The sequence below is a fragment of the Micromesistius poutassou genome (assembly GCF_964030765.1).
Source record: "Micromesistius poutassou genome assembly, chromosome: 18".
Classification (NCBI taxonomy): Eukaryota; Metazoa; Chordata; class Actinopteri; order Gadiformes; family Gadidae; genus Micromesistius; species Micromesistius poutassou.
This window is the reverse complement of record NC_140288.1, coordinates 8,098,424-8,320,923: the sequence shown is the minus strand read 5'-3', so window position 1 is coordinate 8,320,923 and position 222,500 is coordinate 8,098,424. Positions and strand designations below refer to the sequence as shown.

The following is a 222,500-nucleotide window of genomic DNA, read 5'->3' as shown; positions in this document are numbered from 1 at the left end:
TTTGATTGTTTGTTGTGTTTGATGTTTGATTTGAGCGGGACCGACTTAGTGGCTGTTGGGGACCAAAGTTCAAACTGCTCAAGTAAAATGAAGTCGATTGGCAAAACAACATGGCCGCCATAGGTTAAAAATCGCCAAAAATCGTCAAAATTTAACTTAACGCCAAAAGGCAGGGTTAACTTAAACCCAATCGTCATCAAACTTGGGATAGTCCAAGGCACATGGGTCAAGATGAAACTGTCCAAATTGTATCTAAACCGGCCTAAAGGTGGCGCTGTAGCAACAGTCCAAAGATGCAAATTTTGAACAAGCATATCTCGTAAACGTTTTAACTTACAGACATGAAACTTTGTTCACACATGCATATCCTCATGCTGAACAAATATGCCTCAAGAACCTATGACTCACAGTCTTAATTGTCAACTCTTTATGGTCTGCGTCACGGTCTTAATGGTTAGGGTTAGGGTTAGGGTTAGGTTAGGGTTAGGTTTAGTCTGTCAGGACTATCAGGGTCTTCATGATCTGCGTCAGGGTTTTATTGGTCTATCAGCCATGGTCTGCGTCAAGGTTTTAATGGCCTGTCAGAGTCTTGATGGTTTATTGGTCGGCATTAGGCTTGGCACCGTAAAATGCTGCTCGCAGCTTTAATTTATATTGCTGTTGAAAAGGATTTCTATTTATGTGGGCTTATGAGCTGATTGGGCCTAGATTGGCGAGCTTCTCTCATTGAATCAGACCCACCATATTGCCTCCTAACGCATGGCGGTAATCTGTTCATTTGGGTCGTTGGCCTTAAGAGAGAGTCCTGTACATCAGATGTGTTCTCTTCTTTCTATTCCTACTGACCGCCGTCTCGTACCCTGTGAGCCCTCCGCTGACCGGCCTCTGCTTCTCACGCCACATTTCCATCTCGCCTGGAAAAAACGCAATTGCATAAGATAAACCATAAGTTACTTTTCTGTTTGTATCATTTAACGGGCAAATTGTTCCCCCAATAAACATTACTGCTCCTCCTCCCCTCTTATCTCCTCCTCCTGCCCCTCTCCTCCTCCTTCTCCTCCTCCTCCCACCTCCTCCTCCTCCCCTCATCCACCTCCTCCTATTCCACCTCCACCTCCTCTTCCTCTTTCTCTTCCTCCCCCTCCTCCTCCCCCATTCTTCCCCCTCCTCCTCCTCCACCTCCTCCTCCCCCTCCTCCTCCACCTCCTCCCCCTCCACCTCCTCCACCTCCTCCTCCTCCTCCTCCACCTCCTCCTCCTCCTCCTCCTCCTCCTCCTCCTCCTCCGCAGCGGTCGGGCGGCCTGTTCGGTAACCACGTCAACTACTACGGCCAGAGCGACGGCCGCGCCTCCTTCCCGCCGTCCTTCGCCACCCAGCGGCCGCTGCACATCAGCCAGAAGGGCTCGCCCTGCGAGGCCGAGAGCCCGTCCCACGAGAAGCTCATGGACTCCACCACCTTCACGCCCTCCTCCTACTCGTCGTCGGGCTCCAACGCCAACATCAACAACGCCAACAACACGGCCATGGGCGGCGTGGTGGTGGCGGTGGCCGGCCTGCCTGGCCCGTCGGCGGGGGGCGACCCGGACGGGCCGGGGGACGAGCAGCCCCTCACCCCCATCCTGCTGCCCCGGTCGTCCTGGTGCTTCCCCCCCAAGAGGTGAGCGCACCGCCCCCCCCCTCCCCCCCGGGCTGACCGGGCCGCGTCTGGGAGGGGGTCTGTCGTTTGTGGGCATCAGACCGGGTTATCTTAGTATCTTATCCTCGCTGTCTTTGTTGTGTACGGGGAATGTTTCACTTTCTTTTGACAAATGTACTTATTGGAAGTCGCTAATGAATAACAGCGTCTGCTAAATGCCCTAAACCTTCGTGGTCATGAAGAGTTCCTTTTAGTTTTGTGGGGATTTCCTTTAATTGCAAGAGAAAATATTAACGTTTGGGTTTTTCCTGAGTTCCTGAAATAGACGGATCAATACGTTTGTCCGATCGATCCGGTACGTTTTTCCCTCCACAAATGTCCTTGCAGGAAGCCTCTACATTCCCTCTGAATCGTGTCAACCTTTAGAATTGATGAGATGACTCCGATCACACCTTAGTAATGTGGCTGAAGCCTTCTCTGTCCTTGTGAAGTGGGGCTGGGGATAACGACGGAGGGGAGCACGGAGCAGGAGTTGTGCTGAGGGCACCGAGCGAGGGGAATGTTGAACAGAGACATAGCATTAGGAAGGAGGGGGCTCCGTATACATCAGAGGTTTTCCCACCGATCGATAAGGTTGAGTGTAGTTTCAGGAAAGAATGAAATAGATCCTCTATCCAACTATTCATTTTTTCTGTTTCTTTTATTCCATTTATTTTTTATTATGGTGGCGAGCAGGACGTGTTTTTATGACAACCTCATGCGGTATGTTGCTTGGAAACAAAGTGTGTGTGTGTGTATGTGTGTGTGTGTGTGCGCGTGTGTGATAGCCTTTAAATGTAGAAATGTGTATTGAGTTGTCCTACTCACATGATACACCCCTATCAAGGTTTAAAAGGTGTATTATTGTGATATGATGTTGAACAACATCCCTGTAGGACTATAACCACAACACTGTTCATGGTGCTGCTTTAGTTTGCTACGGCTAATGCTGATATATTGAACTGGTAGCACGTAGCACCAGCTATCAATGGCTGCCGCCGCCGTTAGCCTCCGCTCCGCTGCTGTAGGGCATGCTCCGTAATACCATGAATGCTTTGTACTTTAACTCACCTGGGAAATAGTGAACAGCATCAAAACTTTATAACAGCATCTGAAAGCTCATTTTATACTCGCACTTTGCTTCATCCTGCCGTATTTGGGAGAAAACTACTTTGTTACTATTATTTGATCTTCCTTCACGCGGCACTCGTTGCTTTCATATGCAAGCGTTTACAAGGATATTGATGAATCAACATTTGAATCAACATTCCTAATACAATTTCATATGAAGAATTTTTTTATTTTGCGATGCCTATTATTCTCAAGGATTTTTCAGAGTTGTAATCATGGGATGTTGAAGGAAGTTATTTTATAACGTTTTTGTGTAGTGAAGGTTCCAGGGGTTAAATGTGTCTTTCTCAAAGGCCTCTGGAGTATGAAACAGCCTTGACGAGAGGAGTCGATATGTCCATCAATTCAACGACTGGAGACACTGGAAGAGTTAGGCTCAGAGATAAGATAACCAACTCTTAAAGAATAAAAGATTAAAAAAATTAAGGAATCTGTGATACAAGTTTAAATAAGTTTAAATCATGGATGTGTCAGAAAATCCCTCTTCCAACGTCTTTGGCAGTTGGAGATCTGCTCTCCGGTCAACTGTTTTCTTATACTCATCAAAGCATCACTGTTAAGGCTTTGCACCAGCAACCCTTATGCTTTTAAGAGGCTTTTATCATCCTCAGCTTCTTCTCTCTACTGTAATTCTTCTCTACTGTTATCCTACTCTACTGTTCCTTCCTTTGAGCCATCTCTTCTGCCAATATGACAACATTATTCATTGGCTAATTATTCCCTCTCGTCTGTCTCTGTCCATGTCCGTCTGTCTCTCTGCACGTCTGTCCGTATGTCCCCCCCCCCCGTGTTCCATCTGGCGTGCTCCCGAACAAACGCCTTCCGTCCGTCCGTCCGCCCCGTTCGTTGCGCGTCCGTCCGTCTGTTTGTCCGTCTGTTGGTCGCGCGTCCGTCCGTCTGTGGTGTGTTTCGTTTCGTCGGTGATGTCCTTGTTGTCCCCGCGGCCCGCAGCTCGGACTCCAGCGACAGCCGGCTGCCCATCATCCAGCGGGGGGAGGGCTCCACCGAGGAGACGTACGACGAGAGCTACGGGGACGACCCCGACTACCACGACGACGCCCACTCGCGCTCCTGTGACATGTGAGGCCTCGCACGGCCCCCTCTCTCTAGGGCTCCTCGGTCGCATGGGTAAACAAAAGACAGCTCGTTGGGACTTGGCTAACGTCAACGCGTGTGTGCGTGTGTGTGTGTGTGTGTGTGTGTGTGTGTGTGTGTGTGTGTGTGTGTGTGTGTGTGTGTGTGTGTGTGTGTGTGTGTGTTTTTTTGTGTGTGCGCTAGGTTGGTGTACCACGATGATAAGTGCAAGCAGTTGTCGCCAATGGAGGGGAGCGAGGAGGTGCCAGAGAGGAGAGGAGGTGGAGGAGGAGGAGGTGTGTGTCTGTCCCCCAGGAGAGCCTTCCTCTGTCCAACTACCCTGGGTGAGGAGACGCACACACACACACACACACACACACACACACAGCAATACACACGTCAGTGGTTATATTTAGTCAAATCCAATTCTATCCGGGGTACTTCCGACTGAGACACATGATTCGTCGACGAGACCTTTAGAACACGATCCAATGAGCCAATGACCGCACACTTAGCCTTGTTTAAATTGAACATGCCTCATCTTAATCGTATTTGATTACACAAGTGAACACTGCATCAATTAATATGCACGTCAAATTCACATAAAAAAGTAGTGAAATCCATCCATGGATAAAAAAACATTTCGGTAAGTATCTTTGTTACAACAAGATCAAGCAGGCGATACGTTTTGGGGATTATATCCGTGGTATTTACTCAGTTTGGGGAATCCCAGGATGTGTAGAAGGCATTAGCCCAGGTAGGCTCAGCGACAGCGCCTGAGAGTGGCTCTGTCGCCGGGTGATCACTTACGTCCGTCCGTCCGTCCTGTGGCTCTCATGAAGGACGGAGGTCGTCCTTCCATCTGGAGTGTCTGAGGAGACAACCGAGGACAGACGTGTCCCAGAAGACAGCCCTCCCTCTGCACCTGGTCCACCACCAGGTACACACACGCACGCACGCATGCACGCACGCACACACGCACGCTCACACGTATGCACGCACACACGTACGCACACACGCACACATACGTGCAATGACGCACGCATGCACACACGCACGCACGCACATACACACACATGCACACACACACATAGATGTACACACACACACACACACACATCATGCACATAGATGCTATGCAAACATGCTCCCATCATACACACATGCACACACACACACGCACACACACACACACACACACACATGCACACACACACACACACGCACACACACACACACACACACATATACACTCCAGACATCATGCTGCGCATACACAGGCACAGAGCAGACCCACACGCACATTGGCACACACACACCAACCACCACCAACACAACGGTGGTGGTTGGTGGTGGCGGTGTGTGGTTGCTTACGGAAAAGCGGTATAACACTTTCTGTCTCCCCCCCTCCTCCCGCCCTTCCCTCCTCTCCCTCTCCCTCCTCTCCCTCCCCTCCCGCTGGTCCAGGCGCTGGCGGTGGCGGGGTTGAGTCCGCTCCTCAGAAGGAGTCACTCCCCCACGCTCTTCAGTCGACTCTGCTCCACGCCGCCCGCCAGCCCCACAGGTGAGCACTCAGACTGAACGCAAACCGTTGTTCCGTCGCGACGCGGTCGGACTCACACACACCGTAACTCGCTGCTCTGTCGCCCTCCAGCCCACGGCGGACACGCGTCGTACCAGCAGGTGCCCTCCCTGAAGCTAGAGGGCGCCGCCTCTCATGAGAAGCTCAACAGCAGCCTCCCGTCGGTCAACTGTGGACCTTGGTGAGCACTTCAATTTATTTTATTTTATTTTTTTGTGCGATTGGTCAGAAAATGTTCTGACCAATTCAATGGATTTATGTTGTTTTATTTTTGCCATTGGAATTCGGATTTCCTGTCTCCATGGTCTTAACTAGTGGATGGTTTCAGTGATCAAACTGAAACCACATTGAGTATAAGTATACTGCAAAGTTTGTCTGCAAAGATCTCCTTTGGGCTCGGCTGGCCGAATAAAATTTCCCTTCTTTGAAGAATGCTTCCCGTTTTACCCTGCAACATGCACTTGTTCATCTTCTGTGAATACACACATCCCATCTTATGTGAATGACAAATGTACTGCATTTTTATAGTTATCTTTTAACCTGTGGCCTCTCAAAAGTACTGCAATTAGTGCGTCACATTCACCTATTCATTCACAGATTCATACACAGCTGGTCGGGAGCAGTTAGAGTTAGGGACCTGGCCCAGAGACACTGGGATACTGGGCCGGGGATCGAACCAGCAACCCACTGGTTGCCAGGCGACTGGCTCCATCTCCTTAGCTTCTGCCACCTCTTATATAAGGTCCATATTGACATGTGATTGGATTTGATGTCCTCACAGGTACAGTGACAGCAACGGGAACACCCGGGTGGGCTCGTCCAATCAGAGAGCGTCGCGGCCGGTGTCGCTCACGGTCCCCTCGCTACTCAACCAGGACGCCAGCTCGCTCATTCACGGCAGTGCGGGCAGTCTGGTGGAGGCGGTGAGCAAACGCCCTCTGTTCTGATCACAATGTTCCAGAAAATAGGATTTATGTAAAAAATAGGATTTTATGTTCTAACCCATGACCAACGGAGAGCCCCAGTAACCATTAACAACTCTGTGATTAACAGCTGCTCTTGTTGTCAGATGAAAGGGAATTATCCAGGATGCACTGTGAAGGTCATGGATGAAGAATCGTGGATAATCACTGTAATGTTGCAATGCAACTTTCTCTTCCTTCCTTCTGAAACACATTGTTCTTTCTTTCTTTCTTCACCTCCGTCTCTTGCTTCCTTCCTTTTCCTTCCTTCCTTCCCACCTCCTCCCATCTCTCGCCTCCACCCCCCTCTCCCTCCTCCTCTTTGCTTTCCTCCATCATCCCCTCCTCCACCACCACCTCTTCATCCTACTCCTCCTCCTCCTCCTCCACCTGCTCCTCCTCCTCCCCCTCCTCCCCCACCTCCTCCACCTCCTCCTGCTCCTCCTTCTTTTCCTCCCCCTCCTCCTCTACCTCCCCCACCTCCTCCTCCTTCTCCCTCCCCCCCCCTCCTGCTCCTCCTCCTCCTCCCCCTCCTCCTCCTCCTCCTCCCCCCCCCCTCCTCCCCCCCCCTCCTGCTCCTCCTCCTCCTCCTCCTCCTCCACCAGGTGCTGATCTCTGAAGGGCTGGGCCGCTTCGCCCAGGACCCGGCCTTCATCGAGGTGACCAAGGCTGAGCTGGCGGACGCCTGCGACATGACCATCGAGGAGATGGAGCACGCCGCCGACAACATCCTCAACGGCAACCCCGCCCCCGGCCACGCCCAGCCCGGCGCCGCCAACGGCAACCTGCTGCCGTACCACGCCGCCCCGCCCCCCACGCACCAGGAGCCCCGGGGGGGCGGCGGGGGAGGGGCGGCCCACGGACCCTCCTCGGCGGAGGAGCGCGAGGAGCTGCTGGGCGGAGGCAGGGAAGAGGAGGAGGAGGAGGAGGAGGAGGAGGAGAGCCGAGGAGGAGGAGGAGGAGGAGGAGGAGGAGGGGTGAGGCACCGGAGGAACAGCGAACTCCTGGACGACGAGGATATGGAGTGCGTGACGAGTTTGTAAAACGGGGAACGAGGAGGATCCGTTTGTTTCGGGCGACTCGTCGCCACGACGACGACTGCGGCGACGGGGTGGGGGGGGGTACTGGCGGCGGTCCCACGCTGGGTGTAGCGGCGGCGGCGGCGGCCGCGGCTGGTTCTCTCTGATCCCCACTCGTCCGGTCACACACACACACACACATACACACAGACACACACACACACACACACACACACACACACACACACACACACACACACACACACACGGGTCTGTCTGCCTCTCTTCTACGACGCCGGCGGTCAGGGACGCACATTTTAACACGCGACCCGACGACGATTTGATTCATTTAGTTCTCCTGTGTTTGTGTTTGAGGGCGTCTCCTGCGTAGTGCAATATACCACACTATATACCACACTATACTATACCGTACGTATGTGTGTATGTGTTTGCGTACGATACCTGTCGGTTGGTGCGTGCGTGCGCGTGTGCTTGTGTGTCTGTGTGTATCTGTGCGTGCGTGTGCGTGTGCGAGTGTGTGTGTGTGTGTGTGTTCATCACACGTGTCTGAGTGTGTCTCTAAGTGCCTCACAGTTCTATTAAATCCTCAAGTTGTGAAAAAAATAAATAAAAACCTGCAGGAAAGACGAGCAAAAAGACGAACGTGACGACAACAGTCGGTGCAAAACGTGCGCCGGCACCAGGGCGGGTCCGTTTGTCACCGCCGCCACCGGCGCTCCAGTCCGCACTCTACTGCGCTTTGGTTTGAAACGCTCATTGTCGACCGTGTGTGTGTGTGTGTGTGTGTGGGGGGGGGGGTTATCGCACCACCTGGCAGACAGGGGAGAGGGGGGCTGGGGGGGGGGGGGTGGGGGGGTCTCATGGACAGAAGACCACCGTCGAGCTTTAAGCAGTTCAAATGTCTCTTACACGCACACACACGCTCAGTCACACACACACACACACACCATGGCGAGGACAGAGGTCCACTGCGCTGTACAGAGGGACAAACGGGACCCTTTCGGAAGCTCCTCCTCCTCCCGTCCTCCTCCTCCTCCAACGCTGGGAACGCCGGGAACGCCGCCCAGCCACAGGCCGACCAATCGGAGCGCAGGCGCCGGGGAGAGCTGCTTTGGTCGCCGGCAGCTGAGTGGCTGCTGAACGCGGCCGTCAGGGGGCGGGGATGACTCTGATTCGCTGAGCGACGCGGCGCCGGCGAGAGACTGAGGCGATGGACCCCGCCTGCCCGCCGCAGAGCCACGCCCACAGGGGGCGGAGCCGGCTCGAGCAGAGACGCCAGCCCACTGTCTGCCTCATACCTATGCTCCCTTGCTCCGTCTCCTCCGTCCTTCCTCCCTCCTCCTCCCTTGGTCTCTCGCCGGGAGGTCTTTTGTTTTATTTGTGTTGAGCAGCGGAACAGAAGGCGGAGGATCCAAGTGGGACAGACGGAAAAGGGAAAAAGACTTGACACGTCTGTCAATCAAACTCACTTCCTGTTCTGAGACCCGCCCCTCCTTCTAGCCAGGAATCCTATTGGATAACGACACTCTCTACAGACCACGCCCACTAAGTATTAAATGGTTCTGTCCTGTGCAAGACTGGCTAGCCACGGCTGTTTTTATTTTCTATTCATGATGTTATGGGTTTAATTTATCCTAGATTTGTTTGCACAATTGCTGGTCGTTACAATGTATTTTTGCTTGGTTTAATTTAGGAGAATTCTAATAAGTTTTAAGTATTGAAACCTGTGCAAACAGGACAAAGTATTTGGGTGCGTGTGTGTATACGATATGTGTGTGTGCGAGGGTGCGTGCTTGCGTGTCGGCGTTTCAGTACAGAATGTGTGTGAGATAACGTGTGTAACTAAAAGGGGGTATCTCTCTCTATCAGTATGCACCTTTGACAGATTGTATCTATTTATTTATTTATTTTCCCAGAAGAGAAAAAAAGTGTGTGAAGAGAAATATAAGTGTGTGTGTGTGTGTGTGTGTGTGTGTGTGTGTGTGTGAGACGATTAATTGTATGTAAGTACGTGTGCGCGAAAACTTGGTGAATATTGTACTCTACAGAGCAGATTTTAAGCCTAGACAGTAAAGTTAAGGTAGCATTATAAGTATGGTGTTGTATGTGTGGTTGTGTGAGTGTGTGCGACTACACACTTGAACACTGGGTCAGGACAGGCATGCTTCCAAAGCTTTTGGTATATTTAGCGTCATGGGGTTCTGTTATGTTGGTTTGTTCTTATTTTGTCGTTTTTTCTTTTATTTTTTTATTTATATTTTCTTTAGCTTTCTAGCCAAGCTGGCGAGTCGAGATCTACCAACACCTCAAAAGCAAAGTATTGAGTTTTGTTTGTTTTGAAAGTAGAGCTGGACGTGCCGTCTGGGAGGGGTTAAAGCTTTATGATGCATGGTTAACGCTGGAGGAAATGCCCACATCTACGTACACCACAATTGACATGTTTTGCGTGTGCTGTCGAAACAACGTGATTTCTATTTTGCTTCAAGTATATGGGGGCCTTTAGAGTTTTAACACATGCTTTTATCCCACTTTCACCACGTTAGAAACATTAAGAAGTAACAAACAGTAGACATTACACACTTGTACCGGTTGGGGATGTTTGTCCACATCATTTAATATAAGGAGACTGTAGCCATCAGGATTTCCAGAAGATAAGTAGTTTGACACAGCCCTTCAAATAGGCCTGTATACAGAATTTAAGTATCAACCAGATGTGACCGAGTGAATAAACCACAAACCACATTGAAAGTATGATTGTGTCTGAGTGTGGAACGTGAAAGTCTGGACACCACAAGTCTTGATTATGGATTAACGGATTATGAAGGACCTTCATCACTGGAGGCAGACGTTGTACTGTACAGGCTCCCCGAGAATAAATCCACTGGACAATACATAACCATGTCTTTACCAACAGAATATCAGGATCAAGAGTCTACGGCATAAAAGAGTAAATATATATCCTATTGACTGTGACGAATCAGGTTTTCTTCTAACTACACTACACATGGGCCTCGTCCCCCTAGCGGTCACCTTTGTTCCATCTTGGCTCTCTTGGTGCTAGCTGTGTGCGGGAACTGAACACAATATTTAGCATTCAGTTCCCTCACCCAGCTAGCCTTAGGAACCAAGATGGCTGCTATGTGGAAATAGTCCAAAAATCGTACGAGAATATGAATAACACATGACAACACTATTTATTTTAGTTTATTTTTAATTTGTTTGCTTTAATACAGTATTCTATATTATTATTATTACAGTTGTTGTTATCCTTACTATTTACTTTTGGCAGGGATGGGTATGAACGCACACACTGCCATATTGAACGTTCTGTGTCCGTGACAGACATTTGATAAAATTATGCAATTATCTCGGACAATTCTAGTCATTCAGTTACTCTGCCTAACAGTTGTACTGCAAGAGTAAACGTCTTGGTTGTTAAATAAACACATTCACATTGCAAATGCGTTTATTAATATGGATTTTTATTTCAAACCAATCTCACCTTGTCATTACCGTTATCATTTCCTCGTGTTGTGCCGTCTCGAGATGCTAACGCAGGCTAACATGTGGCTAGTGCTAGGCTACATATTATTTTCAGTTACTATTTCTTACCAAAAAACAACAAGCAGCTGGATTTTTTTTCCCCACCGTTTTTCTCAGTTTTAAAGTCTAATCAAATTGAGCCATTGGTTTTCATAGCGTGTCAGTTCAATGTTCTCTAAGTGCAGAGCTACACCACTGATCGGCCATTTTGAGGAAGAACGTTTCCATGTCTTGTTGCTAAACACTGCACATTATCCCATTTATTCCTGCTTACTGAGTTGTCTTTGTTTCAAACTACTTATGCATTAATTTTGCTATGACTACTGACTATGATTTCTCAAATCATAGTCAGTAGTCACACTTTTTTGCCAGTAAAAAAACTTGATGGATTAATGTAATTCCATGGAAGAGAGTAAATAGAGGAGATCTTAATTATAAAGTTAACTTTATCCCTTATTGAATGAATATAAATTTTACATTTAAAGATAGATGTTGAAGTGTGACCCAGGCTGTTACATTAAAACATTAAAAAAATATAAGTACTGCTTAACTTGCATTCACCAATACCGCACAGAAACAGTGGGAAATAACATTGCATCACCTTAGTTAAACATTGATGTAGTAGGTCCTACATTCAGTTTTCAAAGGAAAATTACAAATAATCCACAAATCTTCCATTTGGAAGTGTTATTTGTTGCGCATCTACCTTACATAAGCTACACATTACTACACATATCTAGCTTTGAAGCCTAGAAACAGGTGTCATTGTCTTGTCGGGGCCACTGGCCTTGAGAAGTCTCGGGTAGGCTTATAGGTGTTATAGGTTTTAATGGAATAAGGCTTGTACATTCGGACCTCACACAGCAGTTTGGAGAGAATAGGAGCATTGGAATGTGAGTTAGTGGGAAGTAGTGTTTTTTCATTGTTTAGTAATTAATCATAAAAAAAGATTTGTCATTATGGGGAGACGTTTTGTTTGAAACTGCTACACTGATTCTCATGCGAGACAAGGCAAAACAACGTTTTCTTTAGCCACGGTTATGGTATATTTATGTTGATTTAGGATTTTACAGTACTACAACTCTCTTGAGTCCTTTCAATATGGCGGAGTATCACTGTCATAACTCCCATGATGCATTCTGTTGTACAAGCCCTCTACAGAGGAGAAGGGCTGGGGGATATGAAGTAGCTTAAGTCTGTCTACATCACACATCACATCACAAGATATGCAATAATTGTGACTGTTTACCAGGTTTTTAGAAGTTATTCAATGATGAGTCATCACAAAGAATGACAACATGTTGATTAGTTGATTGATTGATTGATATTTATATTTTTCCGGTTATATTTTAAATCTCTTGCTATTTTTCCTCACCCCACTTTGTTTAGATTTAATTGTGTTTTTGTGCATGCGTTGGTGCATAAGCGATGGCCTGTAGTCAAACAATTACATGGGAACCATGAGGTCCAATAAAACGGCAGTTCCTATTTAATTAGACTCACAACATTGATGGCTGGAACTTTTCCACTCTAGGTGTCAATGACATTGTTGAGTTAACTAGCAGTAGGTCAATCTATTAACCAGCAAAAATGTGTATTATTTAACAGGTTTTATCAAGGGTATAGTCCAGCTGTTAATAAATGGAATTCTTTGGGATAGAGTATATTTTTGGTGTAGAGACTCTGAGAGACAACTCTATATGCTAAACTGTATTTGTAGTTCCCCAGATTCTAATTTTGCATATCTTGTGTTTATGGTTATATCAAAGTATGTTCAGTGAAAGGACTCTCATGAACCCTTTTGTATCTAAGATCTGTCATGTTCCCCGACTGACTACTGATTGACGAGACAGCAACCAAAAAATGATGACTCCCATAGTAGTGTGAGCAGGAAGAAACATAAAGAAAAAACAACAATTAAGAATCTCTCCCACACAGCCATGCATATCCACATATGTTCAGGAATCCTCAAGTGTTGAATTTGAGGATGGAAGTGGAATTGTTGTCTAGAAACTGAGCCTGTGTCACTGTAAAGAACTTTAGGTTAAGTACAAGTCTGTTTTTGAGTTCCCTAATTCATTCATTGGTTTTGTGTCAGGCCTTTAAGGATGTTTTTGAGATGGCTAATGAGTCTATTTTACTGCATGAATTTTCCTTCCAGGAATATAAGGTTCAGATTTGTGAAAAATAGGCTATATGTTGAGCCCACCACTAGCAAATTAATGTTATTTTGATATAGCCTATATAGAGAGGAATAGCCTAGTAGAAAATCTAAAATTAACCTGAATATATATTTGATTGAAAGATATCCAGAGGAGATTTAAAGGAGGAATATTTCAACAGTTTGAGGCAGACCTACTTGACCTCGAATAGATTGAAAACCGTGTCTTCATGTCATTTGAAACCATAACCACTGAAATGGATTAAAAAAAAATTACCTTTTCATAGTTTATCTGTAGTACCAGCTAAATTGGAAATTGTCATTCTTGGCATTAGATTAATCTTTTTATATGATTACTTATTTGCTAGTTACTCACTTACTTACTGGTAGCCTAGAATTCGCCAAAATTTACTCAAGACAGGACCAAATAGCTCACGTGGAAAAGATCAGATCTATAGGCCTACGTGCTAGAGTTAATGTTGTTTCTTTACTTCTGTGATCCGATCCGATCTGGTAGATCAGACGACTAGAGCCAGATATGTGGTCGTTTTTTAAAAGAAATTCCCTGGCTGTTTTTCGTTTGCTTACTTAAGAAGTCATCTATATGTAGTGCCTGCAACAAGCGAGAGAATAGAAGTGGCCTGGGTAAAATTTGTTTAATTTGATTTTAACATTAATTTCAAATTTTTGTATCAGATGCCGTTATCTCATATGAAATATATTATGAATATAAATTACATTTTATTTATAGTATGTAAGCCCTATAGGCCTACAGAGGGCATACTGAATTAGATCATGTTCATATATGACACATTAACAGAACAGAAACAGCATAAAAATAACGTACTGGCTCTTAAGAAAATCAATGGCGGTACTCATGAAGTGAGTAGTGAGTAAGATGGAAAGTAAAGTGGTCAGATGAAAACATAATTACACGTTTCCTTCATCACAAGATTCTGTCAACAAGTATCACCTAAAAGATACGGGGGGGGGGGTATGTGTGAGTGTGTGGTGTGGAGGTGTAAAAATTTACCTCCAGATACATTTATGAGTATAATCAAGATTACAATTGATCAGCTGAAGAGAATCCAGACTAGTGCCAGACTCAAGAGCTGGTTGCTCGCCAGCTGAGTACAGGGATTTTCACCTCCTTATCTTATCTAGGAGCCTGGCACTAAACAGCGACACACAACCAGAGGGTGGCTGATCTTGTCCACAACATCCACATTTACAAACCAGCTGCTGTCGCTGCCTGTCTAAATGTAACCTTCCCGTCAAACGTGTGTATCTGATTAAAAAAAAGGATGGATATTAATGAATGAATGGTGTGTATGCGTGTGTTAGTGTGTTTGTGTGTGTGTTCGGGAATAAGAGAAGCAGGATGAATGGCTGAGTGTATGATGAATGTAAAGACCAACCTCGTGGTGGTGGTTCATAACACAGGTAGCTGGGCTGATGTCATGACGGCGATCATAGCTGCGTCTCCGGACGAGTAGAGTATAGTGTGAGAAGTGGTGGGCTCCATGTTGTCTTTATTAACGGCTAAAATACCCCCGATTTTAATCATGCATTAAAGAGGTCTAGGGTGAGAGAAGAAATGGCACCGAAACACGCTATTCGTTCATCAGGAAATGCATCGTGAGCCTGTGTCCAACTCAGATGGTTACAATCCCTTGTAAGGCCTGGTTTGGTTTTGTGTGTTCCATCAGCATGAATCAGTTGTCTCCATATTGACTCGAGTTAAGTAAACATGCAACATGTTAGTAGGAGACATATTTTCTTTGTCAGAGAATAATTTGGTTTTTTTAGAGAGATATGTTCATAATATTCACAGAGAGACCAACAAAATATTTGTTGTTATATTAGTAGAGGCGCTACTGTTAAATATAGTACTTAATGACCGCCTTTTATGGTTAAAAAACAAGACGAACTAAAGAGTGTTATTGTGCTTATGGTAGCTTTGGAGGCAGGTGGCCATCTTGTAAGTTATTTTATTTAAGTGAATTGCCCCTCAGCCATTGGAGGGATTCTATTTCTATTATTTTGGAGGGATTTTGTTTTGATTCATTTGGGAGGATTCTATTGTGATTCCTTGGGATGTGTTCTGGGGTTGCTAAGCGACACTATTCCAAACTCTGGAAACTTCAGTGACAACATGACCTTTTCCTCTTCCTTTATCTTCTTGGAAAACACTTTCTTGTTCTGTTAATTTATTCATTTCATTTTTTAGATTCTAGAAAGGGAAATAATACAAATTGAATAAATCTGAATATTAATCAATCACCTTTTCTACTCGTATTTTCAATAAAAAGTTAAATGAAAAACCAAACAAAAAGTTGATTTGTAAATAGTCGATGTACAGTTTGTATCTGTAACTCGTCAGTCTGTCATTGGTGACAGAGTCTGTCTTGCTTATAACGCACGCTACCAGTAAATAAAAAAGGAAAAAGTATATTTAGACTGTATGGTCAATTGAAAGCAAATTTTAAATTAATCTCTGATGTATATTCCTGTAACATTGCATTTTTATCTGAGGAATGATGTTATTAAAACATTGCAAATAAATTACATTTCCTACAGCTGGGTTCTTTTTTTATGCTCACCTTCTTAATATTTTTTTCATATTGACAATCCAGTATGTTTTTTAGTCCTGCTTTGGCCTATCTGCAATCTGCAGCCTCACTACTAGACACACTCCTTTAATTTAATCAGCAATTATGTTCTCTCTAGTCTCATTAAATTGTTGATATCAACAATTACATTTTTATTAGTTCTAATGTTGATTGTAGATATCTACAATTGTTCTTACATTACGGATCATTAAAATCTGTTTGGTCAAATTTTAATTATTGATGTCTGCTTGTATCTCGTAGAAAATGTAATTTTATGTTTGTAAATCAGTTTGACTTGTCAAAATGTAATTTCTAAATGGGGAAATATGTTTTTAACATGTGGAAATAATTTGAAACATCTTAAATTAACAATTCCATTCGTGAAAACGAAATCCCTTTTTCTAGCCCTGCTTAAAAGCTCTTCCATTGCACATCTTACTACTGTATAAAAAAACTGTAAAAAGTATCAATAACATTTACTTGTCTCCTGTAAAGCCTGTAAGCAGACCGACCCGCCCTAAAGGGATTGTCATGTCGGTCAGCAAGGAAGATTTCTTATGATTGGTGAGTGAATCAGTGAGTAAAAACACTCTGAAGCAGGGGGGGCTGCTTCAGCCATCAGCCACACACTCTGAAGGGATTCGGTGGAGTGTTTCAGGTGTCACGATACATTCACCTAATGGTGTGTAGGCCTACCTTACATTCACGCTTGTTGCACACTACATGCGTCCGCCGACGGATCTCATTGACGCTCTAGTGAATCGCGCCCACATTTTGAACCAAGGCTTCATATGTCATCAAAGTGATACCTGCCTCGGTAAGCGCTCCACTCAACACTTCCTGGATTACTGGACACACGCTCCGAGGCATTGGCGCCCGTGCACGTCCCAACACTACCTGGACCCTCCGGATCTCTAACTCATAATGATCCCTTAATGGGAGCGTGGTAAACTTGGTTTTATATTGGACGTTGGATATTCAACACATTCGAAAAATCTATTGTGTAGGCAGGCCTTGTATTAACACATCAAAAAATCACAAATTCGTCCCTCGTAGCCAGTGCTAAATAGATTTTTCAAATGTGTTGAATATCCATGTCCAATATAAAACCAACTTTCGAGCAATCGCAGTTGGACCGGAGAGCGACGAGTCGCATACACCACGTCTATGGAGCCAGTATCCTGTCATAATTCAAACCTGAAAAAAAAAGTTTCAAAGGCTTGTAAGTCTGTGTTTGAAAACTCAACACCTTGTAAAAATGGTTTTGCAACACTGAAAAAATAGATTATAGCCTGAAAAAAAAAGTCAAACATCTGCAAACATGATTTTGTGTTCTATTTTATCTTCTTCATCATTTTCACCAACACATTTTCAAAGCTACAATTTTTTCACAAACACATTTTCAAAGTTTAAAAATTTTCACCAGCGCATTTGCAGAGTTTCAAATCTGACACTGTTCTAACAGTGTATTACTTTGTTTCCCGGTTTCGAAACCTTGTAAATGGGATTCTGCAAACAGGTGTTCATACATTGAGAAATACGTTTTGAAAGGTTGAATATTTATTTTTAAAAACTTGTAAACGTGTAAATTTACACCATTGCAATGTATTTTTTCAGAACTTACTTTTCAGCACTGACTTTTCAGAGATTTGACCACACGGGCGCAAGCTTGTGAGTCACGTGATTATTGACAGAGTTCTGTCGCTGTTTCGTTTTGAAACTCCTTTAGAGTCAAAGGTCTGAAAACGTGGTTCTGAAAAAAGGAAAAAAAAACGTTCCTGGGGGCGGGACCATCTTGCTCTAAACCTATTGGTTGCTCTCTGCTGAGGTACAGTCCAATCACATGCGCCGTTGACCGGGCTGTGGAGTAAGGTCTCGCTGCAGCCTGTAGGACATGGACATCCAACGTCCAAGTGCTACCGTCACTCACTCACGTCCAGTCGCAAAGCGTGGTTCACAGGCGTGGAAAGTTTCAATCTCTTCTTTCAATCTCTAACCCTAACCACTACTACCCTATCCCTAACCCTAACCACTACTAACCTATCCCTAACCCTAACCACTACTAACCTATCCCTAACCACTACTAACCTATCCCTAACCCTAACCACTACTACCCTATCCCTAACCCTAACCACTACTAACCTATCCCTAACCACTACTAACATATCCCTAACCCTAACCACTACTAACCTATCCCTAACCCTAACCACTACTAACCTATCCCTAACCCTAATGATTCTCTTGACAGAAAATGTTTGCCCCGTTTTTTTATTTTTATTTATTAGTTATGAGATAATATCCCTGTTCATTCTTCTCCATACCAAAATCTCATTCGTTAATATTTCTAACTCTAGTGGGAGGAGCGGATGTTTGAGGATCAAACATTTGTTTCTTCAGTTTCCATGGTGAATCATGTTATCAGCGACCCATTGACGATGGCTTGTACTCACACGCTAAACCTAGAGTGAACACACTCAGAGTTGATTGACCCAACGCTGCTCTACTGTTCTGATAACCCACAGTTGCTCATCTCAGAGTTGGCCAACTCAGTCGCAGGATTAAAGTCGCCCTGCTTCCTGAAATACCCCCCTGGTGTTAATACAGAACAACTGGTATGTAAACAAAGGGAATGTTAACAAAGTGGGTGAGCTTAGTGTATGAATACGTTAGATCATATAGACAAGATGTGTGCTAAATGTCACAATGAGGAAGACACTAAATGTCTTCCTCATACCCTGAAAAAGACATTTTGTGTTGAAACTTTTGTATTAAAAACTCACTCTTACCGTGGCTACAATTTGTTCAACTGCTTTTTACAATTATTTTTGCTCTTTGGTAGGCTGGCAGCTCTGGTGTGTGTTACTGGTGTGTGCCCCTTCCTTTATTGTAGTAAATATTATCTTTTTAACTCCATAATGCAATTGTATAAATTGTTCACTTGTTTTCAATAATTGTGTTTCTTCACTGACACTGGATGAAAGAGCATTCAAAGACTTTGATATAACTTGGTTTGTTATTATAACACATATTTAAAGGATATATTGATTTTATAAATGCAGTTTACATTTTGTGTTGTTTTTTTTCAGGTCATTTCCAGGGTTCTTTAGACGGGAAACTGTCAGAGCAAAAAAACGCCCTACAGCTTTATCCAAGCTTTCTCCAGCCATTGCTGTGAAATATATTAGTTTAGTTTTTCCTCATGTCTGGCCCCACGAATCGAACTCCTCGACAACAAGAGGAAGTGCAACTCCTTGAGGTGGGCATGGGAAAGAGAACACTTACTGTTATGGAAAATGCTTCGCATGATGAGGTAATCTACATTTCATGTGCAGTTGTTGATGGTTCATAGTTGTTTAATGGTGCCTTCTATTTGTCTCGTAATCGCGACTTGCAGCTCAGGTGTGACGTCACATCCGTCTCGTAAAACGAGTGACCCCGGGTTTTTCGTTCTATTTGACACACAACAAGACGAGTCGGAGCTCTGCTTTCTGCTCAAGAATCGGCATTGTTGTCATAGCAACATGGAGCGTCTCTAGCCAATTTCAGCGGCACAAGCTACAAAATAGGCGGTATTTAACACATAAGACTGTAACGACATGCCTATAGGTAACAGTATACAGTGCTATGTGTACGACTTCTTCATTTGGTTACAACAAAAACACAAGTGCTTAAAATAGTAGAAAACCACAATGTTTTTACATGTGATGCTCGGAGTAGCCATCTTTGTTACTGAACTCGGGGTCCTCTGACTTCAGACGAGTTGACGAGTCATTTTTACGTCTTCGGGGGCGTGCTATTTGCAACTTCCGGTTCGTAACTCGGAAATCCGACTCGCAGATCGAGTCGGGTGGACAAATAGAAGGCACCATAACTCTTTGATTCAGCACATCACTCATGTTCAACATGTTTACAGAAAGTTATCTGTAGCAGGTTCAAGGAGTGGGCGGAGACAGATTTGGCGTTTGGTCAGCCGGTTCGCTTTATTGCTCAAAAAGCGAACAACAAGTAAATCATATAATGAAAGAAATTGAACAGTAGGGTCCACAAATACGGTGGCCAGGCTCTCTGCGCTTTGGCCTCTGTCGCTCTGTCCACTCGAGCGTCTGCCGCTCTCTGTTTTCTCTTCCCCTACTGAAAGGCAAAGCAGACACATAAATACACACTTCCTGATTGGGTCTGATTGCGGACACCTGTCGGCAATCAGACCCAATCGCCCCAGCCGACCTGGTGCTCCATACTCCCCCTACCGGCCAGACTCCGCCCCCCTCCACATTATCATTCATCAGTGTTAGGCTCAGTGTTAGGCTCCCATCATTATCTTTATTGTTAATTGTCGTTGTGGACAGCCCTTCACATCACTCTTTATGTAAAACCTTTATTTAGATTACTTTTGGTCCCTTAAAAAGTGGGAGGAACATATACAAACTGTTGTAATTCCTACACCGTTCACCTGATTTGGATGTAAATACCCTCAAATTAAAGCTGAAAGTCTGCAGTTAAAGCACATCTTGTCTATTTCAAATCTATTGTGGTGGTGTATAGAGCCAAAAAGATTAGAATTGTGTCGATGTCCCAATAGTTATGGACCTGACTGTATCTGTAAAAAAAAAAAAAAAAGCTAGGTTGGCCGACCTGGTGGTTAATATATATATATATATATATATATATATATTTATATAACAAATAATATATATATATTTATGTAACAAATACGATCTTTGGACCCAGAACTATCTAATCAATGGGGTGTTAAGCGTGTGTAACAAATTCTAGCACCTGGATATAAAGGTCATAACCATTTGAAGCTGAATCAATTAAAGGGTTGATTGCCGACTGAAGTACTGCCAGATCTTCAGCAGGCAGAGGCGGTTGAAATTCCGGGACCTGAACTCCTCTGACAGAGGTCTCTGGGGTCATCAGGGAACCCTCCCCGTCCAGTTCTCCATTTTGCAGGTCCTAAATGATGACATTTTAGTGCAACACACATGTCACGTTACGCTTGGACCTCCAATAATATTTCAGGAATTATAGTAGTATGCTTGCTTCATGCTAGCCCTGAAGTACAGAATACAAAACACTTTAGCACAGCAATGAGGCTACCTCAAGATTTTCTCTGTCTGAGTGTTGAGGTGTCCCATCTGCCACAGCTGCTCTGGGGTGTGGTTTCTCTCCGTTCTGAGGGGATGGTGATTCCAGCCAGCTACAAAGACCTGTAGTGCTGCTCGAAGGCGAGGCAGAAAGACATAATGCATGCAGAAAAGGTGCATTATGTTTGCTATGTCCAAAACACCATCTTCCTCGAGCGTGTGAAGCACATCATAAAAGATGCAAGTCACAGCCATCCACACGTCTCGCCACATCCGTTCAATCCTGTAAAAGTACAGATGTCTGTCAGGCATGGGTATTGGCAAAACAACAAAGCTGATTTGTTTAATCAGGGCTGTACCATAGCATATCATATAGCTATGTAAATTAAACAACACTTATTAACCAGCCATTAACCATTACTCATCAAGATTAAATGTAGCCTATTTATAGTGGAATTGGGGATGTGCCGCGCAACAGAAACGCTTTCATTCTTTTCTCTTACAGCTGTCTGCACCGACCAGGGCTCAAAATGCTTTTTTTGTCTTACCGGAAAGGGTAGATGAAAACATTACACACACACACAGAAAGATCAAATGAAGATAAGCGTTACACAAGTTGACGTGAAGTATTTCACATGACCTTTGATTGTGTACACTCTTTCCTGAGATAAAGCTAGCTCGACCGGTTCCACGTCTCTCAAACATGAAGTGGGCAATGTCCACATTTTCAACGCCTTGATCTCCACGAACCATGTAACATAGGAAAAATATAAAGCACCATGAACATCTGCAGCAGTAACATATAGCAGTGATTCAGAAGTAATGTCAATAGGTTTCACAAAAAACATTGAAAGGGCATTAAGATTTTTCTCAAATACATTTTCTGGATATTAGGGATACAGCATTAAGGAAAACTTTCAAATTAAGAAATGAATAAGATGACATTTCTTATTTATAAAAAATAATAACCTTGATGGAACACCATATAACCGAGTGGCCTCAAGGAAAAAGGAGAATGCTGTATTGGCACGGTTGTTAGTTGCTGCATCCAAGTACAGGATCTGTGTAAATTAACATAGATTAATAACTGAAAAGGGTTATGTACACAGCAATTACAATCAAAAACAACATTTGACAGTTAAATGTTGGTTATGTACACAGCAATTACAATCAAAAACAACATTTGACAGTTAAATAGGAGAATAACAGATTATAGTCATAATTAAGGGACAGTCAAAGGTTTAGGTCTAATACAATAACAACAGTGTTAACCTTAATCATAATATTAATAAGGATTAACAGGTTCTGTAGGGTGCCTTAAAAAAAATTTGTATTTACCGGAAATTTTTTCTTATGAAATGTTATGAAATTGAAAAAAAGAAAAACATTATTTAAAAGGAGCATGACCATGGATGTATTCTCAGCAAAACTTGCAAAGTTTTAGTCACTACATCTCGGGCAACATGACCAATCTGTATGAACAGGTGAGACAGCACAGAGGACAGTCTGATAAATGCATCCAAGGGAAGGCACAGGCAAGTTTACATAATGGTAAGTGCCACACTGCTACTGTTTTTGCACTTTGGAGGAATGCATTTATTTTCAAGTTGACTAAACATTTTTATTTATTTTCCAAAAAAGTATGCTAGCAAGCTTTATTTTATATGTTTCCCCCCACACAATTCTATGTTTTCACTTGAAAAATACAAAAAACTTTTTAGTCTGTATTTTCCTTGAAAACCAAGCAAGTAGACTCATAATACTAGCCACTTATTATATAGCAAATCACAATATTGTCCATCATATTTGCACTATTTAACCAAATCCTGCAGCACTATTGCCACCTATTTAACAACTTTTTCTGGGGGAAACCGTGTGAAGCATAACTGAAATTAATAACTAATTGGATAATGTATGCATAAATTGTACTACCTTTCTGGAAAATACATCAACTCCACCAAATATTACCAGGTTGTACCTATGAATAAAAGTAATAAAATAAGAAAATGACCATGTTATACATTTAATTGTCATGCATGCCTTAATTATTTATTTACTGTTGTTTAGTACACATCCATATCGACTCATATCACGCCCAGGAAAATAGATAACCTGATTTAATTTAGCTTAAAAGTCATGAAGACAGAACCTAAACCATACCTGATGAGTTTATGGTTCGTGTCAATGTGCACCAATGCAAGGGGACCACGATGCATTGAGTCTGTAATCCTCTCCCATTGAACACGGCTACCCATTGCCATGAGCTGTCCCTTTACAATCCTGTACCCTGCATTGGGCATCTGTGTTTTAATAGTTCTGACCAGGTTATCGAGCTCTGCGTCAGTCATGGTGCTGTAGAATCCTCTCACGCTCAGCCCATCCTTCGAAAAATAGTACTTGGTGATACACCTAATAACTGAGCTATGCATGGTACAGAGAATTGTGAGTCTAACAAATGATGCAGCTGATCTTTCTGAATGATCATTCTGGGTTTTCCCCTCAAACCCACAGCTGTGTCAAAATGTGATTCAGTTGGACTGTTCTCAACTGCCGCATGGACCAGCTCCAACAAATTGTTTAACTGCTGCAAAATATCATTGTCTATGTGGATCTGATCAGCAAAAGATTGAAATAAAACAAATTTGTTGCAGCAGACAAACTCTAGGAAGTCCAAATCAAGAGGCTGCCTGGAAAGTGCTTGCTGGAGTCTTGAGTGTAGCCGTGCAAGTAACTCCTCCTGAAGGACGTCCTGGAAATAAAAGAGCAATTAGAAAGTAATTAGAAATGTGTACTCAAAGTCATAAAAACAAATAATAAAGCCTGAAAGTTCTACCCTTTCACACATGCAGCACAGATATTGTCCATGTGAAAAGTATTCATAAACTGGTGCATCTAAAAAAAATTTGAATCTCATGTCCATTCAAAAAGTGAAAATATCATATATTCTAGATTACAAAAAGTGAAAAACTAGGCCTTTCTTTTGTTAAGATGATGACTACATCTCATGGAATAAAAAATCCAGCATCTCAAAATATTAGAATACTACATAAAATAAGTCAAAAAGGATTAATAATACAGAAATGTCAACCTTTTTGAAAATGATGTGCATTCTATATTCATTTTACTGATGAAGATTGGATAGGCCTGTATAAAAGTTACTTTTTAAATTAAATTATAAATAAAATAAAAAGCTTTTCATTAATATTCAATTATTTTAATTGCACAATACAAGTATAATCTATTGTTGTCTATTGTCCACCTTGTAATGCCACTGTTTTGGGTATTTTCATGAATTATTTGTAAAAGAACAGACACTTCTGGTTTTAATGGGTTAGGCCTACATGTTGAAGCCCCGCTAGTTTTTAGTGTTTTCATGAAATAGGCTATCTGCCAAGATAGCATCCACGGCTATCGGTTGCCAGGGGCAACGTTGTCAGAGCGGCATAGAGACAGATGAGGAAATACGCAACATAGAGACGCAGGAGACATTACGAGATAGAAATAAAGAAATAAATGGAGAATAAGGCGAAGGAAAAGGGTCCTAGTGAAAATGCAGAGAACACACTCTCATCAACGAAAATCGGCCAAGATTATCCTGTCTGCCGTAGTGTTCCAAGATAGAATCTCATCAACTCCAAAAGAGAAGAACACTTGTACAGCCATTCAGTTTATGATGTTTATGATCTTTATTCATTAATTGTGCCGCGGCCGAACTGACGCGGATATTCTCTGATATTATGTAAGCATAAGCACCGCGGAAACCACTGCTGTCAAAAGACGCTGATCCATTTTCACTGTTGACGCGAGTTGCTCTAGTTCTACCTCCACGGCCCTGCAGCGTGCAATTATCAGACAAGATTGTCCAATAGTGTGTGGTGTTCCGTCTTGTGTTCGAATCTCATGTATTTGTATTTACGATCGGAGAGCAACAAATCGGCTGAGATTCTCGTGTGTGGTGTACATCCGACTCAAAAATCGTAGTGTGGGGCAGCCTTAAGGGAACCTGACAAACTGTAACCCACTGTTACATGTGTGCGGATTTTGCTCATGTGGAAGTCTCCCAATCCCCCATCCATATCGGTTTGGCTCAAGGACGTTATGTTCTTTATCAAATTAGAAAAAATTACCTCATCAGTGAAAGGCTGCTCCACTAAATTTACTAAAAAATGGAATTATTTTATAACTTACTTTAACTCTATATCAACCCTGCCCCAAGACTAATCCCATCCCCCCCCCCTTTTTTATTATTATTATTATTTTTTTTTAAATTATTATTATTAATTTTTCTTCTCTCTTCTCTCTCTTCTCTCATCTCACTTTCTTTTAACTACTTATTTTGTGTTACAACGTTGATATTTATATAATCTATGCTTATTTTCATTGTTAGAATTTGCAATGTATACTCATGATGAGACAACTGTTCCTTGTGGGTGTTTTTGTGTCTATAAAAGAAAAAAAAACAATAAAAAGATTCAACAAAAAAAAAGGGTTGTATTCAACTCTTCCACATTTGAAATATCTAAAAACAACTAGAGCCATTATATATTCTGTTAATTCAGAACTTTATCCCAAATGTACCCAACCATGTTCAAACCCAGAGAAATCTATTCTTTCATTCAGGGTAACGTTTGGTGGTCATCTTCTTGACCCCTAACATCCGGGGGACCACGCAAAAACAGTAATCCAGTAGAGCAGAATATATTCCCAACCGTTTAACTTTAGGCTATAATCTAAAAAGAGGGGTTGGCTGTCTGTGTCCAAGTTGTTCATTTGAAGTAGGACTAAAGACAAAGGAAGACTTTGTTTGCCTTGGAGAGCCAAGCCCATCTTAATTAAACATGTCTGACTCATGACTGAAACCAAAGCAAACAATCTGACATGTGTCAATATTGCAGGGGCAGCAGTATCTCAGCCTTGGCCCATTGTGATACGGGTGTAGGACTTGAGCCTCTTTAAACAGGAGAAGCTTCTCTATATACCTACAGATGTAGCTCAAATTGTTGCCACTAATGAGAACAGTTTGTAAAGCTGAGGCATTGCACTGTCCAACTCAATGTCTTTAAGGAACACCAAGAAATCACACAGCTTTCCCCTGTCACCCTGCAAGTCCTGATCTGAATACAGGACTTGAAGTTCAGACCTCAGGCTCCCTGAATCAAAGTAATGGCCAACTACCAAAACGATATTAAACTTGAACAAGGAAATGTGGGAATTATGTTAAACTGAAGCAAGGAATTGTGTGAATAAGTGTATGAAATGTACGATGAAAATTGTCAAGCAATTTCGCCAAGCAAATATCAAGAAATAGGTTGCAGTTTGTCTTTCGACTCGCTTGCAAAATCCACGATGGGACTGAGGAATGGAGAGAGCTCTGGCGATTTTTTATAGTTCAAAATAGCTGTAAATCAAATGGCAACTCAGTCTTTCGCAGACCCTCCAATCATCACGCAGAAGCCCAGCGTCCAGGCCAGACCACTCCTCCATTCACCCCCAGAGACGCTGAGCGTCTGTGGGAGGGACATAATCGCAGCATTATCCAATGACCGTCGACTTTCGACAAACTAAAAAAAGCTGTTCTATGCAGCCCCATTGAAGTGGATGGACGCTGAGCCTCAAAGAGGCAAATGCACTGTGGTGCTACAGGAGTGTATGAGAAGGACGTCGAGTCAGTCGACCTGCGATAAGCAGCTGATTCTGAACGAACTCGTCTTCGAGATGGACGTGTCCTAACGCATTTTTAGTCAATGAAATGTTAACACAACAGTATATATTTGACCATTTAATTTTTTAATTTTAGGGGAAGCTGAGCTTCCCTTGCAGTCTTAGAGAAATCACCACTGCAGGTCTCACACTTCAGTCCCAACATCAGTCCCGAGAAGTCGTCCCTGATATGACGGCTGTAAAGAACAGCAGAAACAAGTCGGCTTAGAGGACCTGGTCAAATGAGACAAATACAATATGAATTTAAGTTTAAAGTATATAATATATATATATAAGAGTTTAAAGTTGTCAATTAATGAAAATTGTATTTATTATTGGATTAGAAATGGAACGAAAAGTGTGCTTGTGTTTGTGCAGGCGATGGAGCTCTACCAACTGCTAGGGATCCAGAAGGCCTTTATATACAAGACGAGCTGCTCCGCTACCATGGAGACGGTGCTTCAGTACTACTCTGCCAATGTACGCGGACGAGCTAAGAGTGTGGGAGTCTTGGTCTTGGTCTTCGACAGGTCAGTCTTGCTGACCTGTCGGTCAGCAAGGAAGATTTCTTACGATTGGTGAGTGAAGAGTCAAGAGTAAAAACACTAATCCTTTTTTTTGTATATAGAAGAAGTGTTTCACTTTAAATAGTTTGAACCAAGGTAGGGCATCTTGAATTCCACAGGGCAATAATAAGGCAATAAAATAATAGAATGGTAAATGTGCTATTCATTACCATGTTATCTTTACTTCCTATAAATATGTATTTATGTAATCAAATGTGTGATTCGTTATGCTTGGGATGTAAATGGTAAAAGACATCATTTATAGAGCGCTTTTTGTTTATTCACTGACTTCTCAATGCACAACAGGTGCGCAGCCCCACCCAGATCTAGATTTCAATCTCTAGAGTCACATCTCTAGGTCCTGTTCCTGTTCTGGGGCTGTTCCAGTCATCAGCCACACACACTCCATAGCAACTCATTCACACACACATCCATAGACACGTCTATGCACCGACAGCAGCCAACTCTTGGGAGGAGTGTTTCATTGTCAGGGACACCTCGACATGGATCTAGGAGGAGCTGGGGATTAAACCTTGCCCATCCGGATCACTAACTCATAATGAGCCCTTATGAAGATATCCACAACAGAGCTGTGTCTAGTCTGAATGAGGGCCTTATGGATCGATTTAGCCAGGACAATCTGAGCACAGAGTAATTTTGACGTTGACTATACACAAGGTGACAAAGGTGAGTGAAAATACTCTATTTTGGTGTGTGTTGTGTTGTGGTGTGTGAGGTATTTACATTTACATTTACATGTAAATGAATAACTACTCCAGTAAGGTAGGCTGTGACTGTCAGTTATGTTCTTTGTCAGGTGTGGCGAGGAAAGTACCTGTACATTCGACCTATGATTGCTTTGGCGACAGATTGGTTGCTTTTAATAAGCAGAGAACCATTCTGCCAGCCTAGAAATCTAGACGCCCCTAGCGGCAGCAAATTTAATTTGCAGCCAGGGTCGTCTAGCAACTCGGGCTTAACATAACAACGACTGCGTTGCGACGGTTCCATGTGAAGTCTGTGCGCTCAATCATCACCAAACTTGTGTACTTATAGAAGCATAGGTCATGGTTAACCAGGCTAAAGTTAATCAAAATAGGACAATAGGGGGTGCTAAAGCGATCAATTGCAAACTTTAAAGACTCATAACTCCTCAGCCTTTTGACGTACCGTCATGAAAGTTTGTCTGCCCATCACCAGATCCAAGCTGAGGCTATTCCAGCGTTGTCAACCGTATGCCAACAAAAAAGGTCTTAATTGTCTTCATCAGGGTCTTAATGGTCTGACGGGGTCTTATTGGTCGGATTTAGCCTTGGCACCCGTAAAATGCTGCTTGCAGCTTTAAGTGTTAAGTGTGTGTGTGTGTGTGTGTGTGTGCGTGTGTGTCTGTGTGTACAAGTAGTGACGTTACTAACTACTACTTACTAACTACTAACTACTTACCAGTGATGCCACTAACGCGCTACTTAGTAACGCGTAACTCTAATCTGACTACTTTTTTTCAGTAACAAGTAGTCTAACGCGTTACTATTTCCAAACCAGTAATCAGATTAAAGTTACTTATCCAAGTCACTGTGCGTTACTATTTTTGTCATTTTCCTTAGTAAAAATATATAGGAGAGTGGAGTAAGTTGTGCCAGTGGGGAAATAGTGCCACCCCTTGTTTCTAGAAAACCATAGAAAAAATTGGTCATGTGACCACATATTTTTGAAGAGCCATCCATTAGACTCATCCTGCAAAGAAGGGAGACACATGGAATGAGAGGTTTGCACATTTAAGCTCAAAAAACGTTTTTTGCCTTTCAAAGTAAAATTTCTATGATCAAGGTTTTTTGATTGTTGCGTCTGAACAATTATAGACAAGTTTGAAAACATTTGACACATGTTTTAGTGCTTTAGTATGCTACACTATGAGTCTATACAGTTAGCACAATGTTATCCCTAAACTGCTGAATCATGCTAGTTTTGCAAAATGGTAGGGTTGGGGTGAGTTTTGCCAACCTTTTGAAAACCTACTACAACAGAGCGACGGATGGTTGGATGCGCACACATCCTGGTCGAACCGTATTGATTTACGAGGTTGCAGAACTTATGCCTGCAATGACACCCACACACATCACACCAGGTTTCAGAGCAACGGGCATATTTCCGTTGAACAGGGATATCTTCCTGACCGGTCTGACCTGCCTGTACCATCACACAAGGAGCCAACCAATGCCACAGGTCAAAGATCTGTCTGCCAGTGACTTTGTCATTGTGAGCTTTGCAGATAAAACTACAACCTATAATTACGTTGGATTGGTGGAGAAGGTTGATGATGCCGACATCAGTGCAAAATTTCTAAGGCAAAGTTGTAAGAGGTGGATGGAAAGCCCATCTTCACATTTAAAGACAATCCCTAGAGGTGATGTGCTCCGAAAACTACCAACACCAAAAAATCTTGGTGGTACAGCCAGAAGGGAGGAGAAGTTCATATTCCCCTGCAGCATCGACAAGGGGAGTGTTAAGTAGTAGGCCGGATCTGTGGTTTTCAGTCAATTACGGCCTGATTATGAATTTAATTTTGTTCTTGTTTTCTTTCTCATTTTGTTCTTTTGTTCTTGTCTTCTTCTTGGTGTAGAAGAAAGGATGTTCAGCATTATCCTGGTTGGAACCCTATATTTACTTTAAATAAACCTTAAATTAGTCATTTTCTAATGGATTTGTCTTGCTTTTATATAGCATTACAGTTTATGAGATATATATTAATGGCACAATTTACCCCAACGTATTCTCTCCAAAGGCACAACTTACCCTGCACCGGGGGCAAGTTGTGCCACGAGACCACTTTTTTTCTGAAAGCTATATTTCTTAAACAGTTTATTTCAGATCCATAGTTATTGTTGCCAGGGATGCACCACATCCTGAAATATACATACATATTTCATTTGGAGACATTACTGTCATGGCCTCACTTTAAAGTCACTTTGGGTAAAAAGTGGCACTACTCACCCCACTCTCCCCTATTTGCTTTCTTCTTGCGTCTCGGGGTGACGTATGCGACAAATCACGTTTCCGCCTGAGGACGTCAACTCACGTGTAGTAGGCTACACCGCGACACAAACGTAATCAACAATGGAGGGAGGAGAGAGATTTTTCCAGCTGGAAATACAGGCACTATTTTGAGTTTGTGTCAGCTAAAGATGGCAATAGGTATTAAGGTTAGTTGGCGTCTCGGCGCGGTAACCCTGGCGCGTCAACTCCGGCAGCCCGTAATCCCGTACAACCCCCCCCGTCAACAATTCCGCCCGCGGACCCTGTTATAATGTAATGTCCCCAATTAATGTAATGCAATTGGCCCGCCGGTTTATCACATTCCAGCATTAACGCGCGTCTCGGCGCGGTACTGGCGCAGATCGCAATCCCGCTACTGCCCCAGATCGCAATCCCGCTACTGCCCCCGCCCCCCCACAGCTGAATGCCATTAGAAGCCTATTGTGTCAGGAGATACATGGTTGACGTTACTGTTTAAAGTGTTGCATTACATCACAAGCATCGCATTGCATCACAAGGGGGAAACTGTATATTCGAAATGTTCTTATTGACTAGGCAAAATATCTGCAACACATCCAGTCTAGCGAATTTATGTCAAATTGGCTTGCAATATTATGTCGTTTGAGATATCTTTAATTCTGCCTAGTCAAAACTGAATTACAGACATCTGCAATTGTCATTTAAGAAGTGTGACGAGTTGAATGTCGTTTTCAGTGACGTCATTGCAGATATCAGTAATTCAGTTTTTCCTAGTCAAAACTGAATTACAGATATCTCTATCAGTTGTTTTGACTAGTCACAATTACGTTACAGATATCTTGAATGAATATTCCAACTATTCAAAATGTAATTACGACTAGTCAGAATGACGTTGTTGATATCTACAATGTTATTTCCAGATAGTCAAACTTGGTTGATAAATGACAATTCGGCCTGCCATAGAGGCATAAAGGTTAGGAGATTTGACTATTCCTAAAGGCCACAATAGTCAAAATGTCGGTGTCAACCACTCTATTTCATCCTAGACAAACCAGAAAGGGGGCTCAATGTGCTAAATACCAGAATTGTCCTTTATTCCATTTCTGAAAAAGAAATCCCTTCTACTCAGTCCTGCTTGATAACTGTTAAAAGTTCTTCCATTGCACAGCTTACTACTGCACAAAAAAAAAGTCAAAAGTATCAGTAACATTTACTTGTGTCTACTTCGACCTGTAAGCAGACCAACCTGCCCTAAAGGGATTATCATGTCGGTCAGCAAGGAAGATTTCTTACGATTGGTGAGTGAAGAGTCAAGAGTAAAAACACTAATCCTTTTTTTTGTATATAGAAGAAGTGTTTCACTTTAAATAGTTTGAACCAAGGTAGGGCATCTTGAATTCCACAGGGCAATAATAAGGCAATAAAATAATAGAATGGTAAGTGTGCTATTCATTACCATGTTATCTTTACTTCCTATAAATATGTATTTATGTAATCAAATGTGTGATTCGTTATGCTTGGGATGTAAATGGTAAAAGACATCATTTATAGAGCGCTTTTTGTTTATTCACCGACTTCTCAATGCACAACAGGTGCGCAGCCCCACCCAGATCTAGATTTCAATCTCTAGAGTCACATCTCTAGGTCCTGTTCCTGTTCCGGGGCTGTTCCAGTCATCAGCCACACACACTCCATAGCAACTCATTCACACACACATCCATAGACACGTCTATGCACCGACAGCAGCCAACTCTTGGGAGGAGTGTTTCATTGTCAGGGACACCTCGACATGGATCTAGGAGGAGCTGGGGATTAAACCTTGCCCATCCGGATCACTAACTCATAATGAGCCCTTATGAAGATATCCACAACAGAGCTGTGTCTAGTCTGAATGAGGGCCTTATGGATCGATTTAGCCAGGACAATCTGAGCACAGAGTAATTTTGACGTTGACTATACACAAGGTGACAAAGGTGAGTGAAAATACTCTATTTTGGTGTGTGTTGTGGTGTGTGTGTGAGGTATTTACATTTACATTTACATTTACATGTAAATGAATAACTACTCCAGTAAGGTAGGCTGTGACTGTCAGTTATGTTCTTTGTCAGGTGTGGCGAGGAAAGTACCTGTACATTCGACCTATGATTGCTTTTGCGACAGGTTGGTTGCTTTTAATAAGCAGAGAACCATTCTGCCAGCCTAGAAATCTAGACGCCCCTAGCGGCAGCAAATTTAATTTGCAGCCAGGGTCGTCTAGCAACTCGGGCTTAACATAACAACGACTGCGTTGCGACGGTTCCATGTGAAGTCTGTGCGCTCAATCATCACCAAACTTGTGTACTTAAAGAAGCATAGGTCATGGTTAACCAGGCTAAAGTTAATCAAAATAGGACAATAGGGGGTGCTAAAGCGATCAATTGCAAACTTTAAAGACTCATAACTCCTCAGCCTTTTGACATACCGTCATGAAAGTTTGTTCGCCCATCACCAGATCCAAGCTGAGGCTATTCCAGCGTTGTCAACCGTATGCCAACAAAAAAGGTCTTAATTGTCTTCATCAGGGTCTTAATGGTCTGACGGGGTCTTATTGGTCGGATTTAGCCTTGGCACCCGTAAAATGCTGCTTGCAGCTTTAAGTGTTAAGTGTGTGTGTGTGTGTGTGTGTGTGTGTGTGCGTGTGTGTCTGTGTGTACAAGTAGTGACGTTACTAACTACTACTTACTAACTACTAACTACTTACCAGTGATGCCACTAACGCGCTACTTAGTAACGCGTAACTCTAATCTGACTACTTTTTTTCAGTAACAAGTAGTCTAACGCGTTACTATTTCCAAACCAGTAATCAGATTAAAGTTACTTATCCAAGTCACTGTGCGTTACTATTTTTGTCATTTTCCTTAGTAAAAATATATATTTGCTTTCTTCTTGCGTCTCGGGGTGACGTACGCGACAAATCACGTTTCCGCCTGAGGACGTCAACTCACGTGTAGTAGGCTACACCGCGACACAAACGTAATCAACAATGGAGGGAGGAGAGAGATTTTTCCAGCTGGAAATACAGGCACTATTTTGAGTTTGTGTCAGCTAAAGATGGCAATAGGTATTAAGGTTAGTTGGCGTCTCGGCGCGGTAACCCTGGCGCGTCAACTCCGGCAGCCCGTAATCCCGTACAACCCCCCCCCCCCCGTCAATAATTCCGCCCGCGGACCCTGTTATAATGTAATGTCCCCAATTAATGTAATGCAATTGGCCCGCTGGTTTATCGCATTCCGGCATTAACGCGCGTCTCGGCGCGGTACTGGCGCAGATCGCAATCCCGCTACTGCCCCAGATCGCAATCCCGCTACTGCCCCCGCCCCCCCACAGCTGAATGCCATTAGAAGCCTATTGTGTCAGGAGATACATGGTTGACGTTACTGTTTAAAGTGTTGCATTACATCACAAGGGACATAGGAAAACATTAACATTGGAGGGGATAAGAACACCGGAGGTGAAGACATTTTATGACTCTGTCATAAAATGGCAACTGGCACCAACTGTATATTCTAAATGTTCTTATTGACTAGGCAAAATATCTGCAACACATCCAGTCTAGCGAATTTATGTCAAATTGGCTTGCAATATTATGTCGTTTGAGATATCTTTAATTCTGCCTAGTCAAAACTGAATTACAGACATCTGCAATTGTCATTTAAGAAGTGTGACGAGTTGAATGTCGTTTTCAGTGACGTCATTGCAGATATCAGTAATTCAGTTTTTCCTAGTCAAAACTGAATTACAGATATCTCTATCAGTTGTTTTGACTAGTCACAATTACGTTACAGATATCTTGAATGAATATTCCAACTATTCAAAATGTAATTACGACTAGTCAGAATGACGTTGTTGATATCTACAATGTTATTTCCAGATAGTCAAACTTGGTTGATAAATGACAATTCGGCCTGCCATAGAGGCATAAAGGTTAGGAGATTTGACTATTCCTAAAGGCCACAATAGTCAAAATGTCGGTGTCAACCACTCTATTTCATCCTAGACAAACCAGAAAGGGGGCTCAATGTGCTAAATACCAGAATTGTCCTTTAACTATTCCATTTCTGAAAAAGAAATCCCTTCTACTCAGTCCTGCTTGATAACTGTTAAAAGTTCTTCCATTGCACAGCTTACTACTGCACAAAAAAAAAGTCAAAAGTATCAGTAACATTTACTTGTGTCTACTTCGACCTGTAAGCAGACCAACCTGCCCTAAAGGGATTATCATGTCGGTCAGCAAGGAAGATTTCTTACGATTGGTGAGTGAAGAGTCAAGAGTAAAAACACTAATCCTTTTTTTTGTATATAGAAGAAGTGTTTCACTTTAAATAGTTTGAACCAAGGTAGGGCATCTTGAATTCCACAGGGCAATAATAAGGCAATAAAATAATAGAATGGTAAATGTGCTATTCATTACCATGTTATCTTTACTTCCTATAAATATGTATTTATGTAATCAAATGTGTGATTCGTTATGCTTGGGATGTAAACGGTAAAATACATCGTTTATAGAGCGCTTTTTGTTTATTCACCGACTTCTCAATGCACAACAGGTGCGCAGCCCCACCCAGATCTAGATTTCAATCTCTAGAGTCACATCTCTAGGTCCGGGGCTGTTCCAGTCATCAGCCACACACACTCCATAGCAACTCATTCACACACACATCCATAGACACGTCTATGCACCGACAGCAGCCAACTCTTGGGAGGAGTGTTTCATTGTCAGGGACACCTCGACATGGATCTAGGAGGAGCTAGGGATTAAACCTTGCCCATCCGGATCACTAACTCATAATGAGCCCTTATGAAGATATCCACAACAGAGCTGTGTCTAGTCTGAATGAGGGCCTTATGGATCGATTTAGCCAGGACAATCTGAGCACAGAGTAATTTTGACGTTGACTATACACAAGGTGACAAAGGTGAGTGAAAATACTCTATTTTGGTGTGTGTTGTGGTGTGTGTGTGAGGTATTTACATTTACATTTACATTTACATGTAAATGAATAACTACTCCAGTAAGGTAGGCTGTGACTGTCAGTTATGTTCTTTGTCAGGTGTGGCGAGGAAAGTACCTGTACATTCGACCTATGATTGCTTTTGCGACAGGTTGGTTGCTTTTAATAAGCAGAGAACCATTCTGCCAGCCTAGAAATCTAGACGCCCCTAGCGGCAGCAAATTTAATTTGCAGCCAGGGTCGTCTAGCAACTCGGGCTTAACATAACAACGACTGCGTTGCGACGGTTCCATGTGAAGTCTGTGCGCTCAATCATCACCAAACTTGTGTACTTAAAGAAGCATAGGTCATGGTTAACCAGGCTAAAGTTAATCAAAATAGGACAATAGGGGGTGCTAAAGCGATCAATTGCAAACTTTAAAGACTCATAACTCCTCAGCCTTTTGACATACCGTCATGAAAGTTTGTTCGCCCATCACCAGATCCAAGCTGAGGCTATTCCAGCGTTGTCAACCGTATGCCAACAAAAAAGGTCTTAATTGTCTTCATCAGGGTCTTAATGGTCTGACGGGGTCTTATTGGTCGGATTTAGCCTTGGCACCCGTAAAATGCTGCTTGCAGCTTTAAGTGTTAAGTGTGTGTGTGTGTGTGTGTGTGCGTGTGTGTCTGTGTGTACAAGTAGTGACGTTACTAACTACTACTTACTAACTACTAACTACTTACCAGTGATGCCACTAACGTGCTACTTAGTAACGCGTAACTCTAATCTGACTACTTTTTTTCAGTAACAAGTAGTCTAACGCGTTACTATTTCCAAACCAGTAATCAGATTAAAGTTACTTATCCAAGTCACTGTGCGTTACTATTTTTGTCATTTTCCTTAGTAAAAATATATATTTGCTTTCTTCTTGCGTCTCGGGGTGACGTACGCGACAAATCACGTTTCCGCCTGAGGACGTCAACTCACGTGTAGTAGGCTACACCGCGACACAAACGTAATCAACAATGGAGGGAGGAGAGAGATTTTTCCAGCTGGAAATACAGGCACTATTTTGAGTTTGTGTCAGCTAAAGATGGCAATAGGTATTAAGGTTAGTTGGCGTCTCGGCGCGGTAACCCTGGCGCGTCAACTCCGGCAGCCCGTAATCCCGTACAACCCCCCCCCCCCCGTCAATAATTTCGCCCGCGGACCCTGTTATAATGTAATGTCCCCAATTAATGTAATGCAATTGGCCCGCTGGTTTATCGCATTCCAGCATTAACGCGCGTCTCGGCGCGGTACTGGCGCAGATCGCAATCCCGCTACTGCCCCAGATCGCAATCCCGCTACTGCCCCCGCCCCCCCACAGCTGAATGCCATTAGAAGCCTATTGTGTCAGGAGATACATGGTTGACGTTACTGTTTAAAGTGTTGCATTACATCACAAGGGACATAGGAAAACATTAACATTGGAGGGGATAAGAACACCGGAGGTGAAGACATTTTATGACTCTGTCATAAAATGGCAACTGGCACCAACTGTATATTCTAAATGTTCTTATTGACTAGGCAAAATATCTGCAACACATCCAGTCTAGCGAATTTATGTCAAATTGGCTTGCAATATTATGTCGTTTGAGATATCTTTAATTCTGCCTAGTCAAAACTGAATTACAGACATCTGCAATTGTCATTTAAGAAGTGTGACGAGTTGAATGTCGTTTTCAGTGACGTCATTGCAGATATCAGTAATTCAGTTTTTCCTAGTCAAAACTGAATTACAGATATCTCTATCAGTTGTTTTGACTAGTCACAATTACGTTACAGATATCTTGAATGAATATTCCAACTATTCAAAATGTAATTACGACTAGTCAGAATGACGTTGTTGATATCTACAATGTTATTTCCAGATAGTCAAACTTGGTTGATAAATGACAATTCGGCCTGCCATAGAGGCATAAAGGTTAGGAGATTTGACTATTCCTAAAGGCCACAATAGTCAAAATGTCGGTGTCAACCACTCTATTTCATCCTAGACAAACCAGAAAGGGGGCTCAATGTGCTAAATACCAGAATTGTCCTTTAACTATTCCATTTCTGAAAAAGAAATCCCTTCTACTCAGTCCTGCTTGATAACTGTTAAAAGTTCTTCCATTGCACAGCTTACTACTGCACAAAAAAAAAGTCAAAAGTATCAGTAACATTTACTTGTGTCTACTTCGACCTGTAAGCAGACCAACCTGCCCTAAAGGGATTATCATGTCGGTCAGCAAGGAAGATTTCTTACGATTGGTGAGTGAAGAGTCAAGAGTAAAAACACTAATCCTTTTTTTTGTATATAGAAGAAGTGTTTCACTTTAAATAGTTTGAACCAAGGTAGGGCATCTTGAATTCCACAGGGCAATAATAAGGCAATAAAATAATAGAATGGTAAATGTGCTATTCATTACCATGTTATCTTTACTTCCTATAAATATGTATTTATGTAATCAAATGTGTGATTCGTTATGCTTGGGATGTAAACGGTAAAATACATCGTTTATAGAGCGCTTTTTGTTTATTCACCGACTTCTCAATGCACAACAGGTGCGCAGCCCCACCCAGATCTAGATTTCAATCTCTAGAGTCACATCTCTAGGTCCGGGGCTGTTCCAGTCATCAGCCACACACACTCCATAGCAACTCATTCACACACACATCCATAGACACGTCTATGCACCGACAGCAGCCAACTCTTGGGAGGAGTGTTTCATTGTCAGGGACACCTCGACATGGATCTAGGAGGAGCTGGGGATTAAACCTTGCCCATCCGGATCACTAACTCATAATGAGCCCTTAAGATATCCACAACAGAGCTGTATCTAGTCTGAATTAGGGATGTCACAATACCAGAAATTTAGTAGTCGATACCAATACCAGTGAAATTCCACGATTCTCGATAAACCAACTAACCCAACTAAACCAACTAACCCAATTCGATACCACGGTCAAAAACAAAACAATAAATCCCATGTACTTTATTTATTAAAAACATTTAAACATTACAAAAAACAGTGGCACTGGCATGTAGCCTTCAAGTAATGAATAAAAATAAACCACTATTAACATTACAAAAAAAGAACAGTGGCATGTAGCGTTCAAGTAATAATAATAAAAAAGAAATACGCGCTGAAAGCAGGCAGTCATGCAGCTATGCGGCTCGCGTTTACACTTGCGTGCATGGCAGGGTTTAAAACATAACTTCCAACCTAATATTAAGTCATATAACGCAGGTGCGCAAGGCAGCCACAGGAGACGCCAACATTGTTTTCAACCGCTCGGTACCGCGCCGTATTAATTACCAAGTTTTGAAAAGAAAAAGTATTTGAAGCGAATAAGCAACGCTGTTTTTGATTTGTTGATTTGGTTTTGAACGAATAGTTTTGGATGCATGCATCGGCTTTGAGTTGGTTTGTTTACTTTGAAATTGCATACGCTCGCAACACACACGCACACGCACGCACATTCACCGCCGCACCCACTACAACCTGCCGATCTTCAATCAAAACAACATCAAGTAAGTGATGCCGAACGCAGTCGTACCATGCGTGTTTAGAAGCGCAACATTGAAACGGGTCCCGTCTGAAACAGTCGCGCGGCGCAGCGTTCCAAACGCAAAGTACTTCCAGACACGATTCTTGCTATTCTTTTTATCGACGAGTCGAGGCGGAGCCGGTGCACTCGCTGCAGCTGCAGTTGCCGTCTTTCATGTTCCCGTGTAGGTGTATATGCTGCCCACGTGACGTCCGGAGGAATTGCGTCCTCGGTACCTACGGTACTAAGAAAAACGAGTACCGTCACGTTTTTTGAATTTTGGTATCGACTTGGTACCGAAGTATCGGTTCTCGTGACAATGAGGGCCTTATGGATCGATTTAGCCAGGACAATCTGAGCACAGAGTAATTTTGACGTTGACTATACACAAGGTGACAAAGGTGAGTGAAAATACTCTATTTTGGTGTGTGTTGTGTTGTGGTGTGTGTGTGAGGTATTTACATTTACATTTACATGTAAATGAATAACTACTCGAGTAAGGTAGGCTGTGACTGTCAGTTATGTTCTTTGTCAGGTGTGGCGAGGAAAGTACCTGTACATTCGACCTATGATTGCTTTTGCGACAGGTTGGTTGCTTTTAATAAGCAGAGAACCCTTCTGCCAGCCTAGAAATCTAGACGCCCCTAGCGGCAGCAAATTTAATTTGCAGCCAGGGTCGTCTAGCAACTCGGGCTTAACATAACAACGACTGCGTTGCGACGGTTCCATGTGAAGTCTGTGCGCTCAATCATCACCAAACTTGTGTACTTAAAGAAGCATAGGTCATGGTTAACCAGGCTAAAGTTAATCAAAATAGGACAATAGGGGGCGCTAACGCGATCAATTGTAAACTTTAAAGACTCATAACTCCTCAGCCTTTTGACGTACCGTCATGAAAGTTTGTTCGCCCATCACCAGATCCAAGCTGAGGCTATTCCAGCGTTGTCAACCGTATGCAAACAAAAAAGGTCTTAATTGTCTTCATCAGGGTCTTAATGGTCTGACGGGGTCTTATTGGTCGGATTTAGCCTTGGCACCCGTAAAATGCTGCTTGCAGCTTTAAGTATTAAGTGTGTGTGTGTGTGTACAAGTAGTGACGTTACTAACTACTACTTACTAACTACTAACTACTTACCAGTGATGCCACTAACGCGCTACTTAGTAACGTTACTGTTTAAAATGCAGTTCCATAAAGTGAGTATTGGCAAAACCGGTTGTCATTTTTATTTTGAGGCAGTTACTTTAAAAACCAAGTAATCAGTAAAGTAACTACGTTACTTAACTTTACTGAACTCCTTTTTAAAGGAGTAGTCAGTAATCAGTAATCAGATTGCTTTTTCAAGGTAACTGTGGCAACACTGCTACTTACTAACTACTACTTACATTTCTCTGTAGTGACATTAGCATGTTGCCATGGCGACCGTGGGGGCGGGTGCTCCTGGCTCTGTCTCCGGTGGTGTCTCTGATGGGAGTGATGATGTTCGCCCTCCACCAGCGATCGCAGTCGGACCGGAGAGCGACGAGTCACATACACTACGTCAGTGTACAGGGACACACGTTGAACTGTGGTCTTACTAACTCATTGTTAGTAAGACCACTAACAATGAGTTTTAAGAAGAAAAGAGACTTTTTTATGTTTTATTCATATAATGCTTTAATTTAAAGTATTGGATTTAACTTTTCCACATTTAAAATATCTAAAATCGACTAGAGCAATTATATATTCTGCTAATTCGGAACTTGCATTATCCCAAATGTTCCCAACCACGTTCAAACCCAGAGAAATCTACACACAAATCTACACAATTATTACTGGTGTGTTACTTGGCTTGTGGGAATCAGTTGTGGCCCTCGGGGTACAACTGGTGCCATGCTCTGAGTAATGGTTGGAATGGTTGATTAAACCAATTAAACCAATCAACTAGTAGTTGGTGAGTTGATTATTACCCCGACCGGCAAAAATGACATCTTTACCCTCATACAGGCCTACATATACCTCCTTTACATTTCAGGCCTTTGTTTACACAAGCGTTCTGTTTAATGCCACTTCAAACCCAGATTTGTAGCGATTCAATTTCTGTATCTGGGTACAATCTAATTTCAATGGACTCCACTTGTATTTCTGGTGTAAACAGGAAGTGATGACATTCCCTGTGCTCTGCCTGCCATAGGACCTGCAGAGTGCCGACCGGTGCGGTGTCCGGGTGCAGTCCCACGCCTTCACCCGGGTAGCGGGCTCCAAGACGCTGCTGATCAACGCGTTCCGTGAGCACCGCACGGCCGATGCGAGCGTCCGGCTGCTCGCCATCGTGCCGCAGGCGGAGCGGGCGCTGTGGAGTCGCTGTGTGTTTTGCTGCCAAGAGCGAGGAGAGGTGGTTACCGCGGCAGCCAGGCGCACCACCCACGTGTCCAACTACTTCTTTGCATACGGGACGGGAGACTTCCTGTGCCTGATCCCCTCTGGCTGCCAGCCCAGGTAGGCTCTTCACACAGAGGGGAGGCAATGCACATCTTCAACTGTTTGGGTGAAGCCACTCTGCACTCCAGAGAGCCAAGCCCATCTTAATTAAACATGTCTGAATCATGACCGAAACCAAAGCAAAGCAAACAATCTGATATGCATCAGTATTGTTTGAATCACAATTCCAACGCACGCCACTTGTGTTTACACAAGTGTAGAGTAATCTCACTGCATGGAAAGATGGTTTACTAAGGCAGCTGGATTAAAATGCAACGTTACAAAGCCTTTTTGTTTTTTTAAAAGGTGACATATTATACCACCAGGTGTGAGTGTGATTAGCGTTACAAGCCAATTTTGAATATATATCTCTTCTGACATCCCAAGTGGGTGTGTCCACCTAGATGTGTGCTGGATAGATCAGTCCACCAGCCTATCCAGTGGACTGTAGCAAACGTTGCTCATCTATCCGTCATACATCTAGGTGGACACACCCACTTGTGATGTCAGAAGAGGCAGATTTTCAAATGGCTTGTAACGGCAAATCACACTCACAACTGGTGGTATAATATGTCACCTTTAATGTTGGGTGTGACCGATTCCCAGGTACGTGGGGCTGGTGTCGGAGAATGGCGAGGACCTCTCTGACCTCACCTTCCTGCCCGTCCTGAACCGCCACGCCCCGGAGCCGTCCCGTCTGCCCCTGAACTTCACTCTCTGCATGCCCACCCTGTTCAACCGCTACGACAACGTGCTGCAGTTCGTCCAGGTCTGGACTCTCACCCGCAACACGGCTCTGCACTCTGAGCTCACTTGCAACATCAGTCCTGAGAAGTCGTCCCTGATGTGATGGCTGTAAAGAACAGCAGAAACAAGTCGGCTTAGAGGACCTGGTCAAATGAAACAGAAATGGAAAGAAAAGTGTGCTTGTGTGTTTGTGCAGGCGATGGAGCTCTACCAACTGCTAGGGATCCAGAAGGCCTTCATATACAAGACGAGCTGCTCTGCTACCATGGAGACGGTGCTTCAGTACTACTCCGCCAATGTACGCGGACGAGCTAAGAGTGTGGGAGTCTTGGTGTTGCACTACATCACAAGGGACAGAGGAAAACATTAACATTGGAGGGGATAAGAACACCGGAGGTGAAGACATTTTATGACTCTGTGTTTTCTGGATTTGGTGTCCGCACCATGTACCTGACCTTGGACCAAATAACCAACTGGCACACCCCAACCCAACCAACCCATTTTTCAACAACAAAAATACATCCCTGTGTGACTGATGTTTAAAGAACTTAAAGAAGAATCAATTACGATTAGGGGCTGGTTTATCATATGGTTACCCCCCCCCAAAATGTTCAGAAAATACAAGGGGGGTGAGTGTGCTAATTGATAATTGGGTCAAAGGTTAGGGAAGGTTCATGACATGGACAGCAAAGTCATAAATCACAGGGTCATAACCCGTATTCTCATCCTCTCCAACATTTCATGTGCCGTGTTTGAATTGGTTCAGTTATACCCTATAGTGCATCTTTCAGATGACACCATGTAAGTGTACAGTTATTTCCAGACTGTAGCCCACAAAGGTCCCCTAAAACATGATCGCATTCGGGCACAGGTGGGTTTTCTCCAGGTGTTGCCCTGGCCGATCGACTCCCACTTGAAACCTTCCTCCAGCTGGCTGCCGTCGATCTCGCCCGGGGATATCCACTACTACGGCCAGATCCCCGCCAACAACGACTGTCTCTACAGGAACATGCACCAGTCCCGATACGTCCTCATGCACGACCCAGATGAGGTGATCTTGCCCACCGGTAGGTCGGCTCTGGCCTCAAAAGACTCAAAGTGTGCAAAATTAATTTCCATCTGGCCTTTGCTGTGCATCCGTTGATGACCAAATATGGGCGCAGCTTTAAATATTGGCAATTGGTTTAAAGGGGTAGTTCAGGATTTTGGACATCGGGTCTCATTTCCAAGTGAGCCAGTGTGTTATTCATCATTGGAGACCGTTTTCAACACTTTTTATTCAGTCCTTATAGTTGCAGAAATCTCTGGTGCTAGGCTAGCGCAACTCGAGGGGAACTGCTAGCCTGCCAATAAAAACAGTTTTACCCACTCCAAAGTACACCCGATGCAAACCAATTATAATGCCAGACTATCGATGTAAATGTCTGTGTTGATAGAATAATATTAGAAATAAAACTATCCTTGTATCGCAGTGATCACATTACATTTTGGGGGACTACTTTCTCAGCAGCGGCGGAATTTCACTTTGCTCCGGTGTAGCAACCAATTCAATTCACTACAGCAGAAGGTAAACAGAGAAGCGCACTCTAGGTAATATCAGTCCGCCGCTGCCGTAGCTTGCTTCCAACTACAGGGATTATAAACTAAATGCAGTGCGATGCAAGGGTAAGTTTATTTCTAACACTATTCTATCAACACAGACATTTACATCGATAGTCTGGCATTATAATTGGTTTGCCTCGGGAGTGGGTAAAACTGTTTTTATTGGCAGGCTAGCAGTTCCCCTTGAGTTGCGCTAGCCTAGCACCAGCGATTTCTGCAACTAGAAGGACTGAATGAAAAGTGTTGAAAATGGTCTCCAATGATAAATAACACACTGGCTCACTTGGAAATGAGACCCGATGTCCAAAATCCTGAACTACCCCTTTAAACGACTTGGTGCTTGTGGTCTTAGATGTTAATGTAGACTTCTCTTAATCTTTTAACGTGGTTCGTCAGTCTATTTACAATAACTTCTGATTGCTTGGTCGATCACTTCTCCTGTGGAGTTTTAAATTCTGTGGACCATGCTGCTCCTTGTCCGTCATGACCTGAAACTCCCTCTGCAGAGCACTGATTAGGCCGAGCATCTTGTCCTTTCTAGAAAAGGCTTCCACCAGGTTCACGATGGGACCTGAGATGGCACCATGTTCTCATGAGACTAGGTTTCCCAAAGTGGCGTTGAGACCTAACTGAGAGTTCTTAACAATGTGAATGATGATGATGATGATGAAGTGAATCGTTTGACAGGCAACGTGTCTTTTCAAACGTTGATGTCTGATCTGGAGAAGGCCCATGGAGAGAATGTCAACTTCTACTTTCCCAACAATGTTTTCCCTCAGGAGGAAAAGCCGGAAAACAGCAAGTATGTGTTTCAGCCGCGAGATAACAAACGAAAAACACAAATTAATTCAACTACCCAGTCCCAAACTTTTCCTTCGTTCTACAACACACACAGTCCCAACCTTTTCCTTCTTTAGGGTTAGCCCTAAGCCCTAACCTGTCCCTCCTCTGCAGGTACGACCTTCCGGAGTGGAAGCACCTTCCCGGCACCAACTTCCTGGAGCATACGCTGAGGGAGACGGACGGGTCGGGCCTTCGGAGCGGGAAGCTGGTCCTGGATCCACGCAGCGTCCTCCAGATGGAGGTCCACGCCGTCCAGACCCACTTCAACAACGGCCGCACAGAGACGGTCAGTGGTTCACACTGTACCACACATCGTCCATTCATCCATTCATCCATGCCTCTTCCGATTGATAGTTTGTTCACAATTTGATGAACATCGAATGTCATCAAAATTTGGCAAGTGGGGAAAACACTCGTTGCAAGTCAGTAGAGGAGACCTATCTTTCAAGCTGTCTTCAAAAAAAGGAATTAACTTTTGAAATCGAACATGTTAAACTGCAAGATAATCGTACAAAGTCTTCTGTTCAATTGGCTCAACGTTTCAGCACTAATAAACACTTTGTAAGCGATATCGGCCATCAGATGAATAACCATAACACCACCGCTCCAGATCGGTCCAGAGCGGGGGCTCCTCCACCACGTACGCCGAAGGAAGAACAGCCAGCAGAGGAGCGACCTGGTCCGGGACGAGGGGCTGCTGAAGGTGGCTCAGGCTCTGGTTCCACGGGTCAACCATGCCCTGAGCAGCATGGGCCTTCTCAGCACCACCGTGGGCCGGGCCCCCCGCTGAGCCCAGGTGGGGGTGCTGAGGATTATCGTTTGACGACGCCCACAAACGTGACTTCTCCATCTCTAACTACTCTGTGAGCTGTGTATGAGAGAGTCAGCTGCCCCCCGGTGGAACACCGGCACCGACGCAAGCAAGAAGAGATATCTCTCTCTCTCTCTCTCTCTCTCTCTCTCTCTCTCTCTCTCTCTCTCTCTCTCTCTCTCTCTCTCTCTCTCTCTCTCTCTCTCTCTCTCTCTCTCGCCGCACATCGCAAGTGGCAAGCCTCTCTATATGTCACATTCTGCGGAGTGTTATGACCCATGGTCATTTTTGTATTTTTCAGTGTTGTGTGGATTCCTTCTGTTCTGTTGTTCCTCCCTGCCTGATGAGGGTGGTGGTGCTACCACCCTTAGGCTCTCTCTCTCTCCAGGTGCTGTTCCTCCCTGCCTGAGGGTGGTGCTACCACCATTGGTGTTCCCCAGGTGCTGGCTGCCGATTGGTGCATGGACGGGTGGAGCTACTATAAATGGCCGCCGCTGGAGACATTCATTCAACTTCTCTTGACCCTGCTCCCAACTGCACCAGGCTTTATCATGTGGCATTGTACTGTGATGTGTTAAAACTTTAGCAGTCCAGGTAGTAGTAGTAGGGGTGAGTAGCTCTTTTGGTTTATCTTTATTTTCTCCTGTTTTGTTTATAGGGAGTGAGGTTAGAATCCTGTAATCTTTGTTTTCTTTGGTTTTTGGTTAGGCAAGCTAGTTTTGGGTCAGATTGTTTTGTTTGTTGTTTTGGCTATGCTCACCCTGAAGCTCCATGCTACCAATTGAATAAATTATCTTATGTTAGACTGCAGCCCTGTGTGCCTGGTCATCCTTGGGAGTGGGGGAAAGAGGGGAGCACCCTATGTTATGTCCGGTTCCCCTAGGCCGGTCGTAACATAATTGGGGGCTCGTCCGTCTTTCTCTTTTTCGTTGTGTTGGATGAATTTGCATAGTGTCTATCATGTTGTCCTTGCTTATCTGTTTGGCAGTTTTTTTTTGTGGTGGTGGCGGAAGGAATGGAGTTGAGTGGAGTGATCTGGCTGGTGTTCCTGCCCCACTCCCATACTCGCAACTTCTGCATGAATGCAGAGGAGCTGAGGCTCACCCTACTTATAAAGGAGGTGGAGGTCAGACAGCGCGAGTTGGAGGTGGAAACCATGCAAGTAAGGGCTCTGGAGTTGGAGTGGGGAGCTGCTGTAACTACCAGTCCTTTACCCATGCAGACATCCACGCCCAGTCCTCACGATGGCTTTGATGTGAGCAGGCACATTGCGCTAGTTCCTCCATTCAGGGAATCTGAAGTGGATTTATATTTTAGTGCATTTGAGCGCATCGCCGCTACTCTACACTGGCCGAAGAGTGTGTGGCCTCTTCTACTCCAGTGTAAGTTGGTAGTGCGTCCCAGACGTCAGTCCGTCAGTCGGTCCCAGACATCAGGGCGTCAGTCCGTCAGTTGGTCCCAGATGGCAGTCAGTCCATCAGTCCGTCCGTCCGTCCCAGACGTCAGGGCGTCAGTCCGTCCGTCCGTCCCAGACGTCAGTCCCAGACGTCAGTCCGTCAGTCGGTCCCAGACGTCAGTCCGTCAGTCGGTCCCAGACGTCAGTCCGTCCGTCAGTCGGTCCCAGACGGCAGTCCGTCAGTCGGTCCCAGACGGCAGTCCGTCAGTCCGTCCCAGATGGCAATATCCTGCGGGATACCGGTGCCAAACAGTCTCATGTGGTTCTTGGGAATTGTGGAAAAACTGCCAATCAGACATATGTTGATTTTGCTGTCAAACGCTTAGCCCTTTAGCCCAGGGGTGTCCAAACTTTTTTCAGTGAGGGCCAAATACAGAAAAATAAACAAAGGGCCGGGCCACATATTAACACAATTTTTTCCTACACATTTCTAACTCACCGGTAAAGAACATTCACTCAGTGGGAGCAGTGATGCTGTGCTTTGGACTGCAGGATGGCTGACATGTCAGGAGAAAGTTTGGTGGTTGAGACACGAAGGACTTCACAGAGATGGCTATCAGTCATTCTGGTTCTCAGTCTGCTTTTGTTCTGATTTAACAGAGAAAATGTTTGTTCACATATGTATGTTGAGCCGAACAGGCTCATCATTCTTTTTGTGTGGCGTCGCATCAGAGGAAACTTGGCATTATCCAAACTCTGATAGAAGTCAGGGAGGGAGCGAAGCTGATGTTGACTCTTCAGAAGATCATCACACTGCATTTCAATGAGTTCTAACTGCAGACTCTCTTCCACTTCTTCTGCATCCACCATGAAGGGAGTGGAGAACAGCTTGATTTCTTTCTCAATGGCAGAAAAATCTTGGAAACGCTGGTTGAATTCTGTCACAAGAGATGCAATCACAGACACATATTTTTCCTTTTTAGCAGAAAGGTTGGCCTCTGGAAACGCAGACTTGATTTCAGACAGCGTGGGGAAGTGTGCAGCATTAAAGCTCCGTAGCTGTGTCTCAAATAGGCGGAGCTTTACACAGAACGCTTTGATGTGCGCATGCAGGTGTGGCACCAGCTGTTCTTTGCCTTGTAGGTTCTTGTTCAGTGTATTCAGATGATGAGTAAGATCAACTAAAAATGCCAAGTCTGCCAGCCACAGAGGGTCACTCAGCTGATGAAGCGGTCGGCCCTTCTCTTTCAAAAACTGGTCGATTTCTGATCTCAGCGAATAAAACCGCTGCAGCACAGAGCCGCGGCTGAGCCAGCGCACGTCACAGTGGTAGAGGACGTCCCCGTATTCAGCATCCACCTCAGATAGGAAAGCTTGGAATTCTCTGTGGTACAGTCCTCTAGCTCGAATTATGTTGACAGTTTTTACAACAGTGTTCATCACATCGCCCAGCTGGACATTCTTAGCGCACAGTGCCTCTTGGTGGATTATACAGTGCACTCGAACAGCCTCACCTCCGCTCTCTTTTACCTTGGCGCACACCAACGATGCCATTCCTTTGCGCTCACCCGTCATAGCCGGAGCTCCATCCGTTGTTACTCCACAGAGCTTGTCCCATTTTAGCCCCATATTTTCAACTGCATCTGACACAGCTTCAAAAATGTCTTTGCCCGTCGTTGTGCCTTTTAGGCTCTTCATATCAAGCAGCTCCTCCGTACAGCAAAAATTATTATCAACTCCCCGCAAATAAATTAACAGCTGCGCGGTGTCTGTAGCATCTGTGCTCTCATCGCATGCAATTGAGTAAAAATCAAAAGCACAAGCTTTGTCTCTGAGCTGATCTTTCAAGTTAGCTGACAAGTCCTCGATTCGCCGCACCACTGTATTTCTGGACAGGCTCACGTTGTTAAAATCCTGCACTTTTTCCGGGCACATTATTTCTGTGACTTTTATGAGGCACTGCTTTATCAAATCACCGTCTGAGAATGGTTTGCCGTGCTGGGCAATGAGTTTAGCAACTTCATAGCTTGCTGCTGTGGCATTTTCTTGTATTTTGTTGGCACGGGAAAAAAACTGCTGTTGAACTTGCAGGCTAGCTGCCATTTGCTTGAATTTCTGTGTTCGTTCAGCACCGGTGTACGATGTGTAGCTCTGATGTTTGGTCTCATAGTGCCGACGGACATTATACTCTTTCATCACAGCAACAGCTTCATTGCAAATCAAACAGACACACTTTCCGTTGATTTCTTTGAAGAAATATTCATTTTCCCACCGTGTCTGGAATCTTCTGCACTCACTTGCTATTTTCCGTTTCTTTGGTTCTGCCATTTCTGGTAACTGTACGCCGGGCTCGCGGGAAAAGCGCTTCTTTGCTTAATTTTGTTTAGTGGAGAAGCACTAGCGCTGGCTCCATCTAGTGTTAAAAGTGAGAAGTGCAACAGAGTTGAGTTCAAGCTTCATGTGCGGGCTGCGGGCCATGGTCAATTATATTTTCATAATTTGCTGCGGGCCAATAAAAACTGGACCGCGGGCCGCAGTTGGCCCGCGGGCCGTAGTTTGGACACCCCTGCTTTAGCCCTTAGCCCCTTAGCCCCCCTCAGACCTTTGTGTCCTGTGGTTCGTAGTGGTCCTGTGGTTCGTAGTGGTCCTGTGGTTCGTAGTGGTCCTGTGGTTCGTAGTGGTCCTGTGGTCCTGTGGTTCGTAGTGGTCCTGTGGTTCTTAGGTTCTTAGTGTTCTGTGGTTCTTAGAGGTCCTGTGGGCCTGTGGTTCTTAGTGGTCCTGTGGTTCTTAGCAATCATCGCCTCATGCGCTGTCTAGGTCTAATGAGTCAAACATTTCCTGTAGAAGACATGTTTGTTCTTAGGTGGGGGGGTGTTATGACCCATGGTCATTTTTGTATTTTTCAGTGTTGTGTGGATTCCTTCTGTTCTGTTGTTCCTCCCTGCCTGATGAGGGTGGTGGTGCTACCACCCTTAGGCTCTCTCTCTCTCCAGGTGCTGTTCCTCCCTGCCTGAGGGTGGTGCTACCACCATTGGTGTTCCCCAGGTGCTGGCTGCTGATTGGTGCATGGACGGTTGGAGCTACTATAAATGGCCGCCGCTGGAGACATTCATTCTCCTTCTCTTGACCCTGCTCCCAACTTTATCATGTGGCATTGTATTGTATTGTATTGTGTTAAAACTTTAGCAGTCCAGGTAGTAGTAGTAGGGGTGAGTAGCTCTTTTGGTTTTATCTTTATTTTCTTTGGTTTTTGGTTAGGCAAGCTAGTTTTGGGTCAGATTGTTTTGTTTGTTGTTTTGGCTATGCTCACCCTGAAGCTCCATGCTACCAATTGAATAAATTATCTTATGTTAGACTGCAGCCCTGTGTGCCTGGTCATCCTTGGGAGTGGGGGAAAGAGGGGAGCACCCTATGTTATGTCCGGTTCCCCTAGGCCGGTCGTAACAGGAGGCTTTGGTGAACGCATTTAGAGGCATGTTTCAGTCACGGGGATCCAAAGAGAAAAAATAGTCTATTGGAAAAGAAACTGGTGCTTGCCGCCTATCTAGATTATCGATAAAAGATATGGAAGATTCCCATTCCCCTGCCATTCTGTGATCGGCAATCGGAAGATCATGATTTTGGTGATCGGTAATCTGTGATTGGGCCCAAAAATGCTGGGCGGAGCATCTCTAGCTAGTAGGCCTATCTATTTACTCATGATAGCAAGGACTGTTATTGTTTCATCAGCGATTGGCTCTGGCTCAGGACGTTCTCAGCTTGTACCACATGAAAAAGGGAAGAAAAATATGTAGGCCTATATTAGTGGTGGGCCGTTATCGGCGTTAACGTGCTGCGTTAATGCGAGACTCTTATCGGGCGATAAAAATATCGCTGTTAATCTATTCTCAAAGTTGAACTAACCAGAAGCTGAGTGTTTAATAAAATATACTGTCCATAATCGCGCCATATGCTGGAGACAATGTCGCAATAATAGAAACAACTTGGGTGAGCGATGACACGTTTTGGGTTGATCGTGACATCAGAGCGTCAAAATAATTGGTGTTGTTGTAATAATCCAAATCTTCCTCCGAGCTGCATTACCAGCCGTCCAGCTCCGTACCAGCCGTCTGCCGTCAACGCCGCCCCCACCGCCGCCCCGGCTGCCGCTGCTGCCGCGACGCACACCAGAGACAAGCGTCCGTGGACCTGTAGCGAGAGCGCGTCCCGACGCCGTTATATTTTCCCGCGTTTGAGTTTGTGATGCATTTTGGAAACAGGAGATGAGCCCCTGGTCTAATGCGCCACCTGGCTTGAGAAACCCCTTCTCAAAGACTTACTTTTAGTCATTATTTAGGTAGCACACACATATTATGAATGCCTTCGGCAGAATTCAAATGAGCCATTTTAATCTAGATTAATTCCAAGATTAATCTAGATTAAAAAAATTAATCTATGCCCACCACTAATGTATGTGATACATTTCAGCCATAATATCCTCACATAGCCACAGGGAGCAGCACCGAGCACATACAATAGATATGAGGTACTATACTCACATAGTCAAGAGGGGGCAACAACGAACACACAGATGAAGTGAGCAGGTTTAAACGTTTTAGAGAAGAAGCCTACCTTTACCTGTCTATATAAGCACGACTTTAACTTTTAGAAGACAGAATCTCTTGGGCGGCGTATCGTAGATATAAAGCTTAGAGAAGCTCCGGGCGTGTTATACACAATTCCTCTCCTTTTGTTTCATAGACAATAGACCAAAACCTTAAGCAAATAAAGTGAGTTAGAAGAGATCTTGTCTCGGCAGCCTTTTCTGGATCAAAAAGAACATAACATATACAATTTGTATTTAATCTCTTTGTAAATTTTGTACATTTTTTATGCCCTATAAAAAATTAAAACGTTTGTATCACATGGCGTGTTATAATATTCACATTATTACCATCCTGCTCTCATTCCACCATGCCGTCACGGCAGGAGCCCGTGTGTGGTCATGTGCTTCTTCAGGTTCCCGTTCTGGGAGAAGTCCTTGCCGCACTGGGGGCACCGGTGGGGCTTCACCCCGCTGTGGCACAGCATGTGGCGCTTGATGCAGCTGGCGGTGGTGAAGCGCTTGGGGCACTGCGGGCACGGGAACGGCCGCTCGCCCGTGTGCAGGCGGCCGTGCACGGCCAGGTGGCTCTTGGTGTAGAAGCCCACGGGGCAGTGGGCGCAGCGGAACGCCCGGCCCCTCTGGTGCACCCGCTGGTGCTGGTAGTACCCCGACTTGCTGCCAAAGGCCCTCTCGCAGGGCAGGCAGCGGTAGCGCAGCGCGTGGAGCTCCAGGTGTGTGGTCAGCTGCTCGCCGAGCGGGAAGGACTTGTCGCACAGCGGGCACCGCCGCGTCTCGTCCTCGGCACGCCGCGGGGTCCCCGGGGAGCTGGGGAAGAGGTGGTCCTCTCCCTTGGGCCCCGTGGAGGGTGTGGTCGGCCTCGCCTCACCCGCCACCCTCTCCTCCCCCTCCCCAATATCCTCGCCCTCCGCGCCTTTTCTCCTCTCCCTCCTAGTTGTCTTGGCGGCCGTTTTCTTCAACGCGTCTTCATTCTCCTTCCTCTGTCCCCTCTTCCGGTTATTTCCGTCCACAGCTTTTCTCCGGCTCTGGGGGGGCCCTCGGGCCCGTGACGGCGCCTGCCCCACGCCAGGTTCTGTAGGCTTGTGGGGGGCTGGAGCGGTGGGGGTGAGGGGCTCTGGAGCGGTGGGGGTGGGGGTGGCACTGCCCTTGTGGAGGTGGATCAGGGCCGGCTGGGCCACGAAGGCCCGCTGGCGAGGGGGAGACAGCTTGCTGCCTGGGGAGCAGCACAGCACAGCACCCAAGAGTGAGGGGAGCATTCGTGACAACGCATGTCAAGGGATAAGGAACTGTGCGAGCTAAGCTATGGTACACATAGAAGCACATAGTACACAAAGTACATTGAGTACATCATTGAGTGTTTGTGTGAGAAGCACAAGATAAGAAATAATTCTGGTGTGTGTGTGTGTGTGTGTGAGAGAGAGAGAGATGGCTGGTTCAAGCTGTCTCATCTTGCCCGAGAGTGATTTGACTCTGGCCTGGGGGGCATTGAGCAATTGAAGCATACAGGTTAAACCAGCCATCCCCACAAACCCCTGGGGAGATCTCTGCCATTGCAGAATGGAACCCCTTCATCTTCCTCCAACACACTACAAATTGGATGTCAACCCCTGTCCTGGTCGTCAGAGCAATGTAAGACTTCTACAGTTATTCATAGATATAATCAAGTAATTACCGAAAAAAGGATCACAAAAAAAACCTACAGGAGCCCACAGGAAGAGACAGAAGGCAACAACAAGAAAGACAACAGACTTTAAAGTCATTCTCCCGACTGTCTTAAGCTCATGTCTTCTGCAGACCATGTCTCACCTGATGCTTTTGTGGGTAAAACCTCCTTGCTGTGGCCAGTGGAGCTGTCCCGGGAGTCCTCCTCTATCACCCAGAGGTCCCTGTCAGAGTCACTGCTGTGCTGGTCTACCCCTGGGGAGACCTTGGCGGGGGCTTTGGGAGGGAGCGATAGCCTGGACATGATCACCTCCACGCACGGCGACTCTGCGGTAGTGAATATGATCTGCAGTGATCACAATTAACACACAAAAGAAATTCAAATTCTTAAGGTGAATGTTTCACACTGAACATTCAATTTTCAATTCAATTTTATTTGTATAGCCCTTAATCACCATTACAGTCTCAAAGGGCTTAACAAGCAGAATATTTATGACAGATGAATAAGACAAGATGGTACCAGTAATGTGGTTGCCACAGCAGCAATAAAAATTGGACAAGCAACAAAAGGACAATGAATCAATTAGAGGAAGGAAATAGACAAACAGAAATAGAGAGAAAAACAGAAGAAGTCTTGAGTTCAATATGGATAAGGAGAACCCTTCAATATTCTCCTAGGGGTTTGTCTTGGTCTGGTGGTAGAGTTAGGATGCACCTTTACAGCTAATATTGTAGGCTCTGGTTCTTTAAAGATCGGATCTCTGTCGTGTTTATTACACAAGAAGCACAAGGAAATATAAAATATAATAATCACTTTTATCTTTCAATATATGGGCAACTGTAGCAGCCTTAATCCCAGAGGGGAAATGAAGCTGTTACAACAGCTCACATAAAAAACAGTAGGCCTAATAAAAGTTAAAGTAATAAAGTAAGTGACAATATAATAATAAAATAATCATCCATCAAAAATGTTGACATAAAATGTACATTTACATCCAAGTTAGTTGACCTGAACTACGCAACCCCAGCGATATCAGGGATCTGGTTGAATTGGCACACGGCCCGTTATTATCATTTCTACCACCAATGCATTTAGGCATACAAATAGGAATAAAATAAAACCATCATTACAACTTTTTTGGGGGTGAGGGTCCCCCATCCCAAACAGCCTCAGCCCTTAAATGATCTTCATTCCCTACCTCATCAATAGACAACGGAGCCATTATTCACACACCGTCCCTGCTTGCCATCGTTTCATCAGAAACAGTAGCTGGTCCCAGGGAGAAACTTGTGACTTCGTTTAGCAGTTGGAAACAAATTTCCGGGTACATTAGCGATCCGCCTAGTTTTCCCACACACCTGTCCCACAGGTGATCTGGTGGAACACGAATATCAATGCAATAAAATCCCTGAAGCTGATTGGCCCATACTTGAGAACCGTAGGAACTGATCGCACAGACGTCTCCGTCCAGCCCCCATTGTATGCGTCCACATGGTTAACTACAGCTGTCAGTAGGAGGCGGGTATAAACAAAACGCATACTGGAACTTAGGTAAGCATTGCCAACCTGCATAAATAACAATACTGCAAGCCAAAGACATTCGAGTTTGTAGTGGTGCATTCTCAACATGCCCAATCACTGTTATGCAGTGAATGGGGATGTCTCTCTCTGTCTCTGTCTCTGTATCTATCTCTGTCTCTGTCTCTGTCTCTATCTGTCTGTCTGTCTATCTGTCATTGGGGTGGTCCTATGTGGATGTGTGTTGAGGGAAAAACGATTAATTCAGTTGGATAATAACCTATCATGATCTTATCCCAAGCCCACGTTGTCCCTGTCTCTCCACTTTTTATTCGGAAACGAATATTGTATTCTGAATTATTGTATCCTAAATTATATTATTTTGAACAGTTACCCTTTTTAGCAACCCGAGCCCGTGTTGGCCCAAATCAGCCCGGCAGTAGAGAGCGACCTCTAGCGGCACAATACGGTACTGCCTCAAGTTAGAACTTTTTGTCAGGGTATGATATAGCCTAGGTTAGGTAGAAAGGTCTCATGGACTCTAAATGCACTAAGAATTTGTTATTGACTTTTTCACCTTGCTAGGTCCTATCCCTAGGTGTTATCATTCACCAATTCAACAATATCTTCCAATGTTATTTTATATTTAAAAGGTTCTATACAAGTCTTCCTCTACAGCTAAAAAGTTGTTCTGTGTGATGACAACTTGTAGAAATATGCTTAATTTACAGTTTATCAGTCTGTCTGCATTAATCTGTCTTTTATAATATTTCATATAAACCCCTCCTGTCTTGTAGCAGGACACAGAGGGGCGCAAGAAAAAAATCCTCTTCATTGATGCGGGAATTCACATTTTACATCCTGAGCACCCACCGGCAACATCACATCCGTAAATATGATATTGTCCTCACTGGCAGAATAGGATCCCAACCAAATAAATGACGACTTAATAGGGGTGTATGGCGTGGCACACTAGCCTGTGCCACGGCAGGGTGAAGCCCTACAGATATGTAGGCCTAGTGCTTACCCCTACACAAGTTGTACTTTTATATATCATCACATAAGTGTGTGTCTTTGCAAAGCCAGATTTTTAACATTATTAATCGCATACGATTTTAATATTGTGTGAGATTATAGGTTTTTACGTCATTTGTCGCTGCCCGTTGATTCCAGTAGAGTCCTATAACGTGGTTGTTGTTGGTACATACCGGTAGCCAGTAGTGTCTCACCTCCACAACTTCCTCTTCCACACCGAAACCATGAGGGCTTTCTGTCCAGGCACGTTCAGAACGCTCTCTCCCTGGTGGTCCCGGCCTAATCTCATCCTAACTGATAAAGCTTCAGCCTACTGATCACATCTGTATTCAACCTCTCTCTCTCTCTCTCTCTCTCTCTCCATTCACCTGCTTAGCATATGCTACAGCTATGCCATAAGGTAAAGCACTTAAACAAATGTAATGCAATCCATACAGTTACTTTACAATTGTGTGAAAATCTGAACAATCCACACATTTTCCTTGTGGATATGGAACACTTTGTACTAAAATTGCATTTCTTAGCAGTCATTTCATTTAGTTCCCCATTCCCCCCCCCCCCCCCGCAATATTGTAATACGACCAACGTACTTCTTGAAAGGTTGATTTCCCGTAGCACACTGTATCTGTGTGTGTAATCTCGTGGTTTAAGTCTCTCCTTTCATGAGAAGAATGGCAGGGTTTTCTTTGTCACAAAGTGTGTGTTTACTGTCGGAGCTATGGTGGCCCTCTGTCCCTTCATTTTCTGCAGATCGTGGTTTGGTCGCATGTTTTTGGAAAAGTGTCTAGCCAACGACCAACAACAAAACACAGAATTAGTAGACATACCAGCAATAGGATACAATGTATTTATAGTTCATCACATTTTCCAGGTTAAAGCAGTTCCTTTGTTCATGTTTTCTCTTAGTTCAGGTAATGCAGCAACTTAAAAATGAATCAAAACAAAATGTATTTTTAATATGGTATATTTCCTTGGATTTGATTTGATTTGTGTGCCCCATTCAGAATCAAACACCATTTATTTACTTTTTTGCTTCATGGTATAAACACAAATCCTGGATCAGCAACACTATATTCTAGTATCAAATAGCACAGCAGTGCATTCCTGAAAGGAATCTGTCCGGGAATATGATTCAAATCTGTGTGTGTGTGTGTGTGTGTGTGTGTGTGTGTGTGTGTGTGTGTGTGTGTGTGTGTGTGTGTGTGTGTGTGTGTGTGTGTGTGTGCGTGTGTGTGTGTGTGTGTGTGTGTGTGTGTGTGTGTGTGCTTGTGTCCCCCTGTGTGCATGCATGGGTGTGTGTGTGTGCGTGTGTGTGTGTGTGTGTGTGTGTGCGCCTGCCTCCTGTGTTCATGCATGGGTGTGTGTGTGTGTGTGTGTGTGTGTGTGTGTGTGTGTGTGTGTGTGTGTGTGTGTGTGTGTGTGTGTGTGTGTGAGTCCGAAAAGATAACACACCATAATGGCCTGCATTGAAGTATCTCCATGTTCCATATCTCCAGAGTGCCACTGAACCATCAAACCCAGGTACCCGCACACTCTTCTAATCATCTGCACCTAATTCCCCTCCCCTCAGACACACACACACACACACACACACACACACACACACACACACACACACACACACACCGTCACGGCAAAACACCTTGTTGTGATGATGTCTATCCTGAAAACGCATTCACATACACATACACATCCACGCACACACAGACAAACGCACACAACCTCGGTTACATTCTTTTTTCAAATCTGTTTCATTTTTAGGGTTTCCTTATTAGACTGATACTGGAGGAATTAATGGTGGGATGCGGTCTGAGATAGACATAAACAAACAAATAGATGTGAGGGTGCGTTGCTCTCCCTCTCTTTGCTGAGGGCTGCGTCTGGGTAACGGTGCATTCTTCCGCCCCTGGGATGGGGAATATCCGGCCCAGCCTCACGCAGGTTGCAGATCAAAAGTTGGGTTTGGCTTTGAAAAGGCCTTATTGGGATTGAGGTAATAATAGAGGAAGTCGGCCTAACCACATGCTTTGGATTCTGTTAAGACGGTTGACTATGAAGGTTGCATACAGAGGTCTATGGGCCTACATCATAAATCCATGAGTCCATACAATTAAAAGTTATCCCAAAAAGTGATTGTTTTATTTTGTTTGACAGAAGTCTCATTGCGACAAATTTGATGTGAATACATTTTGGTAAATGCCAATGTTTATTGACAAAATACAATGAAACAATTCCAAACTGTTCTACTATAAAAAAATAAATAATGGCTTATTTAATTTTTATATGATTAATTTATCTCCAGTATAAATACCAAATGTTATATTCATAAATGATTGTCTTCTCTTTTTTTTTACAGGGTAAGGCTACTTTTTCCAAATGATAGCACTTAAAAACGTTAAGAGCATTGCGGATGGAAATTTACAAAAATTGTCACTAAACAAACACAGTGAATGCTGTGTACAATTCCGATTTCCTACAGAATGTCTTGGGAAGTTATAAATGGTAACCATTGAGCATTGACCACTTTAACATATCACATCGTGAACTTGTACAAAGCGTTTTTTTCATTTTTTTAAGTAGGTCTCTTTTAGTCTCAACGTATAAAGTCAAGAAAACACTCGTGTTTCTATTTACTATTATCTATTCAACTTCTAGTAAAGCTCGCCGTCGCTGTTACACTCTGCCCCACGTGGCTGGCCGGCTTTACCGCTTTTACGCGCGTCTCCGGGCGACATCTCCAAGACCCCGGACGCGCTCCGCTCCAGCACTCCCTGCAGCTGGTGGATGTAGTCGATGGCCGCACGGAGGGTCTCCACTTTGCTCAGTCTCTTCTCCTCCAATTCCCGCGGCAGGTGTTCCCTGAGCCGCGCGTAACCGTCGTTTACGCAGCGCACGCGGTGACGCTCCCTCTCGTTGCGTTTCCGAATGAACGCGGGCTCGTAGGCATAGTCACACACCCCACCGAGATCCAGATGATGTCCGCGGAAAGGCAGGTAGGCCAGACGACCGGTGACGGCTTGACCCGAGGCGTCCAGGTAGGTCGCGTCGAGGTGGAACGGGAGAGCCAGCGCGTCCTTGTAGCCTTGCGCGCGGCGCGTCTTGTCCGCGGAGGCGCCGTGGTGGAGCGCCAGTTGCCGCCGGACGAACGAGAGGTGCTCCATTAACTCCGCGGTGTGACGAGACATCTTAACACAGATGAAAAGCACAAGTTAAAGCACGGTCAGGATTCAGTGCAGCTTCGATTCAGGGAACATGCTAAACATTATGTAAAAATTATGACAATTTGTTTTGTTATGAAACACTCAAACCAGCGATTCTTACCCCTTTAGTGTCTTCGTGAAATCATCCTCTTTCAAAGCTTTTTGGAAGAAATGAACGTATGCTGTTTATGTTTGGTGATGTCTCTTGAGTATTCGGGCACAGATGTGATTCAAGTGACATGCAGCAGCCCTCTTCTTGATATTACGGGGCTTTCTGAGTGGGTGTGTTCTTGGGCGGAGATGAAAGAGTGTCGGCCGAGGGGATTTAGGGATCCATCCCGGGTAGGAGATGAAGGCGGAACAGCTTATTAAGCAGTGGCATGGTAAAATAGTTATGACAAATAATAACGCTTTTATCATTGAGGCCCCTTGATTTAGATTTGGTCTATTGCATTCATATTGTAGGCTACCTGTATATCTTGGTTGCTTTCTTCAAAACAGACCAAACTAAAATGGAACTTTACGCACACAAACTTCTATAGGATGAAATACAACAGTGTTCGGTTTCATCATTCAGAGGCCAATCATTTCAGCAGTTCCTATGAGGAATATTGGTACGTCATTATTTCTATGTAATGTATTAGAAAATGGTAATTATTAATTGTAACTTACTAAATATTATTATCATTATAATGATGATGATTATTCTAATTATTATTATTATGATAATGATTATTATTATTAATACTATTATTAACAACACTTTTCCGTAAAGAAGGAGTGTGTTCTCCCATTCTGCTCACGCTACTGCGCATGCGCAGTGTAGTGTTCGGGAAGGCATCCTTGGGGTTTGTTTTCATTTTCTTGGAATTGGCTTCTCGAGTAATGGCGAAATGCTTCTTCGATTCACACAGTGTTGTCGTGCCTCTCAAAAAAGGTCGGTTACCAGTGCTCAGCGAACCCAGCCCAGGATGCTTATGAATGACCACTTTAAACGGAGTGTTTAGCCATCGAGGCTAACATTAGCCACGCTGCAACACTGCACGATAACAACAAGAGTTGGATGGTCTGTGATCGTAATATCTGCACCTTTTTTGCTGTTCTACATCAACGCGGGTATGCACATTGTGTGATCGTCCATTGTCCATGCAGTATCCAAACGATGATCCCTATTGCGAAGTTGAATTAGTTTTGTTTTCCAACTCACGTTGTCCGTGTGTGTGTGTGTGTGTGTGTGTGTGTGTGTGTGTGTGTGTGTGTGTGTGTGTGTGTGTGTGTGTGTGTGTGTGTGTGTGTGTGTGTGTGTGTGTGTGTGTGTGTGTGTGTGTGTGTGTGTGTGTGTGTCAGCCATGCAAACGCGTCGGTCGGCGTCACGTCGTGGATGACCCAGTCGGACATGGACAACCATTGAATACAGGTACAGCCTGCGTGCGTTCTGCATGCTCATCGCTCAGCACGGACCCCGTTTCACTCTACCGAGTGAAACGGGGTTCAATGTAGATGTACAGACAGACCCACGTTTGATCGACAGACAGACCCAAGCCTCTCCCCCTACGTTCTCTGCAGGATGAACGACATGAACCTGAGTCCGGTGGGCATGGACCAGCTGAGTGTGACCTCGGTGAGTGCCGGTCACCTGGGTCTGCCCAACTCGCCCACACACAACCCCATCCCTGCACCAGGTGAGGCCTCATACCTGTCCGTGTACGTAACGTGATGTATCGATAGCAGAGAGTACTGTGATAGGATGGTCTAGTGGTGGTTAGGGCATTCAACGGCCAACTGAATGATACTGGGTTTGATAAATGTGTGTGATCATTAGCACATTAGCACATTAGCGTCTGACATGCTAGAAGCTACGTTATGGCATGTGATGTAGCATTACTGCTTGATCAGCTGTACCCTATATGCTGGCCCACTAATAGGCTAATGAACAAGCTAAGATGCTTGGGGACCTATGCTTGTTGTCTTGCGTTTCTTCAGTGGGAAGTGGTTTATATTTAGTAAACAAACTGAAGTGCTTCTTTTTTATTATATATATTAATTTGACTGTCTTGATTATTGTACAGGCATGTCTGTGACCATCCCCAGCCTGGGTCCGTCGCTGGGGTCCTTGCCCTCGGCCCTATCCCTCATGGTGCCCATGGGTTCCCTTGGCGACGGGAGGGGGGTGATGTGTGGCCTGCCCGACAGGAATTACTCCCTGCCGCCGCCTCCGTACCCCCATCTGGAGAGCACGTACTTCAGACACCTGCTCCCTGGTGAGTGAGAGAGTGACGGTGAGAGAGTGGGAGGGTGAGAGAGTGAGTGAAGGATTGAAGGATCGAAGGGGAGGATTTTGTGAGAGTGAAATGAAGAGTGAAGTATGTGAAGGAAAACATGAATTTGTGATTATCTTCAATGTATTGTCCTTCCTTTTCATCAGTACACATATGCAGCACAACAAAATATTTAGAAAGGAGTACACCGCTGTGTCTTGTGAGCCGGTCTTGTACTCTCTGCTGTTGTGCTATTTAAACATGGCTAAACCTACACACGCAGGACGGATCGGGAGCTTTGACCTGTATGGATAGTTTAGTACTGGTGTATAGTGGGGGAAAGGCCAAACCAGGGTTAAGGGCTGATTATGGTTCCACGTCGATGCATCGCAACGACTCCACAGACGCTTCGACGCACTCGTGAACCTGTTATGGTTCTGTGTCGGGTTTTAGTAAGCGGACCAATCGGCGTGCACGTCAGGCCCTTGCGGTGGACGCACGGAGAGTCCACAAGGACGTAATGGGTCCGTAAACCCCCTTGTGTTGCGTCGATGTGGAACCATAATAAGCTCTTTGGACACGGTGCGTTCAGCCTGTTAACCCCTCTGCGTTTGTTCCTCCTGCCTGTCCAGGCATCCTGTCCTACCTGGCGGACCGCCCCCCCCCTCAGTACATCCACCCCAGCAGTCTTAACATGGACGGCACCCTCTCCGTCCCGGGCAACAACCCCTCGGGCCTGGACCCCTACAGCGGCCCCGGGGGGCCCTTGGAGCAGGGCCTGGTGGCCCTGGACTCGCGGCAGGTCAGCGGCCAGGCGGACGTCCTCCACCAGGGCGGGCCCCACGAGCTGGACTCGGCGGGGCTGGCCATGGAGTCGCGTGTCAGCAGCCCCCTGTCCCCCGACCGCATGGGGGAGGAGCTGGCCTCCATGGAGGGGGTGGGGTCGGTGACGGACGGCCAGCAGCTGGGTGGAGGGGGCGGAGGAGGGAGGCAGCCCCAGGCTCACGACGGCCTGGCCGGCGTGGACCCCTCGTCCGGAGGGGGCATGCCGCTCCACGGACCCCCCGTGCTGGAGCTGTCGGTGGGCATGGAGCCGGAGCACATGGGGGGCCGGGCGGGGGGCGGTGGGGAGATGAACCCGGGGGTGGTGAGCGTGGTGCTGGCGGGCTCCATGGAGTCGGTGTCCCTGCACGGGCACCCGGGCATGGGGCTGGAGGTGGTGAACGTGTCCCCCATCACGGCCGAGGTGACCCTGGGGCCCGAGAACAACCTGGTGCTGGTGAACTCCAGCCTGCAGCTGGAGGACTCCACGTCCAACAAGGAGAACATGGTCACCGCCTTCACCATCTGTGAGTACAGGGTTGACGCCCAGTTCTGTGTGGTGACTCTGCTGAGGATAAGACATGATGTGAGCATTACATTTGAAATTTGATAGTTAGGGTGAGCGGGAACAAATCCTGTCACTTAAAGATGCTTTAATATTACCAAACATGTACACACCATTAATATTATTATAATTTCAATAAACCGTATAAAAGTCACTTGCTAGGCCTACGCGTTATGAGAGGTCAAATCCTTGTCATTGACACTAATTGAATCCTTGTGACATGCTCCGCTGCGATGGTCGCATCCTCCTCGGATGGAGCCATTGTGTACGACCATAACGAGGTGTTCTCTGTGTCTGGCTCCTCCAGGGTGCACGCTGTGCGAGCGCTCGTACACGTCGGACTGCCCCGAGCACGGCCCCGTGACCTTCATCCCAGACACGCCCATCCAGAGCCGGGCCCGCCTCTCCCTGCCACACCCCCTCTGCCTGCGCATCTCCGTCGCCGACGAGCCACTGGGTGAAAAACATGGCTGCCATAGAGCAGATACAAATTACTTTATTAATCCTGAAGGAAATTATTGATTACAGTTGCTCATCTCAAGCAGGAAACATCAAAGTAAAAAGAATACAATGAACACATCAAGAAATATAAACACAAAATTAAGCATGAATAGAATATTCTAATAATAGATCAAATATGCAAGATATTCTCAGATATAATCTTAATAATTAATGGATAGGTAAAATTATACAATTTTTTTTTATAAATGCGTTGCATTGTGTTAAAAGAAGGTTGTGTTTCTCAGGAGTGTTCGCCCGGGACATCATTCCTCAGAGGTCCTGCTTCGGACCGTTGGTGGGGCAGCACTGTAGCAATATGGATCTTTCTGATTGGCCAGAGAAGGACACGCCTCAGATCTGGAAGGTGAGCGAGCTTGTTCATCGGTCACCGATCAATTTGTGTGTTCATTGCTCACAGCAAATCAAAACATGTGTAATGCTGAATCATCCTTTTTTAACTGCAGATGTACCACAACAACGTTCTGGAGTTCTGCATCGTCACAACAGACGAGAACGAGTGCAACTGGATGATGTTTGTCCGCAAGGCGAGGTCAGTCACACATGGACATTATCTTTGACTATATTCGATGCCTCTAATCTAGTGGTTAGAATAAGTTAGGTTAGTGATATATGATAATAAGCCAAGTGAATGTGTGTATGTGTGCACTTCAAGTGCGACTGGATATCTATGTAAAGTGTGTGTGTGTGTGTGTGTGTGTGCGTGTGTGTCCGTCTATGCTGCAGGACGCGAGAGGAGCAGAACTTGGTGGCCTACCCTGCCAATGGTAAGCTGTTCTTCTGCACCACCACAGAGATCCACCCCGACCAGGAGCTGCTCTTCTACTACAGCCGGGACTACTGCCGACTCATGGGTACTGCTTGCTCACCTTTCTATTAGATCTGGTCGTTTGTTCCATTAGTTTTATTAAGACCGTCGTTTTGCATATAGTTCTTCTGATATCCCCCTCTTCCGGGGAAGGATAGCCAAGTAGTTTGACTCCCAGCCGAAAGTCTCTGGGTCCGAGCCCCAAAGTCTCCAGCCTACCTGTAATTATCCTTGAGCAAGATGCTCTAACCCCTATGAATCTGAATCTGAATTCCCTGTCAGTCCTTTTGGGTAGATTGATTTGATTGATTTTATTTGACCATTTTTATGTAAAATATGAACAGCACTCTGTGACATTAAACTACATAAATCAAGTCAGGAATGATGACACACTTAAGCTAACACTTAAGAAGGCTTATTTTCATTGTGGTCCCTGTAAGGCAGGAGAAGAGGGCAAGTAACAGCAAATCACACATCAATCAGTCAAAAAATGTACCCAATCACATACAAGTCACACACATAACAATGATCATAATTAAGACATGCCTTAGATTGGCGTCTCAGCCAGGTAAATGTCTCTGCTGAATGTACTAAATGGGGAACCAGGTTGTCTATACAGTTATTGACATTCTCTCTCTTTCGGTCTCTCTCTATAGGCGCCCCCCAGGTTCCCGAGGGCCAGATCTGCCAGTGTGGCAAAGAGTGCTCCTCCTTCACTGAGCTCAAGTCTCACGTCAGCGACCACAACCCCAACCCCCACTCCCACCACCACCATCACAACCACCATCCCCACCACAACGGCCACAGTCACCCTCCCCACGACCACAGCCCCTCCCAGCAAGACCACCCTCACCAGCAGGAGCAGCAAGCCCAGCAGCAAGGTCAACAACAACAACAGCAGCAGCAGCAGCAACAACAACAACAAGAAGGTCACCATGACGACAAACTGACCAATGGGAACTCTAGCACCTCCTCGTCCCCATGGGGCTGTCACAGCCATGCAAACAATAACACAAACAACATTAACCACAATAACAATGGCGACAGCAATGACAACATTAGCAATGGTGACGCCCACACAAACTCATCTGCCCACAACGCGACTCCCCGGGCCAAGGTGGCGGGGCGGGGCCACGGTGTCCGCGAGAAGAAGTTCAAGTGCAGCATGTGCTCGCGGGCGTTCATCACGTCCACCAAGCTCAACGTGCACTTCATGGGCCACGTGGGTATGAAGCCACACAAGTGCGAGTACTGCAGCAAGGCCTTCAGCGACCCCAGCAACCTGCGGATGCATCTGAAGATCCACACGGGTGATTTAACCATCCTTACATTGATTGACTTTAAAGGTGACATATTATACCACCAGGTGTGAGTGTGATGAGCCGTTTTGGAAATCTGCCTCTTCTGACATCACAAGTGGGCTTGTCCGCCTAGATGTATGACAGATAGATCAGTCTACCAGCCTACCCAGTGGACTGTAGCAAACGTTGCTCAACTGTCCGTCATACATCTAGGTGGACACGCCCACTTGTGATGTCAGAAGAGGCAGATATACAAAAAACGGCTTGTAATGGCTAATCACACTCACACCTGGTGGTATAATATGTCACCTTTAAGATGAGGAAATACTTCCCGGGAAGGAGTTTCTGGTGTTCCAGCTGCTAAGGGTTAACAGAACCATCCAACCATTTGATTTGCACTGTTCAGTAGCTGCCTGGCCTCATTAAAGGTATTTAGTTGAATTAGATGAAGCCTTTAATCCTCCTAAATCATAATAAGCACCAAATCTGGTAAAGTCAGACCAGTGCCATCATTGTTTTTGGATTTTCGTTCCCCTTTGGTCCGATTTGGGAATAATTAAGCCAATGCCGTAACGTTTTTGCCGAAACACATGATTTATCCACCACATGCGTATGAAATGGTTCTCTTATTTAAAAAAATTGCTGAGTGTGACAGTACCCCTTCAACTTCAGTCCTAGCCACCCTGGATACTTAATGATGGGATTCTTCTTCTTTTTTGTCCATCTTGTGGTCTCCCAGGTCAGAAGAACTACCGGTGCACGGTGTGTGAGAAGTCCTTCACGCAGAAGTCCCACGTGGAGTCCCACATGCTCATCCACCAGGCCGGAGAGAAGCTCAAGTGTGGCCTGTGTGACCGCGCCTTCATCCGCAAACACGACCTGCGCACACACATGTTCTACCACACCAAGTACGTTCCCTCCTACACATATACAGTATATGCTCATATAGATTTAGATCTAGATATATATTCTCTATACTACTATTTACAGCTAGATAATGATAATAAATCCTTGGTTACAAAGTGCTGTTACAAATATATATATATATATATATATATATATATATATATATATGTATATCCAACCAACCAGTCTGAATCATCTCTAATATCTTCAATGTTCTCCATCTCTTCTTTACCTTTTTATTTTCCCTATTTCCACGCAGCGAGCGGCACATCCAGTGCCCAAAGTGCGACAAGCACTTCCTGAAGACCAACCACCTGAAGAAGCACATGAACTCCCACGAGGGCCGCAGAGACTTTGTCTGCGAGAAGTGCCACAAAGCCTTCCTCACCAAGTACCACCTCACACGCCACCTCAAGATCTGCAAGGGGCCCAAGGTGGAGAGGGCATCGCGGAGAGGACGGGGGGAGGAGGACGACGAGGAGGATGAAGAGGATGAGGAGGAGGAGGAGGAAGATGGAGATGAAGAGGAGGAGGAGGGGGAGGAAGAGGAGATGGAAGAGGAAGATGAGAGGGGGGACGGTAGGGAAAGGAGGAGGACGAGTAGAAGAGGAGGAAGGAGATCCGAGAGACTTATCGATCCAGCCCAAAATGAAGACTGTGACTATGGTTCGGAAAAGCCCCTGTCGCCTCCACATTGACCTCGCTGTGCCTCATTGAACTGTTTATTTATTGACTTTTGTACGGTAGTCATTGTTTGTGTGATGTTATTTTTTTGTTTTTTGCCAAATTTGGGAGACTTTGGGAGAGTTTTAACTGCTGATAGAATATCTGTTCTCAGAAGTTGTCATAAGTTATTATTTCTTCAAATAAGCTATTATTTGTTATTCTTTTTTGGGGGGGCTATAATTTACTCTTGAATGAATGCCTTAATAAATCAATCATTTTACAAATTGAACATGACATGGTTGTTGGTAGTCCAGTGTAAGGAATTTATTTAATACCTAATAAACCTAAAATACATCGAATAATGATCTACAAAAGTTTGAAATACGTTTTAGAATGAATGTATTTATTTTTATTTGTCTATATATCTCCTCTGACCATTTGTCTACAGATGATATATATATATATATTTATCATATGTATAAATCTCCTATGTACAATGTATCGTGGTAGGAGTTTATGAATAGCTTCCCGAACCGGATGTACAATTGCATCGGCGCTGTTCAACTTATTCTTCCGGTTGAAATACAAACTATGCAGCGCCGCTGTTGTTTTCATCTATTTGAACGTGGTACGACTCTTTACCATTTAAAACGTGTGCTTTGTTAATTAAATTTGGGAGCACTAGTGTCGTAACGTGAATACGTTTTGATACAATTCTTAATAAGTCGTTTTCTTAAGTAGTTAACTCTGCTTTGTGTGTCACATTCAGTGTGCGCTGTTAGCTCCCAAACGTTAGCACAGCCAGCTTTACAGTTTTGTGCAAAACATGTGCGGCGTCTAAAACATTGATGCTGATTTTAGCCCCCATGTATAAGCGACCCATGTGCTAATCATTCCGTCTTTAATCCTTGTGTGTGTTCCTCCGGACCCAGACAGCAGAGTGTGAGCTGCCATGTTTACCCCGCCGCGGGAAGGCGCGTGCAGCATGATCGACAAGGCGATGCGACTGCGCCGGGAGGAGCAGGAGCGCCAGGTGGTCCTGGCCTGGGCCGTGCTCAACGTGTCCCTGGCTGGCATGATCTACACCGAAATGTAACTCTTCTCAATCAAGTCGTTTAGCCTCAGAGATCATTGCACTGTGCTGCGTTGTGTACTGCAAGTACAAATGCACTGTACAATGTACTTTCCCCTCTCCTTCAGGTCTGGACAACTGCTCAGCCGGTATTATGACATCACCTACTGGCCCATTTGGTACATTGGTGAGTACCCCGATTTAAAAGCCGTTTTGATAAAAGTAAATCATTCAGATTGAGCTAATAGTGAGGATATACTTTTTTATTTTTTGCAGAGCTGGCCCTGGCATCTCTCTTTAGCCTCAATGGTCTGTTTGACTTCTGGAAGTACTTCAAATACACCATGGTGCCCTCCACCATCGCTGTGAGCCCCGAGCAACACCGCCTTCTGGGGCTGAGCAACTCTGGTATGTCCCCCTTCACTACCACTATGGATGAATTTGACATCAACCGACTATTATATTCTACGATACTGGATCACATGCATGCTCCACCATGTATGTGAAACGGGTTCAAAATGGCTTTTTGAATATATACCTATGCTTTCACACTAGATATCCTTATGGCAGCCAGCATACAAAGTCTATTGCAGGGAGGAACAATCATTTAAATAAAGTCATTTAAAATCATTTAATTAAAGTTACTTTCAATTAATTGCTCTACCGTTGACTTCACAAACGGGGCCGACTTTCACATATTCCACACGTTGACATGCACAGCGAAGCCTGCCTACGGTTGTTACCCAGTTAAAGGAATGAACAAGCGTGGTTACCACTGTAACCAGGTCACAATCCATCACCGAGGAACGTACCCGGCTTCAGTTCACCTCCTCAAAGTCGCATTCACCCAGCTTTCCTTCATTTACATTTAGGGCATTTAGCAGACGCTTTTATCTAAAGCGACTCACAACTGTTCATGCACACATTGACACACCGACGACGGTGTCAACCATGCAAGGCGAGAGCCAGCTCGTCAGGACCAGTTAGGGTTAAGTGTCTTACTCAGGGACACCCCGACACTCAGCTAGGAGGAGCCGGGGGTCGAACTAGCAACCTTCCGGTTACAAGTCAACCTGCTCTACCCCCTGAGCTAAGCCGACCCACCTCACCTCCCGAACACCTCCTCCCGTTCCAGGCATCACGGCCTCCCCGAAACAGAAGCCGGAGAAGAAGGCGGACCCTGCGCCCGCCCAGTCCTACGCGCTGCAGGGCCAGAACGTGCTAAGCTTCAGCCCGTCCCGCTCCTCCACCGCCAGCCCCAAGTTCTCCCCCAGCTGCGTGACCGGGTACACCCCCAGTCCGCTGAGCAGCTCGTCCAGTCCGGGCCCCAACCCCGGTGCTGCGGGGCCGTTCAGCCTGCCTGCTTCACCGGCCCTGCCCTACGGGAAGGTAGGAGTGGTCCCCGCACTGATGTGTGGCTGTCTGCACTGTGTTTACACCAGGGGGAGGGATGGTGTGGCTGCTGGGCTTTGTTGACTCCCAGGCTAGGGCCAACCCTTCAGTTGGTTGCAATCTGCCACCTCACTACTAGTTGCGCCCACACACTTTTTACAAACTAGCCCTTAAATGGAATGTGTCTGTTTTTGCAGTATTTAGCTTTGGATCAAATGATAATGTTTTGTTTAAATGATTAGTAAATGTCATCAGTGTATTTGCTGAGGAATTATCATTAGTTTGAGCCCTAATCTTTAAATTCAGTGGCAGAGAAAGGTAGTTCATCATGTTTTTGCCTATTATGATTTTATCTCCCTTATTGAGTGCTTTGATCTTGTATGCCCAGGTATTGATTATAAACCATCTCCTATTGTCCATCCTCCTCCAATCGTGTTCCTCCTCCACAGGTGCTGAGCTACAGCACTTCCCCTGGCTCCAGCCCCTACCCCAGCAGCATCGGGCCGGCGGAGGGTTCCGGCCTGCGGGCCCGCTACCGCACCCCCCCCTCGGTGTTCAGCTCCCCCGGGGGCAAGGGCGGGGCGGAGGACTGCATGGAGGACCAGAAGAGCCTGGAGCTCTTCCTGCGCTCCGAGGAGGAGAAGAGCCACCGCAGTCAGCTAGGTGACCGAACGCTGGCAAATATTAGTGCAGAGTGGGGTTTTGTTGTTTGTGGTTGTTGTGGATAGGGATCAACCAATTTGGATTTTTTAGGGCCGATACTGATTTTTTTCCATCAGCCTTAATGATGACACAATGATGATAACAAATGTTTCAAGTTTCAATAAAAAAAAAGAATAATAATAGGCGAAAAATAATCGGCCAATACCGATACACCTAAAAAACGCAAATATCGGCCAGCCACTAGTTGTGGACTTGGGGTCGCCCTTTTACGGTGGTGGTAAAATTAAGTAGAGTGAGTTATCGTTTATCTAGAGAGAAAATATATAGTACCATGTCTGACATAAAGAAATGGCTTCATTATTATTAATGAAGATTAATAATTGTTGTGTTGGATTGCGGGCGGACGGGATTGTTGAGGGGGGGGGGGGGGGGCTCGTCCGAAGGAACGAGAGATCTAACGGGTATTTTTCTTTTTTTGAGGTGACATTTGTTGTGAGAGCGTGACATAGTTATACTTAAATATCGTGTTAAAATAAAAAAAAGCAGAATCAATTTGTGGCGCTCGTTGAATCTGTGGCACTGCGCCACACATTGGTCTATGTATGGGAAACACTGGGGGAGGTGTGTATTTACTTCTTCTGTCGTCCTTTTGCGATCTGAAGGGAGTCCGGAGTCTGTGTCACCCACCCACAGCCCCACCTTCTGGAACTACAACCGCACGGTGGGGGACTACGCCCAGAGCCTGAGAAAGTTCCAGTACCAGCCCGCCATCCGCTCCCAGGCTCCATCGGCCCACAAGGATGACACCGACCTGGGCTCCAAGCAGGCTGCCGAGGAGGTCAGAGGAGAACGTGCTTGGTTTACATTTTCCTTTGATCAATTACATTAAAAGAAGGGTTATGAATGGCTTCTGGCTTCTTTAGTTGTATCTTTAACGCAACTTTACTTATTGATAACCAAGTGAGAATTGAACAACATCCATTAATAACTACTGCTCTCTTTAACAAAGTTTGTGTACGTTCTTTGTATGGTTTTTTTTGTAGCTATTGTCCTACCTCTCATAAAGCATTGTTCTTTCCCATCTTTCCCATGATGCACCAGAATAGATTTTTCTAGTCTGGATGAATTGTTAAATGGAGGTGTGTGTATTTGTATAGGAATTCAAGCAAATAATCAAGTAAATAATCAAATAATTCAAGCAGTAATTCTATCATCTTCATTATCTCAATCTAACATTTTCCTTGACTTTGTTGGTCAGGTGTGGGCCAGAATCACCACTAGTCGACCAGTAGTGGACCGCATCGACAGCTGGACCGCCAGGCTGAGAAACGTGAGTTTCACAACCGCAGTACCACTCTTGATGTTGGTTCCAAACCAGTTAAGCTGCTTTGTTGTGCTGGTGTGATCCAGAGTCTTCACCACGCTAGGATTTAGGAGAACAAACGTCTGTTTCTCAGCTTTTCATTTTGCTTGTCCGTCTCACAGTGGATCAATGACACCATCCTGGCTCCTCTGGTGAAAGAGATGGACTCCATCAACGGCCAGCTCAGGAGGATCGGCTGCCCCGAACTGCAGATAGGAGGTACGCACTTTCTCATTCACTAGGGGGGGGGGGGGGTGGTTAACTTGGTCATGTGTAAAGTTCTGCCTTGATGTTTGAGCTCCCTGCCGATGTCAGGATCGCAGAGTCGCTCACCAGCTTCCGCAAAAGACTCAAAACTCACCTGTTCAGAGCCATTCAGTCCCCCTGCCCACTATTGTCTGTTGTCTGTCCTGGCACTTAATGTACGCACTTAATGAACACACTTAATGTACAATGTATTTATTCATAGTACTTAATTGTGTAGCATCTGCAGTAGCTAGCTATCACTGCTGTGCTGTATACGGGAAATGGGTTAGCCTAGCGATTGTCAGTACTTTCACTTGGTTCTATGAACATCTTTACTGTACCGACAGCGATATATTGTTTCACTTCTTATGACAAATGTACTTATTGTAAGTCGCTTTGTATTTGTATTTGTATTTGTATTTATTTATTTGCACCATAAAAAAACGACAATTACGAAAAACAGAAATTAAAGAAGAATAGTAAGTGCAGGAGAGGTTAAAAAACCCTACATGGGCTTATAAGAAGCACCTCCCCAAGAAATATACACATTCAAAGGATAAATCAACAACAACAACAATAGGAGAAAGCAACAACAAATAACAACAAAAAAGGAAGCAATACAAGTGCCATTTTATAGCAGACACTCAAAGAAGTCAGAAATAAAAACATGGGTATGTATAAATATAAAATGATTGTATTTAACTGAGTGTATAAGCATGTAAAGAGATAATGATCCAATGACAAATATACTGGAAAAGAAACTATTAGGAACTTTGATTTAACAGGTAAGCTTTCAGTCTTAACTTAAAAGTATTGAGGGATGAAGATAATTTAACAACATGAAGATGGGAATTCCAAAGTATGGAGCCTCTGTGAGCAAAAGAAAACTGAGTATGAGTAGTGTGGCAAAAAGGGGGATGAAGTTTATCAGTCTGTCTGGTGTTATAAGAATGGACCTGAGAGTTAACTGTAAAGAATTCATGAAAGGATTTGGGCAGCAAGTGGGAAAGTTGAATATATTTATAAGTAAATACACATGATTGAAGTATATTAATATCGTAGACTGACATTATCTGAAGATTCTTAAACAGAGGGGCAGATGGAGACAAATAATTAGAGAAGGTGGCTAATCTAACAAATTTCTTTTGCGCGATTAATAATTTCTGTAAATTAGAAGGATAAGTGCTAGCCCAAACGATATTACCGTAACTGAGATGTGGATGAATTAAGCTATAATACAGTATATTTAAAACTTCCTGAGATATGAAATCACGAATTTTTCTGATGATACCAATGGATTTCAACACTTTATTATTAACAAGTTTAATATGTTCGGACCATGACAACCTCTCATCAATTAATACCCCTAAAAATTTGGTGGAGGAAACCTGGATTATATCATTATCCCCAATAGTGATTTTAGCGCTGGATTTACAATATTTTTTATTTTTTCCCGTAAATATAATAAAATTAGTTTTTTTTACATTTAATGTCAACTTATTTATCTGGAACCATTCAGAAAATTTAATAATGCCAGAATTGGCTTCACTAATTAAAGAATCAAAGTGACTGTGAGTCAAAATCAGATTAGTATCATCAGCAAAAAGTATTGGTAGCATCGTGGAAGAAACAGTTGCAAGGTCATTAATGTAAACAAGGAACAATAACGGACCAAGAATGGAACCCTGGGGGACACCATATGTTAACTGGGCTCTGGAAGAAGTACAACCATTGACATAAACAAACTGTTCTCGGTTTGAAACATAATTAACAAGCCAAATATATGAAATATCATGAAAACCATAACGATGTAACTTAGAAAGTAAAATAGTGTGGTCAACAGAATCAAAGGCTTTCGATAAATCTAAAAAAATACCCAAAGCATATTTATTGTTATTTATGGCTGTATAGATTTTTTCAACCAGCTGTAAGAGGGCCATATCTGTAGAATGATTTTCCCGGAAACCATATTGGTGCTCGTGTAAAATGCTGTGTTTATTTAAATGAGATAAGATTCTTTTTTGTACCAGTTTTTCTAAAATTTTTGAAAAACATGGTAAAATAGAAATTGGTCGATAGTTATTAAATGATCTTGTATCCCCAGTTTTATGAAGTGGGATAACTTTAGCAATTTTTAGATCTTTAGGCACACATCCCGTCTGCAACGATAGGTTGAAAATATATGTTAATGGTTCAACAATAAATGAAGACACAGATTTAATCAATGAAGCACAGATATCGTCATGGCCCGGAGCAGATGTTTTCAGTCTGCCAATGATTTCCATCACCTCTGCTATGTCTGTATTTTCAAACTGTAAAAGAGGGGGGAAGTTACCCTTTATGTAATCCAATGGATTTCTGTTAGAAGGTTTAATGTTCTTTGACAAAGAGGAACCCACTTGTGCAAAGAAATTATTAAATTCACAAGAAATTACATAAGGATCAGTAAATGTTACACCACCTTCATTGAACTCTGAAGGATGAGAAACAGAAGACTTTTGTTTATTCATAAGTTGATTGATAACCTTCCAAGTAGACCTGATATCGGTGGAATATTCTTTGAGTTTGTTACTGAAATATATTTTTTTGGCTATTCGAATTAAATGATTATATTTGTTTCTATATGTTTTGTACTTTTTTGAATTCAGAGGTGTAGGATTGGTAAGAAACCTCTTATATAACTTATTTTTGGTTGTTGAGGATTTGTGGAGGCCGGACGTATACCAGGGTTTTTTATTCAGTACAGCAAGGTTCTTTTTTAATTGTACCAGTGGAAAGCATAAATGAAATGCAGAATTAAAGGTTGTCACAAAAGTCTGATAAGCAGACTCAGCATCTGTATGTTTGTAAACATTATCCCATGAAATGTCATCAATCAACTTTTTGAACCGTTCGGTATTTTGCCGATTAAATAATCGACGTACATTACCGGAACCAACAGGGCCAGTCTTGTCAGCTTTGGATAAGTGTCTGCTAAATGTAAATGTTAACACAAACTCCAAAGTACATCAACTTTAATTGAGAAATAAATTCCTACAGATTTTTGCAATGTTCTTATTCATGCATTGTCACTTTAGCTGACAAAGGGTAATTGTGTTATATGTAAATATGTTCTCAAGGGTTGGCCTTTGCCTGCGGTGGAGGTAGATTAAGATTATATATTTTTGAAAGCAGTAAGAGGTGCAACAGTAGATATTTGAACACGGTGATCCAGAACATACAGTTCCCTAACATAAATATAAATTCAAATGTTGGTAGGTCAATTCTGTTACATTTTTTGACATCACATCACATACCGAGACATATCATGCCCACTTTCTGCTCCCTGTGTTTCCTGCTGTCCTCCACCAGAGGCCAGTATGACCAGCCTGAAACAGGCCGCCGTGGTCAAAGCCTCAGTCATCCCCACGCTTAACGCCATCGTCCAGTACTTGGACATCTCCCCAAATCAGGAGTACCTGGTGGAGAGAATCAAGGGTGAGTAAATCAAGGCGTGGTTGTACAATGTGTGGCCACTTGTGATGTTAGAAGACGCATTTTTTCAAAACGGCTTGTAACGGCTAATCACACTCAGACTTTGTGGCATAATGTCACCCTTAAATAAAGAAACTGGAATTCATTCAAGGTTGAGTGTTTTTCAAAGATGTCAGTGTTTTGTTATCGATGGGATTCCTTATTAACTGTTGGGTGTCTTATGTTTATGTTGTGATCTGAATGGCGTTTGGTTTCCTCCGCACCAGAGCTGGCGCACAGCGGCTGCATGAGCTCATACCGCTGGAACGGAGGCGGCAATCTCAAGAGTCGCAAGTGGGACACGGACCTTCCTACTGACTGTGCTGTAAGACACACACAAACACCTACACACTTACACTCACTGACTCACCCACCCACTCACCTCTACCAACACATCAGAACAAACAAGGTGGAGGTCGATGTCATTAGGTCTGGATGCTGCGGTCAAATTGATGGCTTGGATGTTTATTTTCTTTCTTCCCTCCCCCTCAGATTCTCACCCATGTGTTGTGCACGTACCTGGACTCCAGGTTACCCCCTCACCCTAAATACCCAGATGGGAAAACCTTTACCTCACAGCACTTCAGCCACACTCCGGACAAACCTGGTGGGTGTGCCGGCCACGCACCTCCCTTCCTTACCCCTGCCCTGGTGTTAGAGTCCACTGGAGCCTTGGGGTTTAAGGAAGTCTTCACTGGAGCAATCCAGTTTTAGTCAGTTTAGGGGCTAATTGATGAAAAGCAGAACAAAATTACCTTGGACACTAGACAGGGATATACCCTACCCCCCTCCCCCCTTCCTGAATGGTGTCTGCTCGCTAACTGTGTTAACAACCATATATATTCAAGATCTACTTTGTCCATTCTTGCGAAGAATGCCGTCGTGCCACGCAATGGGCCCATCAGCCGCTCCAGTAGAGTATGATGGCGCTCCATTAGCTTCTCTATTGGACATTGTCATGCTGACATTGAATCACTGCCGTGGACACGGGCCATTACAGCTTGAGATGGAAAGCCTTTGGGCTGGATGCACCGAAATGGCTGACACAGCTCTACGACAAGAGAAATAAATTGAATATAGTGTTTTTACAGATGGAGAACAATGAAACTAATGCCTCGGTCTATAAATAGTCTTTGACTGTTCCATACATTTCTGTGTATATTGTACATTGCAAGGCTTTACGATAGCATTATTTCCTGCTGTGAGTGATTGTTTCTTTCATCCCGCTCCCACCTAGACGTGACCAACGAGAACCTGTTCTGCATCCACCAGAGCAGCGCCAACCCTCCCCACTACCAGCTCATCTACCAGGGCCACGTGTACAGCCTGCCCAAGGTGACCAGCCCCTTCTCAAAATGCACTGCTTACACATTCACCATGGGCCTTTTATAGCCTCGCACAATACCGTTAATGCATGGAAGTCTTTGCATGTGGGACTCAAACCGCTAACCATTGCAGTGTTCCTTCTCAAGGTTCCTACACTTGTATTTGATTTTCCTTGCTGTTAACGGCTTAAGGGGTAGTAAAAGGGGGCTTGAGAGACCGTCACTCTGATTAAGGGCTATACAGAAACACAATTGACTTCATCGACATAGCGGTGGAAACGGCACGTCATATCTTGTTGTTGATGTGATGAGTATGAAATGAGTTGACAATATCTGTCTCCATGGTTACGGCAACAGGGCAGGAACAACCTGTTCCACACGGTCCTCATGTTCCTCTTTGTCATCAAGACGAAGGAGTCTGGGATGCTGGGGTGAGTTCTCTAGTTCTATCCTGTCCATCACTCACTAAATGTTATTACTGTCACTGGGAACTAGTGTGAGAAAATGAATGCAACTGAACAGGATCAGACTAGGGGTGTACGGTATAAACAGTATAGAAAGTACACCGGTGTGAATTTGCGCTACGGTATGGATTTTGACCATACCGTGTGACCGGTAGACAGTGTTGTGTGTAACGTAAATTTTTAACCTAACGTAAGTTTTTCTTGTGAAAAGTAAAGTTACGCAAAATTATGAAAATATGGTAACGAAACGTAGTTCCTTTTTCAATTTGGCGCAACGTTACTTTTCCCAGGGACTGATTTGACAGAGATACTGCCTTCTCAGGCAGTATGCTATTGCGCAAGCATGCAGGCGCGCAGCCTGCGCAATAGTTCCTTCATGAGCTCTCATTCACCGTACAAGACAGACGCTGGTAGCGTGAAGCTGTCTCTGCATCTCAGACATCGCTTCTGCAGGCATTTTCCAAAGCCAGTCCTTACGACAAAAAAAGCCTGCGGTGGAACGAGATAACGTTGTCACTGTTTACCTGTGTAAGGACATGGTTCCCTTTCAAATTGTCGATAGAAAGGGCTTTAAAGAGATGGTCAAAGCACTCGATCCCAGGTACGCGTTACCTAAGGTGACCAGATTTCTGAGACAAAATCCGGGGACATTTTGGGTTCAGTGGTGTAAAAACATGTTTTTGTCATAGAAAACTAAAACGGGGACACTGCCCTTACCCTGGCGGACAGGATTGTTGACGGGGGTGGGGGGTGCGGGTTTGCGGTCGGACGGGATTGTTGAAGGGGTGGGGGGGGCAGGGGCGTAGCCAGGACGTTATTCCTTGGGGGGCCAGATCGGGCCAGTCTTTTATTTGGGGTGGCGGCACTTGATTGTTCAAACCAGAATTGTTGACGGGGGGGGGGGGGAGTTTTGGGTTGCGGGCGGACGGGTTTGTTGACGGGGAGGGAGTTTTGGGTTGCGGGCGGACGGGATTGTTGAGGGGGGATTGTTGGCGGGGGGATGCATGATTGCTTCGCGCATTAACAGGGAGACCGAGAGCCTGCAAGTGCGAGAGCATAAATCACGCTTTCAACGAAACATGCAGTGAACTGTCAATCAAGTAGGGTGGCACCTGGGGTGGCCAATCAAGTTCCAGGGGTGGCCAGTGCCACCCCCGGCCCCCCCTCTGGCTCCGCCACTGGAGGGGGTTTGCAGTCGGGGGGGATTGTTGATGGATGGGGGGGGGGGGTCGGAACTTTCTTTCAGTCACAGTGAATTCCGGGGACAGCAGTAGCCGGGGACAGGTCACTGAAAACGGGGACTGTCCCCGGAAACCGGGGACGTCTGGTCTCCCTAGCGTTACCTGCCCGCACACACTTCAGCCAAATTTAGATGCCAAAACTTTACAGCAAGTTCCGCGACCAAGTTGAGAAATAAATCCATACTATCCATACTGGAAGTAGCTTAAAAAAAAGGAAACGATTTAGCATTTTTTTTCTATTGCAGTTTTGCTCAATACATGTTCTTAAAATACTTCTGTACTATGTGAAATATTTTCTAGTAATACAAAAATACAGTAATAGCTGCCTAACCAGTATTTTACCCCTTCAGAAGCATTTTTATTGAAATTAATATATAAAATTAACATACTGTGATATAATACCGTTACCGTCTATGCCTCAAATCATACCGTGATATAAATTTTAGTCCATACCGTACAGCCCTAGATCAGACTTAAAGTTTGTACCTCTGAAACTGATTTGACTCTTTTCTTCTTGGCAGGAGAGTAAATCTCGGCCTATCTGGAGTTAACATCCTGTGGATATTTGAGGATTGAAGCCCTCCTCACCCAGCGGTTTCCCTCTGAAGAATATCAGACTAAAGGACTAAGGGGTTTTGAGGGGGGAAACGTCACCATTTGAAGGACACTCTCGACGTCTCTCTCTCCCGGAGCCCCGGTAGAAGAGAGTGGAAAGGACTGTAATGTGTTTCACAGTAAAACAACTGCAGTAAAAATGTCCTGAGCGGTGGAAAACGACATCACACGACCAACTCTTGAATTCTGTGAAAATACAGTTGAAATGATCACGTGCACATTTATGTGTACTTATGATCCAACATTTTGTTTGTTCAACCGGTTTTTTAAATATTAAGTACTTCACAAATTTACCAAAGTGGGATTAATGTAAATAATGTAGTACTTTGTAACTTGGTAGATGGACAACATCAGGGGTTAAGCCCCTTGAATGTAAATATGTGTGCAGTTAGACATTTTTCTTTTTTTAAAGCTTGCGCTTCCTTTTTTAAAGCTTACGGCAGTCTGCAGGATTTTTCTGTGTCTATAACCGATACAACTATCTTCGTCCAGTGGTGTGGTTACACAACACAGCTGGTAACCCCCCTCACAACTCTGAAGACATGGAGGTGCATCTGCACAAATGCTTATTCTGCATGTCATTTCTAGGGCTCTGTTGCTGTATTGCAGGTAATATCGCACCATAAGTGGAATAACTTCAGGTTAGGGTCAGAGATATTGCTGTTGCATCCCTGGGCTGACTCCTATTTGGGTGCCTTCCATAGGTACTATATTTTACCAAGCAGCAGTCACTGTTTGCCTAAAGTTGGAATTTCATATGCATTTGTTTGTTTGCCACAATGCCATTTTATAATGGGAAATAAAATAGAAAAAGATTCAAGTCTTAACGGTGTTCTTTCATGTTGGTCTGTTGTGTCTTTTGGCAACCACATGGGAGTGCTGGAGTCCTTTTTAGACTGAATTACCTTTTTTTATTCTGGCACTATATTAATCTTTAGGGATTATTGTTGACCTGATGAAGGTCACCCTCAAATTCATATGTGAATATATATATGGTGAATGCTGTTTCATAGTGTAAGATGGATGAGAACTCCTAGTTATGAAAAAGGCTGAATTTCTCAACCTTGAGATATAAAGAATATCATTTATATACTCAAATCGAACTATACATTTTAAACAATAAAATACTTAAATATAACAATATCACACTTCTCTGTATGTTTTCTTTATTGTATTATTCATAATACAATAAAAACATACAGAGAAGTGTGATAGCTATATTTAATTGAAGATTGGTAAAAGACTGTATAATCATTTATTCTACAGTCTTTTACAATGTTCATGCGTGGACAGTTGTGACGTGCGTTGAACTACAAAGACCACGATGCATTGCAGCGTATCGTTCCTCCACTCACATCCGTTCGACTCTTCTACTCCGCGCTGCTGCTGGCAGAGGAACTCAGTGGTGGAACAGCAGCGATGTCGGTGCAGGTTGTGACAGCGAAAATGGCCGAGGTCGAACTCAAAGACGAGCCTCACAAAGAAGAACTACCTCCCGGTGGCTCCCCGGTGGTGACACCGAGCTCGGACGATAAAACCCTGGCCAAAAACGTGCCCCATCACGACGTGGTTGTCACGACCCCCACGGTCGAGCCCTCCGTGAAGGCAGAGCCGAGCCCGGGCATGCTCACCCCGAACCCGGTGAAGATGCCGCAGTCGTCGGCGATGAAGCGGCCGGAGCCGCAGCAGAACGGCGGCGGGGACGCGTTCGTCAACCGCGACGGGACCGTGGCGGAAGCCCCCCGGATGAAGAAGGTAAATATTTATTTTAGGGGTGGTGGGAGATGTGTATGTGTGGGTATTAATGAGAAACGTGTCTTCCGGAGACCACCACCACAACACTGCAATGGAGGCTCTCAGGGAGCCCAGGCATTGTGTGTGACGGTCGAGGTGCTAGCAGCAGGCTAGCCCTGGCTAAGCTGATTGAGTCGTGTCAGTGTTTCTGGGCTGGATTTGGGGGTTTCAAGTTTAGTTTTTATTCATACATTGCCAAAATGGTAAACGTATACAATTTATATCAGTTAGACATCCGCAATGATCCTTTGGCATGTATGAATGGGTCCCCCAAAGTAAGCTATTGAAAGCTTTTGAGAGGGGGCCCACAGTTCATGAAGAGAAAAATTAATGTTTACTACTGCTCGGATGCTTTGTACAGTGATTTAATGGGTGAGGTGAAAAGAAGGTGATTTCTACAATGCTGCCAGCAGCGTGGTGTTGAGAATGTGGTACATATGGTTATTGTGAGTAGCCTACCCCTGATCTGTAGTGCGATCTGCCTCATGTTTGCTTTGACTGCACTGCGTTTTATGAACGAAACGCTCGAGCCACTCAGTGGAGGGCAGAGCTGTCATACACACATTGAAGATAATGTAGTGTCTCTCTTTTTGTCAAATGCCAAACGATACAACATCAAAGTTCAAATAAGCAACGTGTGTGTGTGTGTGTGTGTGTGTGTGTGTGTGTGTGTGTGTGTGTGTGTGTGTGTGTGTGTGTGTGTGTGTGTGTGTGTGTGTGTGTGTGTGTGTGTGTGTGTGTGTGTGTGTTGGAAGGACGCGGACGGTCTAATGTGACAGTCCATTATTCATTTTACAACATCTTTCTATAGCCTCTGTGATGTGTAATAAGCCGACGTATGGCATAATGAACTTGTGTGTGTTTGTCAACTGGCTACCCCAAGTAATCTGTTAACCTTTGAAGCTTAGTTCTCACCAACCTTATGGGTATTAATGGTGATAAGAGTAGACTCTCTATGCTGGATTATTATAGTTAACACTGGCTGGATTTCTTGGCCAAGGTCCCTGCAACTATTGTAGTGCATGCTGGCCCCTTAACCATTCAGGACATCACACCATTCTTATCAACGTACTATGAGCTCATAAGAGTGAAGTTCACTTTTCGATAAGGGACCCTTTGCAGATCAAAGTTAAGTACAATATCTCCAATTAATTAATGTGACACTTCTAGTGATATACTGATAACATTCATAGCATATACAGTGGCAACGTTATTACGGAAGGTCTTTGTATAGTGTGAGTTAGACATCTTGTAGATTATTTACACAATACACCCCTGACACAAAAGCAAACAACAGTTTGACTTGTCGTCAGACAATATTTACCCAATGGCTCTGTTCTGTTAAGATATGTCCCCTTCATCTGGGCCATTGAACTGCTACAGGGTATGCTTATGGTGTATTGGGTCATTAAATGACTTTCAAGGTTTTTGAAGGCATCTCATGGGCATATTCCCTACCGGCTGAACTATGCTCAGTGAACTATTTTGACTGTTTGTGTGTGTGCATCAATACCACTTAAAGTATGGATAAATACATGGTGCTCCAACAGTATCGGTACTACTGCTAAAGCAGTAGTTGGTTGATGTTGTGTTACATTTGCATTTATAAGGAAGAGACTTGTTTTTCTGCATTTTTAAAGCAAAGCGATTGATAGCAACAGACCCTAGGCCCATTTAGTATAGTGGCCAGTATCACCAAAGGTCAGCGTGGTTTCATGTCCACTCCCAGCGGCGGACTAGACGCACCCCCTCAAATGGAGCCTCACTGGCTGTCTCCATGAGAGACAAGCGTTAGGCTAGTATGAGAATGGCACGCGCCTGGTCCGAGGAACAGCGGAACACAGGGTTCCACCTGCACAGAACCCTGGCTGTCAGGAATACTGATGCTAGCAGCTGGGGTAAAGAACTACCAGAAGGCCAGGCACACATTTGGATAATTGAGGAAATCAACTTCAAATATCGGACCAAGGTATCCATGAATTCTTTGAGTTTTGATGTACGATTTCTCATCAGACTTGGTGTAAAATCTTCCCTCGGAAATCTAAGGTGGAGCTCTTTCAAATACTTAACTACCTACATTTGTATTGAATGTGTTATGGGCATCATGTTGTCTTTGTATCAGTGCATTCATTAAGATGAAAATGTCACATTCCTTATTTGTAAATCACAAAGGAGCTGTGATCGACAGTGATGATTACCCGCCCCAGACTCGGAGTATATCTCTGTATATCTCATCCATTATATTGATGAAAATAGAAATATCAATGCATCTGCCTGTTCTCAGTAACCTGTTTAACGCAAATCCACTTTGACTGAAGGTTGCCGTGGTACTATTTTTAGAATGCAGTGCATTGTGGGAAATCTCCTGTGCATAACATTATAATGTAAGGGCATAGGCTAACCGTGCAGGAAAGGGCAGCTGGACCAGAGGATGAGATGATGTAGAATGTGGATACACTGGATGGATGGTTGTGGATCGGCTTAAACCATGCCTTTATCATGTCACCACATGAGGGGATTAAGGGGCCTGCTCTCTGCTGTAGGTCTGCCCAGATGGGTCTTTAGCGATCGGGTGATGAGGGTTTGATGTGACCCACGGGACTTAGTTACTTGGCACACATACCTCCAGTCTCAAAATATTAAACTGTGCAGAAACGGGGATAAGTACATGGCTGTGTAGGGCTTCGGTGGGACTGCTGTTTTTGCGCTCAAAAAAGTGCTTGTTTTACTACTTGAGTTGGGTCTTGTAACTTGGCTGGAATATTGCTGTCGAATGGTCTGTACTTTCGACAGTGACACCTTCTTTATGAAGCGCCGATGAATCCTGCACTGTGCAGTTTAGAATGCATAGCATTCTCTACCTAAACAAAACTGCATTCTATGAGATTCTTGGCTGGGATCAAACCCCTCAACTTAATGAAAAAACTGAAGTAATGCTCAGTGAGCAGCTCGTTACAGAGGGGGTCTGTCCATCCCTCATGGCATGTAATGTCATCTGCTGACCTGTAGTTACTAATGAAGCAGGCCTACTAGACGGGCTTAAGGTAGCACCGATACCAGGCGTTTCCCTTGTGTACAAGAAGAGCTTCTGTGCCTCTAAAAAAAAAAAGTGTGGCATCTCAAGAATAAAGTGTGTAGTCTTTTTTTATCACCACATTTCTGCCAACCACTGAAGCGCTGGTGGAAAACGAGGTAACCAGGCACATTTGAGAGCTGCAATCTTAGATTCCCACTAGTAAGACACAATGGTTCTTCATTTATGTTCCAGGGCCCTTTAGGCGTCTTGCAAATTCGGATGAGAATTTATGTAATCGTGAATGACTTCAGTTAAAATGTAACACAAACTCTACATGTGTTAAAGTGTAACTCAAGCTACAACAACTACATTACATCAAGAACAAACAAGACAAAATCAGAATGACTGATTTATAAATAACTTTTCCGAAACCACATTTCCCTCAAAGATTTGTTTTGGCAGGTGAAATTGTAAAATCGAATATAGAGAAGGTACACTGTCTGTCGGTTTGTGAGCCAAAGTGCGCAATAGCTTTATTTCTTGATGTGTCTGGGAGTCATTTTGTACAGCCATGATGTTGAATAAAGAATTAGGTTTACCACTACTAGCTTGTGTCTCATGTCTGTTGGTAGGCCCTCCCCCAACTGATTTTTTTTCTCCTAGATCTTCTTCTTCTGCTCATTGCCGTCTGCTCCTCAAGACAAACGTGTCACTTCCCCCCCCCACACCCTCCACTCCCTGTCCAGTTAGTGTGACTCATCCTGGAGACCATGCTGGTCTAGCTTGTGTCTGTGCACGTGTATGTATGTTCCAGAACTCGTGGCACGCATACATTTCTCCAGGGGATCTGCCTTCTCTCATTGGAATCAAAATGGAGCAGGCTGTAGAGTATGGATGCAGATGCCTCGCCAACCACCGACTATTCTCATTCCTTTATGTTACGCTGGACTCACGTCCATTTTCAATAAAGTCCATTCAATTCTCATTCCAAGCCAAGCCACATTTTCAGTTCAACATTTTCACATTTTCAGTTCAATGCAGTCATGCTAATCCAGTTCAATATTTGGCAGTTGTTTTTTGCCTGACTGAAGTCCACTCAAAAGTGGACTTTTTAGTCCAGTCCACTCCTAATCTAATTCACAAAATGTTCATTCCAGACAAAGTTAACCAAGGAAGAAAGACAGAGAGGGCCTTCAGAGACTAGCAGAGAAATTCCTACACATGTATGTGTGCCCATTCCAGCTTCTCTGTGTATGTGGTGCGTATTGACAGGGTGTATGTAGCACCACAGTGTGAAGTTTGAAACTGGCAGCCACCCCTTGGAAAGCCTCCACAGGGAGAAGATACTTGGGGCAAGAGAAGGCCCAGAGTATCCATTATTTTTACTCTGTAAATTCCACTGCTACAGTACTTTCACACCACTTTACTTATCACATTGAAGCAAGGTGAACATCAGAACATTTTATGACAGTTTATGAAACATTGTTCATATCACATACATTCCTCCAACTTCCTCTATTCCTCCTTTTTAATTGTTGTGAGGCCAATTCAATTATATGTACATCATGTGAAACATATTTGTATGCATGCATATTTGTTGAAGCCCTTCCCATATATTATATACAGTACGTGCTTACATATATCATCTGCATATTAAATGCTAAAAGGCATGTTTACATCAGGAAGAGATGGACTCAGTGCAACCCTTTCCCGCGGTTCCGATCGCATGACTGAGTAAAGCAGTGGGAGACCGCAGAATGATCAAGTTAGCGGGTTACACTTTAAAAACAAGCACGGGGTTGTAGGTTAAAACTCTCACAGAACAAGCACACCGGGTCCTGTGCAGACCGGATCAGGCCAGCTGAAAAAGCCCAGCCACGAAATAGTCACACATGGCTGAAGCTTTGCAGGGAGAAACCCTGGTCACTCCTGCATGTGACGCTGTGCTGTTTATTAACATTGCATGCTTGGTTCATTTATGTAAATGTACATAAATGAAATGTAAGTGTACCAGATGTGGCGGTTTGTTTAGTTGGAAGGGGGGGGGGCTTTAAAGCTTGCAGGGCCCATCCATTGCACTGTGACAACCAGACCCCTCAATCTGCACGTAGTGTGCTATGTTGAGATTTCACAGGGCCTTGTTGTTTCGCAACTCTGCAAACTGTTACAGTCCAGACGGTTCCTATTGTCAGACAAAAAAAAGTACCCTTTTTAATTTGAGTTACGCTGACACAGCCGAGAGCCTGATTGTTAGCACAAGGTGATACACCCGTCTAGACTCGACAGTGTGGCTTCGTTAGTGTTTGTGACTGTGGTGAGCAACTTCAATGTCTTGTTGCACGTAGAGGAAACGCCGCGTACACGGATGCATCAACAGAGGACTTAACAGCTGTGTTTCAGTCCTTGTAGTCAACATACAAAACGCCAAACTTTTTATCTACGTAACCCAACGAGGCAGAAGAACAAGAAAAAGTCTAAACGAAGTGCAGTGCCATTGCATAATTCCTCTGGTCTCCTCATATCCAAACTAGGACGAGATTAGATTTGGCTCACTTAGTTCCCCCTGACTGGACCGGCATTCTAGACGAGGGATGTCGCTCGGTTCTCAATGGGCCTTGAGGGAACTGTCGGTTAGCTCTCCGTTCTGATCTCCCACCAACTGCTACCCCTCTCTTTGCTATCTTCTCTCACTTTTCACCCTCATCACCTTCATCCCTTTCTCTTCTTCTTTGGTAATCACTCTCACTCTTGTATTCACCCCGACTCACCCAAACTTCCTGGTATCACATTCATACATTTTCACACAACTGACAAGCCCACACACACTCTGCTTCTCTCTCGCTCTCTCTGCCTCTGTCTCACTCACTCATATCGTTCTGCCAACTCTGCCTCACAGATCTTGCTGTTACTGTGTCCCTTTTTAGATATATTTTATTATTCACAAAGCGTAGGAGTGCATAAGAATCACCCACCCCTCGGTTTGGTCATTGGTATCTCCCAGATGGTGCATGTTGTCCTGTGTTCACTCTGATGCTAAGTAGCCAATCTAGCCTTGATATAAAGTGATCCCTCTTGTCCAGCTAGCCTATGCTAAGTAAAATATCATGGTTTAATCAGTTTCCACTATTGACAAGGGACACTTGAAATGCATAGTAGTGCTACTAACTAAGCCCATACCCCTCTGTAGATGTCTGAATTAAGTTGTCTTCTACCTGTCTGTTTCTTTTTACTATTGATGTACACCCAAAAGAGATATTAACACACTCTTGCGCAAATTCACGGGTTCAAAGATCTAAGTGGAATTCATTATCTCAACATTGTAATTGGTAACCAGATCTCGTTAATGGGAAATCCAATTTATCATTTGCTCTTCCGATCTTTATTTTCATGGTTCATAATTCTCCGGAATGGCATTTGTATCCAGAAGCTGGTGGGCTTTATTGAAACTACATTTAGTGTCACAATCTAAATAGAATAGACGCTATTTGAGATGCGATGTGGGCCCCACGCTTTAATCACAACTCCTGTAAACGGTCTGTGTTGTATATGGTCAAGAGGAAGGAATGCTGAAAGTCTACAATTAAACTAAGAATAGGGTTTTGACTGAAGCAAAGGGAAGCGAGGGTGATGGCTCTAGTTTCTGAGAGGAATGTTTGTGCTACAGGAAGTGCTGAGGAACACTCTTTCACTCATTCATTGTGTGCTGGGCTTTAGGAGGATCATTGACTTTCATGCACTCCTTTGCTGATTATTGACTCTCTTGCTTTATGTGGTCCAAACACCAATGCAAGTTAAGCAAAGGCCAAGTCAAGTAGTCACCATGGCCTGCTTCTGTCTTTATCTTATTGTCTTTGCTATAAACAATCACTAAATCCGACAAAGGATTATTTTACTGCCTCGAGTCGTGAGTCAAGTGTCCTATTGTTTTATCTTTTAAAACCAACCATGAAGAACACTTATCAATCCCCCCAGATATTCCATGATAAAGGAGTTATTCACTGTAATGAAATCCAAAAATTGAAGTTAAGTGGTTCTTCTGCCACTAGGTTTTCCTTGTCTATTATTCAAGAGTGTTCGTACTTTCACACCAACGCAGTCATTTCTTTTTAAAGCATTGGTTTCGCCACACTTTGGATGAAACGACAGAGCTTGCACAGCATCCCCTCCCTCCCCCCCCCACCTCGTGGGATCCAGGTTCATCTCCAGTGTCAAATTTAAATAAATTGTGAAAGCCCCCACACGTGTCATTTACATGTGTTTCGGTATCTCCAGTATCAACGAGCAGGAAACGAGTAGACCAGGCGAAACTACCAAGCCAGTGGAGCCAGCACCTGGCGAGGAATGCAGCTCCACACCACCACCACCCACAAATAAAAAGCCTTCATTGTGTTCACAAAGTGCTGGCTCACAAAAGCACCCAGCGCCCAACCCTATTTCCTTTCCCCACCTTGCCCCGAGTCCCCCCCCCCCCCAGCGGGACAGCAAGTACAAGCCCACCGTTAATCTGATCCATGGCTGTGTGTCGCTGCGGCCAGCCGATACTCCAGAACACTGATCCATCTATTTGACCCCAAATGTCCATGTCCGTCTCGACATAAGACAATTTTCAACGTGCTTAATCTGAAAATTGGAGTGTTTTCCTTCCTATTTAATGGGTTGTGTGATTCTGGATGCTATTCACTGGTTTGTCTGGTCAATGGCGAGTGAGGTAACTGTGTGTGAGAGTGACAAGTTTGGCTCATGGATACGGAAAAGTGTTGCATTCATGACTTTTGTCATGGGTCTGCACCGGAACCGAGTTAAGAAACTCAATCACATTTGTGTAGCGTACCAAGGCATGGTGTTCGGGGTAGTCAGGGTGACTGAGTCTAGCTTCTACGGTTTGGGCTCTACTCCTCCAGTCCAGAGGATAAGAGAAGGACCAGTACAGTTTGAGCAAGGGGAGAGTTGATACAGATAAAACTACTCTTATGTTACTTCATCAACAAGTGCTGTGGTGAACTCACAGTTGACCTGGAGGTGTGTGTGTGTGTGTGTGTGTGGGTTTGGGTGTGTGTGTGTGGGCCTATGTATGCGATTATTTACAGTCTGACGGGGCCACTTGTCAGTGTTAATAAATCAGTTGTGCACGCACATCTTACATCACCGATACCCCTCGGGTCCCCATCTTTCTTTCTCACTCGCACTCACACACAAAGGAAGACATCACCCAAGTTATGTCCCGCCCTGGCTAAGCAGCTATTGGTTGAAAGTCACGTGGTTGGGCTGCCATTGGAGCGTTGTGGTTTTATTGTTCTCCCTCATCGCTAAACATCAGCATCTCTTTCTGTCCCTTACTTTTATTTTTATGTTTTAAATGTATCTATTCTTAGCTTTGTTACGAGTGCTCCTTCGGTAACATGGTCGACGCGCTGCACTTAAATCTTGTTGTGCTCTGTGGTTTGCTTTGATTGTTCTCAGCCTCGCTATGAAGTCGCTTTGAATAACCGCTGTGTAAAAGCAACGTCTAGTCAAATCAGACCGTTAGGCCTTACCACACACACACACACACACACACACACACACACACACACACACACACACACACACACACACACACACACACACACACACACACACACACAGAGTCAGGCATTTGCTCTCTCCACTTCAGCCTCTCGGTTGACATGACACACATTTTTACTAGTAGAATAAAATTGAAATAAATAATTAAAGGTGATGGCGCAGCCATTTTGTTTTGTGGTCCTTCTGGTGTCGGCCCCTGGTTGATGCGCACCTTCTGCCCACCATTATGAGTTGAAAGAGAGGCCACTTTGACCCAGCTATCTGGGTTGTTTGATCCCCTCTTTAATTAGTCTGCTTTAAAAAACTGAGAGGAGAATCGGGAGAGACAAGCAGAGATGGAGAGAGAGGGAGGGTTGAGGTAAGATGAAAGGGACGGCTGTGCTCTTTATGCTGTCATTTATTTTAGTTTAGCTTTTTATAGAAATGACCGCCAGTTACAATGGAAATCTTGGAACGGGCCGCATTAGCCCACGACAACATTTCTGTTTTGAAAATGTAAATGCTTAATTTGATGAACTTTTTGTGATTGGAGTGTATGTGGAGGACACAAACCTACGTGCTCTCTGGCTCCCCTTTCATCCTCTCTCTTCATTGAGTTGCATAAGGAGCACTTTTGTGTCGGGTCCCGAGAAGAGAAGAGAAAAGAAAGCAAGCTGAATGAAAAAGGGAAGGATGGAGAGACGAGGGCGAATGAAAACCACAGGATGAGAAAGGGATGAATAGCTCTGTTCCTGAATCTTCAGACGCCTAACAAGGAATCTTGTGAGCGGTCAAGCTTAGCTGTGACTGTGTGTAGCTGGCTCTTTGGGCCAGAAATACCCTTTGGTCCTGAGTGTGATTATGCAGGGAAAATATGCTTATGCTGTTTGACCTGCAGCCCCTGCCGAGAATAATTTGAGTCGGTTGCTCTCGCAAAGTTTGACCTACAGATAATCCCCTGGCCTCAAACCTTTTCCTAGTCCAGAAAAATTGATTTTTCCATCATGCTTTACTCTATGCTTTAGCCCTTACTCACTCAGCTCTATGCTTTTACCAGTCTCTCGGTTAATCAATTTTCCTAATGCCAAAGCATAATGTCCATCACACTTTGTGTGTGTGTGTCTGGGTGTGTGTGTGTGTGTGCGTGCGCCTCTGCCTCCATGTGTATTTATTTTTATAAATACACATCCAGACCCCTAATGTTCCCAGAACCAGCTCCAGATTGTGGACTGGCAGACAGATGTGCTTTTGGGATTTGGCCCAGAGGTTTTTTAAGGCGTTAAGCTGTTAACAGGCCCTGGCCAGTTCAACAAGTGAAGGAAACAATGTTCCCTGGGAGAGAGGGATGGATACACACATGGCTATTAATACCCTACAGGCCTTCTGCTGGTTTGATGTTAAACCTTGAATCAACATGCCACCTGAATTAAGTAAAACCAACCAATGCGATGGTTGCAATCTCTTTAGCTGGTTGAATACATGCTTTTAACGATTGAAAATGTTGGAGATTATATATTTTATTTTATTCGACTAAGGAATTTCTTTGCTAAGATGACATGACATAAAAGTGAAGATTGTATTTCATCCAATTATGTAGGTGTTCTCTTGCTGTCGTTATCTCCTCAGATTTTACCCCGGTATCACACAATGATGATATCAGAGCATCCCTGAATTCTCACAAGTCCCGGTCACACATAAAATATGAATAGCTCCATCCTCACCCTGCCTGCCTGTGTGTCTGGTGTGTGGCTCTGCATCATCCACACACCACGGTCTGGTGCCTGGTAAGGGGAGACTCAGCATCTCCAGCCTGCAAGACAACAGCACAGACAAACCCGAGCACCCCAGGCAGGTGTTGTTGACACAACACAATACGTTTTTTGGTGTTTCCAGTCAACAAAGTGCCGTTTTTCTGGAGGTGGTTCAGCCTTGCGTTGTCCTATTGCTTTTCTCATGAGGTTGACCCACATTCGGAGCTCTCTGTGCGGTTTGCTTTGAGCTATACAGGCCCTTTACCTACTGACTCGGCGCTTAAAACGGGGGATACGCTATCCAATTGCAACAAGATAATGCAATCAAGTCGACCGGTGTTGTGGGCTTAAGATAAGATAAGGCCCACTGTACAATTTCCGTTTGTGAATTCACAAACTCAAGGTAATGATAAATCTGTCAATCAAGTAGTGTGTACAATATGGAAAAATAATAAAATATGAATAACTTGACTACTAATAATGTATTATTACAAAGGCGTGCATTACATTTGACTGCCGCAGACCCAAATGTTAGTAGGACTATGCTAGGACCTTGCACTTCTACTCCCAGGTCCTGTTTGAGTCTTCCCCAAATGTGGCTGAGAGGTGAACTACCAGCATTTACTACAAGCTCATAGGGGGTGTGTGTGTGTGTGTGTGTGTGTGTGTGTGTGTGTGTGTGTGTGTGTGTGTGTGTGTGTGTGTGTGTGTGTGTGTAACTAGCTGTGTTGGCAGCTGTGGCCCTTGGCCCCCTGGTTCCATTGGGATATAAACAGCCAATGTCAGGCCCCAGAGAACGATACGGTCTTCCTCTCTCTCCCTTACGCCCCCCATTCCCTCTCTATCTTTATAACACACAAACTTGTGTATAACTTACACTTAATACATCGTCAGGCTTTGGGTTTCCGTCTCTGTGTCTCTCTGCCTCTCTCCATTCAAAGGTGTCATTGACGTATGAAATGTACGTTTTACATGCCAAACAATTCGGTCTCTGGGGGCTATTATTCACGGAGCCTGAGGTGAATAATTGTTTTAGTATATAGTGTATATATACTACACGTGAACGCTCCAAAAATAAACAAGACAACACATTTCATTCGTTTTTATTAGCGGCTTATTTGTTTTTATTAGCGTGACGAGACAACTGTCATGCGCACAAAAACAATATCCCGAGTTTGAGATCTCAATCACGAGATATTGCCCAATATCCCGAGATAGTGAACCAATCAAATTGCGCCATCTTAGGAGGTTCACGTGTAGCATATGCTGACATTAGATATGTATCTGGGCCTCAGTGTTTACGTGCTGATTAGGAAACCTGTTTTGGGCGATATTCGGGTTACAATTGGCTTTCCCATGTGCATGTATTCATGCCGTTTGATCGTGGTTCTTTTATTTAAATGAGCAGAGAAAAAGGCTTTGAACGTCTGGTGAATTGCTACTTGGGAAAGAAAGGAATAGTAATTTCCTAATTAAAATCGTCCATTCAGTGCAAATGTAGAAGTGTCACTTTGTGCGACTGTTTCCCCCTTGAGTCAGTCGGTTCAAGGCTTCTAGACGAGCGACGTGGCCGGGGCGTCGCTCGTCTAGAAGGCTGCCTTCTAGACGAGCGACTTCTGCCTTCTGGCTGCCTGCTCATTCAGACTGCTAATTCAAACAAGACCTCTCTCACTCGCACAGAAGTGAATGAGTCACAACACTTTGTCAGCAGAGTACACGCACACACATTCGCACACACTCACAGACACACACGCGCGCACTCACAGACACACACGCGCACTCACACACACATGTGCGCGCACTCACACACATGCGCAACGCGAGCACGCACACAAACACACACACACCCCTCTACCTCTTGTCATCCGGTAAGGTAAGTGCTTTACTGCAAGTGTTTTTTTCAATGTCTCTGGCGCACCGCACAAACAACTTGGATTCTCACACCTCATTTCCCCTCACACACACCGAGCAAGACAATGATTGGTTCTCGGTTGGGTTGCGCAACAATCCGGCTCGTTCTAGACGATGGAGTGGTTCTAAACTGCCACCTCTCTGAAAAGACCTTCTCTCCTGCTGCTTTACTACGTTTCCTTTCACACGCCACCGTTGTTGCGTCAGCGGCTTCAGGGCCCATTTGCACGTGTATAAAAAAAAAAGGTAAGATGTTAATTGACACGATCCCTTGGGATGAGGGATCGTGTGCGGGTTGGGCTGTGGTACATGGGCCGCAGAGGAGCTACGAGGCACGTGCCGTGGCCACCTTTTTGATGGGCAAGACTCACTCTGTCGACTCGTCTAGTTTTGTCTGGGGCGAAATGATACAGGACCCAGGATGGGGAGGGGTGTGGCATGTTGCCTGTGACTTTCCCCGCCCCTACTTCCAGAGAAAGGGATCATACCCATCCCCTGTGAGTCAAACCGACCTCCCCTTCACCCACGGTGACCTCAGGACCACGGGTGGGCTCTTTTCTTGATGAGGTTAAGTGTGTGTGTGCGTGTGTGTGTGTGTGTGCGTGTGTGTGTTGCATATGGGAAAACTGATTTTCCCTTGTTGATCCTGCTCTTCCGTTTGATACCCAAGTGGCGTCCGTCTCTCGTGCTCCTTCGCCCCCGGCCCCTCCTCTCCTCCCCCACAGGGCTGGCCCATGGCCTCCTTGGTAAACATCAGACGCGGAGCGCTCGCTCTGTAAATGAGCCACTAGGCCCCGTGCTCCCCAGATGGAGGACCTGTGGAATAACCATTTAGCCTAGCAACGCTGGGGACCGCATGGAAAGAAAGCAGAGAGCACGGAACGCAACGAAGCAGCTGAAGGCCCCGTCAAGTGTTCCTCTCTCTCCCCTCCCATGGTTCGGCCTGCTCGCTGGCCCCAAGTCGATGCGTGAAAGTATTTTGGATGAGCCTTTCATAATATATTATAGATTTCTTTTGCATTGTGTTTCCACACCTGCATCAAAGATAAAGTAAACCACTTTGTGTCCCTCTTCTGGAGATTTTCTCTGAGCATGTTAATGCTGGGCAAGGCTAATAAGCAAGTTTCAAGTCCCTGGGCAACGTTTGGTTGGTAGTGGTTTGGTGGAAAAAAAACAATTAAAGAATGGCACCCATTCAGAGATGTTGTGGTTGTGAAATGCATCAATTCATATATTTAACTGATGACAGGGTTGTCAGAAGCGTCTTTCCGGTTGCAGTTTTTATAGCAGTTGTGGTCTCACGCAATCACACTCAATGGATTTGCAGTGTAGTGTACCGACTGCCATGTCACCATCATTCTAGAACCTGATTGGATGATCGAAGAACACTGATTGAAGAGGATTAATCATTTCTCAGCTTTGGGCCGGCTCACAACAATAACATAATGATATGCTCTGACCGGGGTTCTGTCCGTCAGTGGTTAACAGTTGGGGTGGGGGGGGGAATATTGAATAAAAGTACAAAACTAAACTTGACCTTCATTTTCTCACAAAGCACCGGGAGATGGTTTATTATTTTAATTTTCCAAAGCTACAACCCCCACCCCCCCACAGTCACAGCTGGGAACACATGCACGTGTGTGCACTGGAGCATATGTGTGAGTGTCACGACACCGCGCTTGTGATGCCGGGTCGTGATGGAGCATCTGTGATCCACAAAGCGAGATTAACACCAAGAAAGCGAGCGGTGCTGCTCTCTGGGAGAAATGGTCCTCGCGGCGGCGACGGACCCACCGGTACTCAGCGGTGATGCGGCCACTCTCTATCACGGGCTTCCTGGAAGGCACTCGTTCACAAAGTGGAGGGTCACTTAGTGCTGAAAATAGTGCTGAATAGAAGAATGGCCTTGTGTAATGGTCCTGTACTCGAGTAATCGAGTTTGTAAACAGAAAATGTGATTTTACAGACAAAGCAAGCTGAAATTTAGAAAATATTTTCTTTGCTTTGCTTTGCTTATGTCTTCCTATTGTCCTTCTCTCTGTCTGTCGCTCTCTCTGTCTGTGTGTCTGTGTGTGTGTCTCTCTCTGTGTGTGTGTTTCTCTCTGTCTGTCTGTCTGTGTCTCTCTCTCTCTCTGGCTCTGTCTCTCTGTCTGTGTGTGTGTCTCTCTCTCTTTCTGGCTCTGTCTGCCTGTGTCTCTCTTCTCCCTCCCTCCAGATTCCTCATCTTTTCTCCTTGTTTATTCAGTACTGACCCTTTCCCTTCATATGCATGAGGATAAACGCATTATAGCCATCTGATATCGCTGTACTTCTGCCTACGTGTTTTTTTTTCCTCTTGTGAGTCCTGACCCTGCTGGGCTCAGCTATTTTCCTTTTCCTCCCCTCCACTCCATGCATGTTTCTGGCTCCCCATGTATGTCTCTAGTACCCTCTGCTCTTTCTTTCTGAACGCCCCAAGAGGATTCACTAGACGCTTTCATGATCAACATTGAGACAGCTTGTATCAATGGAAACCCTGTCCCCCTCGAACCCTGAGCTCAAACCCAGCATGGTGCGGTAGGACACACACACACATGCACGCACATACGTGCGCACACTCACACACATACACTTGTTGACAGGGATGGGATCATGTTGTTTCCTGGTATTCACATTGACAAGGCTGTCAAGCTAATGGCTGTCCCTGGAATGGCAGTGTTGACATAGCTACTGGGGTCACTTCGCCTCCCCCATACCCCCTCCCCCGGACACCTCAAGTTCAGCCCACATCTGTCACAGCTGGAAGGCCTGTCCCAGCTCGGAAAGTTATCTAATCATGAGCGTGGAAAATATTTGCCTTCGTCGTCACATTTCTCCGTCCTCTTATCTGCCTTCCTTTGTAAGCTGTGTTTTCTATTTTTAAAATACAGCTTTGTTACTTGTTGTATCTCGTGTTTTAAGATCAAATCAATTAATAATATCATATTTTTCTGTATGTCTTGAGAATAGGACATGTTGCACTCAATGTCCTTACAAAATGTGTTGGCCTTCTCCATATTGTAACATTCAGTCCAAACTTTGGCATGTATTCACTATCGCTGATAGTCCGTAGGGTTTCAACATGCGTCACGGTAGTTTTCCGTTTCCGTATGTCCTCCAGTATTGACGCGCTGCACGCATAACAGATTGGCTCTCCATTGTGCATTCCACTCAGCATCCACAGCTCTTGTTGTTTGAAGCGCAGACTGCAATACTTGTATGGTACTTGTATGTCACAATAGAGGGGAATCGTACAAACCTTTTGAAAAGGCCTCTTGCTGTATGGTGAGTGGCATCGGAGGGCATTTGCATACAAGATGATATGTGACATGTTTGTCCGTAATCTGAGTCACTCACTGACACCTATTGGTGTGTGTGCACCTATCGTTTATCATCGTTAGCCGACTCATCCAGAATTGATAAAGGTAAGAAACGGGAGACAGAGTTTGTCCGCTTTTGTCCGTGTGACGTGAATGCCTTCGGTGTGGAGTTGGGCTCGTGAAATGCACATGAGTGCTCAATGGTAGATTGAACTGAACGGTTTGCGTTTCCACTCAACCAAGACAGCTGTCCAGCTGTCCGCGGACACGCAACACGGAAAGTGGAAAGTATGTCAGAGCCTTGCAGTTACACTAGGCTGCCCTGCCCCTCTCTTATATCTTCCACTACATCGCTCTCACTCGTTCTACTGCCCCTCTCCCATCTGGAGATGAATCATACCTGATGATGATGAGCACTGGTTTGTCACTTCCTGTCGTCCAAGCACTCTTTGTGAGTTCTGTGATGACACGCATACACACACGAGCCAACCTTGCCAAACCTGCGACACGGTGGGGGATTGTGGGTTAAGTTATTGTTACTCGTCATGACCTCATACCCACACAGCAGCAGCAACACCCACCCGTGGTCTTGAGGTCACCGTGGGTGAAGGGGAGGGTAGTCGGGTTGACTCACAGGGGGTGGATATGATCCATTTCTCTAGGAGTACGGGTTTGAAGAGGATGTGCCGTAGAAATGCATTGACCACACACACACACACACACACACACACACACACACACACACACACACACACACACACACACACACACACACACACACACACACACACACACACACACAGAGACAGTCTTTCTAGGAACTGTCACAGTTCTCTATTTAAGCAGGCCACCCGTTGACCACTGCTGCTGGCGCTAACCCACAAACCTCACACCCTTGTGATGACCATCTCTGTTACTACAGCGTGGCCTCCGGTGTTTTTCGTTCAGGCTTATTTTAAAATATTGTCATCGTCATAAGCTGTTTCAAAGTAGGCTATTCAATGAATTTATAATGAAGAATAGTATTAGCCAAGAAATTTCTAACCACGGCAGTATGACGTTATGATTGCCTCGATACAAATAAATGTCCCATTCGTAATCAAATGTAATCAGTAATCAATAACTGAATGAAACCAGCCGGATTCGGATATCAGGTCCTCTGATTGGCTGAACCCTAGCGACCCATTCATCTACAACTGAATCAGGGAACAGTACTTAATCAGGGGGACACACTGACTAGCTATTGATCATTCTCTCATTGTCTGATCGAGTGTGGTCATGAGTGAGACGATTCTCTCAATCTTTGTCCTTTTCTTTCTCTCTCAATCTGATCTCATACATTATCTGGTGAAACATAACCTAGTCAAATATAATATAATAGTTTAACATTCAGTTAAATGTTAGTTTAACATTTCCGGCAACACAAAAGACGTAGCACACGTGCTCACAGTGAGCGGCGGCGCCCTAATTGGCCGATGACTTGAGTGTTCAGTTGGCGCTTCTGCTGGTTTTTCTGTGTGATACAATCTGTGGAACAATCCGTGGTTAATCAAGAACAAAGACTCAGAAACGGGGCAGGGGGTGGGGGGGTTAGGGTTTGGGTGGGGGTGGTGTAGTTGAATGAAAAGAAAACAATTTGTCTCTTTGTATCCAGCGGCCCAGGCCGGCCAGTTTCGACTGGATCTGAAGAGGTTGGCCTATAAATGGATCGGACCTTGGAACAGCTAGTGCTCCCCCACACCCTCTACACCCGCGACACCTACAAACACAAACACACACGTTCACGTCAGGGAGGCCTTGTTCCTCCTTCACACACACGGTCCCTCCACCGACAGACAGAAAGACACCCACCCAGGTGCACATACCTGTTGCCATGCTGAAAAAGAAGGCTGGAGTGAGCGGACAGGCCGTGGCGAAGCAGGTAAGGAGAACGGAGGGACGTGACGGGGCACAGGGGCTGAGGAGGTTAGAGGTGGTGGTGGTAGGTACTCGGAGACGTGGACAGTGGTGTGTTGTGGGAAATCAGTCAAAAGGACGTGAGAAGCCCTGCAGTCTAGCTGTGGACTCTGATGTTTAGACGTACTGTACTTGGTGGTCAGTTTGGCAGTTTTAACGGAATTTGTTGAATCAGATGGATTATGAATATAGTTTGGCAGATTTAGTTGAATGCTATTTTGGTCGTTCCCCCTCGGTAACTGACATGTAGCAGTCATCAGGCGGCCAGCGGGCTAGTGTACCATGTCGATGCTGAACTATGTTATGGCTAATGTTATGGCTACGCAGTGTTATGCTGTGTGATGGACACAGGCAATGTATCCGAGCCCCTTCCAAACGGTCCCTGGGGGCACAGCAGTTTGCCGGATGAAAGTCAAGTCAAAGTCAAAGTAGCTTTAATGTCAATTTCTTCACATGTCAAACATACAAAGGAATCGAGAGGACGTTTCCCACTCTCCCACAGTGAAACAGATAGTGTGCACAGGCACAACAGATAAGACAAGACATATCCTAATACTAAGTAAAACATTCAATTCAATTCCACATACATAGGACATTTACAAATGCTAAAAGATAGCCAATAAAATAAGATATAAAATAAAATATGCAGTGTAGGAATCTACTATGTATGACGTTTCTGTATAGGCTAAATGATGATAAATAATGATAAAAAAACGTTTTCTATGATAAATGCTCAGTGGATAACTAAATATATCAAAACAGAACAGAGGATTAGGGAATACGAATGAATGAATTTGAATCGAATAATGAACGTTGTTAGATTACATCACCTGACACATGATCCTTAATCTGCGATTATCAAGGAACAGTCTTAAGTTATGATGGAGTCTGAACTGCAGGGTGAGTGCCTGTTGAAATGAACAAAGATTAAGCACCGAGTAAAAGGATGGATGGGAGTTGTTTTTTGCCAACGCGGCACCAGGAAGGGGAGGAGTTTCAACGGCTGACAACCCGGCCAATCACAGTAGGGTTTCCATGGTGGTGGTGCCAGTGAAAACACACACGCACTGTAACCGCACGCACACGTACATCCTCAACTAACTACATCTCTAGAACGCATACACCGGTATAGTCTCCGGTGTGTGCCGAGTGAAATGAGGACAAGCAATAGTTTGAACAAACCTGTACTGCGCACAATCCTGGCTGTTAAGACGAGGTCTGCCTACCCTGAGCATCGGGGCCCCGCCCACCTCGAGCAGGACTGGAGGAAGACGGGTGGGGCGTCAGTGTCCTCAACAGACAGTCTGTGTGTAATTACACAAAGCTTTATCTGGCTGCATGAAAGCTGTCTCTCTGCTGCCCTATCATTAAGTGTGTGTGTGTGTGTGTGTGTGTGTGTGTGTGTGTGTGTGTGTGTGTGTGTGTGTGTGTGTGTGTGTGTGTGTGTGTGTGTGTGTGTGTGTGTGTGTGTGTGTGTGTGTGTGTGTGTTCAAAGCAGAGAACACTTACAGACTAGACAGTTTCCTGATGCCCTGTTGGTGAACAGTAGTGCACACACAGAGGCAATTTGTCTTTCATTTCATGTCAATTTATATCAACACAACACTAATGGGCAGAGGGAAAGAGAGATAATGATGACGAAGTGTCTCTCACCCATCAAAGGACAGTCACATCTGTGTTTGTTCTTTTGAACTCATTTGGGCAGATATTTGGATGTTGTGTAACCATTAACACGCACACGCTGTACTTTGGCCAGAATAGGAACACAATTTACATCTTTATAGGACTTTATGACACATTGTGCTCCGTACACTTTATCCATTAGAAATCAAGCGGTGTACTTGAGTGAACCAGGGTTTGTCCAAGGCCCTTGTCCTGCCTTTATGGCTGGAAATAGATCACCCCTCTAATGGCAGAATCATTAATACTTTGTTCCAAGACTCAGCATTTATTTTTATTAGTGATTGTATAACACACACACACACACACACACACACACACACACACACACACACACACACACACACACACACACCATCTTTAAAATCCCAGAGACCCATTTTGCAATGCATTTTAAATTACATATTTTTTAACAAGTGATTTAGAATAAATTGTGGGTCTTAAACTGTGTTATTACAGATGTACAACCACACACAGATTAGCGTAGATATTCGACCTGGATAAGAACATTTAGTATTATGTTGGTTTAATAGGGATTATATCCACTTGTAAAGATAATCTCTCCCATTCACCCTCTGTACTTTCATTTAGGAAATGGCAATCACATCATTAACATTCCAATCAGGTCAAAAATATCCTGACATTTCAACATTTTGTTAATATGCACCAGTTTAGCATGTTTAGGTGTTGCTATAACAACACTGTTGTTATAGTTAGCTCACGTCTCTCTCTCTCCTTCTCTTTCTCTCTCTCTCTCAGATCCAGTTTGCAGACCAGAAGCAGGAGTTCAACAAGCGGCCCACAAAGATCGGACGCCGTTCGCTGTCTCGCTCCATCTCCCAGTCCTCCACAGACAGCTACAGCTCAGGTACACAACACAGACAGAGCTCACCATCCGTTCCTCACACATGCATGCACCCCGTCTCTCACTCTCACTCTTTCTTTCTTTCCATTTTCCATCCATGTGACAGCATGCCCTCTGTCCTCAGACTGGTTTTCCTGTGAAGCTAGTGAGCTTCTGTGTCACAGGGCAGTGAGCGTGTTGCATGACATAACACTGTGTGTGTGTGTGTGTGTGTGTGTGTGTGTGTGTGTGTGTGTGTGTGTGTGTGTGTGTGTGTGTGTGTGTGTGTGTGTGTGTGTGTGTGTGTGTGTGTGTGTGTGTGTGTGTGTGTGATTTCACTGCACACACTCATCTTAATGTTATTCATGGTAGTTGGGGAGAGGTGGGAACTGAGGTTGGCTGCTTTGAGTCAAGGCTAAACAGAAGATGTGGTCACACAACAGATTCTCTCGCGTTCTTGCTCTCTCTCTCGCTCTCTTCCAACTCAGCTCTCTGTCAATTTGATTAGAATGCTTCATTGGCATGGTCCATATACATTGACTTTGACCCTCTCTAACTCTTTCTCTACACCAACCGTATTGCATATTGACAGTTTTGGCAAAGAAGTATGACAGTGTTGTAAAAGGTTAAAACACGAGGAAAAAGGCTGTTCAGCATTGGATGTTGTTAGAGTGACTGGGGTCACTGCCAAATACCCCATTTACTTTATTTAATCTATATTTGATCTTTTAATCATTCATTTTCTACACTTTTGTTTCTTGGTTAGAACCAAAGTGTTTTCGGATGAGTGATGGTGCTGCCGGATACCACAGTGTGTATTCCTGGGAAATACAGGGAATTAGGTTTGGGAATGACCTTGTTGTTATCTACTTGGTGTTCAGTTTGTTTAATCATAAGGTAGTGGAGGCAAAAGTTCAATCTCTCACATTGACATTCTCTGTCCTCAACAGCCTTCTGATTTCACCCTGCTACTGCCTTTCTCCCTCTATCTCCACTTATTTGTTCTCTATATCTACCGCTCTAGAGGATCTCTCTCCATCCCCACTTCTCTCTACTTCTTTTTCCTTCTCTCTCTCTACTTCTCTCTCCACCTATTTCTCTCTCTCTCTCTCTCTCTCTCTCTCTCTCTCTCTCGCTCTCGCTCTCGCTCTCGCTCTCTCTCTCTCTCTCGCTCGCCCTCTCTCTCTCGCCCTCTCTCTCTCTCTCTCGCCCTCTATCTACTTCTCTCTCCACCTCTTATCCTCTCTCTCTTCATCTCTCATTCCACCTCTCTTTACCACCTCTCTGATCCCTCTGTCCAGGACCATAATCTCTCTATAAATCGCCCCTCTTTCTCCCTGGTCTTTGTACCCACTGGAAGAGGAAGAGGACACAGTGTACTTGTCATAACGCCTTTTCTACACCGATGCGTCCATGTTTTTGTCCTCCGTTTACCTGCCTTAATGTGGAAATCCTGTACATTTCCAGGAATTCTGAGGCATTTTAACAACGCAGATTCAAAGGTTTAAATTGGATTAGGTCTTGAACTTTGAAGGCTGTTCCTCTTGCACTCACTTTGTCTCAGCCTCTCCTGTCTCTCCACCAGAGGTCTGTAATCCTCTTGATGGCACTGCCAAAAAGAAGGGGATTTGAGATCAGACAACGTATAGTGAGTGATACAAGGAGTCCCAATTTAAAACAGAGATTCCCAACATGAAATACGAAGTGAGCGCTAAACTGCTCTTAGTTAATCCCAAACCTCTTAAAGGTTTATTGAAAAGATAGATTGCAGCAATCCGGTTCAGTCGGCCCCGGTTGACCTCCCCGCCCCCCCCAGTAGCTCAGGAAGTAGAGCGGGTTGGCTGAGTGTTGAGGTGTCCCTGAGCAAGGCACCTCACCCTAACTGCTCCCGACGAGCTGGCTGTCGCCTTGGATGGTTGACTCCACCATTGTTGTGTGAATGTGTGCATGAATGGGTGAATGTTAGTTAACATTGTCAAGCGCTTTGGATATAAGTGCTATATAAATGCAGTCCATTTACCATTTAGGGGTCGTGTGGGGAACACAGTGCATCGTCTCTCTGGTCCTACTCGGTCGGATGACGTGTTGCGTCGCTTTAGGACTAACGACGTGTGTGTGTGTGTGTTTTGCAGCCGCCTCGTACACGGACAGCTCGGACGATGAGACGTCTCCGCGGGACAAGCAGCAGAAGAACACCAAGGGCAACGGGGACTTCTGCATCAAGAACATCAAGCAGGCCGACTTCGGACGCCGGGAGATCGAGATCGCCGAACAAGGTGCGTGCGCGGCCGAGAGACGTTTCCCCGAGTACAGTCCGACTCCCGGCTGGAATGCTAGCCGTCACAAGCCGTTTTGAAAATCTGCCTCTTCTGACATCACAAGTGGGCGTGTCCACCTAGATGTGTGACGGACAGATGAGCAACGTTTGCTACAGGTGGACACGCCCACTTGTGATGTCAGAAGAGGCAGATTTTCGAAAAGGCTTGTAACGGCTAATCACACTCACACCTGGTGGTCTAATAATTTGTCACCTTTAACCGTTACCTATGTTTTGATTTGGTTTACACTTTGCTTTTTGATTTGGTTATATGTGGCTATTCTCCATAGGTGACCTCTCAATGTCCGAATTGAAACCTGCATGTAGTTGTATGTAACTTTTCCACTGCAGTTATCGACTCACTGGTCAATCTGTTCCAAGAATACATTTCAAGAATAAAACGACCACGTCCACGAGTCAATCCAGCAAATTGTAGACGTCCGCAACTGACGTCATGTAATGATACAGCTATGACTGTCGCGACGCCTAAAGCCTAAAGTCTAGAGGTGACTTATGGGGAAAATGTAGGTAGCAACGTTTTAATAGCCAAGGTAAAGTGACGACATGTACAGAGTAGGAGCAAGCTGGCACATGTTCCTCAGCATTATAGTGTGTGTGTGTGTGTGTGTGTGTGTGTGTGTGTGTGTGTGTGTGTGTGTGTGTGTGTGTGTGTGTGTGTGTGTGTGTGTGTGTGTGTGTGTGTGTGTGTGTGTGTGTGTGGCTGACAGTTAAATAGGCTGATCAGCACTATCAATCTGTTTCAATGCATCTGTCTGAGGGAGGGATAGAGAGAGAGAGATGTGGAGAAAGAATGAGAGAGAGGTGGAGGGAGGGAGAACAACCCCAGCTTAACCCTGGATGCTGCACAGTCAGTCAATAAGCGTGTGACCTCACTGAACCATGGCTATCTGCTGTGTTTCTAATGTGTGTGTGTGTGTGTGTGTGTCCCTCCAGAGATGCCGGCCCTGATGGCTCTGAGAAAGCGAGCCCAGGGGGAGAAGCCTCTGGCCGGGGCCAAGGTGGTGGGCTGCACCCACATCACTGCACAGACCGCCGTGAGTAGACACACATACACACACATATACATACACACTTTGATACATACACTTTGACACACACACACACACACACACACACACACACACACACACACACACACACACACACACACACACACACACACACACACCTACTTTGACATACACATAAACGCTAATGCTTACACATCCCTCTCTCTTCTCTCTCGATCTTGCTCTCCCCCTCTCCTCCCCTCTCTCCCACCTCTGCTCCCCTCTCCCCAGGTGCTGATGGAGACCCTGGCAGCGCTGGGGGCTCAGTGCAGGTGGGCCGCCTGCAACATCTACTCCACCCAGAACGAGGTGGCGGCTGCGCTGGCAGAGGGAGGTGTGTGTTGAAAGAGGACATGTCCATATATTTTACAAGTCGTTAAACATGGTACAATGAGGGGTTGATCACAACCAGATGCTCGTAACTGAAGTGTGCATATGTGTGGTGACTTTCTCTTTAGTCTGACCAAATGATTTTTTTTACTCCATTTTGTCCTCTTCTTTATATCTGTCTGTCTCTCTCTCTCTATCTCGCTCTCTGGCTCTCTCACTCTCTGGCTCTCTTGTTCGCTCACTCTCACACACTCTCTCTCTCCATAGGGTTCAGTGTGTTTGCCTGGAAGGGCGAGTCGGAGGATGATTTCTGGTGGTGCATCGATCGCTGTGTCAACCTGGAGGGCTGGCAGCCAAACATGGTAGCGCCTCTGAAGCCGCTTTACTGGAAGCTCTGCCCCTAGTGGTGACACTGGAGTATTACAGTAGCCGCAGTGTAGGCTGTGTATATATTAACGGCTTTAAAGAGTGACTGGCACGTCGCCACCCCCTGTAAATTAATGTTTTGAGAAAGTATGTAGCAAATCTGTGTAAGCATATGGTTTGGGCAAATCAGCACGTAAACGCAGTAACATGGGGTGGTTCATTAAGTCTGCTTTACACTGTCAGCATTGCCACGGTAACAATGTTTAGCATCGATAACTATGCATTCACAAAATAACCCTCAAGGACTGTTAATCCGTATTAATAATAACACATATGGTATTTATAGAATCAAAAATCATTCTTTATTTGAATTAAACAGGAAGATTACAATATATAGTTTACAGAACTAATTTAATATATTTGGTGCATATTGGTGCAAACGGCCCAGTTCAAATAGCACAGCACCATTCATCCTTTTGTTTTGGCCACTTCATGTCAGATCCTGGATGACGGAGGAGACCTGACCCACTGGATCTACAAGAAGTACCCCAACATGTTCAAGAAGATCAAGGGCATCGTAGAGGAGAGTGTGACCGGAGTTCACAGGTGTGTAACGCACACAAACACAGACACGCACACAGCACTGGGCACTTAGGCTTAATCTTGTGAGTAAAGGTTGCCATCTAGTGGTGAAGAAAATGTTTCAACATTTATAGTGCTGTGTGAACAAAGAATTCTTTCAATAAAGTAACATCTATTAAATAAGTCACTCACTGTTGTTAATTATTACTAGAGACATTAATTAACTGTGTGTGTGGTCTCCAGGTTGTACCAGCTCTCTAAGGCGGGGAAGCTGTGCGTTCCGGCCATGAACGTCAACGACTCGGTCACCAAGCAGAAGTTTGACAACCTGTACTGCTGCAGAGAGTCCATCCTGGACGGGTACGCACATTTACTCTCCACTCAGTGGTTGTACTGTAGTAAAACACACTGGTGTTGAATGCTGTACTGTAGTAAAACACTCTGGTGTTGAATGCTGTACTGTAGTAAAACACTCTGGTGTTGATGATGTACTGTACTGCAGTACTGTAGTAAAACACACTGTTGTTGAACGCTGTACTGTAGTAAAACACACTGGTGTTGACGGTGTACTGTACTGCAGTACTGTAGTAAAACACACTGGTGTTGACGGTGTACTGCAGTACTGTAGTAAAACACACTGGTGTTGACCGTGTACTGCAGTACTCTAGTAAAACTCACTGGTGTTGAATCTGGTTGAGGGTCTGCTGTACTGCAGTACTGTAGTACAACAGTGTGCCGTACTGTACAGTGAGTCGCAGTGTAACTCTGACATTGTGCAGTACTGTCCACTGAGACGCAGTGTAACTCTGTTGACAGTGTGCAGTACTGTACAGTGAGTCGCAGTGTAACTCTGACAGTGTGCAGTACTGTACAGTGAGTCGCAGTGTAACTCTGTTGACAGTGTGCAGTACTGTACAGTGAGTCGCAGTGTAACTCTGTTGACAGTGTGCAGTACTGCAGTACTGTACAGTGAGACGCAGTGTAACTCTGACAGTGTGCTGTACTGTGGTACTGTACAGTGAGTCGCAGTGTAACTGTTGACAGTGTGCAGTACTGCAGTACTGTACAGTGAGTCGCAGTGTAACTCTGTTGACAGTGTGCTGTACTGTACAGTGAGACGCAGTGTAACTCTGTTGTGTTGACAGTGTGCAGTACTGCGGTACTGTACAGTGAGACGCAGTGTAACTCTGTTGACAGTGTGCAGTACTGCGGTACTGTACAGTGAGACGCAGTGTAACTCTGACAGTGTGCTGTACTGTGGTACTGTACAGTGAGACGCAGTGTAACTCTGTTGTGTTGATCTTCAGGCTGAAGAGGACCACTGACGTCATGTTCGGAGGCAAACAGGTGGTGGTGTGTGGATACGGAGAGGTAAGATCCATGAATATAAATATACATATGATTGTATTCAAATTAATGTTATTGTTATTTTATATCTTATTAATAATTATATTACATGGTATTTACCAATGTCTGTGTGTTCATTCATAACCGCCACTAGATGGCCCTGCAGAATCATTAGCATACTGTTACCTTTGGCTTTATTTTACTATGCAACATACTACATACAATAAACATACTAGATCTGTGAAATATGCATAATTTAAGTGTATTTTATCTTCACTTTGAAACATTTGTTTTGTTTGCCGGTCCCCAATAGTTTCATGGAAACAGTCTTTTTGTAAAACATGCGATATAAATCGAGTTCAATGTACGGGTGTAAGGGTTATGTATAAAGCATTCGTTGATCATTTGCATAGTTTAAATATCGAGCCCATAAACTATTATAAACCATGCCACTGCAGAACCCCACTCCACTCCAATCCAATGCACATAAACCAAGCCTTGAACACACAAAACAACCGCACACTTTAAACCAGAGCGGTGCAAGCGAACTCAGGGCAAGAGGATGTGGTGTACGACGGATGCGTAGATCAACTTTATTGATCCCCTGGTGGAGATTACTTTTGCCGCCACGCAACAGCGGAACAAACACTCAAATGGCACATTTAAACCCGGCGGGTTACAGCCTGTCATAAACCAGGCTGACAGCAGCAGCCCCTAAAGACCTCCGCTCTACGGAGAGGAGAGGGTGATGTGTGACCGTGTGTCCCGTGATGCGTTGGGGTCCGGCAGCAGTAGCTCAGGAGGTAGAGCGGGTTGGCTGGTAACCGCAAGGTTGCTGGTTCGATCCCCGGCACCTCCTAGCTGAGTGTCGAGGTGCCCCTGAGCGAGACGCTTCACCCTCACTGCTCCTGACGAGCTGGCTGTCGCCTTGTGTGGTTCACTCTGCCGTCGGTGTGTGAATGTGTGCATGAATGGGTGAATGTTAGTTAATATTGTGAAGCACGTTGGATAAAGCGCTGTATAAATGCAGTCCATTTACCCTTTACCATGTGGTCCGCAGGTGGGGAAGGGATGCTGCGCCGCTCTGAAGGCCATGGGCTCCATCGTGTACGTGACGGAGATCGACCCTATTTGCGCCCTACAGGCCTGGTAGGAGGAACCATCCCAGTCTGTCCCAGTTTGTCCCCAGTAGGGCTGTTTGTTGCTGTGTGTCCCAGTGTGGTGTTCTGTGTACCCACCCTGTTATTGACTCAAACGGTAGAACGGCACAGCCTGTGAGAACATACTGGTCGTATACAGCATGGGTCTTGTTACAAAGTTCAACGCTTTGGTTGCATTTGACCCATTCAAGGTCATTTGAAATGTTGGAACTGTGTGTTATATTATTAATATAACTGTTTATTTGTTCATGAATCTGCCCCTGTGTTAAAATCAATTTGACTTCATAAGACATGTTGCATTAGATATAAAACATCACTACAGCAGCAACAGATGCAGAGGCAATCGAATAGTTGGGTGTGACATAGCAGAATCAAAGAACCATCTGGATCAAACATGGCTTCCTTGTTTTGTCTCCCCCCCCCCCCCCCCCCCCCAGCATGGACGGGTTCAGGCTGGTGAAGCTGAACGAGGTCATCCGACAGGTGGACATCGTCATCACCTGCACAGGCGAGCAAACTCTCTCTCTGTCTCTGTCTCTGTGTCTCTGTCTGTCTGTCACTCGCCCCTCCCTCTTCAACCCCTCTTTGTCTCTCTCACCCTCTTTGTCCCTCTCTCCCTCACTATCTTGCTCAGGTCTAAGGAAAATATATGAGGTCTTTATATTGGTGTGTGTGCACTTTAAAAACATCACCAAACCCCCTGATCCGAGCTCCCAGTTAATAATATAATAATTAAAGCTGCAAGCAGCATTTTACGGTGCCAAGCATAAGCCGAGCAATAAACCATCATGACCCTGACAGGCCATTAAAACCCTGACGTAGACCATGAAGTCCCTGACAGACTAACCCTAACCCTAACCCTTGACAATTAAGACCCTGACGCAGACCATGAAGACCCTGACAGACCTGACAGACTAACCCTAACCTTAACCTAACCCTGACAGACTAACCCTAACCTAACCCTAACCATTAAGACCGTGATGCAGACCATAAAGAGTTGACAATTAACTCTGTTCATGGTTCTGTTCATGAGTCATAGGTTCTTGAGGCATATTTGTTCAGCATGAGGATATGCATGTGTGAACAAAGTGTCATGTCTGTAAGTTAAAACGTTTACGAGATATGCTTGTTCAAAATTTGCATCTTTGGACTGTTGCTATAGCACCACCTTTAGGCCGATTTAGATACAATTTGGACAGTTTCATCTTGACCCAGTGCCTTGGACTATCCGAAGTTTGATGATGATTGGGTTAAGTTAACCCTGCCTTTTAGCGTTAAGTTAAATTTTGACGATTTTTGACGACTTTTAGCCTATGGCAGCCATCTTGTTTTGCCAATCTACTTCATTTTACTTGAGCAGTTGGAACTTTGAACTGTGTCGATTTTAGTGATAGGCCACGCCCATTTCGATGCCACGGGATGATCAGCGTATTCTGGAGTTTCTAACCGTATAGATTTGCATAGCTGTTTCGATTAGTGATAGTTGTAACACATTGGGTTGGAGAGTTCGAAGTTTAAAATATCCTACCAGGTAGAGAACAAGCGAAAACATATCATTATGGGCTAAATTGGCAATGGCTGGGGCAGAATGGTAAGAAGCAACCTAAGAGCAACCAACCTGTCCATCAGGAATCCTGAAGTAATACCTGTGGCTAATGAAATCATAGGTGGAATGTAAAGGTACTTCTTTGGAAGCTACCATCAATCGTCTCTTGGAACCATTTCCTTGCCACACCTTAAAAATAACATAACTGACAGTTATGGAATAGCCTCAGCTTAGATCTGGTGATAGGCTTCCATGACTGTAAGTCAAATGGCTGAGGAGTTATGAGTCTTTAAAGTTTTCAATTAATTTATGTAGCAATTATAGTTGCTATAGCGCCACCTTTGGGCCAATCAGTGTAATATTTTCTGTCTGTTAATCTTGAGTCAGCCTCTACAGCTGTAGTAAGTTTCATAAAAAGCGTGCGAGCGGTTAGGCTGTAAGTCAAACGTGGCAGAATAATAATAAAACTAACGATTACAATAGGTTGCCTCGCACTTTTATATAGCGCCTTTCAGGATACTCAAGGTCGCTTCACAAGAGTGGTTAGGTGAGGGTGTGTGTGTAGGCGAGTGAGTGAGAGTGCAAATGCGCAAGGCGCTGGGTAGGGTCGTGAGTTAGAGGCCATAGGCCTCAGAGAAAAGGTGTGCTTTCGTGTACTTTTTGAAAGTCTCCACGGAAGGGGCACAGGGGCAGCAGATGCCTCACAGCGGTCCTCCATCAAGACCCAGCGCTGGTGTTAAACGCCCGTCCAGAGGCCCAGCCCAGCCCCAGACCAGCCCCAGACAGTGTAGCCGTGGCGGGCCCCTCGTGCTCCATTAATCCAGTTCTGTAGCGGAGCACCCTGGGACCCGTCCCCCAGCCCAGAGCCCCTAATTGGGACAGAGGCTTTCTGTCTCTCATTACTCACCACTTTAACAGCCCACAACATCCCCTCTGAAAGGGACGGAGCTATATGCTAATTTAGCCGCTAACGCTACCGGAGCTTCAGCTAGTGTATTGGCATATGCTAACATACTTGCTCACACTTGACATATCGAATACAAAGGTGTATGCTGGTTTGGCTGTTCACACTTCACGTATCGAATACATTGCCATACACGGCGAGTTTCCTGCTGTTCAATATTAACAAACGCCCAATTAAGTCACACCAGAGGGATTTAATGTTTTATTAGTTGTATTTAATATCCGTATCTTGTAACGGGATTCAATGAAAGCCAACGCAGAGGTTTTCCAAGTAACCCACCTCATTAGGCAGGGTTTAAACAAGTGTAGCAGAGTGGGAGTTAAACGACTCATTAGTTGAACGGGTTATCTTTCTTTTCAAACAAGCAATTAGAGTGGCACCCAGGTTGTTAAGTAGATCGTATTGTGGTGGAACTCATTAAATAGAGTTGTGTTGAGTGATATCTAACAGCACCGCATTTTTACTCAATATTTACTTAATATTTCCAAATACTTCAAATTAAACTGCGTAGCTTTAGTGTAATGGGCCTGGGTATGAATGCAACGTTTTATATATGCCCATGTCAGAAGATTGTTTAATCAACCTTAAATAAGTTTTTTGATGAGTCCTGTTTAAACAGTACATTAGTGTAAGTCGTTTCTGTTTCCCACGGAGACCTCCTAATAAACCGGCCTGATGCTGTTCTGCTGGATTAGTTGAATCCCTGCTGGGTGTAATGTTAACCGAGTATGAACCTGTCGTATTAATGTTGTTTAATAGAATGACCCCCACCCCTCCCCATCCATCACTTTCACTTTCAATTTAATTTCTTCCTTTCAACTTTTCCCTTTCTTCATTCTTCAACTCAGTCGTTCCCAAACCTCTTTGTCAGCCGCCACCCCCCCTCCCCCCTCCCCTCTGGTAAAAATAAGTAATACACGCCCCCCCCCCACCATACCCCCATACCCACCCAACTTGGTTAAGTCAGGCAGTACCCCCTCCAATTAAATGAATGAACCCCTAGTTCAGCAAAGTAAGGAAAATAATAATTATGGAAATTGACCAAAGGGCTGTGCTGAAACTTTGACAGTTTTTTTATGTTCACTAGCAGCTGAGATAACCCCCCTCACAGCATTTCTAGTGTGAATGATCTGTCACTCTAGAGTCTAGATAGTGGTGACTCACAGACAGTCGTTTCTGTGCATCATTTCACCGGGCTGTGACGTTCTTCTTCTTCAGGGAACAAGAACGTGGTGGTCCGGGAGTACCTGGACCGCATGAAGAACGGCTGCATCGTCTGCAACATGGGCCACTCCAACACCGAGATCGATGTGGTCAGTCCTTCATATAGATATATAGAGTGTGTGTGTGTGAGCATTAGTTCCTTCTCACACCTGTGTGTGTGTGTGTGTGTGTGTGTGTGTTAGTTCCTCCTCGCACTAGTGCTGCATTCCATCGTCAGCTTGTGTGTCGGTCTGTGAGTGTGTGTGCCTTAGTGAGGTCCACTGTGTGTGTATGTGTGTGTTTGCCTTAATGAGGTCCTGTGTATCTGTGTGTGCAAAAGCACGTGCGGGCCAATGTGTTCCCATGGCGACCACTGACAGCTTGACAGACAGCCGGATCATAACCTTGTTGTGGTGGATGGTCTGCCGTTGTCACGGTGACTGGAGCGCTCTCCAATGTTTGCAAACAAAGAATGGCAGATGTTACAGTCTACGGCTCGGTTTGTCGTCAAAAACACCGTCCCATAGTCAGTTCTCCCCAACTAGTACTAGTATTACCAGCTGGTTTATTCAACCAACACAGCCTGTTCAGGGTGGCATGTACTTGATACAGCTATAAGATGGCTTCATTAGACACCATCGTTACCAGTGTAACTTTGACCATTTGGCACTTACAAATGTAGTAAAAAATAGTGAAAAGAACAAAACGATCATGTAATCATCAGCATTGTTGGTGGTGGTGATGATGATGATGGTGATGATAATGATGATGATAATGGTTATGTGTCTCCAGGCCAGCCTGAGGACGCCGGAGCTCACCTGGGAGCGAGTGCGTTCCCAGGTGGACCACGTCATCTGGCCCGACGGCAAGAGGATAGTCCTGCTGGCAGAGGTCTCTCTCTCTCTCTCTCTCTCTCTCTCTCTCTCTCTCTCTCTCTCTCTCTCTCTCTCTCTCTCTCTCTCTCTCTCTCTCTCTCTCTCTCTCTCTCTCTCTCTCTCTCTCTCTCTCTTCCCCCCCCCACTGTCACGCGTTTGTATTCAGAGGAAGTTCAAGGAGTCGGTTCTGCATTGTTCCTTTGGCGACAAGCACACAACCTGTTATTGTTGTTTACTCTCACTGACACTCACCACCCCACACCTATCTGCAGCCGGCCTCTGCTTCACATACTAACTACGGGAATGTTTGCTCTGGCCCAATTCACTGCACTGCAATGCAGCAGCACATCACCCGTGGACTATTGGCTCCTCAGTACCTCTACACCTACACACACCGATACGCCACTATACATATGTCTGCATCTCTGCTCATTGTTTGTGTGTGTGTGTGTGTTGCCACTAATCTCCCCTCTCCCCCCTCGTCGTCTCCAGGGTCGTCTGCTGAACCTCAGCTGTTCCACCGTTCCCACCTTTGTGCTCTCCATCACCGCCACCACCCAGGTAAACAACCAATCAGTGATGGATGTCAGCGGCGTGCTGTGTGCCTTGATCCAATCACAGACAGTCCAGTCATGCGTCATCGGTCATAACACAGGAGACACTGCGGTTTATTTCTCTAATTCAATACAAACATTTGATATGTTTTCTGTAAGCGTAGAGCATTGGCTGATTGCATTTAATTGTCCTCAGGGTCAAATGTCCCTCTTTAAATGGTTTAATGTTAGTGCAGTCATGGCATTTGAGTAATGCCATGACTGCACTCGAAACAAGATAGTTACTTTGTTGAACTCTGTGTCTCTGTCCCTGTATCTGTATCTGTCTGTCTCTCTCACTGTCTGGCTGTCTGTCCGTCGGTCTGTCTCTCACTGTCTGACTGTCTGTCTGTCTCCCTCACTGTCTGACTGCCTGTCTGTCTGTCACTCAGGCCCTGGCTCTGATAGAGCTGTACAACGCTCCTGAGGGTCGCTACAAACAGGATGTGTACCTGCTCCCTAAGAAGATGGGTAAGACAACTTCCTCTTCTCACTTCTCACTTCCTTAATGGTTAAGCAGACCCTTTAGAGATGCTCTCCCTCCCTCCCTCTCTCTCTCTCCCGCCCTCCCTCCCTTGATGCGTTCAGTCACAGCGCCTCACACTCAACCAGCTCTCTATTTTGGGCCATCATCTATAATACAGCCGGCCCAACTGAACCTGTTCTGAACCGGGACTTGTGTTTACTTGCACGTTACCGGTAGTCTGGCGGTCACTTTGTTTGTCAGTCGCCCCCTCCTCGAGGGAGACGGAGAGGGAAAACAGCGGGCGAGGGAAGGAGAGCGGGGGAGAGAGATGGAGAGGAACAGGGGGAGAGACAGAGGGAGAGACAGAGGGAGACAGTCAAAAGTAGGTCACCCTGTCAAAGACGGTTGCTGTCTGCGGCAGTGGTTTGCAGGGCACGGATAGAGAGGGAAGGAGGGAGAGATGTAAAAAGGACTTGACGATGATCGGGTTGAAGGTTTGAAACGCAAAGGAGATGATGATGATTGCCACTCTACATTAGTTTTTCTTATTCTTAAAAAAAGATGTGGCCTGTAATTGTAAAGCCCTTTGAGACTAACTGTGATGAAGGGCTATACAAATACAATAGACTTGACCTAGGCGTTGAGAGGCATGGGGAGTGAGGAGATGCAAAATAAACAACGCATTACAGATACCACCGTGAGAGACTATTGAATTTGGTCAAGACTGAATCAGCTGATGCAATAAAGAATGGATTTCTGCCTGCTCATCATAGCCACATAATGGAGAAGTTTATTAATTTTCTTTGTTCGTTCTTGGTTACTTCTTTTGTTCGATCATTCTTATCGTGGTTCCTGCCGTTATTCCGTGCTCCCTTCCTGTCCTTATTCCTTGCCTCCTTCTCTCCTCCCCTACCCCCCGTCCAGATGAGTACGTGGCCAGCCTTCACCTCCCCACATTCGACGCCCACCTCACGGAGCTGAGCGACGAGCAGGCCAAGTACCTGGGCCTGAACAAGAACGGGCCCTTCAAACCAAACTACTACAGGTGAGGACCCACTGCACAGCCACTCATAGTCATCACATCCGCCTGACTGCAGCCGGCTCTCATTCTGTCCACGCGCCATACACGAAAACACAAATGATCAAGAAACATGACATGTTCATGTCTTATATTGGGGTTGTGCCCTGCGCTTGAATTTGACTTTGGGAAGCGTGACCTTTGTAAAATGTGTATTTGTATTGTATTATTTTAATTCGGGAATAGTCTTTCATAGAAGAACAATGCCGCCTTGTCGTGAACTTTTTACAACATTGTCATTCGTTAAAAATAAATGTAAAGAGACTTTACGAGTCACTTTTTAAAGTTCTAGTCAAACTGGATATGGGAATATTTGTTTGTTATACGCCTTGGTCAAAGTTAAATAACTGTATTCCTCGTTAAGCTGTTTTCCCATTAACCTTCAGAGGACATTTAGTTACGCGCTAACTGACTCATTCGTCCTCCTCAGGTATTAGACGTCGGCGACGCAGAACCGAGGAAACGCCGACACTCGACAAATCGCACAGAGCCGGAGGAGAAAGGAGGAGGAGGAGAGAGGGAAGCTTTATACACACACAAGGGGAGGTGTGTGTGTGTTGGGGGGAGGGGGGGGGGGGGGGGGGGGTACCGTGACAGATCTGTAATGAGCAGAGGAGGGTGGACGAGGCTGGATTATTTTACCGCTTTTTCGCTGCCATACTATTTATTTACACTAGACGATTACAGGAACCCTTGTCAGAGCTGCTCCAGATGATATAGACCACCCCCGACTGGCCCCCCCCCCCCGACCCACACCAGACCCCACCCCCCCGACCCCCCTGCGTTGCATCAGTTTATTAAATCTCTTTACATCTCCAACATATGTGTGTCAAGTCTTAGTGAACCCTTTATACCATATTCCCTCGTTGTCTGATTATTTTTTAAATCGTTTAGTTGGATGAATTTAATGACAATGAAGAGGAGAAATAAGCGTTAACATTGATTTATATTCTGTGGAGGATGAAGAGACCCTCTCGAGATTTCAGTTTATTGTCGTTTATTTTCTCACCTTGATTTTTGTACTCGTGATTTTGTTTGTTTTTCTCTTCTGTGATACAAGGAGGGGGTGGGGCTTAACACAATGGGCGGGCTTATGTGGGATCTCAGGGTCCAATCATATCTGTCTTTTTTTTTGATAATTTCATTGAGATTAACTGTTTGTCATTTTGGTTAATTCCTCTTTTTGTACGCGTTCTCTTGTCATTTGCTTTTAGAGCGATTCAGAATGACTGGAAAATTGCTGAACCCCTTATTTTTATTCAGGTGGTCCTGCTTTCATCTGTCACTCAACCTCAAAGGCTTTTGTGATTGGTTATTTCGATTTCTCCGCTTCCAAATGCTCAGTTGATGCCAGTGTTGAAGTGATTAAAATGAAGCGTTTAAATTATTTTTTCGTTTTTTTTTTTTTAAACCACAGGGAACTTTTTTCCCTTCTTACCAAGCATTATTATTAAACTGTATTAGAAGCATGCAGGATGCAAGATCATTACAATGGGGTATATATTTAGATATTTATATAGAAATTACGATTTTCTTTTTCTTTTTCTTTTTCTTTTTCTTTTTCCTTTCGTCATCCAATATTGTTACCTTTAAAAAAATTCTACTTCTATGTCATTATAAAGATAAGCAATTTAAATGTTCTATGATAATTCTATGTGTAATAAATGTAACACTCATTTCCAATACTGTGACAGAATATTGAGAGGGAGAGAGGTTGATGACAATTGTACCAAGATTTTCTGCCACTGTGGTACTTAAAGTTGCTACCCTTTAGCAGGGCTTTGTTTTAAAAAAAAAAAAAAGTATAGTGCCGTCAATATACTATACGATGATATACTTGTATTTGTACCGCTATGGTCACTGGGTTTGTTGTTAGAGAGGCCATGAAATGACAACCCACTCATACAGGTGTTAACTCTATTCCAAGTCATCAGTTCAATCCCACATGAAGTCAGAGTTTGTGTGTGTGGTTGTAGTGAGGGAATTTATATATAAATTCTTAATTATTATAAGCAACTACGTTAACGTCTATTTTTTCTTCTGTCTTGTTCAGTGGACGGTTATTCTGTCTTGGCCATTTTGAAGCCTTTGTCCATGGCTGACTTGCATATTGGGAATTGGCAAATCTGTTTTTATTTCCGAAAAACACTGGTCTATATACATGTACAAACATACATAGACAAAAGGTGAACCCGAAAAATGGATAAAAAATCAGTTATGGTTAGCGATCATTTCAACAGCCCCGAAACAAGTTTACAGGAGTCTACGAAAATCTTCTGACCCCTTTACACACATTACTGTATCGCCAGTTTTTCTTAGTGATATCCGAGAAAAAGAGGAGACATGAAATTAAGTGGAATTTCAGAAAATGCAACACTGTGAAAAAAGTGCACAGAGGCGTCCTTGCACTCCCGTACACCACCTTTATTCCAAGGCCTTGCCCACTTAACGCCATATAAGGTGTTCCATAGTTCCGAGCTTCCTGTAGAACCGCCCATCAATTATGCCAATCACCCCCGCCCTCCCCCTCTCCCCATCAAGGCTCCTCGTTAAAGCCCATCTCTAACGAGAGTTCATCCGATAATTGACCATTTCCGTTTTTGGAATTTCCGTTTTTTTTTTCCATGGATTGATTGTGTTGATTGTCATTCGTTCAAGTAAAAACAGTCTTCTTTTTTTTGAAGTTTGTCTGTGGGAGCTGGTTAGTCCGTCTGTCCGTTGTGAGTCTTGACGTCTCTTGTTTTTGTAGGGCAGCCGCTTTGTGGCCAGTTCTCTGAGGACCCTATAGGGAGGGGGGGTTGATAGATTCATTGGGGTTGATTGATTCATTGGGGGTGTGAGCAGGGGGAAAGACACCAGCATTGTGTATAGAAATATATTATATATATATATAGAAATATATAAGATATACACACACCACAACCTGTAAAGAGCAGAATCACCTTGTATTTATTTGTCGAAAATCCTCCAAAGTACGCTACAAAACTGGAAGGAAATCTCCAAAAACTTGCTGTCTCAAGAAAACGTACATTTAAAATATTTCAAGTGATCAATCTAGATGATGAGCAATAATAAAAAATACAAAAACCCTGTAATCTAAAATGAATAAAAATGTAAAAATTGTACCTCTCTGTGTGATTTGTTGACGTCATGTAATCGTGGCTAATGTTAAAAATGACAATTTTCCTGTCAGAAGTAGAAAGTGGAAGGCTCTACATTTTCCTACATGTCAATATGATCCGGGCGAACAATACATATGTTTAAATGTAAGTGGAATGAGATTGATCCTCATAACATGCATTTGTGTTTTAGGAGTGTGACCGTGTGAGTGTGTGGTAGGGGTGTGACTTCACATGCAGCTGTCAGTGTATATCATCACTACCATGACCTCATCCACCTCCCCCCCCCCCCACACACACACACACACCCTTGAAGCTATGGCAATCCAACTAGGGATATGAGACCATTTACTTGGCTGTATAAACCTATCAATTTATGTTGAGACATTAAACATCATTTAGACTTTAAGTGAACAAGCACTAAGTGGTGGTGTAAGCCACACACACACACACACACACACACACACACACACACACACACACACACACTGGCTAATGCTTGTCCCAATGCCTTCACTGGACACCCTTTAGATCACGATATGCATCTTTTCAATACATTATTCATGTTCCCAAAGCATACACTGAGAAGCCTTTGATTAATATGACGATAGGATGAGTAGATGGTAATTACATTTCCGTACATTCATAGTATTTTGATTTGCCTTGTCTTGTATTATAAATGAGAAAGATCACTAACATACTTATGTTTAACCTCACCTGTAAGACACTTAAATAAAAACGTCTGCTAAATAACAATGGTAAGACAATGTGGAACTGTACACTCTTGTAGGGGTCCTTGGCTGGCTTTGGGTCGGAGCCCACGCGACCTTACAGCAAGACATGTCATAACTGCCTTCAACTGGGATCTGAACACACAAACATTAACAAGTCACAGAACATGGTGTCAAAGTCCTCGCTTCTCTTCTGAACGGGCTCGCGTCGCCTCAGTGCCATCGTCCGTACGTGTGGATATGGGGACAGGGGTGAAAGGTACTGGGTTCCATCCCCAGTGTCCACAGCCTAACCTGTAGGGAAACTTGAGCAATTGACTGTGAGGTCAAGTTCACTTCTGCTTTGACCACAGAACAAGTGGTCAAAGCAGATAAACAGGATATCAACTCTACAATCCAAGGATATTTACATTTACACTTTTGGGCATTTAAGAGACCCTTTTTTTCCAAGGCGAAGACAGATCACACACACACACACACACACAATATCCCTCTTCACATACCGTAGATAATCAATTAGTCAAGTCAATTAAGTGGAGAGGGGTAAAGACCGTTCCTTAGGGCCTAGAGATAAAATGTATAGCTGCACATTCAAGCAGCTGGTGCATGGTAAAAAAAAAAACATCTGCCCAATGTGTCAAGAATTTTAAATGTTGCCTCATAGGGCAATTTGTCAATTAGGACTAATCTGATTATTTTATTTTATTTACATTAGATGTCTTCAATATCTAATTAGCCTAAAGTACCATTCACAATAAGGTCAGGATGGTGAATTGGGGGAAGATTTCTGAATGCTTTACCGCTATGTCGTATTATAATCACCATAGTGCTTCCACGTCTCCTCATCGCATAAATAACAGCCATATTTCTCGCCCTTGCCCTTTGACATTGATTCATCTATTGACATTAGGGAGAGCGACTCCACGGATCAGCTGACGCGTCGCATCCAGCGGTGGACCAATCCCCCTCCCAGCTCGGCCCTAACCCCGCCCTCTCTGGCGCAGTGGCGACCAATCACAGCGGCCGTGGTGTGCATTCTCAACTTGGAAATCTTCGCCAGTCGATTCCAATTAGGACGTCGACGGCAGAGGTTGTGCAGCCAACCCCCCCTCCCCGAGACGAGCGTATGTGAGCCGACAACAACTCCCGAGGATGCAGCCAGACGAAATGGAGGTATGGTATTAACACCGCTCACCCTCCGCAATGACAGCCGTAGCACTGCAGGGGACATACATGCAGTATGTTTTAAATATCAGCTGGTTTCTAGGCGAAGAAAAAAAAAATCCACATCCACACGGCGGCACCTGTGCGTCGGTGTCGCCGTGTGAGCGCTGCACTTATGGGTGGTTTTAGCGGGCTGCCATCGGGGTGGATGCTGGTCAGAGAGCCTCTCCAGCAGGGGCTGCATGGTCTCTTTTCTCCCCTGCCTGGAGCGCATGTCGCCAGTCACACACCGGGTTGTTATTTTGGCCCCGGCGCCTATAAATAACTCTCTAGTAAACCGGCCGATGGCTCCTAAACGTGGTGGTGGTGGTGGTGGTGGTGCTGGTGGGGGATATGCAGATATGGGCTGCTTGTGGCTGTCTTGTCTTGTCTGTTTGTCTCGCACCCGTTTGCGCCCTGAAGCCAATTTTAAACGTATTGCTTTTTTAAAGACATTGTCATTGGTTCTTGGAATAGCTGTGGTTATTACTGGATCAACACGTAGGCTGACGTTAGAGCGTTCTCCCCCCGAACCAAAGCGTGCAGTGGGGGGCGGTCTGAAACGGCACACTGTAACATAGGAAAATGGGAATACATTTTTCCCACTGGGAATACATTGTGAATGTATCATGGGAATATATTTTCCCACTACGGTATGCAAAACGTATTCACGGTCTCAACATTCCAGTTTTGACAGTTTATTGTAGAGACCAGGAATATATTTTCCCACTACGGTATGCAAAACGTATTCCTGGTCTCAACATTCCAGTTTTGACAGTTTATTGTAGCTCCAGTGCCATAAGTATACTGTAATCATCCAAAGCCTTTTAATAAATAAATAAATAAGGGGAAGGTGTCTTCTTTTACGCAGTCAAGACCACCCTGGGGCAAAATGCTAAGTCAATTTTGACATTGTGTGTGTGTGTGTGTGTGTGTGTGTGTGTGTGTGTGTGTGTGTGTGTGTGTGTGTGTGTGTGTGTGTGTGTGTGTGTGTGTGTGTGTGTGTGTGTGTGTGTTTTTACAGCGTTGTTGTCGAGTGGTGCAGGATGGGGGTCTTGTGTGTTGAAGCCGTGCCCACTCCGTGTGTGTACACCGATACCGGGGTGGGGGGGGTGGAGGGTGGGGGGGGAGAGAGAGAGTGGGTCAGCAGACGTGAGCTGGGACAGTTGGCGTCGGGCCAAGAGTTCATTGGTCCGGTTGATGAAAGAAGAGATGCAGGAGATGTCAGAGGGAGGGGGGGGGCATCAAAGAAGGACAGACCAATCCAATTCAGAATCTGAATCCTAATGGGATTCATCGTCAGATAGGTGACCATACAAGGCATTTGTGTTGCCTTTGGTTTGTTGATAGGAAAAAGAGTGTGATGTTTTAAGGATGTAAGGAAGAAAGGGAGAAAAGACAGGGAAGAGGACTGAAATATGCGCCCTTTGGGCCATAATTCAGTTGAACTTTAAACTAAATCAGACTCTCTGACGTCCACCACCACACTCGCTCACACAAATCCTTCCGCACACATTATTAGACTTTCACAACGCATGAGCCTACAGTACAAACTCACATTCACTGTCAGAGGTAAACCATCAAACTCTCTAGGTTTAACTTTTATGTTCAGGGTTTATCTTTTATACTCTGCTTATCTGTGTGAAGACATCCTGCCAATAACTCTGATGCTTGTTGTTATTATGGGATGTCCCCTGGCGTGGTTCACTGTGACTTCCGCTGTGTCTTCTCTTCTGTGTGTGATGTCGGCCTCTCTGTCCAGGAAGACGTTCCCAAGGGTTTCTGCTGGACGGAAAATTATGGTGCTTTATTTATCCACGGGACTCTCACTGTAGCTTTAATTAAAAAGGGCTCTATAAATAGCTTTCCCATTGCTATTCTCTATAATTGTCATTCAACCCTAGTCCCCAGTTAATGTTTGTTGATATGAACATATCTCTCTCTCTCTCTTTAATTGTGAAATGTGTTATGGATATCCATCTTTCGCCTAGCAACCGCCCCTCCTCCCTCTGTCTGTCTGTCTGTCTGTGTCTGTCTGTCTGTTGTTCCTTTTTAAATCGTACATTTTTAATAGGCCTCAGTTCACGAGGACACACTTGCGCTGACAGAAGAGATGGAGAATTGTTGATCCCAGTGTAACAGATGATGTCCTAGGAAGTAGGAAAAAAAACATGTGCTCATCACGCCAAGGCCACGTCTTATCTCGTCTGTGTTTAACAACACTGAGAACGGGGCCGTCTGCCAAGGTCAGAGCAGACCAATCAGCCGTCACTAAACCTGTTGGTGGATCTCCGGTGAGGAGAGGGGTCCGCCCTTCAAGGCTGTTTAGCCCTGAATTGTGTGTGTGTGTGTGTGTGTGTGTGTGTGTGTGTGTGTGTGTGTGTGTGTGTGTGTGTGTGTGTGTGTGTGTGTGTGTGTGTGTGTGTGTGTGTGTGTGTGTGTGTGTGTGTGTGTGTGTGTGTCACTGTCTGCTTGGGTCTGCTTGGTGACATCGTCTATTCTGGACACTGCGCTTTTGTTGTGAATGTTTAGAAGAAGGAATCCTTTGAATGTGTGTTTGTGTTGGGAAGTCATTTGGTGTGGTGTGTGTGTGCATGTATGTTAAGCACAGGGCTCTTCCAGGCCCGGTGACCCATGTTAAAATGATGTTGGTGACCCCCCCCCCCCCCCGCCACCACCGATGCTAAGTCACGAGAACATTGAGGGCATGTATTACAGACACAGTCAGACAGACAGAGAGGCAGAGTTGCTGTCACACTCTGCACCCGCTCATCTCTTTTTATAGAACAGTAACAACAGGGTTGTGGATTCATTAACAGCAGTTTAGCTTAGCATCCCACCCTCCCTTCCACACAGAGTAATCAGTGTCAGCTAATGTAAAGGGGTGAATGGAATGTAAATGAATTGTAAGTGCTTGTTGCTGATTGGCTGCTTGCCAGAGTTTGACTGACACACTCACTCACTCACTCACTCACACACTGTGTGGTTGCGTGTTAACAGATGGTGGTGGGGTGTGTGTGTGAGTTACAGCACACTTTGCTGGTGAAACTCGCGAGCATCTTTAGCGATATTGTGCCATTCATTCATTCATGAATATTGACATTAATTCATGTTGCCCATGTGTGTGCAGTCCACTGCATAGAAATGCCTGTGGGGACGGATGCTGACGTATGTGAGGCTATGCTGTGTTAGAACCTCTCTTACAATATGGTTTGTTTGTTGTTCCAGAGCTCCGTGGAGTCTCCAAACCTGGAGTTTGAGTACGGGGACATGGACACGCTGCCAGCGGAGCTGTCAGGTGAGCCGGACAGAGTCTTACAGACCTCCTCCTCCAGTTGAATTCAAACCCCTGAAGGAATATTCTAGACTAACTGTCATGTGGTTTTTGCACCAATTACAGACAATTGTGGCAACTAAACACACGATAATGTGGTTTGTATCGTTAGCTGAGGACTCATGTTACTATGGATAATGTCCGGTGGGATCATTTTGCATCAATATGCATACTGCGGTGGCTGCATCGCAGGATATATACGTCACAACACAAATTCAGATTTCTGTGAAGTCCTGCTATTTAGTGTGGACAATATGGGAACATTTGAACAAGGTGTTCTTGTGAGCATACAGAAAGTGTGTTTCGGAGTCGCGGGCGTCTTTAAACTCAACTGGACCCACATCTTCCCTTCTGTTCCGTTTGATTCAGTTAATATATACCACCCCACTCACTCCTTCACTAAGCCATTAAAACTCTTCTGGCTTCATGGCTTATTTGTGAAGTACAAGACTAAATTTCAGAGCTGGTGATATATATATATTTTGTTGTGTAAAAAGGTTCATTATGTCACCTCACATTCCTTTTTATGATTGATGCTTTTAACAACCGTTTTTGTAGTTTTTAAGGCCTTCATCAAGCAAGACAAGTCTGAAATGGCTCCTCAGCCATTGGTTGCATTAAATAAACTTTGATTGATGAAACCATAACAATCGTGTGTGTGTGTGTGTGTGTGTGTGTGTGTGTGTGTGTGTGTGTGTGTGTGTGTGTGTGTGTGTGTGTGTGTGTGTGTGTGTGTGTGTGTGTGTGTGTGTGTGTGTGTGTGTGTGTGTGTGTGTGTGTGTGTCCACAGAGCTCTACAGCTACACAGAGGAGCCAGAGTTCGCCCTTAACAAGGACTACTTTGAGGAGGACTTCAAGAGCCAAGGTAGTGTGTGTGTGTGTGTGTGTGTGTGTGTGTTTGTGTGACTGAATGTTATCTGGATGACCTTCATGTGTACCTCTGATTCTCCAGCATATGGCTACACACAAGTGCTGTAATGAGGGGAGGTGTGTGTGTGTGTGTGTGTAGGAGAACTGTTGAGGTGTGCGAAATCTGCAAACTTTGCCCGTTTCCTCACTGCGGTACATGGATTTGCTGTGTCAATTCAAACAGCCGATGACTACTGCTGCTATCAGCTGAATATATATATATATATATATATATATATATATATATTTATTTATTGCGAACGCTGCGGTTTGACATAGTAAGCGCAACCTTTTTCCTTGCACACTCTTTTCTATTAAGATGATATTTTCTTTCTTTATTGTAGCTGGGGCAGTTAGGGGGAGAGTCAGCAGAAAGTACAGAACTGTAACGCTAATGCACAGATAAAAAGGAAGTAGGAATAGGGAATGACAACAACAATGAGAATGATGCAGGTAGCTTGAGTTCTGTTTCTCATTTGTTAGTGGAGTTAATCGTTGAAACATGGCAGAAGTCAATTATTAAAATGAAAATCGACAGCAGTGAGGGTGAGGCGTCTCGCTCAGGGACACCTCGACACTCAGCTAGGGGGAGCCGGGGATCGAACCAGCAACCTTCCTGTTACGAGTCAACCCTCTCTCCCTCCTGAGCTAAGCTAACTATGGTAGGCTTGGTGGAAGAAAGATGTGACTTTGGATTGCTACAGAAAGATAGATGGAAGGCAAGAGAAAAAAAGGAATATATGAGTTCTTATTAACAATCTCTCTGAGCCTGTGTTACAGAGATGGAGCGTGTGTGTCTGTGTGTGGACGTGTGCTTGAAAATTTATGTGTATTTGTGTGTGTGTGTGTGTGTGTGTGTGTGTGTGTGTGTGTGTGTGTGTGTGTGTGTGTGTGTGTGTGTGTGTGTGTGTGTGTGTGTGTGTGTGTGTGTGTGTGTGTGTGTGTGTGTGTGTGTGTGTTTGCGCGCATCACGGCTCCCATACAGTACCCTCGTCAATGTTTTAACACATCTGCATTCCCAATCCCCCCTCTCTGTCCCCCGCCCCCGCCCGCTCTCGTTTCCCTCCCACTGCTCCCCGTCTCCCCGTCCCCCTGTCCCCCTCTCTGTCTATCTGTCCCTGTGTCCCCCTGTCTCCCTGTCTCCCTCCCTGTCTGTCCCCCTGTCTAATTCTCTGTCTCCCTCCCTGTCTCCCTCCCTGTCTGTCTGTCTCTCTGTCTCCCTCCCTATCTGTCTCCCTGTCTGTCTCCCTGTCTTCCCATCCCACTCCCTCCCACTGCCCTGCTGAGCTAAATCACTGGTCCTCTCAAGGCTAATTTTAACGCTCTCTCTGTTAAGCTTCATGGGGAAGGACAGGTTTGGAGATCAGGTTGACGTTTCACTGCTTCTGTAATGTAAGAGGACAGTGTTGGTATTTTATATTTAATATTTTGGTTGCTTCCTACATTAGTAAGGGGGAAAATCTGCAGAAAGGGCAGCATTGTTGTTTTTGTTTTTTGAAAATGTAGGACTCAGTCACATCTCATCTGTTAAAAGTAATAGGTTACACATTATGTAACGATCATCTTTCACCGATGTCTACACATGTGCACCAACACATTTTTCATTAGGAATGAAAATACAAAATAACACAGATCCACGGACACATTGTGACTACCTAATTAACCGAAGCAAACGGTCCAATTATGCAAAAGATACAGCAACAGTAATTATGCTGAACACAAACCAACACTCTCTTATAACAGAAGAAAGAAAGCAAAGCAGTATTGTACTCATTATTTCAGCCAACGTTTATGCTATATGTTTATGTTCAAAGCCAAATTTTAAATTCAATCACTGGATAAATGCATGTGTTATTGGGTGGTGGTGGTTTTATTATGGCTGTTTTCTAATGTTTGTGTGTGTGCATAAAGGTGTCTGCGTGTGTGTGTTTTACTCTTTCACGGCCCATCTCCTACCCCAGGGGATGCCTGGGTTATTTGCAGGACAATTGCCCATGAGCATGGTGCTGATATTTAAAACTCTAACAAAGGGCCAAATAAAGGCCACAGCAGCCATCATCCATCCTGGTGGACAGGAAATTAGCCCCCGACAGATAGCTATATAAATATATATATAACGCTCTCTATCTCCTTTCTTTTTAATCTAATAACTGTCACACCTTTTATCATCTTTTCATCATCTTTTCTTCATCAATGTTCATTACAAATGACAGTTTACTTGTTTTTGGTCAAATACTATTCTAGTGGTGTATTCAAGTGACTGTATTTGTTCTTTATAAAATCCTATATTATATACACAACTATAGGTTCATTTTGGATTGTAGTCAATTGCTACACTGCAAAACGGTCTCCATCTCTCAATTTATTTCATCAAGTAGGTGGAGGAAACTGTGTGTGTGCGTGTACGTGCGTGCGTGTGTGCGTGCGTGCGTGCGTGCGTGCATGGATGGGACATAAGAAACCCGACCGCGTGTTGCGTTGGTTTTATCGACGTGTTTGTGGGGCTTTGTGCGCAGTGCGCGGGCGGAGGTGGGTGGAGCTGAGCGTGGAGGAGCAGCGGGCCTACGTGATGAGGCTGCTGGACGCGCTGGAGGTGACCGACCGCGACAAGAGGCTGAAGGTGGCCCGGGCCATCCTCTACCTGGCCCAGGGTAAACCGTCCGTTCTCCTGGTGGTCAGAGCTGGATTTCGCTTTTTTTTTAAAAGCAGTTTGAAGCTGCATTGCATAAAATGTCAACTGCCACGTAGCTTAACATGACCTGTCCATGTCTGTAGTCAATGCTGGTTGATGGCGATTACGATAATGTCATCAATAAAATTACATCATTTTACTGATCTATTGTACAAATATAAAGTGTGTGTGTGTGTGTGTGTGTGTGTGTGTGTGTGTGTGTGTGTGTGTGTGTGTGTGTGTGTGTGTGTGTGTGTGTGTGTGTGTGTGTGTGTGTGTGTCCCCCGTGTCGTCTCCCCAGGTGTGTATGATGAGTGTGACAGTGACGTGGACGTCCTCCACTGGGCCAGACACAACGTCTTCCTGCTCTACCACATGGGCGTGTTCACCGCTCTGCTGGAGCTGCTCAACATGGAGATAGAGTGAGTGGAACGCAAACCCAACCACATGACACGAGTGTCATGGTGGCCCCCGCCCACATGATGTCCCCCGCCCACCTTTGACTCCGCCCACCTTTGACTCCGCCACCTACTATTACATACTAGGAAATACAGTCATGGTGTTTTTAGCTCAACCAGCAGTGTAGCTTTAATGCTGCCAGGGTTAGGGATTTGTTCAGACTGGGGAACTCATGCTATGCGTACATACAATACAAAAAAGACGACCTTTATCATTTTAAATTATTGTGTTTTGATACGAGCTAACAACTGTTCCAATCTAACCGTCTTTTGCATGCCAGCTTAGTTTAGCTTGCATGACATGGCTACCTCACTCCTCACTGAAGGGAGATCTGGTTGAAGCCGTGCCTGTGGGCGGCCATGAGGTCAGCGAGGTCCGGACGGCGGGCATTATTATTATTTATTTATTGAACTAAAAATAAATTCTGAAACTGAATACAAGTGTATAAAAAAATCTGCGGTCTAGAACTTGTCCGAGATGAGTGTGGGCTCGGTTCAGTTTAGACTTGATACTTTGTGTCCGCCGTGTGTGACGACATCTGGTTGTGCAATCCGAGCACAACCCCCAGCCCCTACCATGGCGAGCTTCCACTGCCATGTAATAAATGAGAATGGGAGCGTCTTATCAGGTTGATGAAAATCTTCCACTTGGTATTCTTTGGAGGCTGCTGCTACCCTGGCCCCATCTAAACCCTGGTCTCCCCCCTTTCGTTTTGAAAGCCTATTAGCATTTGATGTGGCCTGGAAGCCTTCTGTTATCAGGCCCCTACACACACACACACACACACACACACACACACACACACACACACACACACACACACACACACACACACACACACACACACGGTGGCTAGTTCAAGAAGGGGGGGGGACCTTGAGACAAAACAAACAACCACACGGTTTGGTGTGGGGGAATGTGACAACCTGTATCTGGAATAAAAACAATATTATGTAACTCAAAGTGTGTGTGTGTGTTGCAGTAACAGCCAGGCGTGCAGCAGTGCGGTGAGGAAGCCGGCCATCTCCCTCGCTGACAGCACAGAACTCCGGTGAGACCCCCCCCCCCTCTCCTAATGACCTACCTTCACTGCCTACAGTGGACTTCCTGTCCTCCTCCCCTGCCTTCCTCTTTTTGTCTTCCTCTCTGTGTCTCTCTCTCTCTCTCTCTCTCTCTCTCTCTCTCTCTCTCTCTCTCTCTCTCTCTCTCTCTCTCTCTCTCTCTCTCTCACTCTCTCTCTCTCTCTCTCTCTCTCTCTCTCTCTCTCTTTCGGATTTGGCTGTCTCTCGTGTTCTCCCTTTATGTCGCTCTGCATTTCTCACTTTTAGATTTAAGCAGTTTAAAAATTAAACAAAAGCGAAAAATAACAATGCAAATACAAGATGAGATGTAAAGTACCAGAGATGTACAAAGGGAAGTGGAACAGAAGACCAAAACCCCTCTCTCCCTCCCACATGTCCTAACGACTGTCAAACCCTGTCAGTTTTTATCACCTCCCCCTGTGTCTCTGTACGTTGTGAGGCGTTTCATATTCGACACAGCCAATCAGAGCTGTCAGCTCTTTGAATTAGCATTGACGGATAGCGATGAATCCCTGTGTGTTACCAGTCGGAGCTCATTCTCCTCCAGAGACGTGGAGGCTCATTCACAGTCTGTCACTTTCTCTTCTGCTGGTTTTTATAACGGCATGAGTACTGTGCTCGGTAAAACTGGGGTGCGCACGCTGTCAGGATGAGGTATTAAATATAATAACAGGATGGAAGATTCTCATGTAATTACTGATAGTAAATTGGGTATTCTTTTTGTTTTTTTTGTCACACACACACACACACACACACACACACACACACACACACACACACACACACACACACTGCATTGTGTGAGTGTCCTCAGACTCCTCACTGTGTAACTCGATGATGCTGATAGCCAATGTATCCACATCAACGCATTGCAGTTACTGATCTGTGTACAGGCTTGCACCTCAGCAAATAGCTTCCCCTGTTAACCGGTTTATGGGCACACATCTAGATGTCATAAATACACACCCAGAGAGCAGGGCATATATTAACGTGTGTGTGTGTGTGTGTGTGTGTGTGTGTGTGTGTCCTGCAGTGTGTTGCTGAGCATCATGTATCTGATGGTGGAGAACATTCGCGTTCAGACGGAGGAACGACCGACCTGAGTGGATCGCTGCCAGGGAGACCTTCAGGAACGAGCTAGGTGTGTGTGGGTGTGTGTGCGCTCTATGAGCGGGACACCGTAATGGAGAGGTAACTGGGTTCGATCCCCAGTGTCTCACAGCCTATCCTGCAGGCATCCTTGAGCAAGATGTCTAAAACGTTCTCGCTCCTTATCAGTGTTGGGAACGTTACTTTAAAAAAGTAATTAGTTATAGTTACTCACTACTTGTTCCAAAAAGTGCTCCGGACTCGCCATCTCTGCTGCTTCTTCAAATCTGTTTGGTGTGTGTGTGGTGCGCGTGGCCTGGCTTGTGTGTAAAAACACTGGCTCCGATTGGCTACCATGAAACATGACTCTGCCTTAGCCAATCATAATCGCTTATCTCGTTGTTAACCCACCCGGTCTCCTCACTAGCAGTATGTGTGTGGAGCCAGGGGTGCGTTTGGATTACGCAGTTTATTCAATCAATTCATAGTAACGCACCCGCATTTAACGTTCAGTAACGGTAACGGCGTTGTAACGACGGAAACAGTAATTAATTAGATTACCCCGTTACTGAAAAAATAACGGCGTTACCTAACGCTGTTCTTTTAAACAGTGTTATTCCAAACACTGCTCCTTAGTGACATTTCCCTTCAACTCGTACGTTTAGGTTAAATCAGCCTGGCCTCGTGAGTCCAGCCATTTATTCAAGCGATCGCTGCACAATGGATATCAGTCTGGCCTTGGCTGGGAGGTAATTTCATTGACTTGCTTGTTGAGAACTGCATCCATTCAATTCAAATAACAACGCTATTGCCCTTTGCTCTTGCTGACTCTGGATAAAAGCAAAACAGAAACATCTTGTCCCCTAAAAGCCTTCTGTGCAGATGTCTATTCATCTGTTCCTCTCGATCTGCAGAGGGAAACAGAGCGTGAACTCACGAGGTCAGGATGAGCGGTTCACATCCAATGTAAATTGCGTTGGATATAAGTCTCCTAAAGAACTCCACAGCGTCGGCACATCTTACTCTGCATGCGACACAAAGGGCGCACTCACACTAGGCAAAGTTGCCCTGTACCGTACTCAAGTACGATTGCCCCCCCCACCCCCCCCACTGTGCCGCTGGCCTGTGCTCACATTAGACAATCTCAACTGGGAGGTTGCCTCTTGTACATATAGGTTGTGTATCCATGCGTGTGCGCGTGTCGGCTCATTAGCATCTGTACCGTGGTCTGAGCACACCTCTCCGAAGTGTACTGAGGCCACGGAATTGAACTGTACTTGAGTACGGATGGCGTGCTCACACTAGCCCAACGATCTAGACGTTAGGGGCCAAATGTACTCAGGCGCGGTACAGATGGTCTAGTGTGAGTGCGCCCAGAGAGGCCTCTTTCTGAACACCGCAGCCTGTCTCCCCCAGCCTCTCCCATGTGCAACGGGGAACCCTTCGCTCTGCTCCTCTTCACCATGGTAACCAAGTTCTGCAGTATGAACGCCCCACACTTCCCCATGAAGAAGGTGCTGCTGCTGCTCTGGAAGACTGTACTGGTGAGGAGCACTGGTGCATCGGACACGCGCGTGTAGCGGATGCACACGTACACACACACACACACACACACACACACACACACACACACACACACACACACACACACACACACACACACACACACACACACACACACACACACACACACACACACACACACACACACACACACACACACGTGTGTGTACACACATGTACATGCCTTGGTATGTGCACCTGTGCAAGGGTTTGAGTTCTTTTTTGTGTTTATATTATCATTTACTAATTACAAAAACAATTACGGTATTAATGTATACATTATTTAAAAGGTTTAGTATCAGGGTTAACCCTAACCTAATGTTTACAATTTTGCTTATTACTGTATCAACTAACGAATTGTTACTAGTTCATTAATTAACTGTTAATTGACTGTTGGTTAATTGTTAGTTCATCCTTATTACTGCATGAACTATATTGACCAATGGTTAATTAATGTACCCTTATTATAAAGTGTTACCTAACAATTTCTATATTTAATACGCGCCTTCCTCACAACGTTCTTGTAAAACCTGTATGGGACCCTTGGGGACAATAAAGTGTTCTCTTATTGGCTTTAGCTTTCCGCTAAATCTTAAATACATTGCACTTTCTACAACGCATTTATCTTTCTTTGCCTTTTATTTTCCTTCACGTCTCTATTGTACTTCATCACTTCATCTTATGGTGTGACGACGTTCCTACGTGAAGCACTCTGAGTCTGCCCCGTGTATGAAAGGCGCTGTATAAATAAAGTTGCCTTGCCTTATCTCCCCCCCCCCCCCCCCCCCCCCCCGTCCCAGTTCACCCTGGGGGGCTTCGAGGAGCTGCAGGCCATGAAGGTGCGCGGGCGGGAGCGGCTGCAGCTGCCCCCGCTGCCCGAGGACAGCATCGGGGTGGTCCGCGCCATGCGGGCCGCCTCGCCCCCCGCCTCCGCCATGGAGCTCATAGAGCAGCAGCAGCAGCAGAAGAGGGGCCGGCGCAGCCGACGGGTACGGCCGGGGGGGGCACGCGCTAACACGCATGAATACACACACACACATACATACTGTACACGCATGCATACACACATGAATACGCACACGCGTACACGCATGAATACACACACGCATACATACTGTACACGCACGCATACACACATGAATACGCACACGCGTACATGCATGAATACACACACGCATACATACTGTACACGCATGCATACACACATGAATACGCACACGCGTACATGCATGAATACACACACACATACATACTTTACACGCATGCATACATACTGTACAGGCACACATACACACATGAATACACACACGCATACATACTGTACACGCACGCATACGCACATGAATACACACACACGCATACATACTGTACACGCACGCATACACACATGCATACATACACACTTTGATGTGCACACACATACGCACACATGCACAAACGCATGCACACGAATACGCACGCGCATACACACATACACACATACACACATACATGCATGCATAAACGCATGCATACGCACACACACGTGCATACACACGTGCATGCACACGTGCATACACACACAGTTGTACTTGTATCTCAGACAGGCTGGTTATATTTAGAAAATGATCAGTCTGTTCACACGTAAGCAAACAGAAACTTCAAACAAAGGAAGATGCCAAGACTCTGCAGGCAAGTCTTCCCTATCTTATGATGGCTGACAACCTAATGGATACAATGACGTCACTACACACACAGCTGTATCTCAGACAGGCTGGTTATATTTAGAAATCAATTTCTGAATTCTATTATATAATTATATTATTCTATATTCTGTACACACACACAAGCAAACACAAAAGTATTCCAGATTTGGACGTTGGCTGACGGACACACACACACACACACACACACACACACACACACACACACACACACACACACACACACACACACACACACACACACACACACACACACACACACACACACACACACACACAGTCTGACCTTTTAGTTCCTCCTGCAGCGTGGTCCCCCAGATGGCACAGCCGCCGTGTGTGTGTGTGACAATAACCCTCAGACTGTGTTCTTCTCCTGTGGACAATCTGTTGTTCATGATACCTCGCTGAACTAATACACTATAGCTGTCACTGTGGCTATGAAGTGGTATTCACAACTCCAAAGTCTCTAAGAGGGTAGTTCTACCTGTTATTTTGTTATGTCTTTGCATGATAAGGATTGTTTTATATATGCAAGTGAAGGTGATCAAAGTTGCATTATATTTGAGTGATTAATCTGTTAAATTGAGTGTAGTGCGTGTCTCGTTATCGGATACATCTATTTCTGGAATAGTTGTTGTATACCAATCCTTAAAGACGCAGTGTGTACAATTTAGTGGCATCTAGTGGAACAGACCTAGCAGAAATAGACATGTTGTACCAGCATGTTTGGACAGTAACCCAGAATGGACAAATGACCCTCATCACTTGACACTTTGCCAATACCAGGACATTTCCATAGCTTTTCCTACGCCGTTAGAAAGGGAACGGTACTCAGTTGCAATCTGCAACCCCACCGCCAGATGCCACTAAATCAAATGCACTGCCCCTTAAGAATATCGTAGACGCATTTGTTATAACTGTTTTCTGTTGATGTTCTTCTTCAAACCGGACTTTGGGTTTGACTTGTGTGCTGACTTCAGCGGTGCGGCACTGACCCCCAACACATCCCCAGGCCTCGTGTTAATCTTGGTGCTTCACATACCCCCTAGTTTCTTATCAATGGAGCAATGCCTGTTCTGCTCATAGCCCTCTCTCTTTCCCTCTATATCTGTCTCTGTCTCCCTCCCTCTGTCTCCCTCTTTCTCTCTCTCTGTCTGTCTGTGTCTCTGTCTCTCTCTCTCTCTCTGTCTCGCCCCTCTTCCTTGTGTCCCTACAGAGTGCCTTTGTTGATAGCTTGGAAGGCGACAGTCCCTTTGCCAAGAAGCAGGTCTCTACCGTACAAAATACCACTTTTCTTTCTTTTGCATTTTCTCTGTGCCTTGCGCTATTTTTTTTTTCCGTTGCACTACCCCCTTCCTTCGTCCCCTCTCCCTATCTCTCCCTCCCTCTTTCTCTCTGCTCTGTTGCTCTTAACCTCTCCTGTCCTTCGGGGATGTGCCGGTACTAATGCTCGCTTTTTGGACACTGACGTGACCGTATCGGCTTCTCAGGGGTACTAGGGCTACTCCACCAGGGGCAGGTCAGTGGAGTGGTCGGCTCCTGGGTTCAATTCCCCGTCCGTTCTAACCTGTAGTCATCCGTGAGCAAGATGCCCTCTTAACCCCTACCTGCCCCTTCATGACCTGTATTTGAAGTCAAGTTTGAAGTCACGTTGGCTCAAGATTTGGTTTTGGTGATTGAGACAATTGGTCTGGAACATTTGGAACAGGTACTCTGAACTGAGTACTCGGTGTCTATCAAATATGAAATTAAATAAATACCTGTTAACTTCGGTACCCCCCCCCCCCCTCCTCCCCCCAACGTTCTCATCCACTTCTAACCCTTCATCATCTTCCCTTCATCTATTGCCGGCTATGTTTATCTCTTAAGACCCACTTTGTTAAAATACCCCCCACCCATTTGTTTTGCTCATAATAACACTACTTCTCTATCCCTTTCTTCTCCAATATTACAGTTTATTTTGCTCGCTTCTCTCTCACCATTAATCTCCTTGCCCTTTTCTCCACCTTTCTAACACCACTGCTATTTTTTCTCCTAGATAAACAAGGTTAGGTTAGGCTAGGTTGAATCTCTCTCACATATCTAATCACTAGTAAACATACAAATAAAAGCATTTAGTGTGGTTTTTATTTGACTATTTTCTAGTATCAAGGGTTCCACTTAGCAGGTCAATTACCTGCCATGCATGGGAATTATTGCTATTTATTATTGAAATGATAGGACTAGAAAGATAGTCTCCACACACAAACACCATGAGTAATCAGCATGTACATATATTTAAATGTTCTCAGGGCTGTACATAGTCGGAGCTCGTCAAATGTTAACAGGAAACTGCAAATCTGTACCTGATATCAGTTACATGAAGACATTTTCACCACAGAGAGTGTCAGTTTATTCTTAGACTCCTAGTACGTTTAAGGGCTGTGGCCAGTTGAGCACACGTCGTCCCAATCACATCTACTCTAAACCTTCTCCTCCTCCTCCTTATACCCCCCCTCCCACCTCTCTCCTCCTCTCCCTCACAGCCTGCTCGCTATCTGGGGTTGGGGTGTGGGGTGGGGAGGGGTGGCGGTGGGAGCCTGGCTGCCTGGCTAGCTGTTTGGCTGGCTGACTGTTTTACATCTGGAGTCACTCGGCTCACTGTATGACCTGTAGAGGAACATGTCACGACTAGTTCACTGTATCGGCGTTGCAATGAGGCTCCTCGCACTTTAAGACTGGTCATCACATCGCTAGTTAGCATCTGGAGTAAGGGACGATTTCATGAGAAAAGGGATTTCATCAATCCCGGAGGTGAATGGAAATGTCCAACTGCCACAAAAATGAATTGACTGCGTGTTGGAAAGAATTTGTTATCGCATTTTGTATCAATCTTTTACTCTAATCCAATAATGGCCATAATCATAACTTTTCATTTGACTTTAAAACGTTCAACACTAAATTCACGTTTCCATTTAAATCAAACAGTCATTCGGCCTTTTCCTTTGACCTCCTGGGCGGATGCGGTGGAATGTTATTGTCCCCTAACCCGGAGTGAGAGATAATGGCTTCCCTCCATGCAGAATGACTCACCAACGCAAGATCACCTGTCGCTGCTTCCCTTCCACCATCCACCATACACTCACTATCTCTCTCGCTCACTAGAGCGAGGGGGCACCGTAGCGGCTGCTGCTAGTTGACTGAACCGCGCCATACATCAACCGCACTAGTAGGCTTCTCTCACGTCAGTAATGCTACCCTCATGCCTGAAGCTTGCACGTGTGGCATTAGTTATCCCCCTTTTAGCTTTGGAAAGTTAAGGTTGAATTGCATTAACCTTTGTTTGTGTGTGTGTGTGTGTGTGTGTGTGTGTGTGTGTTTGTGTGTGTCTGTAAATGCATTGCACTCAGAACGGAAATGGGAATGTAGGTATTGCAGATGGTCATTCAAAACAGAATGTATTTTTTTCTGTGCTTGGACTGTTTTGAATTATAAAGACAGCTGCTCCTGGGTTTTTATTGTTAACAGTTGGGTGACTTGTGTGTCTGATGTACTGTGTCTTACAATCCCAATTTGGACGTATAATGTTTCAGGGCTTTAATTTGAAGATTTTGAGTTGATTTAAACCACAATATGTGTTCGCCAAATCTGACGTGTCAAAATAAAAGCGCAGCTGGGTTAAAACCCCCGCAGCTACGCCTCTGATTGGCTGACTGTGTGTCCTGTCCCGCCCACGCAGCCCCTGGTGAAGCAGGACAGCCTGGACACGTACAACGAGCGAGACCCCTTCAAGAACGAGGAGGCCCGCGACGAGGACGAAGACCCCGAGGACTCGGACAGCGGCATCGAGGGCGAGGTGGACCCCCTGGACCGCGACGTCATCATCCAGCCGCCGCCACCCCCGCCCCCGCTGCGGCCCCCCACCGAGAGGGTCAACTTCCCCAAGGGCCTGCCCTGGGCGCCCAAAGTCCGGTGAGTGGAGCGCTCGGGGGACTTCAGAGCGGCCGAGGGTCGGCTCGGCTCAGGGGGTAGAGCGGGTTGGCTGGTAACCGGAAGGTTGCTGGTTCGATACCCGGCTCCTCCTAGCTGAGTGTCGAGGTGTCCCTGAGCAGGATACCTCACCTGGACTGCTCAAGACGGTAACTCGTGCAATAGCATGCGCTCAACTGATTAAAAACCCATCAAAAAAATAAAGGCTTACTTCAATGGGTGTTTGACCTGTAAGCGCACAAGATTGCTGTGTTCTTTAGCAAAGCACATAATGGTATATTATGTCTTTCACCGATTTCACCTTAACACTTCTTTGACTGTTGAGCTGGCTGTGGTGCGTCTATCAGCGGGGAAAATCAAGAAGCCTTGGCTAGACTCTGCAGTTTGCAGTTGATTTGTTGAGCTCCATTTAAATATGCTGAGCCTCTGTGTATATACAATGAGATGAAACTGTCCCTTTTCTCTATTTTGACCATGAGACACTGCTTTGGGAACATGAATAATGGTGTGTGTGCGTGTGTGGTGTGTGCGTGCGTGCGCGCGTGTCTGAGACCGTTCAGGAAGAGTGATGGAGAGATCAATGAGTTTCTACAGAGCTGTGTGTCGGCTGCGTCGTGTGTGGGTTGTTGTTGTTTTTGTGTGTGGGTGGTTGTTTGTGTGTAAGCAAGCCTCCCCCATATGAGTGATTTTTTTTTTTTGTCCTGATCGTGCCGAGAAGCAGCCGGCAGCTCTCTTAGTTGGAAGCCGAAACGACCGCGGCCTCACTTACAACGGGCTGTTTTACCGCCTGTTTCCCTGCTGTTGCCTCCCATCAGACTCATTGTGTGTGTGTGTGTGTGTGTGTGTGTGTGTGTGTGTGTGTGTGTGTGTGTGTGTGTGTGTGTGTGTGTGTGTGTGTGTGTGTGTGTGTGTGTGTGTGTGTGTGTGTGTGTGTGTGTGTGTGTGTTCTTTCCGCAGGGAGAAAGACATCGAGCACTTCCTGGAGACCAGCCGGAACAAGTTCATCGGTTTCACGTTGGGAAAGTGAGTTGATGTTGTTAAAGCTGAGGTACACCATAGATATATACGGACTAGATATGGCCTGAGCTGCGCTGTTCAGTGGCACGTGTGCGTCAACGCCGCCGCCACCTCGCCACGGGGTAAGCCCCCACCTGGATGAATGTACGTAATGGGACAGACCTTTCACACTCAATGTCAGAAACCAACCCGCTTGAAGATTGCTTAAAAAGAAAGCGATTTAGAGTGATTTAGAGTGCAAAAGGACCTCTGTCCCATCGACGTTCGTTCATTCAGGTGGGTGGTTACCCCGCGTAGAGATGGCGGCGGCGTTGACGCATTCTTAGAAGGCAAATGCGATATCTAGTCAGTATATATATCTATGGAGGTACACTAGCGACACAACGCCCGCTACACACACAAGTGTTGAGAGAGTCTGTAGCTCCACCCACCCTCTCTGGCCGACCAACCAGTGATAAGCAGCCTCCATGCAGTCATCCTTATTAACGATAAATAATCACTGTTGCTCTGTATTTAAGTGTCTAAATGCCTGAATAATCAATCTTAAGCATCCAGTGTTATATCCGGTATAACAAATAAATGCAAAAAGGAATTATATTGTGGTTATTGAAGCGCATCACATCTTACTTTATCCTACAACTAAAATTAACTCTTAGGATATTTTCTGTAAAACGCTGCTTTGTGTTTTTCAGCGACATCGACACGCTGGTGGGTTTGCCCCGACCAATCCACGAGAGCGTCAAGACTCTCAAGCAGGTGACACCTCCCGATCAATACCCTGATCAATACTCACTCTCGCCACTTCTGCCTCTCACTCTCAGAGGAAATCTTCTGCTGTCTGTCACTTTTCTCTCACTCGCTCGTTCCAATTTTGGTCTTTCCAGCCTCTTTTTCTTTTTTTTCCTTTTTCATTGTCCAAATTGAGTTAAGCTCATTATTGCTCCATCAATTATTCTGACACTTCGGAACCTCGAAAAAATCCATGGCGGTCCTTCAAAAGTACGGAGAAGCAGCAGCAGCAGCCAGAGGAACCATCCAGGACATGTCTGTCAACTCCCTCTAATGAATTATCCTTTTGGGAGGAACCGATGAAGTCGAGCTGCTTTGAGGATTTGCTCCTCGGTTTGCTTTGTTTTTTGGACGTTAACTTTATTGGGTTTCGTACTGTTTACGTGTCTATTACTGTTTTCAAGTGTGAGTGCATTAGCTAGGTGAAATTTAACTGTTTTTGAGATTCTCTTCTGACTCTCTCTCTCTGTTTCCGTCTGTCTGTGTCCACCTCTCTCTCCCAGCATAAGTACGTGTCCATTGCTGAGGTGCAGATAAAGAGGGAGCAGGAGCTCCAGAAGTGCCCCATGACACTGGTCAGCCTTTAAACATCTAGCACATTGTACTAGCTACCATGGGTATACTATACGTACATGGACAACATTCATTGTACATGACCTCTGTGTCCAGTCGTCTATGTGATTGTCAACCACTTGAACTACGTCCTGATTAGAAATAGACAAATATTATTAAATTATGAATTATAATATTCAGGTCTTGTACTGTGAATGTGTGTGTGTGTTTCCGTCCACAGGGGGAGGAGGAGGTGGAGGAGACCCCAGCAGAGATCCTGTACCTGGGCATGCTCCCCAACCTCTCCCAGTATGTGGTGAGTGCCATGGGAAGACCCCCCCACCATGCACGCGCTATTCTAAAATACAACATGGTGTTGTTCATGGTGATGGTGTTGTTCATGGTGATGGTGATGTTCATGGTGATGTTCATGGTGTTGTTCATGGTGTTGTTCATGGTGATGTTCATGGTGATGTTCATGGTGATGTTCATGGTGATGTTCATGGTGTTGTTCATGGTGTTGTTCATGGTGATGTTCATGGTGTTGTTCATGGTGATGTTCATGGTGAAGTTCATGGTGTTGTTCATGGTGTTGTTCATGGTGATGTTCATGGTGATGTTCACGGTGATGTTCATGGTGATGTTCATGGTGTTGTTCATGGTGTTGTTCATGGTGTTGTTCATGGTGTTGGTGTTGTTCATGGTGTTGTTCATGGTGATGTTCATGGTGTTGTTCATGGTGTTGGTGTTGTTCATGGTGTTGTTCATGGTGTTCTCAGATCGCCCTGCTCAAGCTGCTGCTGGCGGCCGCCCCCACCTCCAAGGCCAAGACGGACTCCATCAACATCCTGGCTGACGTGCTGCCAGAGGAGATGCCGTAAGTCTGGGGGGAGGGGGTCCTTGCATGCCCCCCTTACCCCAACCCTTCACTCTAGCATCAGCTTACATAAAGACGACATCTCAGTCAGAATAGCGGAGTTCACGGGGAGAGGCTTTGGTTCGAGAGCTTGAATGGTAGACTTTCTTTGGGACAAGGCCCACATCCTTAAATCCAGTATGCTGAATGTGAATCAAATCATTGTCATGCGGTCTTGGACTGTTTAACTCAGGTTAAGCTTATTTGTATGTCCTTAATCACAGTAATGCATTTAAAAGTCTCAAAGGACACACACAGGTCCTTGGGGACTGTAGTCATTCTTTTATTGCACCCTCATATTTTGCCCTTATAAAATGATATAAAATCCTTATAAAATCACTTACATTAGGATTAGATTGACAGAGAATAAAGCTGTGTGTGTGTGTGCGTGTGCATGTGCGCAGCATCACGGTCCTGCAGAGCATGAAGCTGGGCATCGACGTGAACCGCCACAAGGAGATCATCGTGAAGGCCATCTCCGCCCTGCTCATCCTGCTGCTCAAACACTTCAAGCTCAACCACATCTACCAGGTACACACACACAGACACACATGTACACAACTACACACACGCACGTATACGCACACGCACGTACACACAGACAAACACATGTACATGCACACACGTACGTACGCACACACATACGTACACACACGAACGCACGTATACGCATGCACACATGTATACACGCACACACTCACACGTACGCACACACTTACAAGTGTGCGTGCACACACACACACACACACACACACACACACACACACACACACACACACACACACACACACACACACACACACACACACACACACACACACACACACACACACACACACACACACACACTGCTCCTCTCTACCACTTCCATAATTAACAGGCCTGATAGATCCCTCCTCTCCCAGCCCCCCCAGACATTATTAATACAATCTGAATCCTGCTCATCAGCAGAGGCCACAGTCGGTCCTTCATTGAGATGGATTAGTTTGCTGTTTTTCATGGTTATACAGCACTAGCGCCCTCTGTTGACAGAAGATGGTACATACAAGAAATAAGACGCTTTGGCGCATTGCAAAATTTACAGGAGCAGAATGTGAGCATCATATCAACATTATAAAGGCTTTATTACTCCATGCTATACCCTGGACTCAATGTCCAAAAGCTGAACCTGTTATACTTCCAGCAATACTCAGTAGTAGACTGACACAGAAACACGCATGTTTTCCCCAGAGCAATGGATTCTTCTTTTGTGTGTTTTTCTGTATTATAACTTAAAGCTGACATATTATACCACCAGGTGTGTGTGTGATTAGCAGTTACAAGCCGGGGCGTGTCCACCTAGATGTATGACGGATAGATGAGCAATGTTAGCTACAGTCCACCAGGTAGGCTGGTAGACTGATCTATCCAGCGTACATCTAGGTGGACACGCCCACTTGTGATGTCAGAAGAGGCCGATTTTCAAAACGGCTTGTAACGGGTAATCACACTCACACCTGGTGGTATAATATGTCACCTTTAACGACGGACAGCACATGTATTGGATAAGGAGAAGATGACCTTGATGGCTGCATTGCAACATTAAAATGGCTGTCACCACTTGTCCCCTGTCCACACACACACACACACGCTTGTGACGCGCTGACGCCTCCTTGCAGTTTGAGATAGTCTCTCAGCACCTGGTGTTCGCCAACTGCATCCCCCTCATCCTCAAGTTCTTCAACCAGAACATCATGTCCTACATCAGCGCTAAGAACAGGTAGGAGCCCTCGCCCTCACCTGACCCTGGCAGTGTCAAGAGTATGGCCACAGAGAGGAGGCCAAATCATTTAGACGACCTGAAGATCGAGATACCGTTGTGTTTAGCTCTCGAAATATATTCACAAAATTATTATTATTTAATCCAAGATGAACGTACTTCCATAGCTTCTAAAAGGTGTACGTTTGACGTGCTGTCTGTGGTTAGTTTGCACGTGTTACTTGCTCTTGTCTGTTCCCTCGTTCAAGTTATGCACTCAGGGTCTTAAGTTTGTTTGGCGTTGTGCAAGTTTATTTATGTGTGACTCGAACTATCCAGGCGTCACTACATATTGTGTGTATTATAAGTCTGCTGCCGGTAAAGTGTGTGTTTCTGTGTGCGAGTGTGTATTTATGTGTGTGTGTCTGTCTGTCTGTCTCTCTCTGTGTGTCTGGTGTGTGTTTGTGTATGTGTGTATTTATGTCTGTGTCTGTCTCTCTGTGTGTGTGTGTGTGTGTGTGTGTGTGTGTGTGTGTGTGTGTGTGTGTGTCTTTGCGTGTGTGTGTGTGGTCGTGTGTGTGTGTGTGGTCATGTGTGTGTGTGTGTGGTCGTGTCTCTCTCTCTGTGTGTGGGTCTGGTGTTTATGTGTGTGTGTGTGTGCGTGTGTCTCTCGTTGCAGTATCTGTGTGCTGGACTTCCCTCACTGTGTAGTCCAGGAGCTGCCAGAGCTCACAGCGGAGAGCCTGGTGAGTGCTGAGCCGTCCTGCTCCACACTCTGTGGCTGCTCTGTTTCCTCTCAGGTTTGGGCTTCCCAAACGTTTCCGGGCAGTGACCTCACCCGTGGATGGTCACCCTTTGGCCAAATATCTTAGGAATATAGATAGGAGCTTTAGTTTTGCACTGCTGAAAGCAAAGTGAGATTGTTCATTATTCTTTATGTAGATTGTTCAGCAAAACAGTATTTGCTTTCTTTTTCAAACATGGCGTTGGGCAAATGAAATGGACAAGGCATGTCAAGATTACTGTGTGTGTGTGTGTGTGTGTGTGTGTGTGTGTGTGTGTGTGTGTGTGTGTGTGTGTGTGTGTGTGTGTGTGTGTGTGTGTGTGTGTGTGTGTGTGTGTGTGTGTGTGTGTGCATCCATGGTTAAGGCTGCTTTAATATTCAATATCTTTCAAATGAACGAATCCTCTTCAACTCCATGCTAGATTATTGTTTTTGTCACCCAAGAAGCATGGATGTTATTGTGCGTCCTCATATTTGTGTGTGCGTATGTGTGTTTTCAGGAAGCGGGAGACAACAACCAGTTCTGCTGGAGGAACCTGTTCTCCTGCATCAACCTCCTGAGGATCCTCAACAAGCTGACCAAGTGGAAGCACTCCAGGACCATGGTGAGAGCCGTCTGGAGGGGACCCCGCCGTGCACGGGGCCCCCTGAGCACTGTGGGGCGGCTGGGAAGGACTCCAGTGTTAACGCCCTTGTGTGATACAGTCCTGAAGTTGAAATTGTGTTTTTTATTTATTAAGTGAAATATTAATATTTTATCATTGAAGTTCATTTACATTTATCAAATTGCACAACTGAAAATATCGTAATCTTTTCGAGGAAAATATTAGAATATTTTTTCTTTTTCATGATTACCAAAACTTAACAAATTGCCATGGCTGACCTTTTTTTTTTTTTTTTTTCCAAGCATAAATTTTGACTTGTCATCTACCATTCCCTCCTGCTCCTCCTTCCTCACGCCCAACATCCAACTTGCCCTCCTCCCCCCCCCCCCCCCCCCCTTTGGTCAGATGCTGGTGGTGTTCAAGTCGGCCCCCATCCTGAAGAGGGCGCTGAAGGTGAAGCAGGCCATGATGCAGCTGTACGTGCTGAAGCTGCTGAAGATCCAGACCAAATACCTGGGCCGCCAGTGGAGGAAGAGCAACATGAAGACCATGTCGGCCATCTACCAGAAGGTCCGCCACCGGCTCAACGACGACTGGGCCTACGGCAACGGTGAGGAGCTGTGGGGACTCGGAAACAAAGTTAACGTCTGGTTATTTTGTGCCTTATTAAGAAGTTGGAAAAAACTTGCGATGCAAACCAACAAAAAGTAATGCGACTGTCACCATATCAAGAAGTCAAATAGAGAGATAAAAACTTTATTCAATTTTTTAATTTTTTTAAATTATCTATCAAAGCAAGGTAGTCTGTAGTGGATTTATTAAAAATTTGTCGATATACTATTTGTGAAACAAGTCATAATTGTAACACCTACAACAGAAAACGTCTCCTCATGGCTTACACCACAGTCTTTGCATGTCACAGTTGGGAGTTGGAGGGCATTGAACCTTTAATGTATTATCAAAGATGGAATGGAATGGAAATCTAAAATAATTTCATCAAATGTCACGGCGACTTCACCGTTCAGGTTAATTAACGTCTTAAAGTTCTAGCTTGTACATCATTTGGTGTGTGTGTGTGTGTGTGTGTGTGTGCACGCGTTGGGTAGAGTGGGTACAAGAATGGAGCCAGTTGCTATGGCAACGGAGAAAGGAAACTCTCGGGTTCAAGGACCCTTTCGGGAAATTAAGTGATCTGTCACACAGAGAGAGAGAGAGATAAAGAGGAGACGAGGACGCATCTTAAACTGCTTGTTAAGTTGTTAAATAATGACGGCTTGGAAAACGTTTTCTTCATTATCTTCATTATATGTATCACCTTTTGAAGATTGATATCTTTGCATGTATTTATGGATGACAGATTAAGTGTCAGGGCAGTGGGCAGTGATTTGGCCCATTTTAATGAAACGTGCAGGGATGTTATAGCAGTGACATTCATACTGTGCTGCTTCAGCTGTCGTGGAAGGGAAAAAACAAATCTTTAAATCATCCCTTGGGCTCAAACTGTTCCACCAGACATGGTTCAGTCCCTGGGGGGTAATCAGAGTTAATGATTTGTTGTTTAAAATGCTGACTTGGGCTACGCATATGCACATATTAATTTTCCTTGTCCGTTCCCATAGCATCCGAGTGATTAAGCTACATTCAAGGCCTTGAGTTCGTTGTCAAGATGCCCAATCGGGGCCTAACCCAGTTTTATTTTCTAATGCATTTTATATTTTATATATTTTTAAAAAATCTAAATTGAGTTGAGTTTTGTATGTATATTGTATATTATATGTATATTTGTACTTCTATAATATATTTGTATCTTACGTCCGCCACTAAAACGTCAAATGTTGAAAATACGTACGTATAAACCTTGAATTGGGCCACAAAGCTCCCTCCAAAGTGTCCTCCACTCCACCAACCACCCCTCCCCTAAAGTCCTCCTCTCTCCCTACCTCCCTCCCCCGCAGACATCGACGCGCGGCCCTGGTACTTCCAGGTGGAGGAGTGCGACATGCGCGAGAACATCGAGAAGTTCAACAGCCGGCGCTACGACCGCAGCCGCGGCGGCCCCGCCGGCGGAGAGTTTGCGCCGGTGGACAACTGCCTGCAGAGCGTGCTGGGCCAGCGCGTGGAGCTGCCCGAGGACTTCCAGTACAGCTACGAGCTGTGGCTGGAGCGCGAGGTCTTCTCCCAGCCCATCCAGTGGGAGGGGCTGCTGGAGAGGCCCTGAGGAGGAGGAGGAGGAGGAGGGAGAAGGGAGAGGGAGGTCTTCTCCCAGCCCATACAGTGGGAGCGTGTTGGTGTTGGTGGTGGTGGTGGAGGAGGGAAGGGGTAATGGAAGAAGGAGAAAGATAGAGGAGAGGTGTTATTGGGTGTGGGGAGAAAGATGGGGGGGGGGGGTGAGGGGTGCAAATTCTCCCAGTGTAATACAGTACAGTGGGAGGTGGAGGGGAGGGGGTAATGGGAGGGATAGAGTAAGGGGGGGGGGGGAAGGAGAGTTAGAGGGGGAGGGAGATGGGGAGGAGGTTAATGGGAAATGGCTGAGAGGGAAGGAGAGGGTGAGTGAGAGGGAGAGAGATGTTCTTATTTTCCATTTGATGGAAGGACCTGCCAGAGAAGGGGGGAGGTTAAATTGTAGAGAGAGAGACAACATGAGGGAGAGGGAGTCGATTCAGGTGAGTGAGAGAGTGAGGGGGACCTACTGAACACACACACCAAGTTGGATACGCACAAAAAAAGCATGTGCCTATGACGGTCAAACCAGTGGAGTAGGCAGACGAAAGGAAATGTAGCAGCTAAGGATCTGCAACAGTCACACACAATAATATCATATATAATAATAACTGTAATCACAGAAGTAATTTTCTTAAACGTTGAAGCTGACTTCAAATGACACATGCTTCCTTCTTGATATGTAGTTGGTTTGTTTGTATAACTGTACGCGTGTGTGTGCTTTAAAACAGTTTTATTAAGCCGTTCAGTTTTTTGTATTTATTGTCGTTTTTTTATGACAGTTGAATGGCGTCGTTTGTTTGTAATGTGTTATTTATATTCACTGCAGCCATGGCATTTTTTTGCTCCAAATTCGCTGGTGTGAAAGCTTTTCTTAAATCTTTATTAAAACAGGACTTCTTTGGGAACTCGCCACTTAAGATAGTTTTGATAAACACAATAAGCTAATATTTGGACACCCAATATATATATATATATATATATATATATATATATATACTGTATATACCATCAGTAGTTTTATGTATTTGAAGATGAATAGAGGGGACCTAAACTATTGCTAAACACAAAGGTAGGGTAGACAGAATTCCTCCACTTTATCATATTTTATTTTGTACATTACTAGCATAATACAATAATATATGTATTCTAATTCTGACAACCTGGCTAGAGTTTATTGTGTAAGCATGGAACATCATTTTCATGTATTTGTATATACATATATTTAGATTTAACCCTAAAGCGATTCTTCACTCCAAGATGTCCGCTGGAAGGTATTGGAGTCTGCCTCGCGTCTTCCCCGGCCTCTATCTTGATATCCTGCTTACCGGTCAGCCTGGCAAAGGCACAATAACTTACCCAAGCTCCAAGTGGCCTTGGTGGGCAATTTACCACCCCTCCCCCAAGCTGAGAAGAACACACTTTGTCAAACAAAATGGTGCTGTTTGTGTTTTTATGAAATCTCTGCAATGTCTTTACTGACTGAGATTTTTATTCCTTCAAAAAACAACTCCAACCTACCTAAATAAAGTGTTGATGGTCAGAATGGTTTTTCTCTAGTTTTCTAACGAGTTTCTGGAAGTTTTGTCCACCGAAATGCGTGAATAAGCACACACAAAAAGATCTATGGTTTCCGTTTTGTATCCTTGCTAAAGTCTATTTGGTAGTTTCTGTTGGCTTGTTGGAAGATTTGTCCAATTTTTTGTTTTATAGAATGGTTATTTCTACATTGAATATTGACTTGAGCTTCTGCGTATCAACAAAAAAAAGTGCATGGCTGCATTTTAATCTGTTCTTTGGAATAGCTGTTGAATATCACACTTTTACATTTACAGTTTTGTGTCTAACGATGGTTCCAGCACAATAATACATTTTCTATTTTTTGCGTTTGATGTGGAATTAAGAGAATTTTACCAGTGTCTGTTTCTCTCTGAAAGGCAATATCCTGGAAAATAATAGAGATATTTTCTAGCTTCTCAGGTTAGCGGTGGTACGGTAATATAACGGTTTTTAAAAAGCTTCCTAGATATTCAATATCAGGTCTCCTTTCTCGTTGTATACCTGTGTTCCATACACACGTGTCCCTAGATAACCGTTTGTTGGATCAACTTCAGATTGTATTGTGTGATACTTGCACAGGGTCATAGAGACACTGGATACCATATATTGTTGTGAGTTTGTAGACTTACTTGTAAGTATGTTACACCAACTTTTAGTTTTTTAAACGTGCCAAATTTGAGTGCCATAATCGATAGTTGTTTCTTTTTGTGTGTTTTATAGTATAGCCTCCAGTAGGCTGTGCTTATCATGGAGGCTTTGTTTAAAGGCTGTTCACGTCAGATGGCTATTTGTGTTTCGCAATACAAGATGTTTTTCTTTTTTACTACCTGAAACTTGTACAATCATTACAAATTTAGTTTTCTTGGTATGGTGCTTGGATGTTTTAAGCATCATATTAACAATACTACTACTGTATGTGTGCATTAATTTTGCGATTCATTTTTTAAATTTTGCAGTTTCACATATACCAAGGTTAGCTTAATACAGTTAATATGTTCAGGGTTATGTGCAATGATGAATAAAATATGATTGCTCAGAAGGACAATATCAGAGCTGCTTTAATTAAAAAGGTTTGTTCAAATGACATTCAATGTTTGGATTGTGTTCATTAACTGCCAGTGTCTAACTATTTGCCAGTGTCATGAAGAGTGGAAAGGTGCCATGGCCAGTATAGAACTGTGCATTAAGTTTAACTGATAAAGTAATGTAGATTATAGAACAGGCCCATGATGCAATTTATGAGACACGATTTTCTATGACATTCATCAATTATTTCCCAGCTAAGACTAGAGGGATTTTGCACATTGGATTGATGTGCTAATGAACTGGCTTTAATTGACAGTACATTTCCTCGCTCATGGAAGGCTAGAACATGCACCATGAAGGGATATACTTCATAACATGGTTCTAGTAATTTAATAAAACAAAGTTCACAAAACTGCTCAACCAATACATTTTTTATCTTAAAAAACAGTGATGGACGAGATGTCCATACAAAGTGAAAAGAACAAATAGTTAGTACAACTGATTATTACAATTATTACAAAATAGATATAAACAAAATCCAAATTGGGTTGAGAGAATAAAACACTCACATAATGCAAATTGCCCTTGGTATTGAGGCCTCCTCTATTAACCACTCCGGTGTGGACAAGTTATTCAAGTCACTCAAAATGTGTTTTCATACAAAAGGCTCGAGTCCAGCGGCAGTCCAATCACATCCAGTACACTCGCCATAGGCAAGGCCTTATTCTTCATGTCTTCATTCATGTCTGAGTACTAGGTGCATTGGCCATCACCTCCACCGAAATCATATACAAGTGTGTGTGTGTGTGTGCGTGTGTGTGTGCGTGTGTGCATGCGTGCATGCGTGTGTGTGTGTGTGTGTGTGTGTGTGTGTGTGCGTGTGTGTGTGTGTGTGTGTGTGCGTGTTTGTGTCAGAATTGATGTTCCAGTTTGAGGCCTAGTGCTGCTTTGCCATGGAAATCTCCAGTCCAAACCAATCCCTTTGTGCACGTGAAAGTCCCCTCTCCTTCCAGCCTGAAACACCACACACACACACACACACACACACACACACACACACACACTTCTAGCCCAACTGCTATACATGTTTTCAGACAGCAGCATGGACAGAGGTGGAACTATACTTTGCATTGGCAAAGATACCATCTACCAGTGTTTTGCAGGCCTGGTGAGACCTGATACACATCAGTCTGCCATTGTATTGGCAGTAATTTCCAAACTTGGAAATTAAATGTAAATATTGGGATGGCATCCAAATATGGGATCAAACCCAGAACCATTTGGCTAGGCAAAGATTAAGAAAAGAATAATAACAAAATGTAGCCTCAACAGTACCTAACCCTAACCCTATCATTATTCCAGCCAACCACTCTGCAAAGGCTTGACCCCTTGTTCCTTTGAGAACCTGATAATAACAGCCAGACTGAAATACGTAATCTCATGCTACCTGTTGTTGAAGAAGGCGCCTGAGTATTTGGACCCGTCTGGGAAGGTGTAGGTCCCTCTGCCGTGGTACCGGTTGTCTTTAAGCTCCCCTTCGTAGATCGCCCCAGAAGGGTATTCTACAGTTCCTCTGCCATTCATCTGGGGGAAGTGATGATCGAGATTGTGCCAAATTAAAAATGAAGCCTCTGAACTCATGGATAACTGGAACTACTTACAGCATGAATACAACTTTAATCTAACAAGAAGACACCTTAATATGAGATTATTATCTGCCTCTGTCTCTCACCCCATTTCTCACAGACATCCCTCATACCTTATCCTCCTGCCACTCTCCTGTATACACAACGCCATTGGCTGAGCTCTGTTTGCCCGGCCCACTCCTCATCACCACTCCTGATTCAGATTTAATGCATTCTCCTTCTGAAAACACACCAGATGTAAAGAGAGAAACAGAGCCTAACAGGGAAAATGATTTTGGTCATTCATTTCACTCACCATAACGGTCCCCATTTGGGAAAATGTAGGACACTTTCAGTGGACCTTCCTCTGAAAGTCCACCTTCCCCTGAAAGTCCACTTTCCTCTGAGAAGATGAACATTTATGACTATTAATTGTTTCACACACACACACACACACACACACACACACACACACACACACCAAACTGCAATCAATAATGTATTTAATAGCCTAAGAAGAAGCATGTATATAGTACACACACACACACATACACATACACAGATCCATAAAGTTGCGGGAATAGGGATCTTTCAGTGGCTCTGAATTTGAATTTAATTTATTACATTTATTTCAGACATAACAATATCTTTGGATTTTCTTGATGTCCTATTGTTTGATATCTTTAGACGACCACACCAACATAGGTCACCATGGAGGAGGGTGGCTGCAATAACTACGTAACTCTGCTTTCACAACAGGCCTTTAGAAGGTTATATGCAGTGGATATAAGATATAAAAGTCTGCATTGGAGAAAGGACATAGAGAGAGAACACACCTGACCAATGCTGACGTCCTTACCTGACATCCTGATCTCCTGACTCCTGCTGCTGGTACCCGGTCTGTCAGCACTCACCTCACAACCTGATGACATGAGATGGTCTTATGGTTTTAGTGGAACCAGCTTGCAGACTGGTTATGCAAAGTAACTCACGTTACAGACTTGATGAAGAGCTAAAAGGCTAAAACAAACAGGTTATAGGAGAGTATTATACATCACCTAGTATTTCTTCTGAAATAAGACAAAGTCCTCTGCCCAGACCAAACAGCCGTTTCCATAGTGACCGTCAATACAACCAGTGGTTGTTGTGGGATAAGTTTTGGTTTCCTGTAAAGAACACGAATAATAAACAGATTTAAATAGAAAAGAAAATGGAAACCACGCGGCTATTTATTTGAGAAGGTGAATGCAAAAATAAACAAAACGAAAAGTAAAGTACATTTATCTGTATAAAAATACATATAGCGTTAGCGGAAAAGCACCGTCACCTCTGACCTGTGAGCGGGGACCAATCAGAGCGCAGTCAGGTTGCCGGTAACTTCATCAGCTGTGCTCGGTGGGTCGGCGGCTACACGTTTATGTTGTTCATGCTTTTCTCAACTTTATACCAGAGGATTTGACTGTAAGTACTGATGTATTTCCCTATCGTGCTCCTAACCCCCCCAAGCCGTGGCTCTGAGAACACTTTACAGCGATTCCCCGCCACATGTTGGGTTACATAAGGATGTGACGTTAGCTTTAGCCGGCTAGCTAGCGAGCGGAAGCCACAAAGCCGGTGTCTCCCGGCGGGTCTGCGGTGAACCTGAAGCATCGCTACGGATACACATCGTGGTGTGGTCCAGGCAGTTAACAAATAGGCATCAGCTAGCGCACATGTCCATTTTTATTGTATCATTCTCGTCATCAGCTCTGTCAGCTGATATTTATCCACAAGTGCGTGTGCGTGTGTGTGTGTGGCTGAGAGCCGTGTAGGGTCTGCTTCATCTTCATCCAGCCTTCATATGCCTTGGGACGTTTGCTGACGTAAACTGTTGTTTGTGTTTCGGATCTAACGTGAACGGCAATAGTGATGTTGAACATTCACACCTTTCTTTTCTTAGCTTGTTTTTTGCGGATTGGCTGGATGGACAGTGAATAAAGATAAAGGTAGGCAGATGAGGTTGTCACCATTGTAGCTTCATACTGTGTTCTTCGTGATGTCCTTGTTAATAGCTATTTGTGTGATCTTACTTTCTGGTTTCCAGAAGAGAGATGAGTACAAGGAGGAGAGGTGGGCCGAATAGAGGTGGTGGGAGATTCAACAAGCCAAAAGCAGCAGCAGCTGGTCGTGGTCGTGGTCGAGGTGGTGGTGGTGGTCGTAGTGGAGGAGGAGGTGGCGGAGGAGGTGGTGGTAGCAAGAAGTATGGAGACTGGGATGAAGGAGATGATTTCAGCCTTGACTTCGGACCCAGCCGCCTAGCCAGGTAAAGCTTAAACAAATAACTATTCTCATACAAACGTGGAATAATATACTCTAAACAACTTACTCTTAAAAATCAAAGTCGAAAGTGAAAGTAAATCTCTCTTTTAAACTTATATCTCCATCCTATCGTACCTTATTATTAATATGTCATCATATTGTCCTCTCAGACCTGTGTTAGGCAGAGGTGGCGGAAGAGGAGGTGGACGGGGGGGCAGCAGGGGTGGGGGCGGGGGTCGCGGTGGCGGTGGCGGTGGCGGTGGTCGTGGTGGAGCTGGACGCGGCCGGGGTAGCGGTCGAGGAGGTGCCTCTGGAGGAGGAGGAGGAGGAGGAGGAGGAAGCAGCAGGGGGAGGGGCAGGGGTCTACCTCGGTCCCTGGTGGCAGAGCGGGACCGGTCACAGCCTAAACCGGTGGAGGTGGTCCCGCCTCGGCCCAGGCCTGAGGGCGTGATGAGCATCATGCCCATGCAGACCATCTCCATGACCAACGAGAACCAGGAGCTGCTGAAAGAGCTCCTGAAGGAGCTGCAACTGCAGGACCTTGAAGAAGAGACGTATGAGTAAGTGCACGATTTTAGTTGGTTTGACATTTTCAAGGCAATACATTCTATACATTATCTACTATTTCTTGATCTTGTTGTGTTCTTCCCATTGGTAAGCTTGAGTGACACACAAAGAAGCTTTTGTTTATTGTTCATAATTAAAGCGCTTTGAGTGGCAATCTCAAAAAGACATTCTAAATGTCAGTTGAAGTTGCAGGGTGTAAGATTTGAGCCACTCGTGTTTAGTAGGCGGGAGCCTTTCAGAATTAATAATATGAATTAAAAAACGCTATGTTTTTTTAAACAGATCTTAGAGGGATTTTTAGAAAGATAAAATACTTCTTACGATGAGTCTGGGTAAATCTCCCCATCTTCTCTTTCACAGTGAATCAGGCTCGGACTATTATGAAGAGGATGAGGAGGATGAAGGAGAGGAGGAGGAGGAGGGGGAGGAAGAGTACGATGAGCTAGACCACCGTGAGGACGGACAGTTCTGGGGGACTCACGACCAGCCTGTAGAGAAAGCCGAGCGCCCGGTCGGCCCGGTGGAGATAGAGATCGAGTCGGATGAGGAACGTCCCTCTCCGGAGCCCATCATCTCCCCGTTTGCCATCGGTAAACTGTGCAGGTGAGCCGCTGATACTGAACTAGGGATCGATATGGATTTTTTAGGGCCGATAACGATATTTTTTCACCAGCCGATATTTGGAGCCAAAACTACCCTGGAAGTTCTCGTGAGAGCACAATTTGAATTTTCTCAGCAAGTCACTCTGGGAACAAACAATATACTCACGCCCCAATTGCCCTGCTCCAGAACATTAACCAATCACATCAGTGTATCTGATATAGGCGGGCCAAAAGCGTTGCTGTTTTACCGACCGGATACGGCAAGAGTCTTATGTATTGGTTAGCTCCGCTGGTCAATAAAAGTATCTATCTATCTGGTCTGGATACATCACCCCTTGTATTCTTCTGATTGGTCGTAGTGTTATCCAATTGCGTGCAGTGATATTTTCAAATGCATGCTTGGTGCCGCCCCTCGAGTTGGGCCATTTTCATTACTCGTTGCCAGACCCTACAGCTTTCTAGATGTGGGTCTGGATTTCCAGGCTAAGCCGATACTGCTTTTGCTCCCTCAATTTACATCATAAAAATGACACAATGGTGATAACAAATGTTATAAGTCTCAATTTAAAAAAGGAACATTTATTGAACTGTCTGTTAGGCCAATTATTTAGGCCAATTCTTTCCAAGGTGTCTGGTCACATGGGAAATGCCAGTTAAGCATTACTCTGGCTATTCATAGTACTCTGATGCTTTACGGGTGACAGTTTTATTGAGATAAAAGCCCAGATCTTCAGAACCTCTCAAACATTGATTCTGTTACTTTAAATGCCTCCCCGCCACCCCCTCGTCTCCTCCCCCAGGTATGGCTTCGACCGCGAGCGCAGCCGTCTGGCGCTGGAGGCCAACGGCGGGGAGTTCGGCACCACGCTGGAGCGGCTCCTCAACCAGGTGTTCATCGAGCGCTTCGGCATGAAGGCCGTGTCCCCAGACGGCCTGCAGGGGGCGCCGATGGACGAGTGTCTCAGCCAGCGCGAGGAGGAGGCGCTGGCCCTGGCCGCCATCTACGGCGAGCGCTTCGAGGAGCGCATCGCCAACTCGGTGTGGACGGTGAGCCTGGACCTGTCGTTCCTCGCCGACAGCCTCGTCAGGAACAACAACAACCACCTCGACAACGGCGGCGGCGGGAAGTACGGACGGCGCCACGGCGCCCCCGCCAACGGGACGGTCCTCTTGCGCGACGTCTGCCGCTTCTTCCTGCGGGGGCAGGGCTGCCGCTTCGGCGACAAATGCAAGTTCAAGCACCAGATGCCGACCAAGGGCCTGCGGTCCGGCGGCGGCTCCCCGGACCCCACGGCGCCCAGCCAGCCGGGCTTCAGCAGCTACGCGCCGCCCGAGTACGAGCTGGTGGTGCGCTTCCCCAAGGGCAACCGCTACCCCTTCCAGCCGCCGGTGGTGGCCTTCAGCACCAACGACGAGGCGGTGAGCGGGGCGGGCCGGCTGGCGGCCACAGAGAGGCTCTTCGCGGAGGCGGCGGCGGCGGCCAAGTGCGGCGAGCCGGTGGTCTACACCCTGATCACCTGCCTGGAGGACGAGGGCGTCCTGATGGAACTGCTGGCCGCCGCCCACCACAAGTTCAGCTCCCCGCCGCCCGTCCTGACCCCGCAGCTTCCACCGGCTCCACCTCCCGTTGCCTTCAGCTCCTCCTCCTCGCTGATACCCTCCATCGGGGGGAAGAGCAAGGGCGCGGCCAGGGGCAACGCGCCCGCCCAGGAGAGCCGCGGTAACGGCGCTGTGAGTGGAGGGAACCAGACCGGCGGCAAGCCCGCTCCGGCCAACAACCACAATTCGACGACGCAGCAGCGACCGGCGCAGTCGTGGAGAGAAGGTGAGAGAACGCAGTGACCCGGTGCAGGGGTTTATCAGCCATAGAGGATGCTTTTGCCAAATCCACATTCCTCCCTAGGCTCCATAAGAGAACGTGAATGAATCTCACAAGGGAAGTGCAGGTGTTACAGCAGCAAATACAAAGGAAAATAAACAAATGAGAATCAATATTGCAAATCCAGGTAGAATAACAATAATATTCAATGTGTATACATATACGGGCGGCTATGGTGCTTGGGAGAGTAATAAAATACAGACTAATAAAATAACAAAATATGAACATTATCTGCATGAATGAGCTGTTGCCGGGACTACGATGTCACACCTTCCTTTTGTGTCTGGTCTTGTGTAGCCAAGGACAGAGACGATGTGGAGGTGGAGGAAGAGGAGGGGGACGAGGAGGAGGAGGACGAGGGCGCGGTGGTGTCGGTGGAGACGGAGAGCTACGTCCACCTGAGGAAGCAGATGGTGAGGAAGCACGAGTACAAGATGGACAACGTGCTGCAGGAGAACGGCAAGCTGTGCAGGGACTTCCGCAGGAAGCCGGTAAGATGCCACCTGGTTCTGAAATGTCTTGTATGGTTCACTGGCCGTCTAAATATTAATAGAATGTGTTCATAGACTCGCACTACATTTCCATTTACAGTCGTTTAACATTAAAATTCTTATTTCTTTATTAGGAATAACCCCTTGAGATGAACCCATCTCGTTTTCAAGGGGGTCCTTAACAACATAAAGTACAATAACAACATATTAAGAACATTTCTTAATAAAAAAAACAAAAACCATTACATTTACACTTAAGCAGCTTTGTATAAATTTCAACTGGACTGAGTGCAGAGTATCTATAGGATTAAGAACAAGAAATTATTTTATCTGTTAATGGTCAGGTAAGTAAGTTCAGTGTTGAATGGACCACAACTTCCACAACAAAGAAGTATAGTGTGGATGAGCGCTCTGAAATCTTTTGCTTGTACGATAAGACGAAGGAGGAGAAAAAGGGCAAAACAAAAAATGTGTGGCAAGTTGGCAACAAACATAAAAAAAAATTGTGACATTAAATCACTTTAATCTCCTATTTGCCGCTCCTGTTCATCGGGGTTGTGTACAGTTTCACCTCCATTACTAATGCGTTGGGCTCCGTTTTGCGCTGGCAGTCTTCCAGGCGCTACGACGCCATGCTGCAGCAGAGGCAGAAGCTCCCCGCCTGGAAGGAGAGAGACCACATCCTGAACCTGCTGGACGACTGTCAGGTGCTGGTGGTCAGTGGAATGACCGGGTGAGGCACCGCTATTATCTCCCCTTCATGGTGAAGGACTTTAAGGACCTGTCTTTTGTTGTGCGTAACTTTGGGAGAGTTGAATAGATGTGTTCTGAGAATGGATGGACTTTGCTGTTCGGAAACCTAAGGCCCAATAATTACAACGATCAGTGTGTTCATGTTTTATCCATTCATCAAATCCATTTAATTCACCTTAACTCCTTTTATGTTTATCTTTTTGATTTGGTTCAATAATGGTATGTTTGTACCAGTCCTGTCCTCACAAAAGTAAAAGGAAGTTGAGATTCAGCTTTAGTCGTGATGAAAAGGCGAAAAAGATTCTACAACTCGAAGAATTCCAATGGAATAACTTTTTGTTGGATATCCCCTCTGATTTCCTCAAACCCCAAACACATACCAACGCGTCTTACTCTAACGCCATCTATCCATATCCGCTTCGTGTGTCCGTAGCTGCGGTAAGACCACCCAGATCCCCCAGTTCATCCTGGACGACACGCTGGCGGGCCCGGCGGACCGCGTGGCCAACATCATCTGCACGCAGCCCCGCCGCATCTCCGCCATCTCGGTGGCCCAGCGTGTGGCCGAGGAGCGGGCCGAGCGCCTGGGCTCCACCGTGGGCTACCAGATCCGCCTGGAGACCGTGCGGGTAAGGGGGGGGGGGGGGTACAGAGGGCTCTGGAGGCTCGAGGGTTATGCAGCGTCCTGATTGGTGCTGATCAAGATAGGGAATTAAGGGTTAGGGTTAGAGGATATGAAATACAATATCATATTAAAAAAATCAAGTAACGGAATATTTCTGTTTATATTATTGTTTTTTATTTATATATATATCAGTATGCGCTCAGCAGCTTAGAATGCTTCCGTCTCCTCCTGACCCTAACCCCCCCACCTCCCCTTCTCTCTCCCAGTCCTCGGCCACGCGGCTGCTCTACTGCACCACTGGGGTCCTGCTGCGGAGGCTGGAGGGCGAGGCCGACCTCCCGGGCGTCACACACATCATTGTGGACGAGGTGCACGAGCGCACGGAGGAGAGGTGAGGTCACCGTGGTTTTCACCGAGTCTGGCTGAACCGCTAGATTGTTTCTCCGGGATTAAACACGGCCATCCACAGGTTAATCAGTTAAGGGGATTTTTCTTTACAATTCTTTGTGTTTTTTTTCTTTCCCCCTCACGTCATGAAAATGAGTACTGTAGAGGCAACTCAAACCACTAGAGGCTGCTATTGAGAGACTGCATAGTGTCGTTTTAGGACCTTCCTTATCACCCAAAAAGACTTACTTGAAATATACTTATCGATTGGCATATACAGCTCCTGTTACGTTCCCACGATGGCCTCACTCAGAGACCAACTCATAGTGATTATTCCCATTTTGTTTCCCAGTGACTTCCTGCTGCTGGTGCTCAAGGACCTGATGGTGAACCGGCCCGACATGAAGATCATCCTGATGAGCGCCACGCTGAATGCCAACCTCTTCTCCGAGTACTTCTACAACTGCACCACCATCCACATACCTGGTAGGGCCTCACATTGTGTAGCGGACGGGCACACGCTCACGCTCGCACTCACACACGCTCGCACTCACACATGCTCACATTCACACACGCTGATCCCTGCTTTGTTCTCGTCCAGGCCGCACCTTTCCCGTGGACCAGTTCTTCCTCGAAGACGCCATCGCCAAAACCCGGTAACAAAGAGAATAAACTGTTGATGACACCGCTGTTAGCCACTGTTGAAATATGAGATTCAAGGCACAATGGAAGTTGTTTTACATCCAAAATAGTATTGATCAACTCCCATCTTCCCGACAGCTATAACATGCCTTTTGTTTAATACCTGACATAACATTGTTACTATTAGTTTTGATAGCAACATATATTCAGTATTGATTCACTTTCCTGTGCAGCTACGTGATCGAGGACGGCAGCCCGTACATGCGGTCAGGAAAACAGGGCTCTGGTGGACGAGGAAAGGGAGGCGGAGGAGGGTCGAAGAGCGTCATGGACGACCAGGGAGACGACCAATGGAGCTTCTCCTCGTTCTGCAAGAAGGATTTCGTCAAAGACTCCATCCCCGACCAGCAGCTGGGCCTGGCGGAGCTCACCATGCGGTTCAAAGGTCAGCATGGGAGAGACACCCCACATCGGATCATTTGAGCCACATTCCCAGGAAAATAGTGGATTTATTTCACTTGATGTTTATTTGAATGCCTACTTGATTTTAAGCGATTTTAGCAGTGAAACGTTAGTGGTGAGATGCATGTTTATTGATATCCATGTATTTTTAAGAAGATTTCATTCACCTGAGGTTAGGAGTGAATAGTTAAGCACTTTGGCCTGACATGTATAAAACCATACAATTGATTGTAAATACTTACACATTCAACTCTTGGCATTGTAGGAAACTTCAAACTGTTTTTTTTTTTTTTTTTAAAAACCATTAGTGGACTATTTGCGATTGTAAACCTACATACCATTGTCACACACACACAACACAATGTGCAATGTCCCCGACTCGCTTGATTTTACCAGTGAGATCCCACCTTAGCGTGAACATGCCACTGGTTTCTGAACGCACAACAGATGTGAGCAAGCCTGTGCTGAAGACCATCGCTGCCATGGATCTGGACAAGATTAACATGGACTTGGTGGAGAGCCTGCTGGAGTGGATTGTGGACGGGCCCCACGACTACCCGCCTGGTAAGACTGGACCCCATCACCCCTGAATCCTCTACACACAGTATGATCAATACAATCAAAGGCCCTCTGCTTATAGGAGAGTGAGATGGTGTGATTGATCAATACAATCAAAGGCCCTCTGCTTATAGGAGAGTGAGATGGTGTGATTGATCAATACAATCAAAGGCCCTCTGCTTATAGGATAGTGAGATGGTGTGATTGATCAATACAATCAAAGGCCCTCTGCTTATAGGAGAGTGAGATGGTGTGATTGTAGCGAGGGTGGTTGAGACTGTTGAATTTCTGTTTTTTTTAATTTTATCGTCCTAATTTGTCAAGAATATGATTTTGGTTTTAATATTTCAATATGGTTACAATTCTGACATGCATGTGTAACATTTGATGTATGCTTATTGTCAATAACGTTGTAAGAAAGAAAGTAAGTAATTTTGGGACCTGGCAAAGAAAAGGGTTGCTGATCCCCACTAGAGATGAATCCATGTTAACGTTTGGACGAACATGAGGGAGACGGAGCTGTGCGCTTGACCTCCTGATGTGCTCCAGGTGCTGTGCTGGTGTTCATGCCGGGCCTGGCTGAGATCAAGATGCTGTATGAGCAGCTCCAGTCCAACCGGATGTTCAACAACCGGAACAAATCCAGGTTGGTCACGGTCAAGGTCATCACCACGGCAACAAGCCTCCATAATCACAGGCCTTCTGACCATATGGATGTCTGTTGAGATGTTCTCCTGGCACTCCAGATGTATGCCTATGTTGTATTTGAGCTAGGAGTCGGGGTGTTGCGTTTGAGTGGAGAATGACCAGAATGTTTGTCACCTGTTATCTTTCATTAGTCCCCTGGATGCTTGCATTAAGCATTTTTCTATCAATTAATTCGGTTTGATCCCATATCTCTGTGACCACGTGATCCCATCCAGGCAAAGTAGTTATGGTGTGTGCGTGTGTGTGTGTGTGTGTCAGGTGCGTGGTGTACCCGCTCCACTCGTCCCTCTCCAACGAGGAGCAGCAGGCCGTGTTCAACCGCCCGCCGAAGGACGTCACCAAGATCATCATCTCCACCAACATCGCCGAGACCTCCGTCACCATCGACGACGTGGTCTACGTCATCGACTCCGGCAAGATGAAGGAGAAGAGGTAGGAAGCGAGAAACCATCAGGTCATGTCTTTTTGCTTCTTGGGGTCCCAGGGGATCATTTGTGTCTGAGACTCAGTAGTTCATTGTTCATAGTTCATTGCCAATGGTTTATCACGACTAATCGATTTGAATACAGTGAGTGTGTGTGTGTGTGTGTGTGTGTGTGCTGTGTAGAGTAGTTTAGGGGGTGGGCCAGTAGGATAGATCGTTTAGTGTCCCTCAGCCAAAAGGCTCTGGGTTCAATCCCCATCCGTCAGACTCCTAACCCCTACCTAATGATCTGTAAACACTATAATCACTTTGGGTTAAAACATCCACTAAATGTCTCGATGGTAGATTGTTCTCCATGTGCTGGTATCGACCCGTCTGTCCTCCCGCTACCTGTCGCAGGTACAATTAACTGTGCAGAGGTCGCCCTGAACACCCTGCCACTACCAGCCTGCCACCTGTATTGTATTTTAACCTTAGCGATTAGCTTCACATAAACGGTTAGCTGGAGACTAATTGGACCATCAATTGGCAGAGCACGGAATTAAGTATTGGGACACCCTACGCCTTCGCGGGAACTTGCAAAATCTAGGGTTAGGGCTCAAATCTAGGGGAAGGGAGAGAATTGGGACAGGGCCTAACACTGCCAGGGTTAGGGCTTAGATTCCCAGCTGCATGCTGAGGAACGTACGCACTCGTGTCACAGAATTAGAACGTGTCCACGCAATGGCATAAGGCGGGATAGTGTAGTGGCTCCCAGCCGAAAGGTCCCGGGTTCGATCCCCTGACGTACCACCTACCCCATCTGGAATCACTGTTTGGCACTTTGGACTTTGTTCAGAGTTCACCCAGACTCTCCATAGCCACACCATCCCACCCCTCCTACTTGTTGTATGTTGTACGTCCTGGCACTTGATGTACGCACTTATTGTATGTCGTATTTAGTTATAGTACTTAGTAGTACTTAGTTATAGTACTTGGTAGTGTAGCATCTTGTCCTAGCTATCTTTGTTGTACACGGGAATGGGTGAACCTAGTGATGGTTAGTGCTTTGCACTTGGTTCTATGAACATCCTTGCTGTATCGACAGACATATATTTTTTCACTTTCTTATGACAAATGTACTTTGGATCAAAGAGTCTGCTAAATGCCCCCAATGTAAATGGATAAAAAAAAGCCTCATCCTCACAACCCCTCGGTGACTGTTGATTCCCCCCCTCAGGTACGACGCGTCCAAGAGCATGGAGAGCCTGGAGGACTCGTGGGTGTCCCGGGCCAACGCATTGCAGCGGCGGGGCCGGGCGGGCCGCGTGGCCTCGGGGGTCTGCTTCCACCTCTTCACCAGCCACTGCTTCGAGCACCAGCTGTCAGAGCAGCAGCTGCCCGAGATCCAGAGGGTCCCGCTGGAGCAGCTCTGCCTCAGGTAGGGCCCCCGTTTGTCCGTCTGTCTGTGGGGCCGCTTGGTCTGTCTGTCCTGCTCGCTCCGCCTCGGGAGTGAGGCGAGAGATACGGGGAGGACTTAAGAAATACAAATATGAAAATTGTATTACATTTTTTAAATATTTAAGGGTTTTACTTTTTTATTCATAAATCATTTTAATACATATAAATCAATAATTTCTAAATACTTATCGACATATTACAAATATTTCTATATTTTTATTTATCTGTGAAAACATTTTTTAAATTAGTTTAAGATTGAATGTAGGTGTTTCAATTCTCCGCTGTTCGGAAATGCAAACAAACCAGTTCAATGATGAACTGGTTAGTTAGTTTCCTCTATACCATGACCTAACCTTCCCTCCACCCCCTCAGGATCAAGATCCTGGACCTGTTCGCCGACCGCACCCTGGCCTCGGTGTTCTCCCGCCTCATCGAGCCGCCGGCGCCGGCCAGCGTGGAGGCCGCGGAGCAGCGTCTGCAGGACCTGGGCGCGCTCACGCCCAGCGAGATGCTGACGCCGCTGGGCTACCACCTGGCCTGCCTGCCCGTCGACGTGCGCATCGGCAAGCTCATGCTGTTCGGCGCCATCTTCCGCTGCCTGGACCCGGCGCTCACCATCGCCGCCAGCCTGGCCTTCAAGTCCCCCTTCGTGAGCTTCTGCCCCCCCCCCCCGTGCACGCACACACACACGCACACATGCACACACGCCACCGCCGCCGCCACACACACGCACATGTGAAGGAATCTCATGATTAATTAGAATAGTAGGATTTCTATAGCGCTTTTGTTGACACCAGACAGCGCTTTACAAACAAGGAAAACAAAAATGATTGGAGATGACGAATCGATAATACACATACTCACACACATGCATGGAAACACACACACTCAGTCACTGAGTCACACATGCATACTCAGGCGGACTGACCGACACAGATATTTTGGCCCAAATGCATCTTTGTTGAGCTAATAATCTGGAGAAGTACTGATGACTAGCAGTTCTATTGCGTATGAGTTGACCAGTCGCTAAGGTGTCTGCCCCCCCCCCCCCTCACCTCTCCTCTGGCTCCAGGTGTCTCCGTGGGACAAGAGGGAGGAGGCCAACGAGAAGAAACTCAACTTCGCTCTGGCCAACAGTGACCACTTGGCCCTGCTACAGGCCTACAAGGTACTCACTCACTCACAATGCTTTAAATCAATAAAATATTTTTTTGTTGTATTTTGTGTTCACTTGATCGTTTAATTTACAATAATGACTGTTGATTGTTTGTCACAAACACACCTGCTGTTTGTCTGCAGGGCTGGTGCAACGCGGCCAAGAACGGGAACCAGGCCGGCTTCCGCTACTGCCGGGAGAACTTCCTGTCTGGACGCGGCCTACAGGTCAACCAATCACAAACCACCATCCTAAACACTCCATATAGAATGGTTAAACAGCTCTCAGTCTAAAGGCACTGGGCTTCAGAGTGTGTTATCATGTCACCAGTATAGGCTGTTAAGGTTTAGCCTCACGTCCCTGAAGTCCTATTGGCCCAGGGCCTTGTTGCTCGCTGGGGCTTGTAGTTTGCAGTTTGCAGTGCATTTGATTGATTGTAGTTGTGTTGCCGCCGTGCAGGAGATTGCCAGTCTGAAGAGGCAGTTCACCGAGCTGCTGTCCGACATCGGCTTCGTCCGGGAGGGACTGAGGGCGAGGGTCATAGAGCGGGCCAGCTCCATGGGCACGGACGGGGTCCTAGAGGCCACGGGATCGGAGGTCAGTCTAGGACTCACATGCGCACACACATACACACAGGGACTCACAAAGTGTATTTCACTGTCAATGTTGATACTTTTTTGCCATTATGTATATGTAAAAAAGTAAAGTTGGTTTAAAGTGTTTGATCGTCAAATAGCAAACCTCAACAAACATAAGATCGAACTTTATAGACTCACAAAAACAAATACCTACAAAATCTGCAGTTGACTTCCAAATCAATCCTATTTGACATTCAACCCCACACAAATACTCAATCCCCTCTCCCCCGTCCAGGCCAACCTGAACTCTGACAACATCCGTCTGATGTCGGCCATGCTGTGTGCGGCCCTCTATCCCAACGTGGTCCAGGTGAGAATTAAAACCCCTTTACACGCTGCGGTGGTAGAACGGCTCATTTCAAACTCGATTGGTCCTTTTTGGAACGTTAACCTGGACTCGTATCAACGTGCCTCCGTGTCTCCGCCAGGTGCGCTCTCCCCAGGGGAAGTACAAGCAGACCAGCAAAGGGGCGGTCATGCTGCAGCCCAAAGCAGACGAGCTCCGATTCGTGACCAAGAACGACGGCTGTGTCAACGTGCACCCGTCCTCCGTCAACTACCCGGTAGGATAAGAGCATACATTTAGGACTGACTCTGATATCGCTCATCGTCCTGTGGTAGGAGAGTTTTGTGGATAGTGTATGCTTTCCTCCCCAGTGGACTGGTTCAAGGTTTGAACACCAATTCCCACAGACCTGCGGGCATCCAAGATGTCTTAAACCCTGCCTTCTCCTTGATGACAACATACAAAAAAAAGAGCAAATAACCATTTAATCATGGCAGGAATTTAAGACGGTGGCGTATTAAGAAAGGTGCAAGTCAAGTAAATTGACATGACTTGAGTCAATGCCTGCAAAGCCCTTAATCACTGTTGCAGTCCAGAAAGGCTTCACAGCCCCACCCCTAACCCAAAGCCCTCTAGAGGTGCGTGTGAAAACTCTCCTCTTATCCCAAGGCAAGAAGAAACCTTGAAAGAGAGTACCCTGTGGAAGTTATCCCTCCTTCCAGGGACGGTCAGCAGTGCAAATAGATGCAGTCATAGAATGGCAGCACAGAGCACAACCAAAACTCGTCAAATCAATCATGACTTAATGGACGAGTCTGTTTAATGCGACACATTAACAGATTTTTGTCTGTTGTGCGGTGCAGGTGCGGTACTACGACAGCCCGTACCTGGTGTACCACGAGAAGGTGAAGACGAGCCGCGTGTTCATCCGGGACTGCAGCATGGTGTCCGTCTACCCGCTGGTGCTGTTTGGTGGCGGGCAGGTCACCGTGGAGCTCCACAAGGGAGAGTTCCTCATCTCCCTGGACGACGGGTGGATCCGATTCGTCGCCGCCTCTCACCAGGTGGGTGGGCCGCCATGCTTTGTTCTGATTGGCTTTGAGTCATGTGATGTGTGAGGGATTTTTGGTTATGTTTGAGTGAAGAGTTTTATATCAATTTGTAAATATTTTAGTCAACCGTTTACTCGAAATTGTCACATATGAAGATAATTAACGTTGTTTATCGGTTAAGAGAACTACAACAAATAGTTGGATCCAACAATAGGCAAAATTTAAAGGAAACTCAATTGTCTGTTTTGATTTGATTTGATACAGCGAGTGATAAAGTGGTAGGCTTATGTACATACATTTACATTAAGGGGATTTAATAGTTGACAGCCAACCCACTCTACCTCCTGAGCTACTGTCGCCCCGATGTTACGATCAAGTGAATCACGAGGTGTGCGTGTGTCCAGGTGGCAGAGCTGGTGAAGGAGCTGCGTAGTGAGCTGGACCAGCTGCTGGAGGACAAGATCCGCAGCCCCAGCATGGACCTGTGCACCTGCCGGCGCGGCTCCCGCATCATCCACATGATCGTGCAGCTCATCTCCACGCAGTAGCGAGCCCCCCCCCCCGCCCGCGGTCCACACTCCAACGCCCCCCCCATATAGGAACCGGGACTCGAGCAGAGTCGGACAGATGGGACTGCATCATGTTGTCAAAACCTCCTGTATTTTCAGCCACAAATTGGATTCCCACTATTGTCCCTCGTTACTTTGGAAATGCATATGAAATGGATATGCAGTCAATGTGGCTCGTAGTATTCTCAGTACCATTGACGTGATTGGATTGCATTTTCTTTGGAAAGGAAATTGTATTTATATATCATTTTGTTGACTTTGTTGTCCCCCCCCTTAAGTCTTACCGGAAGCGCCTTGGTTGACTTTGAGGACTCTCCCCTAGTTCAAAGGTTTAATTAGTTCAGCAAGGAAATGTATTTCCAGTGTAGTTTTTGTGTATACATTTTTGACCCATTTCCTGATAGTTCTCACTTTTTAACGTTACTTTTAACCTGCATTATTATTTTTTTCATTTGTAGGTTACGTGTACCTGCTCAAAAACTGAGAAAAGTATTTCAAGTCCATATTGGATTTCCTATACGATAATGTCTGTATTTATAGAGAACGCATGAGTGAGGAGCTCTGGGAGCTTCTGCATGCTTTTGTTCCACTTGCTCTACATTGACGGAATGTACACGCATGTCACAGATGTCAACAACTTCTCAAAGGGGACCCAAGGGCTGTACGGTTGATTATTTAAATTTAGAGCTGCCAAAGAATCTGAAACTTGTTTCATATTGACTGAACACACCTGTTGGCTTGTACTGAGAATAAAATAGCATTTTTGAGTCTGCTTTGCTCTGTGTGAGGCGATATTATAAACCACACCACTTCATTGTCACCGACTCTACGTTTAGTGTTTTAACTAGCAGTTGCCTAGCTGCCCCTCGGATACAATAAAAGGTGAGGATTTACAGGCTGCTGGTGAACGGCATCTCCATCCATTCAGTCTGAACGACGTAGACAGTTTCTAGGACAACAATGCCAACAAATAATCACTGTCCCATTCCAGGCCAAGCTGTTGCTAGTTTCAAGTGCCACGGTAAGACCCATTTTTTTAAATCCAATACAGTCTGCCAGACATAATTGCTTAATGTTGTCTGTGGTATCTGCTTGATGCATGTTCTGCATCATATCAGTCTGCTGTCTGACTAAGTTAATGAATTCATAATTATGCTAATCCAGAGTTACATTCCTCATTCATGTTACAGCTGTTGAAGGATATGACCCATCACATTAGAATCTGAATAGGAAGGCCTTCATAATGGTAAAGTACATGAGCTGGTAACTTCTGAATGCTGGACTTTGATAAGTTTTGTCTGTAAACTACAGTAGGTGGATTATGCTATATTCTTTTTGTATTCAAAGCCCCCAAAACTAAAGAAATCGAGGTCAAACAGCTCTAGGCCTGCCAAGAAGAAGGCCAAACAGAAGCCAGACAAAAAGAGATCGTCAAGTGCCAGGACACCCCAGGCTGAGATAGATATTCTCAGCCCAGCAGCCATGGAAAACCTGTACTACATTTCCCACAATGCTGTGGACTGTCTCGAGTTTAGAGGCTTTGGGTGGCAAAATTCTAAGAAGAAAAAGAAAAAGAAAGGAAAGGGACGAAAGAAGAAATCCAAGGGCAAAAAGTAGCCTATGAATTGTCAAAACCACAAAATTCACACAAAGGAATAGGAATGCCAGGATAATGGTACCATCTTGTGCATATATTTGGAATTACATAATGATACCCTGCATATCATATCTTGATGATAAGTGCAATTATTGAAATATCCTTTCCAGAACTTTGGTTAATTATTATTTTTGATACCACACAATTAAAATCTAGCAAGTGCATTCTATATTGTGTAAAAACATAGTTCAAACAGTGAATTATAAAGGTCAACGTTGCCTTATTTTTGGACCACTGTAGTTTAATTCAAATCCAATCAAAATCTGAGACAAAAATACTGGCCAAGGCACTGTTATATTTTCTTAAATAGTCAGTATGATTCATCCTTTTGTCCACGTATGCAAACATTTTAAATAAAAACGAAAGATATTTCCAGTTAATTTCTTCCCCTTGTTATTATTAGTCTGGTGGCTTCTTTTTCGCCTCCACGTCCTTCTTGAAGGCTTCTATTTTCTTGGCAACGTTGGGTACCTTGGAAAATAATGGGTTTATTATCAGGTTGTGTTGTCACTGACAGTCAGAAAGGACCTCTCGCGAGACTTCATTTCTGAACTAATGCTGTCAAATATCGAACTTGGGCATCTTGATGAATGTGTGATTCTTTGATCTATCTTTTAATACAGTATACATACATCATAGTTTTGAGCCAGGTACATCCCCACCACGTTCCCCAACGTGAAGCCTGCCTGTAAAAGAAAAATCATTCCGTCAAACATAACAAATTAGGAAAGTATTGGCACATTAGTATGAATTGTAATCTTATCGTTGAGTCTATACAATATGTTTACTAGAGATAAACAGACGTTGAGGTTACACAACGGTCTTGAGATAACCCGGATAATAAAGCCAACAATAATAACACGGTTTAAAATAATAAGGGTATAAATATGTAAGGGAGACACCGAAGAGCATCGCTTATTGATTAACGTAACTCACCAGAAACTGCAGCATGTCGGAAAGAAAGAGTACAACAACGGCAGCGAACAGTGGCCGTGATCGTGTTGTTTTGTGACCACTACGCGAAGTTTGACGGGAGAAAGCGAACTGGAAGTTGTCGATCCCAAGCTCGCAATGTCGTCCGCATAGACACGCGCATGCGCAGTCCACGCCTGAAGTGATATTCACGTCAGATATACGTCATGACAGTCGTAAAGCGTGACGTCAACCGCGGTGTAGTTATTTTACGTCACATCCGTAGTTGAACCCTATCACAATGCGGTCGGAGAAAACTACATATCCCAGTTCCCTAGTATAACGTTCTCCGGGTGGGTGTGTTGTTGCAATGGTGGTGACAGTTAGACATTGAATGACTTTGGCTCCATCACAGCATCACAGCACCGGTTTCATTTGTTTAATTGACCGCAAATCGTTGAGGTTTTCCCCTGAACATGGACGCTCTGATCCCGGTCATAAACAAGCTGCAGGATGTGTTCAACACGGTGGGAGCTGACATCATCCAGCTGCCGCAGATAGCGGTGGTCGGGACCCAGGTAAAGCCCCTCACATGATGTAGTCCCTCTCCTCCTAATGAAATGCTGTTTAATGCTGATAACCTCTAGCCAAACAGGTCAGTGTGGATGTATCAGAATTATGTATGTATGTAGGCGCATGCTCACTGAGACAGTCAGCTATGAGTAAACTATAACCAAGCTGTCAGCAGTAGTGGTGCTGCTGATACAACGCTGTTTGTAGTGCAACACACGTCACATGAACTAGTATAGCCACATGCACTGCCATGCATCGCTAAAATACTAGTTAACATGATAATATGATGATGCAAGATATGTTTTGTAACATAGACCCTCCACTGTAGCCTTCATGTGAATCATCCATTCTGCAGTGCGATTCTTGCCATGCATTGATTGTATTGAACTACAATCTGGCTGGTGCCTGTACTGTACATGCATTGTCACCACCGGGTCGTGTCGTGTTGCCATGTCTTCACATCCTGCTGTGTTTTCCCCTTCGTCTACAGAGCAGTGGAAAGAGCTCCGTGCTGGAGAGCCTGGTCGGCAGGGACCTGCTGCCCCGTGGGACCGGAGTCGTTACTCGGAGACCTCTGATCCTGCAGCTGGTCCACGTGGACCCTGGAGACGGCAAGAAGTGTGATGAGAATGGTGTGTGGCGTTTATCGAAATAGACCCTCTGCACAGAGGTGTCAGGTTGCTCCTAACACAGATTATGGGTCTGATGCTTTGATGTACCAGGGCATGGAGAGAGGATTTATTTCCCCTCGTTCAGACTACTACCCCGTGCCCTGGTACGTAAGATTAGTTTACCTGTTATTAGTGTTATGAGCGAAACCTGTTTTGTACAAGGACACCTCTGTGAAAAGGGTCTACAGAGAAGTCTTTGTTGGTTAAAGATGGGACGAGATTCTGGTATTCCCCGTTGCCAAACCCATACAAAATCTCTAGCATAGTGGCAAACCTAAGTGGCGGCCTTTAGAAATATTGCAGGTTTTGCTTCAGGATTTCATTGGTCGAATTAATCATGCATCTTTAGAACCATGTTTGCTCTCAGAAACTTAAAAAAAAGGCAAAAATCATTATTGTGTGTCCACTTTTTCCTGTCTTTGCCATTTGGGGACAATAAGCCTCAATACTACTTATTATACCGCAATCATAACATGTTGTCTCCTCAAAAGCAGACTGCAGTGTGTGGGAAAACCCTGTCCATCCTAAAGATGGTCTCTACAGGACAGGTGTATTCACTTTAATTCACCTGTTTAGCTCATCCCCTGTTTCCCTAGAGCAACACCCAGCTAACCCAGATTCCTTTATTTATCTGAGTAGCAACACACTCCGTATGTATCTGTAGTAGTAGTAGTAGTAGACGACATTAGAACCTGACCGATATATCAGTTTTCCAATTTTATCGGCCGATATATATGGCCGATATTGGCCTATTACCGATATATCACCATTGGTTTGCCGATATGACAAATGGTGTCAATTTCTAAATAGAATTACCTCAATATAAATCTGTGTGGTGGTTGAACCTCTAAAGGCTTTAACTGAGCACATCCACATAAACCCTCCCAACAGTAACAGTTTTACATTGTGTTCTGTGTGAAGGTTAGTCATTCCTCCCCATCTTGGCTGTAGCCAGGGATTGAAAAATCGCTATTTTTAGCTCTAAAATGATTCTGGACATTGTTACCTGGCTAGGGGCATGCTCTGCATGTAGCTAATTGTTTCTTTTAGCTTGTGATTTTAATTATTGGTGTAAATATGAATCGACTTGTATCGATTAATCGATTATACAGCCGACGATTAGATGCATCGATTCATCTGCAAGAGAATCGATTATAAAAAAAAAAATAATAATAATTAAAAATCGATTTTTAAATTTTTTATTTACAGTGAATAGGCTAACCGCATACTAGACCGGCACAGTAAGCACTAAAGTGTGTATAGAATCCTGTTTCTGTATTCTCAATAAAAGGTAAATTATATATATTTTTGTTGATTTATTTGATAGATATTATATTAATAGATATAATGTAAAAAATATCGAGTATCGAATTGTATCTAATCGAATAGAATCGTATCGTGGGGAATTCTGAAGTATCGAAAATAATTGAATCGTTGGCTTAAGAAATCGATATTGTATCGAATCGTCATGAAGGCTCCGATTTACACCCCTGATTTGAATGCAATGTTGTGGTGGCCCGAAGCATTGCTGGAGGGTGAACAGCAAATCCCAAAGGAACTCCTCCAGTCCCAGGATTCCACAGTGTATATAGTGATATATTTTGAATAACGGCCGATATATATCAATATTGGTATTTCTTCACTCCCTAATGTCTGTATCGGCATCGGCCCCTAAAATCCAGTATGCACTAGACATGTCCAGTTAGACTATGACATATACATACTGCACCTTTAAACCTTTAGCCTAGTAGCCACTGATGTTTATGAGCTAAGAGCTGTGATACGATGCTAACTAGGCTTTTTTTTTTTTTTTTTGTGTGTTACAGGCATAGAAGGAGAGGATTGGGGGAAGTTTCTACACACCAAGAATAAGGTATAAAGTTACACAGGAAAAAATGATAGGGGTTTGTAAAAAATACAAACGTGTGTGTGTGTTCATGACCTTTTGTTTTCTCAGATCTTCACAGATTTTGAGGAAATCCGACAGGAGATTGAAAATGAAACCGAGAGAGTGTCAGGGAGCAATAAGGTGAGTTCTATCTCAAAGTTAAAGCCCTACTTCAACTACTCCAAAAACATCAAATAAAAAGTCTGTTGTCACAACTCTTTCAAGAAAAGTTTCATGTTTGGTAAAAAAAAAAAGAATATCGTAAGATTAAATATTATGTTATGATGATTTGTACCTTGGATCTATTTCATCAGTTATTTTTTATTTCATGTGTAATTGTATTACAGCTTTGTGTAGAATGCCTTTTTTTGTAAAATCTCTATTAAATTGTCTTCGAGAATTAATTGTTCAAATAGCATCTACTTAGGAATCAGAGGTGTGATCCAGGGCTCCTTCTATACCTCTGCCCCCTTTATTATCCTAATCTCTCAAAATAGCTTGTCCTTATTAAGCGTCTGATTGTGGCTGTGAATTATGCAGCACCCTGCTCCTCCCGTCTCTCACTCTCACTCTAAATATCTTTGTCTCTCTCTCTCTCTCTCTCTCTCTCTCTCTCTCTCTCTCTCTCTCTCTCTCTCTCACTGATTATACACCTGCAGGGGATCAGTGATGACCCCATCCACCTCAAAATCTTCTCCCCCCACGTCGTCAACCTCACGCTGGTCGACCTGCCGGGCATCACCAAGGTAACGAACGCCCCCAATGCACCCCACACTCACTCAGTCTCACCAATCACTCTTCAGATTAATATGTAAAGGTAATCTGCATGAAGAGGGCTTTTCACTTTCTTTCCCTCAGAGTTCGTTTTAACCAATCATGTCGCCCGAGGAGGCGATCTGTAAGTGTGTGATTGGCTAACACAAACTCTGCAGTAGTAAAATAGATTTTTTTTAAATTATTTAAAAAAATTTTTTTTTTTTCTTTCAAATCAACACCGTGTAGACCGGCCAATGTATACATACACTTGTTCAAATCCCCTTCTGAAAGCTGTAGCCACCTTCGTTAATTTAGTTTTCTTTGGTAGAATATCTTGAAAAACAAAACAGGAAACAAGGTGTAGCTCCGCCCCCTTCAGTTTTTGGTTTCCTGTGCAGGCTCTCTGCCTAACAGAGGTTCTGCTATGACCAGTAGGGCGGCTGGATGCAAGTTTTTATCTCACTAAGATCAAGCCCTATTTTCATATTAGTTACTCTTTAATGATGTGCTCTTTAGTCTTGATCTTTTTATGTTTTTACCTGAAGAGGATATTCAGACACTTGTCATCTTAGAGCCAGGTCCGGGATTATGGCATCTTGGTAGCCTGCAGACGTCGGGGGATCAAACCCGGTACATTTTGGCTGGGAGTTGAACACAGCTGTCTTTGCGCATTCCTAGCCCCTTTTTATTCCTGCTCTATTTTTTGGACCACACCCTTGAGTCTAAAGTGTATTCTCACCGCCCAGATTCCGGTTCCCTAACGAAGAACCAGTCAGCATGCACGTTTTTCCCTCCACTGATGCCGTCCCCTCCCCAGGTGCCGGTGGGTGACCAGCCCCAGGACATCGAGGTCCAGATCAGGGAGCTGATCCTCAAGCACATCTCCAACCCCAACTGCATCATCCTGGCGGTCACCGCCGCCAACACGGACATGGCCACCTCCGAGGCCCTGAAGGTGGCCCGCGAGGTGGACACTGACGGTAGGGCCCCTGGTTCTGTCCCCGCGTCACTCGCAGAACTAACATACGTAGCCAGTGTACAATGCGCTCAATGTAACGTTTTGGCTCTGGAGATTTGGTTTGTTATCAGGGTTGAGCAATGAGAAGTGCATCTGAAAATCACATTTCCAATTTTGTTAAAATATCCGTCCTAAAGATGAGTTTACCGTTCTTAAGATCATTTTGACATTTCACATGTATTTGAGATGTTTATTATTAATTCAGATGTTATTGCATGCATTTTAATTACATTTCATGCATTACTGTTAAATTACATGTATTTACATAGTACATGAATTTGCAGCTGTATAACATCTGTTCTTCCCAGGCAGGAGAACGCTGGCGGTGGTGACCAAGCTGGACCTGATGGACGCCGGCACGGACGCCATGGACGTGCTCATGGGCCGAGTCATCCCCGTCAAGCTGGGCCTCATCGGTGTGGTCAACAGGTCTGGATGTATCTGATATGCTACGTGTGTGTGTGTGTGTGTGTGTGTGTGTGTGTGTGTGTGTGTGTGTGTGTGTGTGTGTGTGTGTGTGTGTGTGTGTGTGTGTGTGTGTGTGTGTGTGTGTGTGTGTGTGTGTGTGCACCATGCTATGAGCAGCTCACCCTAGTCGCTCAATATTCATTGGGTTGATTTTCCATGCTCAGTTTAGCAGACCTGATGTATTATTCATGATTTGTCATTTTTCTTTCAGGAGCCAACTGGACATCAACAACAAGAAGTCTGTGGCCGACGCCATCCGTGACGAACACGCCTTCCTGCAGAAGAAGTACCCCTCGCTGGCCAATAGGAACGGGACCAAGTACCTGGCCAGGACCCTCAACAGGTGAACACATCAATCGTCATCTTTGAGCTGTTGAACGTCAAGTTTTGTTTGCTTGATTGTGTTTTATATGCTGTTACAGTGTTAAAAAGTTGAAAGGTAGAAATAGAACACAGTATTTCCCACAGACCAGGTAGAAATGTGTGTGGTTTTTCTCGTGTGTCTCGTCGGGTGGAATTGTTGAGGGGGGGGGGCGGGGGTTGGGTTGCGGGCGGATGGATTGTTGACAGGGGGGGCGGGGGGGCGATTACAGGCTGGCCGATTTGTTGACGGGGGTGGGGGGTGGGGGCGCGATTACGGGCTGGCAGAGTTAAACTTAAATAAATCATGTTAAAATAAATAAGGAAAGCGGAATCAATTTGTGGCGCTCGTTGGAACTGGAACAACTATTATATTGAAGTACATTATATTATTGAATTTGAAGGTTCTGTAAGTAAGAAGGGCCTCTTGCCTACAGCACCTTAACCTCCACACATCCAATCTAATAAATAATATAATTAGTGTACATAATAATTCATAATGAATAATTTATAATTACATTGATTCCAGATCATACATTAGAATCAATTATAGTGACGAGATAATAAGAGCAACTATAATTAAAATGTATGTGTTGTGAATAAACCATACTGATTTGTTTTCTTATTGATTGTGTTTGACATCTAAAAGGCCGTGCATTATGCAAGTCTCCGTTAGCAGTTGATGTTCAGGGATCAATCAAATATCACGATGATACTGTGGAGAATGCTAATCTTGTGTGTGTGTGGTTGTGTGTGTATATGTGTGTGCATGCGTGTGTGTGTTGACGCACGGGTGTATGTGTGTGTGTTTGTGCCCATACGTCTGTGTATGAGTGTGCGTGCGTGTGTGTGTGTGTCGTGTGTGTGGTTTGTTATATGTGTGTGCACGTGTGTGTGTGTGTGTGTGTGTGTGTGTGTGTGCGTTTATACACGTGTCAACGTGTGTGTGTGTGTGTGTGTGCGCGTGCATTTATACGTGTGTCGGTGTGTGTGTGTGTGTACGCGTGCGCGTGTGTATATGCGTGCGCGTGCATGCGCGTGTGTGCGTTCCCGCTTCCATTTCCGTGGCCCCACAGACTCCTGATGCACCACATCCGGGACTGCCTGCCGGAGCTGAAGGCCCGCATCAACGTGCTGGCGGCGCAGTACCAGTCGCTGCTCAGCAGCTACGGCGAGCCGGTGGAGGACCAGAGCGCCACCCTGCTGCAGCTCATCACCAAGTTCGCCGCAGAGTACTGCAACACCATCGAGGGAACGGCCAAGTACATCGAGACCACCGAGCTGTGAGTCACCGCTCAGTCCCGCAGACAGTGGCTTTACATTATTAATCAGATGTCGCATGAATAATTGAAGAGTCTGGAGTGCAGACAAGTTCGACACCTGGATGAACGGGGGAGTTTCGAGTTGTTTCACTTGTTATTTATACCGACGAATCGTGTTGCTGGATCTGGGACCTGTAAGGGCGTAGTTGAATAACGATGAGTGCGAACTCGGAGCGCAGTAGTAAAATGTTCCCGTTGGGAAGACGAGGGAACACATCCTATCGGCCACACAGCTTCTTAGAAAAAGAGTCTGTAAAGGTTTTGAATCAACATGCTGTAGACTGGCTAATGTAGAATCACACTCATTAAAACCTTTTCCAATTCTGAGGTAAGAGTATCTCCTCCACAAAACAGGAAACAAGGTGTAACTGCCCGTTTTATTGTTTATCTATGATTCCAAGGCTCTGTGCTTTCTCCCTACAGTAGTTCTGACATAAATAATAACATATAAGTAACAACTCACTCACTCGTGACGGACACTTTCTATTCCCAGCCACACAGGGGTGCTGTTGCCTCAACCAAGCAAGGGGTCCTCGGGCGATAGTCTCAGAAATCAGATTTTAGAATGGTCCTCTAAATCTCATATCTGGGGGATCAGGGCATTTCTCTTGCTTCATATTTGTTTTGACCAAACATGTTGCCGGAAGAGGGAGTCACTAAGCATGTAATTGCCTATTAACAGCAAACACAAACTCAGCCAGTCAAGAGTAAAGAAGTGTCTGTGACGGTTTCACATCAGCACCGTGTAGACAGGCCACTGTAGGAAAACAGTTTGTGTACTTGCGACGAATCAGTTGTGCGTTGTCAGTTGTTTTTCGGTAAAATCGCTCCGTAGAAACGTCCGTTTCTGGACCAGTCTATGTGTGGTCTCCCCCCCCCCCACAAGTTCTGCTGTTACACAGTAGGCCTGCTGAATCCCAGCTTAGGGAGGAGATGAATACTGTAAATCACTACACGCAGTAGGTGTCCCCATTCAACACCAAAACACAACAGAACCTGGAAGGCAAAGCACACACAAGAAGGCGGGGCTTATCGAACATGAATGTGTTTGAATCTGTCTCTAACGTGACGGATGACCTCCGTCTTCTCCGTCCTCCCCAGGTGTGGCGGTGCGCGGATCTGCTACATCTTCCACGAGACGTTCGGCCGCACGCTGGAGTCGGTGGATCCTCTGGGCGGCCTGAACACCATCGACATCCTGACCGCCATCCGCAACGCCACCGTGAGCGCAGCTTCCATTTCCTGTCTGTTTGTTGGTTTATCATCCGCCATCACCCTTACACGCGTCAGCCTCGAGAAGACTCATTCAGGCGGGAGAATGAATCCATGCAGACGGCCGTGAATACAGATGCGGTTCATTGAAGGCGACATTTTACACCACCAGGTGTGAGTGTGATTAGCCGTTGCTGCCTCTTTTGACATCACAAGTGGGCGTGTCCACCTAGATGTACGACGGATAGATGAGCAACGTTTGCTCCAGTCCACTGGGTAGGCTGGTTAGACTGATCTATCCAGCACACATCTAGGTGGACACAGCCCTTGTGATGTCAGAAGAGGTCGATGCAAAAGGCTTGTAACGGCTAATCACACTCACACCCGGTGGTATAATAATGTCTACTTCCGCACCGTGTCACACCCACAGCAAACTCATCTGGCGTATGCAAATGAGGCCTAACGCTGTTCATCACGTCTCTGTCTGTCCGTCTGTCTGTGTGTCTGTCCGTCCGTCCGTCCCCCTCCCCCAGGGCCCGCGGCCCTCCCTGTTTGTGCCCGAGGTGTCCTTCGAGCTGCTGGTGAAGAAGCAGGTGAAGAGGCTGGAGGAGCCCAGCCTGCGCTGCGTGGAGCTCGTCCACGAGGAGATGCAGAGGATCATCCAGCACTGCAGTAACTACAGCACACAGGTAGGGGGCGCTGCAGTGACTACAGCACACAGGTAGGGGGCGCAGTGACTACAGCACACAGGTAGGGGGCGCTGCAGTGACTACAGCACACAGGTAGGGGGCGCTGCAGTGACTACAGCACACAGGTAGGGGGCGCTGCAGTGACTACAGCACACAGGTAGGGGGCGCTGCAGTGACTACAGCACACAGGTAGGGGGCGCTGCAGTGACTACAGCACACAGGTAGGGGGCACTATGCACCGCAGTGACTACAGCACGCAGGTACGGGCACTGTAGTAACTACAGTTAGCAGGTAGGGGGCGCAGTGCACCGCAGTGACTGCACTGCACTTGAACTTCTTCTTTGTCTTATTTTAAGCTCTTTAAATAATGTTTTATTATAATGATGATATAAATTGGCACAAACTACCACACTTTAATCCAATTCTAACTCTCTCTGCCACTTCGTCTTTATGCTTTTTAAAAATGGTTAATATTGATGTAGGTAAGATTTAAGCTATTGAAGCTATTAGTTAACTGTCAGCTAGTGAGTGAAATGCCTTACGGGAAGGATAGATCTTTGAGTCGGCTCTGCCTACCTCTGGTTAGATTTTGATTTTAGACCACTCCCTGCTCACTTTTGACCAATCAGGGCATCTCTTCCCTGATTGGGTCAGTAATCCATCTTGCCTGGAATCTCAATGGTGGAGAGGGAGGGAGGGAGGGAGGGAAAGTTTTTTGGGGATAATTATATTTCTTTGCTCTATTCTACTGCTCTTTTTAAGCCTGTCAAATCTTATCCACAGCATCTTCAAGGTGACATTTAAAACCATTGTTTTATGATTTTTGTCTCTTCATACCTTGAAAAGTGCTTTATAAATACAGGGTTTTACCATTATTAATGATGTTATGAACTGGTCTGCACCACCACTTTTGAATAATGGATGAAGTCATCTACAGTATACCCCAATATAATTTATTAATGTTCCTAAACTACCTCACTTTAATATTGCGATACGCTCAGAGCAGATTAGACCCCCAGTAATTATTCACATCATTAGTATACAGCTTGGCTGTGTGGCACATTCTCTCTGGTTCAGGGTCCATTTGGGCGGTCTTGTTCACACTTAACTCCCAATGTTCCTTTCTCTGGTGTTCTCATTTCTAGTAATGAAGTTATGTAACTTCAGATCCAAACTCAAAATAAAGTGTGTGTGTGTGTGTGTGTGTGTGTGTGTGTAGGAGCTGCAGAGGTTCCCCAAGCTACACGACGCCATCGTGGAGGTGGTCACCTCCCTTCTGCGGAAGCGCCTGCCCATTACCAACGAGATGGTAGCTTCTCCTTCTTCTCCTCCTCCTCCTCCTCCTCCTCTAGGGCCCAGTACAAAGAGTACTACCTCCCAGGCTTAGCTCTCCCCATCCTCCCCAACGACCTTATCAGTCCAGCTCCTCACTGAGTTTAAATTGAAGGTGTTTTATGAACCATGATGATGTTTTGTTACATCATTATTCTTATATTTTCTTCATAGGTTCATAATCTGGTGGCTATTGAGCTGGCCTACATCAACACCAAACACCCAGACTTTGCAGACGCCTGTGGAGTCCTGAACAACAATATAGAAGTATGTACTTTTTGTTTTTGTATTATTTTTTTATAAAAAAAGTCTCCAAATGTACTCAGACGAGACAGTGGCCATGCTATTGATTTTAATATGGACTCGGTTGCTGCTTAGAAGATTTTTGTTTTTGTAAGTAAACGGGTGTGTGTGCGTGTGCGCAAACCGTCTCAAAGTACTGCGTTCTAGTAAGGAGAGAACAAAAGTTTCATTTTAGTTACTTTTCCTTTTTTTCCACTGTTTCATAATTGTATATAAAGTATTTATTTAGGTGCTATTTAAGGAGTCGAATCTGGAAGAACAATCTAATAAATGCCCTAAGAAATGAAATAAAACACGTACGGCTACAATAGTGATTTTTTTTTTTCCTCTACTTGAGAAAGTTAATTAACATTTGCATTAAATAGTGTTGAATTGCTCCCTCATTGTATCCAAAAAAAATACCTAATATATAAAAATAAATGAAATATATTTAATTGCACCTTTTAAGTTTTGTTGATAAAGTTCCCATATCTTGTGTGTTTGTAGGAGCAGAGGAGGAACCGGATGAGGGAGCTTCCCACTTCAGTGCCCAGGGACAAGGTACAACCAGAGCAACCCAACAACGTTTGATATATCACCGCCAGCAGGCCTTGACATGTGTACTCTGTGATATATATTTGTTCTTGCCAACACAAAAGCTCCAGAGCGCAGCGTGCACAGGTCCACACGGTGTGATGGGAGTCAGGCACTGGTGCTTTTAGATGGTTTGCTGTTGTGCTCACAACACTTCAAGATAATGATCTGGCACCAAGAAATGTGCCGGATAGCTTCTGTCAAGGAATTTATTTACCCCTGATATATCTCTCTCTATCTCTCTCACTCTCTCTATCTCTCTTTCTCTCTCTCGCTCTCTCTATCTCTCTCGCTCTCTCTCTCTGTCATTCTCTTTCTCTCGTTCTTTCTCTCTCTATAGTGCTCTCTCCCCGCATCCTTCTCTCTCTCTCTCTCTCTCTCTCTCTCTCTCTCTCTCTCTCTCGCTCTCTCTCTCTCTCTCTCTCTCTCTCTCTCTCTCTCTCTCTCTCTCTTCCCAAACCTCTTTTCAACTCAAGAAAGTCTCTCATCTGCCAGCTTGTATTTTCTCAGTTCTTCATTCTCCTCCTCTGCTTCTTCTTCTACTCTCTCCCCCGCCCCCCCCCCCCCCCCCCCCCCCCCCTCTGGCTAGTCTGTTGGTAGAGGCGCGGCCCCCCCGCTGGGCTCTGGGGCGCAGGACACAGACGGCGCCAAGGTGGGCGCTCAACCGGCTAAGCTAGCCCACTAGCTAGCATCTGGCTGAACTAGCACGCTAGCTAGCAAGTTGGCTAAGCTAGCACGCTGGCTAGCGAGTGGGCTAAACTGGCGGACGAGCTAGCAAGTTTGCTAAACTGGCAGACTTGCTAGAAGCAGGATGTTAACAAGTTGGCTTGTTAAGCAGCCAGGCTCGCTGGTTAGCTGGCTAGCTACGCTGGCAGGGGGCGTTGTTGTTGTTGTTGTTGTGTCTTTATGGGGGGCATGAGGCGGTGGAGGGGTGTGTGAATCGGGCATGGCTGTAGGAATGCTCTTTGCAGTGTACTTGGAGTCCTGCTTCATGCCTTCTTCCTGTCTTGCCTTCCTCCGCTCTGTGTTGGTTTGATATCTGTGAACTTTTCGTGACCCCCCCCCCCCCCCCTCCAGTGATGCTGTGTGTGTCTTTCAGAAAACAACTTCCCTAATTGCAGGAGCTACTTCTCTACTTAACCACTGCTCCCCTCCATCCTAATTTGTAGATGTCAAAAACTGTGAATTATGCATGTACTGTGGCTGAAGGGATATCCGGCTCTCCCCTACAGATAGAACTGCTCCGTCTCCTTCTCGAGTTCAACAAAGAGCTTATTTACCTGATTTGTTCTCCCCGATATCCATCCCTGTACACCTCGATGTCTTTGTCTTGATCTCCCCTCTAATCCTAACATTAAGCGTGTGTATACTTCTGTTAATCCTCTCTCTCTCTCTCTCTCTCTCTCTCTCTCTCTCTCTCTCTCTCTCTCTCTCTCTCTCTCTCTCTCTCTCTCTCTCTCTCTCTCTCTCTGATGCTCGTGGCGTTCTGCCGCTGCTCTGGAGCCCTGCGTCTCCCTCCTCGCCGCCTCTCATTATCGTTGTGTTCCCCCCCCCCCCCCCTCCCCGTCTGCAGGCCGGGGGGCCCCAGGCGGAGCAGGATGGCACGGGGAACTGGAGGGGGATGCTGAAGAAGGGGGAGGAGGCCCCTGGCTCAGGGCCCGGGAGTCCCCTGAAGGGAGCTGTCAACCTGCTGGATGTGGTGAGGATAAGGCCGCCGCCGCCGCCGCCGCCGCCCCGACAGCTCGATGCGCTGCTGGAGACTAAGCGCAGCGTCTGTCATTTTTTCATGTTTAATGTTTAACATCGTCAGTCGTTGAACGCGGTCCGCTCTCCTCCTCCTCCTCCTCCTCAGCCCGTACCCGTGGCCAGGAAGCTGTCGTCGCGGGAACAGCGGGACTGCGAGGTCATCGAGCGGCTCATCAAGTCCTACTTCCTCATCGTGCGCAAGAACATCCAGGATAGGTACGGGAGTCTCCGCCTATGTGTCGTGTTAAAAACCTCTGAACGACAGACTGTTATGTCGCTATGTGAGAGAACCAAGACCAGGAACACCGAGGCAGGCGTGGGAGGAGGTAGTGGTAGTAGTGAGGTAGTGAGTGTAGTGAGCAGTGAGTGTGAGAAGGGCGCTCCGTGTGGGAAGGGCGTTTATGACGATTGCGACAGTCAGACAGGCCCCGCCCTCGGGAGAGGAATAATTCCGGCCTGGATAAAATAAACTACGATGAGGATGATGATGATGATGATGATGATGATGATGATATGTAACTTTGCATCCATCGATTTACTTTAACTTTGAGGCCATCTTGGCCAGGACTCCCCGGAAGACGAGATATTATATCTCAATGGGACCTTCCTGGATAAATTAATGTCAAATAAAATAAAAAAGGGTCACAGGGGAGCCACAGCCCAACGCAGTCATCCCATTCCAACTCCCACAGCCTCATCCCAGCGGAGTGTATCTGAACGGTTTCACTCCACAGGGTCCAGAAGCTTCCCATGAAAGACTTAACCGTGTTTGTCCACGACACACACACTCCTAATGTCTCTGGTTTCAAAACCAGTCCCGCCGTTGTCTCCTCTCCATCTGCTGCTGAGGTAACACACCATCTGTTCGATCTCTGTTCATCTGCCCCCCCCCCCGCCCCCCCACTGCCTGCAGTGTGCCGAAGGCAGTGATGCACTTCCTGGTGAACCACGTGAAGGACAGCCTGCAGAGCGAGCTGGTGGGCCAGCTGTACAAGTCGGGGCTCCTGAACGAACTGCTGACCGAATCAGAGGACATGGCTCAGCGACGCAAGGAGTCCGCCGACATGCTGCAGGTGAGCACCGAGACGAAGGGGGGAAAGGGCACCTCTGTTATTGTTTCACCCGCGGTGAGTTTCAGAAGCTGTCCTTCACGATGCTTTGGAGGACACGACGTACGGCGGTTTGTGGTCGAGGCAGGAGGAGAGGAGCAGTGTGGGAAGGAAATGTTGACTGTTGATGGTGGATGATCTGGGCCAATCATAACCTTCGGATTTCTATAAGCTGTCTTATAAGATTTCTCTAATGAAGGACTTCTTGTGTCTGACGCACCGATGTATCATCGGTTCAAAGCTGCTTTGACAAGCAGTTTGGGCTCTAATAAGTAATAGGCTTACTCACTAATTGGGGAAGAGTGTACAAGGGCGTGTCGAGGAGTGAGGAGGAGTGTCTGGAGATTTAGGGGGTGAGGGTGAGCTCTAGCTATAGAGACTGCAGCACGTGAGCGTCATAACCAGGGGTCTGCAGCATCACTGTGACCTAGCAATATAGTTTCAAAGGCAAAGTGTCCATCCAATCAAAAGCCAGCCTGCGCCTGGATGTGGCGGCCCACTGGTTCGTGAATGGACAAGCATGGCTGCGTGCGAAAACCTCTCACTTGCAGGCGACAGCTAAACCTAGCTTAGCTTTGATTCTTATAAACATCTAAATCTTGTATTTGCTCTTCTTTTAAAAAGGTTGTTTGGCTTCAGTAGTATACAAAACATAGGATTAATGTTCACCAGTTACTGTTGGGGAAAAAAGGGGGGAGATTTTTATTTTTCCATGTATTATCTTCATAATAGATCGATTGGGTTAAAGAAATGTACATATAATGAACAAAATAAAGCAAGATCAGCTTTCATTGTACTTTACACTTGGTGAAGTGACTGTTGAGGTTGTGCTGAAGGTTGAATTGCACAAAGGATTCAAACAAACACCCCTGGATGGAACTGTGGGGCCTCAACTCTCTCTCTCTCTCTCTCTCTCTCTCTCTCTCTCTCTCTCTCTCTCTCTCTCTCTCTCTCTCTCTCTCTCTCTCTCTCTCTCTCTCTCTCTCTCTCTCTCTCTCTCTCTCTCTCTCTCTCTCTCTCTCTCTCTCTCTCTCTCTCTCTCTCTCTCTCTCTCTCTCTCTCTCTCTCTCTCTCTCTCTCTCTCTCGTGTTTGTTTGTTTGTTTTCACCAGGCTCTGCAGAAGGCCAGCCAGGTGATTGCGGAGATCAGAGAGACTCATCTGTGGTGAAGTAGATTTCAGGTGGACCACCTCGAGGCATGGAGCCCGATCTGTGCTCGACTCATCTTGTCTGAGAGAGGTCTGCTCCTATCCCCATATCACAACACCGTGTCATGAAACAAAGAAGACATCTTCCTGTCTGAAACGAGCAGCAAGTTCTCAGATTTGCCACGACGAATATGCACTGCCGTGTTAGCGGCTATATTTTGGTAACTGAATACGTTCCCCAGCCACCCAGAAGGGGAACTAAAGTTGGCCATGTTTAGAAATTGAATCTGATGCATATTGCTTAGGTCTGTGTTGCACTGTTCCGGTTAATTATTGTGAAATATAAGACCAGGTTGTTGTTATAATTTTCTTTTTAAGTTATTCTTTTTAGCGGACACATTCACACACAAAACTCCTGGAGGAATTATGATTGAATTCAGCTGAAGGGCAAAAGTGTGTTTCTCTCTTGTCAGGCAACAAAGTAGTATAATAATGGGTCGGTTTTTGTTTGGCAGCCACACAAAGAATACTAGGGTATGTTTTGTATCTGAGAAAATTAGAAAACATATCCATAATTCATTTAGCTTTCTATCTGTTGCCGGTAGCATTAAAAAAATGAGCGTATTATAATGTGGGAAGAAGCCAGAGGATCCCTGGAGAGAACAGGTTCACAGAATTCTAATGTATAAGTTACTCACAGCTTTGAGCCTCTTGAGCAAAAGGTACGTAGTTTACATTCTCAAATCACTGGACTTTAGCACATCGATTCCACTGTACCATGCGGTATTGCATAGGCACTATATGCTAATTTAAATACTTGTTAGGTGTGTGTGTGTGCGTGTGTATGCGCAAGAGCCCCAATTATTATGACCATTCACTGCATTAAGTTATTTCATTGTTTACATTGTGCTGAAAATATGTGAAATTGAGTTGTTAATGTCTCTGTTATTGTCTCTGTGAATGAATATGAATATAATTTCCCTGATGATTAAATGCATTTTTGTTGTTACAACTAGCTATTCATTTATAACAGAAATATATTATTCTGAAACAGAAGCTGAACTGGGGTCCACACTGTCGCACACACAAATAATTAGTTAAAAAGAAAAAAAAAGTGAACCAACACATAAACTCTAATTCAAATTTATTGTGCTTTGTGCCCGAGCAAATTTTAATTTGCGCTGAGGCTGGTTTTGGACTAGTCTACATGAAATGATACCAACAATACAAGAGTAATCCTGTGGTGATTTACTGTCGCCGTCGACGGCCGGGCCCCTGGTCAGCTTCTCCGGCACTAGGGGGTCAGGTCTATCTCAGCCGGCCCTTGGCCTTGCCCCTTCCTTTGGCACTGTGGGGCGAACCAAACACATTCATGGGTAAGAGGACCTCGTCTGAGGCTATTAAAGGTGACACATTATGCCACCAGGTGTGAGTGTGATAAGCCATTACAAGTTTTACCGTTTTGAAAATCAGCCTCTTCTGACATCACTAGGTGGTGTCCACCTAGATGTGTGCTGGATAGATCAGTCTACGAGCCTACCCAGTGGACTGTAGCAAACGTTGCTCATCTATCTGTCGTACATCTAGGTGGACACGCCCACTTGTGATGTCAGAAGAGGTTGATTTTCAAAACGGCTTGTAACGGCTAATCACACTCACACATGGTGGTATAATATGTCACCTTTAACCTTAAAAAAAAATCGATGGTACAATCGTTACTCCTGATCTGGAATACGTACACTATTTAGATTTTATTCGCACAAATGTTGAAAATCTCTCCAGCTCTCTCTACATATCTATCTGTCTATCAAGAGTATCTATACCAATCTATCCATCTATGTAGCTTTATCTATCCATCTACCTATCTATAGTAGCTACGTACAGTATCTATCTTTTTATGGCTCTCTCTGCGTATTTGGTGCAATGTATGTAGGCCTACAACATCACAATCTGTGAATGCATTTCCCCTTCATGAAGGAGTAGTATGTGGAATTAGTGCTTGGTGACAAGATGCAGGGAATGAAGTGAAGGAATGGGATATGCACATGGAGAACTACACAAACATCTCTCACACAGGTCAGGGTTAGATGGTTAGGCGACATTGGTGTCCAATTGGCAGCGGTTGTTTACCTATAAGGTTTATTTAAAGCGTGTTTTTCTATGCACCGTTGGCCTCAACATTTGCCTGCAGTCTAGCTTGACAAAAGGCCCTTGGTTAGAGTGACAGAGTATTAGGACTTACCAGATTTGCATTTCCTTCTGCCACACAGACTGACTGAACTTTTTGTACTTACTTATACTGAAGAATGACGTTTTTTTGGGGGGGAAGAATGAACTTTGAGTAAAAACCGACACTTTTAAAGACATTTTGGGATTTTGAACAGAATTTAAACTAAACATTGAGGAAAGCTTCAAATTTGATTGACATCAAGCAGATTCCACCAGGGGATGGGGTCAGTGCCGTCGCTAACAGAACAGATGAGGGGCTCAGTTTCATAAAGTTAGCTAACTAAGGGAGACCTCGAAGAACAAAGAGTGAGTCACATCGCCGTGGGTGAGGACACAAGCTCCCAGGTGATTGGTTGATTGGATGATTGATGGTTGGTGATGAGAAGAGGGATATGAATGAAGAGAGAAGGATTAAAGAAAATTAAGCAATGAATTAAAGAGGGTGATGAGTTGGCTGAGACTGACGAGATGGAGAAGAGTCAGGAGACACACGATAACAACAAGAAAAAGCGTACTCTTTTAATAGAGTTTAAAAGAAGATTTCCATGCATGATATGAACAAGACCTTGTGTAGTTTTGTTTTCCCCCCATGTTCCGATTTAGGACGTCACCATTGAAACCAAAGCAATAACGAAAGCAAAGGCCTGATGTCTTACTTGCCAGGTACGGTGAACGCGTGGGGTAATGAGATATCTAATAGTGTTGTGTGAAGTGAATACAATATAAGGAGCTGTGTGGAGGAAATGTGTATCTGATAGTTTTGCGCAGAGGTCCTGCTGTGATACTTCCCTGCTCTGTTGTTCACGGTTTATTTTAAAGAAGTAATAACCACATGATGTGTGTACAAGCAGAGGAATTCAAATTCAGATTGCTTTAAGTATCCTCTGGTTAATGTTTTGGTTTCAATCACTCTGCGCAAGGTGATGTAAAATACAATAAATTTATAGTGAAAAAGATAACCTGCAATTTTACACCCCTTTTGATGGTGGTAATTATGCATATCTTGCCTGCATTGGACCTGATATTGTTGGCGTTTTATGCCCTGTTTTGGGTGGCAGGGCTGGGGTGGAAACGGGCCGTATAATGGAAGGTTACCTACAAACATATCAAACACGAGTGTTGATGTTGGTGTCAGGTTGTTACTGAAAACGTGCCTCCATCTTTAAATGTGTCATTGTGTGAAGACTTTGGTGGCGAGGCAATTTAAAACGTAATCACCACAGGACACCGATTTTTTAAGATTGGGAGATAATGAGGCCGAATATGATTGAATAATGGCCTCGTTTCCACCAAGACTGTGGTGTATATTTCCTCTAAAATTCATCTGTCAGCTTTGAACAGGGAAAATAAATCAATAAAATAGAGGCAAGGCTTTTGTCTGGGGGGAGAGAGGTGATGGTGAGTTCTATCTGCTTACCTCTGGTTGTCATGAACGCGAGCCAGGAGCTGATTGATCTGTGAAGGACATATAACAACACAAAGGGACAGCGCTAGACAGGTGAACAACAGAAACATAAAACACACTAAACAACACAACAGAAGGACTCTCCCTAGCCAGACACTGGAAGAAACGGCCCTCACCAGACGAACAACACGATAGTTTGGTAAGTGATTCACCAATTCACTGATTCATCGGCACTCAGCCTTCGACTTCAGCCTTCATGCTTCCAGCTCCAGCGAATCCGTTGAATCCACTGACATTGTTGTACTTGTCGTCAGCACTCATAGACAGTCAAAGTATTTTTCTCTCGTGGCTTCGGCATGACTCTTTTGTACCGACAATAAAAGATGAAAGCTTTTTGTTGGGTTTATTTATTTTTTTCTTCCTCCATTTCAATTCAGAGTTCTTTTTTATTTTTCCACAGTCGTGTTGACTCTTTGTTAAGCTTCACAGGGGGGGCTTTTGGTGGGTGGAAAAAGTTTTCTGAAAAGGTCACATCGACTTTGCGTCAAATGATTCCACCGGAGAGCGGAGTCTTTCCAGTCTTCGTCTTGAACAAAGACCCTCGAAACCCCTCAGAATCCCCTTGTTTCTTTCAATCAGCATGGCTGGAAGCAGACTGCAGATGGCAGGCAGACGGGGTTGCTCCATCTCCAACATTGTCACTGTTCTCATGGCATTTTTACCAGAGTCAGATTCAGCTCCACCATTGCCATAGAAAACCAGAGTAGTCGTATTATCCCGCAGTGAAGGCGACCCACTCGTCTGAGAGGAGCTCTCCTTGCACCTCCGTGGACCGGAAGCAGCCCGCTTTGGCAATAACCCCATCCAAGTCACATTCTTTGAACTGTGATTTCGGAGTGCGACACATACAACACAGACAGGGTTAACGGTATCACCTTATAGTCGTGGGGTCCAGCGAAACCATTGGTCCGTTGTCTCCACAGTGAGTGCTTGCCTGACACTTATAGCAGTAAAAAACAATGATCAAATGAAGCCAAACTCCACACAAGCAGGCGCAAGGCCCAACCCAGCCCCCTTTGGTCATTGGTCTCATGTACTCACAACTTCTGTTGCTCAGAGACTCGGTTCTGAAGCACTTTCATCTGAAAGTTAAGTCATTTTGTTGTTTTGGCGTTTTGTTTTCTGTTTTTGACGCACACAACAGTTTAACCTGGTGACCCTTTCAACCGAAGCAAGCTAGCGATTGTTGATGCTTTGCAGAGACAGTGAGCTAAACACCATTTTCAGATGTTTCTTTTGCACATTCCTGCTACTTTAAACTGGTACGACTGCACCAAGCCGAAACAGCTGTTTCGGTTTGTGGTGTTGTTCCAATGTTTAACGAAAGCAACCTCTTCTGTGGAAGCAACATAATTAGTTACATTTGAAATCAAATAGAACAAAGACCTTGCTTTGACATACTTGTCAGGGTTTTCTGAAAAATGCAAGTTATTGCATCTTCAAACCGTCTTAATCAAAACGACTGAAAAAATATATAATCAATGAATCATTGCCATGAAGACTGTACTTCTGCTGAACATACTAAGTTGGGGCTTTAAATTGTACTTTCTTTTTTTAACTTTAATCTTTTAAGTTCATTGTTTACTTACTTTGTGTAGACTTATGAAAAAATGACAACTCACGTCATATTTCTGTTTCTTCAGCATCTCACACAGGTCAAACTTCTCAGCCTCCAGACCCTTCAGCCACTGCCACAGCTCGCTGGCCTTGGCTCTTTAAAACATAATATAGAATATGTATATATAATAATATCATATACAGAGACAGACCAACACTATCCCTCCACGCTAGCGATCTCCAACCTGGTTCCTGGGTGTAATTGTAAAGATTTCTTCAATCTTTGCTTTGTTATACAAACTAAACAATGTTATGACATAAAATATTCAGATTTATTGAATTAGTGCAATATTATACATGCTAATCCTAGCCAAAGTTAAGACCAGAAATAGATAATCAGCTTCTTCCATTTTAAAAGCCTATGCCACTACAATATTAATAATTACGCTAACTGATAATATGCCGTATAAAGTTGGGCAACACTGCTATACACTACCAGCAATAGGAAGTCATAAAAGCATCAATGCAGCATCAAATTAAACAACATTATCTTCTATCCACCTTATTCCACGACCATTCTATTTCCCAAGATTCATAGTAGCCCGTCGGTTTTCCATTTCCGGTCGAGTGCTGTTTACATAGCGGCTAGCACTTTTGCACCGCTAGCACATATCTTGAAGGCTACGGCAATAGTTTTAAAAGTTATACATTACATTAGGTCAAAATGGCAAGTGGAGCCCGAACTCATCCTCTCACTAAAGTACCACCAGCTACGTATTCTCCCTTCTAACCGGAAATGGGAAACCGGACTGGTCGTCATGGTGGCGCGCATTGTTGCGCCTGGAATAAGGTGGATATCTTCCTATCGACCCCCACTCCCCATGGGAGGAGGGATCCCTCATCTGTCGTCTTAATCGAGGTTCCCCCCCCCCCGGCTGTTGGCAGGGCTTCCCCGTGCGCTTTAGAGGGCTTAGGGGTAGGTGGGCGTTGTTGCATAATGTGTAATGTGAAGCCCTTTTAAACTGGACCTGTGAGGGGGCTGGACAGCTAGAATTGACTTGAATGGATCTGTCCTTCTCACTCTTCAAAAAGCACCTGAGACTCATCTCATCCTGGGAACTGACGTTGTCTCGTATGCATTACTGTGGTGTGGTTGCTTTAGTACTTTAGTAGCACTCACTCCGAGGCACTTGGACTACTAATGAAAAATAAGGAGCTGGCCAGAATCTATATGAAGTAGAAGTCGTAAACTATTCTTTGCTTGTTCTCAGCCTCACCTGGAAGTGTCTTCAGATAAAAGCGGCTACTAAATGAATTAACTTAAATATAATGTAATCATAATAAAACAAAAAAATAGGGATGCAAATAGGACTGCTGGTATATACTTAATTGTATACTATATTGTATACTACACTAACTATAGGCCCTGTCACGTTTTCAAATCCATCCTACACTAAGATCCTCAGTCTCCTTGACATCTCAGACTCACCAATCAAGAGGTCTGATCTAAACAGGAGGGTGGAGCCTATGGCTCTGTTGGTATAGGTAGGGCTCGGCCGGACCTACCTGACTTTATCCTCGTTCAGGTTCTCCATGACCAGCGGCTTCTTGCGGTCGGACAGAATCTTCCTCTTCTTCTCTCTCCCCGTCTGCTTCTTCGCTCCCCTCTTACTGTCCTGCTGGACACGCACGCACGCACGCACGCACGCACGCACGCACGCACGCACGCACGCACGCACGCACGCACGCACGCACGCACAGGCAGATGCTAGGTGGTGTGTATGTTTGTGAGAAGTGTGTGCATAAGGTAGGCAGGGACACATATTTTATGTTACATTCTACCAAACTATATTTGAAAGGAAATCTGTGTCAGTGTGTGTGTGGTGTCTGTGGAGGTGTGTGTGTTTGTTTGTGTGTGTTTTTTTATACATTTGATTGTGTGTGTGTGTGTGTCTGTACCCCGCCGTACTGCACGCTCATGTTGGTCAGAACTTTCTTCTTCTTCAGGTCATCGTCTTGTTTCTTGCGGGCGTCCCCCTGTTCCCGCTTCTCCTTCTCAATCTGTCCATGAGATGACGACATCATCAACATTATCATCGTCATGGTAATAATCATTATCATCATCACCATCATGGTATTAATCATCATCATCGTCATTATCAACTCTATCATCATCATGGTATTAATAATCATAATTATCACTATCCCATCATGGTATTAAAGGTGACGTATTATACCACCAGGTGTGGGTGTGATTAGCCGTTATAAGCCGTTTTGAAAATCTGCCTCTTCTGACATCACAAGTTGGCGTGTCCACCTAGATGTATGACGGATAGATGAGCAACGTTTGCTACAGTCCACACTGGGTCCACGCTGGTAGACCTGATCTATCCTTTCAAAACGGCTTGTAACGTCTAATCACACTCACACCTGGTGGTATAATATGTCACCTTTAAAATAATAATCATCATCATCTTGGTATTAATAATCGTCATGATCACTATCATCATCATGGTATTAATAATCGTAATCATCATATTCATGTTTTCCGATGCCACCTGATTGTCTGTGGTTGGGTGACAGGGTCGCACTTGGTTGAAGTTTATGTAATTAAAATCATCGTGAATATAAACAGCATAAACTGGCGATCACAATAGATCATAAATAAAGTCATAAATAAAGTGAAATAGCAACGTTTCCAGTGTTTGCATCACTCTGTCTCTGATGATGTGCCGTCCAAATCAAAGGCAGGTCCTTGTAAGTCAAACTAGAAGGCTGCAATATGTTTTTTTTTTTTAGAACTCTGCACAAGAAAAATAACAAGTAGGTTCAGCGCCATAGTGTTGTTGGGCTCCTGCTGATGTGAGGACTCTGGCAGGGCTGTGACGTGTGTGTGTGTGTGTGTGTGTGTGTGTGTGTGTGTGTGTGTGTGTGTGTGTGTGTGTGTGTGTGTGTGTGTGTGTGTGTGTGTGTGTGTTAAAGTGTCTTTTTAAATTGTACCTTTATTTTTATTGTTTTTCTCTCAGTAAGAGAGAGAGACAACACACACACACACACACCCTCTGTGTGTGTGTGTGTGTGTGTGCGTGCGTGCGTGTGCGTGTGTGTGTGTGTGTGTGTGTGTGTGTGTGTGTGTGTGTGTGTGTGTGCGCGTGCGTGTTAGAGTGTTAAAGTGTCTTTTTTAATTGTACCTTTATTTTTATTGTTTTTCTCTCAGTAAGAGAGAGAGACAACACACACACACACACACACCCTCTGTGTGTGTGTGTGAGTGTGTTAGAGTGAGAGTGTCTTATTTAATTGTATTTTTATTTTTACTGTTTTCTCTGAGAGAGAAAAACACTCCTACACACACTCACCCTGTGTGTGTGTGTGTGTGTGTGTGTGTGTGTGTGTGTGTGTGTGTGTGTGTGTGTGTGTGTTTGAGAGGACTTTCATTTAATTGTACCTTTATTTCTCCTGCGTGTGTGTGCGCCTGTTTGTGTGTGTGTGTGCCTGTGTCTGTCTGTCTCTCTGTCTCTCTGTCTGTGTGTGTGTGTGTGTGCGTGTGCGTGCGTGCGTGCGTGCGTGCGTGCGACTCACAGCGAGGCGGATCTGCCGCTCCTTCTCCTGCTCAGTGCGGACCCTCTGCTGCTCCGCCCGCTCAGTACGCCGGTTCTCCTGCTCACACACACACACACACACACACACACACACACACACACACACACACACACAGAACAAACACACACATACAGACACACACACACACACACACACACACACACAACATGACAGATCCACAAAGAGACACAAAGAGTGAGTGAGAGAAGCACCAACAGGACTAACAGGCCTCTGTCCTTGTGAACCAGCAATCTGCGGATTGTTCCAGAAAGACGGTGACTTCATACTGTTCTGTTGAGGAGAATTGTGTGTGTGTGTGTGCGTGTTTGTGTTTCTGTACTATTGTGTTGACGAGTGTCGCGGGTGCGTGTGCCTGTCCGTGTTTGTACTATTCTGTTGACGAGAGCTGTGTGGTGTGTGTTTGTACTATTCTGGTGAGGAGAGTTGCGTTTGTGTGTTTGTTCTGTTGATGAGAGTTGTCTGTGTGTGTACGTGTGTGTGTGTGTGTGTGTGTTATTGTACTATTCAACTGATGAAGAGTTGTGTTTGTGTTCACACTTTTCTGTTGACAAGAATCGTGTGTGTGTTTGTGAGTGTTCAGACAATTTCGTTGACAGCTCTCGCATGTGTGTGCGTTTGTACTATTCTGTTGACGAGTCCTGTGTGTGTGTGTGTGTGTGTGTGTGTGCGTCTGTCTGAGTGTATGCGTGTGTGTTTGTTTGTGTGTCTGTGTATGCGTGTGTGTCTGCGTCTTTCAGGTGTGTGTGTTTCTGAGTCTGTTTGTGTGTGTCTGTGTGTCTGCGTACTATTCTGTGGACCAGAGTCACCAGCTCCTCCTCCTCTCTCTTCCTCTGGATGAAGTGAGCGTCAATCAGAGACTGCAGCTCCCCCAGATCCTTCTCCAGCCGCTTCCTGTGGATGTCCTGGTGGACATACACACACACAAACACACACACACACACACACACACACACACACACACACACACACACACACACACACACACACACAGACAGACAGACAGACAGACAGACAGACAGACAGACAGACAGACAGACAGACAGACAGACAGACAGACAGACAGACAGACAGACAGACAGACAGACAGACAGACAGACAGACAGACAGAACGAACACACACACACACGTTCAACAGTGACCTCACGCCCTTGGAGATATTCAGCGTATTGTACTGGATGGTATTTCAAATGTCAACGGGTCCACATCATCATTACGCTGACGTCTGCTGCCCTGAACCTCAGAAGAAACTCACGTCAAAGTCCACTTTGTCTCCGTCCGACGGCTTGGGAGCCGTGATGTTTGGGAACCTAAGAAGGGAATCACGTTGATCCTTTAGCTTCATTTGAGTTATTTTTTTGGTTGTGTTGGATTTTGATGTCAGGTTGATGAATGACAAAAGACTTACTTTACTTTGGGTCTTACATCATCTGCTTATAATTATATGAAATGAATCAAATGATATAGTCAAAATGAATACAGAAAAAATACTTTGAAACCAAAAAACTTTTTTTGGTTTAAATGTAATATATATATATATATATTTATATAAATATTTTGGAGGTGGGGTATTGATTTCAGAATGAATGCATAAATTATTTTAGGTTGCACGCTCACCTTGGCTTTCTTTTGAGTTAAACCACCGCAGTTAGACAAAACAATTAAAAAATACACAGAAAAACAATACATAAATAAATGAGTATACAAATGCAGACACACACACACACACACACAAACTGTTTTTATTTACACCCAACAAGCCATAATGAGGAGGAAGAGGAAATAGATCATTCTCACTGTTTTTATCACTGTGACGCTTGCACACACGCATGCACACACACGCAAACAAACACACACATAAAACTGGATAAAACTGGTTCAAATAGTATGTGAAATGAAATGGATCAAATCTACTCATGAAAAGGAAGGCGACATATTAATGTATGACATTCACTTTGTGTATTCTGTGTTATTGGATAAACATTCTGCAGCGGAATATAGTTAATAATAAATAAAGTTACCTTCTTCTGCAGCAAAAGGCTCTAAAAGGTACAATGTAAAATGAGAAATGAAAGATAAAAAAAGATTAGTTAAGGCCATTTAAAATCTGTTGATACTTCTAAGTTAAATTCTAAATTCACTTGAATTCTGGCTTTCATTGTGAAATAATCCAATTACAGAAAACATTTATTTGAACATTCTCAATAGCTAAATGCATGTATTTATCTTGCCCTAGTTCAAAAGCATCGCTAGGAACCTTGAAGGTCTCAAAAAACACACACTAAAAAGGAGCCGATGCAATACCTTTGTCTGAGTACATCAAAGTTCCTCAAACAAATGTCAGCGGGTGGATATTTAATTTGGTAGTGAAACTCCCACCAATGTTATCAAGCCAGAGCTGGGGGGGGGGGGGAGGGAGGGTGGGGAGGAGGGGGTGAGAGTGGCGCACACTGAATGCTGAAAAGGAGCAAAGCCGGTATTGACAGAAGTAGACGCTTAAAAGCAGTTAAATGACAGCTGATGAAAGCCATGGAAACAGTTACCTTGAACTGCAGTCGGTGGTTCTGTTTGGGATGGAAAGTTGGGATTTTTTTCCACAGTGAAGTTAGAAACTAGAAATGGCTTTGATGGACTAAAGATGGGAATACTTATATACCAAGCTTTAATAGGGTTGCCATGAAATGTGGAGCCTGTTAATATGCATCTTTCCACACATGAAAGCATATAGTGTTTTGTATGCTTTGCATGTATAAATACATACAAGCCTCTATGTATTCATAGAGTCTACTATGTAATGACATTACATTAATAAAAAATATCAAATATCCAAATATCCAAATATAACTAATAACAACTAGAATGGGGAGAATTACGAAAATTAGGAAATATGGGAACCGTTACCTTCAACTTCAAGTGGCACCTCCTCATCTACAACAGAGTAAAGGACATTTGAAAATAACCAGCCTATATAGCACATTATATATATATAGACACACATGCATGTATGTATACATGGCTCTAAAAGATGGATGGCATCGTTCATGAGGCGCCTCGAGGCGAGACTATTTGGCCAATTAAGGACACCTTGATAAAGTGACGAAGGAGGACAAAGCCCTGCCGTTATCTGACACGCCAATTCAACACCGCAACAAAGCCCAGAGCAGCAAGACGTTTCCCATTAAAACCCCACACACACATCATTCATATCATAACATGTCATTTCCGTTTGTTTTGCGGACACGTTAGTTAGATTGTCTCGATAAGCAGGCGTAGGCCTGCTTATCGAGACAATGAAACGGAAATTATATATACATTTTTAATATATATATATATATATATATATATATATATATATATATATATATATATATATAAAGGTGGTACAATTAAAGGTACAATTAAATAAAAGTCCTCTCACATACACACACAGGGGGAGAGTGTGTTGTCTCTCTCTGAGAAAACAGTAAAAATAAAGATACAATTATGCTTTTGCTGTGCAGCAAAAGCATCCAGTCACCTTCTAAAGTCAGTAATGAATCTGAAACACTGTTCAAACAGGACGGGAGGCTCTGCGTGATATTGAATGCAAATCCCTTCCACGGTACGCTGAACACCGGAAGCAGAAACTAGTTTACGGAACTAATCCTCACGCGGCCAAACAGCGGGATTATAAAGTACACGGTTGTTTACCGTTCGACAATAAACTGTTTAAAACTAATGGGTTTAAAACTCACTGTTCAGAGGACGACAAAGTACAGCACTGTATGAATGTCGTTAGCCGCGTTGCTATGCTATTTGAGGTGAGGTGTCAAAGATATGGTCCGAAATGAGGTACATTTCCTGCTATCTCTGCCATTTCACTACATTGAATGTGAAGTTCAATACATTTCTAACATCTCCACAATTTCTCAGGAGTGCTTTGACACTCATGAGGAATTATTATTTCATTAAGGTCAGATAACGACTTGTGTTACATTCAGGCTAAATATATATTTTAATTAATGTGTTAATGAAGGTTAGTAACTAGTGTAACTCCTTCACACAAGCGGACCACACCATATTTCGGCGTAACACCTTGTTAGAACTCAACAGCGTTTTTCATATGTGTGGCCTATAGACAAGAACACATCACATTTTCCGATCCGATTTGTGGCTGAGAGACAATGTTTTAGCATGACATGTATCAAACAAATAACCCAAAACACCGAAATACACAAATCTCTGTTGTACCTCCTGTCAACATGATTTCTCACTTAAAAAACAACCGAGTTTAGAAGTACACAGGGAACCCTGACACAGAGACGGTCTACAGTTTTAAGGAGCCATGCGAGAGAAGCCTTTTTACCTGCTTCCTGCTCTGGTTCCACCTCTGAGGAGACAAAAATCCGGTCATAGAAGTATTAAGTCTTCAGTGAACCTCGCGGGACAGTGATTGACTGCAACGGGTTTTGACAATTTATTTTTCACTCCTACCTTCTTCCCTGGAACATACACAAACACAAACACAGACACAAACAGAAACAAACACACAGACACAGACAGAAGAGATATGGAAATGTGTTACAGTTGATTTAAGAGTGAATGGATTATCCTGAAGTAGGCCTCCGCCTCATCACTTACTCGGCCCCCTCCACCTCCACCTCTACGACTTCCTCCACCTCCTCGGTCTCCTCCACCACCTCGGTCGTCTCTCCTTCAGACATCTTGGATTTTCTGTTACCAGAGTTTCATCATGATGGGGAAAAAAAAAAATGCTTAAAGAAAGAAACCATCTTTTGTGAAGGTCAATTGAAACTTGAGCTAAATCTATGCTTTATTTTTTACCTGTGTTTTGATGGGACCCTTGGACTGACACACACACACACACACACACACACACACACACACACACACACACACACACACACACACACACACACACACACACACACACACACACACACACACACACACACACACACACACACTTTATGACCCCCATCCTTAAACAATCACCATGACGATAAAAGCAACAGGGTTTCCAAATACAGCCTGCCTAATCCACAAGATATCTCCTTGGCCGAGAGTGAGAAAGCAGAGGACGTAAAGAGAGAGAGAGCATTAGAGAGAGAGAGAGAGAGAGAGAGAGAGAGAGAGAGAGAGAGAGAGAGAGAGAGAGAGAGAGAAATCATATCTCCCATGTTCCTCGTAATGTTGAACAAGTTGAATAATGTGCACCGATGCCTGAAAGAGGTCATCAATAGTTTGCTTTAATAATTCGCCAACAACGGAAAACTGAATAACATATTTAATGTGATTAAATGTTTTTTATGGGGATGAATTGGTTTTTCATTTCTAGGCGTGGTACATAACAGAAGCCGTTAGTTTAGAGGTGTATAATGTAAACGTTATCGCCGAGCCCCCCCCACCCCCCCCCCCCCCCCCCAGACCAGCCCTTGAAACAACCTCTGGCACTGCTGCCCATTATCTGCAGTCACAAAGTCACAAGACAATGTGTCAAGGTGATGTACACACACACACACACACACACACACACACACTCAGGAGAACCTTGATGTCATTAAAAAAAACATCTAAATATACACCCTGACCATCATGATGAGCATACACCAAACACGCACACACTCACACACTCACACAACACCATGTCCACCATGTTTTTCCATTAGCTAATAAATCACAGGATCGGCGGCTCCAAACAGCCATGGGCGGGCTGATATTTGGGTGCGAGTGCGGCTCTATTTTTAAAGAACTGTAGAACACTGTGTGGGTGGGGGGGCGGATTGAACAGGTGCAGAGAGAGAGAGAGAGAGAGAGAGAGAGAGAGAGAGAGAGAGAGAGAGAGAGAGAGAGAGAGAGAGAGAGAGAGAGAGAGAGAGAGAGAGAGAGAGAGAGAGAGAGGGAGAGAGAGCGAGCGCTAGAGAGCTAGAGAGAGATAGAACTAGAGAGATGGAGGGAGAGAGCTAGAGAGGGAGAGTGCTATAGAGAGGTAGAGAGAGAGAGGGAGATGGAGAGGTAGAGAGAGTGAGAATGCTAGGGTTAGCGAGAGAGAGGGAGTGCCAATTCACTAGTTTATATCAGCATCAGTTCAGTTTTTAGCATCACACTCATTAAAATGTGTTTCTTATTTTTGGTTGTTGTTTCGTGGCTTGAATGTCATATACAGTGCATTTCTCCTCCGGAAAAAGTATATAGTCTTAGAAATAACTTTTATTAAGGTTATAAACTAGGCTACAGCTCATATTTATAAAGTATGTGTATAAAGAACATCTTTCATGTATAAAGGTACATATAAATACATATGTTTAACATATACATTATGCATAATGCACGTTTTATATGTATCATATGTATAAAGTTTACATCATGTATAAGGTTCACTTATAGGCTTTGTCTAAATACATATTATCTTAAATGTCAATTAGTAATATATGTAAAAAGTACATATGGTTGAATTACATCTTATTTGATGGATACATTTCCCTATTGGTTTTAAATGAAGAGACATGAAATGTTCACATTGTCTCTGGTGGTTTTTGTCTTAACATTATCACAGAGAGAAGTGTTTCCCTGTACTTTGTGTACGGTCTCTTTCACCTTCCTGATATTAAAACCAAACATCTGCACATTCGATTCACACACGTCACCTTTTGGAGTGTTTTATTCCTTACGGTTTAGGACCGTTGGAAAAATGCATGTTGGACTGAGTTAGTGAAATGGAATCACTATAAATGACCTCAAATGCACGGACTGTAGCACAGAAACCCAAAGAGAGAGGAGGGAGGAGGGAGACAGAGAGAGAGAGACAAAGTGAAAGCGGTGTCAGAGATAGAGAGAGAAAGAGACAAAGAGAGGCAAAGAGAAAGAGAGGGGCCAGAGACAGAGACGGAGAGAGAGAGAGAGAGAGAGACAGAAACCAAAACTCGCTCTGAGTGTGAACGGCATCATCTGCTTCTTAAACTCCATCTGGGTGAAAAAAGTATGAAATGGAAATCCAGGGAGAATTCCCCGGCTGCAGCGGGAGCCTGTGGTATGAACACACGTATTGGCTTTTAATGTGTGCGGCCGGTCTCCCGTCTGGCTGAATCAGTGGAACAGCAACTCTCTCTCTCTCAACAGCAGCAGTGGAGGAATGTAGCGACTCCTGCTGCCAGCATTAGTCTGTAATAAAGGCAAAGCCCCAAAGCACGCCACAAACTACACCAACCTGGGGCTCCTAAGGGCCAAGCTAAGCAGCACTCCCCACGCTTTTTTTACTCCCTACAACGACCACACGCGACATACAATGGACTGACTGTAAACGCCTGGAAATCAAATCAGAAGGCGTCCATTCCTGAGTGTCCTTCCTCCCCAGGCAGGAGTCTCGAGAAGATTGCAGATTTGCATTCATGTATTTTCCTATTTGTTCGACTCCTCGAGTCACACCTCGTGCGTGGTTTCGTCAAGGGAAACAACCAACGGGTCTAATTTAATTGACTTCAATTAATTCCTCCTCTTCTGACTAGCGTGACACTACAACACACAAGCAAGAAGAACAAACACAGGGAAATGTCATGCGGGATCTAGCAGTAATGCTAATAGACCTTCCTTACCCGCCGGGGATCTGCAGAGGAGCGGGTGCGCTAAGTGCGGCTTGTCTCAAGCAAAGCACTTATTAATCTAGATACACAAACTCAATGATCCACACCCACCCCACCACCCACCTCTCAGAGCACCCGGGCCCCACCACCACCACCACCACCACCATGTCTGGTCACATGACCCTCCCCGCTGGCCCGTGATTGGTGCGTATCACCGTCTATTGTTAGGTTGCCACTGGGGGGTTTGGTTGCGTCTATTGTTAAGGACAAACAAGAACACACAACAACGATGAGGCTATTGCCCAAGTGGGAAATAGCACTTCAGCAATGGTGAAACATCTGTTCAAATTCTCTTAAAAAAGGAATGAAACGTTTGTAGTTCTTAGGAAAAAGGAGACAAGAACTTATATGTTACCGATAATGTCTTTATTGCCGTTGTTGAGTCAATGGTACAATGTTTGACAAACATGGATCCAGCTGGAAGCTAGCCACTGCCGTGACATTGAGAGCGCTTGGCTAGGTGTGAACAGAACAGCATGTGTGTGTGCTTTGCATAGCGGTTATTCGCTTTGTAAAAAGACAGGTGTCTGGTTAAACATGGACGTAGAAGACTAACACAAAAGAGATGGACTAAAGATGTAACAAAAAAATAAATCATCGAGGCAATATGAAAACCACAGTATATAAAAAAAGAGGCAATAAAACGTCACCATAAATCATACAAGAACTTTTTTTTTTTTTTTGGTCGGGCTCCCCTGCTCTTGTCAGAAGCCATGGAATGTGATTGTCGAGAGTTTCGAGCAGAACATATGATTAATTTCATGCCCCAGAGAATATTTCATTATCCTTATCAAAGCATGTGCTGTGCAAGAAAGAAAAAAAACGTACAAAGTAATGTAATGTAATGCAATACTTGAGAATTTTTCGGCAAAAAGTTAAGCATTGGAAATACAACGATGACCCCTTAGGTAGGATGACTGCCAACAGCGTACAGATGACATACCTTATGTTTACTCATGTGTTGTAGTACAGAGGCTGCTGAATCCAATAACAAAAACAACAACAAAAAAGCACTTGTTATTGCAATCATAAGGCAACAAACTTTACAAAATTATATAGTGGTGCACATCCTTGCATTGTACGATTATTATATTCTACAGGCAACCGGCAGATTGGATATCGCTCTGCATGCCCAAGGTAGGAATGCCTGTGATTCATAGTACATATCTGGAATTAATTCAGTCCTGTTGTTTTTATTATTCCCCTCAATGGGTCTTATTTACGATCGGCCACCTTGGTTCAGTCTTGTGCTGTGTTCCGATATGCATACTTCCATAGAAAATGCACCGACGTTGGCTCAGCCTGGCTCCGCCTTTCTGCTACGTAGCCACGGTGGCTGCCGTTGAGTGCGAAAAGTGTACATCGTTCCACACACCGTTTTGAGGGAACCATCCTTGAAGTACACTTCTTTTCGCCCTGATCTTAATTGGAATGCCCTACGTAGTAAGTACGGAAAGCATGGATATTGGAACACACCATCGGTCTGCTTTCAGCTCTACCGCCAGCTAGCTTTTGTAACCAAGATGGCTGCTGTAGGTGAATAAGACCCATCACACACCCTATAGCTTTAAAAAAAACAAAGTAAAAATAAGCAAAAAGCCCCCCCCCCCCCTCTTCACCTCACTGCACAGCTGCGTTTACATTGTTACATAGGAATGTCTATGAAGATTTTAAAGTGATCATGAGACTTTTTGCGTTTTCGAAATTTTCAAAAATCAACATATAAAAAGCATAAATAAAAAAAACGACATTAGGAATGATTAAAGATGGAATGATGTGAATATTGAGCGCTTCTATCACCGCCAAAATTAACGCCTTAAGTCCTTAACTGCCTGTTGGTGAATAGTCATAATATTTAAAAAAGCGAAATACCTTTTTTTATGCGTATAAAAAGGTTATTGATATATAAACGTACATTATAATAGTTAATAATAAAAAAAAAACACATGTGCTAACATATATTACTCGAAACATTGCGGAGCTATTGGTTTTATTAAGACAAATATTAAAGTGAAATCCGCTAAATTCTAGAAGTGCTTTTTTTCTTTCTATCTTGAACTTGGTGACTAAAGTCGCAAAGTGTGAAGCATTCGCTTTAAATATAAATAAAATAAAAAAATGATGTTTGAGAGAGAGAGAGAGAGACAGAGTCATGTAATCGCTTATAGTATGTGTACACGGACATCTAGAATTGGACGTGGCCGAAAGAGCTAAATTCAAATTAACCTTATTTTCTTTGCTTTGTTCCCCGTGGGATTCTACGCATCACAAATGTAGAACGATCATAAAGGTCCAAATTTCACAGCATTTTTGGTTCTTTTCATTTTTTTTTCTTAAGAATGTAAAAACGACGCAAAAATAAAAAGAAATCGACGTGCAAAGGCACTATACTCAGACGCAACCGTACAAAAATGCTGTTTCGGTACAGTGCTGGGACCGTTTTACCCCCCTCCCCCCACCTCCCGCCCTTACCCCCTCTGTCCCCCTGGTTCGTGGGTGTGTCATCTTGTGGGTGTGTCTTTACTGGATACTTAAGACTGGGTCTAAAGGAAGAGGCTGGGATTAGATCATCTTGGTCCCTGGTTGTTGCTGCAGCAGCCTTAGGAGATATTAGTGTCCCATACCTGGGGGAAAACAAACATGCACAAAACAGTATTTACTATCAAGAAGCACACTCAGCAATCAGTAAGTACTCTCAACAATCAATAAGTACTCTTAACGACCAAGAAGAACTCTTGACGATCAAGAAGAACTCTCAACATTCAAAAAGTACTCTCTAAGATCAAGAAGAACTCTCAACTCTCAAACGGTACCAAGAGATGAATTTATGACTTTGACACTAAACCAGTACAGGGAATAAATCCCTGAGTGAATTTGAGTATGAAAGACCACAACGTTTCAAATATCTTGCTGAGGTTGCATGGTGTTTTTTAGGTTTTAAATTGGGTAAAACATCACATTTTCACAGTGCAGCAGATTTTGGAGCAGAAATCAATATTTGGCTGCATGGATAGAGAGTGTCATTTATTCGGTTACCCAATCTGATGTCATATTCTGTACCGAGGTACAAACAAAGAGGAACAAGAAACACTTTAGAGGGCAAGTCAATTTCTATGAATTGTTCTGGTGTCATGCGCTTTGTCCTTGTCTGTGTGTACTCATTGTGTCCTAAAAGGGAGTCTGTGAATCCATATTGCAAACATCACAACCAGTTAACGTTGCAATATGTACAAAAAAAACATAGGCAAGGGAAGAGAAGTATATGGATATTGCACCTTTCAAAAACAAGGCCATTCCTAGTGGGAACAGAAGTGTGTCTGGGTGAGCCAGGATTCGAGTCACCTTAATTCCTCAAGTGAAACTTAATTTGACCGGACAGATAATCTATAAGGGCATGTATGTGGTTTCTGTGCGCACACTGACTCACTGACTCAAAAAACACAAAGGCATCGGCATGAAACCATCTCTTAAAATCTAAACAAAGCCCCTCCGTTTTGGCCTGCAACAGACATGACAGACCCTTGTTGTAATGCTATGTTGTGCTAATTTCAGACGGTAATGTGATAAACCCAGCATGCAGGAACCGCAGGCCCTAACCCCTCCGTCAGATCACGAGAGAGGGAGCGAGAGAAGGCAGCGAGAGAGAGGGACAGAGACAGGGAGAGAGAGTGAGAGCAAGAGATAGAGAGAATTGGCAGAGATGAAGAGGCTAACAGCTTCTGTATCTAGTGTGCAGATACTGTTTGGGAGTTTGAAACATTGTTATTCAACCGACACTTTTGTTCTCAAGACACTCACTCATTACGTGGGCATACTACCAAATCATTTAGCAGACACTTTCAAAGTGAATTTGAGTGAATTCAGAGACATAGGGCATATTGCTCAAGGATGCTTAAGCGGTTAGGCTGTGGACACTGGGTATCGAACCCAGAACTATTCCACGGGACACCTCCTAGCCACTACCATCTTTCCCCCATGCCAATACACCAATGTTAAGGTCATTGTCTATTGTGTTTTTTTGTGTTTGTGAGAGGGAGTTTGGATGTGTGAAGGGTTTGTGTGGATGTGTGTAGGTGTGTGTGAGTGCAACTAATGAAATGCCATGGATAGGATCGGTCAAGGTCAAACTCCTTCTCTCCTCTCAAGGGCACTCTGACCGGGGAATCTGCTTCACTTCTGGAAATAGCCAACGAGGCTGAAGACCCTAAACGGACATCCTAATATTCCCTCGATACCCTAGACCACGAAAGGTGTTGAAACCAGATTGTTCTCAAATATGCTTTTAATGAAAGCATCCATCTAAAATAAAACAGGTTTTATAATTCAATTCAAACTAGCAATGTATGCAATGTTAGTTTCATATTTGAGCATATTATTAGATAGTATTCAATAATTTTTTTTTGTTGTTTTTTCACACACACACCTTTATATTGATATTTAAATGATTCAATGTATTGGTTAGACTAATATTTAGCATTTTCATATTATAACTGAAAATAAACAATTATGCTATCATGGCTTAAGGCTTATATTAATTCCAGTTATTCAAACTGAAGTCCATTAAAAAATGATAGTCTGTGAGACATACTTTTTCTGTACATTCAGAGCCAGATTCTGAACTGCCTGCCTGTTGCTCGGGGGGCGCCAAAAGTGTAGCACGCCCACGGAGTTATATAAGGACTCTCCACAGACCGGCCCTCCCACACACACAAACCCAACACTAATGTACAGATATACCATTTTGTACACTTACCATTTGCGACTGATTTTGCCTCCCCTCTTCCTGTCATCTGCAATAGAAAAAATGTGAAATAAGGAGAAAGAGAAGAGGAGGAAGAAGAGGAAAGAAAAAAGAAAAAACGGTTAGGGCGGATTGAGAAGATCAGCAAAGACGAACTGTTTAGAATTCCTGTGTCAGAAAACGGCCTCAAACACTGAAGCTCATATCGCTAACTCAAATCTAACCCATCCGGCCCCGACATTGACAGTATGATCTCATCGACACTGCCAGAAACGTTCATCATCCTCACAGTCATCTGCATCCTGCCATCCATCTGCGCTAACAACGGCTAGATATTAGCTAATAGCCGCTAGCTAATAACAGGGTTAGATAACCACTGTCCTTCCTGTCCAGGGCCAGTCGTACGTCACTGCGGACCACCGCCTAGGGCCGTCCAATCCCACCACTCCACTGTGGTGGACCACAAGCCTCTGGCATAGCCGTAGCCGTTAGCTAAGCACAAGCTAGACTTGGGCTACGCCAGGACAGGCTAGCGCCAGGGCCCTCGCTGTGTGCTCCGTTTCAGCGTTAAACAGTGAGAGATAAAAAGAGAGAGACAGAAATACAGTCTAATATACAGCCTTGCAATAACGAAGTTGAAACGGAAATTGCAATCAAAACTGTGCAGTACATGCTACTCCTGAAAATGTTCCTTGTGCTCTTCAACACAACACAACAAATAATACGATAATAAAGACAAAAGAAACCATCAAAAGAAGACAGGGTGATGCAACACAGCCATTTAAAAAGGGTTCAGCATGCAGTGGGACAGTGCGCGACACACACACACACACACACAGGAACAAACACACACGCACAAGCACAGCTTACATATTCAATATGTCCAGCCTTTACACTAAGCTCTAGCGATAAGAAGGTTGTTGAAATAATGCAAAGAAACTCATATTTAGGAAGAACAAGGCTCTAGAGACACAAGCAGGCTTTATAAACTATTTTTCAGAGGGTTTGCTATGCCAATATTTTAAGGGTTATGGTTAAGCCTAAGTTAAAATGAACACAATGACCGTAGTTAACATAAACCCGATTAGTAAACTATTACTAAACCATTAGTAAACTTTTAGTTAACAGTTAGTTTGTGCTTATCACTCTATGAGCCAATGTTAATTAATGGTTAATTAGTGTACCCTTGTTGTAAAGTGTTCAACTCAATACAATTAAAATCTTTGGTTTGACCTCCCACCAAAAAAGGCAAAAACCAAACATTTAAACATTATCCTTGTTTGTACCCCCCAGATATCGTATTAAGAGACTAATAGAAATAAATAGACTAATAGAATAAAGCCCTGTAACTTTACCGATGTAGAATTACAGTATGTTTATTAAAACTAAATACTGCTGAAAGAATATAGAAGAAAGAGGTAGAAAAAAGTGATTTTGGACCATGGGTGATAAGCGCTTTGAAGAAAATAAATAGAAATAAACAAAACACGTGGAGAGGAAGGAAGCGTTTCTGTTTGCTCTTATCCTTTACCTCTCCAGGCTTCTTCCAGATTTAACGACGATGAAAACTAGCTAAAGGAGTTCTTTGAAACAAAAACAAACACAGCCATCGTTATTTCCAGCCGTGCGGAGCAGAGGTCAAAACACCACGTCATCATTTCAATCTTTAACGAGGACACACAACCTGCTTCCATTGGTTTACGTCGACTATGAGGAAATCTCATCTGAAATTGTAATTCTTATCAATCAAGAACCAACTCTCGCATCTCACAACATCAAAAGGGAGGCGTCTGAATACTTATGTTGGATAGTGACGAGTATGTGTGTAATTCGTTTTAATGATGGCTACCTTGCTGGGGGAAGAGCCTTTGTTTTCCCATAGACTTCGCTTGTTGGTGACGTCAACGGGCTTCAGGTCCTACGAGACACAGAGAGAGAGCAACAGAGAGAAGGGAGGATAGAGAGAAGGGAGAGTAGAGAGAAGGGAGGAGAGAGAGGGGAGAAGAGAGAGAATGGAGAAAGACACAGACAAAGTCCTTCAAATCTCAAGTTCTTACTCAAATTAAACTTAACAATTTAATACAACCCTGAAAATGTTTCATGAATGAATACATAAATAAGGTGGAAGCAACAGCCATATTTGAAAAGTAAAAATGGAGAGAGAAAGTTGAAAGACAGGGCATGGGCATAAGCAACAGATTGGGAATAGACAAGACAGAGAAAGTGGCAGGAGACAGAGAGAGAGAGAGACGAGGAAAAGAGAGAAATGTAAATTGAGGGGGGAAATGATGGAAGACAAGCTAAGGCATGGGTGGAGAGAGAAAGCGGAAATAGGGAGGTAGAGAGAGAGAGGTAGGATGGACTACTCCAGAAAAGTGTAGAATAATGAGAATAGATGAGAGCAGAGAGTGCAGGAAAGACAAAGCAAGAGAGAGAGAGAGCAGCGAGAGAGACAATGATAGAGAGTAAGGGCGAGAACAGGAGAAGAGGTAGAGAGAAACAGCGCTAGAGCGAGAGAGAGTGAGAGCGAGAAATTATGTGAGTATGACGGAGAGCAGGAAAGAGAAAGAGAGAGAACAGGAACAATGAAAGGAATGGAGAGAGAACAGGAAAGAGAGAAAGAGAGAGTAATTATCCAGCAGTCTTTAGGGGCGGTGGCTCTAGGTCTAGGTCAAAGTCAGAACAATAGCTGCCATATTGTGTCTGTGACCCCAGGTACCTGAGCTGTTGAGTCAAAGAAAAAGACAAAAGAAACGCAACGCCCCACGACCAGAGTGCAAAGATCGTCATAAACTAAGATTGAACCAAAGTACTTATTTTAATGAACGGTTTGGGTACACAATGGCAGTTTGACACAACCTTTATGCGAAATCACCAACAAAACCCCCTTACGATAAAATACTGTAATTTTACATGACATCCGAGGGAACGGCACAGTTTAATTTGCCGTTTAAAAACAGTTAAATCAACAATATTTGCTGCACCTGCTAACACAGATGTGCTATTAACTGAGCCAAAAATAACATCATGATTGATGCGAGGAGATTATATCATCTCTTACCTACTTCACTGCTGAAAAAAACCCACATCAGCAGGGGAAATTTAAATCAAAACTAGGCTACAGATGGTGTTGCTAAGGCTGACCTATTCAGACCTGGGATTTTAGCTCTCGTTTTCTAACTAGGCTACACAATAGGCTTTACTTTTTCCATCATAGCTCGCGTCCCCCTTATTAAGATCAGATAATTTATCACACGACAGAGAGTTTCGTTTCATGCGCCCATGTTTTCGGCTTATGTTGTTTGCCTCCTGGATTGAATGCGAGGGCCGGGAGAGGTTTGAGATGAATCATGTTTGGCGAGGGAGACAGGGGGGTGAGGAGAGAGAGAGAGAGAGAGAGAGAGAGAGAGAGAGAGAGAGAGAGAGAGCGGACGGCACGGTGGTTCTTCTTCTTCTAGGGGAATAGAGACGTACAATTGGCAGGGGAGGCCCTCAGTTCTGTCATTGATAGCCAGAAAAGCAAAGCGTACGATAAAAGAGAAATCCCTCCCACGTACACTCCAATACTGAAACTAGATAAAAAATGTGTTCGAAAAAATACCGCTGGCTGTTAAGAGGCGATAAAGGAGGACTTTGGGGGGGAGCTCTTGAAGAGATAGAGTCAGTGGAGTTGAATCACTCCAGGCTCTGAAACTCTGGCCACTAGGGGGCGCCGAAAGCCCATCCCACAGGCCAGAGAGGGGGGGAAACGATTTTTTAAGGTAGGTGTGTGTGTGTGTGTGTGTGTGTGTGTGTGTGTGTATGTGTGTGTGTGTGTGTGTGTGTGTGTGTATATATGTGTGTGTGTGTGTGTGTGTGTGTGCAGACTCAAAGGCCCCATTGTGAGTTAGCGTTAATGCTAGCATGGAGGCGTAATGGTTCTGGTCGTGGCTGGATGGTTTAAGCTGCACCGCGTTTTGGTTGACGCGCTATTTACACGCAAACGGCCAGGGGACAAAATTGCATTGTCCGAAATGCCTACCGAGGCCGAACCAAAGAAATACTGGGAATGTCTTGTTTGTAGCAGTAGCAGTAGTAGTAGTAGTAGTAGTAGTAGTAGTAGTTGGACTAGTAACAGGGAAATGGAAATGTGCACTGATGTATAAAAACAGACATTTTGTATTCCGAAAATGTATGTCAGTAAATAGTTTCAATTAAAATCCAGGGTTTGCTCCTCTGAAGTCTTGACACCGTATTTATGAGAAAGTGGGCGAGTGAGAAATCAGAGAGAGAGAGAGAGAGCAAGAGAGTGAGAGAGAGCAAAAGAGAGAGAGAGAGAGCAAAAGAGAGAGAGAGAGAGAAAGAAAGGACAATAGAGCTGACATATATCATATCTCCATGGTGTCTGTATCTATATCTATACATGAATACAGCTCTGTGGCTGCTGCACATTCCCCGCATTTCATTGGTGGGGGTGGTGGGGGGGTTGCCATGGCGACGACCTACCGCCGGCCTTCCTCCGCCCGACGTTTTCCCGCTCTCGGGGGTTTTGTTCAGCCAGTCGTTGATGCGGCCCGCCACACCTATCTTCACCACAGCTGTTTCCTGTTTGGGGAGAGGTCAGGGGGTCAGCGCTCGGCACCGTTGCCATAGAGACAACGGCCACGGTAAAAAAGAGAGAGAGAGAAAAAAAGTCGGGTCATGATTTTTCTCTCGTCTCTCTCTCCCCCCGGGCTCGTGTGTTGAGAAACATAAAGAGGCTCAAGTTAGCGAGATACCGAACCAAAATGATACCAAATAACACAAACACACACACACACACACACACACACACACACACACACACACACACACACACACACACACTTCTCCGGGTCCAATTATTTTTTTCCAGAATCTGCGGCATCGATTAATAATTCACGTTTTCCCGCTTCCTCTTCCACCGCCTGGGTCTCTCTCTCTCTCTCTCGCTCTCTCTCTCTCTCTCTCTCTCTCATGCATTCCGTACCTTGTACGCCCCGGCGCCCCCTCCTGGCGAGCCGAACACGTTGCCCTTCTCCCACATGCTCTTGATGCTGCGGATGCCGTCGGTGACCAGGGGCAGGTCAGAGGCCCCCGAACGGGGCGAGCGAGACTCCCTGTTCTCCCTCTGTGGAGAGAGAGAGAGAGAGAGACAGGAGAGAGAGAGACAGAGAGAGAGAGAGAGAGAGAGAGAGAGAGAGAGAGAGAGAGAGAGAGAGAGAGAGAGAGAGAGAGAGGTTAAGGTCATGCATGGGTTTGGATGTGGATGGGTGTGAGGAAGGGAGGACATGACATGGAGGGCCGAACGGTTCCTGGTTTGATCCCTGATGTTTGCGGTGTGGCTGTCAGCCGAGCTTTAGCTGAGGAGCCCCCAAGCCCTACCTGCACATCCGTGAAATCAGACGACGCCCTTTGGATGACAGAGGCGTCTAAATGACTAGATAGTCAGTAGAATAGAGAGGGCTAAGGAGGAGATACGTCGTTTTAAAACAATAAAAAATTACTTCCATACTTTTGCTCAAGTCAATTATAATGAATTTAATTTTTGAAGATGTGGAAAATAGCAATCTGCTAGAACCTGGCACAATGCATATTCTCTTGGTTATTAAAAGATTAATGTCTTATTGTGCACTGTCCCTGTCTTTGAAGTACGATTCCAAAGGTTCTCCATGTTAACACAACATAAGAAACACGTATGGCATACGATGATATGAAATGCATGATGAAAAACTATTGTTTAGGCTGGTTGCGAAGCACTTTTCCTTCATAAGAGTTAAAAAACCCCAGAGAATTACCACCCCCATCCCCCCTCTCCCAAACGCAAACTAGTTCATTTCAGACCCCCGATGACAGCAGTATAACTTGGAGCATGTGTGTGTGTGTGTGTGTGTGTGTGTGTCTTCACTCACTGAAGCGGTCCACAGAGCCTGTTCCTAAGACAGCCTTCATTGCCGTACATGGTTCTTAATAACAGCCCGCGGGCAAATTTGAACAGAATTATGACCGTGTTCCACCGGCTGCCTGGGCCCAGCCACGCTGTGCCTTTATTAATATCTCCCAGAGTCACCACCACACACCCCTCTGAAGACCCCACTGCTGCTGCTCACTGCACAGTTATTAGCCGCCGCGGGGGTGGGAGAGTGGTTAGGGGTTTTGGTCAAGAAAAGGTGAATAGTTATGGGTTCGAACTCCCAAAATTGCCGCAATCCAAACCTAACCTTAAGGCGACCCCGAGTTAAATGCCTAGCTCATGGACATGCTCATTAAAGTTACTGTAAGGGAAGCTTTAAGTGCTGTTATTAGAGTGCAGGTTGTAAGAAATGGCAGAGTCATCCGTCAGCTATTGGTGAGGTAACATGAGAATATCTGTTTTTTGAGTTGACCGCGCCGGCCTCTGTATGTGCTAATTCGATTGTAGACCACTCACGGCTAATTTGGGATTGCTCAGGACATCTCTTCCCTGATTGGTTCGGGGAATATATCTCGCCTGTCAATCACAGGTGTGTGAAATCCAACACTTCTCAATGGAAACTCAAGGGAGTTTAAAAGATGAATAGTTTAAAAAACCTCATCTCTTCTCTCTTTACAACTCTTGCATCTTACCTACAGCGCCTTCACTGACATGTATCCTGCCCAAAATAATTAGAATTCAATCATAAACTATGTTGTGGATCTCAGTGTCTGACAAATGACTGAATAGTAAGAATAGTACAACAAAAGTAGTAATACTGAATCCATATTAATGACGATATATTGATTGTAGTGCTGACCTGGGCGGCTGAAGTGTATTGCTCCAGTCGGTTGTCAATCTTGGAGACCACAGGAGAGTGGGGCAGTTTCACCGAGCTGAAAAACACAAAGAGTACAGTTACAGAGAACAAGAAGGGTAACGTTCCAAAATTATAAAATAGAAACACTTTAGTCCGTCTCTTCACACTCCCATCGCCCTATGAGCCAATGTAAGTCCCTAATCCGGCCGGCCTGCTTTGCAGTGCTTGTTTGCCACAATGTTGTTCGTGATTACGCCTGATGAAGATTGGTTCTCCTAACCGCCGTTTGGCAGATGGTCCAATCAAGGCGGTCTTTAGCTTAATGGGGGGGCTAGCTTAGCTTCGTCCCAACAGGACGCGACACACTATACAAAAAAGTTATTGTTCCTCTCACACTTACACCCACACAAGAAATACACCAAAACATACATCAGATACAGCCCGTAATTAAACTAGGATTTTACTTGAACTGAAAGTTGTATTAAAAAAAATGATGGAAAAATGATTTGAGGTTGTATTTTTTTATACCTTCTCTGTGCCGACTTGTTGAGGAACTCTGTCCTCTCCTCGATCTGTTGGGAGGGAAACAGGAGGAGGCGTATTTAATAAGTGATGCAACAACACAACAACAGCTAGCTGAGCTTCTCGAACGGCCTTCAAACAGCTAGACGGTCAAACACTTTATATGCTAAGGTTTTGTCGCAATTGCAAAAAAAGGAAAAGCCTTAAAATATCAATATTCTACCTGTAAAAAACGATTTAGTGCCAGGGTGACCAAAAACGATGATATGATAGCACTTTGAGGATTTGGTCAGTCGTTATTGAAGAGAATCCCTGCTTTGCTTCCCAATATGGAAATAAAACCATAAAACCATTTCCTGTTCCTGTTTATTTGGGATTCTCTTGTACATAATCTTCATACAATGCAGCTTTCTATCCAGCTAAGTTGTAACACACACACACACACACACACACACACACACACACACACACACAAACAAGAGGAACATGCAGGAATATAGAAAGACTAAGCACATATGCAAGTGCAGACACATGAAAGTGCGAAAATGAAATCCCCAATGAAAGAACACACCCTTTAAATTCTGTGTAGGGTGTGAGCAGAGACTGTGGGGAGTTTGGGATTTTGTTAATGAAAAACGAACGAACAAAGGGCCAAGCGAGGGGCAGTCTGAACCTTCCTTAAACACTTGGCAAAGTAAATAAATAAATAAATAAAAATAGGGCCAGAAACGGCCAGTTGTTAGCATGCTGCTACCAACTGTGGGAGTTGCCAGAAACACTCTGGGGCAGGAAATTCCCCATTGTCAGCGGCATTTTGAGGAGCTGTAAGCCCTCCGAATGTGGTCACAGTATTTCTCTCAAAGCCTAATCGCTTTTTCCTGTGTGTACGTGACGTTCATTCGGTCCTTCCCCTTAAGAGAATGCTTGCTTCCCATGCCCCCCAAAACCAGCCTTGGTTTTGGGGTAACGATAATGTCTTTACATCCAAACGTTTAGCAATCAATAAATAATTTCGTTTTTTACGGCGTTTGTCGAAATTGGATTTGTATCAGGTCTTAAAAGTTGAAATGTGATATGCTTAAAATGACCCGGACATATCTGCTCTTAATGATGGATAGTGATTTCATTAATGTTAGGTTAGGTTCACATCCCATAACTCATATAATCCGTCTATCTATGACCTCACCAACTGCTCGATTATTTCAATGTATCATTAGGTATGGAATGCATTCAATAGCCACGGTAAGAAGCAGCTTCTACAACACGACGAATTATGAAATAGTCACACCGGGTTCTCAAGAGGCACAGACACATAAAAAGTCCTTGAAACCACAGCACTTCATCACCGCAATTAAAGCACACACACACATGCACGCACAGGCACACAAAGACACACACACACAAACACACACCCCAACCACACACACAATTGTACCTACAGTGTAGATGACAAACAAGATGAGGTGCGTCTCAGACATGGGTAGCTTTAGGGGGCAGGGTTATTGATTATGGATGATTCGATTAGCTGATCATCAAAACACACAAATAGCGACGGAATGAAAACAAACAAGATCTGCGTGCTTGTGCTCGGAAACGATTCTAGTCAAGCCCCCGCAGGTCCGAGCCGCAGCGGAGAGAGCAGAGACAGATGGGTGTTCCTGCTAACTATCGCTAAATAAATTGTATCCATGTTTTTTTATTTTTCTCAACACATGGGAGCAAGTTTTTCGGCAATGCTGGAAAACATTTATTCACATTCAACCTAATTATACGTTGCGTCGGCGAGAAGCAGCTTTCACTTTGAGTGGGGAGTTTTCCGTGTCGTTTCGGATAACAGTTTTCAGCACATTTGCCTGCGTGCGCGTGTGTCTGGTGTGAATTTGTCTCACGCACACACGGACGTACACACACACACACACACACACACACACACACACACACACACACACATAAATGAGAGAGGGATGCTGGCCAATCAGAGAGGGGTTACGGTGGGGGGGTTTGAGAGCCACGTATTAATTACACGTTCCTTCCGAGTTTCTGCTTCACTCTGAGACTCTTTAGATGAATTATTCGCCCTTAATCTCTCTCCGCAACATGGCGCTCAGAGGAGTAGGAGGAGGAGGTGTGAGGAATAGACATCACTTCAACCACCCCTTCATCTCTCCGCGTCTCCCTCTTGGTGAATACTGGAGATGTTTGGGGTGGGCTCTGTCAGTCTAACGGAAACGAGAGGGGCTCTAAATATGTTGATGACTTTTCCCCCGGACAGAATTTTCAAAAGCCCAGTGCAGAAGGGAAGAGCACTATTCTGAAGTGATTATAAAAGGAGCGGATAAGAAACATAAAACAAAGAAATTGGTGTGACAGCAAAGCTTTGTTAACAGATTTAACAATGCGTAATACTTAAACATTTATTTTTTTCAATAGTTGATGTTTTGTAACCCGTTTCTGAGTCCTGGAGGTAAACGCAGTGTGTTCACAGATTGATAGTATAACGAAGAGAGAAGATGGCAGACTTTGAGCGTCAGACGAACAACAGGAGCCAGGTGACCCTAAAAGCGGTGAGAGGTCAAAGGTGACGGCAAGCACTGACCTTGAGGGAGGAGCCTCTCGGGCTGACACACTTGAACGGCTTCCCCTCTCCGTCCAGAACCTCCTCCCCCTTCTGCCTCTTCTCTGCCGCTTCCGCCCTTCTCCTCTCAATCTCCTCCTTCATCCTCCTCTTCTCCTCCTGAACAGAAGACAGACAGAGAGAGACAGAGAGGAGACAGAGAGAGAGACAGAGACAGAGACAGAGAGAGAGGGAGACAGAGAGAGACAGAGACAGAGAGAGAGGGAGCCAGAGAGAGAGACAGAGACAGAGAGAGAGGAGACAGAGAGAGACAGAGACAGAGAGAGACAGAGAGGAGACAGAGAGACAAAGACAGAGAGAGAGACAGAGAGGAGACAGAGAGGAGACAGAGAGAGACAGAGACAGAGAGGAGACAGAGAGAGAGACAAAGACAGAGAGAGAGACAGAGAGGAGACAGACAGAGAGAGACAGAGACAGAGACAGAGAGAGAGACAGAGAGACAGAGAGAGAGACAGAGAGAGAGAGAGAGCTTTACTCAGCATGGAGATCATCAACGGTGACTGGGTGCTTTATTTCTGGCGAGGCAGCTTCACAACAATAAGCTTGAGTTTGCCAAGGACGCTGTTTTCAAGACAGCTCTGATTCACGGCGTCTCAAAGCCTTGCTTAATAGTTTAGGTCTTAACTTTGAAGGAACGATATTTCCAGCCAGGTAAGTAGTCATCTATAATAATGGCCTGGCAATTAACATTAAGCATATTAATAGAAATATAAAAAAATGAATCATAAGGACTTTTATTTCTAAAGACAATGTAGAATATAAAACATAACATGAATCAACAAAATGGTAGTTTCAATGATGGTTAAAAAAACATTTGAAACTATAAGGCTAATTGAATGGGAGAACGTTCTAGGCTTTATTGACGTTGATTTTCAACTAAACTCAGCTACACATCAACCTGGTAATCGCTTCCTAAGAGTGTGTGTGTACTGTGATCCTGGTCTCCTTGGAATCTGTGTGTCTCTGCTCCCTGGCCTGGGCTGGTCTACGCCTGCCTCCCCAGCACATCTTCCAATTATGAAGGCCTCATTACCAACCCAGTGGATGGGGCGGGCGAGAGCCACGCAGAGAGAGGGGTACGGACGGGCTGGCCACGACCAGCCCACACAGGGTTTAACAGACACAGAAGAAGAGGAGGAGGAAGAGGAAGGAGAAGCAGAAGAACAAGACGAAGAAGACGACTGTGGCCCGGTCACAAAACGGAGGCAAACCCGATCAGTGTGTGCGTACGCGTGCAGTGTACGTAAGTGTGTGGGAAAAAAGGTGCAATTTGAAGTGCAAACAGGCTGTCAGCGCTGCAGAGAGTTTAGCAGGCAGCTCCCAGGAATTATCACGGTTTTCGAGGCAACGCGCACTGATGAAGTCATCACAGTAGGGGGAGGGAGGCAGTGCGGACGTGCTGAGTTATGAGAGGAGTGGGGGAGGGGGGGGGGGGGGGGGGGCGGTGATGAAGGGCACAACACCAGGAAATCACACGACGGCAGACCTTCCAGCGCCCCGCTCAGTTTGCCAAGATCCCACAGGTGTTTCCCGCTCACCACACGGCGTGCTGATTGGTGGCTTGTTTCACACGACGCGGCGTCGGCGGAGTCCGAGTGACGGATCCGAGGAAGGGAGGACGAGAGGACGGGAGGAGAGAGGAAGACATAGATCACAGACAGAGAGAGGAAACATGGAGAGAAACAAAGGAGATAGACACACGATAGTGTGAGAGGCAAACGGTAGGAAGGGAAACCGAGTGATAAACGGTAGAGATACAAAGGATAAAGAGAAAGAGAGAAACACATGATAGAGAGAGAGAGATAAACGATAGAGAGAAAGAGAGAAACAAACGATAAAGAGAGATAGATAGTGAGTGCAACGATAAGAGAGAGATAAACACATGATAAAGAGAGAGAGAGAGGGAGACCAACAATAAGAGAGAGAGAGATAAAGAGAGAGAGACAGAGCGCAACGAGGGCGCCACCTACCCTGCGATTGAACCCTCCCTCCCTCCCTCCTCTACCTCCCTCCCTCCTTCCCTCCACCCCTCTTCCTCCCCCCCCTCCCTCCCTCCCTCCCTCCCTCCCTCCCCTCCCCCCCCTCGCTCACCTCCTCCCTGGCCTTCCTGTCGGCCTCCTCCTGCTTCCTCTGGCGCTCCTCCTCCTCCAGCACCTTCCTCCTCTCCTCCCTCTTGCTCTTCAGCCCCTCCAGCTGGACGTCCGCCTCCTGCTGCTTCTGCCGCAGCCGCTCAAACTCCCTGCTCTCCGCGTCGTCGCGGCGACGCTTCAGCTCCTCCATCTTCCGCTCCGCCAGGCGGGCGTCGGCGTCCTCATCCCGGTCGTCGGCGGCAACCGCCACGGCGGACGCGTCGGGGGAACGCAGGGAGCTGCGACTGGAGAGTGTGCGTGTGCGTGTGTGTGTGTGTGTGTGTGGAGAGAGGAGGTGCACAAATTGGTACAGATAAATGAGACGGACCGGCAATGTATTATGCATGTGACATACTTAGAGGGCTCACGTACACACACCCGTTTTGCATGTGCACAGGAGCACATGTGCCAGACGCGTGCACATATGTCGGCACACACACTCATCTGTGCAGCCACATTACAGACATATGCAGACAGATGTACAGACCTAGTCACATACACCGCCCATACACACACGGACACACACACACACACCAACCACTCACCAAAAAACACATGCACTCAAACATACTTGCACTGACAAACACACACACACACACACACACACACACACACACACACACACACACACACACACACACACACACACACACACACACACACACACACACACACACACACACACCAGTGGATAAGAGCATGGATAAGCGTGGATAAGAGGGCAATCTTTGGTTTCTTGACCCCTGTGTGGCAGGCAGGGGGAGTTAACAGTCAATGACCCTCGCTTCACAGACAACAGCCGGAGAAGACCAGACTCTGTGAAAACAGGGGATTTGTGTCGGCGGCGAGTCGTACCGTCGCACGGCCTTTGTACTACCTCGCCGGCGAAAGCCCCGCGACTCGGGCCCACAATCATGTCTTGACTGCGATCAAAGCGTGATCACACACCGTGCGAGCATAAAAATCAATGAGCGCTGACAACTCTGCCATGCGTGTGTGTGTGTGTGTGTGTGTGTGTGTGTGTGTGTGTGTGTGTGTGTGTGTGTGTGTGTGTGTGTGTGTGTGTGTGCATGTGCACCCAACCGAGGGATCCCGGGTACTCTAGGTACACTGGGGATTCAGCCAATCAGTCAGTGTTCAGCGTCCGTCCTTCCAGACAGCACAGAGCCGGCTAGACGGGGACGTTCAGACTGGACATAATAACGGGGCTCCATCGATCAGCTTCATCATTTCAGACGTCTCATCGGTGGTCTTTGATACGCGGTTTGTTTCTGGTGACCGTAAGGTGTGAGCAGACGTTTAGGGTCACTGTACACTTCTTCACTGAAAGGTTGAGTAGAAAACTAGTGCGAGGAGATTGAAGGGTTTGGATATTGGAATAGTTTTATTTTTTTATTTATCGGGGATTGAATAGCGGGTGGTGATGCTTTTAGTTATTCGGAAAATAGCCCCAAAATAGCTAAGGTTTCTTTTCCTGGGTGGACCGTGGTCTGTCCACAAAATAAAACAAAATGGACAGGCCTTTGAGTGCGATCCATGATTCGGTCTAATACCCGGCACTGCAGAGAGGAGTAATTTGGGTTGAGTGTTGTGTTGTTTGGGTGTGCTGCATGGGTCATGATGTAATTGTGTGTGTGTGTGTGCATGTGTGTATGTGTGTGTACCTTTGTGTATGTACTTGTGTTTGTGTGTGAGACTGTGTGCGTCTGCATGTGTGTGTGTGTGTGTGACTGTGTGTTGGTGTATGTGTGTGACTGTGTGTTGGTGTGTGTGTGTGACTGTGTGTTGGTGTGTGCGCGCCCGTGTGCATTGGTGTGTGTGTGTGTGTTACCTCGGGGTCCTCTCGGGTTTCCTCAGCTGCTTGGGAGGAGCTTCCTCGTGAACGCCCCCGTTCTGACTCCCTCTCTCCTGCCTGGCCCCGCCCCTCTCATTCACCTGGAGACACACACACACACACACACACACACACACACACACACACACACACACACACACACACACACACACACACACACACACACACACACACACACACACACACACACACACACACACACACACACACACACACACACAGAAGGACCACAGTGAGCCAAAAATAAAAAAGCAGGATGCGCTTCACATCACAGCATTTCCAAGAAAGGGACGGTGAGAGAGGAGAGGAGGAGAGGAGGAGAGACGGTGAGGGACGGAGAGAGAGGAGAGGAGGAGAGGAGGAGAGAGGGTGAGGGAGAGGAGAGGAGGAGAGACGGTGAGGGAGAGGAGAGGAGGTGAGACGGTGAGAGAGGGAGAGGAGGAGAGGAGGAGAGGTTGAGTGGCTAGGACACACCACACAAAGTGGAACACGAAGGGAACATCCCGTACCGCAGGGTCCACTCCACTGAATTACCACCGGCTGAGGAACACTGGAAGCAGTGGGGGTAAGACACCGAGTCCTCCAAACTACTTTAACTCTCCCCTGCTGGCAGACACTAACCCCCCCCAAAAAATATCAAACTAAACTCTTTCATTTTTTATGAGTAGGTCTACAAACCCACAAATCCGTGTCTGAGTGTGAAGACGTAATTAGCTTTGTTAGCGGTCGTTGCGCGGTTCAAATCACATCATTTATTTTTCCCGCCTTCTGTTGAGAGGAGTGACAGTTTGGTGGAGTGGAGCCTGGGCCACGAGTAAAAAATAAATAAAGTTAACCGGGAGAGGAGTGGAAAAAGCCGGTGCCGGTGACGGTGAACGCGGTGCTGTGTGACCACTCGGTGAAACGTAGCATTAAGCCTTATTAAAAACCCATACCGCGCGGGCGTAGCCACAACTCAGAAAACCATAGGCTACGGTTACTGCTAGTTAGCGACTGCGCAAGAAACCTACTTTGTGACCACATGGGTTGTCTGGGTAATTTCAATGTCTGGCCTGCTCTCTTTTGACCCCTCCCCCACTCCCATTTCTTTAATCAGTGGCGTACTTTGGGTGTGAAGAGAGTGTGAAAGATTGTGCTGTTTAATGGCACTTTTTTTTCTCTTTGATTAATTTTCGGAACACCAAGCTAATTTTGGCGGGATTCCTGAAAAGGTTTCCAATTATTCCGTAAATTTTGTTAATATCACCCCCACGCCGTCTTTATGACTGCCATGGTGGCAGAGATTGAGGTCTTTACCCTCTAAGAGGTTCTTAAATAGCTCTTAGCTGACGGATGGGTGGCCATTAAGACGAAATTTAAGCACATTCCAAGACTGGAAACAGGAAGGCTGATCTGGCTCCTTTGTGTACATCATTTATAAATACATATACTATGTGTTATGTTCTATGTCCATTTACTGTTTATAAATACTATAGTATATATATACACACATACTGTGCTATAACACTGTATGCAAATATACAATTGCATCTTATCATCCAGTTTCAAACAGGCCTGCACCTTTTCAAATTCATTCCATTGCGTCCTTCCCTTTCAATACTCTTCCACATCATATCAAAAGGAAAATATTGATCTTAATTCCTTTGCCTCAAAGATCCACATTGCAAAGCCCCAACTGGCGAGGCAGCTCTGGCGCTGCAGCCATTGAAGTTACCCAGTGTGACTGTAAAAAGTGCTCTGTGTATCACACTGTGCTCCGCACACCAAACCCGCCGCCTTACCGTCGCCGCAGCGCTCGTGGCGCGCAGTATCTCTGAAACCTCATTATCCTCCTGGTTGCGATCGCTCACGCTGTTTTCTAAAGCACTATCTGTGTTGCCTTCCCCCTCCGCTACCCCCCCCCACGTCTCCGCCTCGCCCCGAGACGGCGAATCAGGAGATCTCCCCTGATTTGAGTTTAAATTTCCACCGACCGCAGAGTGAGTTTCCTCTGTGTTATTTTCCTATGAAAGGGGAGAGGGGGAGGGGGGGAGGGGGAGTGGGGACCACAGCAACACATTAACATAATAAGAGTCTCGATAAAATGATGAGACTTGAGTTCATTTTATTTTTTTTTTGAAATCACTCAAAAGGGATGTGGGATGAATGGATGACTGTACCTGATCTGACATTTTTAACTGATCCGGTTCCTCAGTGGAATTCTACGGATCACAGAATAACCCATTGCCATGTCAGATCTTGGGTTTCGCAAGGGAATGCACGTACAGGGCAGGGCCCAGTAGGGCTTTGGCAATAGCATCATGCATTGTTGCGTCATCCTACAGTCATCATGTTATTGTAATGTTGGTCAAAGAAGCGCACAATTTCATATTAGGGCGGGGAATATTGGAGAAATAAAGAAAGACATATTCTTTTCTTTACTTCCATTCTTTGTAAAAATCGAGGTACACAGGTTTTCACATTAAAGAAAAAGACAATATTTCATATAAAATGTTAATAAAAAATGTTAATAAAGTGGCCGTATGTAGTACAACCCTGATCCTGTAGGGCTCTTGTCTCACTGACCTGTTCCCTGATGTAAGACCTCCTGGGCTTCTCCTCCTCCACCACCTCCTCCTCCTCCTCCTCCTCCTCCCGTCTCTGCTCCATCTCCTCTTCTCCTCCAAGCTCCACAACCTCCTCTTCCTCATACTTCTCCACCTCCTCCTCCCTCCTTCTGCTGCTGCTGCCATACATCACCGGCTTCTGCTGCTCCTCCTCCTCCTCCTCTTCCTCCCCGTTGTCACGGTGACCCCGGCGCCAGGAGGGCTGCCCCCCTTCTTCATCGTTCTTCTCCACTGCGTCGCCCCCGCCGCCGCCGTTGCCGGGGGCGTCCACCCCGGCCTGGGCGCCGGTGCCGTCCAGCTCCTGCTGACGCTCCTGCGCCTCCTTCATGCGCTTCTGCCTGCGCTCCTCCCTCTTTGCCATGCGCTCCAGCAGCGCCTGCTCCTCCTCGTCTACTCCTTCTCCTCCTCCTCCCCCACCGTAGGAGCTGCTCACAGACACCGTCTCCGTCACACTGGGAGAGTGTGACACACGACAAACGTAAGATTAACATTAACAGTAGTGCACTGGTTTGAGTGGGAGTGAGTCCATGCCAAAAAAGGTTGAGGGTTCAAACCCTAAACTCTGGAGAACTACCTGTCGGCATTGTTGAGCAGGATGCTCATACCCCTGACCTGCATCTTCATGACATCCATCTATATTTATTAACACGATAAATGCATAAAATATACAGACTTTTGAGCAGTCAAGTGAAGCAGAGTCGAGTTAATTTAATCTGTAAAGCCCTGACTCATAATTCCAGTCTCAAAGGGCTTTGAAGACTAGATTATGGACGGCAACCCACTCATCCCTTCCGGGGACAGCTAGGATAGCACCACCAAATAACGGTGATGAAACAAATTAGTAAACATTATTTACTTATAGACCCCTAACCCCCCCCCCCCTTACATTTTATATATCAAAGCCAACAGTTACCACCCATCTCTGATGTGTCCGTCTGTCTGGTGAACATCATTTATAAGTAAATATATTTTATTTACGGCTATCAGCAGCTGGCTATCAGCAGCTAGCCGGGGCTAGGTCTTTTCCCTCCATCTTTATCTTATAGCAATTCCTGTGTGGCTCGTAAGTTGAGGACATAACCTCCACTCCTCCACACCACAACCCAAAAGCCTTCTCTCTCATCATGACAGAGTACAGGAAGTCATGGTTCTGTTTCTATGACAATGGATTTGACGCACAGCAGTGACTGCTGTGTGACTGTGTGTGTGACTGTGTGTGTGTGTGTGTGTGTGTGTGTGTGTGATTTATGAGGCAACCATCAGAATAGTTGCATGTTCTAAGGATACGCGCTCATGGAAATGCTTCAAACGTACAAGCAGTATTTTAATGGATTCTGTCTATCCGCCTACAACATTGATGTGCATGAATATGTATGTGTGCGTGTGTGTGTGTCTGTGCGTGCTTGTATGTGTGCATGTGTCTGGTATGTATATGTAAATGTGTACGTGCATGTGCCATGTGTTTGCATGCATTCATGAATGCACATACTAGGGATGTGAATAACTCAAAATTTTCATGGTCAAATAATCAGTGGGTGGTACGAACGAATAATCAATTATTCGATGTGTGCCGACATTCACAGTGCGCTGAGAAAGGATGCTCCGCCTCCGATGCGAAAATCTGAGTGTAATTCACAATTAAGAAATAACAAACGGTGGGCCTGTTCGTAATTCATTATATATTTTGTAAATTTTAATGTAATAATTATCAACCTTAATTTTGGGGGCTCCCCCCCCCACCAGGTACTTGATGCCCTACGCGCTCTGCGTACTCTGCGTATGGGGAGCGGCGGCCCTGGGCCTACCTAAAAGACAGGCGCTAGTGCAAACAAATAAATAGCCTTTAGGCCACATGCAGGAACGAAAATAATCGCCCTTTATAATAAAGGAGGATAACAATGAAATTACTTAGTAGCCGAACAACATTTTTACAAAGCAGGTGCGGGCTTGTGGAACGGAAAATTAAGATAGCCTTTCTTACCTTTGGACAGGCATATACAATTGCTCCTAGCTATCAACAGATGTATCAAGAGAGCCAAAAGGCAGTCTCATCAAACCAAGGTTTTTATTAAGGAACAACAGCATGTCAGCATGTGCTGGGAGGAGACGAGTGTGGAGCCTATTGACCAAAACACCTGCAGCGGAAAAAACCCGCTCAGCAGGGACAGACGTGGCAGGGATAGAGGTAAGCCTTCGCGATCTGCATGTTCATTCCAGGTTTGCATCCGTAGCCAATTGAGGCTAAATAAGACGGCATGTTTGAATTAAGGATATTGTCTCAGCTGTTCTTTATTTTGGGCCGTGGGTACAGCAGGCAAGGGTCAGCTCGACTCGCTTCCAATAATTTAAAAAACTCACAACTTCAAAAAAATATTTTATTTATTTTACAATTCAAAAATGAACAAAACTGTCTTCTAAATTTAGGAAATGATACTGGGAAACGAATAAACCATTATAAGCAACGAGTGAACTTAATAAGCGATCAAAATACTTTTTGCAACCACCGCCTCTTTCCCTTGACGTTTAGTTTTCACCTTAAATATGCGACAGATGTAATTAAGGCAACCTGGTCTCACAGGAATCCGTGAAATAAGTCGGTCTAACGTCCCGTTTACAAAAAATAATGCCCATAAAAGGTTCGAATATTAAAGGCTGCCTAATATTCTTCGAATATTAGAATTTTTTTAAATATTTGAATAATGAAGTTCGGAGTCAAAGCCTAGTCCATACACAGGTTAACAGTGACGGCGTTTGT

General features: G+C 45.0%; 14 protein-coding genes and 1 pseudogene across 19 annotated transcripts in view; 9 read left to right on the top strand and 6 right to left on the bottom strand.

Moving 5' to 3' along the window:
* Window positions 1-7,405, top strand: part of cacna1c (calcium channel, voltage-dependent, L type, alpha 1C subunit) — a gene marked incomplete at both ends in the record, with an annotated part of 190,169 nt that extends 182,764 nt beyond the window's left edge. Inside the window, 10 exon segments of the mRNA XM_084483013.1 lie at window positions 1,290-1,657; window positions 2,372-2,398; window positions 3,758-3,886; window positions 4,085-4,224; window positions 4,723-4,820; window positions 5,348-5,444; window positions 5,535-5,643; window positions 6,244-6,385; window positions 7,030-7,368; window positions 7,370-7,405. Coding sequence (XP_084339139.1) covers window positions 1,290-1,657; window positions 2,372-2,398; window positions 3,758-3,886; window positions 4,085-4,224; window positions 4,723-4,820; window positions 5,348-5,444; window positions 5,535-5,643; window positions 6,244-6,385; window positions 7,030-7,368; window positions 7,370-7,405 — 1,485 coding nt within the window.
* Window positions 7,406-20,079: 12,674 nt separating this feature from the next.
* Window positions 20,080-21,620, bottom strand: LOC311363337 (annotated as a pseudogene). The gene is made up of 3 exons (XR_014684209.1): window positions 21,508-21,620; window positions 20,881-21,150; window positions 20,080-20,736 (listed from the first exon to the last, which is right to left on the bottom strand). The product of XR_014684209.1 is annotated as an uncharacterized misc_RNA (transcript).
* Window positions 21,621-27,064: 5,444 nt separating this feature from the next.
* On the top strand, window positions 27,065-45,244 carry LOC311363093 (uncharacterized protein). Its single transcript, XM_084483023.1, has 9 exons — window positions 27,065-27,145; window positions 40,088-40,235; window positions 40,864-41,168; window positions 41,757-41,919; window positions 42,094-42,195; window positions 42,769-42,964; window positions 44,187-44,301; window positions 44,454-44,628; window positions 44,953-45,244. The coding sequence occupies exons 2-9, from the start codon at window positions 40,098-40,100 to the stop codon at window positions 45,130-45,132; spliced, it is 1,374 nt and encodes a 457-aa protein (XP_084339149.1). The 5' UTR covers window positions 27,065-27,145; window positions 40,088-40,097; the 3' UTR covers window positions 45,133-45,244.
* Window positions 45,245-58,019: 12,775 nt separating this feature from the next.
* Window positions 58,020-58,553, bottom strand: LOC311363096 (achaete-scute homolog 4-like; the record flags this gene model as incomplete). The annotated part of the gene is made up of 1 exon (XM_084483024.1): window positions 58,020-58,553. The coding sequence occupies one exon, from the start codon at window positions 58,551-58,553 to the stop codon at window positions 58,020-58,022; it is 534 nt and encodes a 177-aa protein (XP_084339150.1).
* An 852-nt stretch (window positions 58,554-59,405) lies between these two features.
* prdm4 (PR domain containing 4) lies at window positions 59,406-66,692 on the top strand. Of its 2 annotated transcripts, XM_084483016.1 has the most exons (12): window positions 59,406-59,684; window positions 59,916-59,985; window positions 60,135-60,250; window positions 60,638-60,829; window positions 61,459-62,175; window positions 62,521-62,670; window positions 62,960-63,078; window positions 63,179-63,264; window positions 63,459-63,586; window positions 64,197-64,850; window positions 65,581-65,749; window positions 66,007-66,692. In XM_084483016.1, the coding sequence occupies exons 3-12, from the start codon at window positions 60,136-60,138 to the stop codon at window positions 66,443-66,445; spliced, it is 2,769 nt and encodes a 922-aa protein (XP_084339142.1). In that variant the 5' UTR covers window positions 59,406-59,684; window positions 59,916-59,985; window position 60,135; the 3' UTR covers window positions 66,446-66,692. The 2 variants fall into 2 exon arrangements, with proteins under 2 accessions (XP_084339142.1, XP_084339143.1); XM_084483017.1 differs by lacking the exon at window positions 59,406-59,684 and having other exon boundaries at window positions 59,879-59,985.
* Window positions 66,693-66,991: 299 nt separating this feature from the next.
* On the top strand, window positions 66,992-79,122 carry tmem209 (transmembrane protein 209). Its single transcript, XM_084483022.1, has 15 exons — window positions 66,992-67,041; window positions 67,346-67,505; window positions 67,614-67,672; window positions 67,762-67,893; window positions 68,621-68,874; window positions 69,327-69,540; window positions 70,203-70,378; window positions 70,799-70,870; window positions 71,026-71,122; window positions 74,501-74,626; window positions 74,890-74,987; window positions 75,155-75,269; window positions 75,900-75,997; window positions 76,345-76,418; window positions 78,214-79,122. The coding sequence occupies exons 2-15, from the start codon at window positions 67,366-67,368 to the stop codon at window positions 78,266-78,268; spliced, it is 1,710 nt and encodes a 569-aa protein (XP_084339148.1). The 5' UTR covers window positions 66,992-67,041; window positions 67,346-67,365; the 3' UTR covers window positions 78,269-79,122.
* Window positions 79,123-79,713: 591 nt separating this feature from the next.
* Window positions 79,714-117,163, top strand: ahcyl2b (adenosylhomocysteinase like 2b; the record flags this gene model as incomplete). Of its 2 annotated transcripts, XM_084483020.1 has the most annotated exons (17): window positions 79,714-80,062; window positions 100,057-100,165; window positions 102,274-102,417; window positions 103,413-103,513; window positions 103,760-103,862; window positions 104,126-104,220; window positions 104,724-104,830; window positions 105,050-105,166; window positions 106,114-106,177; window positions 107,214-107,302; window positions 107,751-107,821; window positions 111,042-111,136; window positions 111,819-111,917; window positions 112,394-112,462; window positions 112,887-112,965; window positions 113,885-114,005; window positions 114,469-117,163. In XM_084483020.1, exons 1-17 carry the CDS (start codon window positions 79,727-79,729, stop codon window positions 114,473-114,475), a joined length of 1,806 nt encoding a protein of 601 aa, XP_084339146.1. In that variant the 5' UTR covers window positions 79,714-79,726. The 2 variants fall into 2 exon arrangements, with proteins under 2 accessions (XP_084339146.1, XP_084339147.1); XM_084483021.1 differs by lacking the exon at window positions 114,469-117,163 and having other exon boundaries at window positions 113,885-114,009.
* A 1,761-nt stretch (window positions 117,164-118,924) lies between these two features.
* On the top strand, window positions 118,925-144,599 carry strip2 (striatin interacting protein 2). The gene is given in 23 exon segments (XM_084483018.1): window positions 118,925-119,061; window positions 122,320-122,389; window positions 123,216-123,290; window positions 125,851-125,985; window positions 126,307-126,427; window positions 127,447-127,515; window positions 128,580-128,634; window positions 128,636-128,687; window positions 130,052-130,179; window positions 130,999-131,187; window positions 133,118-133,168; window positions 135,620-135,852; window positions 136,828-136,893; window positions 137,580-137,643; window positions 138,180-138,251; window positions 138,470-138,544; window positions 139,008-139,105; window positions 139,549-139,675; window positions 140,803-140,903; window positions 141,562-141,628; window positions 142,167-142,271; window positions 142,677-142,881; window positions 144,227-144,599. Coding segments are annotated over 23 exon segments (2,442 nt in total). The 5' UTR covers window positions 118,925-119,040; the 3' UTR covers window positions 144,490-144,599.
* Window positions 144,600-147,988: 3,389 nt separating this feature from the next.
* Window positions 147,989-149,121, bottom strand: morn2 (MORN repeat containing 2; the record flags this gene model as incomplete). The annotated part of the gene is made up of 4 exons (XM_084483287.1): window positions 147,989-148,091; window positions 148,525-148,661; window positions 148,837-148,943; window positions 149,019-149,121. The coding sequence occupies 4 exons, from the start codon at window positions 149,119-149,121 to the stop codon at window positions 147,989-147,991; spliced, it is 450 nt and encodes a 149-aa protein (XP_084339413.1).
* A 942-nt stretch (window positions 149,122-150,063) lies between these two features.
* On the top strand, window positions 150,064-164,959 carry dhx57 (DEAH (Asp-Glu-Ala-Asp/His) box polypeptide 57). Of its 2 annotated transcripts, XM_084483014.1 has the most exons (25): window positions 150,064-150,163; window positions 150,642-150,687; window positions 150,786-151,004; window positions 151,171-151,560; window positions 151,928-152,170; window positions 152,970-153,994; window positions 154,346-154,539; window positions 155,151-155,272; window positions 155,726-155,921; window positions 156,184-156,308; window positions 156,657-156,790; window positions 156,906-156,960; window positions 157,180-157,391; window positions 157,856-157,972; window positions 158,516-158,612; window positions 158,933-159,106; window positions 160,318-160,518; window positions 160,911-161,187; window positions 161,611-161,706; window positions 161,838-161,921; window positions 162,154-162,291; window positions 162,568-162,642; window positions 162,761-162,895; window positions 163,482-163,682; window positions 164,075-164,959. In XM_084483014.1, exons 3-25 carry the CDS (start codon window positions 150,793-150,795, stop codon window positions 164,216-164,218), a joined length of 4,647 nt encoding a protein of 1,548 aa, XP_084339140.1. In that variant the 5' UTR covers window positions 150,064-150,163; window positions 150,642-150,687; window positions 150,786-150,792; the 3' UTR covers window positions 164,219-164,959. The 2 variants fall into 2 exon arrangements, with proteins under 2 accessions (XP_084339140.1, XP_084339141.1); XM_084483015.1 differs by lacking the exon at window positions 150,642-150,687 and having other exon boundaries at window positions 150,100-150,163.
* smkr1 (small lysine rich protein 1) lies at window positions 164,764-165,856 on the top strand (the record flags this gene model as incomplete). Its single annotated transcript, XM_084483286.1, has 2 exons — window positions 164,764-164,769; window positions 165,587-165,856. The coding sequence occupies 2 exons, from the start codon at window positions 164,764-164,766 to the stop codon at window positions 165,854-165,856; spliced, it is 276 nt and encodes a 91-aa protein (XP_084339412.1).
* A 53-nt stretch (window positions 165,857-165,909) lies between these two features.
* On the bottom strand, window positions 165,910-166,997 carry stmp1 (short transmembrane mitochondrial protein 1). Its single transcript, XM_084483441.1, has 3 exons — window positions 166,833-166,997; window positions 166,529-166,582; window positions 165,910-166,367 (listed from the first exon to the last, which is right to left on the bottom strand). Exons 1-3 carry the CDS (start codon window positions 166,845-166,847, stop codon window positions 166,296-166,298), a joined length of 141 nt encoding a protein of 46 aa, XP_084339567.1. The 5' UTR covers window positions 166,848-166,997; the 3' UTR covers window positions 165,910-166,295.
* A 192-nt stretch (window positions 166,998-167,189) lies between these two features.
* Window positions 167,190-182,915, top strand: LOC311363110 (dynamin-1-like protein). Of its 2 annotated transcripts, XM_084483042.1 has the most exons (19): window positions 167,190-167,386; window positions 167,872-168,013; window positions 169,879-169,925; window positions 170,010-170,081; window positions 170,600-170,686; window positions 171,514-171,676; window positions 172,023-172,143; window positions 172,394-172,525; window positions 173,619-173,825; window positions 174,966-175,086; window positions 175,610-175,765; window positions 176,985-177,074; window positions 177,272-177,364; window positions 177,887-177,940; window positions 178,563-178,625; window positions 179,547-179,672; window positions 179,826-179,935; window positions 180,633-180,792; window positions 181,940-182,915. In XM_084483042.1, exons 1-19 carry the CDS (start codon window positions 167,285-167,287, stop codon window positions 181,994-181,996), a joined length of 2,103 nt encoding a protein of 700 aa, XP_084339168.1. In that variant the 5' UTR covers window positions 167,190-167,284; the 3' UTR covers window positions 181,997-182,915. The 2 variants fall into 2 exon arrangements, with proteins under 2 accessions (XP_084339168.1, XP_084339169.1); XM_084483043.1 differs by lacking the exon at window positions 178,563-178,625.
* A 187-nt stretch (window positions 182,916-183,102) lies between these two features.
* Window positions 183,103-195,460, bottom strand: LOC311363333 (troponin T, cardiac muscle-like; the record flags this gene model as incomplete). The annotated part of the gene is made up of 15 exons (XM_084483285.1): window positions 183,103-183,323; window positions 186,711-186,751; window positions 187,292-187,382; window positions 188,793-188,905; window positions 189,186-189,287; window positions 190,809-190,886; window positions 191,636-191,752; window positions 192,103-192,157; window positions 192,256-192,277; window positions 192,869-192,889; window positions 193,391-193,411; window positions 193,749-193,775; window positions 195,193-195,216; window positions 195,321-195,328; window positions 195,456-195,460. The coding sequence occupies 15 exons, from the start codon at window positions 195,458-195,460 to the stop codon at window positions 183,284-183,286; spliced, it is 765 nt and encodes a 254-aa protein (XP_084339411.1). The 3' UTR covers window positions 183,103-183,283.
* Window positions 195,461-198,842: 3,382 nt separating this feature from the next.
* On the bottom strand, window positions 198,843-220,378 carry cald1a (caldesmon 1a; the record flags this gene model as incomplete). The annotated part of the gene is made up of 13 exons (XM_084483284.1): window positions 198,843-201,111; window positions 203,241-203,277; window positions 205,078-205,146; window positions 207,714-207,812; window positions 208,216-208,356; window positions 209,999-210,074; window positions 210,527-210,570; window positions 213,117-213,254; window positions 215,247-215,529; window positions 217,116-217,219; window positions 219,299-219,340; window positions 219,705-220,197; window positions 220,320-220,378. 13 exons carry the CDS (start codon window positions 220,376-220,378, stop codon window positions 201,098-201,100), a joined length of 1,599 nt encoding a protein of 532 aa, XP_084339410.1. The 3' UTR covers window positions 198,843-201,097.
* Window positions 220,379-222,500: the final 2,122 nt, after the last annotated feature.

Bases quoted from the DNA above. Each gene is read 5' to 3' on its own strand.
- LOC311363093 (XM_084483023.1), top strand. From the start codon at position 40,098: ATGTTGCCATGGCGACCGTGGGGGCGGGTGCTCCTGGCTCTGTCTCCG. The intron at 41,169-41,756 runs GTAGGCTCTTCA...ACCGATTCCCAG, and splicing joins CCCTCTGGCTGCCAGCCCAG to GTACGTGGGGCTGGTGTCGG. The intron at 42,196-42,768 runs GTACGCGGACGA...ATTCGGGCACAG, and splicing joins TTCAGTACTACTCCGCCAAT to GTGGGTTTTCTCCAGGTGTT.
- prdm4 (XM_084483016.1), top strand. From the start codon at position 60,136: ATGAACGACATGAACCTGAGTCCGGTGGGCATGGACCAGCTGAGTGTG. The intron at 62,671-62,959 runs GTGAAAAACATG...TGTGTTTCTCAG, and splicing joins CGTCGCCGACGAGCCACTGG to GAGTGTTCGCCCGGGACATC. The intron at 63,265-63,458 runs GTCAGTCACACA...TCTATGCTGCAG, and splicing joins ATGTTTGTCCGCAAGGCGAG to GACGCGAGAGGAGCAGAACT.
- tmem209 (XM_084483022.1), top strand. From the start codon at position 67,366: ATGTTTACCCCGCCGCGGGAAGGCGCGTGCAGCATGATCGACAAGGCG. The intron at 68,875-69,326 runs GTAGGAGTGGTC...CCTCCTCCACAG, and splicing joins CGGCCCTGCCCTACGGGAAG to GTGCTGAGCTACAGCACTTC. The intron at 71,123-74,500 runs GTACGCACTTTC...GTCCTCCACCAG, and splicing joins CCCCGAACTGCAGATAGGAG to AGGCCAGTATGACCAGCCTG.
- dhx57 (XM_084483014.1), top strand. From the start codon at position 150,793: ATGAGTACAAGGAGGAGAGGTGGGCCGAATAGAGGTGGTGGGAGATTC. The intron at 153,995-154,345 runs GTGAGAGAACGC...GGTCTTGTGTAG, and splicing joins GGCGCAGTCGTGGAGAGAAG to CCAAGGACAGAGACGATGTG. The intron at 158,613-158,932 runs GTTGGTCACGGT...TGTGTGTGTCAG, and splicing joins AACAACCGGAACAAATCCAG to GTGCGTGGTGTACCCGCTCC.
- stmp1 (XM_084483441.1), bottom strand. The intron at 166,368-166,528 runs GTATGTATACTG...TTATTTTCCAAG, and splicing joins ACCTGGCTCAAAACTATGAT to GTACCCAACGTTGCCAAGAA.
- LOC311363110 (XM_084483042.1), top strand. From the start codon at position 167,285: ATGGACGCTCTGATCCCGGTCATAAACAAGCTGCAGGATGTGTTCAAC. The intron at 171,677-172,022 runs GTAGGGCCCCTG...TGTTCTTCCCAG, and splicing joins CCGCGAGGTGGACACTGACG to GCAGGAGAACGCTGGCGGTG. The intron at 172,526-173,618 runs GTGAACACATCA...GTGGCCCCACAG, and splicing joins CTGGCCAGGACCCTCAACAG to ACTCCTGATGCACCACATCC.